The following is a 278,665-nucleotide window of genomic DNA, read 5'->3' on the forward strand; positions in this document are numbered from 1 at the left end:
GGGTGCTTTACAAATCCCCACCCAAGTGTAACAGAAAATAAGGCTGAATTTCATCACACTTTTCTCAAACCACAGCCCACGCTGTGACCACTACTCAGGTGATGGTGCTTCAGCGCAGCCCCTTTAAAAGACTCCTGGACCCCAGCTCCCCGGGCTCAGCCCTCAGTTTCAGGGAGAAGTTTCCTTGACAACCTGGACAAACCTGCTCACTTTCCTTGACAATCAAACTTTGCCATCTCCCAAACTCTCCTTCAAACATTTCTAGCCTAGGCTTGCTGCACCTAAAGTGACAGTGCCGTCATCACTGCCGTCATCAGTGCCAGAAAGCGACTCCTCCAAGCCTGTAGTTATTTGTTACATGATGCTGTTGATGATGAAATCCCAGAAAGCCAGCTGCTGCTGGACTTGGCACTGGGCCCCCTTCCACGGACAGGATGGAGTGGCTGCTTCCACGGGCCCCGTGGCAGAGGAGCTCACCTGATGACGCCAGGTCTGGATCCTTTCCTCATTCTCCCCAGACCGCCACCCACATGGCTGCTGTCTGTGCCAGTCTATGTGAGACCTTGGTAATCTCCTAAAATGAGGGTTATTTTATACACAGATAATGGGTTGAATGGTGGCCCCAAAAGACGTGTCCTCCCTGAACACATGAAAAGGACCATATCTGGGAAAAGGGTCATTGGAGATGTAGTTAAGGTGAGGTCATCTTGGGTTTGAGTTGCCCTCGATTCAATGACAGCATCCTTATAAAAGACAAAAGAGGAGACACACAGACACAGAGGAGAAGCCCCGTGAAGACAAAAGCAGAGATGGGAGGGATACAGCCACAAGCCTGGGGATGCCTGGAGCCCCCAGAAGCTGGAAAAGGCAGGAAGAACCCTATCCTGTGGCCTCTGGAGGGACCTCAGCCCTGCAACACCTTGATCTCAGATGTCTGATCTCCAGGACCGGGGGAGGATGAATTCCTGTTGTTTTAAACCACCCAGCATGTGGCCATTTGTTAGAGAAGCCACAGAACAGTCACACAGACCCTGCTCTGCAGGATCCTGGGTCTCACTACAGGCCGGTAGAGGCTGGATTACAGAACCCTTAGAGTCAGCGTTGGGCCCCCAGAAATCCTAAAGCAGTGGCTGGACACCAGAATGTTGAGGGGTCAAGTTGGAAGCCCATCCCTAAGGGTGCCAGCTGCACACAGCCTCCCCAGGTTCTTACACCTGTACATGTTGGGGGTATGTATTTCCATCCTGATGCAGGACCTTTGATGTCACCTTTCACGTTGCTAATTAAGAACTCACCAGTCGAGTAGCACAGACATATATATACTACCAACTGTAAAATAGTCAGTGGGAAGTTGTTGTATAACAAAGGGAGTCCAACTCGAGGATGGAAGATGCCTTACAGGACTGGGGCGGGGAGGGTGGGGGGGACTCGAGGCGGGGAGTCAAGGAAGGGAGGGAATACAGGGATATGTGTGTAAAAACAGTTGATTGAACTTGGTGTACCCACCCAAAAATAATAAATAAATAAATAAAATTTTAAAAAAAAAAGAAAGAAAGAAAGAACTCACCAGTTACACAGATGAAAACCTAATCAGGACACTTGCTACAGTAATAAACAAATCTGAAGTTGGTCAGAGGTGGGGACTTTCTCCCATGCAGCCAGCCGCCTGCAACAAGGAGCGTCCTCATTGGAAACATGGCAGACCATGCGGAGGCGTCTCTGAGTAAACGTTAGCTGACCCCCAGGCCAGCTGCTCCTGAACCTTATCCACCCTCCCCAGGTCAGCAAACCTACACATGTGCAGAGACCTTACAGGCTGGAGGAAAAGGCTTGGAGACACCCCAGCGACAGCATGCTTGCTGGTTGGCTCCTGCAGGCCATGAGAGATGCTCCTGGCCCTGGGGCACTCTCCTGGTGGCTTTCCATTTCCCTCCCTGAGTTATCCCTCGTGTCCTGCCTGCCCCGCGCCCCCCCCCCACCCCGTCTTTTACTTGCTGCCTCACCTCTGCCAGGGAGAACTTCCAACAGCAGGTACAGGCAACACATCTCCTTCCTTAGCAGGTAGCAGCCCAGCAACTCCTGTAGACGGTCCAGCAGAGGTCCACTCAGACCGGACCACCCACGAGACTATGGCCCCTCACTCCTTCCTGCCGGCCCAGCCCCACAGTCACTGATGGGTCAGGAAGTACGGCAACAGGCACAGCTGCAGGTGCTCTTGCTGCCTGGAGGGTGTTTATATAGACCTCAACCCAGGCGCACCTGGGGAGGGCGGGCCGGCCAGGTCACGCAGCCCAGGCCAGCCAATCCCCACCCATCAGGGGCTCACAGTTGAGAAAATTGTTGTGGTGCTGGCCAGGTCTAAAGAATAGGTGTCCTGAGGGTCAGGATGGACATGGGGCTGCAGCTCTGGCTTGTTTTCTAATCATTTTAACTAGCCCATGAGTGGGAGACAATTTCAAGAAGACCCTCTCCTCACAAGAAGAATCCAGGAGTCAGGGAGAAGAGGGGTGGTGGGTGGAGACAGGGGCCCGGCACCCTGGGTGAGGTGGAAGCCTCTGGAAGACCCAGCGGAGGGAGGCTGCACAGCGTAAAGCCCAGGGTCACAGCCCTGTCCAGGAGCTGCTCTTTGTTACTTCAGGTCCTGCTCTGAGGTGCTCAGGGTCAGCTCTGACCAACAGGTGAGCCAGGGGTGCTGTGCAACAAGCGCTATGTGCACGGTTCCTGTGCGCCGGGGTGCCTGCCCAGGGGAGCTCCATGTCCTGGGAGGGACCTGCCCAAGAGAGCCCCGTGCACTGGGAGGGAGGCCAATGGACAGACAACGGGGGTGTGGGGACAAAGCGGGGTCACGGTCCATTGAGAAAGGGTCCGAGGAGAGAGAACATGGCTGCCTTGCCTGGTGAGCTAAGACTTAACGTCCACCCTGTGTCAGACACGCCTCCACACATCCCGCTGTAGGGCTTCCTTTCCTGGGTCCTGGTGCAAGGTCATGCGTGGGTGAAGCGTGTGGGCACGTCTGGAGGGAGCCATCTCCTGTCAGCGCAGGTGGATTGAGGACATCGACCAAGGGTGGGCAGGTGTGGGAACCCAGGGGAGCCCCAAGAGATGGTCCTGGGTGAGCGCTGCGGCTGGACAGAGGCTGTGGAGCTGGCGGTGATGGTGGTTGGGACGAAGAGCATACCACCCGACAGGAGAAAGGACAGCCCAGGCAGCAGGCGGAGGTGAACGCTGTGCCGACGGGAGGGCGGAGGGACCAGCAGGAACATCCATAGGCGTGGGTATCTGGGCTGCTCTGTGCTGACCCAAACCCGGCCACACCCCCAGCGGCCGAACCCCGGCCACGCCCCCAGTGCCGCACCCCCCCTGGCCACGCCCCAGGCCCCACCCCCGCCCCGCCCCGCCCCGCCCCGCTCCATCGGGTGTCTCGGCAGACCCCAGGCAGGAAAAGACGGAAAGGCTGGTGAACACCTGTGTGGGACGTTCACTCTGTCTTCGCCAGCCAGAAAACCCACAGTTTGAATTGCAAGGTGATGGGGCTGAGGTGGGAAAGTGTGGGCGCTTGGAGCCTAGAGAGGAGGGTTTCCTGTGGGACGAGACACCAGGGAGCCGGAGAGGGACAGGAATGGACACGGCAGGGGGCTGGGCCTAGGACAGGGGGACGGGCAGGGGTATGGTCAATGAGTGCCCAGCCCTGGAGCACGTGCAACCTCCCTCGGCCGCTGCCCTCCCCCTAGAGCATGGCGGACGGGTCAGTGGGACAATTTATAGTTAACATGGCTGGGGGCTGGGGGCTTGGAAACAGGACATGCATTCCTAAGTCACGGTTCATGAAAGAGTAACTAGTCTCATGGGCGTCAGGAACACGTCAGCAAAGGTCTTCATTGCCTGGGGACGAACGAAGCACAGAGGCCACCTGGTCCTAATGGTTATTAAACAGGCTCTATCAACCAGAAAGGCCTTGAGGCAGTGAAATGATGGACCGCACAGTACAGGCCTGGGTAGGGTCAGCGGACAGACAGGAGGAGATGTATGGGCCCAGGACGGCGTCAGTTATGCTGACAGCCTTATACGGCAAGGAGGCAGGGCTGGGGAAGGTGCGGGCTTGAGTCCTGCAGGTGCCACAGAGCAAGGGACGCGGGCCGGGCAGTGGGGCAGGCCTGGCACCTTGACGGGACAGGGATCGTGGCCCTAAAAAGTAACCTCACACTTGCTCATAGGGGCCCAACTGTGCAGGGTGGATGTGTCTACGTCCAGAGTCATGTCCTGCTGCGCTGGGACCTGACTGCTCAGACCTCTGTGTGACCTCTGCAGGCCGGCCTGAGCGGGAGCATGTTGTGTCAGGAGCCTCAGGCAGGACACATCTTCCGGGCTCGGGGAGGACCCCTGGAGGCCTTGGAGGCCAATTCTGGGTGGGGGTGCCGGGTGGAAGGGCCCAACTCCAACCACTGTGGGGAAGGTGACCAGGGCAGCGGGAATCCCATGTGGATGGGACAGTGTCATCAGCTCACCTAAGAAAATAAACTTTCATGGCTCCTGTGAGTTATGTAAAAATCATGTTTCTACCATGTGGGTTTTCAAGTAACTGGAGGTGCTCCAGTCTTACTCTGCAGCCGTGCTCGTGTTCCAGCAGTGACCATGGACTGACTGCAGCGGCGTCCACTTCACCTGGCAGGTTCCAGCTTCGGGGTGAGAGGAATCAGGCCACAGGTCCCAGTATCCAGGGCTGCGGTCACTCAGCCAGTGCACGGCCACGAGCCCCAAGGCTGGTCACAGCTCGATGATAAAGCCGGCCAGCCCTCCCAGTGGACTCTGTCCTGCGCTGTTGGGGAGGCATCCACACGTGGGCTGAGCACCGGGTCTGCCTCTGGACTGTCCCGGTGTGGGGTCATTCATCCCCTCATGTACACTCCACAGCCCCCACATGGTCCCCCAGGCATCACCTGGGCAAGCAGACGGGCTCTTTCAGCGGAAATGGGAATTCCCTGTGGTGTCAGGTTGTTGATGTGATGAACCGTGATTTTTTTTTTATGATAAGATATATGTAACATGAAAGTCACTATTTACCATTAAAGTGGACACCTCAGTGGCATTTATCACGTTCACATATTGTGCAAGCACCACCTCCATCTGGTTCCAAAACGTTCTCAGCCCGCAGAGGAGACCCCGTCCCCGTGAGCTGTCCCTTCCCATCGCTCTTCCCCTCCCCCAGCCCCTGGCGCCACTAACCCACTTCCTGTCTGTGGACGTGCCTGTTCCAGATGTTTGTTATAAACGGAATCATGTAGTTTGTGGTTATTCTGGGCTGGATGTTCGTGTCCCCCCAAAATTCACCTGTTGAAATCCTAACCCTCAAGACAATGGTATTAGGAGACGGGGTCTTGAGGAGGTAATGACCTCATCAGAGTGGAGCCCCCATGAATGGAATTAGTGTTCTTATCAAAGAGACTACAGAGAGCTCCCTCAGCCCTTCCTCCCCGTGAGGACACAGTGAGAAGACACCGTGTGCAGATGGTGAACAGAGCTTCACCAGAACCTGACCCCCCTGACACCCTGATCTCAGACTTCTAGCCTCCAGAGCTGTAGGAAATACATTTCTGTTGTTGAAGCCCCCACCCCGGTATTTTGCTGTGGCAGCCCAAGCTGACTAAGACTACGTCCTTGTCTGGCTTCTCTTCCTGAGCCAGACGTAGGTTTTCAAGGTTTGTCCACGTTGCAGTGAGCATCAATGCTTCACTCCTTTTCACGGCTGAGTGTGTTCCATTGTGTGGAAGGACCACAGTGTGTGTATCTGTTCTCTGTTTACCTCTGGATGGTCATTTGGGGGGTTCTCACCTTTTGGCTGCTGTGAATCGTGTGGCTATGAACATGAGTGTACAAGTGTTTGTGTGGACATGTTTCTCTTTCTCTTAAGCTTATACATAGGAGTCGACTTGCTGGGTCATGTGGTGACTCCATGTTTGACATTTTGAGAAACTACAAGACTGTTTTCCAAAACAGTGGCACCATTTCACTTTCCCATCAGCGGTGTTTGAAGATTCCAATTTCTCCCCTTATTACTGTCTGTCTTTTTTATTCCAGCACCTTAGTGGGAATGAAATGCTATGTCATGGGGGTTCTGTCAGCCCATCAGACCATCATCCCTTTTATATCAAGTACTTTATCACTCTTCGAGGTAAATAACAGCAAGATCTTTTTGATCCACCCCCTAGAATAATGGAAATAAAAACAAAAATAAGTGGGACCTAATGAAACTTCAAAGCTTCTGAAACAGCAAAGGAAACTATAAGCAAGACAAAAAGACAACCCTCAGAATGGGAGAAAATATTTGCAAACAAATCAACAGACAAAGGATTAATCTCCAAAATATATAAACAGTTTATCCAGCTCAATATCAGAAAAACAAACAACCCAATCAAAAAATGGGCAGAAGACCTAAATAGTCATTTCTCCAAAGAAGACATAGGGATGGCCAAGAGACACATGAAAAGCTGCTCAACATCACTAATTATTAGAGAAATGCAAATCAAAACTGCAATGAGGTATCACCTCACACCAGTTAGAATGGGCATCATCAGAAAATCAACAAACAGTAAATGCTGGAGAGGGTGTGGAGAAAAGGGAACGCTCTTGCACTGCTGGTGGGAATGTAAACTGATCCAGCCTCTATGGAGAAGAGTATGAAGGTTCCTTGCAAAACTAAAAATAGAGTTATTATATGACCCAGCAATCCCACTACTGGGCATATACCCAGAGAACACCATAATTCAAAAAGACACATGCACCCCAATGTTCACTGCATCACTATTTACAATAGCCAGGACATGGAAGCAACCTAAATGTCCATCAACAGATGAAAGGATAAAAAAGATGTGGTACATATATACAATGGAATATTACTCATCAGTAAAAAAATAATGAAACCGGGACATTTGTAGAGACATGGATGGACCTAGAGACTGTCATGCAGAGTGAAGTAAGTCAGAAAGAGAAAGACAAATATGGTATAGTAAGGTATATACATGGAATCTAGAAAAATGGTACAGATCAACTGATTTGCAAGGCAGAAATAGAGACCCAGATGTAGAGAACAAACATATGGACACCAAGCGGGGAAAGGGGGCGGGGGATGAATTGGGAGATTGGGATTGACATACACACATTACTAATAAGAAAAAAAAATCAAATTGCACACTTTAAATATATGCAGTTTATTGTATGTCAATTATATCTCAATAAAAGTACACACACACACACTCGCTGCTTCACTCTTGCATGTTAGATTACTGACGTTTTACATTTTATTTTCTGTTGCCTTATGTATTTTAGAAGATGACAAATCCCTTTAGGGAATGAGAGGAGTGTATAAAAAACAACAGTAATTTTTGTTTGATTTTTGAACCGCTTGCTGTGAGGTTAGTGAGTTCAGAAAACCTAAGTCCCTTCTCTGTTCAGCTTTGCTGCCCTTGATGAACTGGCCAAAACTGAGATGAAAGATTAAAGTAAGGTTATGCCTATTTCTTCAATAAAGAATGCCTTTCATCCTAAAATACTCAAAAGAATTATATTATCAGACAAACTATGTTCTTTTCAAGAAACCTTAAGCTCCCACGCGGGTGGAGAGACCTCAGAGCCGTGAAGGACACTTACAAGCCAGCAGCGCGACCGCGTGTTCGCGAGGAAGCGCTGTTCCCTAGGCCACGCCGGGCCCACCCCAGTCTGCGCTCTCCCCCACGTGCACCCGCGCGCGCCAAGCTCCGCGCCGGCGCCTCCCGGGCAGACGCGAGACCGGCGGGCGGGGGCGGGGCTCCCGGGCCGAAGCGGCGGCGCTCGCGGGTCCGGGTCTTGCTGCGCCTCGCATTCGCGGGGACACCGGCACCTCTGGCTGCTCCAGGCCGCGCTCACCCCTGAAATGAGCGAGGGCCCAGGTTCTCCGGGCCGGGACTCACGCCCTGCACCCCGCCTGGCCGAGCAAGGCGTCTCGTCCGCTTCCGTCCCGGCTGCTCCCCGGAGCCAAGGGCTGCGGAGTTACTCCCCCCGTCTCGGGACTTCTGCGCCCGCGGCCCCAGAAACTCCCTCCTCCGCTGCGGGGGGCCGGGTGGGGATCCGGGAGCCTGGGGGGCTCCGCCCACGAGGAGGCGGCGGGGCCCCGCGTTCCGCCTCCGCACGCGGGGTCCCCTGGTCGCGAGCGGTGCTAGGAGTCACTCCCCAAGGGGGTCTTAGCGCCCGGAGTCTCTGCCCGGGCCACGGGGCTGGGACCGGCGGGCGAACACGGGGGCTCCGGGCGCCGGCCCTGGACTCCGCGCGGGGTCCCGGGGGTCAGCGCTGCCTCTGTGCCCCGGGAGGGGCGGGCGGGAAGTGGGGGCGGGACCGGGGCGCGGCTGGTGGGCGGTGCGGCGGGCGCTGGGCGCGGTGCTGGCGGCGGGGTCCGCGCCCGGGAACGCTGCCGGGCGCTGGTGCTGAGCAGCGTCCTGGAGGCAGGATTTGCGCCGCTGTGACCCTAGACTGCAGGAGGCGCGCCCGGGGCGCGCGGTGACCCCGAAACTCCCCCAGGGACGCGAACCTGGGGCCGGCGCCAGGGAAGAGACGGGGGAGCCCGGGGCCCCCTCGAGGGAACTGGGCCGGGGGTCTGCGGCTCCGGCCGCCAGTCCTAAATTCTCCCACTTCCTAGGAAATTCAAAGCCTTATTCTGAGGACTTTTTTTTTAACATTTGCTGCTTGTAAAAATTATGAACGATCATCTGGAAAATTTTAGAAATCACAGAAAACTATGAAGGATGAAACCCTAACAATTTCACCACTAAAATATAATCCCACCATAGAATTTCTTATTCCTTTCTTGTGTGTTTTCTCTTTTTTATCGTGGAAGTCATACTGTTTGTACAATATTATTTATTTTTTACCTTAGTATAGTGTTATCTTTTCAGTCACATATTTTATAGACATGAATAGTCACCCTATATTCTACAATATAGATATACCATGAATTTAACTCCAAAAAGTTTACACTGCATGCACATACACCAGCACGTGAGCCAAGAGTGATTCCTAGCAAATTCACACGTACTGTTCATTTAATCTCTTAGCAGTCATGCAACATAGGAATGATTGTTATCCCCATTTTGCAGCTAAAGAAAGCAAGATTGTTGAAAAGAGCTTCACTGCTATTGTAAAAAAATATATGCTCATCTAAAAAATGAACCCAGGAAACTACAAGGACATATGCCTTTATCCAGAGATAGCCACTGTTAATGTTTTGGAGAAACCCTTGCAGATAGCATTCAGCACATTTACATAATCATAAATGACTTTACTTAAATAATACATGCTGAGCTGTGCCCTTTTTCTTTCATGGAACAATTTGTCATGGACATTTTTTCATGTAGGTAAATATAGTTGTAACAGTTTTGTTTCTTAATGTTTACGTGGGTCATTTATGGTATTTACTCAAAAATTATTAATACCTAACTTCTATTGGTGGTATTTTAGGGTATTTTTTAAGCTCTTTATTGGAATATAATTGCTTTACACTTTTGTACCAGCTTTGAGGTACACCAAAGTGGATCAGCTATATTTATACACATAGCCGCATATCCCCTCCCTCCCGCGACTCTCCCCCACCCTCCCTGTCCCGCCCCTCTAAGGCATCAACCATCATGGAGTTGATCTCCCTTTGTTATACAGCAACTTCCCACTAGCTATCTATTTTACAGTTGGTAGTGTATATATGTCTATGCTACTCTCTCACTTCATCCCAGCTTCCCCTTTGCCCCCCGCCCCCCAACCCCGTGTCCTCCAGTCCATTCTCTGCATCTGCATCCTTATTCTTGTCCTGTCACTGGGTTCATCAGTACCATTTTTTTTTATATTCCGTATACATGAGTTAGCATACAGTATTTGTTTTTCTCTTTCTGGCTTACTTCACTCTGTATGACAGACTCTAGGTCTACCCAGCTCATTACATATAGCTCCATTTCATTCCTTTCTTTGGCTGAGTAATATTCCATTGTATATATGTGCCACATCTTCTTTATCCATTCATCTGTTGATGGGCATTTACATTGCTTCCATGTCCTGGCTATTGTAAATAGTGCTGCAATGAACATTATGGTGCATGTTTCTTTTTGGATTATGGCTTTCTCTGGGTATATGCCCAGGAGTGGGATTACTGGATCATATGGTAGTTCCATTTTTAGTTTTTTAAGGAACCTCCAAACTGTTTTCCATAGTGGCTGTACCAACTTACATTCCCACCAACAGTGCGGGAGAGTTCCCTTTTCTCCACACCCTCTCCAACATTTGTTGTTTCTAGATATTTTGATGATGGCCATTCTGACAGATGTGAGGTGATACCTCCTTGTGGCTTTGACTTGCATTTCTCTAATGATTAGTGATGTTGAGTATCTTTTCATGTGTTTGTTGGCCATCTGATGTCTTCTTTGGAGAAATGTCTGTTTAGGTCTTCCGCCCATTTGTGGATTGGGTTATTTGGTTTTTTGGTATTAAGCTGCATAAGCTGCTTATATATTTTGGAGATTAATCCTTTGTCAGTTGCTTCATTGGCAAGTATTTTCTCCCATTCTGAGGGTTGCCTTCTTGTCTTGTTTATGGTTTCTTTTGCTGTGCAAAAGCTTTTACATTTCATTACGTCCCATTTGTTTATTCTTGACTTTATTTCCATTACTCTAGGAGATGGGTCAAAAAGGATCTTGCTTTGATGTATGTCATAGAGTTTTCTGCCTAAGTTTTCCTCTAGGAGTTTTATACTGTCTGGCCTTATATTTAGGTCTTTAACCCATTTTGAGTTTAATTTTGTGTATGGTGTTAGGAAGTGTTCTAAGTTCATTCTTTTACATGTTGCTGTCCAATTTTCCCAGCACCACTTATTGAAGAGGCTCTCTTTTTTCCATTGTATATTCTTGCCCCCTTTGTCAAAGATAAGGTGCCCATATGTGCTTGGGTTTACCTCTGGGTTCTCTATTCTGTTCCATTGATCTTCCTTTCTATTTTTGTGCCAGTACCTTACTGTTTTGATCACTGTGGCCTTGTAGTACAGTTTGAAGTCAAGAAGCCTAATTCCACCAACTCCATCTTTCCATCTCAAGATTGCTTTGGCTATTCGGGGTCTTTTGCGTTTCCATACAAATCATAAGATTTCTAGTTCTAGTTCTGGGAATAATGCCGTTGGTAATTTGATAGGGATTACATTGAATCTGTACATTGTTTTTGGGTAGGATAGTCATTTTCACAATGTTGATTCTTCCAATCCAAGAACATGATATGTCTCTCCATCTGTTTGTATCATCTTTGATTTTTTTCATCAGTGTCTTATAGTTTTCTGCATTCAGGTCTTTTGCCTCCTTAGGCAGGTTTATTCCTACGTATTTTATTCTTTTTGTTGCAATGGTAAATGGGAGAGTTTCCTTAATTTCTGTTTCCGCTCTTTCGTTGTTAGTGTATAGGAATGCAAGAGATTTCTGCACATTAATTTTGTATCCTGCTACTTTACTAAATTTATTGATTAGTGCTAGCAGTTTTCTGGTAGAATCTTTAGCATTTTCTATGTATAATATCATGTCATCTGCAAAGAGTGACAATTTTACTTCTTTTCCAATATGGATTCCTTTTATTTCATTTTCTTCTCTGATTGCTGTGGCTAAAACTTGCAAAACTATGTTGAATAATAATGGTGAGAGTGGGCACCCTTGTCTTGTTCCTGATCTTAGAGGGAATTCTTTCAGTTTTTCACTGTTTAGGGGGTATTTTATTTTACTTTACTGGAGTTTCTAAGGCATATTAGTAAATCTCGAAAAGAAGAGGTGTAATTTAAAAGCAAGTGATAATATATCCTTGAAGATGCTTCTTACTTCATTTCTTTGGGGTTCACAAGAAGAGCGAAGCCCTTAGCACTGGAATGACTTAGGTCAGTTAGGGCCACGGTTGCCCAGCATCCCACTCTGGTCCACTTACCTGATTTTCCATGGAGCTCAGATACCAAACAGACAGCCCAACAGCCAACAGGATGGAAGATTGTCTCTACATCAGTTTTACAAAGAGTATGCATTTCACCCTTAATTCTAAGCATGATAAATGGAGAGGATCTGCAGTGATTTACTTATTACAAATGTATTAGATTGACAATTGACAAGCCAAAACTGTCAGACACTTCATATTGCCGCAGATAAATCCCACTTAGACTCTAAAACACACATGCTTCCCCATGGAAAATGAACCTGAAACCATGTTGGTGCAAAAATAAATTGCACTGCCAGATATCCTGGGACTTCCGGAATGACTGTGTGAGGAGCTTGGCAAATCCTCCTCCCCAAAAGCATTAACAAAACTGGACAAAACTTTAAAAAGCAACCATTTCAGAACTCTGGAAATGAGTCACAGGCATACAACAAACTGAAATGTATTTATTCAAGAAACTCCTAACCCTTGGTCAGAACAGCAGAAGTCTGTGACATGTACCCGGAGCTGCTCCTGTCCGCCCCCCCGCCCCGCCTGCTCCATGGTGTGGTGGTTCTATAGGGAAGGGAACCAAGTGTGGAAAACTCATGGCCAGGGATGTTGTCAAAACAATAGCAACCTCAGCGGCATCTGGTCAGGGAAGGCCAGTATCGCAGCTGCTTGCAGCTGAGCTGCTCTTTGGAGCAACTACAAGCCAATAGACCAGGCAGAAGTTTAGCTGAGGAGCACCATGTATCACTGGTCTCCAGAGGTTCTGGGAAGTCTCAAATGTACACAGGCTGCATGCAAGTTCAGGAGAAGCCAGAGAGAGTGCTAGCTGCACCTTGTTCCTGGGTGAACGTGAAGCCTTGCACAGGCAGAAACTGAGAGTGAGGGCAGACCTATAAACTGTCAGATCTTTTAATGTCATCCCAAAGGACACCAAGATCCGTTGGCAACAGAGGAAGACTTGTCAGCTCGTGGTGTTTTGTAGAGACTGAGTTGTGTCCCCCAAATACATATACTGAAGCCCTGACCCCCAATGGGACTGTTATTGGAGACGAGGCCTCTGAAGAAGTTGTTGGGGCTCAGTGAGGTCATGACCCCATATGACGGCTGTCTGTAGAAGAAGAGGAAGACACCAGGAGTGCACATGCACAGAGGGAGGGCATGTGAGGACCTTGCAAGAAGACCTCCTGCCTGCAGAACTGTGAGATGATACATGTTTTGTTGTTTCAGCTGCCCAGTCAATGGTGCTTATTATCCAGCCTGAACTGACTGATACAGTGTTGAGCAAACTCAGAAGAAAAAGATCTGCATAGAACAAAGGCTTACCCACTAGACTGTGAACAGAACAGAAGCAGGAGCTGAATCTGACTTGTTTACCTGTATCTACATGGCACCCAGCACAGAACCCAGCACAGAGTAGGTGTTCTATAAATATCTGCCAGTTGGTAGAATGGACTGATGGAGCCAAGCTCCATCCAAATCAGAACCTCAGAGAGCTCCAAGGGTCAGATGAGCGACATCTGCCAAGGACAATGGCTGAAAGGGCTTTCTGAGGTCAGGCTTGTCCTCTTTGATTGAGCCTAATGTTCAATACCTTCACCCAGGGTAGAGGATTCATGAAAAGATGCTGGGCCCAGCATCTGTAAGGATGTGGGAGGGTTTGGAGGTATCCACTGTTAGTCCCAAGACCCAGACTCTTACAGGGTATTGATAGTTGTGATGTGTTCCATGCAGGGGTGCCAAAAGTGTTGGGAACAGATGCATAGATGCAAAGTTGTGCATGTCACAATGAAAAGCTGGGTTGTGACAAAGTTTGAAATAGAGAAAAGGACAATTTTTCTGAATATAATTTTTAAAATAAAATCAGGATCCCATTACCAATGGGTAGAATCCAGAAGACATTATTAAGTTATGTAAACTGCTAGCCAGGTTGTAGAGCCTGGAGAGGAAAGTGGCAACACCATCAACCTGTCATTTGAACAAGGAAGTGAATCCTACCTTCTCCCCAACTCCCAGAACCACCGCCAGCCCTCCTGCCACCTCATCCCACCATCCACACTAGCTGCCCTCCCCATGTCTCTCTTGTCCAGCTCATTCTGTCTCTGCACTCACCCCACTCTGGTACCTCTGTCCCTGTGACAGAGTCCCTGGGAGAGAAGGAAGCTCCAGCATCTGGGGTGTCCCTGAACCATGTCCACCCCACCTCACTCTACCTCTCCTCAATATATAAAGAGACCCTCACACTCAATAACAAAAGGACACAGGTCCCAGTTGAAAGGGGGCAACAGAGCACAGACAAGTCATACAAGAAGAGGAGGTGTCCGGTAAGAAGTGAAAGACGTGTCCACATTGAGGGCTTCTTTTGTCCTTCCAGAGTTCTAGTCTAGCGTTATCTCTGCAAGGCACAGTCAATGACACGTTTATTTGAAACATGCCTTTGCCTATATATTCTGTGACCAAACATGGATTTTCTGCTTTGTTTTATTTTTCCAGATGCAAAAGTAAGTTTTGCATCTGTTCTTAAGAAGTAGAAATGGAAATTCTGGGATTCTGAAATTAGGATTGCTCAGAAAGTATTTCTTCCCATATTCAGCGGAACTACAGTCCGACCAGAGACAACTGGTCCTGCTGGGGCAAGGCCAGCAGGCCTCCCCCTCCCACAGAGCTCCCAATAGGCTATCCAGGCCCTCCTCTCATGCTGCCTCCTGCGGTCTGGCCAGGATGACCGCATTCTTTTTGGAGCAAGTGCTGTGAGCTCAACCACGGATCCCTGCTCAGCTTCAAGTCACACAGAGCAGGCTTCCCACTCTGCCCTGATAACATGGTAGGTATGTACAGGCCTAGAGGCACTCCAAAATCTTTAGAAGCCCAGTGTTTTGGTTTTCTTTATAACTTTTTCTGTAAAGAATCACTAGGGTCTGGACTTCCCTGGTGGCACAGTGGTTAAGAATCCACCTGCCAATGCAGGGGACACAGGTTCGAGCCCTGGTCTGGGGAGATCCCATATGCTGCGGAGCAACTAAGCCCATATGCCACAACTACTGAGCCTGCACTCTAGAACCAGCGAGCCACAACTACTGAGCCCACACACCACAACTACTGAAGCCCGCGTGCCTAGAGCCTGTGCTCCACAAGAGAAGCCATGGTAATGAGAAGCCCGTGCACCACAACAAAAAGTAGCCCCCACTCTCCGCAACTACAGAAAGCCCGTGCACAGCAATGAAGACCCAACACAGCCAATAAATGATAAATAAAAAATAAGTAAATTTATTTTTAAAAAATTGAAAAGAATCATTAGGGTCTAAAACTAGTAAAGCAAAAGGCAAAGACCCCGATTCTTATGTCTGGGAAAATTGTTCTTAGGACAGTTTGCAGAAACACTGGCTGGAGATAGGTCATTTCATCTGGCAACTTTAACACGGTGAAGGACATTCTTAGAAAATGCCAGGTACCTTTAGGCAAGCTTCATTTGCCTATTTTTTCCCACAAGAACCTGGTTTCTGATTTCCCATCCTGAGTCAGACTGACAGTGGAGTGGGGGTCTCTGATTTTTGTGAGCAGAGACAGGCATCGACGTGGTGTCTTAGAGACCCTGGGATGTAGGAGCCCCCTTGTCTAGAACACTAAGTCGCCACTTTCAAGGCACTTTCTTAATTGGTAAGGATAAAGCACCAGGAAAGAAAACTAGTGAACCATTTTCACACCTACTTAATTTATAACTAGGAGTAATACCTGGTGTGCTATTAGGTTAAATCATCCCTTTGAACTCTATACAACAGTGTTTTACAGAAACTAATCATGTCATGACCACATCCAGGGTTTATGTGCCCAGAGGCTGAAGAAAATAGGGCAAATCCAGTGATTCCAACAGGCGTCCAAAGAAAACAAGTGTCTCCTGGTTTCTAGTTCACACTTACCTGCCTGTGTTTTACAAAACATGCCATGAGGCCAACCTGCCACCTTCACACACCCAGGCGGCCCAGTTCTACCATCGACCCTTCCCCACCCCCCAGTGCACAGCAGAGACTGGGGGGTGGGGAGGGGTCAGGGACAGGGGTGCTCGGCCCTCCCTGACCGTGCCTGGACCACGGCCGACAGCATGCAAGGCTGGCATGAATCTTGGCCCAGGACCTGTGTCTCCAGCAAGCTGAGGCTTCCCTCTGCTCCCTGGGAGGCCCCGTCATGCAGCGAACCTCATGTCACTGGTCCTCCAGGTTCAGCACCAGACCCCAAGCTGCAGCCCCACCACAGGCCTCACTGCAGGGCTCTGCTGACCTGCAGTCTCTGCTGGGACTGGTGCCTGTGAGGTCGGGGCCGCAACCCTCCCATCTCCATCCTTCCCTTCCTAACGTCCCAACAAGTCACCACTCCCCGGAGCCTTGTGGCTGGCCAGTTCGTGGTCTTGTATGTTTGTGTTTGTGGTTCCAGATCTCCAGGTATGATGTGCGCCCAGCTCAGTCAGAATCAGGGCAACTGTGTTGGACCCAAGGGAGCTTTGCAAGGAGGGCTGGGTCTGGAATAAAGAAACTAAAGGTGGGCAGATAATCGTGTGGCTTTGGGGTTCTCACATATCAGGGAAGGGGGCTGGATGAAAAGATGACTAATCCTGGCCATAGCATCCTTAGGCACTCTCTGGAGCCAGGGTCCTCACTAGGTTCTAGGGAGCTGCCCTGAATGCCACCAGGTGGGGGGCCCGGAGCAGGGAGAGGCCACGCACAGGCCCTGGGGACAGCTGACTCACCCAGACCTGCTGCAGCACCCACTTGGTCCCCAAGCCTCACCTGTCTCTTCTTTGGGAAGGATGTTGCAGAAATTAACTGACAATGCACAAAAATTGCTCTGAGAAGGACCAACAGGGGCTGTCAAAGGAATTCCGAGTTTCTGTTGGGGTGGGAGGAGGGGCGCTGCGGGTTGTGAGATGGGAGGCTTGCTCCCCACAAGGGGGGTGTAGTTTGTGGGGTCAGCCTCTGACTTTTCAGCACACCATGGACAGATGGCAGAGGGGATGTGTGTTTGCATGTGCACATGTTTTTTGCATGTGTGTTGTGTGTGTGGGTGTGTGTTTGTGCATGAGTGTGTTTCGGGGGGCAGCTCTCCAGCCTTGGCACACGGCTTCTGGCTGGCCTGGCTGCCACTGGACTTCGGGGCCTCTGTCCCTTTCAGCCTCTGGGACCAGGCTTGCTGAATTAGGGGTGGGCCTGGCCTCAGGGCCACATAGAAGGTGCAGAATAGCAGCCCCTGGAGCTCCAGAGAGCTGTGCTGCCCCTTCCTCCCTGCGGCCTTGGCTCTCGGCCAGGTGCACAGGGACTGGGGAGCCCTCCAGGGGCTGGAGCAGCCTGGGCTCTGGGGAGGGTGTTTCTGGCCTTGGAAGCAGGAGCTGGCCTCAGTCCTGCCGGTCCAGCTGCACACGGGCCTCAGGCCTCACACCCGCAGACATCTTGATTTTCCTCTTCCTTCGTTATTCTTCGGCCCTGATTTTCTCCTTGTTTACTTTTCTTGCTTCCTCCTCACCAGTTTATTGATGTGCTCTCAGAACACCTATTTATAACCTAATACCTGGGTTTCCTAAGGAATAACTTGTCTGTGGACTTGTCACCGTGGGAGCTCTGTCCCGTCCGACCCCCTGTGCCCCCCTCATTCAGGCAGCACCAGTGTCACCAGACTGGCGCTCACAGAACAGCAGCTCCTTTCCTCATCTGATCCTCCCGGAGTCAGGGGGCGGGGGTGTTGGCGGGGGCGGGTCGTGCAGCCCTCTGGCACTGCTGGGTTCTGTGTCCGTCTGTCCCCTCCTCAGAGTCGCCCTGGGCCTCTGCCTCCTCCTCAGCCACCTCCGTGCGCTGGGTGCCACCACAACAAGCCCTGGGCAGGGGTGTTCCCCAGCCTCTGAGCCGGCTCATAGGAGGCACCCAGGGAGGCCTCTGCAGAAGGGCAGGCTCGCGTGGGGCTGCTTACCACAACATAAAAGGCTGTCTGCCGTATCAGTAGACAAGACATCACGGCCACCAGTAACTGCAGCCACCCCACCCCCACCCCGCCACCCCCAACGGTGAGCCCTGCGGGAGCTCAGGAAGGAAACAAAGGATACCCGCCATCTGGCAGCCAGCAGACGGCAGCCACTCCCAAGGGCGCAGCTTGAGGAAACTCAGGATGTGAAAACACTGGACACTGGCCCCAGAGAGCAGAGGTTCATCTCAAAGGAATGATTTCTGTGAGCCCAGATGCTTGCATCTTCCCACAGAAAAGTGCTAAATTCCTTAACTTGAGATGTCTGGTTTTCTTTAATTAACAATAATCTTTTGAAGTTCAGACTACCTGCCCTTTATTACAAAACTCCTATATATCCTGGTTCCCCACCCCACTCCTGGGAGCAGTCTTCTCAGGGTTACTTGAGATGCTCCCTCCCGGGCTTGAAGTCCTAAGAATGTCCACCAAATAAAACATAACTCTCAACTTTTAGGTTGTGCGCTTTTTTTCAGTCAACACTGTGAACGCTGAGGGTGTCTCCAGGGAATGGGCGGGGTGGCGCAGAAGGGAGAACACCGTTCCTTGTGAAGGTTCCTCTTGAGGGGAAGGGGCTCTGAGCTCAGGCGGCGCACCCATCACAGCGATCCGCTCACTGCAGGCCCTCGGTGGACACGGACAGAAAGGTAGGGGGCGGGAGAGAGCGTCCTACACAGTCACCTTGATCTCGGGTGGCTTGAAGCAGGATTTCGGTTCCCGGCCAGAGATTGAGGTCAGGACATGGCACTGAGTGCACCGAATCCTGGCCATTAGACCAGTGGCCAGTGACAAGGCCCCGGCCTGTACAGCTCTGCAGAAAATGAATTTCCACAGAGAAGTGGAAAGTAGTGAAAACAGTAAAGTGTTTATTAGGAGGAAAAAGAATATGTATGGATAGACACAGGCGGGCTGGGAGAGAGTCGTGCCCTCTTGGTAGTTTGAATCACTTACAGGGGGCATTTCTTCTGGGTTTCCTCTGGCCAGGCATTTTGCTTTGCCTGGTTCTGAGTCTGTATTTGGTTTACTCAGGGTCCTCTCATGCACATGTGCATCTCTCAGCCAAGATGGATTCTAGTGAAGAGGCCTAAGGGTAGGTTGACATCACTCCCTTTTTGACCTCCAGGGAGCCTTTCTGTCCGGAAGGTCTCCTTGACCTTGAGAATGAGAAATACATGGTTTCTTATCTTAGCTCCTCCTCTCTTCATCTTGGAGTATCTGTCCACAGGGGACAAACTCCAGCCATTCAGCCTGGGGCCTATCTGTCTCCTGCCTCAGCCTCAGGAAGTGTCCGTGGGCAGACACGGTGTGGTCAGTTTACCAGGAAGGGGCAGTAGACGTCCAGGCAGCCCCTTTGACACTGCCCTCCCTGAATGGGCCTCCCTGATCACCCGAGACAAGTGGTGTGGGCAGGAAAGCCGCTGGAGGGTCCGCGGAGGGCAGCTCCTTTTTGTCCAGCTGGGACAGGCTGAGGCGTCCTTTGTTTATAGGGAAGCAGCTATACTGCAGTGACTAAATTTAAGGAGGACCCAGTAATACAAAGCACATCTGCTTTATTGTGAGGATAAAAATTCATTAAATTCCTTACCAGAGTGATTTGCGTTAAGTTCCACAGGATTAAAGTGACACCAAACGCTCATATACCCACAGTTGTTTCCTGCTCACATAACAGTCCCGGCAGGGGGCCCACTGGCAGCTGGCTCTTTCCTGCAGGTCATTCAGACACCAGGTGTCTTCCAGCCTGCGGCCCTGCCTTCACCCGGGGCCATGCCACCTGTACCCAGGTTAAAAAAGGGAAGGAGGGCGTGGCAGGGCTTCGGTTGAGCTTCCGAGGGAGAGAGCGCAGAGCCACGGCAACCTGGCGATGGAAGCCACAGCACCTGCTCTGCGAGGGCGAGTGGACTTGGGTGCACGGCTGTTAACAGGCACAAACCCTAGCACTGCTCATCAGAAGTGCTGGATAATGTTCCGTGTGTGAATGTGACTTTAGGGGACTTCCCTGGTAGTTCGGCGGTAAAGAATCCACCTTCCAATGCGGGGGATGTGGGTTCGGACCCTGGTCAGGGAACTAAGATCCCACATGCCTCAGGGCAGCTAGGCCCACAGGCTGCAACCACTGAGCTTGCTGCGGCTCAACTAGAGCCCATGCAAACTACAGAGCCCACATGCCCTGGAAACTGCGCACCACAGCTACAGAGCCCATGCGCCCTGGAGCCTGTATACCACAGCTAGAGAGAAGCCCGTGCACCACAACAAAGAGCCCGTGCCGCCACTAAGACCTGATGCAGCCTAAATCAATCAGTCAGTCAGTCAATCAATCAATCAATTAATCAATCAATCTTTAAATGTGACTCTAGTTACAAATCTTTGATTGTCTGCTCTCTAACCATCAGTAGATTGGACTAACAACCTAACGTGGTGTTTCGCATCACACATCTAAACTCACATCTTGTGTAAGGAACTGTAGCGTGCCGGAGTCGGTACCCTGAGACAGCAGACAGCAGAGTGTCTAGGCATGGACACTGCTCTCCCCGCAGCTTCTTCGCTCCATTCTGTTGCAGATGCCTGACATTCCACAGAGCACTGCAAGGTTTTCTAAAGGCTGCTTCAGGGCTGGATCCGGACATGTCTGTCCAGGGCAAAGAGGCAGGACCTCCCAAGCCTCAGGAAGACCTTGTGGGAGGGCCTGGCTCTGGAGGGAACTTAGCCCGGGGCCCTTCCCATGAAGCAGCCTGCTGTGGGCACAGTCCCCATGAGGTCGGCCACACTGGAGCCCTTACTCTGTTCTTCGGAACGGCCCTCTCCAGCCCAAGGGAGAAAGAAGGAGCAAAACCATGTCTCTCTGCTCCCTGACCTTGAGCAAGAAGTATTAGGTCAGGAAACTTCAGACTCACTTCCATGACAGACAGAGCTTCACCTCCCTCCTCAGGCCTGACGGGGGTGTCAACGGTCGAGTCTACCCCGGGCCTGCCCCAAGGTTGGGGCCACTCACCCTGGAGGAGGCCAGCAATGGGGGGCTTTGTCTGAAGCCTGCAGGGAGCCCTGGGCGAGGAAAGAGGGTTTAGGGCAGAGAGGAAAGCACGGATCAGGACTGGAAAAGGAACCTGGGCAGGATGGCCTCCAACTGGGGGGAAAAAAGAGGGGAAAATGCACAACAGAGGGTCAGCAGGTCTGCTGCGCCGGCAGCCCCTCCGCCCGTTTTCTCCAGGCTGCCTGAGCCCTGACTGCACAGGATGCAGCAGTGGAAGGAAGGGAGGGAGGGAGGAAAGAAGGAAGGAAGGACAGACACTGGTGTCGGTAACGGGATGTTTCCTGACTGTTGTGGCTCAGCAGGTGTTCTTTGCCCACTTTGCTGGATTCTTTTCTTCACAGTACAGAAGGCCCTTTGCTTTCCAGCCCTGAGGGCCCTGAGAGCTCCAGTCTCCTCCCCGTAGCTGCATTTTTCTGCTCTTGAATCAGGTGATGCAGGAGCAGAGCTGTGGGTGAGCTGTGGGAGGCTGTGCCTTTGCTGCCTGCCTGCAGCTTGTCCACACCAGAGATCACAAGGAGATACCGGATCAAAGAGGCTGAGCCCAGCGGCTCCATCCTGCGGCCAGGCTTCAGGGTGCCCCACGATTTCACTGTCCTCAGGGATCCAGGGAAAAGGTGCCTCTTTATGTCTTTTTGGAACCGAGATTTCCAGAGTAGAAACAATCAAGAAGTTCAAGAGGGGCCGTTTTGAAGAAAATGGATGACATTGTCTCCAGAGCACTGCTCGCAGTTACTGAACAGTCTGGTTTTACTAGAATTCATTAACTCGTCTTCCATGAACAAAGTGGTCAGATTGTAGGAAAGGTCAAATCATTGCACTTAGGTGGCTTTTACACCGTATTTTAGTTCAAGGTAGCAGACTGAGTGGTCAAGGAAGGTTTTGTAAATAACCTCATAGAAATTCTTTCCTTTCTGACACGTTGGCAGGGCTAGGTGTCAGCACACTCAGGGTCGGCTCCTGGAGGCTGGCAGCAGGAGGGACCAGCGGAGGGCAAGGCCAGGCTAGGGCGGCAGGGCCTCAGTGCCCAGCCGTGGGTCAGGATCCAAGGTGGGACTCCTGCCCCCAGCAGAGCAGGAGGCAAGAACAGACGGTGGATGTGGCCTGGGGCCGCCCTGTGGCTGCAGGCGGATGGCAGTGGACAACCCGAAAGCCTGCAGTGTCCAGGGCAGGAGCCATGGCAGGAGCCTGTGAATGTGTAACAGGGAAGAACAAGCCTGACCCCATATTGGATCTGTTTCTTTTACTTTAGCCTTTGTGTTCTATTGCTTTTGCTGCAAGTTAATTCACTAAAGGGATGTTCCTATAAGCTTCGAGTCTACATAATGGCCCCTTTCGGGAAACCCTGCTTCCCAAGCCTGAGCATTAAGCTAAAATACTTTTGTTTAGCCCCCTTGGAACAGCACCAGGAAATTTACAAGGACCTGACCTCCTACCAGCAGCTCCCCTTTTTGTAGCATAAAAGACACTAGCATCCTGTTCTGGGTAAGGTGGTTCTCTAGGACGTTAGCCACTCTCTTCTCGGTCGCTGGCTTTCCAAATAAAGTCACTGTTCTTTGTCCCAGCACCTGTCTCTCAATTGACTGGCCTGTCGTGTGGCACGCACTATGAGCGTGGACTCGGTCACAAGTGTGAGGAACACATGGATTTACAAGACCAAGGCAGAAAAAGAAACACAAAATATCTCAGTAATTTCAGTACTGATCAGTAAGGAGTTACAGTACAATATTTTAGCCATATTGAGTTACCTAAAAATATATTATTAAAATATATTTCATCCGTTTATGTTCACCTCTGTTCACCTTTTTACATGCGATGAGCAGAAACTTGCAGATGCAAGCCTGGTTCCCATTCCCTTTCCAGACCCTGCCCGGGGGCAGAGGGCCTGGCTGCCCTCATCGGGAGTTCAGCACAGGCGCAGGGGTGGGCTCTTGTGCACCAAAGGCAGTGCGTGACCACTGATCATTCCAGTGGGCGAGAGAAACGGACCGGGGCCACCCACCAGGACTGCTGGATGCTACAGAGCAGGAGTGCGGCCCCAACAGCTACCTTCCCCACCCCATCCCTGCAGTGAGGACCCAGGGGGACACAGGACATCCCACCCCGTCCTGCAGTGAGGACCCTGAGGGGACACAGGACACCCCACCCCGACCGGCAGTGAGGACCCTGAGGACACTTGGGGGGCCGCCTCCTGGCCTTGTCTGCCCCATGGGTCTGTAGCATCTCTCTGGAAGCTTCTTCCATTCTTATGCCCGTCTTCCCGGAGCACCTGCTTTACTTGATAAGAACTCACAACAGCGTCTTCATACTAGAGGAACTGCACTGCGCATATCCTAGGTTTAATGCCAGGTTCCCGTGCATTCCAGCATCAAGCTTGGGCCCCTCTGCAGCCCTGAGGTCAGAGTGTGTTGACCGCATCACTGGCAGGTCCTCTCCAGCATGTTCCCAACTTCACTCTGCAACCAGCCCTTCATCTCGCCTGGACCGACCGCTGTTGCTCTGGTCCTTCATTCAGAGGATGGTGTCAGCTGGCTTCCTTGGGCTGAGCTTAGGCACCTTACTGGAGGGGCTGCTCAAAGGCTCTCTTTTGCACCATCCCTCCCTCCCTGTAGGCTCTTGGGATATGGGGATGGGGATGGGTACAAGTGCTGCCCTCCTGGAGCGAAGCCCTAGTGAGGAAGGCAGACAACTGCCTTCCTTTGCAGCGTTACACTGCAAACAGCAGCAGCTGCAGCGAGAGCCTCTGGGAAGGATCCAGTGATTTGCAGAGGGAGGGCTGAAGCTGAGATCTGCAGGTGAGCAGGAGTCAGGCAAGGGATGGTGGGAACAGCATGGGAAACAGCATGTGCGGAGTCCCTGTGGGCACAGCTGGCCCACCGGCTCTGTGAGCCCCTCCCCCTCACACTCCACCCAAGGCAGCTCAGACCGGATGCCAGGGCAGTCAGAAATCTCCTGTAGCAGCAAGAGGTGGGCTGTCAGGCCTCCCGCGGCTCCCCAGAGCCCTGCAGTGCTCTCGAAGCCCAGACCTGCCTGTCGCTCGGTGGCTGGGCCTGCAGCTTCGGAGCCCACACACGCTCCGTGCTCACGAGGGTCCCCCTGTCCTCTAACGTGTGGAAGCAGCTCCCATTCCAGGAGGGCGCATATCTCCGTCTGCGCTCTGAGGCCTCAGCGGAGCAGGTGTGCGCAGACGGCTCCTGCGGCTCCACGGCGCATCCTAGTGGGGGCGAGGGCTGTGCAGGGTTACAGCAGGTGGATTGCATAATGCTTGGTTTTGACTATTTCTGAACGGAAAATAATTTTAATTTATACGCTCCAAGATGTACTGCTAGTGACAGAGGGGTGCAGCTCCTATTTGTTTCTTGGAAGAATTAGCAAGTTAATGTGTTAGAAACTTTTAACATGTTAAAAATGTTTTATCTCAATGTCTTAGAATTTTAATCTTTATTGGAATTTGAAATGCCTATAGCTTGAGAAAAAACATGCAAACACCACAGCAAAACTTTTAAATGCAGCTCTTTTTTTGTAACTTTACTGAAACTTTCACCTGCTTCAGACATGCATTTGTTGATCATCTTTGTTTTCCTGCATGGTCTGCAGTGAGTGAGTAAGTGTTTTTGGAAAAGCACAATCTGGTATCCAGGATGTGGGGGTTCCCCCTCAGGGCTGTGCGGATGGGGCTGCCAGGGAGACGCGCGCTCTCACCGCACAGCCAGTGGCCAGCGGGTTTGGTGACCCATGAGCGGGGTTGGCAGCCAGCCCTTGTCGAGGGCAGACAGGCTCGGAATGAAAGTCTTGTTCTGGGTCTGAGCGGACTGCATCTTGGTGCCGCTGTGTGCCTGAGTGGCCGTCGCATCTGTTTGGCAGAGCTGCTCTGTGATGTCTGGTGACTGTGGACATATTTTCTGTCATCATGTTCTTTGCTATAATCTATCAGAACAACAAGGGATTAACACGAAATGAAATGAACTTGCCAGTTTTTAAATGTAAGTGAGGTCTATAAAACAGAAATTATGAAAAGTTTAAACGTTCTACAAACAAGTTAATGAAGACGGGCAGAGTTCACAACACACTGGGGGGCACTGAACGTGCTCAGAGTGTCTCTTTACCTAAGACCCCTACATGAGCAAATGACAGAACCTAAAAGCTCAAAAAGTAAAAGCTAACAGCAGCTGTGGCCCCCAGCCTGCCAGGGCCTCACAGTCCTGTCAGCAAGGGAGCCCCATCCCGCTCCCAGACTTCCTGTCCCTGCCGTGGACAGCCAACGGACAGCCACAGTCCCCCCCAGGGCCACCCGAGGCCACACTGGCTGTGTCTCCAGCCCCCTCCCCTGCTCTCTTCTGGGTCACACTAGGCCTTTGCAGCCTCAGAATGCACTGTGCCCACCCTGCCTCGGGGACACCTTGCCTGCTGTTCCCTCCGTGAGGTGACCCCGACCTCTGACCTCTGGGAAGTGAGCCCCTCTCTCTCTTCGGCCTGCCGTGTCCACAGCTGGACCCCAGCCGCACTCTCTCTTGTCTCCTCCGGGTGCTTCTCACATCTTGTTTGTCTTTTCTGTGGTTGGGGCCTCTCTCCCGCCGGGGCCGGAGGCCTCTGAGGGCGGGGCTTGCGTCTGCCTGTGACCCTCTCCTCCAGGGCACAGCAGGGGCACAGCAGAGGTTACAGGGCCCACAAGGGCCTCCCTCGTCTCCTTGCTGCTTCCCGGGAAGGCAGACCTCACGTCCACCCTGGTGGGGGGTTAACAAGTGAGTAGCACCCACGCCCACCCCCCAGACACACGTCCCCTCTGTTTGCTGCTCTCTGCATTTCTCTCATCGTGGGAAACAAAGGGTGAAACACTCACCGCACAGACAGAGCAGCTGGTCCAGGGCAGAGGTGGCCTGGGGTCAGGAAAGAAGGCAGGTGGTTGTGAGGGAGCCTGCAGGGGATGCGAGGTCGATGTGGGAAGGCACAAAGACCTGAACCAGGACGGGGCCGGCATCCCCGGGGTTCGCTGGGGTCCGTGTTGCCCTGGCCGGTGCACACAGCTGCTGCACAGAGCACACCCGAGCTCTGGCCTCACGGGCTTTCCTCTGGTCTGAGAGTGGCGCTGTCACTGCAGGGAACTTCCACACACCCCACAGTAATTCAGCCCCTCTCAAGGGGCTCCCTAAGCCGGAGCCCAGCGCTGATGAAGGCAGCATGGGCCGCTCCTTTACGGAGTTCTCGTCTGACGCCCGCCATCCCAAGACACCCACCTGTCTGTTTCACATAGAATTGGTGTCTGTGGCCAGGATATTTCCCAAGATAATTTCTGATTACAACTTAAAATGAAAGCCATAGCAAATGCAAGATAGAATAGAAATTTAACGTTGAAAAGCAATGTGAACCATAAGGCCAGCCCTTGGCAGCTCCCATGGCAGAAACCAGACAGTGCAAACCTCAATAAGCCTGATGATCCCTCACGCAACATCCCACAGAGAAAAGGCAGATCTGAGCAGACATTAGCACAGAGTGCTCCTGGAATAAAACCTTGATGTGTCACTCCACACACCGTTTTATGCTTTGACCGCATGAACGTGTGTTGGTAGCAGTGCCAGCATGTGGGGTATTTCTAGGGCCACCTAGACAACACCATGCTGTTCTGACCCTTCTGTAACTTGGTGTCTTCCTTACTCAGCACTGCTTTGGAGGCTTCTCTGCGTTCCCTCACTGTGTGTGCTGTGCTCCTTTGTGCACAGGTCTCAATCCACTCCTCCGTTCGCACGTTGATGCGCTTAGGGGGCCTCTGGCCCCGAGCCCTCACGGTGCCGGGGGAGGACTCGGGTGGCCACTGCCCGGGCCGGAGTCCGCCTCGGGGGTGAGCCTTGAGGCGCGCTGCTGGTGTGAATTCACTGCCACACCCGCCAACACTGAGCGAACACAAGACACCTGGGATTTCACAATCTCAATGTTAACAACTATTAAACAGTGTAGCTTTACATTACATTGTAGAAAAAACATTTTTAACTTCACATATCTTTAGCCCTTAAGTATGTTTCCAAATGACCGGGATTGAAACAGAGCAGGACCCTCTGGTCCTTGCCCAGCCCCCCACGTCCTCAGCCTGCCTTTTGTGGAAAAACTTTAGCCAAAGATTGTTTAATCAGAGAAGTGAGAAAATGCAGAAACAAAAGAAAACAGTCAAAGGAGACCAAATAATAATAGTTTAATCATTAAGTATAGTCAAGGACTTTTAGTTCCTTCTCAAGGGCCATAGATAGTATTCTGAGCCTGTCCTGTGAGCTGTCTGGTAGATACTGAACCCCCACCAGGTGGAAGCAGTTAACTGCATGATGACCAGGCTGTAGCTGTGACACCAGCTGCCACAGTTACCAGAAGTGGCCTCAACGAAGTGGACACAAACCGACCCTGGACCTGAAGACTCACTGTACCTAAAACAATCAAGATGACACTGGTCAGACCACCCATGACTAATTTCAAGATGCCTGTCAGAGTTGCTGTGCTGTTTCTGCGCGCAGTCCCCTCCTTCTGTCTATAAAAGCTCCTGTCCCCTGATTGTCGGGGGAGGGGGGAGTGGGCCTTTGGACAGGCGTCAGGGACCCCCACACGCACACACCCTCCCCCGCCGGTTGCCGGCATCCAAAATAAAGCAAACTTTCCACCAACCTAGTCTCTTTATTGGCTTTTGAGCAGCGAGCAGTCGGACCCCACGTTCAGTTACAGTATGAAATGAAAGCTTGTTTATGCTTGCATTTTCCTAATTACTAGAAAGAGTGAACGTTTTTTGTTTACTGAGCATTAGGGTTTAATGCCAGTTTCAAGATTGGCATTTTGAAATGCAGACTCATAACCTGCCTCACTTCGCATTAGTCAGTCTTATACGTTTTAGGGGTGCTTCACATACTCTGCACTCTGAGCATTAGTTGGCTACAACAGCTTCAAACACCTCCCACTGTACGGCTCATCTTTTACATTTATCACCCGTGAAACTTTAAGGTAGCAAATATATGAATCATCTTATTCACAGTCTGAGCTTTGAGCATCATTTATTAAATACTTCCCTATCCCAACTTTATAATGATCTTCTTTTCAAGTTTTTGCTTCTCATATTTAGTTCTTCAACTTATTTGCAATTTATTTTTACTGAGGTAAAATGCACATAACATAAAATTCACCATTGTAACCATTTTAAAGTGTACAATTCAGTGTCATTCAGTACCTTCAGAATGTCATGCAACCATCACCGCTCTCTAGTTCTGGAGAATTTTCATCTCCCAAAAAACAAACCTCACACCCATTTAGCCACCATTACCCATCAGCCCCTCTCACTAGCCCCTGACAAACACCATGTGCTCTCTGTCTCCATGGGTTTATCTACTCTATGCATTTCATATAAATAGAATCATACAAGACACTTTTGCGTCTGCTTTGAGTTAGCAAAATGTTTTTAAGGCTCATCCATGTTGTAGGGTGCATTAGAACTGCACTCCTTTCTACGGCTGAAAATACTCCACTGTATAAATGGACCACATTTTGTTTATCCGTTCATCTGTGGGTGGACTTTGGATTTTTTCCACCTTTTGGCTATTGTGAACAGTGCTGCTATGAACATTTGTGTATAAATTTTTGTGTGACCCTATATTTCCATTTCTCTTGGGCAAATGCCTAGGAATGGAATTGCTGTGTTACATAGCGACTCTGTGTTTAACTTTTTGAGGAAATACCGGAATGTTTTCCATGGAGACTAAACCACTTCACATTTCAAGAGCAACGTACAAGGATTCCGATTTCTCCATATCCTCACCTGCATATTACCCCCCTTTTTATAGTCACCCCAGTGGGTGTGATTTGGTATCTCATCATGGTTTTGCTCTACATTTCCCTAGTGATCGATGATGCTGAACATCTTATCATGTACTTGTTTACCATCTGTATATCTTTGGAGAAATGTCTAAGTCCTTTGCACATTGTAAATGGGCCATTTGTCCCTGTTGTTTTTAGGAGCCCTTTATATATTCTGGATATTAATCCCTTATGGAATATATACTTCACAAATACTTTCTCACATTCTGTGAGTTGTCTTTCACTTTCTTGACAGTGTCCTTTGATGCACAAAAGTTCTTAATTTTGATGAAGTCCAATTAATGTATTTTTTTCTTCTGTTGCTTGTGCTTTTGGTGTCAATTTAAGAAACCACCACCAAATCCAAGGCCATTCAGATTTATCCCTGTTTTTTTCCAAGAATTTCATAACTTTAGTTCTTATATTTAGGTTTTTTTTGACCCTTTTTTTCTTTCTTTTTTTTTTTTTCTTTTCTTTTTCCTTTTCCTTTGGCTGCACAGCTTACAGGATCTTAGTTCCCAAACCAGGGATTGAACTGGGGCCATGGCAGTAAAAGCACCGAGTCCTAACCACTGGATTACCAGGGGATATCCCCCTAGACCCATTTTAGTTATTTTTTGTACATGGTATGAGGTAAGGGTCCAACTTTATTCTTTTGCATGTGGATATCCAATTTTCCCAGCATCACTTGTTGAAAAGGCTGTCCTTACCCCGCTAAATGTTCTTGGCACCCTCACTGAAAATTATTAGACCATATACATGAAGGTTTATTTCTAGGCTCTCTATTCTGTTCCATTGGTCTGTATGTCTGTCCTTATCCCAGACATAGCAGCAAGTTTCAATAGTAAGTCCCTAGTAAGTTTCAAATTTAGGTTCTGTGAGTCCAACTTTGTTCTCTTTCTCAAGATTGTTCTTGCTGTTAGTAGCCACTTGCAATTCCATGTGGATTTGAGGATCAGATATTCCATCTCTGTGAAAAAGACTGACGGAATTTTGATGGGAATTGTCTTGAATCTGTAGATCGTTTTCGGGTGGTATTAACGTCTTGGCAGTGTTAACTCTTCCTATCCATGAACAACTGATGTCTTTCCATTTATTTAGGTCATCTTTAATCTCTTTCGGCAATGTTCTGTAGTTTTCAGTATACAAATCTTTCACTTCCTTGATTACATATATTCCTAAGTATTTAATTCTTTTAGATGCTATATTAATGGAATTATCTTTAAATTTCTCTTTTGGAATTTTCATTGATGGTGTATAAAAACACAACTGATTTGTGTGTGTTGATTTCGTACCCTGCAATGTTGCTGAATTGTTTATTAGTTCTAGTAACTTTTTTGTGGATTCTTTGGCATTTTCTATATATAGAATCCTGTCACTGTAAATAAAGGCATTTTACCTCTTCCTTTCCAATTTGAATGCCTTTTATTTCTTTTTGTTATCTGTAACAGCTCTTTTTGTTATCTGTACTGGCTAGAACTTCCAGTACAATGTTGAATAGAAGTAGTAAAGCATGCATCCTTATCTGAGTCCTGATCTTAAGGAGAGAGTTTTCAACCTTTCACCATTGTGTATGATGTTAACTGTGGGTTTTCCATAAATACTGCTTAATCTGTTGAAGAATTTTCTCTCTAATCCTAGTTTTCTGAGAGCTTTTATCATGAAAGGATGTTGGAATTTTTTAAATGCCTTTTCTGCATCAAATGAAATGATCATTTTTTTCCTTTGTTCTGTTAATGCGATGTATTACATTGGTTGATATTCTTATGTTGAACCACCCTTGTATTCCTGGGATAAATTTCATTTGTTCACGGTGAATAATCTTTCCAATATGCTATTGGCTTCTCTTTGCTAACATTTTATTGATTTTTTTGCATTTTTATTCATCAGAGATACTGGTCTGCAGTTTTCTTTTCTGGTGATGTCTGTCTGGCTTTGGCCTCAGAGAATGAGTTGGGAAGTACTCCCTCCTCTTCAGTTTTTTGGAAGAGTTTGAGAAGGAGGAGCATCTACTCTGTGACCTCTGAGTGTGGACATGCTGCTCTGCTCAGCCCTGGTCCCTCATCCCTTCTGTCCACACATTCAGTTCCCTCATCTCTCAACATGCCTCTGTGTGGATGCTTCCAGATCTGATTTCCAAACTGACATCCCCTCTTGGTGCCAAGCTCACACAGCAATCCGTCCACTCAACATGTCTAACAGCATCTCAGTGTTAATGTGTCTTCTCCTCCCAAATCTGCTTCTTTCCCAGTCTCTCCCATCTCAGTAAATGGTGTCAGCTTCCACCTGCCAATCAAGCCCCAAATCCCTGAATTGCTGTCTTGGTGTTGATTCTTAACTGCAGGTAGCAGAATCCAGTGTAGCTAATTTAAGTAGTATGTAAGATATCAGGTGGGATAAACAAGGTCCTACTGTAGAGCACAGGGAATTATGTTCAATATCCTGTAATAAACCATCATGGAAAAGAATATAAAAAAAAAAACGTACATATATGTATAACCGAATCACTTCACTGTACAGTAGAAATTAACACAACATTGTAAATCGACTATACTTCAATTAAGAAAAAGATGTCAGGTGGATTATAACATCTGTGAGAGGGTCAGGTAACCAGGAACAGCCAGAACATCAGCAACCTGGAGAAACTGCCGATAATGCTATAGGATGGTGTTAGGAAAATCTCCACTGCCTTGTTCCCTTCTACTCGTCACCAGTGCTGCCAGGGACAGGACTTGAACTGCCCGAGATGAACCAAACGCCCCCAATGCCAATCTGCTGTGATAGCCACTACTCCTGTGGCTCTCCCATGTCTTATGTGGTACATGTAAAAGCAAAACCAGCCACATCTGTAATCTCAGATGCAAGGGATCCGGGGCATGTAATGTTGCGGTCTCCAGCTTCTGCATGCAAGGGAGCATGAGAGGAGGTTGGCAGGGGCCATGATCAGCTAATTCACTGCCTGCCACCTTCCTCCTTAGCTTCTTTCTCCCTCACTCCCCAGAGCCAGAGATCAGTCAGTTCTCCCAGCTCTCTCTGCCTTTTATCCTGCTTTGACCATTTTTCCGCAACCTCTGTCATTCCCACCTTAACGCAGCTCCCGTCGCTCTCACCAAGATCCCGGCAGTAGCTTCCTGACTGTTCTTCCTACCTCCACACTGCAGCCAGGGTGAGATGTTTAGAATGTATCAGATGATGTCACTTCCTCTCCAAACGCTCTCCACAATGGTTTCCCACAATACTCAGAGTAAAACAAAACTCATCACTATGACTTACTTAACCCTGCAGCCTTTCCAGCCTTGTCTCCTTTGCACGTGCCCGTGTTCGCTGTGCTCCCCGGCACACAAGCTTTCCTGCCATTCCTCAAGCACACCAGATCTGTTCCCGCCTGAAGGCCTTTACACACGTGGCTCCTTCTGCCTGGAAATCACAAGCAGCTCCCTCCCTCCCTTTCCTCTGGTCCCTGCAGAGTCTTCTCTGGCTTGACTGTCTGCCTTACTCAGATGCACTTCTCTGTGCACTGGTTTCTTGTTTGTCTCTCTCCATTGGCAAGTCAGAGCCCCAGGGGCCTCATATGTGCCATGCAGTGATTGGCCAAAAGTAGGTGACCAATGAATACCTTCTGAATAAATTGAGCCATCTCAATAGCCCAAGCTTTGGGGAAAACTTCTTAGAAGACATCCCTGACTCTATGGATAGATACACAGCAAAGAAGGAATCAGATACTTAGACATCGCAGCTAGAGACAGCACATGAGGATGCCTGGGCTTTCCAGCTGCAGGCCCAGCTTTCCCTATGCACAACAGAGGCACTACACCTGTGGGCCCCAAAATCTCCAGTAAGAGTGAGATTCCAGAGCTGCACCCTAACCAGGCATCCAGGTCATGTTTGACCTCCCCTGAGGTCAGCTCCCGGATCCTGGAGGAGCTGGCCAGGGACAATGTCCCCTGTTCTGGAAACATACCAACATACCCCCGTTCCGGCCTGGCAGGTGCTTTGGGACCACAGAGGTTTATGTGGCTGCTGTTTCTGAAGTGTTATGGGCAGGCGAGCGTGTGAGAAGAGGATAAGGCAGGGGGCCTCAGGAAGGTGCAGACAAGAGTAACACCCAGATGCCCAGCAGTGCGACGCGGCGGAGTGGGCTTGGGCCCAGTGGGCGGGGCTGGAGGTTCCAGGAAGCCGAGCAGAGGAGCAAGGCAAGGGGAGCCCCCAGAGGAATTCAAAACCCGGTACTGGGGGAGGGAGCGGAACTCATCCCGCCACCCTTAGCTGCTCTCACTCCGTCCCTGAGGCCGTTCAGCGCCACCGCGACTGAACTTTCTCTCTAAACGAGGGCGTTTGTCCCGCGGTGGGTGGACCGAGTCGGTGCCCGTTTCTAACCGGGACACAGCGCGGGACGAGACGCCTGAAGGGGCGGGCGGACCCCCGCCCCCCGCCCCGAGGGAGCGGACTCCTCTGAGGCCCCGGCCGCATTCCCAGCACACAGCGGGGGCTCCGCGAGCGGGGACCCTCCGGCCGCCCAGCTGCAGGGAAGGCATCTGTCTCCCGGGGGCGGGGCGCGCGGGGCGGGGCGGGGCGCGCGGGCTGCTTTGCTTTTGCAGGTTCTCCATAAGCACAGGCACTACAGTTGCAAACCCAGCGAGGGCCTGTCCAACGCTCCGGGCGCCGGACTCCCCAAGGAGGAGAAGGTGGCCGCTCGCTCAGGCCCAGAGGCTCCCGAGTTCTGTTTCCCCCGCAGGGCATCCCATCGGCCAGGGAGTTCGCTCGGCGGGGAGAGACCGCCAGTCCTTCCACGTCGGCGGAGATCAGGGTCCTGTTATCTTCCCTAGTCTGTCTACACCGATGCCTGTCAGGTGTGGCTCTACACGGGGGGCAATTGAGACCCAGTAACGTTCACCAGCAGAAATCGGGTTCCGTCTGTCTACACCCGCGGAGACCGAGCGCAGCGCCACTGCCACTGGTCTGAGAACAAAACGGTAGGTCCCCAGGCTCCGCGAGAACAAAAGTCACAAAGAACGCCGCCCCCGCCCCTGCTTGGGGAGGGAGGAGCTCGCCCCCCGCCCCCGCCCCCGCGGGGTCGCGTCCCGGGGGACGGCGCGCCGGAGGCGCCCGCGAGGCTGCCCACCCCCCGGGGCTGAGCCGCCCCCGAGCAGCCCGGCCCAGCCGCCTCCGGGGATGACATGCCCTCCGGCACCCAGCCCCAGCGCTCCCGGGAGTGAGCCCTCCACGCCGCCCTTCGCCCCGGGGCAGAGACGGCCCTCCCACCCCGGAGCCCCCGACGGTGAGACCCCCCCTCCAGCCTTAGCCCCGGAGGCCCCGGGGGTGAGAGGCCCATTGCCCCCGCGGTCCTGGGCCCCAGGCCCCCCATCCCACGGGCGAGGCGGGCGCGGGGCGCGCCGCCAGGGTCCGCCCCTTCCCGCCCCGGGGCCCCCGGGGGAGAGACCAAGACCCCCCCCTCAAGGTGAGACCCTCGCCCACTTCCGCCCGGAGCCCCCGGGGGAGAGAGCGCGACGCCCCCCCCCAGGGTGAGACCTTCGCCCACTTCCGCCCGGAGCCCCCGGGGAGAGACCAAGACCCCCCGCCAGGGTGAGACCCTCTCCCACTTCCGCCCGGAGCCCCCGGGGGAGAGACCGAGACCCCCCCCCAGGGTGAGCCCCTCGCCCACTTCCGCCCGGAGCCCCCGGGGGAGAGACCAAGACCCCCACCCCCCAGGGTGAGACCCTCGCTCACTTCCGCCCGGAGCCCCCGGGGGAGAGAGCGCGACGCCCCCCCCCCAGGGTGAGACCTTCGCCCACTTCCGCCCGGAGCCCCCGGGGAGAGACCAAGACCCCCGCCAGGGTGAGACCCTCTCCCACTTCCGCCCGGAGCCCCCGGGGGAGAGACCGAGACCCCCACCCCCCAGGGTGAGACCCTCGCTCACTTCCGCCCGGAGCCCCCGGGGGAGAGACCGAGACCCCCCCCCAGGGTGAGCCCCTCGCCCACTTCCGGCGGCGGGATGGAGGCGGCGCCACCACGGCTCTCGGCGCGGCGCGCGGCCCGCGCTCGGGCCGCCAGGTAGGGGCGGCGGCGGGGGCGGCTGTCACGTGTTCCGTCACCTGAACGCAGGGCTAGCAAGCTTGTCCCTTAACCTTGTGAACATTCACAAGAGAAACCCGCGTCTCACGACAGGTTTGCCTCTTGGGGCGTGACGGGGGGCGGGGGCGCAGGACAGAAAGGCGCTCGTGGAGTCGCCGCCGCCGCGGGAGCGCGCCTGAGGCGCCCGTCTGCTCAGGGCTCGCGGCGCGCGCCCGTGAACGCTGTGCGGCGACCGCTGTGGCGCAGACAGAGCGTCTTCACCCCCAGAGCGCGGGGGTGGACGTCTGTGGGGGGCGGCAGTGGGCTCACACACTGAGCGCTGCCTAGTGACGAGACAGCGGCGGTCGGAGGGGGTCTTCGGGGGGGGGGGGTCTCTCCCCGGGGCCTCCGGGCCGGGCCGGTCTGCGGCGGAGTGGGGGGGCTGCTGGCGTGGCCTCCGCGGAGCCGCGCGCGGGGCGCCGGCTTTGTCTTCCCCGACTTCCTGCGAGCCAGATCGCAGAGGGTTTCGGTGCAGTGGTGACCCTCTGCTCCTGTTGCCCAGCAGCGTCTTCACTTTAGAAGCGCAGCTGGTGCGTTCAGGGGTCTAATTAAGATTTCAAACACGTCATTAAAAAATTAACTGGGAGGTAGCTGACGCTGCGTAATGAACAGCCGAGCATCAGGTTGGCGTCAGCGTCCTGAAAAGCGGTTTCAAAGTGGGCAGAAGGGAGATCTGGCGTCCCCTTCCTGATCCTGCCTCCAGCCCCCAGGCTCTCTGGGTCGGGAGGAGCTTTAGAGGCCACTGTGTGCTCTCGGTGGACACGTTCAGACTCCCGGACGTTTCCGTTCATGGTGGAGCCAAGTCTCTGTCCTCGGGGGCCGGGCGTCCCCCACAGAGATAATGCACCCACTTCTGCTTCTGAGGAAACAGCCCGTTTTGATCTCACAGGTTGGGGTCCAGTTTGCAAACGGGAAGAGTGGTCTGGGTTGGGATCACAAGTGGACTTGTCCACGTGGGCCGCAGAGAACAGAGCCCTGACCTTCCAGGTGGGCTGGGTGCAGGTGACCTGCGGTTTTATCCTGTTACAGGGGCCCCTGTGTAGGTCTAGCCTGAAATCGCCTCTGAAATGTGGACCTTTGTGTCTGTGGTATCTGTTAGTTCATGGGTCTGCTGGTGGCCTCACTTGTATACTTTATTACTTGTAAAAAGCATCCCCAAAATGCTGGTCTAAGGAAGTAAAGTCGGCCCTGAAGCCTTGGGAATCTGGGGTCCTGTAAGCAGAAGGCATCCCACAATCACCATTTACCCTACAAGAGGGTCAGGGAGGGTAGGTGCCCGGGGAGTGGAGAAGAGGCCTTGGATCTCCACCGGGTGCCCAGAGGACAGGCCTGGAATCTTGGGTTGGGTGTGTGCCTACATCCACCCTGTTATCTGTCAGCCTTTGGGCTGGTAGTTCAGCCTCTCAGAGTTTCCGTCTGTTCATTTACAGGAGTGACCTGTGGCCACCCACCTCTCAGAGCACCACAGGGTCTGAATTTAAAATTGATGATAGATGCTTCTTGAAAGGAAACCCAGGTCATCCCTGAGCTGAATTTTCCTGAGCTGAAAGCTGTCTCCGTCCTGAGACCTGGGACAACTTCCCAGGTATCTCAGTTCAAATTCTCAAAGACAGAGCTTTCAAATACTTGTATACAAGGGTCCAAACTTGCAGAACTTTCGCCAAAACTGAGATAATCAGGTTGTGCAAAAGATACTTTGTGGTGAATTTATTTTACATGACTTTAAAACTATTTATGTTTCTGAGACCTGAGATAGGGATTAATTCTAATGACAACAACAGTTTGGGACAGGAATTAATCTGAAGTTCTGGGCTAAAATTGTTCGAGTCTGCCAGATAATGAGTCCCCAACATGGGCCCCCCAAGCTTGGCAGGCATCAGCCTCAGAAAGCTCCCCTGGGTCATCCTGCCTGCACCCCCCTCTGCAGTGCACCCTCCCCCCCCAGCCCCTTCCCTGCTTGGTTTCTCCAGACAGGATTTGAACTGACATCACCTTGTCCTGACTGCCCTGACAGCCTGTCTCCCCAGGCAGCACCGGCTTCATTTCATCCCCCTTCTTTCTCCAGTGCTTGGGAGGGTGGGTGGCACACAGTAGGAGATCAACTAGTATTTGTCACAATGTGGCAGCTCTACCCCTCCACTGAAGCTCACTCTCATTCCCCCCCACCCCAGTCCAGACCTCTGGGGGCCACACAGATGCCGAGCTTGCCCTGTGACTTGAGCTAACATGATTCCTGAGACTTTTAAGAACAAAATAACAGCCTCAGAGGGAGCAGCCAGGTTACAGCTGACTCTGGGAAACTTTACCTGCCTAAGTGTGATATAGTAAAGCAGATCCAAGACAATTACAGAGAACAGCTTGGTAAGACCTGGTGTGACATAATGAATGAACTTTGCATCTATTTTTGGAGGTGGGGATGGTAGGGTACAGAGCAGAAGAGAAGAAACACCTGAATTAATTTTCAGTGAATGGAAAAGGATGACCCTTCCCTTCATTGTCAAGTGGTTTGGCATTAGCTGCGGGCCATCAGGTGACCTCGCCCTGAGAATGAAGATTTTGGGATGAGTTTCTGTGAGTTCTTGGGCTTTGTCTCTGGCTAGAATGAGACGCAGGGCAGGGTGGATGGAAGCAGTGGTACCTGGGGATGCAGGCAGTGTGGCCAGGTGGCTTGGGCTCAGTTCTGGTTCCCCCACAGAGGCGGGCAGGTAAGCCCCTCAACCTCACCATCTTTAGAATGTGAAAGATGATAGTATTACGATGTGCTTAGAATAGTGTCTGGCATACAGTAAGTGCTCAATAAATGTTAGCTATTTTGGTGATTCTGCGATAGAGAGGAAGAGAGATTTTCATGCAAATAGGAGATAAAAAGGATTGAGTTATAATTTTCCATCAAATCACTTAAGGAAAAATATCATTGAAGTTATTTTCAAGATATGTTGATACTCAAAGATATCGCCAGGAAAGAGGAATTTCACCTACAATTGTGTGCTGTTTTAACGTTTTAGTGAATTTTTTAAGGAAATGCTTTGTGGAAGTGCCCAGATCAATAGGTCAGGAACTCCACTTGAGTTCAAGGGTCCCAGAGCTTTCCCTATGGATTATTCAGAAAGACTAAAGAGAACGCAATTGGAACCAGCGTTTAGTCTCCCAGAGTACCATGCTGGGTGACCAGTGAGTGTTTAGTACTCAGACTTATTCTTGCCTGTCCAGAGATGCTCACATCTGTGACGGCAGCCCAGAGAAGCACGGTGATGTGATCCGAGCAGACCAGCCTCAAAGCCCAGTGTAACCTCCCCGCAAAACACATGTTTAACTAGGAGGAGCGTGTGGAAGCGTTGATGGGGACACAGAGCAACGACAGCAACGCAAGAGGAGGAAACTATCATCCCACTTTCTGGAAGGTGCTGGAACTAATTCTTTAAAAAAGTTAATTGAGGTGAAGTTCACATGTTGCAGGTTTAGCCATTTTAAAGCAAACAATTTGGTGGCATTTAGTCCATTCACAATGTTGTACAACCACCACCTCTGTCTAGTTCCAGAACATTCCAGCACCCCAAAGCAAAACCCTACACCCATTAAGCAGTTTCTCGCATCGCAGCCTCTCTGCAGCCCCTGGAACCACTAATGTGCTCTCTGTTGTATGGCTTTATCTATTCTGAATATTCCATGTAAATGGAGTCATAAAATGTGGGACTTTTTGTTGTTAAAATATACATAGCATGAAATTTACCATTTCACCCGTTTTTAGTGTGGAGTTCAGTGGTGTCACATGCATTCACCATCACTACCACCTACTCCCGTGACACCTTCTTTTTGTAAACCTGAGAATCTGCACCTGCTGAGCAGGAATTCCTCACTCTGTCCTGCCCCCAGAGCCGGCAGCCTCCACTCTGCCTTCTGTCTTCATGGCTGTGCCTACACTAAGTACCTCTATACATGGAATCACACAGCATCTGTCTTTCTATGACGGGCCTACTTCACTGAGCATAATGTCCTCAAGGTTCAACCGTGTCGCAGCATTACCAGAGCTCCATTCCTTTCATGGCTGAGTAATACTCCACTGTAGGGACGTCCCTGGTGCACTGGTGGGTAAGACGTCACACTCCCACTGCAGGGGCCTCGGGGTTTGATCCCTGGTTGGGGATCTAGATCCTGCATGCATGCCGCAACTAAGAGCCCTTGAGCCACAACTAAGACCTGGTACAGCCTAAATAAATAAATATATTTTTTAAAACAGCTAAAAAAAAGTAATATTCTGTTGTATGAATGGACCACAAATTTGGTTTATCCATTTATCTGTTGTTGGGCATTTGGACTGTTTCCATCTTTTAGGGTTTGTGAATAATGCTGCTATGATCATGTGTTTACAAGTTTTTGTGTGAACATATATTTGCATTTATTTCATTTATTGGGTACATACCTTCAGGGTCATAGGGTAATTCGATGTTTAATTTTTTTTTTTTTTGGCCTCTCCGCATAGCATGAGGGATCTTAGTTCCCCGACTAGGATCGAACCTGTGCCCCCTGCAGTGGAAGCTCGGAGTCCTAACCACTGGACCACCAGGGAAGTCCCCAACTATGTTTAACTTTTTGATGAACCACCAAACTTTTTTTTCACAACAGTCTAACCATTTTACATTTTCCCAGAAATGTATGTGGATTCCAGTTTCTCCACAGCTTCACCAAGACTTGTTATTTTCCAGATTTATTATCACCCTAGTGGGTATGAAGTGATATTGTAGTTTTGATTTGCATTTCCCTAGTGACTACCGATGTTGAGCATATTTTCATGTGCTTGTTAACCATTTTTATATTCTTTGGAGGATCATCTATTCAAGTTCTTTGCCCATGTTAAATTGTTTGTCTTTCTGTTGAGTTCTAAGAGTTCTTTATATAGCATGGACACGACTCTTATCAGATATATGATTTGCAGATATTTTCTCCCATCTGTTGGTTGTCCATTTACTTTCTTGATAGTATCTTTTTTTTTTTTTTGGGGGGGGGTACACCAAGTTCAATCATCTGTTTTTATACACATATCCCCGTATTCCCTCCCTTCCTTGACTCCCCCCCCCCGAGTCCCCCCCACCCTCCCCGCCCTAGTCCTCTAAGGCATCTTCCATCCTCGAGTTGGACTCCCTTTGTTATCTTGATAGTATCTTTTGATGCACAAAAGTTTTAAATTTGGATAAAATTTAACGTATATATTTTTCTTCTGTTGCTTATGCTCAGGGTGTCATAATCTACGAAAACATTGCCACATACAAGGTCATGAAGATTTATCCCTTTGTTTTCTTCTGAGAATTTTGTAGCTTTAGTTCTTACATTTAGGTTGTTGACTCATTTTTAGTTGATTTTTGTGTGTGGTGTGAGATAGGGGTCCAGCTTAATTATTTTGCATGTGGATATCCACTTTTCCCAGCATCATTTTTTGAAGAACTTTCTCCCCAGTGGAATAGTCTTGGAACCATAGTTGAAAGTCAGTTGGCTGCAGTTTTGGGGATTTATTTCTGGACCCTGAGTTCTGTTCCATTGGTCAATATGTCTTCTTTATCCCAGAACCACACTATTTTGATTACTGTAGCTTCATAGTGGGTTTTGAAATCAGGAAGTGTGAGTCCTCTAAATTTGTTCTTTTTCAAGATTGCTTTGGTTACTCAGGGACCCTTGCAATTCCTTATGAATTTGAAGAGTTTTCTTTTTCATTTCTGGAAAAAAGGCAATTGAAAGTTTGATAGAGATGGCATTAAATTTGTAGATCACTTTGAATGGTATTGATATCTTGACAATATTAAGCCTTCCAATCCATGAACCAGGGATGTTTTTCCAGTTGATTAGGTTTCTTTAATTTCTCCCAGCAATGTTTTGTAGTTTTCAGCATACAAGTCTTTCACCTTTTTGGTTAAATATATTCCCCGGTATTTTTCTTTTTATATGCTATTTTGGAATGGAATTGTCTTAATTTCCTTTTTGGATTGTTTGTGGCTGGTGTAGAGAAATACACTGATTTTTGCATGTTGATTTTGCATCTCATACCCTGCAGCTTTGCTGAATCTGCTTATTAGCTCTAGTAGCTTTATTTGTAGATTCTTTGGGATTGTCTGTATGTAAGGCCATGTCATCTGCAAATAGAGGTAGTTGTACTCTTTCATTTCTAAATTAATTTGCCATTAATTTTTTTCCTTGCCTAATTGCTCTGGTTAGAACTTCCAGGACAGTGTTGCATAAGAGTGAAGAAAGTGGGCATCCTTGCCTAGTTCCTGATGTTAGAGGAAAACCTTTCAGTCTTTCACTGTTGAGTATGAAATTAACTGTGGGTTTTGTTTTTTTTTTTTTAATATTTATTTATTTATTTATTGGCTGCATTGGGTCTTCATTGCTACGCACAGGCTTTCTTTAGCAATGGCTAGCAGGGGCTACTCTTTGTTGCGGTGCACAGGCTTCTCATTGCGGTGCCTTCTCTTGTTGCAGAGCACGGGCTCTAGGCGTGTGGGCTCCGTAGTTGTGGCTCATGGGCTCTAGAGCCCTGGCTCAATAGTTGCAGTGCACGGGCTCAGTTGCTCCATGGCATGAGGGATCTTCCCGGACCCCTTCATTGGCAGGCAGATTCTTAACCACTGTGACACCAGGGAAGTCCCAGCTGTGGGGCTTTTTATAAGTGCCTTTTTATCCTGTTGAGGAAGATCCTTTCTATTCCTAGTTTCCTGGGTGTTTTTATCATGAAAGTGTTAGAGTTCGTCAAATGCCTTTTCCGCATCATTTGAGATGATCATAGGGGTTTTTTCTTCACTCTATTAATGTAGTGTATTACGTCGACTGATTGTTGAACCACCCTTGCATTCCTGGGATAAATCCCACTTGGTCATGGTCAATAATCCTTGTAATATGCTGTTAGGTTTGGATTCCTAGAATTTTGTGGAGAATTTGAAACAAATTTTATAACTCTGCTTTAAAATTTCATTATATCATACAAGAATACATCTTAAGAATGTACATTTTGAAATAAGAATTAACCTCTTTAAGGAACAAGTTTGTGTCAAAGGCCAAAATATAAAATTACTAGGAAATCTGCACAAGTTTAAGACTTCAAAATGTACCTACTGGGTAGAAAGCCACTTGGGGAAGGACTCTTATGAGGTTAAGCCCTGTAAAACGCTTGAGCCGTGTCTGACACAGACCAGAGCTCGGACGTCTCCATCATGTTGTCTCTGGGGTACCATCAAGCGCCCGAGAGGTGCTTGCTTCCCCTCCTGTGATGATAACCGCCTCAGCACTATTGTCTTCACTGTCTTGTGTTAACTAGGCTGTCAGCCCAGGACAGTCATCTTTGTATCCCTCAAGGTGCTGAGCACATAGTAGGTACTCAGTACATGCGCTTTGGTGTTGAGTGTGGAAGATATTTAGTGATCCAGGAGAGTGGTGCCTCTATGACCAGTGTATAATGAGAAAACACAGGTAAGGAGTGAGGAAGAGCAGAAACAAGGGGTTAGCGCATCGGGACCGGGCCCTGGGAGGAAATGTCCGCTGACACTGTGCTTCCTGTGGCGTTTCTGCTCAAACCACAAGGGAAGAGGAAGCAGAACAGCTGGTCCAGGCTGGGCCAACACTGGGAGAGAGGCACCTGAACCCTGCAGCGGGTTTCCGCAGCCCCTTCAGTGGTGCTTAGGCAAACTAGGGCCCACCTCTCAAATCTTGAAATGCCAACATTCATTGATGTTTTCAGTGGCCAACTTTCATGCTGCCAAAAAATACATATTTCATTTCAATATTCCCCTTAAGCTTTGTCTTTCACATATTCACATCAGTTAATATTTTGTCCCTCCTGTTATCCCATCTTGAACCATTATACTCTTCCCAGTTAAAGGAAACAGATGCCTTCCAACCACACTCCACTGGTTCACAACCACCATGAGTTCGGGGGTCTAGGGCAGGCTGCATGGGGCTCTGTCAGTGCCCAACCCCTCCGCTGGTCTCCTGCCCCTCGACTTACAGGGGGGCCCTCTTAATTCTTCCCTGGGCCCTAGATCCTCAGGACGCCTGAGCTCTGTGCAGCCGGTGCACCCACTGGCCCCTGGCCCACTTGCCTCTGTGCACAGGAATTATACTAGGACTGCAGCCTCTTCACTGACGACTCAGATCTCCTAGGCGCTCACAGCCCTCAAGCACTACCCGGCTGGCGTTAATGTTACATGTAGCTTTTCCCCTTGGAGTCCTAGAGGGGTGGTGGTTAGGAGCAAACCTGGTATAGGCCTCCTGAGTCTTGCACCTCCCATTCCTAGTGGCTACACGACATCCTCTCTGGACCCTGCTCCAGGTGGTCTAGGACAGACCTGGGTGTCACCACTCTGCAACAGCATCAGGGGTCTTCTGTTAACCTCTAACCTTAGACACATACAGCAGGGTGCTGGATGGGGACGGGCGCCCCTCACTCTTCCTGCCCAAGTGCAGATCCCTGACAGGCCCAGCACTGTGCAAGTGGGATTCCCGTGGTCTCTGTTCTCCATTTTCCTTCCCTGTCTTAGTTCACAGAGTGACATATTTCAGGGCCCATTTCTTTGGCCTCTTGAATTCAAACCCTGTCAGTAAAATGTAGCAAGTGAGGGGGAGAATAGTGGTCCCCACACTGGGAGGAGCGGGGCTTCTGCACAGCACTGATTGGAGACTCAGTGTGGACCCCAACCTCACACACTGTTTCTCTGGTTTCTTTGCACGCAGGGGCGTTGTTTTTACACACACCCCTGCACTACGTTCCTGCCCTTACTCTGGATTTACTGCCATTATTTGCAGAATTCCCGCCAGTCCTTGTGAGGATTCAGGAACCCAGGACAGGCTTTCTGCTGTTGAAGCACTATCCTCTGAGGGCACAGATGTCCAATATTTACTAACGTTTTATCAAATCCCCAAGCCATTGAATGGAGGGGCTTGGGAATTTGATAAGAGTCTTGATAAAGTGACGTTCAACATATCCTGAGTTGGTTTAAAACAGAATTATAACTGGAAACTTAAAAAAAAAAAATCACTCCTCATTCATCTCTGTCACCTTTTTCCTCACCTGTACCTTCCCTCACCTCCACCCTCCCTCACCTCCACTTTCCCTCACCTCCACCTTCCCTCACCTCCACTCTCACCTGCACCCACACACCCTCCACCCACACTTGCACTCTCCCTCACCTCCACCTCCACCCACACTCCCTCCATCCACACCTGCACCCTCCCTCACCTCCACTTTGCCTCACCTCCACCTTCCCTCACCTCCACAATCACTCACTCCCTTCTTTTGTTCAATGTGGTATACCCATTTGTAGTACCAATCAAACTGAAAATTCAGGGTTAAACTTTGGTACCTGAGCTAAGAGCTGTCACCTTATGGGCCCAAGGAAACCCACATGTTATAAGCAGAATAGCCATATCATTTATTGTCCAAATTCAAACACTGAGGAGAAAAAGAGAGCTATTGCCTTGACCACAGGTGAAAATCCAAACTGTGTGGGAAACCCTGGATTGGTCACTGGTCTGTGAGTTGGGGTATTGCCACCTCCTGGAGACAGCATTCTCCACTGTGGATGGGGGACTCTCACGGACAGGTGTCTGCCGACCTCCCTCCTGGACCAGGTGTGCGACTCCCAGTGTGAGCTGGGCTGTGCAGACGTACTACTTACACGGCCCCCAGCAGAGCCCCCGGCCAGCACTTGTCAGGCTCTGCCCGGCCAGGCTGCTCACGCTCTGAGCCTGGGTGCCTCTGGTTTGCACCAGCAGCACCCCTCTGTCCCGTGTTTGTCCCCAGGGCCCCCATGCTGCAGAATTCCAGGTGTTGTAAGCGCCTGCCAGGCCCTGCCTGAATGTGGTATGGGGCTTCAGACTCAGCTTCATCTTCAGACTCAAAACCCCTTCCAGTTGTGTTTGGCACGTCTGTCTCCCTCTCTCAGGTCCCTTTCTCAGGAAACCCAGGGCCCATTCATGTGGCGGGAGCCACACATGCTCTGCCTGTATGTGCCTGGGGCCATTATGCTTTGTGGTCACTTTCTTGGGGCAGTGGGGCGGGGGGTGTGTGAAAAGCACTGTTTAACCTTGCAAGTACACACAGACAAGTCTCTTACTAGAATATCTGTTTAGTTCTTGTCACGCACATGGAGTTTGCCTTTCCCCTAAAATACCTTAGATTTTGCTTAAACATGCTGCCACTTGCCCCTGCCTTCCTGCGCTCTAGTATGGCCTCACGAGGTGTCTCTGTAAAGCTTTCCCTGCTAGCGTGTCTGCAGACTTGAAGCTTTCACCCCACTTTCCTTCTGGAAGAAACAAAGGTGCTCCATCCTAGGCCCAGGCCCAGCCCTGATTCCCAAATAACCTCAGCCCAGTGTCAGCAGTCATCACCTGTCCCACCAAAACGGAAGATTAAGCCTAGATCATGAGGTCCTTTAAGAAAGCACAGGAACCGTGTATAAAAGCCCGGAAATGTGGGCTTCTTACCTTAATGGTTAATATCAAATTAGAACCTGGTAGCAGCTACCTTCAAGGCGCCGTCAGGCGAGGAGCACTGCCAGCCTGAGGGTTGTTTGAAATTTCTGCACTCTTGTTTGAAAAACCCCCGTCAAACTGGTTCCCGGGTTTCCTAGCAGCTGCTTGTCACAGCTGTGGTTGGGGGTCCCCACACAGAGGATGCTTCGGAAAGGTGTTAGGTAACATTATACACTAGGAGTGCAAATGTGCAATGTCACACTCCCACTTACCGTTTTTGTACCTGCTTCTTTTTTTGTTTATGTGGGAACATAATCCAGAGGTGTAAAAAGAAAAACCAAACCAAAAAAAAAAAACCCATGTAATTGATGATTTAGGTGAAATCGACTGTAAGAGCTACAATTCAGAGAAGTTAATTTTTATCATCCATTGAATGTCATCTGGAATTAGTCTTTTCTCTGTTGGAAGCATACAAAAGGCATAGGGAGGCCAGGTGTGCCGGCTGAAGACAGGATGCCAGGCAGACGCTGGCAAAACAGTTGGGACTCAGACCAAAGGGAACTTACTCTGCTTTTGAAGGTGTTTTGTTTTGGCTCAATTTAACGGTGATGTGAATGAAAAAGGACAACAAAAAAACTTGGAGGGATGAAAATAAGTTTTTATCTTTATACGTGAGAAGCTGCACATCAGGTTGAGCTGACAAATTTCAAGAGTACTTTTCTTTCCTGCCGAAAGGTTTTCCAGGTAAATTAAGCAGGAAAGAATGGCTACTATCAATTGTTTTCTGAAAGAACTGTAAATATGGGGGCAGAGGCAAAGGGGGTCCATTAGCCAAGCAGCCCAAACTCGTTTGCGGGCCTGGAAGTTTGCGCACATTCTTCTGGGACTGGGTCTCCATGGAGGACCCAGGGTAGAAAAGTTAGGTTTGCTATGACTACAGGAGATTTTTCTAACTTGATGTGATCTTTTTTGGTTTAGAATGAGCAAAACTGTCACTTCCAGCTGAAATCGTATTTCATCATGAGGACACCAGTCTGGACTGATGGGTGGTTAATGTCAGTTTTGCACACTTTTTATTGAACACTTTCAAAGAACTAAAAGAACAAAAGAACCAAATTCAGCCAAAATGCCTTAAAAGCCAACATTCATTGTCAGTTTGCATTTTGTATTAAAAAATAAAAAGCTTTGAAGTCAAGATGAAATGCATTGTTACCTTGTGGAGTTGTCCCATTTTACAAATGAAGAAACCAGACGTGCAGAAATCTCGGGGGCTTTGTGCTGGGCCACAGCCGATACAGAACCGGGGTTGACATTTTCGTACCCGCACCACAGCCAGGGGACGCCGCCGCCACCTGGCCAGCCTCCTCTTTGTCAGCACCTCCACGCTGGCTCCCTCTGGCCCTTCCTTCCTCTGCTTCCCCGGTAGGTCTGTTTCCCCTGCTCTGTGCTGAGGGCAGGACCATGTCTGTTTGACTGAGCACTGTGGGATCAGCAGGAGGGGGTCACTCCCTGGTCACTGCTGGTGCAAAAGGCTCCTGAGCCCAGGGCAGGCTTTGGTCTGGGACCTTGTGTTTGCAGCTGCTTCTGTCCTGGGTAAGGACCAAGGAAACACGTGATAGGGCTTCCCATGCACATTCATCATTGCCTAGCGGACACTGCGTGAAAGGCCCCTCCCAAGACTTTCACTGCTCCCGGGTTTGGGAGCGTCTCGATGGCTTATGAGGGTATCAGATGCAGAAAAGGATAACTGAGGACTTTAAATGACTGCTTTTAGATATTTTCCATTCACTTGACCATGAGTAGAAATCAAGAAGCCCCCAGAGACAGGCGGTGGGTGGCCATCCACTCAGTCTCTGGCTCTGACCATCAACTGCCCAGCCTCAGAGCACACAGGGCAAAGCTATTCCAGAGCGAAATAACGAAGGATCATGTGTCACTGTCAATTAGCCGGAACTTGAGTGCTGGATCTGAGAACGGTGGCATTTATTCACACTCCTCTGTGTCTTCCCCAGAAAGTGGCTGTGCTGGAGCCCACGCTGCAGTGTAGTCGCTGAGGTCCACGAGACTCAGGCGAGGAAGCAGTGGTGCTGCCCTGTCCTCCATCCTCACGCCACTAGCTGGCCACCTTGCAGGAGTCCCTTCCCTGAGAGTGGGGTCAGCACTTTCTGTGAAGGGCCCAACAGGACGTAGTTTAGGCTTTGAGGGGCCATTCGGTCTGGGTCACAGAATGAGGGTGGCTGTGCTCCAGTGAACTCTCAGAGAACACCCAGGGAAAGAGTCTGAGTGTATCTGGCAAAGGGCGACCCACCAGAAGATGAAACAAGTAGATTCTCTGAAGTTGCGCCAACATAGGCCTGCGAGAGCCGCTACTGATGTAATTGTGTAATAAGCGCAGCCTCGTGGGCCTGGGTGGTTAAGTTGGAGCAGAAGTGAGCTGCGCGAATGTGGCTGTAAACTGTGAAGTGCGGTCTCATCGCCACTGCAGTTGTGGCGTCTCGGGACGAGGGTCGGTGGCCACAGGAGGGGCAGGGAGTCCAGGTGCACAGCTCCTGTGGGAGGGTGTCCGATGGGGAAGTGGCTCCACCCCCATTCTGGCCACTTGGACTCCCCACTCTGAAGGAAGGCGCTCTGATGTTCTTTTCGCCTCTGAAGCTCTGTCTGGGAAGGATTGGTTTCAGGAATGCTTGAGAAGTTCTGTTTATTTGATTTTGTTTTATAACCTAAGGTTGGTTCTATTTGTGATGTGTTTAATGCCATGTCCTGAGTAGGAAAGCAGGCACCTTACAACATGAGAAAGATGAGAAAATGAGATTGTACTTGAATGGAAAAGGGAATCGTGCTGAAAGAAGAACTGTGGCTTTGCTCTTGGGTGTATTCTAGCCCTCAAGGCCAAAGGGCATGTTTCATTCAGGAGTTCCCCTGCTTGTTTTCAGGAAGAGAGCCTCTGGCTCACCTGGTCGGAGGTGCACCTGGCACCTGCCGTGGCCAGGTCCTCTCCTGAGGCCCCAGCCCTCCATCCTCCCAGCCACAGTGTGTAGCAGCTGAGGAAACAGAGGTGGGTGTGAGACGGAGCGAGGTGCACGGGCCTGGCCTCCTTCTCACACCTCAGCCCACCTGACGCAAGCCAGGGACCCACTGGGGTCGCTGGGCAGGTGTGGGAGAAGGCCTAGAGCCCTTCCTACAGAGCTCCCTCCACCCACCTGCTCCGTCTCCGCAAGTTCCTAAAAACTTCTCACTAGTCTGGGAGCTGGGATAAGCGGGAAGAACATAAGTCAGTTGTGAAAGGAAATGAGTGGAGTGCAAGCCGCCTGGAAAGTCCTTGCTCCAGGTGGACTCTGGCCTCTGAGGAAGGAGGAGGGAAAGGAAGTGCAGCCTTGTTCCACTCATCCGAGAGGGGTGGCCGTCCCAACAGGCTGTGGGGGAGACAGTCCCTGGGCTGGGTGTCAGAGCTAATGGAGTTTCGTGGTCAGCGATCTCCAGCGTCTCGTAATCCCCTGTAATCATCACCCCGCTTCAGAGTTCCGCAGTCAGGTGATGGTGTGTTGCCTCTTTAGTAAGTCGTGCAGATTCAGGGAAGACATGTTCAGGGTTTATTTGGGATTATTATTTTCTGGATTCACCTTCGGGGCCTGTCACAGAAGGTACAGCCCTGAGGCTTGCACCCTGAAATAGCTCCTTTGTTTAGGCGTCCTCCTCATTTGGCCCTGGAAACTGAAAAGTGTTGGTACCATGGAAAAGCAAAGTCTGTGGGTGAAGAAACTCAGAGTTGAGGTATTTCCAGAACACTGTCAGCCCCTGGAAATACAGACACCCGGAACCACTGTGCCAGCATGGGGGCCAGGGCCCAAGGATTGCTCTTTACCCCTGCTCTTGGAGCTCGGTCACCCAGGAAGCTCCAGCTCAGGACTCTGGAGACAGCTCTGTCCCTGCAGGTGCATCACAGAACACCTGTCTCGGAGGCCCCTCGGTGGAGGTGTGTGCCCTGCCTGCCCACGTGGGAGGTGTCCCCCGGATGCTGTAGTCACCAGTGACCCTGAGTCCCAGGGATCATCAGATCGCCTTTATCTGTGATCAGGTAAATCATGGAACGGCCCCTCTCTGGTGCTGCCCGGCTCGCGGCAGAGGGAGAGGTTCGAGACAGAGCAAGAGCCTGCTCGCAGAGCTTCTGCCGGAACTGGCATCCGCGCTGCCACATTTCCTTCTCATGTGGCCGCGCCTCACGCAGGTGGGCAGGGCGTGCAGTCCTCCCTGGGGAGGCAGGGGTCCCCGAACAACAGCCCACAGAGGGTTTGCTCTGTTTTCTGCCAGCTCAGCACCTTGGTGGAACACGTTTCCTCTGTCCAGCATCCTGAAGACTGGGTGTCCCCAGAAGGATCTTTCCATGTAATTTCAGCTCTGGCTGGATGGAATGTCCGGCTCCTGCTTCCCCAGCCAAGGTCAGGCAGCTGACACCGATGTTGATCTTGTAAACCGTCCTTCCCCTGGGCCCTCCGCTGAGAGGCAGCTGTAGCAAGGCCATCCTAAACCTCCAGTCCCCTGCAGACGGACGCCTCCCACCCCTCGGGATCAACACATGCAAGACCTCAGTAGAGCTGGTTCCCAGGTGCATCTCTGATTCCGGGACCCACTGGCACTGAGAGTCGACCAGGCGGCAGGGGCTGCCGAGGCTGCTTCCTGCGGGCCCCTTGTTACGAAACCCTTGCTCTGGCTTCATAGTTCAGTGAACCCTTAGAATCCAACTCCTGGACATTTGCTCAGAGCCAGGATTTCCCTGGAAACAACTGCCTTTTGCATCTGTCTTGACACCTGCAAGGTGTTTAATTAGAGACTCACATTTCTGTTAGGTCCGCTGCTTCTTCTGCAGGCCAGTAACCTTAGCAATGCTGGATACTCACTGACAGATAGCTGTGGAAGGTCCAGTTCAGGAAGGAAATTGCAGACGTTGGAACCCTGGTTTACTCACTCAAGACCCTAAACTGGCAAGTCATTAATACCAGAAAAGAGCGAGGGCTGGAAGCCAGCCGCCAGAGAAGAGGTTCTCTTAGAGGCTCTGTTTATTGCTGTGAAATTTAAGGACGCTTGTTTGAATATGAAAGAGCTGGGAGAAGCATAATGTGGTTCCCTCCTTAATTATTTTTAGTGACCTGAGGAAACACAGGCTGCTCTGTGGAGACACTGGGGCAGGTCCGCGTCCAGCCCTCGTTTTTTCAGATGAGGATCCTGGTCTCTAGACTGAAATTTTGCTTTTCGGATTTTAAAAACACTTTAGGCCTAAATACAAAGAGTTGTTTTCTTTAATACTAGCGTATTTATTTATTTTAATAACTTTTTGTTGTTAGTTTGATAGAAAAACCTGTAAGCAGTGTGTAATATTTAATGTAATGAACGTTTAGCACTATATTTTAAAAGTTTCAAATTAGAGAGTGTTTTCTCACGACTGTTCTCGGCCAGCTGCTTGTGGTGCTGCAATGCACTCTAGTGACTCCTCCCTTGGCAGGACAGCCAGAGCAGATCTTGATGAGAAACAAGGATGCAGAAGTGAGACAGAGTCCAAGGAGCTGCACAGCAGGCGTGGAGCGAGGGCAGGCGTGCTGAGTGTGTGTGTGTGTGTGTGTGTGTGTGTGTGTGTGTGTGTGTGGAGGAGATGAAGGTGCGGGGCACAGTTCTTGTGTGTTTGCACATGCATGTGTGCGTGTGTGCATGTGGGGAGATCAGGGTACAGGGCACAGTCTTGTCCACTTGTCTTCCTCTGGGATTTGCTCAGTGCGGACCGTGGGCAGCAGGCAGGAATGTGCGGCTTTCTGGGGCCTGCCTGTCTCAGGCTGTAGGAGTTACATGCATTAGCCTCATTATCAGTTCAGCAGCTGCAAAGCCAACTCCAGCCCAGGCCTCTCTCACTGCTGGAGGAGGGCGTGTGCCCATGGAGACAGCCTCTGGTGTCACCGGGACACTTCCTTCTGGGAACCTAGCCCATGCAGACACCCTCCTTGGCACCCTGGGCTCTGCTGGACCCCCTGCTCAGCTGCCCATCTCCCATCCCAGGCACTCAGGCCCTGGCTGCACCCTGTGCTCCTGCTGTGGGCTCCTGGGTAGCACCTGGCTACTGCAGGGAGAGAAGGAACCCTGGAATGCTCCTTGCCCACATTTGCCTCCTGCTACTGTGGCAACGCCAGCCTGGACCCCAGGCACTGCCATCTGTGCGCCCTGTGCTCCTGCCTGCCTGTCCTGCCCCAGATCTGACCTCGTTCCCTGGGGTCAGGTTTTTGGGATCCCCTCCCCCTCAGACTGTGAGTCAGTGGAGGACAGGGTCGCCATGGGCAGGGGTTGCTGGGCGTGTTGGTGTGGACAAAGGGAGAAAACTGGGCTAGCTGTGGGCATCCTGAGGACAGAGCCTGGTGTGGGAAGAGGGGCTCTGGCCAGATCACGGTGGTGTCTGTCAGCAGCATGAGACGTCACCACGAGGCCCAGTGGCTCAGCCGGACACCCCCAGGTCCTGAGTATTATAGGCAGGACTGCAGCTTCAGACCTGGGTCGCAGGTGGCCAGGTGTCCCTGGGCTTCAGGGAGGACAGGCATTGGAGTGAAAGGAGTAAAGCTGTGCTCCTCCTGCAGTCACCACCCTGGGCTCAGTTATAACTGAGAAGTTTAAAAGGCGGCTGTTGAGTGGGCTGTGGAGTGTGGAGAGAAAGTCTCAGTGATAGAGGGCTCCCCAGAGCCCCCTCCGCAGCTACCAGTCCAGCTGCTTGCGTCTCCCCGAGGCTTCCTGTGCCAATTTCGTTAGCACATGGGTCAGGAAAACTATGTGTCAGGAGAGCTGGATGTTTGCCAGAAGAGGTTGCTCACCAAGGCCCGAGGGTCTATAAATCTAGGTCAGCAAGGTTTGGGGTACACGATGCTTTTGGTGATCCCCAAACTCTTCCAGGAGTGTAGAGCCCAGACCTCAAGAGGCCCAGGCACTTTCCCTTGCCACAGCGTCCCTCCCTGTGCATCTTTGGGCCAAAAGAACCTCCACCTCTTAGAAGCATCTTTAGTCTCCACATCTGGGAGGGCCAGGAAAGCCTAACACACAGCAGCCTGCCAGTGGAGAGCAGGGCCGGTGTAGACGGGCCAGGTGTGGACAGGCTGGAGGCGGACAGATCAGGTGTAGACAGGCTGGCACACCGGCCCAGCCAAGGGGACCAGGCTTTCTAGACGGGTTTTCTTTGACTCAAAGGTGGTTTCTGGGTCTCTGCACACTGGAAACCAGAGATGGCCATTGGCATCCTGGACAGGACACCGGAGGCCGTCACTGGGCCCTTTCAGGAAGGAGGCCTCTGTTAAGAGTACCTGAGTGGCTGTAACCAGGTCGGCTGCCCAGGGCAGGCCTCCTGGGGAGTGTGGGTTTCATGTCGTCTCCTCATTCATGCTGACGCGGCTGAGAAAGTGGTCATTGATGGAAAGTGGGCCACAGGGAGGCCCAGTGTGCGCACCCCTCCTGTGCCCGGGGCCCCTGCTCCGAGGGACTGCAGGAAGGGTTCCAGTGTCCCATGGTGGGTGCCTGCTGCCACCCTTACAGCCTGATTTTCGTTTATAAAATCTGACTAGAGGCAAAGGCCACAGTGGTGAATTTCTGGGGTGGAAGTGCCTGGCTAACAGGCACCCCAACTCAGATGGTCCCATTCTCGGCTGTACACCATCTGGGGTATGGCTGGGGGCTGGTCACGGGGCTGCAGGAGGAGCTGACTCCCAGACCAGACGGGGGCCCTTTATGACCACTGCCCCCACCCCAGCCCACCCCAGCCACCCAGGGCTTGCCTCTAGGATGATGCCCCAGCTCACACTCCATGTGCTCTCTGCACCCTGACATCAGCACAATGTGGATTTTCAGGACGAAGTGACATGACTGTGTCCTGGAGAAGCCCTCCAGCCTGGGTGATGGGGGTGGACAGGACTGGCTGCCTGGTCCTCCCCTCACCCCATCTGACACCCTGTCCTGGGTCCTACATGCTCCCTACTGTCCCTGGGTGCAGGGACCCAGACGTCAAGGGGTCACCCACAAGACTGGGCATCTGGGCTCCTTGGGCATCAGGGTGGCCGCAGGGCAGGCATCCCCACGGTGACTGTGCCAGTGCCTCAGATGTTCTTTCACTCTCTGTCCCCATCAGGATGTGAGGGGCTGCACTAGGTCAGCAGCCAGCCCACGTCTGTGCAGGGCAGTGGGGGAGGGTCTCAGAGCCTGGTCTGCGCATCACCTGCTGGGGACCCTCTCTATCCAGCAGTCTGTCATCCTGGGTGCCTTCCCTGGGATGGCCCCTGCACACCCTCTCCTGATGTGTGGGCTGCCCTGCCATGGCTGCAGGTGGCCTGTGACTCCATCCTGGGTGCACACCTTCACTCATCCTCAGCGACACTGCAATTGAATGAAAACATGAGGACTGTCCAGCAGGCTGGCCTCAGCTATGTCTCTCCAGCCAGCTGGTCCTGGACGGGCGGGCTGCTGGGCCTCACCCCTTCCAGCTAGCATCCTTTAGTTGGCACAAGCCTCCAAGTGAGAAGAAATTCCCTTTGCTGTGCCATTTGGCTTGTTACTTGCCCCCTGGGAGGAAGAAGCAGGTGGTTTTCAGTGCGTGTCTTTCTTGAGTCTCTACGACTGGCCCCTACGCGGCCCCAAGCCTCTGTGTTCTCATCTCCAGCACACGCGAGGTCAGAGGGTCATGGGGCGGGCCTGTGCACCGAGACTGGGTCGTCTCCTACGGCCGGGCGCAGGAGGAACGTGCAGCCACCAGCTCGCTCTCATGTCAACAATATTTTACTACAGTTAGTGGGGGAAAACAAACCCTTCATTGAAGAGTGAAGCTTTAAAATGTTTTCCCAGATGTAAACTTTCTGTTGTTAAAATGCAAAGGCATTTCTGCTGTGGCCAAATGACACAGGCTTCTCAGTACGGGGAATGGTAGTCAAATGCCTTCGCACCAGTGCCGTCTCAGCCATCCCACTACTGTGTGCTCACACTTGTCACAGTCTAAGGTGGCAAGATTTGTGATCAGGTAAATAGGTGCAGTCATCCTGAAGCCAGCCACGTCTGTGTGCGTTTGCTTCAAATGGGAATCCTCAGTTACTTCAGCAGAAGTCGGTCCCTTCCTGTCTGCTGAGGATGTTTTGGTGGTTTGCCAGGTTTTGGTGAATGGGTGAGTTATACTGTAACTCAGGTGGAAACAGTTAGACGTGCTCCATGGGCACGTTCCCCTCCCTGCGCCCACTCCCTCTTCTGCCTCCCCACCCAGAGGCCTAGGAACTATTTTAAGAATTGGCCCATTTGGCTCCCTGCGTATCTAGGCACACACACAGACACACACAGAGACACCCCCCCCCAGCCCACAGACACAGACACACACAGACACCCCTGCCATACACACACATATCCACACACGCACACAGACACCCCCCCACACAGACACACAGACACACACACAGCCCAGCAGACATCAGGGAAAACGATGCAACACAGATGAATGTTGCAGGTGTTGGAACTTTACCCTTTCAGATACTAAAACAATGTTCTCTCTTTAAGCATTTCTTATGGAAACCTTTCTGAAACATGCTGTATACTTTCCTGTTTTCTTGAGCAGAATTGAATATATCCAAGGTAATTTGGGTTTGCCGTGATGTAGCAGCGTCCCCCTCTGCACTCGGGCTCCTGTGTGTCTGCCGCCCCTCCTATACGTTGTGTGCAAGCAGGAACATGTGCCTGTACCAAGTGCGCCGGCCTGGGGCCGCCCTTCAGGCTGCGGGGTGGTTCCTATCTGTTCTGCGGTGTCCACCTCTGGTCAGGTGACCTGGCTGATCCAGAGTCCCCTTCCCAAGGGCAGGAGGGAGCCCCATCCTCAGGGTGACGGGATCCTGCAGCAGTGCCCAGGGAGCGGCGGCAGCCGGACAGGGCTGTGCGGGCAGCGCCCTCGCGCCCGTGAGCACAGGAGAGGCTGGAGGCGTCCTCCCTTGGCTTCCCAAGGCTTCCTTGACTGACCTGGCCTGGGACGTGGCCTCTCGGACGGCAGGCAGCTCCCCTTGGGCGGCTCTTGCCTGGACCAGGCTCCACGTGGGGGGCCGCACAGGGTGTGGGGGTCAGTGGAGGGGCGTCCCCCAGGCTGAGTGGGGGCCGGCCCCCATCACCACAGGGACTGAAGGGCTAAGACGGGGTCAGGGAGGCCGTTGCTGCTCTGTGGGTGACGAGGGCTGTGGGATCTCAGTGAGTTTCCCACCCCCCGCCCCACGCACACACACTGGGCAGTTTTCGGAAGGTGAGCCAGTGAGGTGGAGGCCAAAAGGCTGCTGACCACAGCTGACCTAGGAGTCAGGACCTGCCCCATGGGTCGGGGAGAGGAAAGGGCCTGAGCTGGGCATCTGAGCAGCAGGAGGACATCTCTCCCAGGGAGGGCCCAAAGTTTGCATTTCAATTCAATCTAGGTCCATAGAGACGTCCCCCAGGGCCGCACTACAGTCTTGTATCTACTCACTTCCAGGAGGGTCAGTCCTGCCCCTGCTCCGGGCCAGCTCCACCCAGTCCCTGGACGGATGCATGTTTGTGACTCAGGTGCCATCTGAGTTCTTGGAAGCCGGAGCACATGGCACTTTGGGGATGAAATCAGTATTTAGAGAATTCCTGTTGACAAGGGAGTGGCCCTGTCTGATGGGGGAGGCAGGTGAGTGGGGGGCGGGGAGCAGAAGGTGGGGGGAGGCCCGTGCAGGCGCCTTGCCAGGTGGACGGGGAGGTAGAGGGGTCCCTGCGGTGCATGGCTCTCCTGCAGGACAGATGGCCTCTCTCTGAGTCCTCATCCACTGCAGGCCTAGAGGAGTCACTGCTTTATTTTTAGTTTCCTTGGGAAGATATCCATACGATTAGCCACTCACAGGAGTCTCAGACAGTAACCATTGGTCCTTTAAAAATCAGTTATGCAGTTTTAAGCTCTTTGGCTTTTAACTGTTATTTGTGGCCTTCTGTTTCTTCTCCAAACACATCTTGTGGTATTTCCTCAGGAAATGTTACATCTAAAAATAAAATTAAGCATTTTTCAAACTAAAAGTATTCTGTCTTTACATAAAAGCATGTTGCACCAAAATTTAAAGGGGAAATCAGATACCAATGATACTGCTTTTAGAATGACTGAGCACAGTTCTGGGATTTTGATGAGGGTGCCCTAATGGTTTATATTTAAGTTTTTAAAAATCATCAATACAAGTAAATGTATTTCCTAGGATGAACTTCTTTTCTGAGTATAAAGTGGCACATGGACCAGCTCCACCCTCCCCATCAGGAGCCCCCCTTCCCTCTGCAGAACCAAGAGTGCCAAAGGAGGGGGACCCGAGGAGGGGGAAGCCCCTGAGAAATTCTGCATGCCCCACAGAAGATCCTAAAGTGCAGCACTTACGTGCATATTTCAGAGTTTGATGGGATGGAACTTATGCCAAGACATGACTTGGTGATGCCGTCACTCACAGGCGTTAGATAGGGTTCCCCTCGTAGGCACAGGTGTCAGGTGTACCTGTTACAGATGTGGGCACTTCCTCAGATGCTTCTGCTCTGTGACAGCATGAGGACCAGCGGTTCATCCCCAACGTGAACTCTGCTCTATGCTGGGGATTCGCCCATACCGCCTGTGTTTCACAAAGATAACTCACATCCCGACATAAGACAGGTGCCTTCAGAGTGACAGCTCAGTGCTAGCCTGGGAAGGTGTCCAGGGCACCTGTCTTATTAGATGTGTTAAATCTCCCGTACCTCTCTTCCATTTCAGGATCTGGAATCCCTCGACACCTATATACAGAACACACTCTCTCCCCTGTACCCACCTTTTGAGGCTACGGCGGCCACAGTGCTCTGGCAGCTGTTCAGTGTGGCCGAGAAGCTCTACGGTGGGGACGGGCTGCACTGCCTCACAGACTTCCTCGTCCCAGCCAAGAGGGCCCTGCAGCGCCTGCAGCAGGAGGCCTGTGTGAGTACCTCCTCTCCTCGGGGGCAGCACCCGCGTGAGGCCACCCCTTTGCTTCTGCCCAGGGAGAAGGGACAGGCAGTGTTTCATCTGGTAGCTGGAAAATATCTAATCTGAGCAGTAGGAGTTTTAGATCCAAGGAAATATGCTGGTGAAGGAGGCGAAGGAGAGTGCTTCTGTGCATTTCCAGTTAATCCAGAAATTAAGCAGATGTCATTCAAGTGAGCATTTGTTGTCTTCTTTCTGAAAGGAAATGGGAGATTATTTTTAAAACATTAATAAACTGTAATCTCAGCCATTTTTTCCTAGTGTTTAAACACACGATTGGGGAAACCCGTCCCATTTTCCTCTAGTCCATTGGGTCCACTGGGCACTGGCTCAGCTACTCCCTTTGGCTTCTGGCTCCACCTTTTCCTGATTCCAAATAATTGTTGAAATAAAGCATATGTCCCCGACACAGGGCTTCTCAACCTGCCGTGAGCCTGGAGCCCACCGTGTGCACACGTCTCTCTGGTTCCCAAGGGAACTCTCACTCCAGTCTTCGTACCAAGAGGTTAAGTCCCCCTCCTGAGTAGTCATCTCAGAACGTTCGGGAGCAGCTCCCATACATACAGACAGAAGCTGCTGAATGAATTTCTTATGTGTTTAGTTTATTTGGAGGATATTTTTATTGCAGGTTGTTTCTCAGGCAATGTTAAAACTAATGACACCCATGTTATGGGTATGTTGCCGTGAACTGCTGGAGAAATTCATGGCTAGATCTTAAAAAGTAAGATCTTTATTAATCATCACTTTTTATTACTCCATTCATATTGAATTAAGGCTTTTTAAAAAACTACCACTGGGCTACTTCAATTTATTAGTCTTTGAATGTCCTTTAACTGAGTGTGGTAGAGAAATGACCATGGATATCCTAGATTTAATTCTTTGTTTGAAGTTGTCTGCCTAGAGGATATTTCCTCTAGGAAATCAGGTACCTTTTGCACATCTAAAGGGTGTTGATCGACAGGGAAGAAGCAGAGAAAGCTGCCTGTCAGGGGAGATAAAAGCAGCACACGAGCCAAGCTGCTTTAAGTCAGGTCTGGAAACACTTGCCCCCTTTCAAAGGCATGTCTTGAAAAGCTATTCTGAACTAATATTTTGTCTTCTTTCTCCTGATTTTCTTTTTTTTTTCTATTTTAACCATAAGTCAACCCCCTTCCCACTCCCAAATTGCTTCTCTTCTGAAACAGCTGCGCAAGTAATAGTATTCTTTACTCTGGATATATGTTTACAAGGATTAATACGCACAAAGTGAAACTTAGGACAGCCTTACTATTTTCATATTTATATTGCTTTTTACTTTTTAATTAAGAAAATAAAATTTGATCATCTATATGACATTGGAGAAAATGAATTTCTCTTGACAACTCTGAATATAAAAATATTTTAGTTAATGTAAGTTCAATGCAGTTTTTATTCCTTTACCCAGTGTTGTCAAAGTGTGTGGCTTGGAGATCATTATTAATCACATTAATTTCAAGGTAAGTTGCTATGTTAATCTAAGAATTTGATGAGCACCATTCTTCCGACCCTCTGTAGGAACAAGAAATGCTTAAAATCACTCATTGATGTATTTGTAACTTTGTTTCATCATGGTTTGTGTCAGAAAAAAATGCTTGGAGAGGTTTAAAGAAAGGTAATCAGAAAGATATAACACAATGTTTCTACAAGGGGGGAAAGCAGGGGCAGGGAATTAGAATTTAAAAAATGAAATTAAACGGAAATTGGAAAAGTTGGAAGAATAAATAAGATAAAAACATAGAAATAAAAAGTACAACATATATAATAACAGGTTAAAAATAAACTTACTGAGAATGGTAGACCAGCAGAACTGTGACCGAGGATAATGGATGTGGCGATGTTGACAGCAAGGTAGACATAGTGAGAGGCAGAGGCCTTGTTTGGGCAGAAGAAGACCATCCGGTAATAACCCTGCCGACAGCCGGGAAGGGGTGACCGTCTGTAAACTCCCGACGACACAGCCTTGAAAATACTTGAAGCATAAACCGAGGGGATTTCAAGTGGGAGATTTCACCTCCCTCTAAGGCAAACGGGAAAAGCTGGTGACGTGTTACTGAAGATCTGAACACATGGTGTCTCTCTGCTGATGGGCGTGTGTGGAGTGCTGGATCCACCGATTTTAGAATACACATGGTTCCCAAGAAAAGAATGTTCTCCAGCTTAACTAGTATTTGATAAAACCTAGCCAGGTTTTACCATGAGAGGATGTACATTTATCTCAAGAATGTATACACTTAGAGGACATTAGAGAACATGCATTCTTGAGCATTCATGTACATTCACCAAATTTGACCAGAATTGACCATTGGCGATAACATGGTAACACATACCAAAGAACTGATATCTTAAGACCACAAGGCAATAAAACTAGAAATCAAGTTTTTAAAAAACACCCTTCTATTTGGAGAACTGTAAATGTTCTCCTAATAGAGAACAGCAAAGGCAACTGGCAAAACATTTAAAGCTGATGAACAGGTGAGTCCTGTTTCCATCTAGGATGTAGACGTGTATGAAAGACCTTTACTCCTGCCAAAGCAACAGGAAATTCTGAGATAAACCAATTACACCTTCCTTTAAAGCTGTCCAAGAGCTGTGGTTACACAAAGATCTAAAAGAACTATACTGTGGAGGGACGATGCCTTCCTAGGTGAGCAAAAAACAGAAGCCACTTTCATCCCTGGGGCCAGTCACTGGGGTTTCAGGGAGTACGGACGAGGAGCTGCCAGAGAAAGACCATCTCTGCTCAGACTAGGAGGAACCGGACTTAAGAAACCTCAGGGCTGGTACATCACATTGGAATCTGGAGGAGCCCTGAATGTAACAATAACCTTCTCTACTAACCCTAGAAATTCTCCAGCAGAATAAGTGGAGACTAGGGGGAGGGAACAGAAGGCAAAAGATATCAAAATCTAAAAATCACACAGAGTATCGTGACTTCCAACTCTCACGGTCTGTGGTCTCACAGTCTTAAATTTTTCATCTCATAGGTTTAACATCTCCCAGTGTAGAAGTTCAGCAGTGGTTGGTACCTGATACCTGGGAGGTATCAGGCCTCCCCAGATGGAGAGTTGTGAACTCAGCATCTGAGCATTTGAAACCGTTGGTAAACCAAAGTTTACTAAAGCTGAACCAAGCCTCAACCAGTGCAAATTTTATAAGCTGTTCTTGGTGGGCAAGAGAGTCAACGGCTGAGCTAGAAAGTGAAGAGATATCTCACTGGATTCCTGGAGAGTTTAAAGCCACAACCCACCCCAAACTTGCTCCAAGTGCTTTAAACTGATAAACCCCTCATCTTAGCTGTCTAACAGAGTAAAGAGCATTTCCTTTCTTTAAAAAATTATCTGCCTTAGGCAAAAGCTCAGGCATAAAATTTAAAAATTACAAAATGTGCAAAGGCACCAGATTATCAGCCTATAAAAAGGAGAAAAAAATGTCAATAGAAACAGACTCACAGACTACCCAGGTTTGGAATTATAAGGCAGACTTAAAAAAAAAAAACAACTATGATAAACATAATAAACATATTAAATAATCTACACGTAAATATGGATGAAGAATTTCAGGAAAGATTTAGAAACTATAAAAAAAGAACAATATGGAAATCTTAGAGCTAAAACTACAGTGTCTGCAGACTGGATGCCACAGAAGATGGGAAACGTGAACTTGAAGACAGGCCAGAAGACATGAAGCGAGTGGACGCACAGAGAGGAGAGAGGAGGGAAAAGGGGAAGAAGCCTCAGTAACCAATAAATCGGACATAAGTGCAGTCGGATTCCCAGAACGAGGAGAGAGAAGGTAGGGCTGAAAAAAATATTTAAAGAAATATTGTTCAGGGACTTCCCTGGCAGTCCAGTGGTTAAGACTTTGCCTTCCAGTGCAGGGCGTGCGGGTTCGATCCCTGGTCTGGGAGCTAAGCTCCCCCATGCCTCGCAGCCAAGAAACATAAACAACAGAAGCAATATCGTAACAAATTCAATAAAGATTTTAAAAAATAAAAAAGAAATAATAAAGATTTTAAAAAATAAAAAAGAAATATTGTTGGATAATTTAACAGTTTGTTAAAAAAACATAGATCTAACCCATAGATCCAGGAAGCTCATCAAACCTGGAGCGGGATAAGTACAGACAGAATAATATTTAGGCACATTGTACTTAAATGCTGAAAACCAGTCCTAAAGAAGAAATCTTAACACACAGGGGTAGCAGTAGGAATGATGGTTTTCACCGGAAGCCTTGGACTTCAGAAGACGATGGAGAAATATCTTTAAAATGTTAAAGGAAGTAAAATCAACCTAAAATTCTATATACAGCAAAAAATATCTTTCAAACATGAAGATAAAATAATGACATTTCCAGATAAATAAAAGAGTAGACTAGCACAGGTGCTATGCAAGAAATGCTAAAGGGAGGTCTCCAGTCCAAAGGCCTGTGGTATCAGGTAGACGCTCAGATCTAAGGGAAGAAATGAAGAGCACGAGGAAAGGCTAAGTTTGTGAGTAAGTGTGTATTTCTTTTAAAAATTACTGGCCCCTTAAAGCGATGTATTGTGGGATTTATAACGTGGCAATGAGACATATGACAACAAAAGCACAAAGTATGGAAGGGAGTAGATTGAATTATACTGCTGGGAATTTCTTACATTGTTTTAAAATAATAAACTATTACTTTAAGATTGACTGTGATAAGTTAAAGATGCATATTGCATATTGTAATATTGAGAGCCACCACTAAAAATAACAGAAAATTCAATAGAGGAAATAAATGGAATCTAAAAATAGAAGAGGAGATAAAAAGAAGAACAAAGGAACAAAGAGAGGACAAGTAGAAATTACGTGCCAAAATGATAGATTTAATCCAACCATGTCAATAATTATATTAAATGTCATTAAGTAAATTTAACATTCCAAGTAAAATACAGAGATTGTCAGACTGGAGAAAAGGCAAGACCAACTAAATGCTGGTTATAATTGCCCTTTAAGTGCAAAGACAACCCAAAGAATTAAAGTGAAAGAATCAAAGATATACCGTGTGGTCTGAGAAACACAGAGCAAATGACAAGACACAGTTTTTGCTTCCTAATGAGCAGAAAAATAGGCAGGTTAGTACTCAGAGCAGAGAGAGTTCAGTATGATAGAAGGTGATGCTCTTCTCATGCTGGTGAAAGTTGGAAGGACCTCTCTGGGGAAGCAGTTATTTCAGTATGTATGCACAATCTTTAAATTGTCATGCACAGTTTGACTCAAAGATTTTAGCGCACAGCAAGTGATGTAAAATGCAGGTCCAGATTCATTCCCAATAATATCTGTTGCAATGTTACTTGTAATAGTAAAAAGCAGAAATACTGGACTTCCTAGGTGGCGCAGTGGTTAAGAATCCACCTGCCAATGCAGGGGACACGGCTTTGAGCCCTGCTCTGGGAAGATTCCACATGCCGCGGAGCAACTAAGCCCGTGCACCACAACTATTGAGCCTGTGCTCTAGAGCCCGTGAGCCAGAACTGTTGAGCCCATGTGCCGCAACTATTGAAGCCCACAGGCCTAGAGCCCGTCTCCTCAACAAGAGAAGCCACTACAATGAGGAGGGCGCGTACCACAGTGAAGAGTGGCTCCGGCTCGCAGCAACTAGAGAAAGCCCGTGTGCAGCAACAAAGACCCAACGCAACCAATAAATAAAATAAATTTATAAAAAAACAAACAGAAATACACATTAGGAGAACAGTTAAGTCAATAATGTATGAATACGATGGATTATTATACACAGATTAAAGTGTTTTAAAGAAGTGTCTTTAAATGAGGAAATGATTGTGATATAATATTAAGCCAAAAAGAGGTTATAAGGGTTTTTTGTTTGTTTGTTTGTTTTATGGCTGCGTTGGGTCTTCATTGCTGTGCACGGGCTCTCTAGTTGCAGTGAGTGAGGGCTACTCTTCGTTGTGGTGCACGGGCTTCTCATTGCGGTGGCTTCTCTGGTTGCAGAGCACAGGCTCTAGGCGCATGGGCTTCAGTAGTTGCAGCACGCAGGCTTAGTAGTTGTGGCACGCGGGCTTAGTTGCTTTGCAACATGTGGGATCTTCCTGGACCAGGGATCAAATCTGTGTGCCCTGCATTGGCAGGTGGATTCTTTTTTTCTTTTTTTTTTAATTAATTAATTTTATTTATTTATTGGCTGCGTTGAGTCTTCGTTGCTGCACACGGGCTTTCTCTAGTTGCTGCGAGCGGGGGCTACTCTTCACTGTGGTGCGTGGGCTCCTCATTGTAGTGGCTTCTCTTGTAGTGGAGCACGGGCCCTAGGTGCGTGGGCTTCAGTAGTTGTGGCAGATGGGCTCAGTAGTTGTGGCTCACGGGTTCTAGAGCACAGGCTCAATAGTTGTGGCGCACGGGCTTAGTTGCTCCGTAGCATGTGGAATCTTCCCAGGGCAGGGCTTGAACCCGTGTCCCCTGCATTGGCAGGCAGATTCTTAACCACTGTGCCACCTAGGAAGTCCAGCAGGTGGATTCTTAACCACTGTGCCACCAGGGAAGTCCCTGTAAGTTTGTTTTATATCAGTGTTTTTTAGTGTACATTTTAAAGGCAAGCTCAAGAGGACATGCAGTGACCTTAGCATGTTGTGCTGTTGAAAGCCTGTGAGTGTGGATGCAGAGCAGTTCTGCTTGTTCTACATTCTTCACTTTAGAAACATTCCCTAATTAGTAGAATAGAAAGAAAACCTTAAAAAGTCAGAGATAAAAGGTGATGTCTAGTCTATGGTAGCTTTAACTGACTGCTCAGGACCTGATGTGTAATTCTCAGCCCCGGCGGAAACGTGCAGACGCTGACAAGGCTGCGTGTGGCAGCCAGGCTCCGTGCACAGAGCTTGGGCCAAGGGCACGTTGAAGACCATCTAGTGACCATCTGGGAAGCTGACCAGTCTCCCTGAAATACAAACAAATGTGCTCAGGTGCTTCTGGTTCCTGGTAACATGTTGTTGAGCACACCACCTGGGTCAGGAAGACAGAACCCCTATGGGCAGATAGTTGGGACAGGGATCCATGGACAGAGGCAGAGGGAAACTTGTCCCTCTGTGCCCAGTCAGGCCCAGGAAGGTCACCAGTCCTATTGCCCAGAGCAGCCTGGACAGTGGATGGTCTGCAAGATGTGTGGAGTTGTCAAGGCCCTAGGGGAGCTCAGCTGTAGTTTTCACGTTTAATCCACAGCCAAGTCTTTGTTCTGGCTTTTCCACGGGATGAGAAAAGCTTTGTTTTGTTTTATTTTTAGTTACCCAAGCGGGAAAGGGATGTCAAGCTTTCTGGAATATTGTAATAACTGATGTGATGCATCTATTATGGTTGAAAACCTGCTATGATTTTGTGACATGCAGCTTCCTGGACTGCTTTGTGAAGGCTTATTATAGAGAAAGACTCTGCACTTGTTTTTCACAGCCGAACTGTAGCTGTTAAACAGTGGAGACCACCCACCTCCTTTTGAATAAAAAAGATTTGGTTCCAACACTTCTTCCTTGAAACACCTCAAACAACCTTTTTTTGGCTGGGAGGTGCCACACCACATGGCTTATGGGATCTTAGTTCCCTGATCAGGGACTGAACCCGGGCCCTTGGCAGTGAGAGCATAGAGTCCTAACTACTGTACTGCCAGGGAATTCCCTCGAACAGCCATTTAAAGATGTTGAAGTGAGAAAAAGAAAACTTTTCAACCTGGAGTTTTCTCAGAACTGGAACTATTCAGAACATGACTGATGACTTATAGCATCTGTTGAATTTGGATTCCAGAGGAGTAGAAAGATTTACAATCAAAACTGTGGTGAGTCTGCCTTTCAGAACTGTGGATCGAGTTGGGACTAGGAATCATGGTGTTCTTTATTTGTTTTCTTTTCAAACCCTTGATGTACACTCTGGGATAATCTTGCTGTAATTCAGTTGTTTGTGGTATGTGCATTATGAAATCACAATCCAAGCCCCCCACAAGTTCAACCTGAAGAAGCTCCTTCTCATCCTTTCAGTTGATACAGAAAAAACATTTTGACAAAATTCAACACCTTTTCATGATAAAACCACTTAAACTAAAAATAGAAGGAAACTTTTGACAAAATAGAGGCCATATGTGAAAAACCCACAGCTAACTTCATACGGATGAAAGACAAAGGTTTTCCTCTACGATCAGAAGCAAGACAATGATGCTCACTTTCTCCACTTATATTCAACACTGTCCTGGAAGTTCCAGCCAGAACAATTAGGCAAGAAAAAGAAGTTGAAGGCATCCAATTCAGAAAGGAAGAAGGAAAACTATCTCTGTTCAAAGATGACATGATCTTAAACATAGAAAACCTTAAATATTCCACACAAAAAACGTTGTTGGGACTAATAAATGACTTCAGCAAAGTTGAGGGTACAAAATCAACACACATATATGGGGATATGTGTATAAAAACAGATGATTGAACTTGGTGTACCCCCCTCAAAATAATTAATAAATAAATAAAATTAAAAACAAAATCAACACACATAAACCAGTGTGTTTCTATATGAACGATCTAAAAATAAACTTTTAAAAATTCCATTTACAATGGCATCCAAAAATAAAATATCTAGGCATAAATTTAAGCAAGGAGGTAAAAGGCTCGTATACGGAAAACTACAAAATGTTGCTGAAAAAAAGTAGCGATGACCTATTAAATGGAAAGACGTCCCATGTTCATGGGCTGGAGGATCTAATATTGTCAAGATGTCAATACTACCCAAAGCGATCTACAGATTCAATGCAATCTCTATCAAAATCCCAACAATGTTTCTCAGAAATAGAATAATCTATCCTAAAATTCATGTGGAATCTCAAGGTACCCCAAATAGCCAAAATAATCCTGAAGAACAAAGTTGGAAGACTCACATTTCCTGATTTCAAAACTCATTGCAAAGCTACATGAATCAAAACAGTGAGCACATTACAAAGCCACATGAATCAGAACGGTGAGCTCATTACAAAGCCACATAAATCAGAACAGTGAGCTCATTGCAAAGCTACATGAATCAGAACAGTGAGGCTTAGCCATAAAGACACACATGCGCCAATGGAATAGAAGAGCAGACAGAGGTAAACCCGTATGTATACAGTCATGATTTCAACAAGGGTGCCAAGACCATTCAATGGCTAAAGACAGTCTTTTTAATAAGTAGTGCTAGGAAAACTAGATACGCACATGCAAAAGGATGAGATTGGACCTTTATCTAACACCACATACGACAATTAACTCAAAATGGGTCAAAGACCTAACTAAAAGCAAGAGCGGACACTGTAAAACTCTTAAGAATAAAGCATGACTTTGGATTTGGCAGTGATTTCTTGTATATAATAGCTAAAACACAGACAACAAAAGTTAAAACAGATAAACTGGACTTCATCAACATTTAAAACTTTGTTCCTAAAAGGGCACTACCAACAGAACAAAAACGCAACCCTTAGAGTGGGAGAAAATATTTGCAAATCACAAATCTGTAAAGTGATTCATATCCACAATATGTAAAGAAAATTCAACAATAGAAAACCCCAATTCAGAAATGGGCAAAGTGTTTGAATAGACTTTTCTCCAAAGAAGGTATACAAGTGGCCAATAAACAAATGAAAAGATGCTCAATTTCACTAATCATTAGGGAAAGTCAAGTCAAAACCTCAATTAGATATCACTTTCGATCGATAGGATGGCAACTATTTAAAAAAAAATAAGAGGTGTCGTCAAGGATGTGGAGAAATTGGAACCCTTGTGCACTGTGATAGGAATGGAAAATGGTACAGACACTGTGGAAGACAGTATGTTGTTGTCTATGACTGCCCTCCTGCTCTGGGCTTGAGCCACTGCCCTTCAGCCAGATGAGTTCCCTTCTGTAGCAGAGAAACCAGTTCATACCAAGAACAGCGTTTGTTGTGTCAGAGGTTTACCAGTCCGATGTGTGGACCCTGGGAGAGGCCAGAGGACTCCCACTCGCTCCCACTTGTGTTTCCTAACACTAAGCAAGATCTGGCAGTGCTGTTACGAGAGTAAATACTGTTTTTTTAATGGTCACCTCTTAATTTTCAATAAAACAAAAAATTTTAAGCTATTTATTATTATTATTGAAAACAGAAACAAGTTTCTCACAAAGATGGAAAAATGTCTGCATTTCCCATGAGCCCTAAAAGAAGCACCCTCAGGCAGGCTGACCTTTGCACTCACCCCCACTTCAGACAAAGGAGCCATGTTTGAAGTGGGAAGTTCTCAGAGGAGTTGAAGTTGAGAAGAGGCTGAGTAGCAGGAGCACCAGGGCTGGTGGAGCAACATGAGGTTAGAAAATCAAGATGTGCAGTTGGTGTGATCTCAGCCCTTAAAAATGTGCAGAAGACACCAAGACACGGAAGCAACCCAAGTGTCCATCAACAGATGAATGGATAAAGAAGATATGGTACATATATGTATACAGTGGAATACTACTCAGGCATAAAGAAGAAGGAAACTTTTCCACTTGCAATGACATGGATGGACTTGGAGGGCATTATGCTAAGTGAAATAAGGCAGACAGAGAAAGACAAATACTGTATGATATTGCTTGTATGTGGAATCTAAAAACTACAACAAACTAGGGAATATAACAAAAAAGAAGCAGACTCACAGATGTAGAGAGTAAACTAGTGGTTACAGAGTGGGGGGAGGGGCAATATGGGGTAGGGGACTAAGAGGTGCAAACTATTATGTATAAAATAAATGAGCTGCAAGGATATGTTGTATAACACAGGGAATACAGTCAATATTTTATAATAACTACAAATGGAGTGTAACCTTTAAAAATTGTGAACCACTATATTGTAACCTGTAATTTATATAATATTATACATTAACTATACTTCAAGTTTTAAAAATGCAAAGGGACTTCCCTGGCGGTCCAGTGGTTAAGACCATGCATGCTGCACGGTGCGGCTTTGAAAAAAAAAAAGTGCAGGAGAAATAATTAAATGCAGCACACATAAGTGTAGACAGTGCTAACCTCTGGGGTTGGTGTTGGGATCATCTTTTGTTTTTTAATAAATTTATTTATTTATTGACTGCATGGGGTCTTCATTGCTGCACACGGGCTTTCTCTAGCTGCTGAGAGTGGGGGCTACTCTTCATTGTGGTGCACGGGCTCCTCATTGCTGTGGCTTCTCTTGTTGAGGAGACGGGCTCTAAGTGCATGGGCTTCAGTAGTTGCAGCACGTGGGCTCAATAGTTGTGGCTCACGGGCTCTAGAGCACAGCCTCAATAGCTGTGGCGCATGGGCTTAGTTGTTCTGCAGCATGTGGGATCTTCCCGGAGCAGGGCTTGAACCCGTGTCCCCTGCATTGGCAGGCGGATTCCCAACCACTGCGCCACCTAGAAAGTCCCGGGATCATCTTATCCTTTATTTTTTTCTGGATCTTCCAGTTTCTCCAAAGCATAGATATATTCTTCCAGTCTGAAAATCTTTATCTTCAATTAAACGGCCACAGGTGTGAGGGCCCCTGGCAGGTGCTCAGTCAACACTGGCTGTGTCTGCACCAGAGGCTGTGCTTGTACCTCCCTCCTCACAGGCCTCTTTCCGCACCCCGAGTGCGAGTTCACGCAGGCTCCGTAAGAACACACCACATGTGGCTGCAATTTCCAGAGTAAACTCCAGATGCCTGGAAACTTTAAGTATGTTTAAACCTCGACTCTTAGGAAAACTAAAATGAAATAAACTTGAAAGGCAGCCCTTAGTAACATTCAAATTCTAAGTTTTAGGTAATAAAAGATATCATGAAAAAAAATCAAGAAATTCAACTTGTATAAAACTTGAACTTGTATAGAGAGGAAAAGAACATAACTAAATTGTAACGCAAATAACACGGGACAAATACATGCAGCAAGTGGATGCGTGTCTGCTAACAGTAAGTGTGAAAGAATCACTGTCATTACATATTTTCTTAAGTCTCACAGTAACTAAGGCAAAAATTGGACCACAGTTCATAAAAAGAGCAGAAATACATGAGAACTTATAGAAAGCAAGCATCAAAAAACTGTTGGCTTCACAGTCACATGCTGTGAATTAAAACAACAGCATTCCACAGCGTACGTGTTAATTTAGGAAACGATTTCTTGACGTAAAGCCATAGTAGCTCATCAGCTGGCACAGCTGTTCCTGGGATACCTTACTGCCGACAGCTGTCTCTCGATGGCAAACTGGTCGTATCGTCAAGACTCAGAAAAGACATTCATAGCCCTTCATCCTGTAATCCAAATCCCAGAAATGATAATTTAAAGGAAGAAGAAAATCATGAAAATGATACCATGAAAATATTCCTTGCATTTTTAATTTACCACAGAAATCCACACAAGCACTGTCAATTTCTGACAATAGAGGCTCATTAGGTAGCATCAAGATGGTAATGGAGACGCTTGCTTAGGTGACTGCCCACAAGAGTACCAGATTCTGTCTACATTATCATTGCAGTTGAATAAACAATAATAATAAACTGTGAATAAGGGCACAGAAAAGTTAAAAATCTCTAGAGGTATATTAGGATGAGATTCTTTCTTTTTCATTTTCTCTATTACGGTTTGTGCAGTAAGTCGGTGCTGGAGAAGGGAAAATTGCAAGAAGCACTAGAACTAAACCCAGTAGAATGCGATCCTGTTTCAGAACCTGTAACTGCCGCTCTGACACGTGGGGGTCCCACTGCTGTTCCCGAACAGCCTGACACCCTCATGCCCCATGAAGATACCGGCTCATCTATCCCGAAGTCAGAACCTTTTCTAGAGCAAGTTCTTCTCAAGAAGTGATGAAGGACTCACCCCATAATCGACAGCTTGGTTGCAAACTCCAGTGACCCCTTCAAATAAGTAGAAAGGACAGCTGCTATAAGTGGGAGCTTGCGTAACATGGGTGTCCTGCCCGGATCGTGCCCTATCACCATGGCCCCCACCTGTAATTCCAGAGGCTGTGCTCTGCCTGGCGGCTGCCTGTGAATGCCATAAGCTTAGACCAAGGGCTGCAAGGGCGAGAGAGTGAAAGCCCAGCCCATGCCCAGGTGGGGCAGACTCCTGGGAGTGGCTCGCCCCACAGCCCCTGGGGTTGAGACTGTGCCTGGGGTAGCTCCTTCACTTGGCTCCCTGTGTCCAGCTGTCCACCTCCCCCAGCCACACAGGAAGAGCTGTACAAATGCGTTACTAATGCCCTGTTTTTAGTCCTGATTTCTTTGGTGTTCTGAGGTGCTGGGGGACCCAGTCGCCCACCTTCCTACTGGATAGAGACCAGGGACTCTGACAGGTTCCACATCAGCCGCTAATCTCCCTCTGTCCCTCTCTTGTCACAGGCCAGGTACGCAGGCCTCCTCTTCCTGCACGAAGGCTGGCCGCTGTGTGTTCACGAGAAGGTGGTGGTGCAGCTGGCATCCCTGCGCAGAGACCGGCTCAGGCCTGGGGACTTTTCTACCTGCAGATCATAGCGGCAGGGAGGCAGTCCGCCAGACTGGTCTTGAAATGCCTCTCCCGGTGTGGACAGGGCTCGGAGGAAGTCGCTGTCCCTGAGACCATGTATGGCTGTGTCTTCACAGGAGACTTCCTGGAACTGGTGAACGGGGAGCGGAACAGTGTCCCCTTGCAAAACTGCTTGCTGACCTCGGGCTCGGCAGTCTACCGCACCCCCTGGAGCAACATCACAGACTCCATCTTTGTCCCCACCACCGGAACCATCCTGCCCAGCTGCCCCAGCGGTCCTGGGCCTCAGCAGCCGGCACTTGGCAGCACCTGGGAGGCCCCAGCTCCGGCACCAGCCATGGCCAGCCCCCCTCCCCAGGGGGACACCCCTTCCAAACACACCCTGACCCTGCCCCACTGTGGTGGGCATCCCAGCAGCAACCAGCCCTGCCACCTTCCTTCCCCAAGAAGAACTGAGTGCAAGAGCCCCAGGACCCTGTCTGGGAGTCCCAATGGAGGCCTCACGGGGGTCAGCCCCTCAAAGCGGGATCCCTGGGACCATCCTGAGAGCCCTGAAGGACCAGGAGGGTGGCTGGACCCCGTGGACAAGAAGGACGGCTCCCAGGCCCTCGCCTTCCACCCAGAAGGGGGCAGCCCAAGCTCCAGGAGGCGGCCACCCGGGGCCCCGGCCAAGGCGGAGGCCAGACGCTGGTTCAGGAAGTCCTACATGGAGGCCCTGCAGAACCCCTTGCCCCTGGGCTCCAGCTCCGAGGAGTCCGTTGAGGACAAGGCCTGTGGCTCCCAGACCCACAGCTGCAGGGCCAGGGGGGCCAAGGCAGCAGCAGGTCTTACACAGAAAGAGACCCCTGGCCCCGGGGGAGACCCCCAAGAGGTCCCAAGTCAAGACAGTGGTCCGGGATCTGCAGGGAAGACCCTCCCCAGGAGGTCTCGATCCTGGGAGAGGTCCCCCAGAAGCTCCCGAGGTGACACCCGGCGGGCCTCCCACCACTCAGCCAGCGCAGGGCCCGGGGGTTTCCTGGGAGAACAAGCTGTCGGGACCAGACCCCCGGGCTCCAGCTCTTTAGGCACAGCAGAGAGTCTCAGCTGCACCGGAGAGGAAGGTGAATGTCCAACCATGCTCCTGCCACCCTCCCCTCCCCCACCCTCCACTCCCCACCCCTTCCCCACCCCCTCCCCACACACCCCTGTCTCCCACATGTGACAGTTGGTTTGGTCACTTGGTTCAGTAGAAGCCTATTTCCTTATCCATATCAACTTGAAAATGTTTGCATGTGTTTGTTTCCAGGGCTGCCACAACAAGGTACCAAGACTTGGTGGCTCAGAACAACAGAAAATTATCCTCACCTTCTGGCCCCAAGGTCCAAGATCAAGGTGCCCCAGGGTCCCACTCCCTCCAGAGGCTCCAGGGGAGGGACCTTGTTGCCTTTTCTGGCTACTGAGGCCCCAGGCATCCCTGGCCAAGTTCATTGCCCTTCACCCTGTGTCTCTGTGTGTCCCCAGCCTCCCTTTCCTTTCTCTTGTAAAGACACTGTCGACTTAAAAAAAATTGCACAATGTGAGAGTTGCGAGTTGAATTTATTTGGGGAAAATGAGGACTGCAGCCCAGGAGACAGCATCCCAGAAAGCTCTGAGAAACTGTTGCAGAGAGACAGCGGGAAGGATTAGTGTATATGTATTCTTGGTAAAGGAGGAGTACATGCAATTAAAAACATTTTTTGGTAGGGGGTTTCTGCGAGTCACAAGGAGCAGACGTCACCATGTAGGGATTTACTGCTTTTCTAGATATGAGGGGATGCAAGGGTTGGCTCCCGAAATCAGCTCCTGAAAACATCTAACTGAAGACCTGTTCCACCCGCCCATTTTCTAAAGCACAGAGGGCCTCATTCCCGATCTCCACCCTGAATTCCCTTCAGGGGATGTGGAAGATCAGCAGCTGCAGCAGCACAGAGTGATTTAATTCTTGTCCAGGCAGAGGGCACGTTCCAATTGATAGTTGACAACACCTGTCATTAAGTTTAGGCCCACCCTAAACGTCACTAGTTCACTTCTGCAAAGAGCCCTTTCTAAATAAGGTCACGTTTGTGTGAGGGTGAGGACCCCTCTCTGGGGAGGTGCGTGAGCGGGACGCCCCCTCTTAGAGCTGATGTGCGAGGGCGAGGACCCACTTTCTCTGAGTGATGCTCGAAAAGGAGGCAGCCCTCTCTGAGGTGATGTGTGAAGGCCAGGAGCCCAGCCTCTGAGTGATGCTGGGGGGCGTGGCCCCCCTCCCCGAGATGCTGCTCGAAGAGGAGTGGAGGTCATGCATGAGGACAAGGCCGCCCTCTCCGAGGGGACAAGTGACGGCAAGGACCCCGTGTCTTAGCAAGTGTGTGAGGAGAGAAAACCTTCTCTCAGATGTGTGGGGGTGAACCCCTTCTCTGAGGTGATGTGTGAGGCAAGGAACCTTTCTCTGAGGGGACGAGAGAAAGCGAGGCCTGCTTCTGACATGACGGGTGAGGGAGAATGCAGTGTGAAGGGTGAGGGCTCCCTCTGAGGTTATGTGTGACGGCGAGGCCTCATTCTCTGGGCATGGCAGGAGGTTGAGGTCACGATCCGTGACATTGTTCAGTATAAAATGTATCTCCCTGGGGTGCTTTCTGGTGGTCAGGATCTGAGAACCTATTTATTTATGTTATTTATTCATTACTCCTCAGGAGCAGCCTGACCCGCATATGTGCTCACGAACCTTTCCTACCAGAAATGGGATAGGCTCATAGGTCTCCTGTTTTCTCCTTGCATTCCTAGCTGCCTTCAAACCAGAGAAATGCGTCATCTGTGACCAGGTCTCTTTCCTTTATGCAGCTGATGTCTACGCAAAGGGCAGCAGCTTCCGAGGAAGCAGCCCCAACCGGTATTCAGAGCTGCTTGCTGAGCCACTGTGTGGCAAGGGTGAAGGGCAGACGCCTGGCACAGGAGACCTGCCCAGCCAGGTGCCCAGCCAGGTGCCCAGGCAGGTGCTGGAAGTCAGCCAGGAGCTGCTGCAGTCCGGGGCGGTCACCCTTCCAGGTGAGCGTTGCTGTCTTGCTAACAGATACCACAGGCCAGCGGCTCATTAACGATAGAACTTTATTTCTCACAGTCCTGGAGGCTGGACGTCCACGATCAAGGTGCAGCACGGGGGGTGCTGTGAGGGCCCCTTCCTGGTTCATACTCAGCACCTTTCACCATGTCCTCACATGGCAGGTGGGCAAGGGTCTCTTTTATAAGGGTGTTAATCGCATTCATAAGGGCTCCACCCTCAGGACCAAAGCCCCTTCCAAAGGCCCCACCTCCAGACTCCATCAAATCAGGCATTAGGGTTTCAACATATGAATTTGGAGGGATACAGACAGTCAGAGCATGGCAATGGCCATCACCCTCCCAGGTGAGCATGGCTGTCACCTGCCCAGGTGAGCGCCATGCAGATCTCACAGCTAAGCCAATAACTCAAATAGTGCTTGCAGATCCTGGCTCCGTATTTCTCGAGCTTGAAGCCGTATGTGTCCCATGGGGGCTGCCCTCTTTCACGATACCCCCTTGTTAGTTCACAACCTCCTGGGACCTTCCCGGGTGGAATCTGAAATCGCCCACATACGCGCAGAGGGCAGAGAGAGACTGAAGAAAGAGGCAGACACCCCACGTCGGCAGGTGGCAGGTTTAATAAGCAGGTAACTTACATACGAGGCTTGTATTGGGTGGCCACAAGATTTCCACCCCACCTGCCAGAATCTTAAAGTTTACATGGAGGCCTTAACTGGGCTCAGTCATGGGACTGTTCACTTGGTCTCAACGCCACACCATTATCTCAAAGCTGCGTCCTGAGGCAGCTGCTGGAAGCGGGGAGGGCAGAGGAGCACAAGGGGCCTGGGTCCAGCTCGGGGGTCAGCCAACGGTCACATCCTCTCAACGCGCTCCTCCAACACCTCTCTCTCTGTAGGAACCCGAGACCGTCAGGGAAGAGCGGTGGTGCAGGTCTGTACAAGGGGCCCACTCTGGTCCAGCGAACACATGTCCAGTGCTGAGCTGACCCATCTGCTGAAGTACCTGCACACCATCCCCAGGTGGGACTGAGCCAGCCTCCAGTTTTCAGACCCTTTGGGGATAAACCCAGCTGAGGTGTAACCTCGAGGGGGCTCCAGGGCTCCGCTGTCTGGCCCATCACTGCTGCCGGTCCCGTCTCCCACCACCAACTCTTCCTGGGCCCTCAGCCGTCCCCACACACGCCTCCCCTCATGCGCACCTGGACCCCCTCCTCCGAACGGAGGCCTAAACTCTGCATCGCTCCTCGCTGCTCATACTTGCCCTAAGCTCTCTCTATCTACATGTTTTATGCTCCTCCTCTTTCTAAGAAAGATTTGAAGTGGCCTTGATTAAAGATGCAAGCTGATACAAACAGAATATTTAGTATAAACAGGGGAAGAAATCATACAAATGGGAGGTAGCTGGTATCAGGAAGCAGGAAAGACTGACTAGGCCTTGCGTCATTTCTGGGCCTCCACGTGCCAGGACGGATGCCAGTCCTCCAGAGCTGCATCTTCCTGGCATGGACTTCCGGGGGACCTTGCCTCCTGCATCCTACAGAAGGAAGCAGGCGTGCTTGGGTGACCTTCCCCAGGGGTCTCCCTGGACCAAGGACAGAGACGGGGCAGACGGGAGAACCAGAGTCAAGGACGGTTAAAGAGCATAATTTGGGGCCCATCACTCCCGTCGATGCAGACGCGCTTCTGGCAGCCCTCGCGGGTGTGGTGATGGGTGGAGGAAGCCTGCAGGGCTCAGTCCTGAGGTCGCAGACCCAGGTTTGAATCTCGGCTCTGAATCCCAGCCCCACCCTTGGCTGGAGCATAACTCTGTGCAGTCCCTAGAACAAAGTCACATGACCTCGTGTGAGCGCAAGTTCGTGAGTCACTGCCACGTGTGAGCGCGTGTGGGAGCCTGCTCGCTACCTGGTGCGCCCTCGCGTGACATGGGAACGTTCCCTGGTACAGCATCACCCGTGATCTCGGGCTCGTTGTGGAGTATCAACTTCCTGTTGAGATTTCTTCTGAAGTAGCAGGGGTACAGTCAGCGTGGGAATACATACGCAGGAAAGGACTCAAAGGAATGTACCCCCGACTCCTTCCCAGAGCAAGGCTCCCAGTTCTGCGCAGGCCCTGCTTTTGCTGCCCTGGGCCTAGGGTTTCAAACTTACCCTTCAGCACAGATGTCAAAATGTAATGAAACGACTCTGAAAGAAATTAGTGTCATCCTGCACTAGTCCGTACTTGGTAAGCCTCAGGTAAACTCCTTCAAAGCCCTAGCACAGTGACATTTTCTATTTACGAGAAGCTTTCCTTCGGCCGCAACAGGGAGGTCCTGCTTGGCAGGGGCCGGTGGGGCCACCACCCGGCTGTACACGTAGCCTCTTGGCTGGCGACCTGTGTGCTGCGCTCTCCGTCTGGCAGTGGAATGCCCCAGAGAAAGGAGTGAGACTGCTCTGGGGTCTGTGGGGCCAGGGCTTGAGCTGGACGTCCAGACCCCTGCTTTTTCCGCTTTACTGCAGCCAGTGCAGACAGCCCACCGCTCCTCACCAGCTCGTGAAGACCTGGGAGAAAACATTTCTGAAGACTTAGAGGAGCTTGTTCTGGAGCCCGGTGGTTTGGCTGTTATTTCCCCACAAGTGCTGAGACTGTGAGCACCCTGATCTGATCGAGAGTGGCACCGGGAGGAGCCACGGGGTGGGGGGACACAGGCCGTCAGCTCTCGGGAAGAGGCACCTGAGATGCTGCGTCTTTGGGAGGAGCGTCCGGCAGAGTCTCGTCATGGGTTCCCGTGGGCGTGTTACACGGGGCCCGCGTTCCTGTGAGTTTGCCTTGTGAAAGGACTGCCATCAAACTCAGAAACACAGAGCCCTAAACTCGGAAAGGATCTTGGCTGCTATCCATGCAGGAGGCCACCCTCCGTCCCGCCGTGCACGCTTACCTGGGCACACGAACGAGAACAGCAGAAGGCTTCTGCCCTAATGGAGACACACTGTGAACCCGAATCGTCGCAGCTCCCAGGGCAAGACAAGCCCACAGCACCAGAGGGACTTCCCAGACGTGCTGCGTCCAGAGGAGGGTGAGTGCAGACAAGAGGAGGAGGAAGAGCACACGCAAGGCCTGGAGCAGTCGTGTGCTTTCTGACAATAGAAGACACTGTGAAGACAGCAGGCCCCCCTGGGCCGGAGACCACAGCGTGTGGCAGACCGAGAGGCCGGCAGTGGCAGGAGGACAGTTCTGAGGCTTCTGCAGAACTGCAGACCAGACGCCTAGGGCAGGTCTGCATGGTGGCCTGGGGTGGGCCAGGCTGGGGGCCCAGAGGCTGCCAGCCGGTGGGAGTGCCGGGAAGCAGGGGAGTCAAGGCGCTCCAGGCAGCGCAGGACGCGGGCAGAGACGAGTGGATCTGGTCTGGGGTTCCAGTCGGCACCAATGTGGATGCTGGAACAAGTGAAGGATCCGTCTCAGCCACCCAGGACAGGGTCCAGCAGCCGTCCGAGCCCGGGAACAGCCCCTAGGAAGGGCGGGCTGTCCTCCCAGCACAGCTGCCAAGGGGGTGAGGTCGTGGAGGAGAACATGTGGGTCACTGGGCGCGGCCGCCCCCGTGGTCCTGGTGGGGCCACTTACTGGCCCCTGGGGCCGTGGTTGACTTGGCAGGTGAAGGGAAACCCCAGCACCAGGGCGAGGGAAGGGAGGCCCGTGACGACAGAGCGAGATCCGGCCGTCCCCAGGGGAGGCTGCCGGGCCTGACTGCAGAACGCGCTGGAGCAGGATGGACAGCAGACTCTGTCAGGAAGTGGAGCGTCGTGCCAGCTCCTGGCAGCACTGCTCAGGACCTCGCTTCCAGCCACCTGCGTGGCAAAGCAGGGTGGATGCCGAGAAGTCCCTGGGCAGAGAGACACAGCGTCCACCTGCCTGCCCCCCGCCGGGCGTCCTGGAGCAGGCAGCACCACACGGCAGCGTGGGCTCTACAGCGCCACTTCTGTCCTCAGTACCTGGCCTCCCTCAAGAAACACCCTTTAAAATTGTTCTTTAGTAGTTGTACCCCAAATTGAACACACCCTGACTGCAGGGCGAACAGGGACCCAGCACTAAACCTGTGCGGCTCTGCCAGCTGTGTGTGAGCGGGTGTCAGTTCCCTGCTGCCACACGTGCGTTTGCAGATCAGCTGCAGACACGCGGCCGACACGCTAGAGTGCAAGGCGGGTCCCAGGGACACTGAGAGTTTTGAAGAGTGAATGTACCGAGACTTCCTAGGTGGCACAGTGGTTAAGAATCCACCTGCCATCTCAGGGGACACGGGTTCAATCCCTGCCCCAGGAAGATACCACATGCCATGGAGCAACTAGGCCCATGCACCACAACTATTGAACCTGAGCTCTAGAGCCCATGAGCCACAACTATTGAGCCCATGTGCCACAACTACTGAAGCCCACATGCCTAGAGCCCATGCTCTGCAACAAGAGAGGCCGCTGCGATGAGAAGCCCATGCACCACAGCGAAGAGTAGCCCCCAGTTGCCACAACTAGAGAAAGCCCAACGAAGACCCAGCACAGCCAATAAAATAAATAAATTAATTAATTAATAATTTAAAAAAAAAGAGTGAATGTACCAACTTGTCCCGGCCTATTAGTCCTTCCTATTGAATCTAGACCTGAAGCTTCTGATGACACTCACAGTACAGTTTCAGCTGTTAACAGGATTTTCAAAAGCACGTGGTGAGATTTTTAGTTTTAGGGAATCCTCTGTGGTCCTGCATCACACAGACAGACAAACTAGCACAGAGACACCCAGCAGCCCCTGCCTCCTGGATGAAGGGCCTGCTTCATTCACCCAGAGCTGCACCTGCATGGATGCTGGTGGGCGGGAGAGAGAAACCAGGCCACCCCACCCTCTGGTCCACCTCAGTGAGTCCCGCAGTTGCCTCCAACTAAGAAGGAGCTGATTCCTCAGGAAGCAGAAAGTCGAAGTGTATCAAGTCAAGAGTCCTGCGCTTGTAGAGCCAAGAGGATGTGGGTGGGGACGCGTCTCATGTAGAGACAGGGAAATGTGATCTGGAAGAGATGTGACACCTGTCTTTCTTTCTCCAGGAAGGAGGTGCGGGAGCTGGGGCTGGTCCTCCTGGTGGACGCGCGCAAGAGCCTGGCTGCCCCCGCCCTCTCCCAGGCCCTGGCAGCCCTGCAGGTGAGTGGGTCGGTCCTGTCCTGGGGCCCCGAGCCTCTCCAGGTGCCAGGGGTCATCCCCAGCCACCACCTCCCTTGTGTGAATCTGGAGACATGGGGAGGGGCCTGAGCTTAGAGGTGGAAGGAAGAAAGCAAGTTCCCTCTCCTTTCCCCTTGCGGACTCACTGCAGTCCTTCAAGTCCAGCTGGCCAGGGTCAGCCATGTAGGCGCTCCAGCTCGTGCTCTGACTTAGCAGGAACGGTGATGACCTCCATCCATAGCGTATCCGTGTCTACCGTCCGACTAAACCCGGGTGCAGGGTAGTAAGTCACCCTCCCAGACAGGGACGGGGGCCTGGAGGAGTCCTGGAGCCTTCTGGGACGGGGTCAAGGCTGGTGGTCTAGCGGTGGCCCCAGGAAGCCCCAATCCTGGATCCCAGGTCATGAGTAAATCCAGGGAGTCCCTGGAACAGGGAGGGAAGCACCACTGGATGTTTCAGGGACCCAGGGCCCAACGGGAGCCCGAGAACATTCAGTCTCCCTCAGACGTGTGTATACGAGGCCTCTTGTATACCAAGCGCTATGCTGGGGTCCGGGGTCTCAGAGGCACCTGGAAGCCTTTCCAGCTGCTCCAGCTGCTCCCTGAGCTAAAGCTGTGTCCTCTGTTCCGTCTCTAATGGTGCAGCACTGGTCGCCATTTTCACCCAGGCTCCTACATTTTGGGGATGCCAAACAAATTCTTCCAAGGAAAGACTCAGTGACTGAGGTTGGAGTGAGTCTGAGCAGCTGGAGAGCAGAGTCTGAGGAAAGGAAAGAGGGGCCTGGCAGACAGGCTGTGCACGGGGCCAGGCCGGAGAGGATTGGCGAGAGGATCCAAACTTCCAGGCAAGAGAAGAGGCGTGCGCGCCTGCCATGTGCCGTGCCGCGTGCTGTGCTACGCACGTGTTGTGTTGTGTTGTGTGCGGCTGGGGAGCAGAACAGGGCCGCAGCACAGCCAGGAAGATGCAGACCCACATCTGCACACTCTGCAGGCCCTTCCCAAAGCCAGAGGATGTGGTAGCTCTGCTCCTTTGGCATCCGCTGGGACCGTGAATATTGGCAACGCTGAAGAGCACTCTAGGGAACTCTGGGGTCCAGCCTCCAGCAGCTACGAGTGAGCCCGTCCTGGCAGGTTTGCTGCACTTCCCCACCCAGCTGTCGACCTGAGTTCTAGGCAGATTGGACCTGGCCACTTACCGGTTTCCCCAGCATTTCTTTTTGTTCAGACTTTCTTTAAATCCTGGGCCATGAGGGTCTCATCGGGAAACGAACCTGGAGAGAGGCCGTCCCTGACCACCCCCACGTCTCCCAGAGCAGAAGCTGGAAGCTGGGGGGGCGTCAGCTACATCTGGGACTTTCTATTACAAGCAGATAGTCTAAGGAGCTTCATGGTGGGGTTACTAGAGGAAATCCAGTTCTTTTCTGTGTTTGGACATAACTGTTCCACAGAGCCAGCGTTCAGACTGCCCTGAGGGTCTTGCAGAGAAGGCTGGCCTGCAGGCCCTCCCCCGGTTTTGGCTCAGCTGACAGCAAGATCTCTGATCCGAATGAGAGGAATAGAGATGAGCTGGAATTTAAGGGTCATGTGTCCATTTTCAATTTAAGTTTTGAGGGATGTATAAAAGTAGTTACATATTTTTACAAAGGACAAAAAAATTTCAACTGTTTTTCATATCTATCTCAGGTAAGTATACTTCAAATTTGTTAAATTATTAAAGTTCAAATACCAAAAAAAGCTTTCCATTTTGAAAAGGGAATTGTGATTTTTTTTCGTTGGTGGAAGAAAGTCCTGAGAATTTGCTTGTCCCTACCCCACAGGTAGGTAACTATTACCTTATTAACAGGTAACTATTACCTTATTAACACAGTGATTGTCGTAAGGCATTAACTCTTCTCTCTTATCTGAGAATTGACATTAATTTTCTGCGCAATAGTAACAAATCCTAATTGTAAAAATTCACTGAAACAGGAATATGAGACATATAAAACACTTTCCAAACTGTTTGTAGTTTTAATGCATGATAACTCAAAATTTTAGCTAAACTGAGTAAGAGAAATAGAATATGGCTCTAAAATAGGAAACAAGATTGTTCTTTTCTCTGGCTTACTCATTCAACAAATATTTAGTGTCATACACAAGAAGCCACTTAACAAAAATATAAGTATATAGGATGAACTTAAATAAGATATCAGGGACTTCCCTGGTGGTCCAGTGGTTAAGAATCCTCCTTCCATCGCAGGGCATGCAGGTTCGATCCCTGGTCAGGGAACTAAGATCCCACATTGCCTCGGGGCAACTAAGCCCTTGGGCTGCAGCTACTGAGCCTGCTTGCTCTAGAGCCCAAGCACCACAACTAGAGAGCCCGCGTGCTGCAACAAAGATCCCAAGTGCCACAACTAAGACCCGATGCAGCCAAATAATTAATTAATTAATTTAAAAAAAACAAATTAGATATCAGTTAGTCCTGAGGCCCATCCAGTAAGTTCATTTCAAAATAGGGGATTATAAAAAAGCCTAAAATTTGTTTATCACTGCAAGAAAGTATTAAACAGTAAACCCTTAGGGAATATGAATGAGGAAACACTGGGTAAATAAAAGCATTTTATTGCTAAATGATCTGAACTCAATATAATCTAGCAAACAGAAACTGAGGAGTTTGATTACAGTCATAAACACTTTTAAAAAATAGGATTTTTTTCAACCAGTAGGGTTGGAACAATTGGACATCTGTATGCAAAAGAGAGGGAAAAAAAAGGAAATCCTCAACACATACCTCATATGATATACAAAAATTAACTGAAAATGGATCTTAGACCCACATGTAAAATCTAAAACTATAAAACCACCAGAAGAAAACATAGAAAATCTTCATGACCTTGGTTCTGGCAAGTATTTCCCTGCTCTGACCCCAATAGCATAATCCATGAAGGAAGAAATGATAAATTGAATATCATCAAAACTTAAAACTTCTCCTTGGACTTCTCTGGTGGCACAGTGGTTAAGAATCCGCCTGCCAATGCAGGAGGAACGGATTTGATCCTTGGTCCAGGAAGATCCCACATGCCTTGGAGCAACTAAGCCCATGCGCCACAACTACTGAAGCCTGTGCACCTAGAGCCTGTGCTCTGCAACAGAGAAGCCACCTCAATGAGAAGCCCACACACCACAAGGAAGAGAAGTTCCTGCTCTCCATAACTAGAGAAAACCTGCACACAGCAATGAAGACCCAACACAGCCAAAGATAAAACAAATTAAAAAAAAATTCTCCTTAAAAGACAGTGTTATTAAAATGAAAATACAAAGCCAAGACTGATAAAATGTTTGGAAAACACATATCTGGGAAAGGACTTGTATCCAGAACATATAAAGTTTCAAACCTCAATAGTAAGAAAACAAAAAGTCCAATAAAATATGGGCAAAAGATTTGAACACACTTTACCAAAAAACATTAATGAATGATATATAGGCACATAAAAATATGTTCAACATCTTTAGTTACTGGAGAAATGCAACTTGAAACCAAAATGAGATCACACACATACAGCTACAACCACAGACTTGACAAGAACAAGACCTTGGTGTTGCTGGGGGGGTGCAGGACGGTGTAGCCCCTCGGGAAGACTGTTTGGCTGTCTCTTCACAAGCTAAACATGCACTTAATCATAGCACCCAGCGAACCCACGGCTGGGTGTTTACAGAAAAGAAACGAAAACACAGTGTTTACAAGGCTTTGTTTATGATTACCAAAAGCTGGAAACAATGGCGACAAGGCTGTGGTGCCTGCAGTCGAGGGACACGGTCAGCAGTGAGAGGCTGGAGCCACAGACCTCCGGGTGAGAGAAGGCAACGCTGCACTGCACGAGGCGTTCACAGGACATCCGGAAAGGCAAACCTGCTGAGAAGGAAGACGCACGGGTGACCGCCAGGGGCTGCGGGGCTGGGCTTGAAGGCGTGCAAGGAAGTGTGGGGGATGCTGAACTCTCTTCCGTCTTGATTGTGGCGGTGGTTACGTGACTGTGTTATGTCAACTCTTAGAGAGCTGTGCTCTCAAAAGGGAGAATTTATCCTATGCACACTATAATCTATAAACCTGATTACCTTAAAACTCATAAGGGCAAATAATTTCCATTCAGAGCAAAGGCAACTACATTTTACGCATTTTAGATGCTTTGGGAAAATATCAAAGTAAAAGTTAAAAATATCAATGGAGTTAAAAATTGGAAAGCTCATCTCTATTTCTTTCTCACTTATTTCAGAACACATCTCCTCCCTTAGTCCATAGCATTTTGCTGCTGGTGGATAAAGAATCAGCATTTAGGCCTGACAAGGATGAAGCGATCCAGGTAATGGTATTAGACCGCCAGCATCAGCCTGACTGACGACTCTGACAGACAGACGCTGAGCGACGTGTGAGGTTAACTCTCAGGGCGCCCGGGGGAAACAGTGTGTGCAAGAACCGCTGTAGGGTCTGCCGCGTCCGTGTGGGAGCCTGGATGCCTGTCTCCAGTGCCTTGGATTCTTGCAGGATTTGGCTGCAGAGCGTAACTTTCTAAAACCTGGTCTTTCTTCTCCACCTCATTTGTTTTCTTTCCTTCTCTTCTTGCTTCCTTCTCTTTTAACTGAAAACGTCTTTACTTTGCCTTCATTCTTTTTTTTTTAATGTTCACTCTTTTCCTCAGAACTTAGATTTCTTTTTTATTTTTATTTATTTATTTATTTTTGGCTGTGCCACATGACTCGTGGGATCTTAGTTCCTGACCAGGAATCAAACCTGTGCCCCCTGCAGTGGAAGCGCAAAGTCCTAACCACTGGGAATTCCCAGCCTTCATTCTTGAAGGATATTTTCAATAGATATAGAATCCTGGCCTGACAGTAGTTTGTTTGTATGTTTTTTCAGCACTATAAAAATGTTGTTCTGTTGTCTTCTGATGAAAAATTCATAGTAAAAAAAAGTTCATCTGTAGGAAGTGTGTCATTTTCCTCTGGCCACTTCTAAGATTTTCTCCTTTTTTAGTAAATTGACTAGTATGACTTGGCATGGTTTTCCTCTTGTTTATCCTGTTAAGTTTGGCTGAACTTCTTGAAATTCTACATTTATGTTTATCACCAAATTTAGGGAGTTTTCAGTCATTATTTTCTTTTCTTTTTAATTGGCTGTGTTGGGTCTTTGTTGCTGCACACGGGCTTTCTCTAGTTGTGGCGAGCAGGGCCACTCCTCACCACAGTGCGCGGGCTCCCCGTTGTGGCGGCTTCTCTTGTTGCGGGCTCTAGGCGCGTGGGCTTCAGTAGTTGTGGCGCACGGGTTTAGTTGCTCCTCAGTGTGTGGGATCCTCCTGGGGCAGGGATTGAACCCGTGTTCCCTACATTGGCAGGCGGATTCCCAGCCACTGCGGCACCTAGGAAGTCCCTCATTATTTCTTGAGTCTTTTCTGCCTCATTCTCTCTTTCTTGATTTCAGTTACACATACAGTACTGATATTGTCCCATAAATCTTTGAGAATCTGGGTTTTTTTTTTCACTTTTTATTCTTTTCTTTTCTTCAGATCAGATTGTTTCTATTGATCTATCTTCAAGGTCATTTACTCCATTCAGCTATTAAGCCCACCCTGTGAATTTTTAGTTCAGATACCGTGTTTTTCAGCTATAAAAATTTCAGTGGGTTTTTAAATAGATTTTCTACATCCCTGCTGAGGTTCCCTACCTTCTCATTAATTCCATTTTTCATCACTGAGCATAGTTTTAATAGCTGCTTTAAAGTCCTTGTCTAATTATAACATCTGTGTCTTTCTGAGTTGATCTCTGTTGATTGTCTTTTCCCCTTCAGAATGAGTCACATTTTCCTGATTCTTTGTGCATCAAGTAATTTTGGATTGTATTCTGGACATTGTGAATATTGTGTTGCAGAGACTCTGGATTCTGATCTAAGCGCTCACAGAATGCTGTTTTAAGCATATATTTAATTTGATTAGACTGAGTAGGTCCAGTTACACACAGCTGGAGCTCCCTTTCCCCAGCTTTCTCGCTCGAGTGGGTATTGATCTTCACTTTCTACCCCAGCTCTATGCTCTGTATCAGAGCTTCAGCCACTCCAGTCTTACCATCTTGGCAGGCTGCCTTCAGGCCAAAGCCACAATGACAGGGAGCCACCCAGGCCCGTCCTTTTACCCAGTTTCAGTTGCCTCCATGGTAGCTTTGTTCACCCTCCAGAGCTTTCATACGGCTGTCGTTATACTTTGTCCAGAGTCTGTAGTTTTGTCTGGGGGGTCAACTCTGCCAAACCAGAAGTAGCTCATCCTGGATCCGTCCTCTCACTTTTCCCTTCCTCCTCCTGCCATTTTCCTGATAGCATCTTGCCCTCTCTTCTTCCCCAACTTTTCTGTCCTCTTGGTCTTTATTTCTCTTTGCTGTCTCTCCGTTCACATCTCACCTAGATTCCTGTGTCCAGCCACACACACTCCAGTAATGCCACCAGCAGGCAGGATAGCTGAGCCCTGAAGTCGCCTCTCGATCCTCTCAGCCCAGTAACAGCAGTACTCCCAGGAGTGAGCCACTCTAGTGGTTTTCCCTGAGGGCTAGGTCCATGGCCATGACCGGTGAACACCTTCCTTGGCAGTGTGAGCTGGTGGGCTCCCTGAAGGCCCTGCACAAGCTCATCGACAGCTCCCAGCTGACTGCAGACCTGGAGGGCTCCTTTCCCTACAGCCACAGTGCCTGGATCTGCTTCCGTCAGGTAAGGTGCAGCTCACAGCTGCTGCACGTGCCAGTTTCCTGGGCTTCTCCTTAGACGGATGCTTTTACTTAGAAAAGGGCATCCGCCCACCCGAGGCTCACACCCCTCGTAGTCACCATCCACAGTCTGTTTTTGGACGACCACACCGTGGCGCGTTTGGGAATGCCGCCGAAATCCCACCCTGGGCGGGAGAGGAGTTCTGCAGGTGCACAGAGGTCACCCGGCGGCCACACGGCAGGCTTTACAACCTGAGATGGTTCGTATGTGGGACCTCACAGCTGCTGTTTAGCGTCTGTAGAACCTGTCTTTATGTCTCCTGGCTCTCAAACCTCAATAGAAGCTGGAGCTCTTCACCTCGAACTGCGAGGAAGCCATTGCTTTCCTACAAAATTCAGTCCGCTCCCTGAACACGCACAGGACCCCAAGCACAGCACAGGTAGGTTCTCCTGTGTTTTATTTTATTTGACAGATAGGTGGGAACACAATGGTTTGGCCAAAACCATCATCTTCAGCAGAAATTTTCAAGCCCTTTTTCATTCCTGTATCCCTTGCAATTAGCAAAAAACTTCCAAAAGACTACTTCCTCCCCCTTGTGACCAAAAAAATCCCCCTCTGCCCAGAAGAGAAACATCACCATTACATTTGCTGACATGCCACCAAGGCACAAGTGATTGCTGTCAGGAATGAGTAATTCAAAGGAGACATGGAGGTAGATGGCCGGAGGGACCTCGACGGCCTAGGGACCAGGGGCCTGGAGACACCTCCCGGTGCCCAGGGTGCGCGGTGAAATCCACCAGCCTTGTCTAAATGCCAGGGTCTCCTCCTGCTGCCACCTCAAAGCTTCGCTCTTTTTTTCTGCCCTCAGACCTCCCTCCCCTCGGGCGAGGGCATCTGGGGCTGTGCTACCTTCCTGCGGGGACCGGGCGGCCAGTGGGGGTGCGTCCAGCCCACCGGCTTTTAGCTTGGTTGATAGAGCAAGGACATGGGTCACGTTGACATGTCCACGAGCACTAGGCTCGGGAGGGCCGGAGGAGGGCTTCCAAGCACGTTTCTGCCTCCCGGGCAGGAGGCTGCGGAGCTGATCTGCACGCACGAGGCGATGATGAATTGTGTCCTGGAAGACGCGCGGCTGGTGGCCCTGCGGCTGGAAGGCGGCGCCGTGCTGGCACGGCTCAGGAGGGAGGAGCACGGCGCCGGCCAAGACTACCTGTAAGTGTCCCTCCGGGCAGCGCCGGACCACAGCCCAGCCAGGGTGGTTCCCAGCGCTCTGCCCAGTCACAGGAAGCCCGTCTTTACCACCTGCAGTGTCTCCAAGCAGTTCAAACTTCCATTCCTCCGATGGACACACTGTGACTGACCAGAGAGTAATTCCCTTTTTAACTACGGGAAAGCCTAGCAGATTCCTTGGAGGGCTCAAGTGGAGACAAAGCTCATTTCCTGGGCCTCCTTGTCTGTTGCCTCCGGGGCACTGGGCCACCCGCGCACATTTCCCTGCCATCTCTGGGGCGCCCGCACTTGTGGCTGTCGGGGCGTCACAGCTCACGTGTTTATGGTCCTGCTTGGGCTCAGGGCCTCCTCTGGGGCTTCTGATTCTGTCAGATGTACAAAGAGTGCAGTTGGTGTTTGTAACCAGGTGTCCCCCGTGGATGTTCCTTGGGGACTCGCTGTGCACACACAGGCGATCACGATGCCTCAGCCAACAGCTGCCTTCTCTCTGCAGAGACGCCATTGACGCTGCCTCCAGGCTGCACAACCAGGTGGACGAGGAGGTCCACAGGCTGGTCCTCACCTCCAACAGATGTCTGCAGGAGCTGGAGAGTCTGCAGGAACTGAAGAAGCTCCAGGAGGGAAGTGACCAGGTCGGTGTCCTAGGAGAGGTGACCAATAGGGCTCCAGGAGGAATGTGACCAGTCAGGGCTCCAGTGGGGAGGTGACTAGTCAGGGCACCAGGGGTGTTCTAGCTCCTCTTTTACATGCCAGAGGCTCTCCTGGTGATTCCGGGTTGCCTGCCCAGGGCATGAGTGGGGATGGGGCCATTGGAGGCCCCCTGCTGGCCCCTCCTCCTGGGCTGGCCAGCTCCTCCAGAGATGCTGTCTGACCCCCCCAGAGGGGAGGACCTGGCTACAAGTCAGGGAGGAGATGAGACTCAGTGCTCACTTGGCCCCTGCCTGCCTCACCCTCTACAGAGAGCACCCAGGCCCTTCGGGGTGGGACGGGTGTGCATGTGGGACTCCTGCCTCTCCACAGCCCCCAGGAAGCAATGGTCCATTTTTCAAAGACCCTAGTTTCCAAACAGTGAAAATAGCTATAAACTTGAGCCACAGAGATGTGTGGTCATCCCAACCCCGCTGCAGCCCGAACTCAGTCACTGCCATCCACAGATTAGAACATCACGAGTGAGAACAGTGGTTCAAACTGAGGCCAGGTGGCCTTCGTTGCCACGGTTACTCAGGGTGCGCTCAGCAGACGCTGTCTGGATGAGGTGTGTGGCTGTAGGAACCAGGTGCCCCGGCCCCATGGTGGCATCTGACACCTCCTTTGTCCTCTGAGATCTTAGGGCCAGACTCCTTCACACATTTAAAAGTAAAACCTTTTCCTACTTAGATCACATCGTGGTTTGGAAAAGAAAGAGAGAAATTCCTCGTGCCTTTGGAGCTGCTGTCTGCAGGGAACTTGGAGCAGCGGCAGGCGTCCCCGGCTCTCCCAGACAGGCGGATGGTGGGTGCCCACTGGGACACATGCAGGGACACCTGGGCCACTGCTGGGGCTTGTTCTCCGTGTTTGCTCCTTGGACCACAGCAGTATTGTCAGAAAGGACTGGGGCTGATGGAAGAGGATTTGGGAGGCACAGAGGAAGGGACCCAGGACTTCGGAAGGAGTCTGAGCACCAAGGCCGACCTGGCTGAGAGGAGGGAGGGTGTGCGGGCCAGGCAGGCCTGCCGGTCTGAGTCCTGCGAGACGGTAAGAGCCCCAGCCCAGTCCCTCCCGGCTGTACTCGCTGCCCATTCCTTGCTGCAGACATTCAGTGGGAGGTGGGCGCCACCCCCAGACTCTCCACATACCTGTGAGGAGTTCATTTATTGTTCCAGACAGACAGGCCACATGGACGCGTGAATGGTTCTTTCTATTTACCAGCTCAGGTGTAAGAGTCCACTTACTGCTGAAGACCCCAGAGCGATCGCTGCGGCATAGCAGCCCCTGCACTCTCGCCAGCGCCCTAGAACTGCCTGCCGTCAGGGCGCCAGGGCCAGAGTCCTCAGACCACTGAACCCAAGAGGCCAGGGCAGGCCAGGAACTCTCTGCCTACGGTCCCTGGTCCTCAGGTCCCACACCAGGCAGAGATGTGGACTGTTTCATGGTCTCTCCAGCCCTGACGTCCCATGGTATAGTCTGGCCGGCAGCTGCCCCCGTGAGCAGAGGGTCTTCCTCTCACTCTGGCCTCTGGCTCCCCCTGGTCCTTGGTTTGGGCCACCTGGTCAGCAGGAAGAATGTGACCTGAGTTTACCTAGGGTGCTGGGTGGGGCCACCCAGGCTGCCTTGGTCATAACTGTCCTTCACTGCGCGGACCGGTGCCCTCCTGTGCTGTGCAGGTGAGCGGGTGGACGCTGCAGTGCAGTCAGCGCCTGGAGCATGTGGACCCGGGCCTGGTCACCAGGGACCTGAGGACCTGTCCTCAGGAGGCTGTGCAGAGCCTCCCCAGCGCCCGCGTGGCGGGGTCGGGCCCGCGCGGCGAGTGGTGGGTGCTGCCGTGGGGGCACACCTCATGGCTGCAGAGCCGGAAAACCCAACTCCACTGGAAAGAGGCCCTCGGAGAGGCAGCCTCGGGCCCCGGCACCCTGCCTCTGGGCCGGAGCCCCCTGAAGCACGAGCTTGCCCAGGGACCCGAGGGGCAGCCCCGTGAGCCTCCCTGGACCCTTCCGGCTGACCACGAGGGCCACACAGGGGCGTGGGGCCAGCTGCTGCCCGGCCTCCCTGGACAAGCTGCTCTGTGTGGGCAGGAGGGTGAGCACCGGGGCCCAGGTGTGCACGCAGAGGACGGCAGCTCCATGTGCTCCTCTGAGCCCACCCAGACACCTGCCGCCCACCCCAGGAAGCACCCCCTGAAGAAAATTATGAAGAAAACACAAAGCTTTGAGATTCCTCAGCTTGACAGTGGCCCCCGGGACTGCCACCAGCTGGGCCACGCTGGGGTCTTTATCCAAGGCCTGGAGGTGACCAGCACCATGGCCTCAGAGAAGCAGCCCCCGCTGAGGCCACGTGCCCAGAGCCCTCGGGTCCCTCGGAACTGGAGTCTGTCCTCCCCCTCCAGGGTGCACCCCTCCGAGGAGGATGGGAGGGGGCGAGCAGGAAGGTGAGGAGGATGCCCTCCAACCTGTGGGCCTAGTGGTCAGCGGGAGCTAGAGACCCAAAGCTGTTAAGTGCACGTCGACAGCGTGGGAAACCCACAGACACCCCTCCAGGCCCGCCCGTGGGGTCCAGGCTGAAACACATCTGATACGAAGCAAGACATTAGTGACCTCCCAGTTCTGAGAACGGAATCACTAAAAGCTGCTTCCTTTTTCAGGGCATGGGGTGACCTAGCACACCCACTCTGATGGTTCAACAACCAACTCTAGTTATCTGGAGCCCATTTATAGAAAATTATAATAAGCAAGTCAAACCCACAATATGAAGAAATTCCTTAAAATTTGCTTTAAACCTTAAAAATTGCTTTAAAAAAAGTCCAAGTGTTGAGGTGAGAAGCGTGTGCCCATTTATCTGTTGCCCAAACAAAGATGTCCATTTAGTTTGTTAAATCTTTAAGAAAATGTTTGCAGAAAGGTACTTTTTATTAACTGTTTGGATAAAAAGTGGTCAAGGACCCCACCCACCCCAGTGATAGTCAGTGACGCTGGCCTGGCCTCACAGCCTCTGGGCTGTTTGTCCCTGTTTATAGTGAGCTGTGGGCTGGAGGGGGCGACCTCCTGGTTTCCTCCAGAGAGCAGCTGGAGTCTGAACCGAGATGGTTACAGAATGCTCTTCTGAAGCAGCTTTCAACAGTCTTGTTGAAGGTGGACCTTGTGGGCTGGGGGAGGCTGCCGGGAGAGCTGCAGGTCCGTGGGCAGCCTTCCAGCTCCTTTTGAAGGCGTCGGGGCAGCTGAACGCAGGGGTAGGCACCGTCCACTCGCTGGGAGACGCCTGGCCACCCAGAGTGGACGTCCTGGGTTGGGGAGAGAGCAGGTTGGGGAAGCTGTCCTGCCTTTGCCGCTGGGGATGGTACCCCTCCCGCCGGTCACGGGCCTCAGACCCGCCAAGCCCAGGTCTGGCGGTAGGGACTCCACACACCCCCTGCAAAGGAGCGAGGCCTCCTCAGACGCCAGGCCCAGGGCGGGAGCTTTGCATAAACCACCCCGTCTTCCCGGAAACCCAGTTGTCCAGAGGGTGCTCCTTTCACCTGGCCAGTGGTCATTTCCCCAGAAATTTCTAGCCTTTATGAGTCCATTTCCATTTACTTGGTCCAGATGCCCAGACCATGCTAGTGTGTATTTTTTTCTGGATATTGAAGAAGGACACGTGTTTTTGGTGAGTGTTGACAGGAGGTGACGTGGTGGCCGTGCCTGGGTGCCAGCCCCCTGGTGTGGGGGAGCCTCCCATGGCTCCAGGCTCCAACCCACAGTGGGCTCTGTCTCCCCAGAAACGAGGAGCACCTGCAAGATCTGCAGGCGTGAGAGGGGCTGCAGGCGTCCGGGCTGTGCTGCAGACAGGATGAACTCACAGCATCTGACCACGTGTATTTCCTACCATTGGCTGCTATTTTCCAATTTAAAAAAAAAGTAAAGACAAATAATGGCAGGAAAAATCTACCAACCCCCACTGGTGTCATTAGGATTGAGTGGTTTCAAAATGTTGCTGGTGGGATGCTATCAAATAGGGAAGAAACGCATAGCGTGCGTGGGCCCCACACCAGCTTGGGAACCCCAGCCTGGATGGGGCCCTCTGCCCGCGGTCCTTCTCCGCAACACCTGGGCCCCCAGGCCTGCTCTCCAGCCTCTGCTGCAGTGGCCTCACTGCGTCTGGGTCAGAGGTCACTAAGTAAAGCTGACTTTTGGGGACCACCTTGTGGTAGGTTAGCAGCCGGTGTGTGTCAGAAACTGGCTTTCCTGTAAATCTCCAGCACAGTCTTCGCGGCAAGCGCTCCCTGCTGCAGGCGTGCGAATCTTCTTCCTGCCAGAGCTGCCCCCTAAAGACAGAGCTAGAATCAAACCATCTGCACTCAGGGTTGAAGTTAGGGAGGCTGCAAATCTCTCCTTTTCAGTTTCCGAGGGGATCTTTCGTCTGAAAAGGCCACGATCGGCAGTGTGGAAATGTCAGTGCAACAGCTTTCCTTCTGCTATAGCCTCCCTGAGCTTTTCTACATCAGAGGAGCGACTCCAGGACAGGTGAGGGGACAACTCAGGTACGAAGCTACTCGAACTCATTCGTCGCCAAAGACAGGAAACAATGGGAAAGAGGCCTCTGCGCGTCTCCAGTCTCCAGTCTGTACCCCGTGCTCATTGCTCTGGAGTTTCAGTCTCTTGTCTCTTCCGAGGCAGGAGCAGTGCTGACAAATCACCTTGTGAGGCCAGCGGCCGTGAGGCCTGAGCCTCCCCTCGGCTCTCTGTCTTCTAGCAACCGACCACAGCACGTGCTGGCCGAGGTGACCTCCACGGAGAGGCAGTATGTTAGGTCCTTAGGGTATGTCATCGACAACTATTTTCCAGAAATGGGAAGGACGGACCTGCCCCAGGCCCTGTGAGGGAAGTGCAGCGTCATTTTCGGGAACTGGGAGCAGCTCTACGCCTTCCACTGCCAGCACTTCCTCCCGGAGCTGGAGTGCTGCCGACACCACCCCTGGGCCATGGGCAGCGGGTTCCTGAGACACGTGAGTCCCCGGCCACCTTGCGGACAGGGTGAGGCCAGCCCCACTTGTGCTGGGAGAGGCCCACGTTTCAGGCAAGTGGTCCCTGCGTCCGGGTCAGGAGACGCGTCTGTGAGGGTTACGACCTGGCTCTGGACACTTGGGCCTCGGGGTCAGCGGGTGGCACCCCGGTCGAGAGCCGCACGTGCGGGGTCTGCACTTGCGCCATCACACCTAATCTGTCCGCGACCCGCCCCTCGCGGCCAGCCGGCCAAAAGCAACTTCCAAAATCAGTGTGCTCCCTGCGCGTAGGAAGGCCACCTGGTCCGCTCCCCGTCCTCCCGTGAGGCTGCCCAGCCCTCCTTCCAGAGGGGCTCCAGACCCGCCTGCCCAGGTTTGAGAGCCGCGTGGGTGCACAGAGTATTCTGAGGAGATCGGAGGTTTTATTAAGTCTCTTCTCAACCGTGAGTATTGTCTTTAATAACATTCTTAATTTACCCTGAAAAGAAAGTTCTTTCAACAAGTAGTCACCAAGCCAGCTTTGGGCACGGGGCCGCGTCTGTGCTGGGGCAGGGGGCACCGCAGGCACTGTTAACGTGAGTCACCACGACGGAACAGCCGTGAGGGAAGGAAACCCCACGTGGTGTGTCTTTTCAGCTATTTCTTAAAAGTGCTTTTAGCCGTAATGTGCAACACGTTGCTTTATGTTGACAGTAACCTTGAGAATTTTGAATGTTTAGACGACCTTGGTTCTTGATTGTTAATGAGTATTTCACACCCTCCCGCGGGCCCGCCCTCTGAGCGCCCCCTGTTGTCTCTTCCCCCAAAACTGGCATTTTGAGACCAATTCTAGAGCTGCCACCGCGTTTGGGAAGCTGAGTCCCCTCTCCTGACTGCAGCGAGACCCTGCAGGGCTGCGCAGGTTCCGACCCGAGCCCAGCCTCAGACGCCGCGCCCTCGCTTTGCAGGAGGAGCGGTTCGGCACATACGCGCTCTACAGCAAGAACAGGCCCCGGTCGCACACCCTGCTCTGTGGCTACGGCAGCGCCTTCTTCAAGGTCGTCCCCACCCCCCACCCCTGCCCGTGAGCCTTGCCGCCCCAGCCTGGCCCAGGCTGACCCTCTTGCCCGGCCTTGCAGGACGAGCAGCAGGAGCCAGGCAACAAGATGGACCTGGCCTCCTACCTGCTGCAGCCCGTGCAGCACACGGGCGAGTACGCACTGCTGCTCCGGGACCTGGTCGAGGAGGCCGGCTGCTGCCCCGCCCGCGAGCAGGAGCTGGAGGAGCTGCGGGCCGGCGCGCGCGTGGTGCGAGTCCAGCTGCGCCACGGCGACGATCTGCTGGCCGTGGACGCCGTCTGCGGCTGCGACGTGAGTGCTCTGGGGCCCTGGTGGGTAGTACAGGCCTGCGGGGAGGTCCCCGCCCCGGAGACCCCCCAGACCCTAGCGGGGAGGGACCACCCGGGAGAGGCCATTGGAGCAGCTGCCACGGTAGGAAAAGGAGGCAGGCTCTCAATGCTAAATAACTGGGTGTGAGAAAAATTGAGCTTGGCCTTGGGCTTTGGCCCTGAACCTGCCAATTCGCCTCTGCTGGGGGGGCAGGGTGAGGGGGCCAAGGTTGGTACCCGGGACCAGCAGGGGGAGACCTCCCTGTCAGGCAGGACGGCCACTGAATTGCCTGTTCCAAGGGAAAATGTAGGTGTCTCGTTAAAGCAGCATTAAGGGTTTCAAGCAGCCCCAGGTGGTCACCCTGAGACCTGCTGGCCCCCAAGTCCTCATTCTGTGAGCTCAGCCCTGTGGTCTGGGATAGTTGAGGCATCTCCCAGGATGGGGCTGTCCAGGGAGGGAAGGGGCGACGCCTGGCCGGGTGCAAATGACCCCCTATGCGGCTATCGCCCTGGCTGGTGGAGGCTTCATGACACAGCTTGCGGTCGGGCTGGGACCAGACCACGCTCAGTCCCCTGAGGGAGCCTGGCCCGCTCACAGGTGAATCTGAAGGAGCAGGGCAGCTGAGGTGCCAGGACCAGTTGCTCGTTTGCTGCGGAAGGAAGAAGCACCTGAAGCGCGTGTTCCTGTTTGAGGACCTCATCCTGTTCAGCAAGACCCAGAAGGTGGATGGAGACCACGACGTGTACGCGTACAAGCAGTCCTTCAAGGTACCACTCAGGCAGGCAGGGCGCTAGGGACCGGAGGGGACACAGGATGATTTGTTATTGTGGCTCTTTGGCTGAATTTTGGAGCCTGGGGGCCTCCAGAAGCCTCAAGGAGACATTTGTCCTTCTCGCTTGTGTGCCCGTCCAGGGGCTGGACAACAGACGTCACCTCATCGGTGACTCCGTTTCGGGTTTGGGTGAAGGCGGGCAGAACACAGGGGAGGCCCTCCCCTGGGCGGTCTCGGGCGTGGCCCTCACCTGTCCCCTCAGACAGGCCCTGGGGGCGAAGTCTCCAGGGAGAGGCCCCCCACCCCCGCAAACCCCTTCCCCCGCGAGGGTGCCAGTGTGGGCGGATGGGGGAGGTGGTGAGGGGAGAACAAGATCCGTCCCATCCCCCACGCGCCCCCAGCCCGGCCTCGTCCACACCACTCGGTGTCTGTGTGAAGGGGGTCAGCGTCAGCCAGAGAGCAGTCAGTTGCCCAAAGGGCAGGATCTGAGGTCCCCTCCGGTGTTGTGGCTGCAGACGGCGGAGATCGGCGTGGCGGAGATCGGCGTGGCGGAGAACGTCGGGGACAGCGGCTTGAGTTTTGAGATCTGGTTCCGCAGGCGGCAGAAATCCCAGGACACCTACATCCTCCAGGCGAGCTCCACGGAGGTCAAGACCGCCTGGATGGACGTGCTAGGGAAGATCCTGTGGCGGCAGGCTCTGCGGAACCGAGGTGGGCAGAGCCGCCGGAGGGGCCTTCCATGTGCAGGCTCAGCCCAGGCTGGGCTTGCGGCTCGTGGCCATTCCGAGGGGCCCCTCAGTCAGCACCGTCTCAGCACACGAACACTTCTTCTTAAAACAATAAGCAAGACCCCACCCCCCACACTCCAGAGAAAGGTCTCAGCCCTGGCTCCCAGACTCCCTCAGACCCATGGGGTCAGCTTTCTGCCCCACCCTGTGGTCAAGGCCCCTGACCTCATGGGTGCTGGGCCAATGGCCAGCCTGTGGTCTCCCCGCAGGTGAGGCCGCCCTCGTTCCCTCCTCCTTCACATCTGCCCTCAGTCCCTCCTCTCTCCTGATTTCGTCACTGGAGCACCTCTGTCCACTCCCAGAGTGGTAGTTCATCCAGGCTGGCTGCTGCAGATGCCATCTTCACAGCGACCCCTCCACACGGCCTCCTTCTGGCAGCTCTGACTCACCCCGGGCCTGAGAAACCTCAATATCCTAACATCCAAACATGACCACTTGGCACTCAAGGGCTGCCACCCTGGCCAGGGCCTTGACCTGTCACCAGAGATGCCCCACAGCCTCCCCACTGCCACGTCCTTTGGAGTGTAGAGCCCCCATGCACACGCAGGCACACACAGACACGCACAGACACATCCATGCACGTGCATAGACACGTACACACACACGTTCACAGAGACATGCACAGACACACACAAGATGTGTACACACACAGGCACACACGTGCACACGCACACGGCAGCTTTGTTCAGGGCTCCCAGTGGCTTCTCAGTGTCCTCGGAGTCCGTCAGCCCTTATGGGGGGGCAGGAGGTCCCCAAGGCCTGTCCCCCACCCCTGCCGTGCCCCCTGCTCTTGCCCCTCCCTCTCAGTCCCAGCTGTAGCCGCTGTTCTCTTTCTCTTTGCTTGGTTTACCGAGCGTTAATTCATGCTCAAGCTCTCACCCTGTGCTTGGATCCCCTCTCAGTATTAAGCATGTGCAGACACCTGTCAGTTTGTCTTTCCTGCGGCCATGCCGTCTGGAGGCCTCTGTCCCACTCCAAGGTGGACATCCCTTCATCCACAGAGACCCCCCCCTCCCTGGTTGGACACCCAGTTTCTGCGGTCCCACATCTTCCTTTTTCCTGGTTCACCCCCTTGGGCTCCCTGAGAAAGGCCGGAATGGGCACCTCGGCATGTCCGGTGGTGGGGGGGGCGGGGGGGAAGGGTTGCAGAGTGCTGTCAGGGTGGAATTAAAGCCAGGGAGTTGCTTAGAAAACTCCCCCACACGCTCCTGTCTTAGAACTCAGGCTGCAGGAGGTGGTGCCCGTGGGGATAGGCGGCAGGCTGTTCACGGACATCAAGCCCAGCAATGCGGCCCTAAGCGACAGGGCCGTCCATCACGGTGCGAAGGGGGCAGGTTAGCGGCACAGCCCCGGCTCTCACCCGGCCCTGCTGACCCAGCTCCAGGCGCCGTGGTGCACTGGGCCCCACGGGCCAACACCTCCATGCACCCCCGTGGGCTGGACGGGCGGTGGCCCCCTGAGGCCTGATGTGGCCGCCGGGGGAGGAACCCAGGGGTTTTCTGGATGGCCATCTTGTTCTTGAGTCTTGGCTGCGCTTCTGGAGCAGAGGCCCAAAGACTTACTTTCTGTCCCCTTCCAGGGGCAGGGCCCCAGGGCCCCGAGCGTCCATAGCTGTGCCCTCCTGTGACCACACCACCCCCCTCAAGAGACCGCACTCCACTGTCTCAGACAGCAGCACCTCCTCCTCCAGCAGCTGCTCCTCCTCTGCCCTGGGGCCGCTGCACCTGCAGGCGCCCCCCAGCCCTGCCCACTGCCCCTGCCCGTACCACGTGCATGCCTGCATCTAGGAGGATGCGCTGCAGCGCGAGGCAGGCAGCCAGCCTTCCTTGCGTGAGTGCCCTCGCGCACTGCAGCCAGCTCACACGCTCACAGTTTCACCTGATTTTATATACTGCTGAAACTTCCAGACAAATTAGAAATTTTCATTTACTTAAAAAAAAGTCCACTTCCACTCAACACAAGGTAACAGACAACAAGTTTAAAACAAACAGGCAAAGAAAAAAAAACAGACCAAACAAACCAAGTGCCCTTCGAAGCCCCAAATGTGCCGCCGCCACCGTGAAATTGCCTCGGAGGGTGTCTCCACCGACCACAAAGGTGCCTCTGTCCAAAGGGCCAGGCATGAGCTGCTAGAGCAGGCAGTGCCACGAGAAGCACGTGCCCGCGCCTGCCCGGAGTGACCGCGCTCTCCTGGACGCATCCTTCAGGCTCCAGGACTGCGAGTGGCTCCCATCTGGGCTGCAGCAGCCTCTGGTCAGACCCAAACCTGGAGGTGGGACCTCTCCCGGCAGGAAGACCAGGTGGAGAGGTCTGTGTTGGAGGGCTCAGGTCCGCCACCTCCAGCACGGCACGTGGAAGCCACCCACCAGCCAGACTCGAGGTTGTGGCTGCACCCAGGCAGGGGCCCCATCCTGGGAAGCGAAGTGACCCCACAGGCCTGGACCCTGCAGCTGCGACTCTGTCTTGGGTGGCACCCGACAGGCCCCTGGGAGCCCACCTCCCATCCTGTCCTGTTGCGCTTTCTGTCAAAGCCACGTGGCCCTTCTTGCCAGATTTTTTGTTGTTCCTGCACCACCCACGGTGAGGCATCCTGCTGGGGAGACGTGGGCCTGAGCACCTCCTTCCCAGCCTTCCCCTGCCCGCTGCACTGGGCCTCCTGATTTCAGAAAAGCAAAGTCAAGAACCTCTTGTTCACGAGCATAAATGGTGTCTGATCTCCAGCAGTGCCGTTCTCCTGCTTCAACCCGGCATCCCTGGTGGACCGGTTATAAGTCTGTACGTTGTAAATCACTCTCGACGTGCTGGCCGCAGGGTCAGAGTGCCGGGCACAGCAGGCTGGAGGGGCAGCCGTGCGGGCTGGAGGACGGTCCTCACTGGGCTTCTCTCTGCAGAGACCAAGAGCGCCGAGTCTTCCCACTGCACGTCGGAGGACAGCAGCCCCAGCCCCCGCGGGCCGTCCCCGCCCCTCTCCGAGCTGCTCTCTGACGAGGACCCTCTGGGTGTCTCCCTGGCCCTTCCCGGGAGGGGCTCACGGCAGCAGCTTGCCGGAGGCCCGTTCGTCACGACCGTGAGTACCCCTCCTCCGAGCCCCCACAAGAGAGACCCAGGTGTTGGGGGTGCGAGTCCGTACCTGCCCTAGAGATGCTGGGCCGCTGGGGACCACGCAGACCCGCCTCGTAGGCCATCCTGTGTGTGAATTGACCCCACGCCCGCACTCTGGCGCCCCGCAGGCTGCCTGTGAAACCAGAGGCCTGGCTCCATCTCCGGTGATTCTGAGTCTCAGAGAGATTGCCGGCCTTCTGAAGTGCCACCGGGATTCCGCCTGCCGTGTGGAGGCTGCACCTGTACCATCTCGGCAGCGACCCCGCTCCAGGCTGGCCTTGTTAGGGCCCCTGCAGTCCTGGGTGAAGGAGGCTACTGCTTGGCCAGGGAGGGTTCTGAACCCAGCCCCAGGTGGACCAGGGTCAGGGGCTCTGCCCAGAGTCCCGTCCTGTGACCTTCTGATGAGGTCGCGTCCTGGGCAAGACGCAGTGTTTCCCCGCATTGATGCAGACGTGTGTTTCTACCTTCGGGGGTGTCAGGACACCTGCCTCCGCGTGTTGTAGGGAGCACAGGGCACCCCAGAAACCCTGGAGGCACATGCAGAGACATCATCCCCTGAAAGGGAGAGACTGAGGGGACCGGTCAGACAGGAAACCGCACGTCACCAGGGCCGGGCTGCGGGTTCAGTGCCTTCGCTCACATGGGGTCGTGAAGCTCTCCTCTCTGTAAGCACCTCCCCGGTTCTAAGGAGATGCCCCCGGTCCCCTCCTGGCAGCATCAGAAGGGAAGGTCCGATTTTAAGCGTGTGCTGAGCCAGAGTCCAGGGCACAGTCCTTGGTGCCCGCCCCCGGATCACCCTCAGTGACCTGTCCCCTTTGCCAGAACAGAACGCCTCACGTCTCAGGCGTTGGGACAGTGGTTTGACTGGCAGGCCAAACGCTCCACCGTGATCCCCGAGGCGCTGGGCACGCTGCCGCCTCCCAGGCTGCCCGACCGTGTCTCCGCCTTGTCCAGGTGCTTCCAGAGTGCGGATGCGCAGCCGCACATTAACCGCAGGCTGGGCGGGGGCGGTGGGCCGGGCGGGGCTGCTCCGCATCCCGCTGGCCGCCCTCCCCTGAGATGACGCTGCGTCCGGCAAGCAGACCCTCCTGCCCTGCTCGCCAGATGGTGCTGCTGGGACTGTCACTCCTGCTCCCCAGGCTCAGCGTGGGAGTCCCCTGCACGCGCCCCACCTGCACGCGCCCCACACACACCCCACGGGCCGTGGGTGGGGCCGCAGGACACCCGCCCGGCCTGAGCACGGCACCCACTGTCTCCAGGAAGAGGCCCCAGCACTGCAGGTGCCTCGGCTGTGAGGCCACTTCCTCCGCTGGGATCTCAGAGCCTGGACACCTTGGGGGTGTGGGAGGCACGAAGGGGCACCAGGAGACCGTCCGGGGCAGGGAGCCCACCTGCGCCCACGGCCCCACCCCTCCCGCCGCCGCCAGCCTCAGCCCAGGCCTGATTACAGATCTGCCAGTAAAGGTGGATTCCTCGTGCCTGTAAAATAGAGCGTTTTCCACAAACGACACTCCACGTCGTCTGAGTGCTCCCGTTCACACAGGCGACTGCTTGTGGACACGTGGACAGGCACACACACTCACACTCACGTTCCGGGTCAGAATGGCAAACGCTGAATGGTAACGTTTCAGGGTCGAAACCTTTTACCCTGGGACTCGGACGCCCCCTGAGGCTGCCGTGGCCGCGCGGCACACTCGCTCGCCCGTGCCTGTGGGTGTCAGCCATAGAGGACGTGTTCCTTCTGGGGCCCTGCCCCCGGCCTTGCTGGGCCCCCGTTGCTTCCTCAAAAGACGCACATCCCTGAGCCTGAGGGCACCTTGGGGAGGAGGGTAACAGCGGTCCTTCTGTCAGCCGTGATGGAGCTGGATGAGACGCGGCCCCTCAGGGAGGACCCCCCTCCGAGCAGAGGAACCTCCACCCTGACGTGTGCACAGGAGGTCACTCAAGCCGAGGTCCTGACCACCTCCTCTGCCAGGCACCGGGCCGCCGGTCAGTGTGCCCCTCGAGGCCTGGGCGTCATGTCGTGGGCCCCCCTCCGTCCTGCCTGCACAGGCGCCCCACGATGCCCTGGACACTCCAACACTTCTAGGCTGCAAGAGGCCTGGTGGGAGCACGTGGACCCTGAAGCAGAGACCCACAGTGGACTGGGGTGTCTCAGAGCAGGGTGCCCTCTGGGACCATGTTCCTCCGGCCTTCCAGGCGATGCAGTCCCCAGGGGCAGCCCCATGAGGTGCGTCCCGGACACAGAGGGCGCTTTCCTGAGCTCAGCTGGGCTGTCTCATTTTCTTTTCCACAAGTTGTGGCCAGTGTCACTCAAGTTGGGCTCCACCTGTGAGTCTGGGACAAGGCGTCCCTGCGTCCCAGGGGGACCCCAGGTGGAGTGAGGGCACGGCTGCTGGGCCTGAAGCTCTGTTCCAGCTTGTGCTGGGAGGTCCTGTCGGTGTGGATGGGGCCCTGAGAGGACCCCCCTACCCCAGGGAAGAGAGCCTGAGTAGATGCAGACCTTCAACACGCTTCCTGCCACAGGCATCCCCCCAGGCCCCTGTCCTGGGGCAGCGGCAACATCAGATGTCACCCGCCTGGAACAGGAGCAGGTGGCTGGGGCAGGGGCCTCACCTTTGTGATCTGCGTGGGGCTGTAAACGCTTTTCCTGTTAGCCTGTTTCAGTGCTGACTGTTCCAAGCTTCAGGAACATAAATAAATGGGATCTTTTTTTTTCTACCACATGGTCGTGCTTCTCTTACTGGGTTCTGTTGTGCTGGGGACGTCACCAGCAAGCCTCCCCCAGGGAGCTCAGCCCCTGTGACTTTGAGGGGACAGGGCCCTGGGCAGCAGAACCCCCTCTGGGGTCTGCCTGGTTCACATTCTTGTCTCCCGTCCTCGGGTGAGGTCGTGGGGAGGCCCTCCGCCACCTCCCGCACACACCTGGCCTGCCTGACAGCGCTGGGTCCCCCTGAAGCATGACGCCTCCCCCTCCCCAGGGGAAGCACTGCTGACGCGCCGGGGCACGAGGGAGGGGCCGACCCGAGTGCAGATCTGGAGGGCCTGGTGGGTCTGGCCCACGTGGGTCCCCATGAGCGGCACCCCCACCTGCACCCCCCCGCCCCGCCCCCCAGCCACCCCCCCACACCCCCCCCAGCATGTGCCCCGGCCCCCGACTCCCTCCCCTTCCAGTGCCCTTGTCTGCCTCTCTCCTCCTCCCTTTCTTGATCTCTGTCTGTGTGTCACTCTGTCTTTCCCCGTCTTTCTGTCTCTGTCTGTCTCTCTGTCCCACCATGGTCCCTCCAAGACCAGCACTTATCTGGGTGGCCTGCCAGCTACGTGCTCCAGCCCTGTCCCAAATGACGGTGACGGGGCGGTGGAGTGGAGGGGGAGGCGATCAGGTCATTCAGTGATGGTCTAGGGCCCGTCAGAGCTGGGAGCTGTAGGGAGGAAGAATTTTCCTCTGCCCATCTTGGGTTCTCTTCTGGGGCTCTGTAACAAAGAAGAGATTCACGAGAGAGAAGCACACAGATTTACTTAATACAAGTTTCTGATGACACGGGAGCCCTCACAAGGACAGGAAGACCGCAGTGGCTCAGGTGTTTCTGGACTAAGTTGAGCGAGGAGGTGATTGTGGAAAAGCCACTACAACACACAGCACAGGAACGCTGACAAGGAACTATGCTGACTCCCCTGCGGTGATGACAGTGTTTCTCTCCTCCCAGTTCAGGGAGGGTGGCTCCCCTGGAGCCCCATCCATGTTCAGGAAGAAGGGGTGGGGCCTGAGCACCCTCAGCTCAAAATACTCCTTCTGCCAAAGCAGTGTGTTCTGGGGCACCTGCTCTGCCACCCTCCAGAGCGAGGAAACAGACACCAGGCTGTGGGGAGCTTCCGGCTCCTGGGGCCCCCACGTCCCCTGCAGCCCCACCCACTGCGTGGGTCCTGGGCCTCAGCCCAGGGAGGCCTGCAACTAGGGGGCGCCCAGCTCCCTCCCGTGGGCAGTGCGGAAGCCTCGGCCTCAGTCTTCAGGGACAATAAAGGAAGGGAGGGGCCAAGTAACGTGTCGGTGTCTCAGGGCGCCTTTACTTTTTTTCTCTTTAGAGTCAGGAAACAGTTGTCTGAGGTGCCACCCCATGCCCACCGCCGCATCCTTAACTCTGGATGTGGGGCAAAGGAAGGGACTCAGCCCCCTGGGGGCCAAGAATAGGTTTGTTAGCGCCTCCGGCTGTGGGATGGCCCAGGGCTCGGGCAGACCCACTCCACGGAGGCGGAGAGGTGCCCCCACCCCTGCAGTGGACACGGGCAGCAAGTCCAGGGGCCCCGCCGCCTCCCCCAGCCAAGCACGCGGGTAGCTCTGCTTTCCCCAGCCGAGCGCCAGCAGCACAGGCCGGCCACCGCCAGACGCCTCCGCATCCGGAGGCGAACAGGCACCCAGGATGAAAATAGCCGTCAGATGACCGGAGGGCTGGCTCACCAGCGTCCCAGGCTCGCTGCTCACAGCAGCTGCAGCTAAAAATAGGTGAGAAGGGGACACGTCTGTGGGAGCAGCGCGGGGAGAGCTCTGCCCAGTCTCCAGCCCCCGCCGGTGGGCACAATGCAGTCGCTTCGCTTCCTGTCTGCTGAGGCCCTGGCATCGCACCCCCAGGTGGCCCGGCGCAGCCTGGACGGGGCAGCCCACAGCTTGTACCCGCTGCTCTTCAAAGCCAGCTACGTGCTGGAGCAGGCGGAGGTGATCCGCGTGCTGCTGGAGCACTGGCCGCTGGAGGAGTTCCGGCTGGGCGCCCTGCTGGGACCAAGCGCAGACCACCCGGAGGACCTGCGGGACCGGGCCTGCCGGGCCTGCCTGGAGGCCTGTGTGCGCGGCCTCGCGGACCACGTGCTCCGGGGCGGGGGCCGGCGGCGGCGGCTGAGGGTGGCCGACCTCACAGGCATCCGAGACGTGCAGGTGCAGGGGTGTCCCTGCGGGAGGGCGCTGGGCAGGTGGGGCCGCACCGAGCTGCTGGCCAGGACCTGCTGCGAGCTGCAGGCGGAGGCCCGTGCGGCCCGGCACCCCATCGAGGTCCTCGCCGACATCTTCGTCACCGGGGGCAGCTTCGAGTTGGTGGTGCGGGCCCTGGGGCCGGCGGGCCCCGCCCCGATGCGCCTGCGCTGTCTCTCCTTCCGGGCCGACAGCCTGGGCGCCGAGCAGCTGCTGCACGTGCTGCGTCTGGCGGGGCCCGGCGAGCTGCGCAGGCTGGAGGTGGTGCACAACGTGCGTCTGCACGCCGGCCACGTGCAGCAGCTGCTGGCGCAGGTGGGCTTCCCCCGGCTGGTGTCGCTCACCCTGCCCATCAAGGCCTTGGACGCGCCCCCGGCCAGCACCCCCGCCCCTGACGGCGAGGACCCCCTGCTCACCTCCATCGCCTGGGAGCTCAGCCAGATGACGCAGCTCACTGAGCTGAGCGTGGCCTTCTGCACGCTGACCGGGAAGCTCCAGAAACTGCTCAGGTGAGTCTGGGGTGACCGGAGGGCGGGCAGCGGCGGGGAGGTAGGTGAGGGGGAGGGCATCTGCTCACAGCCCCGCAGCGCAGGTCTGGGCGACTAGGGGCTCTCCCGAGGGCCTGGGGGAGGACTCTCTAGGGGACCGTGAAACAGACCTGGTTCCTTACAAGGCCAGGAGCCCCCGTCCCCTTGGGTTTCTGCCCAGCCCAGAGCAGCTGGAGGGAACAGTCAGAGGGGGAGGTGGCTCTGCTGAGGCTGGTGTTGGGTGCAAGCTGGGAGCACCAGAACTCAAAGAAGTGTCTCCAGCTCTTAAAAAAAAAAAAAAAAAAAAAAAAAAAAAAGCCTAATTAGCAAGCAAACAGCACAGAAAGTAACTCCGTTACATTGTATCAATTATCTGTTGAAACAAATTACCCCAGAAATTACCCCAGCGCTTGTGTTTATGAGGGGAAGACCGGAGCCGGGTGGGGGCTTGTCAGGGCTGGAAAGCGAGTGACCCACTTCCACGCTCATCCTCATGGCTGCGGCTGGCAGCCTCGGCTCGTGGGCCGCTCCTCAGGCCGCGATCAGAGAGCCCCCTCCAGGCGGAGGCCCGTCTCTTCCCTGTGCTGATGCTTCCGCACACTGTGTGGGGAGCGCTCATCACCGAGACAGGGGAGGGCACCCTGAGGGTCGCAATACCCGAGGGGCATTGGGCCCCCTTGGCGGCCACCAGCCGAGAATATACTTATGAAAATCTATGGAAAATCAAACTTCTCATTTCCTGAGCCAGGGAGGGTGAGGATGTGTTTTCTGGTTAGGGAGTCCTTGGCTTACAGGAATTTCTCTTTTATACAAAGGAAACCCAGAAGTAGCTGGCCCCATCTGGCCAGGGCCCACACTGCCTCCCCTCCCCTGGGGGGGCACCTGGGATCCCATCCCCATCTCGCGTCCCTGCCCCTCCACCCCGGCACCCAGTTGCCCAGCTCGGGAAAGGGTGGTCCCCAAGCCCACACACAAAGGCGACTCTGCTGAGTGGCAGCTCCCTGGGGCCTTCAGGATAGTCCTGTGTTTGGCTGGCCTGGGCCCTCAGCCAGAGGTGCCCGTGGTCTTGGGAAATGTGTTCCACAAGCCACATGACCTGTCACAAGCCTGCAGGGCTATCTTGTTAGCTCAGCCCTGATGTCACCTGTCACACTCTGACCTCCTCCTCTGCACTCTCAGGCTTTGGTCAGCTGGTTGCTGAGAGCCTGTCCAAGGCCCCAGAAGGTCCAGGCGTGGAGTGTCTCAGGCCTAAGTGGGAGGGAGATGGGTGAGTGGTCAGGGAGGGCTAGCTCCCAAGGTGACCTTTGACTGGAGACCTGGCACAGTGAGAGTGGAGGGCCTGGAGAGAGGGTGCTAGGCAGGAACCCTGCAGGTGAAGGGCCGAGCTGGGGGGGTGGGGGGTGGGGGCGGTAGGGAGAGGGTGGCGTCAGTGGCATGTGAGGAAGGGAGCAGGGAGAGGAGGAAAGGAGGGATGGAAGAGCCAGGCCAAGCCCTGGAGGCTCTGAGCAGGACAGTGGGTGATCAGCTTCAGATTACAAGGGCCACTCTGGCTTCCTCGGCCCACACAGCAGACCCAGATGGAGGGGCAGGGAGACTGGCAGACAGAGCAGGCCCCCCAAGACCACTGGGTTTGGTAATTCCCTGGGAGGACTCACTGCTGAGATTTATTACAGCAGACAAACACGGGGCAGAATCTGTCAAGGGGAGGAGTTTGGGGGAGACAGGGCAGGAGTCCAGGGTCCTGTCCCAGTGGAGCCAGCACCAACTGTGAGGACACTGTGGAGTGCATCAGAGACCCAGGCCCAGGGGTTTCACTGGGGGCTGGTTGGGTGGGCACCTCAGCCTGGCATGCATGGAGATTCCAGATCCCAGGAGGAGGCAGGTGTCAGCAGGGACCACATTGCTTGTGCAGACAGCTCAGGCCAGGGACCCCTTGTCAGCTGAGTGAGGGACCCTCCCCAAATCCAAACTCCCAGACATAGGTCGGCAGTCAGGCCGGTCTTTTGACCCTTTTCCACACAGGAGGTCCCCTGCCCCAGGGTGGAAGCAGCGCAGGCGGCGAGAGGGTTCCTCATAGATGGATGTGGGTGTGAGACAGATGGAGGTGGAAACACTCCCCACAGCTCAAGGCCTGAGCCACGGCCTCTGCAGAGCTGAGTGGGGATGCAGAGAGCCCGCTGTGGGGCAGACAGCAGGCGCTCAGCGGCCAGAGTACAGCTGCAGAAGGTGGCGGGAGCGGCAGCGTCAGCAGGCGGGTAGAGAGTGGAACCCCACACCCCCCGGCACTCAGTGCTGAGCCAGGTGACCCCAGACCCAGGCCCAGAATCCCGGAGGGCGGGTGTGGGTCTGTCCCCGATTGTGAGGACTGCTGGGCAGGGCAGGGACTCCCGACTGTGCCTTTCCTGATGCTGCCGCCTGCACACCGACATCAGAGCACGGGAAGGCCTTTCAGGTCCCAGGCAGGGCTTAAGAATGGGCCAGGCGGCTCCAAGGCCCCTCCCAGCCCTGAAGTCTTGTGGGCTCTGGCTCTTCACTGCCAGCCAGGCCAGTGTTTCATCTGCTGCTAACTCACAGGCATCTCACCGACCCACAAGCTGTGAACATACCATGCCTTGTCGACAGACTGATCACTGTAGTTGCTGAGGACAAAGGCCAGGCCTGTCTGTGGGTAAAATTGTCTTCCCCGCCCGTGGCGACACACTGTCCCCAAGACGCAGCGCTGCCGTGGCCCCAAGGCAGCCACAGACAGGAGGTAAACGACGGTCGGTCGGTGCTGTGTCCTGATTACGCTTTACTTCCGGCACCGAAACTTGAATTTCAGATCGTTTTCACGTGTCACAAAATCTTCTTCTTTTGACTTGTTCAGCTACTTAAATGTGAAATTCATTTCAGCTCTCAGGCTGAAGGAAGTCAGGGGAGGGTGGGTTGGGGCCGCGGCCAGAGCCCCCCGGGGCCGCCCTCACGCGCCGTCCCCCGCCCCTTCCCGCCCGCAGCCCGCTCCGGACGCCGCTGAGAGCGCTGGACCTGGGCCACTGCGCCCTGGACGGCGCCGACGTGGCCTTCCTGGCGAGCTGCCGCCACGCCGCCCACCTGGAGACGCTGGACCTCAGCGGGCACCGCCTGCCGGACCCGCTGCCCTCGGCCTTCCTCCGGCTGCTGGGCCGGGCCGCCCCGACGCTCGCGGCCCTGACCCTGGAGGACTGCGGCCTGGCCGACCGGCACGTGGGCGCGCTGGGCGCCGCGCTGGGCGCCTGCCGCCGGCTGCGCGAGCTCCGCCTCCCGGGGAACCCGCTGTCCGCGCGCGCGCTCCGGAGCCTCCTCGCGGCCCTCTGCGCTCTGCCCCGGCTGCGGCGCGTGGAGCTCCCGGTGCCCAGGGACTGCTACCCCGAGGGCGGCGCCTACCCCCTGGACGGGCCGGCGGCGGCCAAGTTCGACCGGCAGAGATACGACGCGATCGCGGGCGAGCTGCGCGCGCTGCTGCTACGGGCCGGCCGCGGCGACATCCGGGTCTGCACGCCGCTCTCCGGGGACTTCGACCCCGACACCCGGGAGACGGGCCGCGAGCTCGGGGCGCACCTGCGGCAGGCGTTGGCCACGGCCCTGGAGGGCGCCTCGCGGGCGCTGCGGCACGCGGAGTAGGCCCCGCCCCCGCCCCCGAGGCGGCCCCGGGCGGCCGGCCCGCCTTCCCGGAGCCGCGGCAGCGCACAGCGCCCCCGCGGGGGTGGCCGCAGAAAAGCCGCCTCTGCGGGGAGCGGGGCGGGGTGGGGCCAGAAAGCGGGGCGGGGCCGGGGAGCGGGCGGGGCGGGGCGGGGCGGGCGCCGAGGAAGCGCCCGTAGACGCCCGTCCGGCCAGCAGGCGGCTCCCCGGGCCCCTGAGCGGCGCTGGGTCCCCGGCCGCACCCGGCGTGCGCAGGGCCCGGAGACCCGGGCCCGGGGCTAACGACGCACACTCGTGGTTCGTTCACATGCGGTTTTCTTTCCTACTTCATCTAACGGGCGGAAAAATACCTTGCGTTAATTGTCTTTCCCAGGTGTTCATGAAGCTGGACATGTCCTCATATGCTTGTCGCTCATTTGTATTTTGTTTTAAATAATTTCGTTTATTTAAGCAAACACAAAAACAGTTCGCCCACTTCTCCCTCCCCCGCCACAGACCTCCGGCCTCTGGTTCTAATCTGTTCTCTGTATCTGTGAGCTCAAAGATATTTATAGATATATAAACAAATATATTATAAATATTATATATAAATATATATGAACAAATTATTTTACTATGAATTATAAATTTTTATAAATAAAATTATATATAGATATATATTATATATAAATACATAAATATGTTTATATGTAAATATATATATAATATATTCCACATGAGTGAGATCATATGGTATTTGTCTTTCTGTGACTTCCTTCACTTAGCAGAATGCCCTCCAGGTCCATCCGTGTTGTCACAGATGGCAGAACCTCATTCTTTTTATGGTTGAGTAGTGTTCATTGTATACATATACATGTCTTTATCCATTCATCTATTGATGGGCACTTAGGTTGCCTATATCTTGGCTATTGTAAGTAATGCTGCAATAAACATGGGAAGGCAGATATCTTCTTGGATTAGTGTTTTCATTAAACACTCAGAAGCAGAACTGCTGAACCACGTGTAGTTCTAATTTTGATTTTGAGGAAACTCCATACTGATTTCCGGAGCGGCTGCACCAATTTACATTCCCACCAACAGTGCACAAAGGTCTCCTTTTCTTCGCTTCCTTGCTAACACTTACCTCGTCTTTTTGATAACAGCCATTCTGACAGGTGTGAAGTGATATCTCATTGTGGACCTGATATGCATTTCCCTGATGATTAATGACTCTGAGCATCTTTTCATGTCTCTTCAGATCTTCTGTCCACTTCTTAATTATTTTTTAATTTTTGCAGTTGAGTTTTATGAGTCCTTTATATGTATTTTGGATAATAGCCCCTTATCAGACACATGCAAATATTTGCTCTTGTTCTGTAGTTTGCCTTTTTTGGTTTGTTTTATGGTTTTGCTTGCTGTGCAGAAGCCTTTCAGTTTGAGGTAGTCCCACTTGTTTAGTTTTGCTTTTGTTGCTTTTGCTTTTGGTGTCAGATTTAAAAAACATCGCAAAGACGGATGTCAGGGAGTTTACCATGTATGTTTTCTTCCAGTTCTTATGTTCAAGTCTTTAATCCATTTTGAGGTAATTTTTTGTGTTGTAAGGTAGTGGTCCAGTTTCATCCTGTTGCACGTGGCTGTCTCGTTTTTCTAGCACTGTTTATGGACTAGACTGTCCTCTCCCCATGGCATATTCTTGGCTCCTTTGCCATAAATTGACCATCTACTCATGGATTTGTTTCCGGGCTCTCTATTCTGTTCCGTTGATCTGTGTATCTCTTTTTATGCCACTACCATAATATTTTAATGATTATTACTTTGTAATATAGTTTGAAATCAGGGAGTATGATGCCTCCAGCTGTTCTTTCTCAAGATTGCTTTGGCCATTCAGGGCCTTTTATTGTCCCATACAAATTTTAGCATTTTTTGTTCTATTTTTGTGAAATATGCCATTGGAATTTTGATAGGGATTGCACTGACTTTGCATATTGCTTTGGGTAGAATGGACATTTTCACATTATTAATTCTAACAATCCATGAGCATGGAATGTCTTTCCACTTATTTGTATATTCTTCAGTTTGTTTCATTAATGTCTTACACTTTTCCGTATACAGGTCTTTCACCTCCTTGGTTAAATTTATTCAGAATTTTCAATGCAATTGTAAATGGGATTGTTTTCTTGATTTCTCTTTCTGATATTTCATTATTAGTGTATAGAAATGCAACACATTTTTTTCTGACACATCGTTTTACTTTATTCAAATAGCCGTCTGCTCACACATGGTCCAAGAACACCCACATAAAAAAGCAAATATAATCACATGCTAAAGATTGGTCTTCAAACATCATAGCCAATGATGCCACGCTTGTCTATGATCTCACCAACATAAAACCCCATCCACACCTCAGTGGCCACCAAACCATTAAGAAGAGTTCCCTTAACTGTGAGCTGTTTTAAGCTACAGATCTGAGCACTACTGATTATTCTTTTCAAGCCCTGAATAGCTGCAGGGATCTCAGCAGGGGTTGGAGGAACCAGCTCAACCTTGGCATAGTGCCAACATGTGGCCAACTGAGGCTTCAAGTAAGTCACAGCACCATTGACCAGTGCCAGGGCCTTCTCCGTGAGGTTACGGACGGACTGGGCCATGGTTCTAGGACAGAAAGTCTGTCACCCGCCCAGAAGCTGCAACAGGTTTTTGTGTATTGATATTGTATCCTGCAATTGTACTAAATTTATTAGTTCTAACAGTTTTTAGATGGAGTCCTTAGAGTTTTCTGTATATAGTATTGTGTCATCTGCAAATAGTTTCACTTCTTCCTTTCCAATTTGGATTCCTTTTTTCTTTTCTGACTGCTGTGGCTAGGAATTCCAGTACTGTTGAATAAAAGTGGTGAGAGTGGGCATCCTTGTCTTATTCCTGATCATAAGAGGAAATGCTTTTCACTTTTCACCACTGAGTATGACGTTAGCTCCGGGCTTGTCACATATGGCCTTTGTTATGTCGAGGTACATTCCCTCTGAACCCACTTGTTCAGAGTTTTTATTATAAATGGACGTTGAATTTTGTCAAATGATTTTTCTACATTTATTGAAGTGATCATATGATTTTCAAATTCTTCAATTTGTTAACGTGGTGTACTACATTGACTGGTTTGTGGTACTGAGCCATCCTTTTGGGATAAATCTCACTTGCTCATGGTGTATGATGCTTTTAATGTATTGTTGAATTTGGTTTGCTAATATTTTTGTTGAGGATTTCTACATCCATATTCATCAGGGATATTGGCCTGTCATTGTCTTTTCTTTTGGCATCTTTATCTGGTTTTTGTATCATGGTAACGCTGAACTTGTAAAATAAGTTTGGAAAACTTCTCTCTTTTGGAAGACTTTGAGAAGGGTTGGTATAAATTATTCTTTGAATGTTTGGTAGAATTCACCAGTGACGCCACCTGGTCCTGGGCTTTTGTTCGTTGGAAGGTTTTTGATGACTCAGATTGTCATTTTAATAGGATTCAAAATTTTAAAAAGGGCCTAAGAGTCCAAAAATAAAACATTTTCTCAAGAGAGAGGCTAGTGCTTGATGTGGCCAAATGCTCCTCACACTAGAACCACCAGAGTGGTCAGCGGGGGTTTGAATCGTCGTGTGAATGGGCTCTGCCCTCGGGTCCAGCTCCATGCTGCCCTCTCTGCAGGCACATCCCTATCGCAGGTGCTCCCATGCTCCCCCCTCCCCCAGGCATGTCCCATCCCAAGTGTTCCTGTGCCACCCCCGCCCCCCAGGTACGTCCCATGCCTTCCTCCCCACAATGGAGTGAGAGTCCTCTCGGGTCTGCCTGCTGAGGACGGCACTAACCTTCCCACTGGGCCTTCAGGGAAGGAGTGACACCACCGAGCTGGCAGGAACAAGGAGGAAGGTGGTGACTTCTTCCTCCCCGTGCTCACCAGCTCTGTCTTCCCTGCTTACCTCTGCACATCTCCTCAGATGTGTCATGCTGGTCACGTCTCACTGGAACCCTATTTCAGCCACACGGACTTTGCTATTGCAAGAAGCTCTTGGAAAGAGAGCAGGCGCAGGGCAACATTTTGAAATGATTTGATTTTAACTCTAAAGAGTAGTAGCTTCTGCTGTTTGTGTCTGGAATTTTCTGGATGAGACCCGGCCTCTGGGTGGTCGGCAGGTAGGACCCAGCATGTGCATGGCTGGGCCCAGCAGCTGTGGTAGAGAAGAGCCCAGGGATGCTACGGTGACCCAGGACCTGAAATGTGGGGCAGGGGTGGGGACAAAGGTGTCTGCCACTGGAGGATGTGCCCGTCAGCCCCGCCCCACCCTGAGGAATAACCATTCTTTTGACACTGCAGAGGCCGGGAGGCTCACCTGAAATGATGCTGAGGCACGCGGAGCAGCCCAAGGGCGACCTATGCCTCCCACTCGCCCAGTGCACGTAACCCCCGTTCCTGCGGCCCCGCTCGGCCCCAGTGCTGTGTGCGCCATCTGCAGCCACGGCGGGTTTTACCTGCACCTGCCCCGCCCGAGAGCGGCGGCCCCAAGGATGCCCAAGGGGACGCTGGCTGTGAATACCGTCGTGGGTAGCTGCCGGGGCCCAGGGCCGTCCCTGTGCTTCTCGTGCTGCAGATGGCGTGGCTCCCACACAAAGGCAAACTGTGGGAAAAGAAAACACACTCAGCAGGTAAAGAGCAGAGGGGAGTGCCAAGGCTCAGGAGGGCGTGGATATGCCACATGGCAGCTCGACTGGGGCTCCTCCCGGTGAGCTTGACGGGGCTGTGACCTGCCCAGACCCACCTGGTCTTCCCATGGGCCAGGCAGTCGCACTGAACGGAGACACGATGGGACCACCGTCTTTGCCTCCCCTTGTCCCGTGATGGACTAACCATTGCACTTCCTCCAGGAGTTCAGCAGTGCTTCCTGTTGACCATCCTGGCAAGGTGGGGGGCACTCAGATTCAGGGACTTCCACTTCTCTTCCCTACCTTAGCAACTCTCGTTCCAGACGGTTCTTGTCAGCTACATACTCGGAGACTAGGAGACCTAGCAGACCCAGCAGACCCTGCGCAGCGGACGTGTCCAGAGACCCGGGGGCTTCGGCCTGCAGCTCCCTCTCTCATTGGCTGCCACCCCCTAGGTTCTGGGAGGCCCCTTCAGCCGCCGGCAGCCCCAGCAGTGAGTACAAATCCTGGGTCTGCTGGAGGGCCTGCAGGAGGCGCGCCTCCTTCGGAGCTGTAGTTGGCGTCTGAACCCCCTTCCCGATCCTCCCCACTCCACTCCACTCCCACGCCACAGCCCAGCCCAGCCCAGCGGTTCCCAAGGGGAGGCGAGCAGGTAGCTGTTCTCGCCATGGGGCTCGAGGAGACAAAGCTGGTGTGCAGGGAGAGAAGACTGAACAGACACGCAGAGATCTGAGGCCAAAAGGTCATCACTCCGAGGTTCCTGATGTTGTTTACAAGCCATTTCTGGCTCTTCTGTGAGGTCTGGCCCTCACGCTGCCTCCTTGCCCTGAGGCTCCACGAGGCAGCCTTAAAACAAAGCCCCCCAGCAGCCTAAGCCAGCAGAACTGACCCCTGCGCTTGCTACCACAGCCGTAATGTCTAGAGAAGCAGGACAGCTACTTCTGTCACACCCCAGATAGAGAGCACTTTTGGCAGCAGCCCACAACACCCGCCCAGTCACTCAAAAAGGACCTGGTCTCACACGGATCAGGGCAGCTCTGAAGTCAAGCTGCCTGGGTTTGTAGTGGCTCCGGGACCACCTGTGCGACCTTGGGCAGGCTGACTTCCCGCCCCTCACCTGTAAAATGTGGGCTGCAGAGAAGGACTCACACCACAGGCCTGGGACCGCGGGCCTCTGAGAGGCCCGCTGACAGCTGGCCCTCGGCTGGCATCTGGGACCTGGATTTGGGAGGTCCCCTCCCACGTCAACTAGTGAGACTGGCTCACGGCGCCCAAAGCCTGCCAACAGCTTGGACTCGACACCTGCTCTCCTCTGGGAGCTTGGAACTTGGGCCCGTGCCAGGCAGAGGGTGCCTCTGTGACCAGCCCTGCAGAAGCCCTGGACGCCTTCTGAGGAGCGTCTGCATGGCCGTGGGACCCCCGGGAGGACGCTGGAGGCTGCGCGTGGTCTCCCCCCCACCCACGTGCTTGTCCCTTTGCCGACGTTGCCTTGCACCCTCTCTACACGACGCGTCTCAGCTGTGAGTACAACCATGTGCTGAGTCCCATCAAGTGTGCGGTGGTCTCAGGGACCCCAACCCCACGGGTAATAACAGTGCTCACTGCACAGGACCAGGGTCAGGATGACGTGGGGTGAGGTGCACAAAGCAGAGTGACTGGAAAATGGGCCTAGGTCTGCAGTAAAAATCGAGATAATCTGTATAAAAATGCTTTGTAGAGTAAGGAATTACACACATGAAAGTGGCACTGTTGCTTTTAAATCACAGGTGTTTTAATTATATGTCATTGCTATTAAATAATATACACTTATTGAATACAGACACAGCAAACTCTAAACACACACCAACCGGAAACAAGAAACAAGTTTTCCCCTTTGATGGGAAAGAGCTTCAAGACACCACGATACCCTGATGGTGTCACTATCTTCCGTTCTCATCTGCTGGGCAGTCCCATCCCCTACCTGGCAACTTGTAACTGTAATTTTAGGAGAGAGAAAAATAATTCGAGGAGAAAACAGAATTTATTTAGGGAGTGAAAAAAACAGACCAAAAAAATGACTTGTAGGGAAGATGAATATTATATTTCACAATCTTAAAAACAAGTTTTCCCTAAAGCTAAGATATGAGGTTATACTGTTCTGCTTAATGAAATACTGACAGCTTAAAAAATGCTTCTGAGAAACTGCACTGAAACTGCCACTGAAGAGGACGCGGTCTCGCTCAGAGGCCGGAGGGAGGGGAAGGCCACTGCTGAGAGGCGGCCGTGTGCACGTGTGGCCACAGCACAGGGAGTGCTGGCAGGAGGAGAAAACATCCGACAACCCAGAGCACACAGCAGTCTGACCTTGAGCCGTGCGCTCCCGTCTCACTTTTCCAGTATGGCTTTTTCTGCGCTTTTAAACTTTTTCAGCTCGACAATTAGCTGCCAGTATCTGAGATACAGCCACATGAGCCTCCCATTTTGGCGCCTGTCGGTGTTCCAGATGTCACCACAGTACGTGTCGTGCTTGAATATGTCAGTCAGGCCAGCTGCCAGCTCTAGGTCAGCAGCGACTGGGTCAGTGGACGCGCGGACCAGCAGGCTCTTCTCGATCGCCAGCCGCTTGTGGCGGGGGAGCAGCAGGCTGCAGTAGATGCTCTGTCTTTCTGTGAGGGCGTCCTCGAACTCTCTCAGCAGAAGCCTGGCTCTCCGCTGCCAGTCCTCCTCCTTGTCCAGGCAGCTCAGGTACGCACTCCGCAAGGGCTGCCTCGTCTCCTGCAGGACCCGAGCCCGTTCCTGCTCCAGAAGCTTCTTCTCTTCTACCATCCTGCGCCCCTGAGAGATGAGGGCTTCTCGGTAACTAGTCGTTCTGTTTTGTTCCTTTTCAAGTTCCAGGGACAACTGTGCCACGGCCCGTCGACTTTCTGAGATCGTAGCATGGTACTTGGCTTCGAGGTCCCGCTGGAAGGCAGCTGTTCTCTGCTGGTACGCTTCCCTCTCTTTTTCTATTTCTTTTCGGGACTCCCTAGACCAAATCCAACCTGACACAAATAAATGGGGGGAGGAAAACACACATAATGAAAAATCAGAGCTCAAGCTCTATAATCTTTATTTGCAGAAAACATAAAACAGCTAAGGACAGCATGTCAATAAAATCTTAAGTCTGGAAAGGTACCAAAAAAGATAACATTTTGAATGAAGCTATAAAATATACAAAGCTCTGATCTTAAAATCAGAAAAGGGCGCCCCAGAGATAAGCACAAGGCTGCAGACAGAGACCCCGTCCAGGCTCCTATCTGATGGCTGCGAAAATCTACCAATGCCTTCCTTTGCTCCCAAGCCTACCACCACGTGCCTGCTCTGGCCACGGTGCCCCCACATACTACTGTCAAGGTTTAAAAATGAATATGGGGGACTTTCCTGGTGGCTCAGTGGTTAAGAATCCGCCTGCCAATGCAGCGGACATCGGTTCCATCCCTGGGCCAGGAGGATCCCACATGCCGCGGAGCAACTAAGCCTGTGCGCCACAACTACCGAGCCTGCGCTCTAGAGCCTGCGAGCCACAACTACTGGAGCCCGCGCCTGGAAGCCTGTGCTCCACAAGAGAAGCCACCGCAATGAAAAGCCAGCGCACCGCAATGAAGAGCAGCCCCCACTCCACACAACTAGAGAAAGCCCGCGCACAGCAACGAAGACCCAATGCAGCCAATAAATAAATAAATTTATTAAAAAAATGTATAGAACTTCTAAAAAAAAATGAAGATGGGTGAGTATGTTTCACAAGATGTTGGCTAGGTTATTACAGAACTGAGTAAAGTTCAACGTGTGTCCACCTTTCCCTGGTCATCACCAGTAAACTGCTGAAGCCCAAGGTGTTTGCTTATGTTCTGACAGGGGTCACACAAATAAGGAGCCAGAAGCTCAGCCTCAAGACGAGGCTCCCCCGTCAGCCAAAAAAACACGGGACGGGGGTGCAGTGGCTGGGGCGGGTAGTGCCCTGCTCTGCCCACCGAGTGAGGAGCCACCAGGCCTCTGGCCTCTGCGGCACAGAGGAATCCAAGGACAGAGAAGGGGAGTCTGATGACCACAAAACCTGTGGCCAGCAGGTTCCTGCCTCTGGACGTTGTCACGAACCCTGCCCCATCCCACCAATAAGAGTTTGGTGTGTTCCGATAATACGACAAAGTCAGTGGGATGCTTTCACTGGTACAGGATCTCCCCCGCATTCTGAACGCGTGCTCCTCTGTAATATAATAAATGTTGGGGCAGCTATGCTGAGTCCTGTTTCTCACAATGGTAACTTGTCCAGCCTGTACGTGCACAAAACAGCACAGATCTGCGTCCTCTGGAAAACAGAAGGATTGCATAGCAAATCTTCAAAGCTACCAAGAGCAACAGTTTTAAAGCATCATTTATGCCCAGCTCTCCAAATACAGCCAAGGAGACTCACATACTTCTCTCCTACTTTAACTCTGCAGTGTCTATCCCCTTTCTAGTTCTCTTCCTGCTCTTGCTGGTCCCTCCCCATCAACACCCAAGGTGTGTCCCTGCTGTGCGACCTTGCCCCAGGTCTCAGGGAATCCCATTTAGTCCACAATGTCAAGCGTTTCCAGGCATCTGAGAGCCGTCTGCACTTGCAGTGCTGCCACCACCACGACGCTACAATCAGGAGACCAAACTCATCGTTCCTCCACTGAAACAGCCTCTAGTCCTGTTCCAGTTGATTAACTCCAACTCAAAAGCACACATCATCTTTGTCTCCTCCTTTTGCCAGAGTCCCCAGGCAGGGGGGCTGCCCAGGAAAGAAGGGGTCATGATGTGACTCAATACGCCCTGAAGGGCAGGCAAAAGGTATGTGTGGAGAAGAGAGGAAAGAAGGACTAATTCAGTTGTGGAAGAATGTGCACAAAGTCTGGAAGGCCAGCAGCAGCTGGCAGGAAAGGTCCCTCTAAGGCAGAATGAACAGGTACAGGAGAGCTTCTGATGTTCCAAGAGCAGCCAGAGTCCAGGAGCTTCTGTGCCAAGGGCGCAGGGACTATCCCAAGGGCGCTGGAGCAGACTCTGGAAAAGTCAGACTCTGATCAGGAAGTGGACTGATCTGACCTGACGGCACCCTGGCTGTGATGAGGAGGATGAGAGGTGGGGTGTGGGGCGGAGGGGGCAGGAGGGAGGCCAGAAGCAGAGAGCCAGTCCTGCGGTGATAACCCAATCAAAGTGCGATGCCGCTCACACCCAGCCAGGGAGGCTGATACACAAGGCACGCAGGACATCAGACCACAGAACACATCTCATCAGGAAGGCCTCCTGGAGGAGGTGGGACAGGGACGTGGAGGCAGGCCGGGTGAAGAGGTGACCAGGGAGGTGTGGAGACCACAGTGCAGGATGGTGGAACAGAAGTCTGGACACCCCGATTCTGGTCTGTCTGCGAGTCCTGCCTCGTGACTCTGGCACAGACACAACTTTTTCAAGCCTCAGTTTCAGAAGGCATGTAAAAGAGCTGGGATCCCAAAACTAACACAAGGTGACCCTGAAAGGCGGGGAGCGGCAGGCAGACTGTCAAGGGACTCTGGCACCCAAGGAGCACCATGCTGGGGAGTGCCCTGGGGCTGCGTTTTGCCTTGTAGATCCCAGACGCAAAGCTGAGACGCCAACGATGCAGGCTCCCTTTAAAAGCCGCAACAAAAGTCTGCTCTCTCCGGCCAAACAACTAGGAAAGCAAGACAGAAAACTTTCACACAACAACCACTCTGCCCCTGCTACTGTGACCCCACCTCTACCCACGTGGGCAAAGGCTGAGGGGCTGGGGTGCTAGCCAAGGAAGCCACGTGGGTATTCTCCTGTGTGGGCACGTCAGCGGAGTCACAGAGGAGCTGGACCTCCGGCTCTTGCCCAGCAGTAACGAGGGGACCCCTCCTCGCGGAACTCCCACCCCAGCCTGGGAGCAAGGGGCAGCGCTACCCTTCCCCTGCCACAGCACTGGCCAGGAAGCCAGCCTAAGAAGATGTGAATAAAAACTGTCTCATGATACCCTCAATGCCCAGGTTTCAACTGAAAATCACTCTTCACACCAGGAATCAGGGAGCTCTTACGTTGACTTAAAAGGTAATGAGTGGATGCCAACACCAAGATGACAGAGATGTCAGTGTCACCCGACAGCATTTAAGGCAGCCACTGTAACACAAAGTCTGAGCAAAGACAAAGCCTCAGCAGAGAAATAGAAAATATTTAAAAAAGAAACTGAAATTTTGAAGCTGAAAAAGATGAACTGAAATAAAACACTGGACACTGAGACCGCTGTGGCGAAGAGAGGGCCCCACCAAGGGCTGAGACACTCAACACAGCTCTTGTGAACACAGACGTGAAGATCTGAACAAGATGCGAGCAAATACAATCCTACCACATGTGAAAAGAATTACGTGGCATGACCCAGTGGGGATCATTTCAAAAGTGCACGACTGGTTCAACATTCAAAAACCCATCACTAGGATCCTTCGGAGTAGTAGGCTAGAGAAGAAAAACTACATGATCATATCGACTGATCCAGAAACACAACACCCACTCATGACAGAAACTCAGAAAAACAGGAATAGAAGGGAATTTCCTCACCTTGATAATCTATGAAACCCACTGCTAACATTTACTTAGTGGTGAAAAGTGGTGAATGCTTTTCCTCCAAGATGAGGAACTATCCAACAAAGTCCTAGAAGTTCTGGCCAGTGCAAGTAAGCAAGAAAAGGAAATAGAGACTAGAAAGGAAGCGATAAAACCTGTCTCGAACCTCATAGAAAAATTAACTCAAAATGGATCATGGACTGCCATGTAAAATGTAGAATGAAAACTGTAGGAAAAAACACAGGAGAGAATCTTCAGGGTCGAGGGCCAGGCAAAGCGTTTTCAGATGTGGTATAAAAGCACGACTCATGAAAGGAAACACTGACAAGCTGGACTGCATCAAAACTAAAACGTTAGCTCCATGAAAGACTCCAGTAAGAGTCCACACACTGGGAGGAGAATGTGCAAACCAGACAGCCAACAAAGTCCTAGATTCTACAACACAGTAAAAACTCTCAAAACTTGGGAACTCCCTGGCAGTCCAGTGGTTAGGACTCCGAGCTTTCACGGCCGAGGGTGTGGGTTCAAACCCTGGTCAGGGAACTAAGATCCCACAAGCCGCCGGGAGGTGGAGTTAAAAACAAACCAAAAACCTCTCAAAGCTCAGCATTAAAGAAACAATCCAATTAGAAAATGGACTGAATGTGAAAGACAGGACTCCTGGAACTGGATAAACCTACGGCAAATGCGCAAGTGAAGAGACGCCCAGCGTCGTCGTCCCTCTGGGAAAAGCACATTAAAGCCACAACGGGGTATCACCACACACCTGGAAGAAAAGGTAAACTGGAAACAACTGCGACCACACCAAATGCTGGCGAAGATGCCAAGAACGGATCCCTCACACTCTGCTGGCCAGAGTGCAAAATGGTATAGCCACTCTTTTACTGTCTTAAAAACACCGAACATCGATGCTCATGCAGGCTGACAAGAGTCGGTGGTTGTTATGATTCAGTGATCTGCAGTGACTGCATCCTGGTGAAAGACCCAACTGCAGCCCTAAGGGCACAGCTTTAGAAACTCACCAGCCTGCCATCTTGCAAAACCCTACTTAACACCGGGAAAGGCTGCCTTCTGCCTGTGGCTGCGGCAATGAACTTGGTGAGTGAAGTGGAAGGCTTAAAATTACACTAACATAGTAATTAACTTGTTTTGAGGCTGGGAGAGGCCCTGAGCTGACTTTCATTTTCTGTTTGTTTTTTCAGACTCATCTCTGGCTTTTACAGCTTTTCATAGTAATTTTTACTTTTGAAGTTCCTGCTTTCTTGTACTTTGAAATGATGCTTTCTGCCCCTAAGAAGAGTTGAGGAATAGTGTATTTTTTTATCTTGCTTAGGTAATGCGAGCAAAGAAAACTTTTAACTCTGCATTCTTTTAAGGAGTCTCCAAAAATGTGCTATTACAAGACTACGAAATTATATCGAATATCTGGGTGTTAAGTAGCCCCCCAACATAGTCTAAAAGTAAATGCAGACAAATGAAGTTGATGCTGCTCTTGTCAGGCTCTACTTTCTCTACTCAAACCTGTCATCCTGAGAAATCCAGACCCATAAAGCCACTCCATAGACAGTATCACTGCCTGCTCACTCTGGCAGCACACATACTAAAAATTAAAAAAAAAAAAAAAATGGAACAACAGAGAATATTAGCATGGCCCCTGCGCAAGGATGAAGTGTTCTATATATTGGAAAAAAAAAAAGTATCCCTGCAACAGAGGGGAACTTTTTTTAGTTTCTCATATTCTTAAGTGCCAATCCAGAACTACTAGATGTGACGTAGGAAAGCACAACACACCACCCTTAAATATGTCTCTTTGGCCTCACTAAGTTTCTCGAGGGGCAAGGGAACCACCCTTGTCAGCAAATGATTCTAACAGAAAGCGGAAAGGAACAGATTAAATCTGGAGCTGCAACAGAAGCCTTAGCAGCCCCTGGAGTATGGAATATCAAGGTTCCGGGCTTGGCCAAAGACATTCAGCTGGTGATTATTAAATTAAGACCTGGATGGGAATATCCCTGTAAATAGCAGTAATGAAAATGGGACTAACCACTGGCCTGACTGACTAACCATAGCTGACACAGAACCTGACAGGAATTTTGGGGGGAGGACTTCTCCTCCCCAAAGCTGAATGAGGGAACGTAAAACCTTGCAACACAGGTGAACATGTGTGTCAGTCATTTGATATCACTGAGGTGGCTACTCAATTCTTTGAGGAAAACAACTTGTGTTTTTTCTGGCCTTAAGAGAACAAAGTCATCCTAGGAGGCACTTGTCTGTGTCTTTGAGATGCAAATATCCTAACTGGTCTTCTCCAGGAACCCTTAGAGCGACCATCCTTTTAAAATGCAAATTTCAAAAAGGGTGTAGGTAATTTGGAACTTGACTTCTCAAGGACAAAAAATTCTAAGTAACTTCTCTGTAAACATCAGAAAAAAGGGTTTAGCCATCTAGACAGGTGACCTTGAGTTGCTTCATCTGCCAGAAGCTCAATTTCAATCCACCTCCTTATAACTGATGGGTTTCACGTTGTTATACCTGACTTGGGGCTGACATTTTGAAATGAGAACAATAAGGTCTATTTGTGTGTTCAAATGTATCTATGTGTATTGTAGATGTATGGTATCACCAAAATTAATTCGTAAAAGAGCTCTACTTGAATTAAAAAATTTTAAGTGCTTATATACTCAGGAATATAAAACTGCCCAGAATGAATTTCAGGTTCATGTGATCTAGGAAATATTCAACATTAAATTAATATCTGGTATTGATGGAGGCTTAAACTGTTGGTATGCTTAATACAGACAGGTCATCAATGTTAAGGATAGTACTTCTGTTGTACCTAAGTTTACTAGAGGTCAGATAAGACCTTATATGTTGCAAATCTGTCAGCAAGAAAAGTAACTGAAAGTGAAAAAAAAACTTTTAAGGAAAGTAAGATGTGTGTTTTCAGTAAAAGGTGTGATGGATGAGAAAAAAGAAATAATGGAAAAAAAGAGTCGTACATGATCTTGGGACTTCCCTGGTGGTCCAGGGGTTAAAACTCTGCACCCCCAATGCAGGGGGCCCAGGTTCCTTCCATCCCTGGTATGGGAACTAGGATCCCACATACTGCAACTAAGCCCATGCAGCCTAGATAAATATATATATTAAAAAAAAAAAAAAGAGTTGTACCTGATTGAGATTTTCTAAGACTGGATTAAATTTAGTTGGATAAATATTTTGTTGGGAGTGGGCTGGGGCAAGACTGAATTTGGTTTTTCCCTCCAAAGTTTTCTTGAAATGCTGCTTTTAATAACATGAATTTCTTTGCCTTCAAGTGATCTGTATTTGCTTTTGAGATCTCTTTTAACTTTGGTTAACAAAAAAGTATTGTCTCATTAACCTATGAACTTATGTGGCCAAGTGTTTTAAAACTTTTTGACAAACTTCCAAAATATCAATTCCATGTTTCTTTTTTTTTTTTTTGGCTGCGTTGGGTCTTTGTTGCTGCACATGGGCTTTCTCTCTATGGTGAGCGGGGCAACTCTTCGTTGCAGTGCTTGGGCTTTTCACTGCGGTGGCTTCTCTTGTTGCAGAGCATGGCCTCTAGGTGCGCAGGCTTCAGTAGTTGTGGCTCGTGGGCTCTAGAGTGCAGGTCATGGGCTTAGTTGCTCCGCCGCATGTGGGATCTTATGTCCCCTGCATTGGCAGGCAGATTCTTAGCCACTGCGCCACCAGGGAAGTTCCCCAAATATCAAATTTTAATTAAAGTTCTTTTGATTTCCAGCTAACTTTGGGATACTTTAGAGGGCCCTTGAGGTATCTTAAAGAAAACTACTTAACTAGGATTATTTTGTATGTTAAATTAAATGTAATCAGATGTTTAACCATGACTTTTAAGTCTTATCATTTATAGTTATTTTTGTACTCTGATGCTGCTACAAAAAGTGCTTCATCATCAACAAGCTTCATAGAAAGGCTATGGAAGCAGTTACAACAGCTCCACATCAAGATGATGGCTATACGAAGTTTCCAGTCCATACCTCCTTGAAACAAGGAGCTGTCCTGACCCTGGGGCCTCAATATCAGGCATCCAGAGATTTTCACTCCCTGACAGGCAGGGTCAACACCCCTACTCATCCTTGAAGCAATTACAGAAGACGGTCCATTGCCCCTCTGCTTCCCATAAGAATATGGAAGTAAAATCTCTGAGGGGGGAATGAAACAGGAAGGAAGGGGGCAGGGCACAAGCTTTAAAAGAATGACATAGCCATTGGACGTGGCAAAAATTGGTTAGAACCAACTAGGTCCAAGATCTCAGACTAGTTGACTCTGAATAGACCTTAAGCCTCATTATATGCTCATTGTAATATACTACCATGCTAAGTGACACACCCACCAGTGCTAGGACAGTTCTGAGGCCAACCATAAAAGATTAAAAGGTAGGCTGTGACCCAATTCCTGGAACTCCTCAACCCTTCCCCAAAATAATTGGAATAATCCTCCCACTCATTAGCCTATAAAATTACCCAGCCCATAAAAACTAGCCACTCCATATTTCCGGGCCTCTCACCTCCTGAGATGGCCCATACTCTGTCTGCGGAGTATGTTTCTCTCTAAATAAATCCACTTCCTACCTATTAAAAAAAAAAAACAAAGTCTCTTTGGCATAAGGATTATTTTCAACTGGTTATTTTCTAAGAAACAGCAGACATGGGAGAAGCTTTGAAAACCAAGTAGGAGTTACCCTTTTGTAAAAAATACATTTATAAGCAAATTCTCCATTTGTAAGGGTGTCTCCCTGGCTGTACCAGGAAAAGATTGACCAAATCTCTGGAAACTCTTATCAAAGGAAAAGGCTACAACCTAAATCTGCATAACAACCTTACCCTTGATGACTGCACTTTTCCTGGTCTGCTTTTCCTGGTCTTCTTGGGTAACTAATTCTCCCTACCCTCAACATCCTCTTTTGTGTTCAGCTGAGGACAGTATTTAAGGTGAGGGTTTATGCCATTTTGGTAAGTTACTCAGTTTTCCTGGGTCTCTCCTACAGATACATGTTAAAAATGTTTAGTTTTTTCCTGTTAATCTGTCTCACATCAATTTGATTCTTAGACCAGCCAGAAAAACTTAAAAGGGTAGAGGAAAGTTTCTTTCTCTGTGACAATGACAAAACATAAAACCAACTCCTAAACATCAAGAAGTTCATCGTGTAGTAGGAATATAAGCTAAAAGCTGGAATAATGACAATTGCCCAGTAACTGATCATTTCCCCTAAGTGGTACAAAGTCGATTCAAAGCAGGGAGAATTTCTGGCCAGCCTGAGCAGAGCTTGCATGGATGAAGTCTCCCAGAGACTCATTTCCTAAACATTACACAGATTTCCAAAACCAGTGCTCTCTTACGCCTGTCTTATTCTTCCTCATCAGAGCGTACAAGGGGCAACGGAAGCAAGGGAGCCCCCTGCGAGCAACGAAGCCTTGAAGGGAGCTAACAATTACCGAACTCACTCCATACAAAATGCCTCTAAATATCTTGTCTTATTTAACCCTCACACTGCATTGAGGTAATTATGATGCTCATGAGGCAGGAGATGGATGGGCTCCAGGCTAGGCATTTACAACTGGCCTGTTCACACCTCTGGGGTGAGAAGAAGATGAGCTCCAGGCCGGACATCCATTACCAGCTCCCTGTTTACATTTCCTGAGCAAGAGACAACTGGGCTCCAGATTACATACTTATGATCGGACTCCTGTCTATATTGTGAGATTGGCACCTCCACGTAAGAAACAGCAACAGAAATAGGGTAAATAACTGGACATTTAGACACTTTTATGGCAGGGACAGAGAGTGGCTGAACCCTATTAAGAGATCAAGAGGCCACACACTCCCCACCTTTGGGACAAGGGAGACACTATGCATGCGTAAAAGCCTTCACGGGGTCAAAAAGCAGGGGATGCCAGACCATAGTAAGTCTTGCTAACTCTCTCCCAGAGGCCTTTGCGACAGGACCCATCTTAATTGAGGGGTGCGTGCGCACCCAGGGGAGGTTCAAGAGGCAAATTAACCCTGGGATCAAAATATGATTGGCCAAGAAGAAGACAAAGACCCAGAAGACCACCCCTTTATAAAGAATTTAAACCCCCCAAAGGCGCGACTCTGGGGACTCTCTCCCTGAGCTTGCCCATGCGTCCTTCCGCATGTACTTTGCTTTTCCAATAAACTTTTAGGCTTTTCTCTTTACCTTCTGCCTCCTCGCCTGAATTCAGGGCAGGCAAGAACTAGGGACCCAGGCCCTAGCCACTGGCCCCTTTCATCCAGCGGTTAGGACTCCTGGTCTGGGAACTAAGAATCAAGATCTTGTTTCTAGCTACTGCTCGTTGCCAGCTGCCGCTTATTGCTGCCAGCGTCCAAAATCAGTCAGAGAAACTGAGGCTCAGAGGGTTAAATCATTTGCCCAGGATGCACTGTATATGATAAAACTAGGGTGCACACTTGCATCTGTGTAAACAAAGACTACTGCCCGCCATTTATGATTAGGTCATTAGCCATTGCAGTCACTGACCTACAAGTTCACCCTGAAAGGCATTCTGGGTGAATGCACTCTGTGTTTTGGATACATGAGACCCTACACAGTTAAGATACATAACTAAAAAAGAATTTCAACGATCCCAAATTTCTGTATCTTCCCATACCTAGATAAGCACTAAAATCATTAACTTGACATACCTGGAGGCTTTTGTGACAATAGTAATCTTTTACCAATACATATGCTTGACCACATGTATTTCCTGGCTCCTCCTCCACCTCTTCAGAGCTGTTCCTAACAGCTACCTTAGAGGCTGTTATAGTCTTCACAGCTCTCACATTGTGCACTTCCCCCCCAGTCAACATCTGTCAGGTTTCAAAGCCCAAGATCTTTGGGTTCCACACTTTCAGCCCAGAAAACACACATTAGGAAAACCATGACTTACGAAAAGCAGCCAGTCCCAGCATCGGAACCAACAGGGCATAATTCCATCTGCTTCCATCACCCCCATCAGCCCTGGAATTGGGCCGGATATTCCAATTTGGGGGGTCATTTAAGTTATTCATGGAGATATACCTTAAAATAAATAACAAAACCATTAGCCACACAAAAGGAACAAAATTCATTGGTCACAATTATATGATCTACACAGCTCATGTGAGTTTTTTTTTTCTTTCAAAAAATTTTGTCCAGACCTAGGTATGTGCTGCACAGCACTGAGCCTCGTGGGATTAAAAGAAGAAAAAAACAAGACCGCAGACAAAAGCAACTCAAACTGTGAGAAAGATGTGTTTCAAATAACTGAAACAAATAAAACGAGGTAAATATATTCAAAAGAAACTCAATCCAACTTTAAAGACTCTTAATAGGCTTTTCAATGACTACTTATTTAATAACTAAACATACAAAAGTCTAATTGGCAATAAAAAAATGACACACACACAGAAAGGTTCACACTTAAGGACCTTGTAGCAAGTATAGAATAAAAAAGTCAGAGATCTAAACTACTGAAGCTCCTAACCTTGAGAGAGGAGGTCTGGGAGCAGCATTCCTTCTCGGCCACCCTTTAAACTACATGGTCCGTCCCCACCCTCCACAACCTGCAGAGTCCTCGCCCTCTCGATCGCATAAACTAGAGGGCTCCGTGCCCTCCCCCCACACCGTACACTAGAAGGCCCGGGCCCTCCCGTCACCGTAAACTACAGGGCCTGCCTCCCCACCCCCCCGCCCCCCCCACACCGTACACTAGAGAGCGCCCCCTCACCGTACACTAGAGGGCCTGCCCCCCCCACACCGTACACTAGAGGGCGCCCCCTCACCGTAAACTTGAGGGCCCGGCCCCCCGACACCGTACACTAGAGGGCCTGCCCCCTCCCGACACCGTACACTAGAGGGCGCCCCCTCACTGTAAACTAGAGGGCCTGCCCCCCCCCACACCGTACACTAGAAGGCCCGGGCCCTCCCGTCACCGTAAACTACAGGGCCTGCCTCCCCACCCCCCCGCCCCCCCCACACCATACACTAGAGGACCTGCCCCCCCCTCCCCCCGACACCGTACACTAGAGGGCCTGTCCCCCTCGTCTCCTGCAGGGTCACGCGCACCCCTCATAACGCAGCGGAACCCGGCAGGCGACCGCTACACGGCGGTGCACGCAGGCGGCCCGCCGACCTGCCCGATGCAGGAACTCCCGCTCCGACCCGGAGGGAAAGCAGGGCGGACTCCACGGTCCCTGCGAGCACCGGTGCATCTCGCAAGACTGCCGTAGACTCCAGAAAAATGGAACCCCGTCCGCGCGGGAGGAGAAATCAGGCGAGCCCGTGAAGACCCCCGGCCTCAGACGCCCAGCCTACCTGCGGCCGGGAGCTCGCGGCCCCAGTGCCCTGAGAGCCGCCGTCCGCCCGTCGCTCTGCGCAGGCGCGGCGTTGCCCCGTCGCCCCCGGCGCTGGCTGTGCGCAGGCGCAGCGTCTCCCCCGGCCCCGCCCTCCCCGCGCGCGGCGACGTGCGCAGGCGCGGTCTGCGCGGGGCCTGGCGGGACGGCTGCGGAGAGCAGACATGGCGGGGCTCGGTGCTGTGTCGCGGCTGCTGCGCGCCCGGCGCCTGGCGCTGACCCGTGCGGTGAGTTGGCGCCGCGGGCGAGGCAGGGCGAACGGCGGGCCCCGCTCTCCCGGCCCCGCGGCCGGACGGGCTGCGCATGGCCCTCCGGACTCTGTCCGACCGGGCCGGGCGGCGGCGAGGTGAAGGTCACGACCCTGCGGGCCGCCCGGGTCCCCTTCCCGCCCGGGGCCGGGTCAGGAGCCCGGCGCGAGGGCCGAGGCCGCGCGCTTATCCCCGGGCGCGCTTGCGGCCGCGGCCGCCCGAGGTTACGCGGCGGGACGGGCCCGGGGAGGTCTGACCACGGCGGGGCCGGGCGGGCGGGGTCCGAGCGGAGCCCCGGCGCTAGGCTCGGCCTGGCTTCTGGGGCGTGTACGGTGGCCCCTGCGCAGTGACCGCAGAGCCGCCGGGGCGGACGCGGGGCGGGTGTCCTCCTGGGCGCTCCCCGCGGGGCCCCGTGAGCCCTGCTCGGCCTGGTGCGGGCTGTGCTTTCCCGAGGCCTGGCTGCTGGACCGTGTCCCCTGCACTCTTGACAGGTTTTCGGAGTCGACCCTTTGGGATTTTATCGAAGCACTGCATTTAGAGGGTTCGGTCATTGGGCCCTTTGCATGAACTTCCCGAGCCTCCTAGTTGGTAATTTAATTACAAAGTAAAGGTCCGAATGGGAACCAAGGCTTTCAACAATGTTGACTTGATCTATGCCTGTAATTATAGCCACAATTTTCTTTTTCTTTAAATACAGGAGTTAAAAATTTATGTTAAGCGTGAAGAGGTTTAGTCAGACAACTTGCTAACACCAGAAACCATTTTAAGTGCTTTCATGTGTTGCTCTTGCTGGTGCTTACAGAGCAGAGGTTCCCCCAGACCCCAAATCTTGGGCTCTAAGACGCAATGGTAGCAGGGGGTCCACAGGCAAGAGATGAAGCCTAAGGTCAGTGGGGCAGTTTTAGTCAGCCAAGCGAGAGCAGACTTCTGAGTGGGCCCTATTGTTAGGTGAGATGACAGATTTGGTATCTGGTGGTGACTGGGGAAGAGCTGAGAAGTCACTCCTCAGCCCGGACTGGAGCCCAGCATCCCTTATTCCATCCTGCGGGTGCCCTTCACCCACCACTCTCCCTTTGCCAGTTTAGGAAAATATTGCCGTCGTTTATCCAGGCTGGGCTGGAAGAAGTTCACATCTGAGCTTGTAGCTGAAAGTGAGAGTCAAGTTCTACGCACAGCAGATTGGAGTGTACACCTCTCCTTTCCTAGTGGCTTGATTGGAAGTGATCTCGGTGGAATCTGCTGTTAGCCGTCAGCACTGTGCCTCACTGTCCTCTTCAGTCCTCACCGCGATCCCCTTTTCAGGTGCTTGTGAACATGATGGCAAGATAGAGTTCGAAAAATTGAACCACAGCTTAGGGCTACCAGGATGGTCATGGATTAAAGTTTTTTATCTCGATGAAGATAGCTGTGGAAATTATTTCCATCTGTGGAAATTAATCTGCAAGCTGGATATTGGAGTTTAAGATGGATGAGAACAAAAGCATCAAATTGGCAGAACAGAAAAAAAAAGGAATTCATGATCTCCAGCTGAGGGATGTTCATGGCGTCTCCTTGATGAGGATAATTTGAATAAAGTCCACAGAAAATTTTACTTTATCTCATTTTGTTCAATTCTGTGGGGTTTCCAAGTCATATTTACAGCTGCTTTCAAGTTACAAAATTATCAAACCTATTTTGCCTTTGTTTTGTTTTCACTTGTCCCAATGCACCGACACAATTTGCAAACTGTTCCAAAGTATTGATAGTTAAATCGAAAGGAAAAGTAAAACCAAGAACTTTAAATAGTTGGTGCTTAACTTCTCACTTCAGATTTTTTAGTTTTCAACAAGATATTGTTCTAGAATGTCAGCTTTTCTTTGAATGTGTTGTTCTGAATATGTTTTTGTTTTTTTTTCCTTTAAGAACTTTTATTGAGATACAATAAACTGCATATATTTAAAGTGTACAATTTGATATTTTTTCTCCTTAGTAGTGTATATATGGCAATCCCAATCTTCCAGTTCATATCCCGCCCCCCACCCCGCACTTTCCCCACTTGGTGTCCGTATGTTTGTTCTCTACATCTGTGTCTCTATTTCTGCCTTACAAACCGGTTGATTTCTGAATATGTTTTAATGGTGTATCTAAACTTACATTATTTAGGCCACTGTAGTAATCTTTTGTTCCTTGGGATAATTATAATGCCACTGGCTTTCAGTTCTGTATTCTGTGTCATGCTTTTCCTGGCTCACTTGAAAAATTGTGGCTCGGTTTTGGTACATAACCTGGATATTCATCTTAGTTTGGAGATTTTTCCCAAGGGTCCGTAGACAGGGGACAGGGGAGGGGAGTACAGGATCTGGAGCCAGCCAGGCAGCCCCAATCCAGGCCTCCTGCACCCTGGAGAGACTCGGTTCTCTGGGGTTCAGGGGGATTCTGTGAGGTAACGTGTGAAAGCTTTGTGTGGTGCTCCTCCGTGCCAGGCCCACAGCTCATAGCCGACCCTCGGTAATCATGGGAATGGTATTTTAAACATCCCGTTTTAAAAACCTTTAAATTTTTAGTGACAATAATTACACACAGTTGTAACAACAACAACAACAAAAGGCAATGAATACAGAAGTCCTTATAAGTGAGAGGGAGTAAGACTACCTCCTTCCCCAGACCTGTTCCCCAGTGGAATCAATTCTGAATTGTTTTTGGTATTGACCTCTGCTGTTTACCTCCATTTTTCTAGTTAGTATGCAGGTGCATTTTTGTCCATTTTAGACATTGATTTTTGCTGGTAAATTAGGAGTCAGTTCGCTTAAACCATTCTACTACCCACATCCTCAGTTCTCCCGATGTAACTGTGCACGCATTTTCAGACCCTTTCTTGTCTACTTTTGTAATTGTGTAGCTTGCACTTACAAATTAGTTTCTTGTTCATGATTCTTAGGTGTATTTTGTTAGATGAGGACTCCCCACTTTGCTAGATTGAGGACATGAGTATCTCTACCTTTCTCACTTTTTTCTTTTTCCTCCTAATTCAATCCCCTGTACTTTTATGCTGTTAAGAGCTCGATGTTCTTTTAATCCTACCTTACGTAGATTTCTGCATTCTTTTTCATTACCCTGTCGAAACATGTTTGATAATTTCACTTCAAAAAACATTAGATTAATAGGTGACATAAAATGAGTTTTATTTAAAGACAGAAATTGGATTAAAATTGGACTCTCCAGATTCTAAAATCACTCCCCAAGTCAGATTTAGATGCAAAAAACAGTTACTCTTTTTCCACAGAGAAATAATGTGTTAATTTGTTTAAGATTTCATTACCGTAGCTGCTGGTTTTTTAGTTAACCGTGTGCGTGTGGTGTGTGTGTCTGTCTGTCTTTATTCAGCGTGAACATCCTGGAAAGAAGAAATAAATACTTAGCGAATTTAAGAAATCTCATGGTTTCTGTTTTAATTTTAATTTGGCATCCCAAAATGTGTTGTTCTTATTGGTACTGTTAGCTGTATTTATATTGTACTTTGTGAAATTTTCAAGAACATTTGTATTAAAATTCTTTCAGTGACTTAGTTTTTTGGTTAAAATATGATTTTACCATTTAAAATCATAATATAGCTGAAGAATATGTGTTCTTTTTAATTCATATCTGAATGAAAAAAATAAATGGTTTTGTCAGTAAAAACAAACATACTTAGCTTTGCAAATGGAGAATTCAAGAATGTCGCTCTTATCAGTTCAGATCTACTTAAAAACTCAAGAAACTGCTTTTTAATTGGAGCTATTAAAATAAACTCAACTATTTGTATCAGCTATCACTCAGTCTCAGAGTTAGAGGAAGCCGTCTGTGACACTCCTCGCAGGTGGTGGGTCAGGTCATCCAGCCCCGGCCGGAGTCCCTCATCTCATAGGGAAGTCTGTCCAGTTTCAGACAGCTCCGTTGGAGCTCATTTTGAATTTGGAAATTCTCCTCCCTGTAATCGCTGCTTTTCTGTCTCGTAGCATAATGTCTTTTCCACACAGAATTGAAACGTCTCTTGCAATTGCAGAATACTTGAAGGCATCCCTTTTGTCATGGTTGAATGTACTTATTTCCCAAAACTGTTCTTCAAGATATTTCTAAAGACTGTTATCAGTAGTCTACTAAGAGGCAGTCAGCAGAATGGAAAGACTTATTCCCTAAATTGCTGGCCATTCTTAGCCTATGAAGAATGTTGCCTCTCATGCTGGGCTCTGATTTCACGAATACCCCTTTCCAGGGTATATGGTTATAGGATGGGACATTTAAGCCGAGACTTGGAATTGTAGACGTTGGCTAGGGAGAGGCCAGGGACAGGTGTCCCAGCAGAGGGAACGGCACGTGGAGTGTGACAGATGAGGGGGTGTGACTGAGCCACTGCAGGTGTGGAGAGGGTGACGCAGGGCCAGGAGCGTCTCTGGGCCTGAATCTCCACGCTTACAGTGAAGGGATAGCACCACGCCCAGGGGACAGGCTGCGCTGAAGCCTCCACTCCGGATGCCATGCACAGCGCCTCTGCCAGCACCTCACGGGGGCGCTCCGGCCTGAAGGGGGCTGGGACGGATCCGGGAAAAGCGCTTCGTTCTTTGCAAAAGTGCCACTTAGGCAACGCAGATGTCCTTCCCATTCTCTGCGGAGTACCATAAATGAAGAAATTAATGTGAAAACGTGCCTTTTTCATTTCCTCAGTCAGTGAGTGTCCTGTCTGGAAACAGACTTCACCTAGAAGGGCCTTGGCGGGTGTGCCAGTTTCTCACCTCCTGTGTCTGCCCTGGGTCCTTAGCCCTGGTCATATCCTTCAGGGTTAAGTGGGGGGCTCCAGGTAAGGTTTCTGGGTGAAAGGGAGCACCTGGATACGTAAGAAGGTTGACGACTTAGAAGGGAAGTTGTAATTACAAGTGCCCTGTTCCGCAAAGATATTTAGCACGCCATCTGTGTTTCAGCAGCGACCAGCAGCGCTGCAGGCAGGAGCCCGCAGTTTCCACTTCACTGTTGATGGCAATAAGAGGTCATCCGCTAAGGTTTCAGATGCGGTAAGTTCATGGCTCTTTGTTATGAGTGATTTTCTTGACTTAGCAGAATAGTGTTCTATACCAGTTTTTAATGTATTAATATTTGAGTGACACACAGGTTTTACTTTAAAAATTGTCATTCTAATGCAAGCTCAAGTTATTTTTAGTGTAATAATAATGATAGTGCAACAAGCATAGATGGTAACATTTTTTGCTTGTGGCTCCTATATCCATAAGCCAGGTTATACTTTAAGTCAAGGAAACAAAATAATGAGAAACAAATGTCAGATGAACAGTATTTACTGGAATGGTTGGTGACAGACACCCTGCCCAGCTGTGTTTACGAGGCCCTTCCGCTCTCTGTTGAGGGAAGTGGAATTTGCTTCCCAGTCCCTATCTCATAAGCTCACAATAGCTACTAAATGCTAGTTGGCACTTTCTCAGTCGTAAATACAGTATGGAGCTGGAGTAGACGTGTGTCCTTGGTTTCTGGGTGGTCTTCAGGTGAAAGGACTGTGCTTATCGAAATGAAACAACATTTCAGTGTTTTCATGAGAAGCTTGCAAATCATGATCTGTGCTACATTTTAAGCTTAGGTTTGCATAAGCATATGGGTATAAATAGAAAAAGAGAAGGTAAGTAAAAATGATAATTGCAAAGAAAAGCAATAGTTAGAATTGGTCTTTTGATTTGTGGTGTGCGTTCCTCGGTGTGTGTGGTCCCCTGCTTTGAGGTTTCGGCCTTTCAGCTAACGGTGGGTGTCTTAGCTCCGTGGGGTGGGTGCTTTGCTGTTGATGAGAGCTGTTTTTTGGCCCCTTTCCGTTTGAGGGTGTGCCTACCATGACTGCCATGACTACTGCACTGTACCTGGAGTGCAGGCCCAGCACAGGATGGAGGCCCTCTGGGTGTGGCAATGACTCTCCTGTGTGTTGAGCTCTTTCACGGTAACCATAGCCTCAGTGTCTGGCCTCGTTGAACCAGTGATTGACGGGGATTTTTCTTTTCCAGATTTCTACGCAGTACCCAGTAGTGGATCATGAATTTGATGCAGTGGTGGTCGGTGCCGGAGGGGCAGGCCTGCGAGCTGCGTTTGGCCTCTCTGAAGCGGGGTTTAACACGGCCTGTGTCACGAAGCTCTTTCCCACCAGGTCACACACTGTCGCAGCCCAGGTATGAGAAAGGGCTCTGTCAGTCCTTTTGGTGCTTGCAAGGCGCTGCGCGGCCCGGCTCTCCGCCACAGCGGCCTCCCGCCGCAGGCCACCCTCCCCCATGCTCCGTCTGCTCCTGGCACTCACACGCCGGGGGTCTCTGCCCACGCCGCCCCCACCCCACTGCCTGGAGCCTTGCTGTCACTCCTGTTTCTGCTCCAGTCACACCCCTCGTGCCTGCTGCCATCGTGGTGTGGTCTTCACTGCACTTACCCAGTAGGAACCAGCTCGTTGCGGGCTTGCCCTGTATCTGCCGGAGCCTCAAGGCAGACCTAGAGTGGTGGTTACGAGCTCTGAGGATGGGTGAAGGTGCAGCATGGAAAACAATGGCCTTTAATGCTCTGAATTTAGGGAAGAAGAGAAGTAAGGTGGAAAACTATGTGACTTTATAATTTTTTCACTCTGGGCACACTGTAGGTAGTGCCCAGCTGGCGTGTAAGCAGTATTCTGAAATCACACTTGACTGTCTTTTCTAGTATTTGAGCACATCTCCTCCTTGAGACAACAGAGGGTGTGGTGACTTTCTAAGAAGCAGTAAGTGCTCTCATCACCGTGAGGTCTGAGACAGCTGTATTCAGGGTCCAGCAACATTCCTTAGGCACTTAGCTGCCCATATGTTGGTGCGAAAGCTGTGCTTTTTAAACGAAAGAATAAGAAGTAAATATCTTTGGAGAATTCATTGTCTAAAAGGAAGAAGAGATATAAGCAGATACTTTTGAATGGTATTTCAAAATACTACAGTTTTCAGGTCGTGCAGTATTATTAAAAAGAATGAGAAAAAAGGTAGCTTAACTTGAATGCTGGTTCTCGAGAAAAGGTGCGATTGGGGGAGGGATAGCATTTGTGCGTGCACTGGGCCACGTGCTGTTGTTTGAGTTAAATTCATTGAGATGTTATTTTTTACTTCCTCGATTAGCAAAACTCCAAGTTTGACAAAGCTCTGTTGGCAAGGCTGTGGGGACGTGGACATTTTTTTACATTGCTGGTGATGAGGATATAAACTTATATAAATAACCCCTTTGAAAGGCAGTTTGGTGTTTGCATTATTTTAAACCAGCGTTCTATAGTCTGCCACCCTGGCACTTAACGTTTTTTTTATCAGGATTGTGTTTGGGTTTACACGTGGAGGGGTTGGAGGAGGGAGGAAGGAAGGAACCTGGTAGCTCGTGGCACGTGTCTGTACAAGGTTCCTTGCCCTGTGCTAGTGACTCGTTTTGTGGTAGCAAAACGTAACGTGAGAAACTGAGGCACGGCAGCAGCAACTGGAGAAGACATTCCAGGGAGAGTCTGCTTGACTCAGAAGTTATGCTTGAATAAGAGTTGGGAGCAATGGAAGTGAGAGAATGTGCCTTGTGAGAAGGAGATTATCTGAAGAGCAGAAGTGCCGTTTTAAGTTGGGGTTGGCGGACGGGCGTGGACGTCTGTCCCTGTACTGCGATTTCTGTGACTGAGGGGCAGGCGGTGGGGGTGTGGGGAGCGGGGGGCGTGCACAGCAGAGGGAAGCAGGGGTGTGGGAAGTGTGGCTCTGAACCCTCGGCAGTAAGCACTTCCTGCGTTAACACAGGTGTGCAAGTACCATCGGGCATGTTTGTCACAAGGTTATTAGACCTGAGTCCCTCTTACATGCCGGGCTTGGTAAGAAAGAAACCTCATCTGAGGAACCTCGGCGGACCCTCCAGACCGCTCCCCGAGGGGCTGGGCTCCATGTCCCTCTCACGGGGGAGGCGCCTGAGGCTGGGGGATTCCATAACTGGGCCCTGTCTCCAGGTTGCACGGGGAGGAGACGTGCTTCGGGATCTGCCGGGCGGGGAGGTGCCTCACGGAGCCTCTCCCGCAAGTAGCTGGCTTTTTCCAGGTCGGGTTCTGGGCAGGAAGCAGTGGGGAGAGCGGCCTGGGGTATGCCGTGGAGCTCCTGCTGCCGCTCACGGGGCTGCTGCTGTTTCAGGGAGGGATCAACGCCGCGCTGGGGAACATGGAGGAGGACAACTGGAGGTGGCACTTCTACGATACCGTGAAGGGCTCCGACTGGCTGGGGGACCAGGACGCCATCCACTACATGACAGAGCAGGCCCCCGCCTCCGTGGTGGAGGTAACGTCCTCGCCAGCTGTCTGACGCGGGAGGGGTTGCGGCGGGAGTTGTTAGCCGGCAGGGTGCGGCGCTGCTGTAACCGGGCTCCTCTCTTCTGTGCTGACCTTTCCATAGGATGTGTTTGTCCTGGGTCTGCGAATTCGCACTGATGTTCTAGTGCAAGTTAGCCGTGAGCGCCTTGCTCCCTTTAAGGTGCTAGGTGTTCATTTTTCTGTTTCTTAGCTGGAGAATTACGGAATGCCATTCAGCAGAACTGAAGACGGGAGGATCTACCAGCGTGCCTTTGGCGGACAGAGCCTCAAGTTCGGGAAAGGCGGACAGGCCCATCGGTGCTGCTGTGTGGCTGACCGCACCGGCCACTCACTGCTGCACACGTTGTATGGAAGGGTGAGGTGCCCTGGGCGCACAGGGTGGTGGGACATGGCCGGGCCAGGCATGCGGTAACAAGGGAAGCAGGCCACCCCGGGGACAGGTCGGTGTGTCAGCCTGTCCGCCCAGGGGTTGCTTTTTAAGCAGTAGAGTAACTTGGTAGTTGTTAATTTGAAAGTATCTGTTTTAGAAAATTAAGTTGATAATTGTTACAAATACGTGGAGCATTTTGTTTTACTTGGACTAAGTGGCCATGTGGCAGCAGACCCCGTGTAGTATAGCCTGGTCTAAGTCGGGACCCTGTGGTCCATGGGCACAGCTGTGGCAGCAGCTCTGAGGGGAGTTTAGTGTTACCTCTGGCGCCTCTCGGGGTGGTGTAGAGCTGAGGGTTGTCCCACGTACAGCATCCTCTTCTGGGCTGCGTTGTTTGTACGAGTGAGTTGTCACGCAATGGTATCAGCGCTGTCGTCCATGGGTTGAAGTCTGTGGCTCCGTTTCCAACCCTCTGTTCCCCTAGGGTCAGCCTGATCCCCTCGGCCCCACACCAGATCAGGGTCTCTAACCTGTTAGGCTTAACAGTGCAGGTGCAGGTGCAGGAGTCCTTTTGTTTGTTTCTTTTTCAGTCTCTGCGCTATGACACCAGCTATTTTGTGGAGTATTTTGCCTTGGATCTCCTGATGGAGAGCGGGGAGTGTCGAGGTGTTATTGCTCTGTGCATAGAAGACGGGTCCATCCACCGCATCAGAGCAAAGAACACTGTGGTAGCTACTGGGTGAGCGTCTGATTTTGTTGTGTTCAGCTTCTCTGCAGGCAAGCTGAGTTTGGGAGCGTCTGTCCTAATGAGAATGGAGGTGTCGTGGGGTTGTGGCTGAGGCGCAGGCTGTGGCTTCAGCCAGGGAGGGTCGTAGCTTTGCAGGCCTGAGGGGAGACCCAGCACCTGCGTTGGGGTGGAGAGGAAGTGTCAGCAGTTCACCGCTGGGAGGACCCTGGGGGAAACGGAGGCCTGGAGAGTCACGTGACGCCTTCCGGAATAATGTCTCTTTTGCTTTGATAGATGTGCGTTTATACTGATTTCTGGGTTAGATAAGTGCTGTTTGTTCACATGAGGAAAATAAGTAAATTCAAGTTTATATACTGTCGGTCTGTTATTTTAACCCTTTTAAGTGCGTCCATAAATGTTTTTAAATTCTGTTATTTTATGAAAGTAACATTCTTATCAGGGAAGTCAGTCACACAGCTCAGAAGTGCCCCGGAGTACAAGCGAGAGTGCCTTCTCTACCCACTAGGCTCCTGTCCCGGTTGCCCAGGGCAGCATGTGCAGAGGTACCCACAGAGGTGCCGCCTCCGCTCCTTGGCCCACTGCAGTCCGTTAGAAAGGAGGTCCTGGTGGGACACTTGTGCAGTCACTTCTCTGCCGGCCTGTCTCTTTTCCAGAGGCTACGGGCGCACCTACTTCAGCTGCACATCCGCCCACACCACCACCGGGGACGGCACCGCCATGATCACCAGGGCAGGCCTTCCCTGCCAGGACCTGGAGTTCGTTCAGTTCCACCCCACAGGTAGGACGGCATCAAGCTCTTTGTGTCTTTCGGGTGCTCAGCACCTGTGGGAAGGCTCCTTTGCGGTATGTGCACTTGCTTTCTCCTGTCTCACATCCTCACTTATGACTTCCCAGAGGAGAGTCTTCCCCGTGTCCTCCAAGGCAGTGGAGGCCAGCGTCTTGCCTCTGTGTCTTGTCGTGGCGCACTTACCCAGCCGCGAAGCAGTGATTGTTCCTTGTCCCTCTCCCCGACAGGTGGGGACAGGTCTGTCTCATTTACCGCCGTCTTCGCAGTGCCCAGCACATGGTAGGGCCTCAGTCAGTAGAGCCAGAGGGAATGCATTTGAGTGGAGAAGTGGCACTGATAGATTGCAGGCTGCAGGAGAGCGTCAGGGTGCTGCAGTGCCAGAGCGTGGCAGGTGGGGCCAGGAGATGTCCACGTGTGCGGGTGATGAGTGCACAAACATGAGAGGGGAACCTGGGGGTGTGGGGGTTGGCGAGTTCCGTCCTGAACTTACTTTCTGGGGTGTTTTCCAGCCTGCCAGCTGAGGACCCGCCACGGCGCTGTGAAGGACAGGGCCTGTTTTTTCTCTTTGCTCTGTCTGTGTTGTTTTTGACCCTGGTAGGGATGAGAAATAAAAAATGTATTAGGTGGTAATTTTATTGCTGTTTTTCACCAGTAAAATGGCTGAGACATCTGAATTCCCTCTGTCGTTAGAGCTCCATTTCTTTTGCTTCGTTTTCAATGTGTGAGGGATAAGCCGCTGGAAGAAATGGCCACTGAGACTAAGAAAACTGAAAGATGAGATACAGGAATTTGCATCTTGCTTCAAAAGCAAGGTAACCCTTTGGTGCACTGATAAAAGTGTCAGCCTTCAAACATCACAGACGGACGTGTTAACATCCAGCACGGGGCACCCTTGTCCTCATGACATCGGGGGACCGTCGAGATGAGGGTGCAGCTCCCCCTCCCCATTGCCAGGCTTGGATCGCGCCTCCCAGCGGCGTATTGGTGGGCTCATGTCTGAAGATGGGCACCATCCCACAGGGTTGTGGTGAGACTTAGAATCGTACGCAGTGGGTGCAACCTAAGTATCGGCTGTAGTGACTGTTGCCTCGTTGTTGTTTGGTTACTTGAGATGCCACGTTTCCAGGCTCGTTTCTTTACCTACAGGAATCAATACAGTTTCATGGTGCAAAGGATGTTTAAAAATTGAAACCTGAGATATTTAAGGTAAACTTGGTCATGGTGAGAGTTTAAAACACAGTTTGTAATCGGTATCGAGCAGAGCTGTGTGGTCCACGCAGCAGACCTTTCTCTTCTACCGCTTGGTCATTGCGTTTTCATACTGCGGTGTCGTGCTGTGCCGTAACTTTTCCTCTCTGACACTCTGGTGAGTGTGATGCCCTTTGCACGCCCTTTCCTGTCTCCTCTCAAAGTATCTTGGGAAAAACACGTGCATTTGAGATGTAGACCCAGCAGTCCTACGTTACACGCATGTAATCAGTTGGTTGTTTGCAGGCATCTATGGCGCCGGCTGTCTCATCACGGAAGGGTGCCGGGGAGAGGGAGGCATCCTCATCAACAGTCAAGGCGAGAGGTTCATGGAGCGCTACGCGCCCGTCGCCAAGGACCTGGCGTCCAGGGACGTCGTGTCCCGCTCCATGACTCTGGAGATCCGTGAAGGAAGGTCTGTGAGCCCGTCCCCAGAGGTGTCTGAGAGCGCGTGCGTGCCCCACCCCTCTGCGGGCTGTGGTTCGAGTCTGCATTTCAGGGCGGGCTGGGGGGCGTCTGTGTGGGTCAGCGCCCCACCCCCCCTGGAGGCCTGCCTGGTGCTGTCAGTTTAGGGTCTCTGAAGACCTACATGTAGCCAGTTAGCTGTAAATCCTTCTCCGAACTGTGGGACACAGCTGGGTGTGTGAGTGCGTGTGTGACAGAGGCAGGCAGTGTGGGGGAGGAGACACACCCCCACCCTGAATTTAGTGAGCGAGCTTCAGGTGGTGTGTTGTCTTAACCCCTGGGTGGGCGGGCTGTTTGTGCTTCAGTAGAGCAGCGTGAGGCCTCAGCCCCCGACTGCATGCCGCCCTGGTGACTCTGTTAAATACCAGGAGTGTGGCTTTACATCGGTGCGCAGGAAGTGAGAAGTCAGGTGGTTCTCTGGCCCGTTTGGCGTGAAGGGATCCTGTAATGCCTGCACTGAGGAGAGTGTGGCACACTGACTTCCTGGCCCTCAGGTGTGAGCCTGGTGAGGGCAGGGCATCCATTGTGTTCACAGCTGCATCCCAGCACCTGGGGGGTCCACCCTGGCACGTGGTTGGTGCTGAGAAGAGACATCATGGAAAGGTGGCCTTAGCAAAGGGGTCGTTTTCTCCAGGATCAAAGCCTGTGGAGCCTCGCTTGCCGCAAGGATGTGGTGACCTCACGTTTTCTGGATTGCTGTCCTGGACCTTACGCCGTGATGTCCTTTTTCACCAGAGGCTGTGGCCCCGAGAAGGATCACGTGTACCTGCAGCTGCACCACCTCCCCCCTGAGCAGCTGGCCATGCGCCTGCCCGGCATCTCAGAGACGGCCATGATCTTCGCGGGTGTGGACGTCACCAAGGAGCCGATCCCTGTGCTTCCCACCGTGCACTACAACATGGGCGGCATCCCCACCAACTACAAGGGGCAGGTGACTGCTTCCACGGCAGGCCCCCTGTGGACGGTCTCCCCTCAGAAGCCCCGTGCAGTCTGATAGGCTGCTGCTGCTGGAGGGTGGGGGCTTGGCTCTTCTCTGGTTTTTGCATTCATGCTTCAATTAACTATTAATAGTTGATTAATCCCTCCTTAGTAAACAGTCATAGATATAAGGTCATTTGCAGTTTTTCCTACATGATTACATGTTATAAATTGTATTGTGTGTTCTTTACAATGAATACTTTTGGATGGTTTGTGGTTCACTATTTCAGCCCCTCATCAGGCAGGTGGGTAGAACTATTGGGAGAGCCTGACTTAGGACTCCAGTCTTCCACGCCCAGTTTAATGTCCTTCCACCTGCCACGCTTCCCTCCTCTGAGCCCGCCACAGAGTGGGGGTGCAGGGGCAGCGGGTGAGATTCTACTGGTGTGAGTAGTGGGATTGGGGTCCTTTGACCTCTGCACAGGGGGCAGGGAAAGAGGCTGGGCAGTGTCTGGGAGGGTTCGCTGTAGGTGGTGTAGGTCCAGCTTTTACCTTTTCTCCAACTGCCTCTGCAGGAAGGAGGGCTGAGCAGACCGCACTTCGTAATCTCAGTCTTCTTCCCCAGGTTCTGAAGCACGTGAACGGCCAGGACCAGATTGTGCCCGGCCTGTACGCGTGCGGGGAGGCTGCCTGCGCCTCTGTGCACGGCGCCAACCGACTGGGGGCAAACTCGCTCCTGGACCTGGTCGTCTTCGGCCGGGCGTGCGCCCTGAGCATTGCGGAGTCCTGCAGACCCGGTATGTGCTTCTGCCAGTCATCTGGCCATTTCAAGGAGGCTTTGCTTCGCAATCATATAGTGGGGGTCTGGTTTTCTTCCCCTGGAAGTGAGGAAACAGAAATTCAGAGATTTTTATGGTGATAGACCTGAGGCTAGACACAGGCTAGGTGGCAGTTAGAAGAGTAACTTTAGTCAGGTTTTTTTGCCGTCATTATGTTCTGCTCAGAAAAGTCTCTGTTGGGAAAGTGTTGTTTAGAAGGGGTTTATGACATATTACTTGCCTGATTATCTCCAAGGAAGTGTTTTAAATGGCAGGTCTGTAAATGAATATATAATTTTTTGGTACTTATAGAAAACTAATAAAATACTAAAAACAAAATACAACTAAGTCTGTTAAGGGAAAAAGGGAGGAGTTAATGCCAGCAGAACAGAAGACGGTCACAGCTCTCCCCTCAGTGAGGTGGATTTCCATCAGCGATTTAAAAGATACCATGTGCTAGTCTGAGGTCAGCCCTAGTGCCCGTTTGCTGCAACCAGAGCCCAGTAGCAATCACAGAGCAGAAAATTTGAGGTTCCATTTCTTTGACAATGAGAAAAAGGAAGTTTTTTTAGAATACTTTTCTATCTGAAGGATCAGTGCACACTTTTAAAACCTTTGGAATTCTGCATTAAAAAGGAACAGACTGCCCACACATGCGCAACATGAGTGAATCTGTGTTAGGTCGTGTGATCCAGTCTCAAGAGACCACACGTGTGTAGGTTTTTTGTGTGGCATCTGGGGAAGGGAAGCTAGGGCAGGAGACGGGTGGTCACTAGGGTCTGGGTCTGCTTGCGGTGGGGCTTACACAGCTCTACTTATCAAGACCAGCAAACTACACTAGAAGTGGTATCACACCGTCGTTACGCTTTAATTTTTAAAAACAAACAAAGGAGAAGAAAAGTGTTTGCACCACTACTTTTCCCAAAGTATGACTATTTTAAACATTAAAATGCTTAAACTCTGTTCTGGATTCTGATCATGGTAGTTATGGGAGTCTATATATGTGTTAAAATTTGTAGAACTGTGCATCTAAGGGAAAAGCTCAATCGTATGGAATGGTCATTTTTTTTTAAGTATTAAAAACAAAAGCTAGCAAAATTGCCTGCCTAGAAGAGCTTGGGCAGTCTCGGCCTTGGAGAGAATGGCTGCAAGCCTTCGTCTTCTGCATTTCACACCTGCATGTGTTACCTTCTGTAGGAAATATATTTAAAAACGTCATCCCAAAACAGCTTAAAAAACCCTCAAAGCATTTATCTTTTTAGAAAGGCAAGAACAGAAAATCTTAAGGTTTATTTAAGAGGGTACAGGGGCAGGATTAGCTGGAGACTGTTAAACGCCTCCAGCCAGGCCGCCCCATCCCACCCCCACCAAAGTCTGAGAACCAGATTCGGGGTCGGGGGGTGGGGTGCGACAGAGTGAGAGCTGCTGTTCTGGAGGATGCAGTTTTTTCCTTCCTTGCGGTGCAAGGTTTGTTTGCATAAACCTAATTTTTGACCTTCAGAGGTGGGTTCTGTTTTGTTCATTCAAAGATTACTTATTGGACACTGACTTTTTGCCAAAAATTTTGTCTTTTTGTCTACTCTTTGGCCCCAGGTCAATAGATGCTTCCTCAGGGATAAGGTGGTCCAGGGGGAGTATTAGCTCTGGTTATGCATGCATTTTCCAAACTCCCTGAAAGGGTATAATACACATTTGGTGGGTTTTTTTTTTTTTCTCTTCTTAAAGGAGATAAAGTTCCCTCGATCAGACCAAATGCTGGGGAAGAATCTGTCATGAATCTTGACAAATTGAGATTTGCCAATGGAAGCATAAGAACATCAGAACTACGACTGAACATGCAGAAGGTAGGAGCCTGGACACGCCCTGGGTGAGCGGGCCAGCTGCGTCCATAGCCCTTCACTGGCATGGCCGTGTCTCGGAGGCATGTTCAGGCCTGAGTGAGATCAAAGGGAGTGCTTTCCACACGGGAGGCTGGAGGGGGCAGCCCAGGGCACACACAGCGACCCTGTAGCTCCAGGCCTCACCTTCTCACAAACGTGCCAGGAGCTTGGTGCAGCTTCCCCGCTCAGACTGTCTCTGGCCCTCATCTTATGTCAGCCTGAGGAGGAGGGACAGTGGAAGGTCTGAGAAGCCCGGTTCCCAGCTGGGAGCTTCCCAAGCCCAGCACGTCTCATTGCTGAGGAATAATCCCATCCTCACACCTGCTTACTGCAGCTCTGGGAAGCGTCTTTAAACTGGGCCCATTCGTGCCACTGAATGAGATCAGGAAGGGGGTGTGGATGGCGTGCGGAAACCCAGTCACCTCCTCCGTCAGCACGTCAGATGCAATGGTCTGTGTTTCTGACGGCGTGTGATAGTGGAGCATGGAAAATGTGGCTGGACTAAGTTAATTTTATTTAGTTTCGGTTTAAATGTAGGTACATGTGATTAGTGGCTGCTGCATCGGGTAATGCAGGTTTAGGTCAATTAAAAATATTTGACTGCTCTAGATAAATAGTAAACAAAACAGCTAGGGATCAGTCACCTCCTTTTAACACAGGGATTCTTGGTCTGTGGATGAGACCTCTAGCCACTTGAAATTATTTGCGAGAATTTCTGTGTTGGGCGCGTTTTCTGTAAAGAAGCCCCTTCCTCTGGTTGCATTCCGGAAGGGTTCCTGTGGGCCAGCCACGCAGACACCACCACAAGGGAAGAGGTGCATATGACCCTTCTCAGAGGACTGTGGTTCTGTGATTTTGTCTTCACGTGAGACTGGGCTTCGTGGAGGCCTGGTGGGATGGTAAGTGAGAGGGCAGGAGTGAAGGAGCGTGGAGAGAGGGCGTCTAAAGGTACAAGTCTCCAGATAAAAAGAAACAAGCCCTGGGGATGGGATGCACAGCATGGTGACTGTAGTTAATGTTACTGTATTGTACATTTGGAAATTGCTTAGAGAGTAGGTTTTTAAAGTTGTTACAAACAAAGAAACTTTGTTTTAAAATTCAGAGTGATAAACAGTCTGAATTTCCTAGTTTTTCTATCTAAGTAAGTATTTTACAAAAAAGTGAAATGCATAAGAAAAAAATCTAAAGGTTTAATGGTTCTTGGCATGGCTTCTCCACAAGGGTTAAAAGCTTACAAATATTTTGTATTACAGTCGATGCAAAATCATGCCGCAGTGTTCCGTGTGGGAAGCGTGTTACAGGAAGGCTGTGAGAAGATCAGCAAGCTCTATGGAGATCTAAAGCATCTGAAGACGTTTGACAGGGGTGAGTGGTTCCTCGGGCCCTGCACACGCTTGTTGCTGGGTGTCTGCACGGTGGGCTGCGGCCCAGCCCGACCCGTTTAGCACTGACGCAGCCCGTCCTTGCTGAGTGGGCCCTGGCTGGATCCTGTTGTCTGATGGCTGCCTTGTGTGTCCAGGAATGGTCTGGAACACTGACCTGGTGGAGACCCTGGAGCTGCAGAACCTGATGCTTTGTGCCCTGCAGACCATTTATGGAGCAGAAGCCCGGAAGGAGTCCCGCGGCGCTCACGCCAGGGAGGATTTCAAGGTGCGCCTTCATGTCCACCCTGCCCCCGCTGTCCTCCGCGCTGTGTTGCGCGGCCCCTGACTCTGCACCCTCTGCATCTCCCACAAGTCGGTTGAGAAGGGTGCTTTGTCTCTTCTGATAACCTTCGCACCTGTGTTCTCACCGTGCTGAGTTCTCACCGTGCTCAGTACTAGTGTGACCTTTTCCTGCTTTGGATCAGAACCTGCTGCTGCCTCTCGCAGCCTCGCTGGGGCAGAGGTCAGTGTGCAGTGGTCCTGTTGCCTGGAAGTGCTCACTTGCTGACTTAAAATGATGGTTAAGTCATCGTTTCAGACCTGCTTCTGGTTCAGGAAAGGATTGTAGAGCCTCACCTTGGATCACTGTTCTTTTAATGATCTGATTTTCACACAGGCTCACTTGTCACATTCTGCAGAAAAGAGTACTCGGCCTGTGGTAGGAAGATTTTCATGGAAAGGGGTGTTTGGGGGGCAGTCACGTTAAGGAAGGGGCACGTCTGCAGGTTCTGGACTGCTTCCCCATGATGGACACTTTGGTCCAGGATAGTGTTTGGGTGGCTCAGAGGGGCTGAGCAGGGGGAACTGGGTTCTGCTCCACCATGAGACACTGATTGGAGCTGATTTGATCCACCGAGGACTTGGTTGGAGGAGGAGGTTGGTGAGCACACTCGTCCTGTGCGCCAAGGACAGAAGCCTCTCCCAGAGCCTGTGGTTGGTTCCTGCGGCTGAGACGTCACCGCAGATGTGCAGGCAGAACCCGCTTGCCCTGGGAGGCTCATCCCTCCCGGAGGCACAGGTGCAGGAGTAGGGAGTGCACCCTGCCCCATTCCCCAGGCAGGAGGTCTGACCTCACTGAGCAGAAACTGCCAAGTAGTTGGACATTTTGGGTTTTATTTGAAGAGGCTTTTGTGCATCTTACCTGTTACCACATGCAAGACATTCCTTAATAACATTCAGCCTTTTTTAAAAGTTTTTGAAAAATTTAATAATTGCTAAAATTAGAACACAAATAAAAAAGGCTAAAAGTCGAAGTCTGCAAGAATACAAAGATGGGAAAAGTATTTGATAAACTTTCAAGTGCACGAAAGATCTGTTTAATGCCAATGCCTTCCGCTAGTTTGAGAGAAAGTGTGCAAATGGGGTCCTGGCCCGTCGTGCAGCACGCCTGCTGTCCAGCTGTGTGGCTCGGGGCCTAGGCTGGGCCAGCATAGAGCGGGAGGCTCATCGCTGTGTCCAGAGGACTGACAGCTCATCAGTAAGGGCCCGTGGGCGCGTCTGGAGGACTGACAGCTGGTCACTGGCTGACTGACCCTGAGTCTCGTTGCCTTCAGTTGCGTGTGGTGCTCAGTGGTGCGTGTTCTTGCCGTGTGCTCTTCCAGATCAGATCTGCACACGTGGCTTCAGTGGGAAGTTATACAGGAGACATGCTTGGAAATGGACCGGGAAGGCCCTGGCTCTGAACAAGGTCTGCTTTGACGATGGAGACCTTGTTGGTGGAATCTGGGGGATTCATGTCAGACTCCTCTCATGTATCTTTTTAATGATTTGCCATGTTTTCTGGTTGTATCGCTGTATAGAATGTTTCTTGATGGCGTTTTCCGAAATAAACATACTTTCTGTGGCCTCAGGAGCGGGTGGACGAGTATGATTACTCCAGGCCCATCCAGGGGCAGCAGAAGAAGCCGTTTGAGCAGCACTGGAGGAAGCACACGCTTTCCTACGTGGACATCGAGACTGGAAAGGTACGTGGGGAACGGGTTCTGCTCACGTGTGTGCTGGCGCTGGGCCGTGCCTTGTGTTGTGCAGGTCAGCATTTGGTGAACTGGGAGAAGCAGCATGCATTTACATGGACTTGACAGATTTGAGACACCACTGAAAAGACGCTGGCAGTCAGGCTTCTGCCTGGAAACGGAACCCAGCATGGGCAGGGGGTTCCAAAGGGCCGTCTCCTAAGGCGCTGGTGCTGGGCAGGTGTGCGGGAGCACCAGAGGCCCGGTGGTAGGGGAGGAGATGGAGGTTCTGAGCCCGTAGAGAGCTGACGTTGGGGTGGGGGTGGGACAAGGAGACACCCCACCCCTCCCTTCCCTTTGACTGGACCACCTGGAAGCAGCCTCAGGGAAGCCCAGGGAATGCTGTGCAGCCCTGAGCTTCCCTGTGCAGGTAACACGTGGGGGCGGGGCGGGGCAGACATGGGAACCACCAGCTGAGAGAGCCGTGGGGCCCCATCGTCAGTCTTGTTCCAGTGAAGCATAACTCACGCATTTGGCATTTCTGCCTGGCGTGAAGATGCAGAAATAATTAAGATGTCAAGTGCAAGCCTTCCACAGCTCCCTAAGAGATAGTCCTAGTCACTTGTTTGAGTCCACGGAAGTTCTGCTGTGCTGTCCTCTCACTTCTGTAGAGTGCCTAGTGGGATTGTTTAATACAGGTAGACAGCAATTCTCATAGTTTCTCATGTAGGCTATTTTCTAGCAGTGTATATAGTCAGACGACCCTCTTAATACAAACCTATTTTTTTAATGTTTGGACTTTTTTATGATTATAGAAGAAATACATGCTCATTTTAGAAAGTACAGAACGTATGAAAAGAATGAAGGAAAGTAACATTTATAAGCTTAACAATTAGATCTTTCATCATCATTTTGAAATATTTCCTTAAAATTTTGTATGTGTATAAATATTCACTGAGAAGTAGAAAAAACTGAGACTTCCCTGGTGGCGCAGTGGTTAAGAATCTGCCTGCCAATGCAGGGTACGTGGGTTTGACCCCTAGTCTGGGAAGATCCTGTGTGCCGCAGAGCAGCTAAGCCTGTGCACCACAACTACTGAAGCCCGTGTGCCTAGAGCCCGTGCTTCACAACAAGGGAAGCCACCTCACTGAAAAGCCCGAGCACTGCAACAAAGAATAGCCCCCACTTACCACGAGCCGAGAAGGCCCTTGTGCAGCAAAGAAGACCTAACGTAGCCAAAGAAAAAAAGAAAAAACTGCAAATACATACGTAATTTACTGATAACAGCATATACAAGGTTTTGTCTACTTTATGAGCATTTTCAATTTACATTTTCGTTTAAAGCATTGAGAATTTGCTGCAGTATTATTTAATTGCTGTATTCCATCCATGGATTTACGTAGTCAGTCCTGAGTTTGTTGCTGAAAAATATTCCAGTGAATACCTTTGTTTTTAAGTTCTTGAATGTTTTTCTGCAAGTCTGCTTTTATGGTTAATTTTCCAGATGCACACAAGAGGGTTGTTTGTACATTTTTGTGTGCTAACTCATCACTGACTCTTCTTTTTTAGGTCTCCCTGGAATACAGACCTGTAATCGACAGAACTTTGAATGAGGCTGACTGCGCCACGGTCCCCCCAGCCATCCGCTCCTACTGAGGAGGCAGGAGTTTACCAGCTCTTGTAATTATGTATAATAGCTCACGCACGTGTTCGTATCATAACTGCCTTCCTAAACTGTGCCCTCAAGTGACTGAGGTTGCCAGCTGACTGAGATTCCCACCAGAGGCCAGTAGGTGCCAGCAGTCAGCTTGCCTTCATCCCGGCTTCATTCATGTGAAATAATAAAACTGGGTGCAATTCTTAGATGAAACATAAGTTACAAACTTGAGTTTATTTCCAGGTTTATTGCAAATCTTGTACTGTTTGAATTGAGGCATATTTGTTGACCTGAAATATAAAACATGGCTATCTTTTTATTCTGTTGCATCAAAATCCAGAAGCTTTGTTGTATATTTAAGTAAAAGTGAATTTTGGTGTCTGACAGCAAATGAAGAAAACAGACACTTCCTCCTAGTTCTTAGCAAGCAAACGGTTTAATATGAGAACATGTGTCCTAAAGTATTGAAACGACCAAATACTAAATGAAACTGATGTGGGTATAAATGGAGTCCGTTCTTTCCCCTCCTGCACGTGCTGCTCAGGGCCACCTTCCAAGTGCTCGTCTCAGGGTTGGCTTCTGCAGAATCCGAGGCAGTTGGGTTCATTCATTTCACATTCTGTTTTTCTAGTTTAGGGATTGCCTTTAAAAATTTAGAGTTTGTCAGTATGTAAAGCATTTACATGATTGTAAAGCATTTACACGACTGCCAAGCCTGTTGTGTTCAGCACTCACCTCCTTAACTGTCCCTTGTGCTCTCCTCTCTCGCCTCCACAGGACCCACTGTCGTTTTTCTTTCTGTTGAGTGTCCTAAGAAAAAAGAAAGCAAGTACACATTAGTGTTGTGATAGACGGCCCTGCCCCTTGCCTGCGTGGCCTGGAGGTCCCTCCTTGTCACTCCTGTGCCAAGTCCTGTTGCACTGCGTGAGTGTACCTTGTCCCCTGGCAGGACATTTGTGTTATTGCCACAGTGAGTAACTGTGAAGTCATTTTCTGAGCCAGTTTCTTAGAAGGGGAGTCCTAAAAGTAGGATTGCTGGGTCAGAGGGCAAATGCACTTGTCGTTTTGTTAGATGCTGGCAAATTCTCTTCGTGGTGGCTGTGACATTCTGCACCAGCAGTGTCGGAGTCCCTGTTTCCCAATCAGATAACAGGAAATTTTATCTTAGTATAGCTTTGTTGTTGTTGTTGTTGCCATTTTTAACAGCTTTTGGGGGTGTAATTGGCAGAAGACAATGAGCGTACCTCCTGCCACTTGGCTCTCTCTCCTCCCCGCTCTCCCCACCTGTCCACAGGGAGCCGCTGATCTGCCTTCTGTTGTAGGTTAGTTTGCAGCATCTAAATAAGCAGAATCATAGAGTGCACACTCTTTTTATTTGGCTTCTCTTACTTAGCATTGTGATTCTGATTCATCCACGGTGCTGAACCCAAAGTTCACGTGCAAGGGGACTGATGTGTTTTGTGGCTTGAGGGCTGCATCGAGGATGTCAGCTCCTGGCCCTGCTCCCATCAGAGGAAGTCCTCAGAGAAAACAAGCTACCGGCAGTGTAGCAAGTGTCTGCAAGCCAACTGCCAGTTCAGCTGTGACAGTCACATAGGAAAATGTTGTTTTGAGTGGCCTTGGAGCATAGTGCTTTGGGTCTACAGCCTGAGTGAACTATAGTCTGAAGACAAAGCAGCTAAGAAATTCTAAATTCCAGTCAGTAATCTCATTATTAGTAGCAACGTTGGAATTCATGCTTTGAAATCGTGTAGCCTGAGTTAACGCTAACAACTAATTATGTTAATGTTGAAGGTAAGATGTTTTCCTGAGAAAGAGGGAAAGACTCAAAATCAGAAAGTGAAGTAAAAACTCTGTAATACCGAATTTGGAATACAAAGATACGTGTAAACTGATTCTTTTCTTTGTTCTTTAAAAAAATAATATTTCCTACCTCTGCCCCAGTAGCAGTGGGTACCCCAAACACCTGGACTGTGGTCTCTGTGTGCCACACCCCACAGAAAGGAACCAGGGCTCCTTGAAGAATGACTGACTCCCTGGCTGGGGGCAGATGTGCAAGATGAGCCTGAAATGGTTTTCTGAGCCAGAAAGCAAGGAAACTGTCAAAGACTTCAGGGACCACATCAGAAGGTCATTGAAACAAGGAGTTCTAGAAGTAGGATTTGCTGGGTTGGAGGGCATATGCACTTGTCGTTTTGTTAGATGCTGGTAAGTTCTCCACATGGGGGCTGTGACATTCTGCATTCCCACCAAAGCGTCTGAGTCCCTGTTTCTCACAGCTTTGCAGAGAAAGTGTGGTGGTAAGCTTTTGGATGTTTACTAGTCCAAAAAATAATGACCGTATGTGATTGAAACAGATAGAATATTTTAAAAACTGAATTCATAGTGATAGTTTTAAAAGCCAAAACTAACCAAACAAGAAATGTAATTGGTCACTCTTGGAAGTAACTAGGGCACTAACCCTAACACTGAAAATGGACAATTAAAGGAAACTGATGAAATGATTATCCTGCCTTTTTTTCTACAAATTGCAATTCATGATAACCTAGTTAGTTAGGGAACTTTACAGAGGAAATCCTGCAGGTGAATGAGGAAGGAATGCTAGAATTTAAAGATCGCCATTTTGCCATCCGAATGCAGTGGTTCTCAAACTTGCGGGCACCAGCATCACCTCGTTACAGGATTCCCAGCTCCACCCCAGAGCTTCTGACTCAGTAGGTTCTGGGCCTGGGCCTGAGAATTTGCATTCCTAACTTGTCCAGGGACCACACTTTGAAGACCACCTGCATGGAATGATGTGGTCTAACAAATAGGAGGGAGGTGAGTTTTGGGAGAAAATACCTGGTGGAAAGACTGCTGACAACCTCAGACCGCTTAATCTCAACTTAAGGGTCTGAATTTAAAGCTGGCACAGGCACCCCTGAAGCAAGGGAGGATAACAGGAGGGCTGACAGTTGCAAAGGAATAATGGATGGGGATGGTTTCCTTGTGTCTTTCTGCGACTTCTGAACCGAAAACCTTCAGACTGTTTTCATGAATAGTCTGAGACCAAGAAAACCACTGGGGAGCGGGTAGTCTGGGAATGTAAGTTCCCTTGGAATTCCACTAGTTAAGGAACCACGGGGCAGAATATTTCATGCTGGAAATATTTTGTAAAATGTGTGTTCAAGGTTTCTAAATGAACCCACGTGTGTTAGGGGAATTGACAAACCAGAGAAGTTTAAAAAAAAAATGTGAGCCAAGGTAAAAAGAAAATAGAATACTGCCTAGAGAGATGTAGATAATTTCTAATATGGATCAAAAGAAACAAAAAGGTAAGACAGTAGAACATTCAGACCTGCACCGTCCACAGCAGCAGCCATGGCAGCACGGCGGTTTACATCTAAGTTCATTAAAATTACTTAAAATGTAAAATTGCGTCCCCCAGTCACCTGGATCCATCTCAGGTGCCCGGTGGCCACATGTGGCCAGCGGCTGCCACATTGGACGGCAGATAAAGGGCATTTCCTTCATTGGAAGTTCTGTGGGCCAACGCTAGTGTAGGTGTTTGGTAGTTTCTCATTATACTAAACATCCTATGTTCAACAGACCACTACTCAGTAAGAAGCCACAGTTAAAAACAAAACTGGAAGGTCATTCACTTTCATACTGAATTCTGGTAAGAATATTCGTTGGAAAGCAAGGGGAGAGGAGGGCACGGTCAGCTGTGCCTGGAATTGTACACCAGGCTGTAAAGGGGAAAGTGACTGAAAAAGGAAGGGTCTCCAGTGCAAATGCCAGCGTGGTCCTGATAAGAAAAGAAACACAAGTAATGAACCAAAGTGGCTTCCGAGGGGAAGCTCGCAAGGTAGATAATATAAGATGTGTGCATGTGCACACGCGTGTACAAAGGACAGAACAAGGGCACATGACCTACTTGGTCATCCGTTCATTTAACATGTTTATTGAGATGAACATGTGCTAAAGACAGATGAACAAGAGGGTGGACTGGAAAGTGTCAGGAGTGCTAGCACCCTATGTTGAGAGCCAGTGTTTAGAAAAATTCTAGGAATAATTAAGAGGCACTTTCCAATTATCTCAGAGAAATTAGACCAAAGGCAAGGCTGGCCGAATATTAGGGGAGCTTTGTCTTTCAGTTCGTTGTTCCTCTCCTCCACCCAGAAGCCCCATCTCAATGGAAAGGTTAGAGCAGACCTAGTTAGGAGGGAACTGAATCCCAAGATAGGCGAGGAGATAGTGGCAAACACATCAATACTTTAAAACGACCGGGTCAGCAGAACCAGGGGCAGGAGACCATCTGCTTCTTTCTGTTGGCAGAAGGTGGTCGCCACTGTGGTTGTACATCTTTGCAAGGTGGTGTCAGGACTCCAGGCAGCATCCCCCTGCAAGTGGATGGCAGCGGTCTGTGGTCAGGACGGCAGCCACGCCCTGCCCTAGAGCGCAGCCCAGGTGCACTGTGCATGCAGTGCACTCCCATTAACCTCTCAGAGCTGCCGTTTCCTAGCCATCATGGCTGAGGTGACTTGAGGCTGCCTAGTTGTGAAAGCTGATGAATCCTAGACTCATTTGTACATATATAGGGGTATACATGGTGGGGGCATGACTTTTTAAAGTGTTCATTTCCTAAATTCATCTCCCTTTTAAGAGTCAGCCTTGCCACTGCTGAGATGATGCAGGAAGAGTACAGACAGACCTGGGCTACAATCTCTTCTTGCCTCTTTGACCTTAGACCAGCATAGTCTTCTCATCAGTAAAATGTGGACCTTGGTACCTTGCCATGAGGTGCTGGTGTGAGGATTACACACAGTAGTATTTAAACACTAGGGTAGGTTGAGTAAATGCTTCTTTCCTTGAATGAATCATTTCCTACCGCTGGAACTAAACAGAAAGCAGAACGGAGCACTTCTGGGCCCCACAGATGGTGTTGGCTGTGCGGTCCAGGCTGGAGACTCGAGCAAGGGTCAGCGGAGCCTGGGACGCTGTCAGGAGAGGGAGGCCGAAGCTGGCTGGAGTCCCTGATAAGTTTCTTGCTGAAGTTTCCCTGTACACTCTACTGGAAAACTTACAAATTGGGTTGCAAAATCATAGTCATTAATTTTGTAGTGTTCTAGAGAACAGAAAAGGAGCCAGAGATGAAAGATAGAAAAAAGATGGTTTTCAGAAACTACAGATCAAAAAGCTGTGGAAAATTGTAAAGGGATTAGTCAACAAGCCATGTGAATGCTTTATGAGAATAAAACTAGAAACCACTTGAACTCATTAGGTCCTGAAAAAAGCCACATTGTTGAGGTTTGTAGAGTAATAATCTGTGTGCGTGGAAGTCAGAATATCTTAATCTCTTTGAAGAGTTCAAAGAGCTCTCCAGCACATGGTCTGGTGGTTAAAAGAAAACGGACGGAAGGCAGTAGGGCTGGAGGGTAACACCGGGTCAGATGCAGAGCCAGAGCCCTAAGTAATGCATCCAGTGTCCGGGGAAGGACGTGTCGGTGCCTCCTCGGTGCGCGGCCCTTCCGCAGACCCAGGCGGGGAGGAGGATGAAGCGGGTCAGCGTGACTGGGTCAGGAGAGGCGGGGCCCGGAGACACTGGAGGCTCCGTCGGTGACCGGACGGAGGCGGCGGCATCTTCCCCTGGCCGAGAGGGACACGCTGCCCGCCCACCACGGCCAGCAGCGGACACCCGGGCTCGGCCGCGCCCCCGCGGGCCGAGCCGGGGAGCGGCGGGAGCTGTCCGAGGCCGGAGGCGGCTCCGCGAGGCCCGGGGGCGCGGGGGCGCCGAGACGCGCGGGCGGAAAGCGCCGGGCGCGCCCCCACCCAGCACAGTCCCCCCGCGGCCCCCGCTCGGGGCGAGAACGGGCCGTGCTCAAGGGGTTCGCGTCCGCCCTTCGCGTCCGCTCCGCGCCGCGGGGGAAGCGGCTCCCAACGCGCGTGCGCGACCCCGGGGGCGGCCCGGCCTCGGCCGCCAGCGCCGCAGGGCGCGCGGGACCCGGACGCGGGGCCGCACGCGCGGGCGTCGCCCGGCCACGGGGTCTCGGCGGCAGCGGCCGCGCCCGCCCATGTGACCGCCCCGGAAGTGGCGTCGCGCCGCGCCCCGCCCCGCCGCGCCCCGGCGGAAGTGCGGCCGCCGGAGCCGCCCGAGTGCCGCCCGCGCCTCCGTTCCTCCGCGCCTGGGCCCATGGCCGCCTACCAGTACCGCCCGGGCCCCGGGGCCGGCCCTGCCGCGGGCGCCGCGCTGCCGGACCAGAGCTTCCTGTGGAACGTCTTCCAGAGGTGCGGCCGGCGGCGCGGGGCCTGCGCGCCTGCTCTGCGCTCCTCTCGCTCTCAGCCCCGCGCCCTCCCCGCGCGGCGCCGCCCGGCCTCCGGCGCGGCCTCCTTCCGGGAGCCCCGGCCCCGGTCCCCCGCCCGCTTCCTCGGCCTTGCGCCCCGGCCCCCCTTCCTCGGCCTTGCGCCCCGGCCCCGGCCCCCGCCCCCCCCCGGCCCCCCGTCCTCGGCCTCCTCCCCGCCCCCGCGCCCTGCAGAGGCGCAGAGCCGCCTGGCGGGGGTCGCGGCCCTCTCGCCCCGGGCTCACCCTCCATCCCCTCCCCTGATGGCCGGTGCCCACGGTTGTCCCGGGAGGAGGCTCTCCCGCGGGTGCTGGTTTCGGGGAGCAGAGGCGCAGACCCGGCCCCGGCCGCGGAAACGTCCGCACCCGGGAGGGGAGCCGGGCGGCGGCTGTGGGGCAGGCGGCCGTGGCCGCGGTGCCTTCCGGCCCAGGTCGTCGTCCCCGCGAGCGAACGACCCAAACCGGAGCGGCTCGTGGTCCGGGAAAGACCGAGCTGTCCGAAACCTGGTGCGGGTGGGGCTCGGACGGGCCGCGGGAGAGGGGCCCGAGCAAACGGAGAAGCAGCTGGGCGCTCGGCGGGGGGCGCCTGGCCCGGCGGCGCCGGAGGCCGCTGCCTCGCTCCCCGCGGCCGGCGGGGCCGAGACGGCCTGGCAGCCGAGGGCACGGCCCGCGGAAGGAAGAGCCGGGATGGGCCAGCGCCGACGGGAGGGGTCGACCTGTTCCGGCCCGCCTTTGCTCTTCCTGCACGTCGACTCGCCGGCCTCACTGATGTTCGTTTTGCAGGGTTGACAAAGACAGGAGCGGCGTGATATCGGACAGCGAGCTCCAGCAGGCGCTGTCCAACGGTGAGTGGCCCCTGGCCGTCTGCGCGCGCACACCGCCAGCCCGACCGCTTCTGTCTCCAGTGTGTTTTCCAAATTGTTGAGACGCAATTAGCATCCCTGGTTCGTGGTGGAGGAGCTTCTGGTTTGTTTGCCGAGTGGTCCCCTGGCCGTGGTGTCCGCGGTGGCCAGGCAGCGAGGCGCTCGCCCCGGCCTGTGCCGCCGCCCGCACCCCCGCCCGCGGGGCCTGCCTCTCCTCCAGCGCTGCGCCCGCGGCCCCGGCCCCGGCGGTGGCGGCCCGCAGGTGGAGTTATTTTGACTTTTCCCCTAGAAATGGGCTTCGGTTTTCCTGCTAGAGCTAGAATGTTAGGCTATTTCAGGAAACTGGTTTAATTAGCTTATTGCTGGTGGGAACACTGAAGGTACAGAATGGCGTGGTTTCTCTCCTCGGTTAGATCTGTGCCTCTGAGCCGCTCTGTTAAGATCCGGCTGAAGCCGCTCCTGGGTCCTGTACATGCGACTTGTTTCCCTGGGGGCGTCTGAGAAACCACTGCTCTCAGGGAGGTGTGAAGAGAGCCAGGACTGCCTTGCCTTCTGTCTGAAATAACTTGTCACAACTGTCTTCGGTTAGGTCCTTTTTTTTTTTCATTTTTACTTTCACGTTGCTCCTTGGAATTATAGGAAGTTAATTTTGCTCAAGCCCCTTTTTTGTGCTTCTGTAGGTTTGCATTAACATAACATATTGATGTATTCTGAGGCGGCAATTTTTAGCTGGACTTTTTTTAAAATAAATTTATTTACTTATATTTATTTATTGGCTACATTGGGTCTAAGTTGCTGCGCTCGGGCTTTCTCTAGTTGTGGAGAGCAGGGGCCACGCTATGTTGTGGTGCTCAGGCTTCTCATTGTAGTGGCTTCTCTTTGTTGCAGAGCACAGGCTCTAGGCTCGAGGGCTTCAGTAGTTGCAGCACATGGGCTCAGTACTTGTGGCATACAAGCTTAGTTGCTCTGCAGCATGTGGGATCTTCCCAGAGCAGGGCTCAAACCTGTGTCCCCTTCACTGGCAGGCAGATTCTTAACCACTGCGCCACCAGAATTTTTGAGGTGTTTTTATCAAAATAGACTTCAGCTCTTCTGGCGATCCCTTGCTGATTAGAAATGAGAGAAATCAGACCACATAAGCGTACAGTTCCCTGCCGGCTGACCATCGGGTCACCCCACTGTCCCCCGTCGTAGGCCAGCTTAGTGAGGCAGTGGAGGGTCTGGGGTTTACCTTCTTCACCTTCCACTGCTGTGCTCAGAGCCTGCACGTCCCGAGGAGGGCCTGTGTGACGACTGGCACCCCGTGGAATGCTGCCCCTCTGCCTGAATAGCTCTTGCTAGCAGTGCGCTTGGGCAGGTGCAGGCTTGCCCCCGGCACCTGGAGCTTCCCTGGCTGAGGACACGTGTGAGGTGTGGTCAAGGTGGAGGATTAGGGGTGCCCTGTGCGACTCCCCAGGAAGTGGAGCCTGGTCCCTCCAGATTTTCCCCATGGCTTTCCCTCTGCTGATTTTACTCTGTCTTTTGCTATAACAAACCGTGACTGGGTTTTGTGAGCCCTAGTGAGTCATCAAGCCTGGGGGTGGTCCTGGGGACCCCAGCACAGCTGTCTTGTCTGCTGTTCCCACAAACTTGTGCAACAGAGGAAGAGGAGGTTGGCTTTACTCCACGACCTGGACCAGATCACGCCCTGGGACAGCTGGAGACATAGCCTCTCCCCCTCGGGCCAAGCCCATGCCTGCCAGGTACTGCATCACCTGGTACAGCACCAGAGATGTCACTTATCTGTCAGAACAGAGTGTACAGAGTTTCACTATGAGACACTTAGGTTGTTTCTGATTTCATTAATGTAAATACTGTAGTGATTTCATAGAACGAGTTTCTAGACGTGGCATTTATCAGATCAAAGGGTGTAGGCATTGCTAAGGCTGCTGATTGTGTTGTGATTGCCTTAGAAAGGCTGTATTTCCAGTTGTGGCTCTTTGAGGCCGAGGTTGAAGGTGACTGGTGGGGTCCAGAGTTCATGACCCTGAAGAGTCCTGGCAGATTCCATGCGAGCCTGCAGGACTGCGCCCACCCCTTCCTGTGGGCTCCTCTCGGGAAGAAGTGCTCAGAGGGGCTGGGAGTCCGCGGTCTGATGCAGTTGAGTGGAAGGAGATGGCCATGGGTGCTGAAAAGAGGTCTGACTTTTTCAACAAAAGTTCCAGGTAGGCAGGTGTTTCACTGTGCCTTTGCTGGGTGCCCTGACGACTCAGCGCTTCACTTCTCACTGAAGTCTCCGTTTGTGGCAACTTCAAGATGCAATTTCAAGAAAGAAAACTCTGGAGAGCAGAAAGACAGAATGTATTATCACAGAGCAGAGCAGGGATTTTCGCCTTTGAGAAGGGATCAGATATAAATTCTTGAAATCATGCGTGTGCTTGAGGGTCGCGGGGAAGAACGCTGAGTGTCCTGATGTGATCCACCCCCTCCCTGGAGCTGCGGCCCATCGTGCCCAAATGAATGGGTGAAAAAACGTATGTGTACGCAGTTTACATGGAAAACACATGTAAGTTTCTGTTTTCTTTGGTTCTTTCAGATGAAATTGAGGCAAGACTTATAGGAACAGGAACCATAGACTGTGTATTTCTGAGTAAAAGTCTGAGAGGAAATCTTTTGTAAGCTGGTGCTTGTGACATTCCTAGACACGTTGGTTACTGGAAAAAGCAGGTGGGAATGGTTGAAATTTGGCTAGTCCCGAAAATCCGGGTGGTTGAGGGTCACTGGCACTGAAGGGAATCTTCCTGCTCAGTGTGTCCTGTGCTTCCAGTAGGCTCTGTTAGACGTGCTTCACATTGCAGTGCGTTTTCTTACAGAAAGCTGTAGATTTTCAGGCTGACGCTCCGGTGTGTTTAACACTTAGCGTAGCTGAAATATTAAATGTCGGCCTCACTAGGGGCTGAGAAGGAGGCCACAGGACTTGGCACGCGATAGAGTCAGTTCACTGTTGGCTGTTGTTCTTATCCCTTGGTTTTTGTGGAAAGTCAGGCCCCATTTGAGTAACAGGAAGGGCCAGGGGAGGTATCAGGAGCCTGCCTCCGCTTCCCGAGCTGGACAGCCTGCAGGTCTCCTCTCTCCGTCCCTGACTCAGCCCAGGGTGACCTGTTGCTCTCCTGAGCCTCACGGTCCTCGAGCTCGGCCGCCAGTTCCTGTGGTCCACGCTTCGCTCTGCCTCCACGAGGACCGGGCCCTCACCACCAAAAGTGCCTGTGTTTGCAGCATCATTTAACTATTTTACTTGCATCGCTTCTATTTAAAACTCGTTCGGCCAAGTCATTTGCCAGCGTGGCCAGGGACGCCTCTGCTCTCAGTCGGGATGGACAGCGGGCGCAGCCTCCTCTTCCAGAGCCACCACAGTCACCCCAGCTCTGCACAGGCGGCCCAGCTGGGCGATTGTTGAGGACTCTTCTCGGTGTGGCCACAGCCCGCGTCAGAGGTGGAGCGAAGGCGGGAAGGAGTCCAGCGGCTGCATTTGGTTCCTCGGGCTTCTGGTCCCTGGTGGGCTAGCTCCTGTGAAACACCAGTGCGTGCGTGAGCAGCTAGAGGGTCAGAAACGGGTGAAAAAGCGACACCCTTCTGTGCATAGAGTCCTCCTCTTCCTCTTGGCTTCTCTGTAGCACAGTTTCCTTGTACACTGGTTTTCAGTGATGCTGACCTTTCCTGGTACCTCTCTGTACATCTTCCTGCCGGCAAAGCCTGCAGAGATGCTCGCCCAGGGCACAGAGGTCTGGGGTACGGGCCAGGCTCAGGGCAGGTGAAGGACACTGGTGGAGCAGGTGGAGTGACCGAGGGGCCCGGGTGTAGGGCCCTGAGGAAGCCTTGTACTGACTGAGGCTTAAGGAGAGGCAGGGGTTGGGGTGAAGGTGTGCATGTGTTTGGGGGGCCACACTCGATGTCAGGGGACGTGCATGTGGGCCAGGTCGGGGGTGTGCTCAGAGCCTGGTGTCATGGCCAGGCAGGAGGGGTGCTGCCTCTTGTGGGATTGGGGGATGGGACTGTGCCACGCAGAACTGAAACTGTCTATAGAGAGGGGAGATGGGGGGGTGGGGAGAGACGCTGGTTTCCCGCTCCGTAAGAATGTTTTTACATTGTTTTTAGGGAGTATAAAAATTGATAAAGGTACAAATCACTGAAAACAGATCCTTGGGCATAAAAGTATTGATAAACCATTGATAAATGGTTCTGAATTATCAAATCTGTCAGAGTCAACAGTCCCCTTTATAGCAAATATTTGGTAACATCCCCATTACTGTTCTGAAGTGAATCATGGAATAATACATCCTACCTTTTCACAATTTCAAAGAGAATACTGTGCTGCCCAGACTGTAATTTTAGATGAGAAATGTGAAGCGTGGTTTTGCGGTGTGCTCGCCAGTGTGCTCTGGCACGGTTACTGCACCGCGTGTGCGGCTGTCTCGGTCTTGGGAGTCGTTTTGCCCTTGGGGGCAGGATTTTCTGAAGTGGTGACGTTCTTAGCAAAGCTAAGTGCCATCTTCTCAGCTTACCTGGTGCTGTGGTTCTGGGAAGTTCAGTGAATGTTAAAATAGCCATTTCTTGGTTATAAAGTGAACAAGAATGAGCTTCCAGGCGCAGGTCTTCATGAGCAGCTTTGACTGTCTGGCTGGACCTGAGCGACTCCCGGGCAGGGCGGACAGGACCGCCACTGACTCATCATCCTGGTGGCGGCTTCCCTGGCTGAGAACCGTGGCTCTTAGGGTCTTGATGTTGAAAGCTAATTACTTACTTTCTCTGGTTTCTGGGGTTACAGACTAGGGATTCAGAGTTTCTTCTTTTTCCTAATTTCTGCTGTTTTGTTTCAGGCACCTGGACTCCATTTAATCCAGTGACCGTCCGGTCGATCATATGTAAGTAGGGGCAGCACCATCCTGCCTGAACTCCCACCACCCTGGCCCTTCACAGAGTCTTTACTTGGAATTGACTGTCCAACCCATCCTTCATTTCCGAGTCTAAAGGTTTCACATACACCTTTCACACGCAGTCATGTCTTACACACCTATTGACTGGGGGAAGCCCCGGAGTTCTCATGTAAAATCTCACTGAACTGGAATGTACTTCTGACCAAACCAAGAACACTCAGATTACCTGAAAAGAGACCAAATGGTTTCTTACTTTCTCTGTAGCAGTGTTTCAGACCGAGTTTTTATATACGTCTTTTATCTATTTTGCATGCAGTTACATGTAAATGTAGTTATAAGTTCTTTCTTATTTGGACCTGGAATTAGGCTGACTTTTTGAAATGAAAGGCGGGTCTTACTAAAAAAAATCTAGAGCCAATAGTCTTGTTCTCATTGGAGCAGGCCTCCCTTGGCTGAGGACTCTTCTGAGCCCCTGCCCGGGGACGTGGGCCCTCCGGGGGACAGAGAGTGTGGCTCCAGGGATCAGACCCGGAGCTGGGAGGCTCGGCGCCGGCCCCTCGACCCCTCGGCACCCTGGTTCCTTCCTGAGAGCGGGTGCACCCTGCCGCAGTCATGCTTTTGAGGAACCTCCTTCCGTGTAAAGCATTTTTATTGTGGCTGCACCAGGGTGTGTGGCTCGCACGTGCCTCTCACAGCCGCCTCACGCCCGCCTAGCGTGATTTAGGGCTGTGGCCGGGTGACCCCGCCAGCACCTGGGGACCTGCTGGGGGCGTGGGGTGCGCCTGTGCTCTGGGCTCCTGCTGACTCGCCCTCTGCCTCAGCCATGTTTGACAGAGAGAACAAGGCTGGCGTGAACTTCAGCGAGTTCACGGGCGTCTGGAAGTACATCACCGACTGGCAGAACGTCTTCCGCACCTACGACAGGGACAACTCGGGCATGATCGACAAGAACGAGCTCAAGCAAGCCCTCTCAGGTTTTGGTAAAACACGTGTCTTGACTGCGTAGCTGTTTCATTTTGGAGCCAAGGGCCATAGGTTTACCTTGTTACTTTGTCCAACTTAATGATTTTTAAAGCAGTCTGTGTGAAATTTTTCTTTACATCACACAGTTTTATATTTTGATGTTACTTACATTGTGTGAGCTCGTATTTGACCTCGAGGCCTTTATTTGGGTTTTCATCCAAAATGAGATAAGGGCTGTGCAGTAGTTTGTCCTTTTGTGGAGTGGAGTGATGTCCCAGGTACATTGAGAATGTGGCTTTTGAAACAATTTAAAGTGAACAGGATAAAACGGTGTAGGGCCGCGTATATTCCCTGACACGAAAATACACGGAAAGATGATAAAATGCCCACAAGAGACGAGCCCGCGAGTTGCGTGGAGTGTGGGCGTGAGCGTGGAAGCTCCCATTCTCAGGTGCGTGTCGGCGCGTGTGCCGCATGCGTGCCAGCCTGCGTGTGTGCCGTGCTGTGAGCAGTGTTCATGTGGTGCCTTCCAGAGCGGGTCAGCGGGCCTTCTGGTCCAGTGTCCACGTGGGCCTGAAGGGAACTTGGGATCTGTCATTTACGGAGGAAGCACTGCAGCCATCACACCACGACGCTGGCTTGTTTGACATGAGCTGCCCCTCTGTTCCCTGGGCCCTGGCGTTAGATCACAGCGCGCTGCAGGCTGACGGTTTCGGGCTTTGGTAACATGGTGTGCGTTTTGGTTCTCGTGGTTATCGGTGTGCCCCTCCCTGAGCGTGTCCTTCACGGCCTCCCCCTCCCCCGCCGTCCCTCTGGGCGTGTCCTTCACAGCTATTTTCTCCCGTTTCTCTGTCTTGCCTTCGGGACTCCGGGACCCACAGGAAGTGGTGTGAGCCCAGCAGGCATGGGTCAGGATTTGGGCGGAACGCCGACCTCAGGTTCTCTGAATTGGAACTTGGAGGGCAGCTGACCTTGCAGTGCCCTGAGTGGGGCGCCGGCCTCCCAGAGAGCAGTCCCGGGCGGGAGGGAGCCGGAGGCCTGGCCGGCTGGAACCTGCCCCTTGTGAGCTAACTTCCAGACTCAGGTGTCACCAAACACAGCGTTTCCAGCCTTGGGCTCTTGGTGCCAGCGACTGTCCGTCCTGGGAGCTCATGTCGGGAGCGCTGAGGTCCGCGAGCCCCGGCCTCTCGGGCCTCCGAATCGGGGTCAGACCCTGGAGGTTTGCGGCTGTGGTAGGTCAGCCACGGTTCCTTGAGGTCAGCGGCCGACGGGCCCCGTGGAGCTGGGCGGAGCCGAGATCCTTCGTGACTCCCAGCCTTTCCTGGAGGAAGTAAATCTTCTGCTACGGCATTTCTTCAGTCATCCCCACAAGTGTCTTTGACTGGTCTGCGCTCCCCAGGGCCTCCCCTGGAGCCTTGTCTTCCACACGAGGGGCGTCGCCATCCCGTCGCAGGCTGCGTTAGGAAGTGGGCCCCAGGAGTGAACCTTGCTGTTCGGTTTTCACTCCTTAGAAAAGTGTCTGTCCGTCAGGCCGGGGGGTCAAGATGCTTGAGGGAGTGGGGGGTGGGGGTCAAGCCCTAAGGTGCCCTCTGACCTCTGTCACCTTCACACAGGGTCTCAGGCCGACCCTGGGCCATGTGACTGACCAGCCCACCGGCTGGATTTGATGGTCCACCCGTTCATTGTTTAGGCTCCTACTCCTCCTGGGTGCTACCTGCCAGGTGTAGAGACCTGGAAAGAAGGTGCGTAAGGCAGGAACCTCACACTCTGCTGGGGGGGCCCCTTCGGGGCAGCCCTGCCATCCCCGCCGAAGGCAGGCGCCCCGGCCACAAGCGCCCCGTCTTCCAGGTCCGTTTCCCCTTCCCCACCACCACCCGCCCCCGGCCCCTCGTAGCCCGAAGCCAGTGTGTTCTTTATGTTGTTTTTTGTTTTTCTTATTCTACTATTTTTTTCCCTAAGAACTTTCATTGAGATACAGCTGACATACAGTAAACTGCATACATTTGAGGTGTACAATTTGATATTTTTTTTCCTCGTTAGTGTAGATGTGCTGCTTTCAGCCGCTCTCGTCTCCCAGCTGCCTTGCCCTCTGCCCGGCGTGCCGAGGGGCCCGAGCCTGCACGCGGCCCCCGCCCCGCAGCCCGAGCCAGCGGCGTCCTCCCGGCCGGCTTGGCTGAGTCAGGCCGCGGCAGGTCCGCCTCAGCCCCGCCCCTTTCTTGGTGCCGTTGGCTCCGTGTGGACACGGGCGCTGCCCTGATCCAGATCTGCCCTTTGCCGTGGTTACTGCCTGGCGTCCGGCTTTTCTTCTGGTGCTGAGAGCGGGTCCTGGGTGACCGGTGGAGGTCCCTAGTTCTTAGGAGAGGAGGGCTCGTTCCTCCCACTGGGCGTCTGTTCCCTGGAAGTGCGGCCCCAGGGGGTGGGGGGGTGATCAGGGAGGAGGGGCGCGACACGTGGGGTGGGGGGTGGGGTGGGGCGGTCCGCAGGGTTTCCGCCTGCCTCACCGATCCTAAAACAGCCTGCTGAGCTGGGTCCACGTCTTGGGCTTTGGAGGGAGGAGCAGGCCTGGAGGCCCAAGAGTCCTGGTGGCCAGAGGAGCCCTGTCTGACCCACAGCTCTGCTCTCCCTGCCGCTGCGTCGTTGTCTCCATTTCGTCGGTCCTTTCCCAGCCTGGGCAGGAAACCGTCGCACGGCGATGGCTCGGACGGGCGCTGCCCTGTCGCTGGGTTGCAAGCTCACCCTCTCCAGCCTGGCCTGTCTTTCTGGCCACCGGCACGGGTACCGGGCGTGAGGAGCGGCACCCATCCAGCACCTGCTCTCTCTCTTTTCTGAGTCAGGGGTCCTGTCTTCTACTCAGCTGCAGGGCAGGGGGACCCTGGGTTTAAGTCACAGGATGCGTTGTGCCCGCTGACCACTCTGGAAAGTACTGTCCTGTGTTTGCATGTGTGACTCTTTCTCTGTAAAGTGATGAAGTGCTTATGCAGGTAATGAACTGTGACGTTCACTCAGACAATAGGTGTACATATCCTTGCGAAGATTCCAGCGAGACTGAAAACCAGTAAAAATATTTTGGCACCTGGATCTTGTCTCCTGAATAAGTAAGGAAACCACGGTCACACAGGTGGTGAGATGAGGAGGGAAGGAAGGGGAAGGGCTTGGAGCGGCCCCGGGGGCCCTGCCGGAGGCCTTCCAGGTGGAGTCAGTGACTCTGCCATCAGCTGGATGACCCTTCGAGGGCTTTGATGATGGTGTGAGGCTGCTGTATTCGCCACAGGCTTGATGTCCTGCTGTCAGGGAGCGGATTGATGGGAGCGAGGGGCCATCCGTTAACCTCCTCTTTTCTTAAGTTTACATTTTGTGTCATTGGGAGCCTTAGGTTTTATCTTGCAAAGCATTCTCTAGCAGTGAGCAACCCAGGACAGCTGAGTGCTTCAGAACTTTACCTCTAGGTTGATAACGTAGTAAGACGACAAAGGGCTTTTAAGAAGGCTGACTGCACAGCATTCCAGAAGACCCCGAGGGTTGCAGGGCGAGGGGCGACTATAGCGCTGGAGTTGGTGTGAACTAGTGGTTCCGTTACTCAGGTACTAGTTAGGCGGTCCACCTCCACTTACTCTCGTGCCTCCAGGAAGGGGCTGCGGTCTCTGCGTCTCTCCACGGGGTGGGGACGGCGCTGCCCAGGGACCTCGGGGTTCTCGTGTGTTGCCGTGCACCTGCACCTGGGGATCCCTCGGGGCCCCACGTCGTGTTCTCAGGGGAGGGAGAGGCGGGGGTCTGGGGGGGAGCGTGGGCGTTGACTCTGATCTGCTCCTCCAGGGTACCGGCTCTCTGACCAGTTTCATGACATCCTCATTCGGAAGTTCGACAGACAAGGACGGGGACAGATCGCCTTCGATGACTTCATCCAGGGCTGCATCGTCTTGCAGGTACCGGGTTGCGTGGGGCCCACAGGCGCTGACTGCAGGGAGGGATGGGGTTGTGTGAACTTATCGTCCTGGTTCTGGAGCTTCTAGAAGTTAGTGTGCTCTTTGGAGAAGTAACTGGTTTTGTTAGATGGCGGTGTAGACAGCAGCGTCCCTCCTCCCCTGGAGACTCCCGAGAGCCGTCCGTTTGGAGGGGATCCGTGGGCTATTTACGTGAATACCCTGGTATTTTGGTGTATTTTATTCTGAGAATTGGTAAGTTTCTGTCATGACCCTTCCTGTGCGCTGCCTTCGTTTGTGAGGTTAGCCCCATAGCTAGGAGCTGTGCCCTGAGCACAGGGGGGCCCTGTTCGGGTGTTAAAAACAGTGTCTGGCGGGGCTGGTGATCACAGGGACCGCGGCGTCACGGTTCCCTGCAGGGCTTCTGTGGTTTCCTTCTGTGGCCTCACTCTTTTACCCAGGAGAGGACGGAGTGCAGGCCTGGAGGAAGGGCCCCAGAGAAGCCCTCCTAGGACGGAGGGCAGGAGCGCCTGAGCCCACCCTGGCTGTTCCCACACGGGCCCTGCTCCTGTTTCCAGGTGGGGAGCCAAGTTCCATATATTTACGCTCTAGAAATGCAGTGAATGGATATAAACCCTTATGTCTTGCGAAATTTTTATTTTGACAAATCTCAAAAAAAAAAGTAAATAAATAAAAGGTAGCAGAGGCAACAGTACAGTGAACCCGTGTGCCCATTATTTAGATTCAGCACTTACCAACTCATGGCCAAGTCCACATAAGATTCTGTGACACCCTCCCTCTTATGGGAGGCAAATGTGTTTTCCATAAGTATTTCAGTAGAACCTATCCGTGACAGATATCTTTGCAGTTTGCATCCAATCGAAGTTACATCTTGTTGGCTTTAGAATCCACAGAGAGGTGTGCATGGCGTGAGGTTATCAGGGCAATTTGAAAGCTGGGAAGGCATTCTCAGGTTTTTTTCCTCGTTAAAGTGATAGTTCAGTAAGTGCAGTTTCTCTGCCTGGCCTGCTATCCTGATTTCTTTCCTGGGGAATCTGGGCAGGTCAGTCCCCGTCCTTCAGAGACTTGTTGAGGAGCCCAGTCTGTTAGCCTTGGAGCCTCACGTCTGGGAAGGGGAGTGCCTCCCCCGTCTCTCCCTCTCAGGGTCTGGTGAGGCGGGATTGTATGTCAGCAGTGTTGTCCAGACACGTCAGGCACAGGTGTGGTGTAGGATCTGAGTCTGGATTGCTGTGGGTTAGGGTTTTCATTGGAGGTGATGTCCCATAAATAACCACGTGATCTTTGTATGGCTACGTAAGCACAGGTCATCACGTGTCCGCTTTCAGGCCCTGAAGTAACAGGCTCCTCTGCATGTCCGTGGGCTGAGCACAGGCCAGCCGTGCCGGAGGCCTGCTGCTCCCACCCACCCTCAGAGAAGGAGCCTAACGCTGGGCAGAGGTGGGGAATCGAAAAGGCCGCGTGTAAAAAATCCTCAGAAGTGTTTTCCTTCATCTGCCTCTTTCCAAAAAGAAAAAGCGTTTTGGGAAATTGTTTTTTACAAAGCAACATGAAAACATGTAGAAATGTTGGGAAAATACAATGAAGTGTAGAAAAAAGGAGATGAGCCGTCGTCCTCCCAGAGGGAGGTAGCTGCTGCTGGTTTCTGTGGTTGCTTCACGCCAACGTCGCCCGCACACCGCAAGCTGCTGCCTCATACCTGTCGTCTGTGTCAGCGGGTTTACGGGTGGCCACCGACCTGCCCAGCACAGGAGGGGGTGGAGCTGGAGAGACTGCAGTGCAGGCGGCACGGCGCACGGGCCAGGCTCCAGCCTCGCTCTTGGCCCCTGGGTGGGCGGACAGGCGACCCCCAAGGTCACGATGAGCCTGGGGCACTGTCGGTAGACGTCTGCAGAGCCTGTCACGGTTGCCCAGCGTCCGTTATTTGGGGTGGCACTTACCTCACCATCCCTGCTGGTGCGTGGCCAGGCTTGTGAATAGGCTGAGGTGGAGCCCTGGGGGAGCAGTCAGACAGGAAGAGGCTGGGAGTGGGTCCTGAGCTGGGGGGGTGCATCAGACAGGGTCCTGGGCTGGCACAGAGAGAGCCCACCCTTCTGGCTCTGCGACTGGGCTTCTGCTGCTGGGCGGCAGGGTCTAAGGGAGGAGCACCCGTGGGCACTGGTTTCCCTTTGTCCTGAGTAGCATGTGGCCAGAGCAGAGGGGAGCCTTCAGGGAGGCTCCCCGGGAGAACAGTCTTAGAATGGGAAGGGAGGACCCAGGCCGCGGTGTGTAGCAGAGCTGGGCCTGCAGCCCACACACACTGGCCTCTTACCCTAATCCTGGGGTCCTGCTGTCCTGCCCAACCCCCGCATCTACAGGGCAATGGGCCTGGCTTGGGAGGGGTCAAGGAGACCCCCTGGTGCCTCCCTGCGCTGGGGTCCGTATTAGGCCATGTGGAGACATGAGCACTTCTGAAATTGGGTTCCTAGATGTCTTTTTACCAATATATTTTGATCCTTCTGTTTGATAGATATCAGATCTAAACACCTGTTGTTTTCTCCCCAGAGGTTGACAGATATATTCAGACGCTATGACACGGATCAGGATGGCTGGATTCAGGTGTCATATGAACAGTACCTCTCCATGGTCTTCAGCATCGTATGACACTGGCCTTCTGCAGATACCAACATGACTTACGGAAGAAAAGACTGGAAATGCCAAACCTCTTACCTTTAACAAAACGAACACAGATGCAGTTAGATACTGTTCTTCCTTTAGATTTTGTATAATTGCTCCTTGGGGACCCAGCTGTACATATGTGGATAAGGTGGTTGATGTTTCGCAGTTGTAACCGTGGTTATGTCCTTACTCACATACAAATATTGGATTTGAGGCTGTTTAATTGTGCCATGAGGTTAGATAAAATAATGTTTCAGGTGTTCTGCTTGCAAAAACTCATCATGTGCTTTTCTAGATAGCTCCAGATCTAGTGGGGAAGTACTTTATTAGCCAACAGGAATTTTAAATAATATGGAACTTGCACACAAGGCTGCTCACGTGCCTTACTTTTTAAAAGCGGTTTATTGTATCTGAATACGCAGTGTAAGCAATAAAGCACATGTGCCCTTGTCCCCATTCATCTCAGCCGTGCTCACCTGGAGCTCCGAGGGTCTGCCACCTTCTGGGGTGTCCCATGGCTCTGCTCGTGGAAATCCCGAGATCCGTCCGTCCTCTACGACAGGAGTTGGTTTACATTTTGTAAAACTTCTTTGGAAATACAAGTCCAAATTTGGTATGGAAGGGTTTCTTTTCACTTACTAATGTTGCACCTCTGTGCCCTCCGATTGACTGTTAATTACGGTTTTTCACACTTGAAAGCTGTGTTTTTCACACTTGAAAGCTGTGCGAGGGGTGCAGCCAGCCCCGCACGGTGTCAGCGCACAGCCAGTCACAGTGGCCCAGTGTTGCCCCCACGGAATTGCTTTAGGCGCTCTCTGTCCCCTCGCCCTTTATGTGTGCTTCCCCGAGGCAGCATTTGGGGCGGGTGCTGTGAGGGTGTTGGGATTCTGGGTGGGTGCCAGTGACCTGTAAATAGGGCTGGGGCATCAGAAGTTGGGTGTCCCTGGGGGTCTGTTTGGGGAGACCTGTGCTGGTTGGGCGTGGAGCCTGGTGGGCTGTGGGTTTCTCCTCTGTGGTGTCCAATTATAAGGAATGTCAGTGACCACACCACTGTGTTACAAGGTTGGGGTAAAGAATCTGGCTCAGGCTGGCCTTGTGAGCTCATGGAGGAGGGTCCAAGGGGGTCTCTGAGGATTTCCGCACCTTTTCATCTGGGTGCCTCTGCATTTCAACACGCTTGTGAGAACACCAGCCCGTGATCCCAAGTCGTACTGCAGTGAGGCCAGTCCCCAGATTCCTGACTCTGTGAGCCTTGGGACATTCCGGTGCTGAGGAGGACTCACCATCTTCCAGCGGGTACCCCACGGCCTCGCCCAAGCCATCCCTTAGCTTGTCTCCCTGTCCCCTTCGATGGAGGTGTAGACCGAGATGCACCTCCTCCCCCGGAGGTTCCCCGCTAGGTGGAGGGGTAGACCGCGGGCCCCTCCTCCCCGGTGAGGGTCCTCGTTAGGAGGCGTAGATAGACGTGCACTTCCTCCCATGGAGTTTTCCCGTTCGATGAAGGCACAGGGAGGAGAGGCCCTCCTCTCCCAGGGGTTCCGTTTTAGATGGAGGTGGGGTGGGCGGTGCTGTGCTTATCTGTCCCTTGGCCTCTGGCCTGCAGGACCCCAAGCTTAGCATGCGGGCAGCCGGCGTCCAGCCTCGCTGCACGCTGCTCCCCTGAGACGTGGGAACCCCGCCCTCCACAGGCTGGCTTTCCGTCCACCTCCTCCCCGGTCCTGCGCCCGCAGCCCCTTGGGCTCTGGGTTCATCCTGGATTCCTAGGAAGCTGGAACCCCTCAAGCTGGTCTCAGGCAACGGGCAGTTCCCGGCTTCAGTGAGGTGTCTGCCCAGCACACAGTCTGTGTTCGATCTCCGTGGCTCGCTGGGGGCCTGACGCTCGCACACCGCGTGTCTGCCGTGGCCAGGGAACCGTGCTGGTGTGATCAGGTGCATTTCCTGGTTCCGGAAAGGGAGCGAAAGGGGAGACGCAGAATGTAAAGAAAGGTCTGATTGTGTGTGATATAGATGCTCTCGGATGAGAGGCACAGATGAGGGTCCAGGCAGGTGTGTGGTGCCGAGACACTGTGTACAGACCCTCAGTGGAGTCTAGGGTGTGGGCCAGTGGACGTACGTTGAGGACTCGGGGGTGGGGTGGCCACGTGGCTGCGTCCCTGGAGGCACAGGAGGCAAATGGGCTTAAGGGCTGGGGCCAGCAGGACGGTGAGGACACGTTCCCTCCAAGGCTGCGCTGGTTGGGCGCCGTGGCCAGTCGGCCACACGGGGGCAGTGCTGTCCTGCCTGGAGGGACGCCTGACCCTGGCGCTTCACCCGGAGCCGGCGCTGGGACCTCAAGGGCAGCCAGCGTGGGTTTTACAGAAGCAACAGAGACTAGAGGGAGCAGGGCCCCAGTCGTGAGGATGGAAACACGTCTGTGGCCTTTCCTTCATGAGGATGCTCCACTCTCAGCCTGTGCCGGGTCCCCTGGGAGTCGGGGTTTGGAGATGGGACAGAGGACATGCTGCCCAGAAAGCCAGCCTGGCCTCGGGGAAGCTCCCGGGGAGGCTGGTGTGGGAGGCCAGGCCCAGCTGCTGCCCATGGTGCCTGGCCGCTCGTGCCCGTCCCCTGGTCATCTGTCCCCGGCACTCCACGCTGGCCGCCGCCCTGGTGCCCTCCGTCTCTCTGCGTGCGCCGTGTGCTGTGCCCCAGCTCCCTGTTTGACATCCAGGAACATGTAGGAGGTGCTCAAGACACCGGGACAGGCCTACTGGGGCCACCACCCTGGTCACCACTAGTCACCTCGGCCAGCTGGGAGTCACCTTCGCCGTCCAGGTAAGCCTGGTCAAGGGGGGCCAGGTGGGGGTCTGGGACGGAGCTGAGGTCAGATGCACTCTCCCTGCAGTGTGGCCGAGTCAGTCCCCACGGAGTCCCCGCTGGGTCCTCCTCCTGTCCCCCAATCCCTCTGAGCAAGGCCCCCCACCCACAGGGGCCACTCTGCCGCGCTGGAAGGCAGGGGCCGGCGAGGCTGGGGCAGTGTGTGCCCTCCTCACTGCACACCACCTGACAGAGGTGGGCCCAGGCCAGCTCGGAGTTCACTGCACTGCTCCGTTTAAGAGCACATGTGAGTGTGAGTGTGTAAGTGTGCAAGGGTGCGTGTGAGTATGTGATCGATGTCTGGGCTAGAGGCTCCAAGAAGCCAGCCCATGACTCCAGGTCTGCCTCTGAGAGTCGAAACATACATACCTGGTGGGAAAATGGGTAAAGGTGGGCATTCTTCCCTGCTGTGTGTGGGTTAAAATATACTTAATATAAAATGTACCATTTTAACCAGTTACAAGTGTACAATTCACTGGTATTTACACTGATAATGTGCAACTATCAGCACCATCTAGCGCTTCATCCTGTGCAACTGCAACTCTGTCCCCATACATGTTACCCCTCCCCCAGCCCGGCCGCGCCCTCCTACCTCCTGTCTCTAGAATCTGACCCCTCTGCGTCCCTGACGTGAGTGGAGCCCTGCAGGATCTGTGCTGCTGTGCGGGTGTATCTCGCAGAGGCCCACGTCCTCCAGGTCCGTCCCCGCAGTGGCCTGTGTCAGAAGCTCCCTCCTCTTCAAGGCCGAGTGATGCTGCGCCACGGGAACGGACCCCCTTGCGTGTATCCTTCATCTGTTGGTGACACGTGGGCTGCCCCCACCTCTCGGCTGGTGTGAACACGCTCTGCGAACACGGGTGGACGAACGTCTCCTCGAGCCCCTGCTTTCGTTTCCTTCAGTTATATCTGCAGCGGTGGGGGGTCACGTGGTAGCTCTGTGCTCAGTCTTTTGAGGAACCTCCGTGCTGTCTTGCACGGCGGCTGCACCACCTCACCCTCCCTCCGGCCGTGTGCCAGGGCTCCCTCTTCCCCACCTCCTCGCCAGCGTGTGTGATGTTTTGACCGTAGCCGTCCTAACAGCTGTGAGGTGGCATCTCATTTGCGGTTTTTATTTGCATTTCCGTAATGATCGGTGATGAGCATGTTTTCACATGCTTGTTGGCCATCTCTGTGTCTTTGGAGAAATGTCTATTCGCGTCCTTTACCCATTTTTAAATTGGTTGTTTGTCTTTAATGGTTGAGTTGTAGGACCTTTTCATATGTTCTGGATATTAATCTCCTGCCAGATGTATGATCTGCAATACTTTCTCCCACTCTATGATAGGTTGCCTTTTCACTTTATGGATAGTGTCCTTTGGTGCACAAAGGTTTTAAATTTTGATGTCGTTTAATTTATCTTTTTTTCTTTTCTTGCCTGTGCTTTTGGTGTTACATGCAAGAAGGCTTTGCCAGGTTCAGCCATGAAGCGTTTCCCCTGTGTTCCTTCTAAGAGTTTTATCTCTACTATAGGTCTTGATACCTTTTGAGGTAACTTTTGCACATGGTATTAGGTGAGGGTCCAACTTCATTCTTTTCCAAGTGGAGGTCCACTGCCCTGCCATTTGTTGGGAAGACTGTCCTTTCCGCACTGAGGGATCTTGGCACCCTTGTAGGAACATCATTGACCATACGTGTGAGGATTTATTTCTGGGCTCTCTATTCTGACCCATTGGCCTACACTCACTGGTTTATAGATAAGAAAGTGAGGGCCCAGAGAGGGCCCATCATTTGGCCGAGGTCACGTGGTAAGTGGTGGTTAGGCTGGGATTCAGATGAAGGTGCCCTGGCCCTTGGCCTGCTCGTGCAGAGAGCGGGGAGTGCAAGGGCACATCAGGTCTGCCCAGCCTTCTCACCAGGTGACACTCCAGGCCAGCAGCGCTGGGCCTCCCTTTGTGTATACACGTTCAAACTAGCTGCCAACAATTCAGGGAGGTTTTCAGATGGCAAAGTCCCACTGAAATTGCCTTCAAACAATGCAAAGGACCAAAGGGGGAAACAGCTGCTCCCAAGACCCAGGAAGGGCAAATTCCAGGGAAAAGCCGACCGTCCCCGAAGAGCCAGGGAAGGCTCAGGAGAGCCGTGGCAGCGAAGTGGGTTGGGGAGGACCCGACACAGGGCAGGGGGGAGCTGAGGGCTCCCCGCGCAGCGAGCCCCTCCACCCCGGAGCAGGAGGTCAGAGACACCCACCGCCTGAGATCCTGTCCGCAGCTACCCACGGCCCAACAAGCCCACCACTCTGCCCATCTAGGGCAGGGCATCCCTCTTGTATGAGGCTCAGGGAAGTTCACCGGACGTTCGTAAAACGGGCAAAGCAGGGACTAGAAGAAACATCTCAGAACCCTACCGTCTGCAGCCAGTATCTTGGAGATGGCCGAAGACACTGCCTCCTTTAAAAAAGAGCCAACTCTATTAACAAAAGACACAATAAAGACTGGAAATAACTTGGAAATTAAAAATAGAATATCTGGAAGGGAAAAAGGTAAAGAATAGAGAAAACTGCAGGGAAACAAACCCTCAAAACTAAAAAGGGCCTTTTCCAGAGCTAAGGTTGGTGAGCTGAGTTTGGGAGGACAGGCTGCGCGGAGGACCACCGGCGCCCAGGATGAGGAGGCAGCACAGGTGAGCTGGTGTAGCCCTGGACGCGGCGGGCAACGTGGGCTCCAGCCTCGCTGAACAGGAGACGGTTCCTGAGAAACGTTCCTCCCGTGTTCCTTTCACTGGGAAGTTCCCAGAGGATGTGCTCCAGCCACACAGGGGGAGGGGCCCCAGAGGAGGCTGGGGTCCCGAGTGGGCAGTGCCTGGACAGAGCCTCCGGGCAGGGGGCAGGGATGGAGGAGCCTGACTCACAGAGCCTGCGGAAGGCTCATTTCACGGGGCCACTAAAGGATGTGGAGGACAAGCCAGGTTCAAAGAAAATCAGGCAAGTGAGTCATTGTTCAGTGGGGGCCGGGGTTGTGCAAGAAAGGAAATAACTGTAGTAAGTTGGCCCCCTCCCTTCCGTCTCCTCCCCTCCCCCTCCTCCCCTCCCCTCCCCCTCCTCCCCTCCCCTCTCCCTCCTCCCCTCCCCCTCCTCCCCTCCCCCTCCTCCCCTCCCCCTCCTCCCCTCCCCTCCCCTCCCCCTCCCCCTCCCCTCCCCCTTCTCCCCTCCCCTCCTCCTCCTTCCGCTTCCTGCCTTCTGCCCCCACAATGGCTAGTTCTGGGCTGTGAGGCTCTAGCAGTTTAGGGTTAGGGATGAAAGTAGGTGAAAGTTCCTGCATCCCCCCAGTAAACCCAAATGTCAGGTAGTGAGGGATGCGTGGGGTGGCCTCTGCCTTAAGCTGAAGGAAATGAGGGGACAGATATTTGGGCAAGAATGTTGCAGTTAGAAGGAACAGCCCCCGCGAAGCCCCAGGGGCAGGCAGGGGAGAGGGCAGAGCCAGAGGGTCTGGGCTGCACCCTCTTCACAAGCAGCGGTCCCGTGGGCCCCGGGCCTGAAGGTATCCCCGCTTGAGCACGTGGGGCCCCCGGGCCATGGCCCCCAGGGCCAGCCACTGCCCTGGGAGGAGGGCACGGTCCCTCGCCTGCCCTGTGCCCCAGGAGCTGTGAGTGTGCAGGCACCTGGTCTCCCACTGGACCCGCGCGTTGGCCGAGACCCTGAGGGTCCGCTGAGGAAGGGGACCTGCCCGCCGCCCCTGGCTCCCCGGCGACAGGAGCCTCAGAGGAGGAGGTGCCGGGAGCAGGAGGGCCGCCCGGCCAGGTTGGGTCTGCAGGGGCTGGAGTGGGGCTGCTGGCCGCGGGGCAGGGGCGCTGGGAGGTGGAGGCGAGGGGTGGAGTCAGACCGGTGGGAGCTGGCCCTGCCCATCCCCCCAGGCATCTCACCTCCTCCAGCCTCGCCTGCCAGTTGCCACAACCAATACCTCCCACCTCTGGGGTTCGGGAACAACCCCGATTGCCTCTATTGACTCAAGTGTCCCTGGGCCCGCGGAGCTCCTGGTTCACGCTCGGCTCTGCCCCTCCCACGAAGCTCTGATGCAGTCCCGGACGCCCCCCCGCCACACCCAGGCCTTCCTGACGGGCTCTGCTGGGCGGCCCCCGCCTCCCTGGGGCCGCTGTCCTGGGGCCTCCTGGGAGGGGGACTCTGGGGAGGGGCAGGAGGGGACCCGGGGGCCCTCGCGGACGCGCCTGCACAGTCGAGGGTGCAGGTGTCCGTCAGCCACCCTTGCCCTGCGGCCTCGTCCTGCACCACCCTGCTGCAGGCCGGGGGGCGCCCCAGGCTGACAGACCTTGCATGACGGAAGCCCTCGCAGGAGCGGGAAGCCCCGCCTGGCTGTGCATGCGACGGGGGGGGGCCCTCGAGGGACAGCCCGCAGGGACGATGGTGGTGGTGGTTCTTGACAAGATGCTCCAGACCTTTCTCTGCCTTCCAGGGCAAGTGAGGTGGGAGAGAGAAAACACAGACCTGAACAAGCGCTGCCTGAGCGGTCGGGCGCCTGTGCTGGGCACCTGCAGGGGGGCAGCACACGGTCTGCTTCCGAGGCCGGGTGGACTGTCTGGGGAGGGAGGGAGCGGAGGAGGATGGTGAACCAGCTGGGAGGGGCAGGTGGGCAGAGGATGACAGTCGCGCTCAGTAGCTGTCACATCACCGAGCTCCCAGGACACAGACGTGGGGACACAGCAGGGGGCAGTGAGGGCCAGGGGGCACCTTGGGGGGTGTCTCTTTTCTAAGCTCTCTTTCCTGCCAGGTGTCGGCCACCCTCCCACCCTGGGAGGACAAACGATCCAGGAAAGAGGGATTCGTCCCCAGCTGGTCAGAAGTTTGGGTGGGGCCGGAGGACTTGACAACACGGAGCCTATTTGCAGCTGGGGGTCCCGAGTGGGGAGGGGAGGGAGGTTCTGAGGGAAGGCTGCCTGAGCTGCAGCCCCAGAGGGGCAGCGCTGCGGGGGGAGGGGGAGGGGGGCAGGGTGGCCACGATGCTGAGGAAAGTGAGGGACGCCGGCCCCTTTTCTGTGTACTCTGCCCGCTGTCGTGTGTCAGCGGGCCCTGAGTGAGCGGGAGCTTGCCAGAGGGACATCCTGGAGTCACCCTTGTTCTGGGGGGAATGACGTCCAGGGTCTCCCACAAAGGGCGCTCACCCCGAATCCCTGGGACTTTACAGGTGGCACCGTCCTGCGAAGGGTCATCCTGCCCGTGTTCAGTCCCAGTGACTACCCCTGGGTCTGCGGAGGCCACAGGCTCTGGGGACGGGCACAGCCGAGGTGGGTCCTTGGAGAGAAGGAGGGGAGTGGACGCCGGTTTCCCCTGCACGTCGGGCTGCGCAGCCTCACCTGCGCGGGTCCTGCCCCAGGAAGTTGCCGTGAGGAGCAGAGGCATCTGGCTCAGGCTGGTTCCCATGGGACTGGGCGGGTGGATGTGACTGATGCCTGGACGACAGGCTAGAAGGGGCTCCCTGAGACACCGGGTGCTGTCCTCCCATCCTCGGGGCACCCGCCCAGGGATCTCCGCCCACATTCCTGGGTCTGAGGGCCCCCACAGGCCTGGACTTGCCCGGGTGGATGCACCTGACCTCTGCCGCTCCAAGATACGCCCTCCCCACCTCACATGCATGTTTATTCTTTTTAACAAAAAGACAAAAAAGCTAGAAAAATGGTACAAAAGCACTCCATACTTCTTGCAAGATGATCAGGAATTATGGAAATTTTAAAAAGTAAAAAGAAATTAAAGTTCACCCATCACCTGAGTTATTCACCCGGATTTTTTCTGTGCATAATGCACTTTACACAAATTGGATCAAGATGCAACTGCTGATTTTAACTACTTTAAAAATGCAGCAATACAGCTGCATGCTGTTCCATGTCAGAAAACAATGTAAGACCACTTACTCAGCTGACTCTTTGAGCCCCTGTTCCTCAGTAGGTGCCTTGCTCTTCCTCAGACAGAGGTGAACAGAGCAGACCTGGTGAGTTCACCCGTTAGACACGGGAGCAAAGAAACACCTGCTGTAATTTCAGGCAGGAATATGTACAACGAAAAGCAGAGCAGGGAGAGACGGACAGTGGTGGCCTTTGATCTGGGGTGGATGCTTTCTCTGAGGACACGGGATCAGAGAGCTGGCCCTGCGTGTACCTGGAGAAGAGCTTTCCCAGAGCAGAAGCAAGTGCGGAGGTCCAGAGGCGCAGGCTGGTGTGCGAGGCCAGAGGGTCTTGCTCAGAGCTGGGCCATTCCCTCGGCTGCGACTGACTGCGGGGCGGGAGGGAGTGCTGGAGCCCCACAGGTCTGGCTTCGGCGATGGCAGCTGGTGGGGCTTGGGTGAGGACTCGCTAGGTGCTGAGGGGTTGCCTGGGGACCACGGAGGGACTGGATGTGGGGGGGCAACACAAGGGGGGCCCCGGCGGTGAGGACAGCGGCAGCGGATAGGGCTGGGGTCTCTGGGGGCCACTCAGACCTTGGGTGGAGCGCCCACGATGTGAGGCCAGGCTCACGGGGTCCCAGGGGCTCAGGGGTCAGACACACAGTCTGAGCCCAGTGAAGGAAGGGGGGGCTTTCGAAGTCTGGGCGGGTCCGCCAGGACCGAGGGGAGGTGGGGCCAGGCGATCTGGCTGGAAGAGGGGAAGGAGCAGCCCAAGGGCTGGGAAGGGCCCCGCTGGAGGTCTGGCTTCTTCGAAGCAGAAATGTCGGGATGAGACTTCCACCGACGGCCCTGGGGCTGCAGGAAGGTTGAGGGTTAAAAGTACTATATTAATATTTTAAAATTGTAAAACCCTTTGATTTTAGCAACAACCCAAGTGGAGGAGGCAGAGCAGGACATGCCACGCTCACCTTACACATTCGGATCGGGACGCCGGGACCCAGCTGCTAGGGGAGTCTGGGCCCCGCACCTCCGCACCGCGGGCACAGGTGGAAGGCGGCACGTGACTGGGGGCCAGGAGTAGAGGGTCTGGGGCTCCCGCGGGAAGCACGGGGGCCTCGAGGGGCACAGGGCACCCTGGAGCCGACAGACCCTTGGGGAGACCGCGAGGACACGAGAGACGCAGAGAGAGACTCCATGGTGGCGCACGCAGACCCGGGGACCACGGAGACCGGGGGCGCAGCGCAGGACCCCACCGCGGCGCACGCGGACCCGGGGACCAAGGGGACGCGAGGGGCACAGAGCAGGACCCCACCGTGGCGCACACGGACCCTGGGACCACGGAGGCCGGGGGCGCAGCGCAGGACCCCACCGGGCGCACGCAGACCCGGGGACCAAGGGGACGCGAGGGGCGCAGCGCAGGACCCCACCGCGGCGCACGCGGACCCGGGGACCACGGAGGCCGGGGTCGCAGCGCAGGACCCCACCGGGCGCACGCAGACCCGGGGACCAAGAGGACGCGAGGGGCACAGAGCAGGACCCCACCACGGCGCACGCAGACCCGGGGACCACGGAGGCCGGGGGCGCAGCGCAGGACCCCACCGCGGCGCACGCAGACCCGGGGGCCAAGGCGACGCGAGGGGCGCAGCGCAGGACCCCACCGTGGTGCACGCGGACCCGGGGACCACGGAGGCCGGGGTCGCAGCGCAGGTCCCCACCGCGGCGCACGCAGACCCGGGGACCAAGGCGACGCGAGGGGCGCAGCGCAGGACCCCACCGTGGCGCACACGGACCCAGGGACCACGGAGGCCGGGGGCGCAGCGCAGGACCCCACCGCGGCGCACACGGACCCGGGGACCACGGAGGCCGGGGTCGCAGCGCAGGTCCCCACCGTGGCGCACACGGACCCGGGGACCACGGAGGCCGGGGGCGCAGCGCAGGACCCCACCGCGGCGCACACGGACCCGGGGACCACGGAGGCCGGGGGCGCAGCGCAGGACCCCACCGCGGCGCACACGGACCCGGGGACCACGGAGGCCGGGGGCGCAGCGCAGGACCCCACCGTGGCGCACACGGACCCGGGGACCACGGAGGCCGGGGGCGCAGCGCAGGACCCCACCGCGGCGCACGCAGACCCGGGGACCAGCGCCCGAGCGGCGATGCACGCGCGCGCCCCCTGCCGCCTCCCTGGCTCGCTGGCTCGTCTCCGGGGCGGGGCGGCTCGCGTGCCGGGGTGGGGCTGTCCTTCCGCGGCCGCAGCCACAGCCTGGTCCCCGAGATGCGAGCGCCAGCGGCCGCGCCGCCACAGCTCCGGGTCCCTGCGGACGCCTCCCTCCGGCGCGTTTGAGCCTCCGCGTCCTGCCGGCCGGGTGAGTACCCCGGGCGTGCTCCGCCCCGCAACTCCGCGAGGGAGACCCTAGCGCAGAGCCATCTTCCCAAGTACTCCCCTCCCTCCCCCCCCACCTCACTCCTCCAGCCCCATCCACCCCATCCCCCTCCACTCACCCATCTTCCCGTCGCCAGGCCCTGGGGTCTAACGGCAGCTTCTTAACTGAAAATAAAACCAGGATTTGTGAGGGAACCGGTCCGCTTCCACTAATCTGCTCCCTCGGTTATCCGGCCGGGGACCGTCCGACCCCGCGTCGCGGGAGTCGGGCTAATTGTCCTTTGCTCTTGGCCCAGTTTCTTTCTGAAGTGTTTTAGGCAGATGCTGGGGGTGGGGGCACTTCGACCTGGACCCCGAGCCCTCCCCAGGGCAGCTGGTGAGAGGAGGCCCCCAGCTGGGGGGTCCCAGAGCCGGGGCGGGGCGGGGGGGCTCAGAGGAGCCCCCTCCTCCGGCCGGGGAGCGCCAACCTTGGTTCTCACACTCCGGCAGGCGGAAGGCGTGTTCCAGGAATTCACTGGATTTCAGTGGCACCAAGAAAGTTTTTTCCCCCAAAGTCATTTTGAGTGGCGATAGATCCCAGATCGTGGATGCTTTGTGAGAGGCACAGGCCCTCAGGAACCCGGTGTTGCTCCTGTGACCCCCTTGGGGAGGGGGCTGCCCACAGGGCAGGTGACCAGCCAGGGTCAGCGGTCAGAGGCCTTGGGCAGTTTGCCGTTGGGTTCTTAGTCTGCTTCCTGGTTGGTCTGAAGGGCCGAGGCTGCCCCCCTCGGAAGCGTCCAGTGGGTCTGCAGCTGTGGCCGCCCCGTGACTCACGCAGGGCCTCTGTGTGACCAGCCGCAGCCTCTGGTCCTCGCGGGGCCGGGTGCAGAGGAGGGGCGTGCGTGCATCCCCTGGGCATCTGCCCCTTCACGCTGGGCATTCAGCGGTCCTGAGCTAGACGTCTCCCGGCCTGGTCGGCAGCCCAGTCCACCCAGGGCACTCTCCAGGGGCCTCTGGGAGAGGCGGGCTCCTGGCCTGGCCAGCCTCCGCCCCGCATCCGCCATCAGGGCCTTGAGCCTGGCTTCTGCAGCCTCCTGGGCCCGAGCCCCGTCCTGGTGGAGGCCTCAGGACCCACGCGTGGGCAGCTGAGCGCCCGGCAGGCAGTGTGGCCCTGACGGGGACTGTGCCGTCTCCAGCGGCCACGGCTGGCAGGCTCCCTGTTTACAGATGAGGACCCCAAGGCGGGCACCAGGCAGCGTTTGGACGCGGACCCCGTGTTGTTCCCCTCTTGGTTTGGTTCCTGAGGGATGCGGCCGTGTGGACGGGGCACACACGCCGGGCGGGAGCCGTGGGCACCGCTACGTGGCATGGGAGGATCTTTTATTTTTGTTTTTTGCATATGTGTATTCTCTGAGATGGACAGCTGTTATTTTTTACCATAAAAGGTTCTTACGAAAGTTCAGAGTTCTCTGAGAAACAGTCGGCTCAGAGCTCCTGAGGGCTGGTGCTCGTGCTGCCTCAGTGGTGCATTTCCATGGGGACTGTGGTCCGCTCCGACGAGGGCTCGGTCTTTCTGAGGGGAGTGCACAGTGTTTAGTAAAATGGAGCCCGTTTTTAGGATTCCTGGGGCAGGACTTGGCAGGAATTGGACTCCAAACCCTGGCTATTCCAGGGGACGATGGCTGGCCCCACCCCCGACAGGGTGCCTGGAGAGTGTTTATCTCCTCTGGTGCTTTCTGCCATGACCTGTGTCTTTAGGGCCATTCCACCAAGGAAGAACAGGCTTTGTGGGCCGCGGGCAGGCCGTGTGCTTGGCTGGAGAGGGGCTGCGCCCCGGAGCCTGGATCCTGTCTCGGCTCCTGCGGCGGGGAGGGGGTCTTGGATGGAGGAAAGTGAGGGGGTCCGCACCGCCCCCTGAAGTGTCCCCGGGCCCCCTGCTCATCTTCCCCGTCACCCCCACCCCGCACCGCCCCTGCTCTGAGCCTGGGCTCATTTAGGGAATGGTGGTGCTGGGGATGGGTCTCCTGGGGCTGGTGCAGGTCAGCCACCCCCTCGCCTTTGTCCCTGAGGGGTGCCAAGTGGGCTGCGGAGTGCCCGGCCCCTCTCAGGTGCGGGGAAGCGTCCCTTCCCGTGTCCCCCAGGCTGGGGCTGGGGCTGGGCCTGGGTGTGGCTCAGGCCTCTCCTGCTTGAGCTGAAAGCCCTCGCGATTCAGATGGTCTGAACTTGCCCACCGGTTCCAGCTTCCCAGGGAAGCGCAGGCCTGGCGGCCGTGGCTCAGGGTGAGCCGGGAAGGCTGGACCTTCCAAAGCATCTTGCACCGTTCCTGCTCCAGCCTGTGGCCACCGGGGCCCTGTCCCCGTGCACCCACCCCTGCCCGTCTCTCCAGAGTGCTCCTGTTTCATCTGCCGTCATGCCCAGCTTAAAAGCCAGAACACCCCGTTCTCTCCTGCCACGCCCCATCTTCCGGGCCACTGCAGACATTTTATTTACATTTATATGCAAATTTGTGTTCTCTGTTTTTAGTGAGGTAAAATTCACATTAGGTAAAATGAACCATTTAAAACTTTACAGTTCAGTGGTATTTACTGAGTATACTGGCAAAGTTGTGAACTACCACCTCTAATTCCAAAACGCTTTCTTCATCCTAAACGGAAACTCTACACCCTTTAGGCAGCGGCTCCCCATTCTTTCTTCCGGCGGCCCCGGCAAGCATTCATCTACTTTCTGTCTCTGGGGTTTGCCTGTTCTGGACGTTGCATATAAATGGAATCAACATGTGTCCTTTTGTGCCCGCCTTCTCCCATGTAGCAGCGTGCTTTCCAGCTTCTTCTGTGTGGCCGGGGGCCTCAGAGCTTCGCTCCTCCTTAGGGCGGAGAAGTATTCCGCTGCGCTGCGTGCGTGGGCCGCGTCTGTTGATCTGTCCATCAGTCCAGGGGCGTGTGGGTTATTGCCGCCGATGGGCTCTTGTGAATAATGACGCTGTGTTTGTGTGCTGGGTTTTGTTTGAACATATGTTTTCAGTTCTCTTGGGCATACACCTGGGAGTGGAATTGCTGGGTCGTAGAGTGGCTCTAGGTTTAACTTTTTGAGGAAATACTAAACTCTTTTCTAAAGGAGCTGTGACGTTTTCCATCCCCACCAGCAAGGCAAAAGGGTCCCAATTTCTCCACATCCTCACCTTGTGTTAACAATAACACTAGTTATTTTCCTTTTTTAAAAAGTATAGCCGTTGTCATGGGTGTGAAGTGGTATCTCATTGTGGATTTGATTTATATTTCCTTAATGATGTTGTACATCTTTTCATGTGCTTGTTGATCATTTGTATGTTTTTTGGGGGAAAAATGTCTATTCAAGTCCTTTGCTCATTTTTAATTAAGTTGTGTCTTTTTGTTGTTGAGTTTTAACAGTTCTTTATATACTCTGGATACTAGACCCTTATCAGATATGTGATTTACACCTATTTTCTCCCATCTGTGAGCTGTCTCTTCACTTTCTTGATAGTGCCCTTTGAAGCCCAAGTTTTAAATTTTGATGAAGTTCAATTTATCTCATTTTTCTTTTCTTACCTGTGCTTTCGGTGACATATCTAAGAATCCATTGCCAAATTTAAGGCCGTGGAGCTACAGCCTGTGTTTTCTTTTAGCTCCTACACTGAGGTCTTTAACCAAACTTTGGTTTATTTTTGCAAATGGTGTGAGGTAGGGGTCCAGCTTCGCTGTTTGGCATGTGGACGTGCAGCTGTGCCAGGACCTTGTGGTGGAGAGACCATGCTTCCTCCGTGGAATGGCCTTGTTGAAAATCAGTTGACCACGGCATGTTTATTCTCATGCCACATTTCTCTCTTTTCAATGCTTTTTAGAAACCTTTTTATTATGAAAAATTTCAAATCTTTTACAAAAGTGGAGAGAATTTTATAACGAGTCCAGTTTATTCATCAAGCAGTGCAGATGGTCAGCTGTCAATATTGGCTGATGCAGTGTCCTGTAAACCCTACCCTGCCCCCCAGATTATGTAGAGACAAACTGTGATGTGTCCTTCTTTCACAGGTGTTAGGGTGTGTCTCTAAAATGTGTGGACTTTAAAAATCAGCTTTTTAATGTTTTTTGCTTAATTTTTTTGTTTGAATTGAGAGACTTTAATTAATATAAAGAAGTATTAACAACAGTGAGAAGAGAGCTCGGAAGGGTACTCAGGACAGATGGACGCACCCAAAGGGCTGACTTGGATGGGGAGGGGTCAGACTCTGGGCTGGTGGAGACGTTTCCCTGAGTTTCCCAGCCTCTGGCAGAGGTGGGCAGGAACAAGAAGACAGTGGAAAGCACGGGTACCAGAAGCCCCTCACTCTGGCAGGTGTCACGCTGCACTCGCTGCAAAGGAGATGCTTGGAGGGTCTGTGTAGAGCAAGCGCGGTCAGTCGGGTACCATTACACCGCTTCCAGATGGGTTGCTGCCTCCTCCCTGTCCTGGCCTTCATGCCGTAGTTGCCGTACCCTTGACATCTGCGTAGCTTATAAAGGCCACAACACATTGTTGTCATTGTTTAAACAGTGACTTATCTTTTAAAGCTATTTAGATAGTGAGGGGTCTCGCATTCCTACCCGTGCAGTTACCACTTCCTGCACTTTCCGTTCCATCTGTGCACCCATTACCAGCTGGTACCGTTTTCCTTTGGCCTGAAGACACTCTTCCACTTTTCTTACAGTGTGGGCCAGCTGGCAACGAATTCTTTCAGCATTTTTGTGTCTGAAAAAGTCTTTATTAGCCTTAATTTTTGAAAGATATTTTCACAGGGTTTGGAATTCTAGTTTCAGGTTTTTTCTTTCAGTGCTTCAAAGATGCTGCCTGCGCACACGCTTCCCATGAGGCATCTGCCGTCATCTTTGACTTTCTGTACCCAGTGCTACTTTCTCTGGCAGCTTTGAGATTATTCTCTTTGTCACTGGTTGTGAGGAATTGGATTATGATGTGCCTGGTGGGGTTTTCTGCCTATTTCTTGTGCTTGGGGTTCCTTGACTTCTTGAATCTGAAGGTTTATAGTTTTCTTTGGACAAATTTCTGCTATTATTACTTAAATTTTTTTCTGTCACCTCCATTACCCTGCTATTCTCTGGGACTCCCGTTACACATATTAAACCTCTTGAAATACCTAAATATTTAATTTTTGTGCTGGTGCTATTGAAAATGGAATGATTTTTAAAAAATGTAATCCACTTGTTCATTGCTAGTGTATGGAAACACAGTTGACATTTTTATCTTGTCCTTTCCCCCGTGTCCTTGCTGGACTCAATGATTGTAAGAGATTTGTCTTGGCCAGATTTTGGAGTTTTCTGTATGCACCATCATGTTGTCTGTGGACATTGATGGAAGAGGACATCTTTGTCTCATTCGTGATCTCAGGGGATGTATCCAGTCTTTCCCTGTTAGGTGTGATGTCAGCTGTAGGTTTCTTTTGTAGATGGCCTTTATCAGGTTAATTAAGTTCTCTTCTAGTCTTAGTTTGATGAGAGGTTTTTATATGAGTATTATGCATGGATTTGGATTTTGTCAAATGCATTTTATATATGTTGAGGTGACCGCATATATTTTTTCTTTCATTTATTAATAAAGTGAATTATACGGGTCAATGTCTGGATGTTGAAGCAGCCTTGAATTCCTGAGCAAACCCCGCCTGTGATGTGTTGTGCTGTCTATGTATTGCTGGACCCTGTTTGCTAATATCTAATTGAAGATTTTTGTGCCTGTGTTCATGAGTGATTTTTGTCTATAGTTTTCTCAAAATGTCTTTGGTTTTGGTATCAGGATAATGCTGAACTTATAAATGAGTTGGCAATTTTAAATTTAATTTTTAGTTTTCTGCAGAGAATTGGTATTATTTTTTCCTTAATTTGGTAGAATTTACCAGTGAGTCCATCCAGGCTTTTGCTTTTTTTGTTGTTGTTGTCTTTGGAATAGATACAGGGCTAAACAGGTTATCTCTTTTTTCTTGAGTAAGTCTGGTAGTATCTGTCATTCAAGAAATCGGTCCCTTTCATCTAAATTGTTGAATTTGTGGGGATAGAATCTGTCTCAGTCTGCTTGGGCTGCTGTAACAAAATACCACAGAATGTGTGTCTGAAGCAACACCTGCAAACAATGCAAATCTATTTCTCACAGTTCTGGAGGCTGGGAAGTCCAAGATCAAGGTGCCTGCTGACTTGGTTTCCGGTAAGAGCGCTCTTCCTGGCTTGCACGTCGTGAAGAGAGAGCTCTCCCCTCTCTTCCTCTTCTTATAAGGGAAACAGCTCCCGCAGACCAGGGCTCCACTTGTATGACCTCATTTAAGCTTAATCACCTCCTTAAAGGCCCATCTGCAAGGCAGTCAAATGGCAGATTAGGGCTTTAACATATGACTTTGGGGGCACACAGCTAAGTTCATGGCAGTGTTCTCCTATTTCCCTTCTAATGTCTGTGGGATCTGTAGTGATGTCCCTTCTTTCATTCACGATATTGGTAATTTGTGTCTTCTCTATTTCTTGATCAGTTGGCAAGAGGTTTATCAATTTTGTTGATCTTTTCAAAGAACCAAGTTTTGGTTTCATTGATTTTTCTCTGTTTTTCTGTTTTAAGTTTCTTTGATTTTTCCTCTTTATTATTTCCACCTTTCTGCTTGATTTGGATTTGTTTTCTCTTCTTCTAGTTACTTAAAGTGAAAGCTTAGATTACTTATTTGAAACCTTTAAATGTTTCTAATGTAATCATTTAATGTTATCAGTATCTATCAAAGTACTGCTCAGCTGTATCCTATAAAGTTTGATCTGTTGTATTTTCATTTTCATTCAGTTCAAAATACTTCTAAATTTGAGACTTTCTCTTTGACCCATGGTTATTTAGAAATGGGTTGCTTTACCAAATAGTATGGGAATATATCTTTCTAGTTTAATTCCATTATTATTAGAGAACATACTTTGTATGATTTTTATTCTTTTAAATTTGTTAAGGGTTGTTTTAAGTTCCAGAATGTGATCTATCTTAGTGAATGTTCCATGTACAAAAAAATGCGTACTCTGCTGTTATTGGATGGAGTATTCTATATATTTCAGTTAGTCTATGTCTGTTGTTGTTTGGGTATTCTATATCCTTTGTGATTTAATGTTTATTTGCTCTATTGATTACTGAGAGAGGAAAGTTGAAGTTACTGATGAATTATCCTTCCAGTTTTATTAATTTTGCTTCATGTATTTGAAGCTCTGGGAGGTACATCTGCATTTAGGATTGCTACATGCTCTTGGAAAATTGGTCCCTTTATCCTTACACAGTATCTCTCTGTGTCCCTGGTAATGTTCCTTTGTCTGAAGTCTGCTTTGTCTGATACTCACACAGCTACTCCAGCTGTACTTTTGATTAGCATCTCTTTTTTGATCCATTTACTTTACCTACTTATGTCAATAGTCAGAGTGTGTTCCTTATACTTAAAGTGGACCTGTGACATGTTTCTGGTATTTTCACTGCACTTTCTGAACAGGGTGGAAATCGTGTGTTTGAATCTGCTTCCTCTTCCAGGTTGTACACGCTTGAGGCCAGGGGCCAGCTTCTAACCTCCTCTCCATGTCAGCTGGCCTGGCACTAAGGGGTCACTGGTCTGCAGGATGTTTGTGAGGGTCCAGTCAGCCTCACTGCACAGGAACATCTAGATTCTGATGGGCTCCCCGAGGTGATGGGTGAGCTGACCGGCCTCAGGGCACAGACACTGACTGCTCCTTAGGACAGGTGTCCGCGTCCACTGCTGGTGGAGGCCAGCAGGCATGGTTAGCTGGGCTCAGTGCAGCTGTGAGTTAGTGGTCAAAGTGGAAGCATAGCATTGTGGAGTTGAGAGAGATTTTACGTAGAAAAGAGGAAGCCTTGTGCCCAGAGTATGGGCCGTAGGGGTGGGGTGGGAGGGGGCAGACTGGGCACAGGTGGCACTGGGAGGGCCCGCCCGCCCAGAGCCCTGACCCAGCACACGGTCCTCAGTGCCCACAGCTGTCTGTCCTGCTCTTGGATGCCCTGTGGAGCAGCTCCTGTTTTCTGGTGCCTCAGAGTGTTTTCCTGCCATAAGCTCTCCCAGCACAGGGCTGTTGGTCTCAGGAGTGTGGTGACAGGATTGGGTCCTTGGGCTAAGCCAGGAGCCGCGAGGCTGCCCATTGAAGGGGAGAGGTCATGAGCTGGCTGTGACCTCGCTGGGCCCTGGGCTGAGGCGGGCGTGGTTCACTCCCAGTGCTGGCCGTGCCCTTGGGCATCTCGCTCAGCCTCACTGGAGGGGGACAGTGTCGGCGCCTGGATGGGGTGCGGGGTGCCTTGGATGCTGCCACCGCCACCTCAGTCATTTAGGGCCGTGTGGGAGCACTGGGATCTCCTCTCTGTGACCAACTTGATGCCCCCTTTCTTCTTCAGGGCCCAGGACGATGATCCCACCGGGGGAGTGCCTGTATGCCGGGAGGAAAAGAAGGAAGCCCATTCAGAAACAGTAAAGTATCCGCCTTCTGTTTTTGCTGACTGTTCCTGGTGGAGGGGAGGCATTTGTGTTTTCATTGAAAAAAGGGAATTTTAGGAACAGAGTGAGTGAGGTGAGGTTTCAGCCAGCCCTTCCTGAGGGTGGAGGGACCCGCAGGATCAGTGGGGGTTGGGCCCAGGCAGGGGCCTCTTTTGGTGCTTGGGAGTGTGGGCAGGACCCTGGGCCGCCTTCCCAGCCCTGATCGGGTGCTGAGGTCCAGCCCAGGGGTGCCCCCCAACCCTGGTGAGACCCTGTCCTTGGCTGGATGCACCACAGTGCTTCTGGGCTTCACCCCAAGTGAAAGGAGACCGGGGCTTGTCCTCCCGGCCAGGGGACTCCAGGAGGCTGAGCTGTGAGGGGGTGGGGGTGGGGGGTGGACGGTGGGAAGGGAACCCCAGGCGCAGTCTCCACCAGCCCCAGGATGCAGCACCACAGCTCATGCCCCCCACCTGCCCTTGGCTGCCCGGTGGGGCTTGGGGCCTCGACGGGCGCCCTGCAGTTGTGGAACTGACCTGCTGGTCAGTCAGCAGAGGGCAGCTCCCAGAGCCCAGGGGCTGCCTCCATCCTGGGACAGGTCCTGCGGCAGGTCCACCGTGGCTGGGGCTCTGTGTGTGTGTGTGTGTGTGTGTGTAAGCCTCCACATGTGTGTGACACAGATGTGTGAGTGTGTGGTGTAGCTTCACGTGTGTAATGCAGCTCAGTATGGGTGTGGGCATGTGTGCACGTGCAGTAGTGTCTGTGACCCAGGCCACCTTCTGGGCCTCTGGGGGCTGCAGGACCCTGTGAGAGGTCGGCAGGAAATGTGGGCACCTCTAGCCCCAAGGATGGGTGGCAAAGGCTGTTTGGATTTTCTTTTTTTTCATTGTCATTTGTCTCTAGGTATGTTTTGATTTCCTCTTTCATTTCTTCAGTGATCTCGGTTATTTAGTAGCGTATTGTTTAGCCTCCATGTGTTTGTGGTTTTTACTTTTTTTTTTTTCCTGTAACTTATCATAGCATTGTGGTCGGAAAAGATGCTTGATACGATTTCAATTTTCTTAAATTTTCCGAGGCTTGATTTGTGACCCAAGATGTGATCTGTCCTGGAGAATGTTCCATGTGCACTTGAGAAGAAAGCGTAATCTGCTGTTTTGGGATGGAATGTCCTATAAATATCAATTAAATCTATCTGGTCTATGGTGTCATTTAAAGCTTGTGTTTCCTTATTTATTTTCTGTCTGGATGGTCTGTCCACTGGTGTAAGTGGGCTGTTAAAGTTCCCCACTATTATTGTGTTACTGTCGATTTCCTCTTTTATAGCTGTTAGCATTTGCCTCATGTATTGAGGTGCTCCTATATTAGGTGGATATATAAATTATAGTTGTATCTTCTTCTTGGATTGATCCCTTGATTTCTATGTAATAATAACATAACCCCAGGTCTGAAGTGAGTCTCTTGTAAACAGCGTATATATGGGTCTTGTTTTTGTATCCATTCAGCGAGTCTGTGTCTTTTGGTTGGTGCATTTAGTCCATTTACATTCAAGGTAATTATCGATATGTATGTTCCTATTTTCATTTTCTTAATTGTTTGTTTTTGTTTTTGTAGGTCCTTTTCTTCTCTTATGTTTCCCGCTTAGAGAAGTTCCTTTAGCATTTGCTGTAGGGCTGGTTTGGTATTGCTGAATTCTCTTAGCTGTTGCTTGTCTGTAAAGCTTTGGATTTCTCCATCGAATCTGGATGAGATCCTTGCTGGGTAAAGTTTTCATGGTTGTAGGTTCTTCCCTTTCATCACTTGAAATATATTGTGCCACTCCCTTCTGGCCTGCAGAGTTTCTGCTGAGAAATCAGCTGTTACCCTTATGGGAGTTCCCTTGTATGTTATTTGTCGTTTTTCCCTTGTTGCTTTTCATAACTTTTTTCTGTCTTTAATTTTTGTCAGTTTGACTACTATATGTCTTGGCGTGTTTCTCCTTGGGTTTATCCTGCCTGGGACTCTCTGCGCTTCCTGGACTTGGGTAGCTATTTCCTTTCCCATGTTAGGGAAGTTTTCAACTATAATCTCTTCCAATATTTTCTTGGGTCCTTTCTCTCTCTCTTCTCCTTCTGGGACCCCTATAATGCGAATGTTGGTGCGTTTAACGTTGTCCCAGAGGTCTCTTAGGCTGTCTTCAGTTCTTTGCATTCTTTTTTCCTTATTCTTTTCCGCATCAGTGATTTCCACCATTCTGTCTTCCAGGTCACTTACCCGTTCTTCTGCCACAGTTATTCTGCTATTGATTCCTTCTAGTGTATTTTTCATTTCAGTTATTGTGTTGCATATCTCTGTTTGTTTGCTCTTTAATTATTCCAGGTTTTTGGTAAACATTTCTTGAATCTTTTTGATCTTTGCATCCACTCTTTTTCTAAGGTCCTGGATCATCTTCACCATCATTATTCTGAATTCTTTTTCTGGAAGGTTGCCTATCTAGACTTCATTTAGTTGTTTTTCTGGGGTTTTATCTTGCTCCTTCCTCTGGTACATAGTCCTCTGCCTTTTCATTTTGTTTATCTTTCTGTGATTGTGGTTTTTGTTCCACAGGCAGCAGGATTACAGTTCTTCTTGCTACTGCTGTCTGCCCTCTGAGGCTGGACTTCAGGAAGCAGTTGTCACCTGAGTCGCTTGAGTGGCTGCTGTGGGCCTTGGGATGGAGCTGGGATGCTGGGGGCAAGTGTGAAGCCTGGTCTGCAGGTGTGGGGAGGGCCGGAGGGGCAGAGCTGTGCACCCAGGATGAGGCAGAGAAGCTGAGGCACCTCCATAACTGGGCCCAGGGTGGGGCAGTGGGGGGTCTGCATCTTGAGCTCATTTGGTGAGAACATTTATAACCTTAAATAAGGAAAGAAAGTACCTGGAGATGCAGCTGCGTACCCCAGGATCTGAGGGGCTGTGTACACCAGGATCTGGGGGGGTTGTGTACACCAGAATCTGAGGGTCTTTGTACACCAGGACCAGAGGTGCTGTGTACACCAGGATCAGAGGGGCCACGTACACCAGGGTCTGGGGGGCTGTGTGCACCAGGATCTGGGGGGCTGAGAGCATTAATGCACAAACCAGTGAACACGGCGTGTAGCACGGGAGGTCCCTGCCTTTGTGCAGCAGGGGCCATGTCCACACACACAACCATGTGCCTTCGACACTGTTCTCATGGGTTCCTTGTCCAGCTGTGCAGGAAGTACCGTGATTTGTTGTCACCGGTCCTCTGCCAGCACCTGTTCAGACTGTGTCACAGGCGTCGCTGTGCTGAGTGACTCTGTGCCTGGTGTTGGGCTCATGTTTGTCTCTGGAGAGGCTGCCACCACGGCCACACGCGGGCCACTCCGTCACGGGCTGAGCAGCCTTGTTTACTGTTCACCGTGGATTCCTCAGCTTCCACACAAACCCTGCACCTGCGGTCCCTGCCTGGCCCCTCTGGTGTCACCCTCATGGACTTGGGGATGTGGGTCAGTGATGCAGACAGAGGCTTGCACTGCCTGCCGTGCCATGAACGTTAAGTTTCCTGCCTTTGACCAGAGAGGCTCGTGCCTTCTGCCACGATCCGTGAACAGCAGCAGGTTACTAGCTTGCAAGCGTGTAAATCAAGGCCAGACCCAGCAGGCATAAGCATTCTTACCAGTGGGATTGCTCAGGCCAAGTGTGTGGCATTTGTGATTGCATAGGTGTCACCGCATTGGCTGGCGCTGGGAACGTGCCCTGCCAGGCACACGGCGCACCTCGGACTGTGGTGAGTTTGCATGTTCTTCTCATATGAGAGGCGTCACCGCTGCTGTGTCGCCTTTTCTGTGAACTGTCTGTATTGACAACTTTTGCTCATTTTTCTATTGGATTTTTTAAGTCTGTGTGCTTCTTGATTTGTAAGAGCTTGCTGTACATTGGGGACTGATTCTTAAGTGTGTTTCCATTCCTTTCCCCAGGTTTTATTTTGCTTGTGCTGTTCTTTGCCACGCAGAAAAGCATTTAATTTTTATGAAGTTGAATTTATCCATCTTTTCCTTTGTGGCGAATTAATTTTATGTTACAATTAGAAAGATCTTCCTGCTTCAATTTTATGAGAGTTTTCCAGGATTTCGTCTAAATTTTTATGAATTCCTTAATATATATATTTAAAATTTTTGAGCACTTGGAATTTTCCCTAGTGCAGGTGTGGGGTCTGAATCTCTCTCTTTTCCTGTGGCCACGGGTTGTTCCTGATACTTCTGTTGGATGATCAGTGTTTTCCTCACCAATTTCTAATGGCATCAGGCACTTACACTTATGATTTGAGGGGCAGTGAGGTACAGTTGAGTAACTTGAACACACTCCCCTGGCTGTGCCTGTGAACCCTTCCGGGGACATGGCCGTGCTGGCTGGTCTGAGTGCCGGTGTCCATGTGTCTCGAAGGCGGGGGAGGCCGCCGGGGGTGTGCGCTGTGCGGTGCACCCGAGCCCACGGCTCTTCCTGGGATGTGAGCTGTGGTCCTGCCCGCTCGTCTTGCTGAGGGCTGTGGGCTGTGGTTTGGCCCTGTCCTCCATGGGTGGGAGATGAAAGTCGCAGGCCAGCGATTGATGAACCAGGAGGTGGAACCCGCTAGAACCCTGGGCTAGAACCTGCCCCACCCACCCCAGCCCTCAGGGGTGGACCCTCGCTGGTGGGAAGCAGGACTGGCTGGAACCTTTTTTCTGGCGGGGCCCTCCCTCCCTCTCCATGGGGCGTGACCTTGGCGGCAGGTCCCCGTGCTCCAGGATAGCACCTTGAGCTCAGAGGTGTGTGCGCGGTGGGGCGTCCTCCCTCGCTTGTGCTTTTGGTCTTGACTGCGCTGTGACTGAAGCACGCAGTGCTGGCGTACTTACAGTGCCCAGTCTCATTGGTTTCAAGGTGTGTCATCACCAGAGAAACCATTGCCGAAGCCGAGGTCACAGACGCGCCCATCACGTCCGAAGGTTCCTTGTGCCCTTGTCACTCCTCCTGTAGCCTCGTCCCAGGTGGCCTCGCCTGTGCTCCTGTCCTGTAGTCTGGTTCGCATTTCCTGGAATTTTCTATACATGGGACCCTACGCCGGTGGCGGCTTCCCTCCTTGTCGTGGTGCTGGTTCCTGCACGGTCTGTGTCCGTGTGTCCTTCTGACGTCAAGTGGTGCCCGTTGTGTGGAGGAACCACGTGTGTTTATTCATCTCAGGTGGACATTTGCATGGTTTCCAGGTTGGGGTAGCATGAATAAAGCTGCTGTGAATGTTTACATACGAGTCTTTGGATGTATGTTTTCATTTCTCTTGGGTAAACACCTAGGAGTGGGATTGTGGGTCACATATATAGTACAGGAGGGTTTGGCTTTTTAAGAAACCACCAGACGTTTTTCCAAAGCAGCCGCACTGTTTCCATCCTGGCAGCGGAGCACACGCTCCCTCTGTGTTCTCAGCAGCGCCTGGAGTGGTGTCCATCTTGGTTTCAGCTGCTCTGATGGGTTGTGGTGGTCACTCAGCATGGGTTTAATTTTCTTTTCCCTAGTGACTAATGGTATTGATATCCTTTCACGTGCTCATCTGCTACCTGTATAGCTTCCCTGGTGAAGAGTTTTCTAAATAATTTGCCTATCTTCTTATCAGGCTGTTTGTCTTCTTGTTGAGTTGTAAAACTTCTTTAACATATTCTGGATACAGGCTCTCGTTGTGACTATTTTTAACCAATCTATGGCTCCCCTTTCCATTTCCTTAATGGTGACTTTCAAAAGACAAACATTTTCGAAAAAGGTCAATTTATCATTTTTATCTTTCACTGTGTTTTTTAGTGTGTGGCCTAAGAGTCCTGGGACTGCTCCTAGGTCTCAAAGATTTTCTCGTAAAGTTTCGTGGTACATCTTAGACTTAGGTCTCTGATCCGTTTTGGGCTCATTTCGGATGTTGGGTGAGGCAAGGGCTGCGGCGCACTTGTTTTCGCGGATGTCCCGCTGATTAGCACCATTTGTTGAAAAGACTTTCTTTCCCTGTTGGATTGACTGAGCATCTGTGTCAAGTGAATTGACCAAAAACAGGTGGGTCTGTTTCTAGACTCTCTATTCTGTTCCATTGATCTGTGTTTCCATCTTTTCTCTAATACCAAACCGTTCGGAACATTGCAGTTTCAGAGAGGCTTACAGGCCGTCGGGTAAGTCCGCCAGCTTCGCCCTCCAGTTGGCTATTCTTTGACCCTCTGCACGTCCATGTAACGTCTAGACCCTGTCACTTCTGTAAAAAGTGCTGCTGGAATTTCAGTTGAGGCTCTCTTGAGTCCAGAGATCAGCCTGGGGGAGTAACACCACCTTAACCACACTGAGTCTCACAGTCTGTGAACGCGGTGTGTCTTTCCGTTCGTTTACGTCTCTTTCAGTTTTCCTCAGCACTACTCTATAGTCTCAGTTTCGGTGTCTGGGCTGTCTGCTGTTGGACTGGCCCCGGTCTCTCCTGTTTTTGGCTTCCTTTGTGAGTCTCCCTGCACAGAGAGACCAGGCACCTCCCGTGCTGGCGCTCCTCGCCCCTCACCTCCTGCCGAGTCTCTGCCCTGGGAGTCGGCGCTTCCTCCCCACGGCCCTGGGCTGGAGCCGGAGGCCAGCTCACAGGGGCGTTTCCCTTCATGTGGCCCCGTCACCCACCTGGCGGGGCGGGGGGTTCTTGCTCCGGCCCCCAGAACTGCATTCAGGGGCAGCCAGGTGGCCTGAGAAGGCTGGAAGGACGAGAGCTTTTCCAACACCTGTTTCTTCAGTCGAGAGGGTCCCCCCGGGTGCCCCGCAGGGGTGGGGCGGGAGATAGTCATGGCTCAGGCCGTCCCGGGCACAGGTGGCGTGTGGGGAGGGGTGCCTGCTCCCCACAGGCCTGCACAGAGATGAGGTTTGAGGCAGGCCACCCTCTCCCTCCTCCGACCCCCACACCTGCCCTCAGTGCTACCTTGTTTTCTGGGGAGGCGTTGAGTGTCTTTCACTCCTGGGTGGGCCTCTCCTCTGGCCGGCAAGTGCCAGTCCACACGAGGCCTGCTCGGTCTCCCCAGGCCTCCTGGCCTTTTAAATTTTGGCTCGCAGCATGAGTCATGTTGGTGTAGGTGTCTCATTAAGGGGAAAAACAATAAAAAAGAAACAGCAGAAAGTGACAGGATAACCAGAGAATGGGAGAAAATATTTGCTATTTGTATATCTGTTAAGGATCTAGGAACCCGAATATATAAAGATTTCCTACAACTCAAGAACAAAAACCAAACCAAACAACCTAATTTGAAAATGGGCAAAGGACTTGAGTCGATATTCTCCGAAGAAGATATAGAGATTGCCAACAAGCACGTGAAAAGATGCTCGACTTTACTGGTCGTTAAGGAAATGCAAATCAAACCACGAGATACTGCTTCACACCTATGAGAATGGCTATTTTTAAAAAAAGGAAAATAGCAAAAGTGTTGGTGAGGCTGTGGAGCGTGGCTGGTGGGGATGTAACGTGGTGCAACCGCTGTGGAAGACGGTCTGGCAGCTCCTCAAAAGGTTAAACATAGAATCACCATGTTAACCCAGCCATTCCACTCCTAGGCATATACCCAAGAGAACTGAAAACACGTGTTCAAACAAAAATGTGGCCTCGCAGCTCATGGCAGCAGGGTTTACAGTACCTATAAAGTGGGAGTGAGGCCCGTGCCCGCGGACTGGTGAGCGGAGGAGCAGGTGCGTCCGCTGGGCCGGGGAGCACTGCTGAGCTGTGAAGAGGGCTGACGCTCCACGAGGGCTGCACCGTGGATGAACCTTGAACACGTGATGGTCAGCGAAGGAAGCCAGGCACGCAACGTCTAATCACATTTACAAGAAGTGTCTAGCACTGGCACATCCGGGGAGACGGAGAGCGATCGTGGCCGCCAGGGGCTGAGAGGAGAGGAAGACAAGAGGAATTGCTTCGTGGTGGGCGGGGATCACGCGGGGGTGGAGAAGATATTGTGGAGCTCGATGGACGTTGACCGCGCGGTGAATGTATTAAATGCCACCAGGCTATTCACGTTAAAACAGTTTTATGTTATGCGAATTACATCTCCATTAAAAGACAGACGTGGCTTCTGGGATTGGAGCTTCAGCTCTCGGGAGGTTTTCTGTGGCCTCGGCCTCAGCAGCACCGGGTGGGGGGTTGTGCCCTGAGGCTTCTGAGAGAAAGGATTGCGTAAGGCAGCGTTTGAGATGCTTACAAGTGGACACACAGTAGAAAGATAGGAACTTCTGGACAAAAAAGCCCCAAGCGCCTACAAGCAGCAGGAGCCCTCCAGCCCAGGGAGGGGCAGGCCCCAGAGCAGCAGGCCTTCCCCGGCTGGCCTGGCTTTGCTTTCTAGGAGGGAGGCATCTACGAAGGAGGCTTACGAGGCGGAGGCGAGGCCGGCGAGCGGCACTGTTGTCCTGTGGGGGGGACGGTTGACGAGGGAGGTCCCAGCGGGCAGGGAAGCCTGGGCGGGGCTGGTCCCTCGGTGGGGTGTGCGGGCCTGTGGCAGGGCCCTGGCCACCTGCTCTTTGGGGCCTCGGAGGGGCGGGTGGTACGGCGGCGCCGCGGTGCCTGGGCCGCCTCTGTCATCTTCGCCTCAGAACCGTTCGGCCCCGCTGTGTCGCGGGAAACGGAAGCCCCGCGGGGCCGCTGGTGTCTGGACCGCAGGGCCCCGGAGGAACACCTGAGAGAGCTGAGCAGAGCGGCTGGGGCCAGTGTCCTTCTGCCACCTCAGGGGGAGTTAGCACAGGGAGGTCAGGGGACGTGCTGGGGTCACACAGCTCTCCTGCTGCCCGTTGCCTGTCTCCCCGTGCTCCCCTCCAGTACCGTGCTCCCCTCCAGTACCGTGCTCCCCTCCAGTACCGTGCTCCAGGGGCCAGCGGGGCCGGCGGGGCCGATGGTTTGGCTCGTGCATCTCCGGGAACGGGCGCGTTTTTGTCCTGCAGCACTTTTCTCCCAGTGCTGCATGTTGAAGCTGGTTGCTCCCCCTGAGGTCACCGCCTGAGACGGCGTTCTGCCTGGGAGTCCCAGTCTGACGGTGTCCTTTCCCCGCAGGAGGCCCGCCGTGGGCGCCGAGAAGTCAAACCCTTCCAAGCGGCACCGGGACCGCCTCAACGCCGAGCTGGACCACCTGGCCAGCCTGCTGCCGCTGCCCCCCGACATCATCGCCAAGCTGGACAAGCTTTCGGTCCTGCGTCTCAGCGTCAGTTACCTCAGGGTGAAGAGCTTTTTCCAAGGTAGGACGCTCACCTGGGCCCACCCGGCCCTCACCCGGGTCCCACCCGGCTTCGCCGGGATGCCGGCTTGCGCCTCTCGTCCCGGGGAACGATCCAGAGGCGGAGTGCCGAGGGCAGACCGGCCAGCGCGGCTCGGGGGGAAGGGGCCGGGGCCCCGGGGTGCTGGGAGCTCCGGCCAGGCGCCGGCCCCTCCCTGCACAGGGGTGCCCCGTGCGTCGGACCCTTGCCGTAGCTCCGGGGACTCGCCCGTGTCCGGTGCCCCAGGCCCAGCCTTGCTCTGCACGTGGCCCGGCCCAGCTCCTGAGGAAGAAACGTGGTTGTCAGCACCCTGCTTCGAACCCAGCGCCGCGGCCCTCACCCCCCCCTCCATCTGAGCTTCCTGTAGAATCGGGAGCTCGTCCTGCGTCTTTGGGAGCAGGTGGACTGTGCCGACGGTAGGGGGTGGCGGGCACTGCGGCCGACGGCCAGGTTCGTGCTGTGTCTCACGGCGCTGGGAGGCAACTCTCGCGCAGCCTCGCGTGGCCAGAACGCACCTCGGGCTGTGGTGAGCGCGGCCGGCCGGTGAGGCTGGGCCCTGGAGCCACGGGCACCCGGGCCCGTTCCGCGGCGCAGCCCTGCTGCCGGGCCTGGGCACCCGCGCGAACGCGACGTGTCTGGGGTGTGACGGCCGCGGCGCGGTGCTGGCTCGCTCGGCCCCAGGAGAGCGCGGGCGGTTTTCTTGAGGACGCAGCCTGCCTTCAACCCCGACTCCCCGGGGACCGGCCGGCAGCGTCGCCCGCCGTGCCCTCCGGCCCTCGCAAAGGGCCCACCTTGGCCTTCACGTCCTCTCGTGGGGCAGGAACCGCAAACCCTCCTGCCGCCGCTGGCCTCTGAGAGCCGCCGCCGGGCGCGAGCTCCGCCGCGGGTCCTGGCTCGCTCCTGCCTTGGTCTGACCCCTCGGGACCCCGGGGCCCCTCCCCGGTGTGCTGAGCTGCCCTCCTGGAAGGGCGGTGCGCGCCCGGGGGAGGCCGAGCGCACAGGGCTCTGTGTCTGCCGAACCCGGCTTGGTCCTGCTTGGTCCCGCGTGGGGGTCCCTGCTCCCCGTGACACCGACGTGGGCCCATCCCCCCCACAGGCTCGTGGGCTGAGCTTCGACGGCCTGGCCTGGGGTTGACCCGGCGCCCAGCCCAGGTCCGTCCCTCTAGTACATTGTGCTCTTTTCCTGGGTGTCCGTCACCCGGAGCCTCCCACGGCCGGAGGCACAAGCTCGTGAAACATGTCTGTAAAAGCAGGTTTGGAGGACAGCAGGAAGTGGTGGGTGGCACAGGGGGAGGGTTTTGGGGGGAGCCAGGAGGGTTGTGCGGGCTGGTGGGCTTCCAGGAGGAGGCGAGGGGGCGGGGTGCCCTGCAGGCCGCACAGAGGCAGCTCCCTCGTGGAGCCGCCTAAGGGACCCTTGCTGCTCTGTTCCTGCTTCAGGGGTGGGGCCTCCTCGGTGCCCCAGCCTCCCCAGCTGTGGTCTGGGCCCCTTCATGGGGGCAGAGGGGTTTTCTCCTCCTCCTCCAGCAGCACTGGGGCCTCACCAGGCCACCCTGCCCCTGCCAGCCCCCTTCTCCCTGTGGGCGGTCGCAAGGACCTTGCGGACCCCGTCTCCGAACCTCTGCAGCCGCCAGGGGTCCCATAGGCCCACGTGCAGGATTTTGGCCTGAATTGTGTCTGAGTCCCTCCCGTGCCCGCAGCATCCTGTCCCTCCCCAAAGTGCCTGGATTTCCCTGGATGTTGGGTTACAGTTGCCCCGGGACTTGGATCTCTGACGGGCCCAGAAAAGTGGGGCAATTTGCAGACTGTGCAAAACCCACACAGAGCGGCTGGTGGGGCCCAGGGAGCTGGCTCCGGAAAATGCTGAAGGAGCCGCAGGAATGCCACCTCTTCAGGAGCCAACACCTCTGAAAACAGAGAAGTGGAGATTGCCGTGCCCTGTTTGTGGGGCCGGGGGCTGTGCTCACTCAGTGGAGAGAGTTCCGTGAAGGGATGACAGGAGGCCTTCGGACGGCCCCGGAGGTGCTGCGGGCTCACAGCCCCGCCTTCAGAAACTGTCAGACCCCAGCTCGTGGAGCCGGGTCTCTCCCTCCCCACGCTGAGGTCTCCATCCACATACGGAGGTCTCCATCCCCGTGCTGCAGTCCCCGTCTCCCCTACAAGGGGTCCCATTCCTATTCTGGGGTCTCTATCCCTGTGCCTGGGGTTCCCCATGCCCAGGCTTCCACAGGGACCTGTTTGGACAGCTCAGGCCCACGTGGTGTTTTCTGTGCACCTTCCTCCCACAGACGCATCCACCTGCATTTGGAATGTTGGTAGGGGACTGGTCACTTCCTCTCTAGTCACTTCCTCAGGTCCAGCTGTGCCCAGCCAGGCCAGGGTCGGTCACCTTGGAAAGGCTTCGGTTCTGCTGTTTCCCGGAGTCCAGGCGTCTGCCCAGGTGTCCACCTGAATGCATGGTTCTTCTTAACCAGGAGCAGAGTGCCTTTCCCACATTGTGGCTGGTCCCACCCCTTCCCTGAGGCAGAGGGATGCCTGTCAGGTCTGCTGAGACCTCGAGCTGCAGGTGGGCAGCCCTGTCAGTCACAGTGGGGTGAGTTCATGAACTTGGTTTCTCCATCACACCTTTCTGCCATGGATGCCCAAGTTTGTAATCCCCCTCAGGCTGTGCATTTTAGAGGAAATGATAAACATTTTCCTGAATTCACTTCCTCTGCATAGTTAGAAAAAAGTCAGGCTATAAAAATTGGATCTTAATCTGTGCTTCCTGACTCAGAAACGGATAAACTAATTTCATTAAAGCGTACATAAAAAGTCACCTTTGGGAAGGACATGAACTGGAAAGTTCCAACCTTCAAGGCCAATAATGGCCTGAAAATTTGCTTGTAATGTTCATGTTCGTGTGAACGTTCATGAATTTTCAAAAGGCAGTGGGCTTGTTTCATTAATTTATTTGGTTTTTGCATAGACCGAGGGCTGGCGCTCCTCAGTTATAAACCCTCTGCTTTGGTGCAACCCTTTGACTCGCACCAAAGAGGGATTTTCCACTCTCGCAAATTTCAGTGTTCGAAAGAGGGGAAATTAGGGGTTGATGAAAGAAAAGGGAGGGAGGCTGGGGGGAGAAAATGAAGGGCCCCGAGGGGGACCAGAGCCGGGTTCCTTCCAGGACGTGCGGCCCAGGGTGTGGGGTCCCAGCAGCCCAGGTGCCCCCTTCTCAGGCCCGTGGTCCACCACGTGGTGTCAGCCTGACTGGGAGACTCACTGGGTCTGGGATTCAAGTGCCCAGAGTGGGGACCAACATGCAGATGACCGGGGCCCGCAGTCCGCCCAGGCCTGGCGTGCGGCCTGCAGGCAGGACCATCGGCGGGGTGAGTGGAGGGAGGGGACCGTCCCAGTGGGCAAAACCAAGAAGAGCACAGTTTCAGTTTCCCATGGACATCTGGAGATGTCCATGCCCCGAGGGCGCTGCCCCCACCCGTTCCCTGCATACCCCCGCCTCTGCCCACTTGCACCCTCTGCCGGGGCTGATCCTGGCCCCTGGCTCACCTGGGCTTCACCCCGACCTGGTGGGCAGGTCCAGAAGCCCTCATGTCACAATTATGTCCGGGACCCTCCTTGGCAAGTCAGAGGTGAAATGCTCCTTGATATCAGCGGTCCTGTAACGCAGGAGTGGAATGTATGCAATTACCACGCTAAATTGTACCTGTCTGCAGCTCACTGAAGAGTTATCCTCCCCGATGAGCCCTGTCGTGGACCGAGTGTCTGCGTCCACCACGGAGGCGTGTCCTGAGCCCTGCCCCCGGTGTTGGCGATGGGGCCCCTGAGGTGGTGATGAGGGTAGGAAGCGGTCACGGTCCCAAGGTGGGCCCTGATCCGGGAGGGCCAGCATTCACGCAAGAGGAGGCACCGGAGGGCTCCCTGCTCTCCAGCCCTGTGCCGCTGAGGCTGCGTGGGGCAGAGTGAGGAGGAGGTGCTGTCTGTGAGCAGAGGAGCCCTTGCTTGTGACGGGGAGGAAGCGGGGCTTGGGCTCCCGCCTCAGAGCCGTGAGGAAGGAACGCTCTGCTGAGTGTGGGGTTTTGTCAAAGCAGCCGGGGCCCCTGTGAGGACGTGACAGGGAGGGAGGTGTGGGACGCCCTTTCTCTCTTCGCGCGGAGCGTTGCGTGGGTTCCTTCCCGCTGAGGATGGCATGTGGGTCAGTGCTTCATTTACTCTCCAGCCCTCCAGCCCCTTCCCTCCAACACGGACACTTTCTGGAAGACGGCCTCCTGGGGCATTTCCAGCGGAGATGCACTCTTGCTGTTTCAGGTGCCTTGAGGGGAGGGAGCTGGCTCTGCCGTGCGCACACGTGCCGCGTGTGCACATGTGCCGCGTGCGCACACGTGCCTCTCGCCCCAGGCCCTAGGCACCCCTTGCAGAGCCATCCTGCGGGAGAGATCACCCTGGCTCATTTCGTGCTGGTTTTGTTTCCCATAGTCTCTTAATTACCTCTGAGAGGTGAGTCTGGCCCAGGGTAAGGGCAGGCTCTTGGTCCATTCACTCATTCACTCACTCTCTCCTGGTGCCTGCGTCCCCCCAGGGTGCATGGTCCCCCCAGAACACAGGAAACAGCTTTGATTTTTCCCTCGCTGCCCCTGGGTGGACTGGGGGCAGCCCCAGACTTTCCTGGTCCCCTCTGGGTCATTTAGTTTCTTTCAGTCCCTGATACTAGTGTGATCAGTCCAGCCAAACAGTTGAAGCCCTGAACGTATTTCCGGTGTGATCCTTCTCCCCGCCTGCACAGAGGCTCCAGCAGGCAGGGGTGGGGGGCACCTGGGGGTGAGCCTGGCTGCCCCTCCTGGAGGTCCTGCCTCGCTGGTAGCCATGGCTTCTGGCCCTTCCAGGTCGGAGCAGCAGCAGGAAGAAGAGGTGAAGGTTGGGGGGGCTCCTGCCTGACTGGCGTTGCCATGTGCTACCACACAGGCTGGTGGTCTTGGTGTCTCCTGGCTTCTGAGGGCCGGGTGCCTGGGGGTCTGTTTGCCTCGTGGCCAGTAGGGATGACCCATCCTCTGCAGCTGGGTCTTTGTGCGTCCTCCCCTGACCCGGGCGTCGGATGGTCTGAGGCCTCTTCTCATGCCTCCAGGCCCTGCCCCCTCCGGAGGCGCTGAGACACCTTAGGCCAGTGTTTGGACATTGTGGCCCCACCTGCTCCCCAGGAAACATACATCTTTGACCTGCTGGCTCTTACTTTCAGTCCAGCTGCCTTTGGATTTCTTGAGTGTAGAAAGACACCAGCCCCACCAGCCCCTGGAGGCACATGGCAGGTCCTCCCAGGGCCATCATGAAGCCCCTTTCCCCGGGTACCAGGCGAGGAGAGAGTCCCCACCCCCTCCTGGTGCAGGTTGGGGGTGGGATGAACAGCACAGCCGTCCAAGGAAGCCTTCCTCCCAGCCTCAGACATCTCCCACCTCTGACGTCCTTGCAGCTGTGCCAAGGTCACCTGGGGTCTTACTTTGGGACCCGGGTATAGTTGGCACCTATATAGTTGTGGGGCCTTGGCCCAAATTCAGACTGAAAAGTTTCATATTAACAACCAGTTATAATGCAAGTAAACAGCACAGCTGCCATGGTCCCTGCCTTCTAGAATTCAAAGTCAAGTGGAGAAGATCTGCCACCAGGCGTACAGTCTCTTCCATTTCCAGCAGATACAGTGGCGAGTAACCAATCAACCATCCAAACATCCAGCAGATAACATCCAAAATTCAAGAGAAAATATCTGAAACTTTAAAAAATGTATTGATGAGCCAGCAGGAAATTAAAGAATATTTAAAGAGACCAAAAACTAAGTGCAGCTGAGAACCCAAAGAGAACTTATTAAAAATTTTTTTAAACGATGTACTTCATGCAGAAGAAAAGGAAGATTTGGGCTTCAAGAAGGAATGGAGAAGAAGGTGGTTACTCTGTGTCAATCAAAGTAAACACTGATGTGTAAAATAGCAGTAATGGTGAATTGTAAAAACAAAAAAAGAGAGAAATAAATCCCTAGCCATGATAGCATATAATTTTGGAGAGAGAGATTTGAGTTAAAGATTTCAACAGTTCTTGTATTAGTTAACTTTGGAGGTGGACTAACTACTCCATAATAAAATTTCCAAGATAACCATTAAGAGAACAGAAAGGTTTAATTTTCAAACTAGTGGAGAGAAAAAAGTGGGATGAGAAAATATGATCCATCAAAAGAAAAAAGACAAGAAGGGAGAAAAAGAAACATGTAAGAGTGGGACAAATAGAAAGCATAAAATTCCAAATGTATCACTAGTTACAATAAATGTAAATGGACTAAACATGCCAACTAGTGGATAAGGATTATTAAAGTGATTTACTATATCTGTGTACAAAAGGCACAGAAAGAGTGAAAGTAAAAGGGTGGAAAAATATATTGGAAACTGAAATAAACTGAAATAAATCTGATGAAGTTATATTAATGTCAAAAATTGATTTGGGGATGAAAAACACTCCTGGAGATCATGCAAGAGTATCATTTAACAATCACTTAGTAATGATTAAACATTTTATTTCATCAAGCAAATAAAATAATTTTAAATGTGTGTGCTTTTAATAACATAACCTCAAAAATATGAAACAGATATCGATAGAACTATAAGGAAAAATACATGAACTCATCATCAGAGAGAAAGACTTTAGGTAGTTCTCAGTACTTAATAGATCAAATAAATAAAAATAAGTAACAATTATAGAAGATTTGAACAACGCAAAAAAGGGTTAATCTCACCGACATACATAACACTGTACTCTGAAACTCAGAACTCACATCCTTTCAAGCCCACATGGAACTTGTAAATATATTGAAAACATATTGATCAATAAAACAAGTCACAATAAATTTCAAAAGACAAAATCATGAAGAATGCGTGGTGAGCCCTTAAGGCAGTTAGGCTGGAAATCCACAAAAAGATGACTTGAAAACTCTTAGATTTGGAAATAAACATATTTATAAATAACATACATCAAAGAAGAAAACATGATGGAACTGAGAAAATATTTATAAATAAAAATGCGTGGGATACAGCTAATGCAATTCTTAAAAATAAATAACAGTGCGTGTTTATATGTAAAAGAAGAAGGACTGAAAAATTAATGAGCTAAGCGTTCAGTTTAGTAGTTTTGATCAAGAAAAGTAAAATCAACAAAAGGAGAGTCAAAGAAAGGAAACAATAAAGGGGAAGATATTAGTGAAATAGAAAGGAAACATACAATAGAGTTCCTTTAAAATGATAAAACCACAAAGATCTGGTGAGACTGATCGTGGAAAAATAGCAAACAGTATTAGGAATGTATGAGGGTGAGTCAAAAAGTATCTGCACTCCGGCTGCAGAATTCATAGAAGTTTTAATATAACTGGTGTGTGGATAATTTTTGACTCACTCTAGTAAAAGGAACACAATTAATAGATGCTGCAGATATTTAAAAGATGGTTTGAGGTTGTCATGAACAAATTTATGCCAATAAATTTGAAAACATAGTAAATGCTTAGAAATATAGCCTGTTAAAATTGACTCAAGAAGAAATAGAAAACCCAAATAGTCACATGAGCACTTGAATCCGTGGTTACAGTCTTCCTACAGAGAAAAGCTAGGCTCAGATAGACTTAAAGCAATTTCTGTCAGATAGTAAAGGAAAAATAAGTCCACTCTGTACTGATCCTGTGGTGCAGAACTGGGAACTGGAGGTATTGGTGTGAGCTCCCAGTCCACACACACACACCTGTGAGTATATGCATGTGCACATGTGTGCATGTGCATGTGTGCCTGCATGTGCGCATGCATGTGTGTACTGTGCATGTGTGTGTACATGTGCGCACGTGCATGTGTGTGCCTGCATGTGCCTGTGTGCCTGCATGTGCGTGAGTGAGTTCATGTGTGTGCATGTGTGCATGTGTGTGCATGTGTGCCTGCATGTGCGTGCATGTGTACGTGTGTGTGGACATGTGTGCCTTTGTGTGTACATGTGTGTGCATGTGTGCCTGCATGTGCGTGCGTGTGTATGTGTGTGTGCATGTGTACGCGTGTGTACATGTGTTCCCACGTGTGCCTGTGTGTGTGTGTGTGTGCATGTGTGTTCCAGCCATGTCTGCTGATGGGGCCACCCCGGTATCACAGAGCACAACTTACATTCAGATCTCGGTTTCCAGTCATGGTTCACCACTGACTGGAAAGCAGACTTTCTGGCCTCTGTCCAGAGTTGGAGCAGAGAAAGGACAAGATAAGCTTAGAACGTCCGTGCTGGACAGACAGCAGGAGTGTCCGGAGCGTGAGGAGACATGCCCTGGGACACAGGCGGTCCTGGCGGGGCTCCCCTGGCCAGGTCTGGGGCAGTTTCAGCGTTAAGATGAGTAAGGATGGTGACGGGTTATGATCCAGTGAGTACGATGGGGTCCCGTAGCCCCTCCCCCCCCCCCACCGCGATGTCAGTAGATGAGTGAATACGTAAATACTAAGAGAAAGTTCTTGCTGACAGCACACCATTCTACATGGGTGACTGGAGAGGGAAGAGGTGAACTGTAAAGTCCCCCGTCGGTAACCACCGCAGGACTAATTCAGGCCAGAAACGTCAACAGATGCTAAGGTTTGTGGGTGAAAGTGAGAAATGGAGTTTTTGAGTCTTGAACAACAAAGTACGAATTAACTACAAAGGGAAAAGCCTTGGAGTGGGGAAACCCAGCACACACTGTCCTAGTGTCCAAACGTGGCCCCACCGACCCCGGAAGAAAGTGAGCTCGTGTGCCAGGCCGCGGAGTGGGGTGCTCCCACTGGACATGCTGAGGACACAGCGGCCTGCGAAGTGACCCAGGCGACGAGCGGGCGGGGCATCTGCCCGGGGCAGAGCGGAGCCGCGGGACCACCCTGGCTGAGGGGATGTGCTGCGGCAGTCGGTGAAGCCCGGGGGTCTCTGGACAGAGGGTGCCGTTCTCACAACCTTCCTGCAAGTTTGACGTTGTCTCCAAATGAAACACAGACGAAAAGAAGGAGGAACAGAGAAAACTGCAAAACTGAGACGTGGCTGAGGGTGTGCGCGGAGGGGCAGGAGCAGGCAGGGGTGGGCCGGGGGCGGGGGTGGCAGGAGCCGCTGTCCGCTGCCCACAGAGCTCGGCTTGAACCTTTCAGGGGAAGAGCACGCGCGGCGGGGTTTCCACAGTCTGGGCGTGTGGGGGGAGGGTCAGGCGGGGAGCAGCCTGTGGGGACCAGTGTCGGGAGGGCGGGGAGGGGCTGCTGGGGGCTGCTGACCTGGCTCACCGCAGCCTCCTCACAGCCGGCCCGCGGGTCTCCCTTCTCCGGGCCGTTGCTCAGAGCCACCCCCTCTGGAGGCCTCCTCCAGCCACCCCGGGGCCCTCAGTGCTGGGCTGTGTCCCCGGATGGGGCCGGGGAAATGACTGACTGTGGGCAAGTGAGTGAGCCGGCCACGGGCGGCCCCGGGCCCCTGGCCGTGACCTCCCCCACCCACTGCGCGACGCGGCCCTGCCTGTGGGCGGGGGGTCGGGCAGGACTCTGGTGGGAAGGATCCCCTGGGGTCGCCTGTGGCGACCGAGGCACTCGAGGTCGGGTGATGTGCGCGCTGGGGGGTCTGTACCTGGGGGCCTGAGGATGACTTTACTTACAAATTGTTGCTTTAGGCCGAGATCAGACACTCTGACAGCCGAGCTGGCCAGTCCTCCAGACGCCGACCTGTCCTCAGCGGGAGCCGCCCTGGGACAGTCTGGGTCTGGCCCTCAGAGCTGCATCGGCCCGCGGTCCCCGACGCGCCTGGGGTCCCCGACGCGCCTGGGGTCCCCGACGCGGTGTCACTGCAGGCGTCCTGCTTGTCTCACCGAGCAGTTGCTTATGGAATAACTATTGGATTTCATGGCACTGTTTTTTGGTTTTGTCTGTTTTCACAAAATGTTTCTCGGGCCCCCAGCTTGACACTGGTGCGCTTTCCTTCTGATTGTTGAAAGTCAGCGGGAAGCCAGAATGGTCGCATGGTCGGTCGGCCTCTTCCACCACCAAGAGCACGTGGACCCAACGTGTCTGTAAATAAAATCGCGTTTTCTTTTTTTTCCCAAAGAACTATTTTTGATTGCGTGTTGCACTGCAGTGTGGGGAGTAAAGGAGAGAGCGCGTTTCCTTCACAGGGCGTGTGGCTCCCGGCCCTCGTGACCTCAGGTGAACCGTCCTCCTGACCAGAGACGCAGGGCCGGGGCGGCCGCTGCCTCCCCACCTGTCGGGGCGGGAGGAGACGCAGCTTTCCTGGTGCTGTTGGAGCCTTTTGAGTTGTGAAACCTCTGAAGCTTGCGGGTCTTTTTGGAAAAGAATGAAATTCTTTTTTTAGAGGATCCACAACCTGCGGCAGTACACGTCCTGGGTGGACTCCTGTTTTCTAAACACGACCTCTGCGTGAATGAGCACGTTTATTCACGCGCCCGCCCGGCGTTTCTTCGGCCCTCGCTGGGCTTGGGGCTCGGCCGGCCTGGAGGCGGGGTTTGGACGCACAGCACCGCCTGCGGCGCCTCCGCCGCGACCCTCCTCCCTCGGCGGTGCCAGGAGAGCTGCCTGGCGCCTGCTGTTTTATTCCCGGCTGCTCCCCGTCGCCCTCCCCGGGCTGGCGGGCTGGGCGGCGGGCATCTGCCCACGAGAGCACGTGACCCAGTGCGCGAATCCTCTCTCCGTGGCGCAGGTGCAGAAAACAACCTGTCCGGGAGGAGACAGAGGCGGCCGTGTCCTCTCAGACGCTGTCGTCGGCAAGAGTCACCAGACGGCACTTTCTTCCAGCCTGCGTGACGCGTGTTCTTCCAAAGGCGAAAGGAGGAGTGTGTCGTTTAGTTCTTGAAGAGCGAGGGGAGGAGAGCTGGAATGTCTGAACACTGAGGTGGTCCGCTGGCTTGATGCCAGGATCGCAGTGGGGTCTGCAGGCACAGTGCGGGGGGGGGGATTCCGCGCCCTCCACCGGCCCCCGCTCCTGCATGCCTCCCTGCCTCCTGCCAGGCCCGGTCACACGTGCCCCCCGGCAGGTGCACTGCACGGGACCCCCATGCACACCCGCTAATGCAGGAGAGCGTGGGTGTCGGGAGAGGTGAGCTGGGGCGCCTCGGGGCTCCTGTCAACTCCTGGACCCGCGTGGCCTCTGGGCCCCGAAAGGTGTCCCCAGGGTCACCCAGAGCAGGTCCTGGCGGTGGAGCAGGGCTGAGTGGAGCCGGTTAACACCCCGGCCTGTGGAGGCGGGTGGTCCCCCACGTCCTGGACCTCCGTCTCACAGGAGGGCGTGCCGGCCCCTGCAGGAGGTGACCGGGGAGCCTGCTGGAAGCTGGTGCTCACCCGATCCCAGGCCTGGTTGGGGACGGCTGCCTGCAACCCTGCTAGCGGCCACCAGGGATCTGCCCCGCCGGTTAATCAGCTCGGCTCCAGGGACAAACACAGCCTTTACCTCTCACGGTCCTGGCAGCTGGAGGTCTGAGGTCAGGGTGCCCCACGGTCGTGCTCTGGTGAGGACCTGCTTCTGGGTTGTCCTCCCACAGGGGAAGGGGTGAGGGAGCCCCCCAGGGCCCCATGCATGGGGCTCCACCCTTGTGACCCAAAGGCCCCCTCCTGACACTGTCGCCTTGGGGGCCGGGAATCTGGGCACAGGCACCCGTCCATGGGCCTCGTGGAGGCTGGTGCTGAGTGGCAACAAGACGTGGGCACAGGACATCAGGACGCCCACCGGGCACCGCCGCCCGGGCCCTGCTCGGGGCACCCAGGCCTGCGGCCTTGCCGGACCCTCACAGAAGCCCAGCCCCATCTTCTGGGGGCGCTGAGGGTCCCGGGTCCCCTGCTCCGAGCCTGGGTGCCTCTGCCAAGAAGGCTTTTGAGAGGGTCTGAGCTGGAAGTGGGCAGAAGTGGGAGGCAGGCCTGCTCCTTGAGGTCCTGGGAGCTCCACGCTCACTGCCTCCCTGCAGCCTGACCTCTGGGCGCAGCGCAGGGGCGGGCAGGGCAGAGCTGTGGGCGTGCCGGCTGTCTCCAGGGGGGCACACGGACGCGTGTGGACGTCAGCCCTGAAGTCGAGGGCCTGGGGGCCGGCGCGCTGCTGGGCCAGGGCTGGAAGGGAAGCGACCCAGGTGCCAAGGCCATGGGTGTTGCCCGGAGCACAAGGCAGAGCCTGGGCTCTCCCTCGATGCTGAAACCGTGCCAGGTTCTACCTGTGTTCATTCAGAGCCGGGGCTGGCTGTGGACGTGGACCTGTCTATGCCAGGAGCTGCGGCTGGTCAGAATCGGGGTTCAGCCCAGCTTCCCGTGGTGCCCTGGCTTCTCGCTCAGTCACCCCAGGTGGCAGACGTCGTGCACCCCAATCTCCAGACAGCCCCACCCACCCCACACTCCATGTGCCCCACAGTCTGGGCTCACCTGTCCTGTCCCGTGAGGGTTGGCTGGGCGTAAAGTGGCTTCTGGGCATCACGCACCTTCCAGGGGCAGAGATGGGGGTGTCTTCCGGTTCCTTCTCCACCAGGAAATCTTGGCACCTCTCAGTGGCAGACCTAGGCATGGGACCCCTGAGCAGCTGCTGGCGGGGGCTGGGTCTCCGTGGCCCGTGACTCAGCCAGGGGTGGCAGCTGCCCTGAGTCTCCTCTGTGTGAAGGGCACACAAGCAGGTGGGGCACGGGGTGGTGCCGGCGGAGTGCAGCCCCTGTCTGAGCCCCAAAGGCAGTGGCCTCTCCATTCTCACGCCCACCCCCCACGGCGGTGCGTGTGGCATGTTCGCAGGGACGTCCAGTGTCTCCATGACGATTCCTCATCTTCTCTCTGTTCCAAATGGGCCTTATCAGGGATGCGAGGGATCCGTGAAGTGAGAGAAGGCTGGTTCTGGTTGATTCTGCAGCCGGCGGGCGGACAGCTTGGACCTGGCCTTGAGAACCCCAAGTGTGGCTGAAGCTCTGGGGCCTGAGTGGGGAAGGAGCCGGGGGCAGGTGGAGCGCCGGGCCCCCGGCTGGTCTCGGGGTTCAGGCTGGGCTGCGCAGCCCCGGGAACCCGTTCGTTTCTGGGAGGGGGCAGCCCCGGCCGTGCCTCCTCTTCTGCCTCCTGACCCCGAGCTCTGGCCGTAGAGCCCGCGCGAAGGCCGGCCCCACGCCCTGCCCTGGACGAGCACGGCGTCCGTGGGACCAGGGGTCCTGGCCCCCCCCCCACCTCCCACTGCCCCTCAGGGGCCAGGCTGGGCAGGAGGAGTGCCAGCCGCTGCAGGGTGGGGCCGCTGGGACGTGGGTGCGGGTGGCAGCCTGTCTCACGTGGCTCGGGCTGCTGCCTGGGGACGGCACAGGGCCAGCTGGTGGGGACCGCAGGGCACCGGGGGCTCGAGGCCCTGAGACACGGCGGTCTTGATCCCCGGCTGGACCTCAGGGTCCTCACGCTCCAGGCCTCGGGGTGCAGCTTCCCAGCCCCACCCCCAGGAGCCCCTCCCGTCCGGGCCCGGGGGGCCGCAGCCCATGGCGGTCTCCCCATTTTCACAGACTCCCCCACGGCCCTCTCCCCACACGCCCGCTCGCTGCCAGCTTTCCTCCCTGGCCTGTTACCAGGAGCAACCGGGAGCAGATGGGGGCCGTGGTGGTGGGCTTGCCCCCTGCCCCAGAGGAGACCGGGCAGAGAGGCCGCCAGCTCTGGGGCTGGGGTCTGTCTGCAGAGACCGCTGCCCGCGGCCCTGGCCTCCCTGCTAGGGCCCCACTCAGAGGGGGCCGGGCTCCCCTCCAGGTCAGACCCGGAGGTGCAGCCCTGGTGGTGGGGGGCGGAGAGAAGGGGCACCCAGGGGAGGCGTGCTTGTGAAGGCGGAGGAACAGACCCCGGCCGCGGGCGGAGGTGCTGGGGTGCAGGCTCCCCTCCCCCCGCCGTGCTCCCCTCTCAGGGCTGCTCCCTCCCCGCCCTTGGCCTGTGGCTCTGCCCTCTGCGTCCCGCCTGCCCCCGCCCCCGCAAGAGAGCGGACACCGGCCGCCCGCGGCCCTGGCCGTGGCCCCCGCCGCAGCCTCGCGGGCGTTTGCAGCCCCGCGTCCGTCCGCTCGCCCTGAGCTGTCCGCTCGGGAAGGCCCCCCCGCGCCGCCCTGGCTGGGCCTCCGGGACAGCCTCGGAGTCACATTCGGTTTCTTCTAGTCTCGCCACAGGCCTGGGGGTGGGGCGCGCTGGCGGCCCTGCTCGCACGCGAGGCCCTGGCCGGGGTCCAGGCGGCTGTCCCGGCGGCGCTGAGCCTGCATCGCGTGACAGGGGCCCGAGGAGGCCCTGCCGGGCGTGCCCCGCGGAATGCGGCTGCGGAGGAGGGAAGCGGGGTTGCCCGGCGGGGGCTCACGCGATGCTGGGGAGCCAGCCAGCGGGGGGGGGGGGGGGGACGTGAGAAGGGGACCCCACTCGCCCCTGCAAGTCTGGGAGCCGCTGCCTGAGGACGGGGTCCCGGCAGGGGTCAGCGCGCCACGTCCGTGGTGACAGCGCTGCCTGGGGGTCCCCCCGCCTCCAGCTGTGGGCGGCAGCGCCCCCACGGGCGTCCGCAGGAGCAGAGGGCAGGGTGGCCGGGAAGCCCAGTGTGCACTGGGGGGAGGGGGAGCCGGCTGGAGGGAGGCTGGGGTGCGGGCGGCCCCTGCCGTGGTGTTTGCCGCGAGGAGGCCTCGGGGGTCTGGTCTGAGGCGGGGTCCTGCCCCCCAGCTCCACTCCTGGCCCCGGGTCTGCCCGGGACTGCTCGGGCTCTGCCCCACCCACCTGGGAGTCCTGGCCTCTGGGTGGGCAGCCGGCCGGACCCTCTGAGGAGGCCGGAGGCCAGCCCTGGCCTTGTGTTGTGCGGGGGGCGGAGGGGAGGGGAGGGGTGGGAGTGGGGGTGGGACCCGGGCCCCCGCTGGTCAGCCTTTTCCCGTCTCCATCTTTCTCAGCCCCTGAGAGCACGGGGCCTGTGCGACCCTCTGTCAGAAGCTCGAGCATTCTGGCACCAGGGGTTCCCGCGGGGACATGGCACTTCTCGGGGACCCCTCCTGGGTCTGACTGAGGCCTCTTCACTCAGGGGATCTGAGCTCTCTGAGGTCTGCGCGCTCACCTGTCAGCTTTCCGAGCAGAGTAGAGCACAACACGGATTAAACGTTCCTTAACACCCCGGGCTTCTCTGCTCAGAGCGGTTCCACTGCCTGGCAACCAGCAGCTGCACAGGGCTTGGTGGCCGGTGGGTTTCGGGGGGAATGGGGGTCTGGGCACCTGTGTCTCCATCCAGGGGCCCAGGTGTGACTGCTGTGCTCCCTGGAACACACCTGCGTTCCCTCGAGGATGTGCAGGAACGGGGTGCAGCAGAGCTTCTGAGAGAGGGCGGGAGGGAGAGGCCGGTGGAGACCAAAGGCCACGGCAGGGCCGCCCAGGGGCACCGTCTGGGGGTCTCCGAGGGCCTCTGCGTCGAGCACTTGGCCCCGTGGACGCCCGAGCCTGGCCGCCACCTCCGTGTGTGTGTGGGTGTGTGAGGCCCCTTGGTCCACGGTGGTCCCAGCCCAACCCGGAAAGCGTGCCAGGGGCCCACTGTCCTCGGGCCTGGAACCCTGCATTTCTGACCAGCACCCGGGGGAGCAGATGTGCCCTGGAGGGAACGTTCAGCACAACGTGCTGGTTCTGAAGGAGAAGCGCCGGGGAGTCCTGTGCTGTGGTTACGTTTTGCCCTGAGACCAGACAAGGCAGTGGCCGCCCAGGGCGTTTGGTGGCCCTGACGTTTCCCCGAGATGAAGGGGTGGAGGCACCCCTCCCGGCCTCCAGGGAGGCGTCAGCGCCAGGCCCACTCCAGGCTGGGACCCCCCTTCACCACTTTTCTCCCCAGGTGCCCGGGATGCTGGGTGTGGGGTCGGGGTCCCCCGCCAAGCGCCAGGGGCTGGGATGTGGACCGCGTGTCTGACCTGCACATCTGTCCGTCTGAGCTCTTCACCCCACGTGGAGATGAGGCCAGACTGGGGGCCTGGGGGAGGCAGTGGGAGCCTTCAGGGGACACCCGCCCGCCAGGGGCGTTGGCTGCTCCGCTCTGGATGGGGGGCGGGGGCTCCGGGGGCGGGAGGGGGCACGCGGGGCTGCTGGCGCTCGGTTCCCTAGACCAGCAGCGTCCAGTCCGGGGATCTGCCCACACTTGGGTCTTGAGAGAGGAGCTTTGGGGACCCCTGGAGCGTCCCTGAGGCGGGGAGGGTGGGTTAAGGGATGTGCAGGAGGGGAGGCAGAGAGCAACTTCTGGAGCAGTGTGGGGCAGGGTCCTCGGGGTGCAGCCTGGCCGTGACACCTCTGTCCTCCGAATGTCACCTGGCTCCCTCCCCGCTGGCCCGGGGGCCGCCCTGGGTGTCCGGGCAGCGAGGAGACCACCGGTTGGTGTGTCGGCGGAGGGCGGGTGGAAGCTGGGGAAACGTAGGAAGACCGTAACTAACTGCTCTCCTCTGACAGCCCTGCAGGAGAGACGCGCGCGGCAGCCGGCGGCCGGTGCCCCCTCGCCGGGAGACAGGGGTCCGCACGGAGGGTCCGGAGGCTCTGCTGTGCTGGAGGGAAGGCTGCTGCTGGAGGTGAGCCCTCGCCCGGGGCGCGTGCAGCGTGTCCCCTCGGGCCCTCGGCTGTGGCCGTTTACAACCACTGGGAAGCTGAGTCTCAGGAAGGGTTGCCGGGTGGGCCTGCAGGACCCCTGGGGGCAGCGCACGCAGGTGACCTGGAGGCCCGCGCGCTTCCAATCTGAACATCGTTTTCCGTGCTGCATTTTCTGGTTTTACGAGTCAATGGGAGAACCTGATGAAAAACCGAGCGGGCTTTCTCCCCTCAAATGAGGACGGGAGGTTGTGCGTGGGGCATCCCAGGTCCCGTTGTCGACTCCGCACCCGGACCCCGGCCTCCTCACCTGAGACGGACGCCTGCCTGCTGGTGCCGAACCCCTTTCCCTGTTTTCAGCATCTTAAACAAGATGAGAGGCGGCGGAGCTCCCTGCGCTGGATCAAATCACTGTTCACAGAGCAGGTGCCGCTGCCCCTGCTAGAGAGGCCCAGGCCCTGGTCTGTCCCTTCTGCGAGGGGCTGGGGATGCAGGCGTCCGTCCACGGGGGGGCGCGGGGGCCGAGGGAGAGGAGCCCGTGGCAGGCTGCCCCGCCACCGGCAGCCGGGTGGCCCTGGAGCCGTGCTTCCCTGGTCGTCCAGGGAGAGGCCGGGCCCCACGTGTCCCCCCTGCCTGTCCACCTCGGGCCCCAGAGCGGAGCCCCCGGTCCTCAGCCCTCAGCGCCGTTTGGTGGGCAGCTCTGTCCCCCAGGTGGAGCCAGCCTCCACAACCCCGCGCTCGGCACATCTGTTCGGCTGAAACGACGCGGGGCCGACGTGGCTCGGGACTGGTGCCGCGTACGCCGGGAGACGCTCAGCCGGGCAGCAGCCCGGGGGCTTCCTCCAGGCGGCTGGCCTGCAGCCCCGGCTGCTCCCGGCGGCCAGAGCCCCTTCCCCGCCTGTCACTCGGGGCTTGGCGCCCTGGCCAGCCCGCCGGGCGTGATCACAGTGGTCATCTCCCGTTCACGTCTCCTCCCCACCAGGGCCAGCGCCTCTCACGGGGACGGCTTGTCCTCCTTCCCGTGGAGACACACGGCCGAGCTCGGCCGTGGCCGCGGCACCCCACGTCCCCCGTGGCCCCCGACAGCTCCTCCGGCCCAGCAGCCCACGAGACACCTTCTGTCCCACCTCAGCCACGCCCCTCGGAGGTTGGCCGCCTCTGCCCACGTAACTTCGGCTTTTATTAGAAACGTCAGACGCCGGCCAGGAAGAGCGGAGGGACTGACGTGTGGCCGGGACCGGTGGCTGGGCTCTGGCCGTGGCCGGTGTTGGTCCTCTTCCCCGGGCCCCTGCTCTGCCTGTATCTTCTCGGATCCCCCCCGCCCGGGGTCAGGTGCCCTGACGTCCCTCCTCACGCTGCACCTTCTCGTTGGGCGGACACCGCTTCCAGCCCTCTGCTCTCGCATCCGCCTGGCCGTGACGCCCCCCGCGCCCGCCCCGTGCCCTCCAAGCTCTCAGCCCCTCCTGAGGGTCTGGATGTACTCTGAGGATCTAGGAGCTCATAGACCATTTCCTCTCTAAGGAGACAGAAACATGCAAGCACAGGCGTTCTTGTAGGCACCAGCGTGCGCGTTTGAGTCCGAGAGTGCCCTCTGTGTGTGGGGTGCCCGGGGCCTCCCCCCCAACCAGAGCCCCGTTGGGAGCAGGGTGGGGGCCTAAGAGCAGCGTGCTTTTGGAAATGTCATGCTTTTGATGGAGGAAATGTTTCCACATTCATTCTTTATCAGGTTTTTAGGAAGCAAATCTTAAATGCTGTTATTTTTCCTTTGAAACTGTTTTTTTCTGTCAGTGCTAGTAAACACGGAGCTGAAAAATGTCCTGCAGTTTGAATTTCATTCTTGGCAAAAGATAGCTGGCATTGCTTTTTTTCTTATTCACGTTCAAAATTACAATAGCATCTTAACCATAAACTCTTTTAAAACTTCTGTTCTGAGCTGTGAATATGGAAGCCAGCGCACCCAGCTCCATCTCCCAGTTAGCGCTCAGGGCACGATCCTCACCTCGGCTCCCGGGGCCGCCGCGAGGTCCCACCCTTCCGGTGTCGGTGTCGCCAGCGGGAGCAGAGGGGCGGCACGTCGAGGCTGTCCTGACTGCGCGGAGGGGAGGTCTCGAGCCTTTCTGTTTGCGGCCGCGCCTTGCAGCCTGGACTGTCAAGTCTTTCCTGGGGCCTCAGGACGGGACGGTGGCCCTGCGGTCCTGGCTGAGGCTGAAGCCCAGGGCCTGGCGGCCGGGCCTGACTCACAGGTCGCCTCACGCTCCTTGGGGGCCTGGGGGAGAGGGGGAAGCGGTGCCTCCTGCGTCTGGCCTGGGGGTATTTTGGGAGCAACCTGCCGGGTGGACTTTCTGAAGACGAGGTCCTGAGGCTGTGGGGTCTGGGTCTGCTGCCCATCTGCTCCGGGTACCACAGGCTGCCCTGGGGCCCACCCTGCCCGCTGGGCTGCCCAGCCAGGCCAGGATGGAGCCCAGCCTGCCTGCTCCATCTGGGAGCATGAGGTCCAGCAGTTCCTCAAGTGGCCACCTCCACATCCTGCGTTCTCTGTAGCCGCAGGACGTTTCTGGAAGTTCCCTTTTATTGGACTCAGGATCGGTTATGTGATGAGGGCCCTTCGCAGCACTGCCAGAATGGTGCTTCTCAAACTTTGGGATTAGAGACTATTTTTGAAGTGAAAAATATTCCCAAACAGAGCAAAATAAGCAAACCAAGCAACAATAACAAGAAGATCCTAGGTTTTATTTCCCATCTTCAATCTCTTAAAGATAACCTGTCACCAATTCCTAGAAGAGTCAGAGCTGGAGCAGACGTTGCGAGTGCCTGTGGTCTGACGTCTGTGATTTTAAGATGAAACAACCGAGAGCTGGAGCCATTAGAGGCTTGTCCAGGGTCCCCACTGGGGCCCAGTTTCTTGGTCCACATTAGAGGCCCCCTGGGGAAGCCAGGGTCCCGGCAGAGCTGCCGCCAGTGAGCATCCTGGCTCGGACACTGGGGGTGGGGGAGGCGTGGCTCTGGAAGCGCCGACCTTGGGTGTGTGGTCAGCCCCCAGCCGGGGTTCATCCTCCGTCCAGGCTGGGCTGCAAGGCCGTCTAGTTCAGTGGGGATGTGGCAACGTGCCCACAGGAGCCACGAGCTCCGGCCTGTCTGGCCGGAAGACACTCTGACCACCTGACCCTGGCTAGATTCAGGTGTCCCGTGCCACATGGGACATTTCCTGACTGCGTTCTTTTTGGCCGTGCAGGGTGACCACCACGGAGCGATTCCTCCACCCCCAAGGTTCCCCTGCTATCCGTTTGCGGTCCGAACCCCCGCCCGCCCCCAGGCTCCACCGGAGCGGCCGTCGCCCGCGGTGCAGGCGTCCCGCGGCGCTTGCCCCCCAGGCCACGGAGGCCGCCGGGGTCGTTTCCGGGACCTGCTGATTATGAGGGAGGCTGTGACGAGCGCTCACACGCAGGTTTTCTCTGAACGTCGGTTTTCCTTTTGTTTGGATGCTTCCCACACGTGTGTGTGCTCAGCTTGCTTTCCAAGGCGGCTGTGCCGACGTGTCCCCGCCGGCAGGGGATGGGAGCTCCAGCGCTCCAAGTCCCTGGTTCGCACACTCTTGTAAAGCGGTTTTGATAGCTGGACCTCATATAAGAACTCTTCACCTACCCTAAGGTTACAAAGATCTTTCTTTTTTTTTTTTTTTTTTTTTTTTTTTTTGGCACACGGGCTTAGTTGCTCCGTGGCATGTGGGATCTTCCTGGAGCAGGGATCAAACCTGTGTCCCCTGCATTGGCAGGCGGATTCTTAACCACTGCGCCACCTAGGAAGCCCAGATCTTTCTTTTATGTTTGATACGCTTACATGCAGTTTTAAGTTTCACACTCAAGTCTGTGCTCTGTTTTTAGTTAACTCTGGTGGAAGGTGGAAGGCATAGGTCAAGATTTATTTTTTTGCGTATGAGTTCCAGTTGTTTCAGAACCATTTATTCAAAAGTCGGTCCTCTCTCCATTGAATTGCCTTAACACCTTCGTAAAAAAATCAACTGGCCTTATTTTTGTGTCTATTTCTGGACTCTCTGTCCTAGTCCATTGATTGTGTGTCTGACCTTTCACAAGTAAGTACCTCACTGTCTTAATTACTATAGCTTTGTAATGAGTCCTGAAATCAGACGGTGTGAATCGTCTACTTTTTGTTGTTTGTTTTCAGAGTTGTTTCGGCTATCCCAGCGTCTCTGTCTCTCCACGTAAGTTTTAGAATTAGCTTGTTGATGTCTATAGAAGTTCTGGCTGGGATTTTGACCGGGATTGTGTTATACCAGCAGATCAGCTTGGGAAGAACTGACAGCCTGACAGCACGGCTCCCCCAGTTCACGAACACGGCGTCTCCCGTTAACTTAGATCTTTTATTACTTTCATCAGCGTCTTGTAGCTTCCAGTGTAGAGAGCCTGTGTGCATTGTTAGATTCATACCTGAGTGTCTTCTGGTTGTATTGCTACTGTATTTGTTGGAGCTGTTGTTTAATTTCTATTTTCATCACTATTATGCAGAAATACAATTTATTTTTCTGGGTTGACTTTTGTGACCCTGTTGAATTCATCGGTCGTTCTTGGAGCTTTTTTTTGTAGATTCGGTGGGAATTTTTACATAGATCATCATGTTTTCCGAGAATAGAGACAGCTTTTATCTTCTTTTTCAAGCTCCGTGCTTTATTTTTCCTGCCTTATTGCACTTCTGGGCCTTCCAGTGCAACGTAGAGTAGACGAGGTGAGTCGACGAGGTGACTAATCTCAGGGAGAAAACTTGAGTCTTTTGCTTGTTTTGGTTTTTATAGGTGCCTTATATCAGATTAAGAAATTTCCCTCTATTCTCATTTTCTGAGAGTTCTTATTATGAACAAGTATTAAGTTTTGTCAGATGTTTTTTTCTGCCTCTATTGAGATGACCATGGTTTTTCTTCCTGAGTCTGTTAATATGGTGAATTACATTAACTGATTTTCGACCGCTGACCCAACCTGGCATGCCCGGGATGGATCTTATTTATATATCGCTGAATTGAATTTGGTCATATTTGTAGGGATTTTTATATCACGTTCACGAGAAATATTTGTGTGGTTTCCTTGTGATGTCTGTCTGGTGGCGCTGTCATGCTAATGGAGGCTTCAAAACGCGAGTTGAGAATGTTCCCCTCGCTTCCCTTTTCTGAAAGAGATTGTGTGGAATGGATAGTATTTCTTTCAGAAATGCTTGTTAGAATTCACCAGAGAAAACAACTGGTCTGGGAGTTTTCTTCAGAAGTTTAACAGTTTAAATCATAATTTTAATCACGGAAGATTAAGCCGTGAATTCAGTTTTGTTCATTCACAAAGGGCTATTCAGGTGATCTATTCTAGTGTGGATTTTAGTGGTGTGTGTCCCTCAAGGGTTTGGCCTGTTTCACCTGCGTGATTGATTTTACAGGCACAAAGCTGTTTATGGTCTTCCCATGTCGCCCTTTCAATGTCTGTGGGTTCTGTAGCTGCCTCCTCTTTCATTTCATTGGTGATTTGCATCGTCTCTTGTTTTTTCTTAGTCCGTTGGGCCAGAGCTATGTTCATCGTATTGATTTTTTCAAAGACGCAGCTGTTGGTGTTCTTGATTGTTGCTATGGGCCAAATACGTGTGTCCCCGCCACCGAAGGTTAATATGCTTCGAATTCATGCTAGATTGGAGACCCGCCTCCAGTGTGATGGCGTTTGGTGGTGGGGTCTTTGGGAGGTGATTTGGTCGTGAGGGGAGCCTCCGCGAGTGGGATCTGTGCTCTCATAAAGGAGACCCCAGAGAGCCCCCCGCCCCTTCTGTCGTGTGGGACACGAGGGGGCCCCCACCAGACTGCTTTCCTTGGGCGAGGAGGCCTGTACACATCGGACACATCAGACTGGTGGATGACGTGGACGGCTTTTAGATCCCTGTTGATTTTCTGTCTGGTCTTAACGGAAGCACGTCCTCTGGTGTCACTGCGGGACTGTGTGTTTCTCCTGCAAGTTCTACCAGCGTTGGCTCTGTGTGTTTGGGAGCCCTGTTGTGCGGTGCAGACTCACTCAGGGTTATTATGTTTTCCTCATGAATCAACCTTGCTGTTGTTACCGTCACGTGAAATGCCTCTCTGTTCCTGGTCATCTTCCTTGCTCTGAAGCCCGCTCTGTCTGATACTGATACAGCCACTCCAGCTTTCTTTTCGCTCCTGTTTCCTTGGCGTAACTTGCTTCATCTTTTTATTTTTTAACCCATTCATATTATTATATTTAATGTTTGTCTTTTGTTGGGGGTATATACTGGGGCCTTTTTTTGTTTTTTGTTTTTCTAAGTCCAGTTCTTTTATTGGTGTGTTTAGGCTATTTATTTCAGGGTAATCATCGATATTACTGGATTTCAGTCTATTATTGGATTTCACTGAGCTTTGTGAACCTATAAATGTGTCTTGCACCAAATTTGGAAAGTTTTCAGCCATACTCTTCAAATATTTTTATTGCCCCAATCTCTTTCTCTTTCATGTCAGAAACCCCACTGGCCCAGGTGTTAGGCCTTTTCGTACTGTCCCACAGCAGCTCGAGGCCCTTTTTCCCCGTATTTCTCTCTCAGGCTGGATACTTCCTATTATCTGTCGTTACTGACTCTTTTCTCTCTCACCTCCATTCTGCCGTGAAGCCCATCCAGCGAAATTTTTCCTTCATATATTTTATTTCTCGGTTCTAATAGTCTCATTTGGTTCTTTTTTTCATCGTATCTGTTTCTCTTCTGAGACTTTTCATCTTTTTTGTCGTTTTAATTTCAAAGCGCTTCGCTCGTCTCCTGGCGGAGGGTGCTGTCGGCTGCTTTCCATCCCTTACCTGATCACGCCGCCGTTCGTGTCCGTTCCCAGGGAGCATCTGTTTCTTGTCTGTCCTTTGAGTGTGGCTGCCACATCGTGGCTCTGAATGAGGCAGTAATGGGGGTTGTGTGGTCGGCAGACTAGGGGCCCCCGGTGTTCCTGTCTTGGTTCTCAGAGCCTGTGAATTTGTTAGCTTACATGGAAAAGGGACGGTGCCGACGGGACGAGAGGTGCGAACGTCTGCTTCCCCGGCAGGACGCGCGGTGCTGAGGCCGCACAGGCTTGTGGTGGCGGGGCCTCCTGTCGGCCGTCCCGAGCCCGCTCCTCAAGCCAGCGCACACGGGGGCCGTGGACCCTCCGGGGAAGGGGCTGATGGAGCAACCCACTGGATCCGGGAGGCAAGTCAGCTTGGAGGAGACAGGCGTGCAACGCGGGAATGACCAGACAGACAGGCGATGCGGCCCTCAAGCTCCTCAGACACGTGGACACAGGAAGCTATGAAAGGGATGATTCAGAGATCTTAAAAGAAGAGCTCAAAAATTAAAACGTGAGAGCAAAACCTAGAAATCTGCAGGAGGGTCCAGAGTTAGAGTCCTCCCACACGAAAGTGAAGAATAGGCAGGGAATAACAGAGGAAAGGCAGGGACACAGGCAGGGAATAACAGAGGAAAGGCAGGGACACTGCCAGGCCCCAGGGGACCTGCATAGTGGGAGCTCCAGAAAGATCAGAGGGGAGGAAGTCGGCAAGGAAGCGACCCAGAAGGTTTCCCAGAACCCGGGACTGAGTTTCCAGCGCAGAAGGCCCCGCTGCGTGGCCAGCACAAAGGATGAGAAGGACCAGGTTTTCACTTCTGTGAAATTCCACACCCAGGAAAGGAGAGTCCGGCTCAGAGACAAGAAGGCAGAGCTGCGAGGCCACGAGGAGGAGCCTGAGGGGAGGGGGCTTCCAACCGAGATCCACAGGCACCTGCCTGTCCTTGGAGGGGCGGGGGGAGTGAGGACCGTCCCAGCATCCTGGGCCTCCCCAGTTCCCCTTCCTCTGCGTGGGGAGGCCCCTCCCCCAGGGAGATAAGCCCCAGGCCCCGGTCCCTGAGGCCGCCGGCACCTCCACCCCCTCCCCCACCGAGCAGAGACACCTCGCGGATTCCAGCAGAACCGTGACGCAGCTCAGTCCCCAGGCAGAGCGGAAGCGAGGGCTGCGGTGGCGGCGGGGACACGCGGACGCCTGAAGCCGGGGGAAACCCGGGGGCAGCTGCGCTGTGAGCTGTGAGCCGGCAGCTCACGCCACCGGGCTCCGGGCGGCTGCTCGAGCAGGAAGCCTGGCAGGGGCTCCGGGGCCGTGTGGCTCTCGCATCCTGCACGGGTGACTCTAACCCTCGACCCACCGCAGCCTGTCAGTCAGACGGTCCCACCGCCCAGCTTTCTGGCGTCCTTGCAGCTGAGACCCCACCTCACCCTTTCACAGTCAGGTTTCCTTTCTCGCTAAGCGGCCCCCCTGCAACGTGCTTGGGGACCCTTTGGTTGGCGAGTGTAGCCCGTCGATTCTTCCTGTAATGACTCGCATTGTGGGGCGAGTCTCTGCCCTCACGTTTCGTACCCTGCTTCTGTTTCTATTGACGGTGCTTTCCTTGGTTTCCTTTTCTTCTCTCTCACCACCCCCGTTCTGACCGGGCTTCTCGTGCTAGTTTAAGTCCCACACTCTGCTTTTGTTCTCGGGGGGTCTCCTTCAGAGCGGGTCTCTCCAGCAGGTTTCTCTCTGACCCCCTAGACTTAGCAGGGCTGGCGTCTCCCTGGCAGGCCTGCGTCCACCCAGGCCTCCGGACCCCGCGGGACACAGTGACTTTGTCCAGAGGGGAATCCTGAGTGGCACAGATCTCGTCTGTGCTCCTAACTTTTCGAGGACCCCCTGAGGTTCAGGATGTGGGCACCCTCCTTGCAGTCCCTGAACGTGCGTCCCGTTTTGAGGCCCTACCCCGAGTGCTTTCATCGCGGGCCGGGGTGTGAAATCTGCCTGCATCTCAGCCCATGCCTCCGTGCTTGGTAACCAATTGGCGGAATATAGAATTTTAGGTTCGAAGGTTTTCCCCGCAACCTTCAAAAACACTGTCCCGGTGTTCGCAGCATGGGTGCCGCTGCTGGGGTCCGGGGCCCGTTCTCTGAGGTGGCTCCGCCCTGGCTTTCTCCTCAGCTTCCTGAGTTTGTCTTTGCCTTGATATACTTGAATCTCACTGTAATGTGTCTTTTGTCTTGTTTTGCCTGGTTGGTGCTCTGAGTTCTTTCCATCTGAGGTCTTTCTTCTTCAGCTGGGGTGTTTTCTTCCATCGTCGGATCAAACACTGTCCCTCTCCGTCACTGGTTCTACCTCTGGAGCTGCCGTTACCCAGATGTGCCCGGGCAGCGTCTCCCGTCTCCTGGTCTTGCTTCCGGGTTCTGTCTGGTTGTCCTTCTCTGATGCCTTCAGGACCGAACCCCCAGGTTCATACCCATCACAGTGCACCCCCAACTGTTTTCTTTCTTGCTTGTGTTTTCGCACCTAATACATAGTTCCCCTTGATTTGCGTGTGCTGTTTCTTCTTCTTATTTCACTTGGCTCACGTATTTTCTCATCTCCTTAAATGTACTTATGTGAATCCATGCTCGTCTCACCCTTGGTCTCTGTGCGGTGCCGGCCCCCCAGGCTGTCTCCTGGCCCCTGTGCGTTGGTGGCGGGAGGGAGGGCCGGGGGGAAGGGGCTGGGGGCAGGGACAGGGCCGGTGGGTTTGCCTCCTTGGTGGGGGCTCCCCTTTAGAAAGCGCCACCTTGGGAGGAGCCCTGGCCCGGGGTTTGCACGAGACGGAGGGGTGAGCGCCCGGGGCGCAGGTCAGCCAGCAGAGGCTTGCCCCGCCATCCCAGGGGCAGGCTGTCCCCAGGCAGCTGGGGGAGGGGCCCCAGCAGGGCACCAGAGGGTGTCTTCCACCTGTTCTCCGCTCCCCCGGCGCCCCCGCCCGGCCTGCAGACCCCGGCTCTCCTCGTCCTGACCCAGACAGCCCTGGGCCCCCTGGGGTCCCCATGGCCTCTCGGGGCTCACTCCTCCCATCGGGATAACGGGGGCTGACTGTGGGGAGGGACGCGAGCCTGTGCCGGCGCAGAAGCCGCGCGTCGGCGGCGGATCGGGTGAACTTTGCTGGGCGCCCGATGTAAGAGCAGCCCGAGGGGAGACGCAGACGCGTGGGACTGCGTCCGGTTTCTGGATTCGAGGCTGGAGCGGGATCCCCTGGTCGAAGACATAAAACCCCTCAGGGGAGGGGCTGGCGACGGGGCCGCTGTGCCCGCGCCTGCCGCCAGCCCGGGCCTCGGAAGCTGACCGGGCCCGCGGAAACGGCGTGAGCGCGGCCTCGCGTGTCTGGGATCCCCGGGGGCCCCGCGGTCGCTCAGCAGGCCGGCGCCCCGTGCCAGCTCGTGCTGGCACGGTCTCTGGAAAAGCCAGCACAATTCCCGGGAAGTTCTCAGGAACCACAGGCGACCCACGAAGGGGGCGAGACTTTCTCACCTTCAGGCTGTCGCTCTTCTGAAGAAAGTCCTGGAAACCGCTCCCCCGGCTGGGAGCCGTCAGCAGGGGCCCGAGGGTGTCTGCCCCCCGCAGGTCGCGCACGAGGGCTCCCTGCCGCGCTGTCCTCCACGGGCTGCTGGGCGCGCGGCTGAGGGCCACGGGTTCTTCTAGAAACGCAGGCACGAGCCCCCAGGGGCAGAAAACGGGGGGGCTGGGGGGGGGGGCGGTAGGAACCGGCCAGGAGGGCAGGGCAGGGCCGCGGGGGAGGGAGGGCCGGGCGGCCCGGCAGCAGGGGCGGCGGGCTGCAAGAGCGGGCGGCGCGCACCCGCCGGTCCCCGGCCGCTGCAGGCTGGCGTTGGCGTGGCTGGCGGCTGTGTCCCCCCACTGCCGGCTCCGGCTCCGGGGAGAGCTCCCCCAGGTCCCGCCACCGTGCAGCCCCTGACTGTCCACCACGAGCCCCGACCGTCCGTGGTCACCGAGCAGGGCTCCCTGGTCAGAGACTGCTGTGGCGCTCAGGCCTCGCTCTGCCCAGGGCCCTCCCGGGCTCGGACGCGTGTGTCCCAGGCACCGCCCTCGCTGAGCTCAGGGTCACGGGGAGGGTCCGCGGCGGGTGGCTTCAGCGGGAGTGAGGGCCCAGGCCGGCCGCCTGGAGGAGGGCCCTGTGCAAGCGGCAGAGGGGTGCTGGGCCGCCTGTAGCTCAGTGCTCGGTGTGCTGAGTGCCTCGTTCGTTCACTGAGCCGTTGTAGCTTTTTAACCTGCCGGACGCTGAGGGGTGGCAGCCCTGCCTCCTCGTGCGGCGTGTTAACTGCCGTGAGGAGAGCTGGCGTTCGCGAGGAGCCCCTGGCCGGCTCCGGGCCACGCGGGGCTCCCGGTGGAGCAGCTGAACCGCGTGGGGCCTGAGGAACTGCCTGTCCCGCACCTGGGGGGATGTGGCCCGGCCCGTTCCCTGTGGAGCCCGGGGTCACCCGGCACCCCCGAAGGGCTCGCCCCGGGTTCCTCCTCGGCGAGGGCGGGGGGCGGCACCCCGCAGGGCTGGCCGGGCCAGCTGGCTCTGCTTTCCCGCGGGAGGACACTCTTCCCCCTGGAGGGCGCTGTCCCCGGCTCCCGGCGCCTGCGCCCCCACCCCAAGGCCGCTCCGCGGGCTCTCCTGGGTGCAGAGGAAAGGCCTGGAACTTGTCCAAAGGCAGATTCTAGAGGTCTAGAGGGACCCACCCTCGGCTGCGAGGCCGAGCTGGCGGTCCCCGACACACGTGGAACGTGAGGGCAGAGACGTGGGGCGTCCGGCAGGGGACCTGCTTGTTGACTGCCCCTCACTGCTTCCTGTGCGTTAAACATCAACACTAAGACGCTCACGCTCAGAGAGTAGCTCCCAGTTTTTAAAAATAGGCTTTGTTCTCTCTTTAGAAAACCCTGTCAACACGTTTGGTAAATCACACGTCCAGCACGAAATCCTGAGTTCTAACTGATAGTGGCAGGGCTGGTTCTGTGCTTACTCTGGGTGAGGTGCTTATATAACCTCAGAGGTGGTCCCTGCTCTCATTCTTGTTCTTCAGATGAGGCCACTGAGGCCCAGAGAGGTTAATTCGCTTGTCCAAGGTCACACAGCTGAAAAGGCAGCACGTGGCTGAGATGGTCTCTTTTTTAATTCATTCATTCATTCATCGGCTGCGTTGGGTCTTTGTTGCCGAGCGCAGGCTCTCTCTAGCCGCGGCCAGTGGGGGCTGCTCTTCGTTGCGGAGCACGGGCTTCTCATTGCAGTGGCGTCTCTCGTTGCGGAGCACGGGCTGTAGCGCGAGGAGCAAGCTCCCAGGGCCCCGGGGGTCCACACCTGCCTGCACGCTCGTGGTCACGCCCCCATCAGCCAACTGCATCTTTGGAGAGTTGCTTTCAAGTGCCGTAGCTGTTCCGTGGCAGGAACCCAAGGCCGATTTACTGTCTGTGGGATCTATAAACAGCCAGCAGCCCTCTCCCAGCAGGAGCGCCTCGCACGCACGCAGGCCCCGCGGCGAGGCCCAGCGAGCCGTCTGGCTCCGGCAGGGCCGAGCTGCTGCCCGACACGCCCGTGCCCTTCGCTCCTCGCGTGACTGGCGGCCCTGGCCTGGTGGTGTTGCTCTGTAGCCGTGGCAACGGCTCTCAGGGGAAGGCACAGCTCCCGACTTCCCTTCATTCCAGGGAGGGGCGATGAGAGGGGCCGTTGGAATTGTTCCTTTTTCCCTCTTCTTTTTCCTCTGCCGTGACCTTGACGAGCGATCTTTGAAGTACTTGCTGGCTATTTTTTCTGCCTGGGCTGGAAGAGATCAGGATATTCCATGGTCGGCGAAAGGAAGTACCGCATTCTTACCGTCTGCCTTGCCCCCCCGCAGAGGGGCTGGGATGGCGCATCTGGGGCAGAGCCCGTGGTGGGCCCTGCCGTGGCAGGTGCAGGGCCCGTGGCTGCCAGTAACTGAACGTGGATGTGGTTGTTCCTCTCCTTAAAAAAGTGCAGCCTTCAGCTTGGGGCAAAATTCTTTTCTCCACTTGGAAAAGTGATCTCATTTTCCATGTACCATGTTTGAAAAAACACAAAAGTCTTGTAGGATTAAAAAGAGAGAGAGAAAACAAACAAACGTTTGCGATGCATGTTTGAAGGACGGCCCCACATGTGCGCAGGCATTTGGCGCGATGGTCCTGGACCAGGACGTCAATCTCATATTGAATCCATATGACTCGGCAAGCGGCATTTTATGGTCTTTTCTCTTTTTAAAATTTCTGCCTTGTGAGTGAAAATTAAGGTTGTTTTTGGTCGTGACTAATCTCATAAAATCTTTTTTGAGACGGCATTTTATATACTCAAACCCTGAGCATTTCTTTGGTCGTTGGGCTATTATTAGTGGGACAGCGTGAGTCTGTGCAGCCCCTGAAATGGGAAACGTCGTGTGGACGGCCGGCGGCACGGCCGGCGCCCGCCTCGCCCGCCCCCTCCCGCTGCCGGGGGCGGGGGGGGGGCACGGAGCCTGCCGCTTGCCCGGCGGAGGGGGTGAGGCCCTCACGGCCTCCCCTGCCCAGCACCCCGAGGTGTCTGCATGGCCACTGGTGACATCAGCCCTCACTGGTCAGTGATGTGCCGAGGCTGTTAGGAGGACGGATGCCTTGTTTCCTGACAGCCCCGCGGTGGACCCAGCACCGCCCACCCTGCGTCTGCCCAGGCCCCCCGGGGTGGGGAGGGGACTGCAGAGCCGCAAGGGTGGGCGTTGGATGGGCAGCCCGCAGGGCCCCCTGCTAGGACGCAGCGGCTGGCTCCTGAGAAGACGCGAGGCCTGCGGGTGCCATCGCTGGCTTTCCTGGTCTGAGGGCCACAGTCTCGGCCGCAGCGGGCAGCACCAGCCCCGGGGTCTCGGCCATCAGACCCTGCCGGGCGCGGGCACGGGGTGGGGAGGGAAGCAGGCCCCCGTTTAGATCAAACCCCGGCCGCACAGGAAGCCTGGCGCTTGAAGCCAGCGCAGGAGGGCCCGGGAGCCCACGGGCAGCATCCTCGTTCTAGAAAGACCCCCGGCTCTAGGGCAGCATGTCCTGTCCCACCGCACGCCTCCTTCCTTCCAAGCAGCCTTGCAGGGAGAGGGGCTGAGGACTTTCCTCCTGAAAGTGCACTCACGTCCCTGGTAGCCGGGAGCTGAACGCAGCCCAGATGCCCGTCCAGCGCGTGTGGTCTGTGCGTGCCATGGCATGTTAGTCAGCCTTAGAGGAAGGGAATTCTGACACATTCCACAACACGGATGAGCCTGAGGATGTCGTGCTAAAGGAACAAGCCCGTCACAGAAGGACCGACGCTGTGTGAGTCGACCTAGGAGGCCCCTGGAGGAGTCCGCCTCCTAGAGACAGGACGTAGACGGTGGGGCCGGGGTCTGTGGAGGGGACAGCGTGTCAGCCTGGGAAGATGTGAACGTTCGGGAGATGATGGTGGCGGCGGCTGGACAACAACGCGGATGTGCTTGACACCACGGAATTGTGCACTTAAAGTGGCTGCCGTGGTGAGCTTCCTGTTACGCATATTTTACTGCGATATAAGAAAACCTGGCGTTACAAAGCGCAGGGTCTTGGTGGGTCAGCGTCTGAGGGGCCCAGGAATCTGGGCCTCGGTGGCCCAGCCTCGTCATGGATGCTGAGACGGACCGTGTTTCAGAAAGTCCTCCAGGCCGTGGAAGTGGATGTGTTCTATCTTGGGTAGACTACCTCTGACGTGGCTCGGAAGTGGCGAGAGGTGCCGTGGCGACGCGCCGCCTCCGGCCTGGCGCAGGACTCAGCCCGTGCGGGAAGGGCTCACAGACGAGGCTCTTCACCCCCGGCTCCGGGGGCTGCGTGGTGTCCCAGCGACGGACCCCCTCTCGGGGAGGGAGAGACCTGCCTCCTTTCTGCCAGGCAACATACGGGAATGTTTGGCCTTCTGTGGAACCGTAGACCATCGCAAACGTTTCACAGGCCCCGCCACCCCGCCACCCAGAAACACGGGGTGTCGGCATCTTCACAGACGCGTGACTGGCGCGCTGGGATGGCGTCCAGGCAAACGCTGGACTTCCCCAACGTGGCGGGGAGACGTGAGGACCGTGGCCCCAGGCACTCCTCCCTGGAGCCGCGCAGGAGCTGCGGTGGCGCATGACGCAGCCTGTCTGGGTCTGGAGATGTCCTAGGGGACGTGGGTGTCGCCCGGATGTGTTGTGATATCTGGTCGCCGGTGCCAGCCTCTTTGGGGCAGAGGTGCAGCTGGGGGCCGTGCGAGGCTCAGGTTTGTTTCCTGCTCAGAAAACTCAGCACAAAGCCTAAAACCTGTTGCAAAGTCACCACGCCGGTGTTTGCACCTCCGTGTCAGAAAGCTGTCCGGAATTCTGAAATAAAGTAGGAAGTTGGTGGCACCTCCTTTTCGAGTCACGTCGGCTCGAGGCCGCTCGGGGGTCATCCGGGAAAATTCATTTTGCGGCAGTAATGCAGCACTCTTACCCCAGCTGCCTGTGAGCACCTAGCGTCTCAGATACACCTTGGGCTGGTTTAACGTCTTAGTGCTTCCCTCTTGAATAAGATCTTTGTCGAGTGTTTATGGTAGGTTTTCCCCAGTGCTGTGACATTTCTTTTCTGAGTTATACTTTGATGGCTAAGGTGTGGCTTTGTCTCACTGAGGCTGCGGCCCCTTCCAGGGGGTTTCCTCGGGAACTGTGTGTGGTGTGACGTCACCCTGGGCAGGACACACGGCCTCCGTGTGAGCCGGACGCTGGCCGGCAGCTTCGCATCCCTCCCGCCACTGACACCCAACAACAGAGAAACATGCACGTCTGAAACAAACGTGCCGCCCCAACGTGACATGAAGAAGGCAGAAAATCTGCAACAAAATTAACTGGAAAAATGTAGGGAGAAGACAGGAAAGACGAGGCAGGAGCCTGAACACACAGCCGCCTCCGGGGCCGCGCGTCGGCTGGGCTGGCGGGGTCTCCAGCCTCTGGCTACGGGAGCGGGAGGGGACACTGCCCGGGGCCACTGCTCAGACTGTGGCCCTCTGGTATCTGCTCCGCTTGTTCCACAAGCAGATTTTAGGAACCCTCTAAGGGACAGAAAATACCAAGCTACCTAAGTCATTCCGGAGCACAGAAAAGCAGGGAGGGGGCAGCTGGTTCTGTGAGGTCAGGAGCCCTGTACTGAAAGCCGGCAGAGACGGCCACGGGAGACGTGTAGCCCGCTCCACATGTGAGGGTAGACGAAACCGTCCTGAATGCACGGCGGTGCATCAGGTCCACCTGTTTCCCGAAGGAAGCAGGCGTGCTGGCTGAGCCCCGAGCGGGAAGGGATCGACTGTCGATAACCACCAGCCTGTTAAACACACAGACAAAGCGCAGTAGAAACAAAATCCCAGTGGAGAACCGTGTATTGCAAAGCCCATCTCTGTCCAGTAGCTGAGATGACACCCCCCTCCCCGCTGTGCCTGCGCCTGCCCCGGGCTTCCTACCCCAGGCCACGGACACACCTGGCTGTTCCCACGCCAGCACCCAACAGCTGCAGCTGCGGAGGCCTGCTGGTATGTGTGGACAATAAACAGTACAGCCTTCCCTAACTTTCTTTTGCGGTGTTTTTGTAACAATTAGTGTGTTTACTTTCCATATTTAGTATCAACTTGCTAGCTCCATGAAAACTTAGATATGCATATAAAACAGACAAAACATAAGGGCCTACTGTGTAGCACAGGGAACTACGTTCAATATCTTGTACTGACCTGTAATGGGAAAGAATCCAGAAGAGAATATATAAATGAATATAAAGTGATTCAGGTATATGTATCTGTACACCTGAACTAGCACAATATTGTCCATCAACTACAGTTCAATAAAAACGTTTGATATTGACAACATTGTACTCTGTTGATAAATTCATTTAGGAGGAACCGGCATCTTTATAATGGCAGGTTACCCAGTGCGAGAACAAAGGATGTCTTTCCATTTGTTCAGATATAATTTTGTGTCTCTTGAGATGTTTTGATGTTTTCCTCGCATCGATTTTGCACGTTTCTTGTGTTTACAAGTCCTGGGTCTTCTTTGTAAGTGGGGTTTTATCCACCGTGACGTCCTCTAATATGGTCATTTTTCTCATATGTAAAAGTTATTGAATATATATATTTAATTTCATATCCTTCCTGCTTACTGAATTCTTTGAGTTATTTTACCATTGATTCTCTAGGGTTTTCCAAATAAACCATGGTATCATTTGCAGCTAGTGATCGTTTTACTTTCTCAATTCTTATACCTCCCATTGATTTCTCCTCTTCTAGTTGCAGCAGTTAACACCCCAGACACTACAGGACAGGAGTCAGCAGACTTTTTCTTAAAACGGCCAGGTGGTAAACTATTTCAGGCTTTGTGGGCCATGTTGTTTTGCTGTTGTAGTGCAAAAGCGGCTCTAGACAGCGGCTCTAGAGTGAGTGGATGGGTGTGGCATATTCTAGTAAAATTTCATTCACAAAACCCGTGGCGGCTCTGTGTGGGGGGTTGTAGTTTACACACCCCGGTACGGGATGTCATAGGCATCCTTGCCTTGCTTCCTGATCTTACTGGAAACACCTAGAATGTTTCCCCGTTAAGTAAGCTGCTACCGTAGGAATAACATGGACAGACACACACACATACAACACACACACACGTGATCATGTTAAAACGCATCCACACTTCCTGTTTTCTTGGGCGTTTTTATCAGGAATGAGTGTTGAATTTTGTTGCAATGTTTTCTGCCATCTATAAAGATAATCATAGATTTTTCGCCTTAGATCTATAAATGTAGTGTATTATATTAATGAATTTCCTAATATTCCCTAATATCCAAACTTGCATTCCTGGGGTAAGTTCACTTGGTCATGATGAATTCTTTTCTGAATGTGAAATTGAAGTCTGTTTGCTAATATTTTATTTAGCATATTTGCACCAATAGTCAAAGTATGTAATTTTATTTTTATTTTATTTTCCTTAGAATTAAGTATCCATGTTATACTTCTTAAAAAGAATTGGAAAATTTCCGTCACTTCCTGTTTTCTGAGACAGTACGAGACATCGGTGTTATCTGATTTTTAAAGATTTGGTGGAATTCCCTTTGAAAACCATCTGAGCCTGGTGCATTATCCCCAGTTAGGTCCTTGATAACTTTATTTCTTCTACAGATGTTGACCTTTTAAGGTTTCTGTCTCTAATGGGTCAATTCTGGTAAATTATTTAATTTCTTGAGTATCATTTTTAATATTTCCTTACTATCTTTTTAATGTCTGTAGGATCTGTAATGATGTATTCTTTAAAATTCTTTTATTTATTTATTTATTTATTGGCTGTGTTGGGTCTTCGTTGCTGCACGTGTGGGCTTTCTCTAGTTGTGGCGAGTGGGGGCTACTCTTTGTTGCAGTGCGCGGGCTTCTCATTGTGGTGGCTTCTCTTGTTGTGGAGCACGGGCTCTAGGAGCACAGGCTTTAGTAGTTTCGGAGTGTGGGCTCAGTAGTTGTGGTGCACGGGCTTAGTTGCTCCACGGCATGTGGGATCTTCCTGGACCAGGGATCGAACCCATGTCCCCTGCATTGGCAGGCGGATTCTTAACCACTGTGTTACCGGGGAAGCCCTGAATTCTTTAAAATTCCCAGTGTCAGTAATTTGTATTTTTCTTGAAAGATCTTGCTAGGAGTTTATCGCTTTTATTAATCTTTTTAAAGAAGCAATTTTTCACTTTGCTGACAATCTTTATTATTTAATTGTTTAAACAATTTTCATTGTTTTTTCTCTTATTTTTAATATTTCTTTCCTTCTCCTCACATTGTATATAATGTTCTCTGCTTTCTCTAGTTTCTAAAGGAGGGATTTTACACTTTGTTCTTTTGAAACAGTCATCATAAGCTTACTGGGACTTCATGTTGCCTTTTCTGCTTATACGTAACTTGAAGTTCATCACCTCTCTGTGTTCTCATTACGACAGGGTGCAGATTTGTGTAGTTTTACCTATTCTTGTTGTTCTCCATCATTTTTTAGAAGTGTGGGTGGCTGCCATTATCCTAGGCTGCCTAGAAATCTTCAGGATCAGTAATTTAAAAGCTCTTGAAATTGATGTTTATAAAGCCTAGTTGAAAAAATTAGCTCATGACATGCACGGGCAGTTTACCCAAGAAGAAATACAAGTTACCAATGTATGAAATTTTTTCAGTCTCATTAATAATCAAAGAAATGAAAATTATAATGATGGTAAAATAATTTATCACTTATAAAATTGGCAAAGATTAGGAAAAAAAGAAATAAAAAGGTATCCAGCGTGGTCAAGAATTAAGGGAAATGAATATTATAATATATTGCTGACAGCTATAAATGTCATAGAAGTTAAAGTCTCTAAACCTCTGGGGACTTCCCTGGCAGTCCGGTGGTTAGGACTGCATGCTTCCACTGCAGGGGGCATGGGTTTGATCCCTGGTTGGGGAACTAAGATCCTGCATGCCACGCGGTGTGGCCAAAAAATTTTTTTAAAAAGTCTCTAAGGTTCTGAACGTTGAAGATTCAAAGTGAAATACCACGAACTCCACTATCCCGTTGCCTGAAGCTCCCTCACCTCCAGCTTCTGTCCTGGCCCGGTAGACTTCCTATCTCACGGAGGTGGGGCCTGGCCCTCGCCAGGACCCTACTCAGCGCGTGCTGCCGCTTTTTATCAAGATGACGATGGTGATGATGCTGCCAGATGGACAGATACAGATGACAGACAGACTGCGCAGTGATCGCGCACTTGAGTGGCCGTGGTTCCTCGTGCATCCTCACCAGTGATGGTTCTGGGAAGCCTGTGCAGGAGGGCCTTCAGGGCCTGCTTTTCAAACAAAGGAAGACATTAAGTCAAGCCCAACGCAGCGCATGCTGCAGTAATTAGATATAACTGAGATTTAATAATCACAAAGAGATTGTGAATAACATACATGAGTAAATTTAAAATCAAGATGCAATGGGTGGGTACTTCCTAGGTGGCACAGTGGTGAAGAATCCGCCTGCCAATGCAGGGGACATGGGTTTGATCCCTGGTCCAGGAAGATACCACATGCCGTGGAGCAACTAAGCCCGTGCGCCACAACTATTGAGCCTGTGCTGTACAGCCCGTGAGCCACAACTATTGAGCCCATGTGCCGCAACTACTGAAGCCCACACGCCTAGAGCCCGTGCTCTGCAATGAGAGGCCACTGCAATGTGAAGCCTGCACACCACAATGAAGAGTAGCCCCCGCTCGACGCAACTAGAGAAAGCCTGCACACAGCAACGAAGACCCAACACAGCCAATAAATAAATAAAATAAATTTATTAAAAAAAATGCAATGGGTGCATTACTAGAAAATATTTTAAAATGCCACAATTGATATAAGAAAAAAATCCTGAATACCCTAACAACCATTAAATAAACTGACATGGTACTAAAATCCACCCCTTTTCACTCACCATCTCCCCAAAATGCACCCAAACTGGAAGATCTTAGAGGTGAGGTGAACCAGACTTTCGAGAAATACGTCACCCTCACGATAAATAAGTGGGTCCAGAAAATGGAAAAAGAGGGAAAGCACTTTTGACGATTAGGCAGACTTGACGCCAAAATAGAGAGAGATGCTTACAGGCTGGGTTTCCTTAAATATAGGTGAATATTTCCAAAGTGAAATGAATCAATTCCAAGAGCATAGTAAGACTTATGATCAGGTAAGGTTTACCCTATGTAGGCAAGAAAATTTGTCAGCGTAACTAACCGCATTAATAGACTATAGAGAATCTGTGTGATGATTTCTGCAGATATAGAAATAGCACTTGACCGAATTCAACCTGTTTTCATGATAAACATTCTTAGAAAAATCGGCACACGGTATGGAGGAGGGTGCACGGATGGGGAAGTTCACACGGCGGCATAAAGGTTCCTGTTCTGTTTCGGGCACTGACATGTCTCATCTCATGGTGATAGTTTATATTTTATAAAACATCAATTCGATGATCATTAGAAAAAGAAGAACTGAAGTCTGGAGTCTTGTAAACCGTGACCAAGTTCCCATGTCCCCTGCCAGCTTGGGACCTTTTGGAAAATGGTCATAAATAAATTAAAAGCAGGCCTTTCTGGAGGTTATGAATACAGACCACAAAACAGGGAAGAAATGGTTGAAAAGCCAAACAGAATCAGTGCTGGACTTCTTCATTGTGAGTGATTTCACAAATGTATCTTGGAGCCAACTCGATTTTTTGTTTTCTTTTTCAGTCCCTCCATGGCTTTGCTCTAGTCGTGAGTGCAGAAGGAATGATATTCTACGCCTCAGCCACGATCGTGGACTATCTGGGCTTCCACCAGGTGAGCACAGCCGCTCCCCCTGCTGCGGTTCGGTTCTGTTACCTTGGAAGCACGCGCTGTCGTCAAGGTTTACAACGCCTCTGAAATCAAGCTTTTTTTTTTTTCTTCTTAAATCTGGGGGCTTTTGTCAGATGAGGATTTGCACACCCAGCTTTGTCCAGGGCCTGGGGTCACGGCGAGAGGCATGGCAGTGTCCTGGGCATCCCCCGTCTAAAGGGCTGAGGCCCGTTCTCCCGGGCTCCTGGCTGTGAGAGGCTGGTCAGGGCCAGGGCGGTGGACCTGTCCTCACTGCGCCTCAGTGTCTCAAAGCCCGGACACAAGGTACAGTCAGGATGTAGTGTGTTCTGAGAACGCTCTTGTTGGTGTATAGATCATTCACCTGGACCCTTGACCCAGGCCAGCCCAGCCTGGGTGGTTGCAGACCCTGGGGCAGAGCTGGCCGGAGTCCCATCCAACCCTGGGTCCTAGAGGGGAGGCTCAGTGAAAAGTCCCACGAAAGCAGCAAGGACCTGGCCCAGCCTCTGGGAAGGAAGAGAAGTCTCTCACGAGACATCCCAACCCAAAGTCACATGCCTGATGGTGCCGCCTGCCGGCTCTGGAACTGTGACCGTTGTGGTCTGAGGACGAGCGGGCACCGAAGTGGCCGCAGCTGCTCTGCCGCACGGCCCTCTGCTGGGAGGCACAGTGCAGTTATAAACCCGACGACCTGCAGACTGGGGGCACCCGCACTCGCCCTGAGGAATTCGAGATGAAAACAGGTGGATCTGAGAGAGAACACAACAGAACCTGGAAAAATGCAGAAAACAGTGTTTCTGTCCTCCGGGCCTCATCCGGAGGCAGAACCCACGCAGCGATTTGAACAGTGTAAAACTGAGAATTTACGTACGTTTAGCGTGAAGAGTCACTGCCTAGTGACACAGGATGAGCGAGAACGGGGTGCGGACAGCGGGCGGAGGGGAGCCGCGCCCGCAGGCCCGAGCGGGGCCCCCAGAAGGAGCGCCTCGGAGCCGCCCTCGTCGGCCGGGGGGCGGCGAGGCCCGGGCGGGGGGCGGCCCACCGAGCAGCCCGGGCGCCGGGGCGCGGGCGGGAAGCGGGGACCCCCACAGCGCCTCCACGGGTGGCCCGAGGCCCGGGCGCCGGCCGGAGCGGAGGGCAGCGGACGCCGGGGTCCGAGGGCCTGGGTCCCGGCCACGCGGAGCCCCGAGGCCGGCGGGGCGTGTGATGTGACCCGCGTGAAGATCGTCCCTTGGCGGCTCCCCCCGCGCTCGTGGCCAGGTTTCCTGTCCCGCCTCCTGGACGCGCACAGGGTGACCCAGGCCCGGCCCGGCCCCGGCCCCGTCCGGGCGGCCCGGCGGGCGGGGATGCGGGGATGCGGTCCGCCCCTTAGAGCTGGGGGCGCCGGGCGGCCCGCTGCGCGGTGGGACCCCCGGGGGCTGGGGCGCTCCCGGCCGGGGAGGCGCCGCCCGCCGCGCGCAGTCGCTCCGCAGAGGCTCGAGGTCGGGGGGTGTGGCGGGGGTCCCCCTCCCAGGACCGCCGTGGACGGCGCGAGGCCGCGGGCACGGCGGACCCCAGCCCCAAACAGCGAGGCTTCCACGCGCCCCCCGGATGCCCTGTGCGGCTGCTGGACCCAGAAGAATGTGGTTCGGTCCGCCTTTGGCGCGCTCAGAGTTTCTTTCCGCTCCGGTCACTGTCGCCTGAGTTGCTCTGGGAATTCTCCAGACACCCAGAGCCACCTGCCTTTGGCTGTAATGCCCAGGTCCTCCCACCGGGTTTGCCTTCCTGGGAAACGCAGGTGCCCTGCAGAGGAGACCTGATTCCAGGTCTGAACTTGCTAATTGGATCTTCTGTTTTCTTGGAACTTGGGTATTTCCCCCTAAGGGTTAGAAGTTAAAAAAAAAAAAGTTTTGCCTTTTATTACTAAAAAAAAAATTGTTTCCAAATGCCATTAAATCAGGCGGTGCCTCTCGTTTACGCAAAATGTTTCATGAACATAATAGAGCAGCTTTATGCCGTTGTAAGCTCCTGGTGCAGAGCAGTTTACAAAAAGCCAGGATCCAGGTATTTCCTGCCGCAGCCCAAGTGCGTGGTTCCAGAAGCTTCCACCTCAGCACTCTCTGAGATGAACAAATAGGGTTCAGATGTGTATTTTAGTTGCCGTGGCTGTTTGCTGCTTCAAGACGTGTCCATTCTCTTGGAGGTCAGCGGTCGGCATGTCCCTGTGTGAACCAGGACGACGTGAGGGCCTGTGGAAGGAAGCAGTTAGGAATCCACGGGCACGGAGAGTGGATGCACGGCCTCTGCATGGAAGGTAGAGATGGTCCCCGCCGGAACAAGCCGTCTGTGAAAACGGTTGTGCTTTTATTCTCAACTCTGCCAAGACAAAGACGGCCGTGACCTGACCCAAGCAGGGCATGTTTTGTGCTGTTTGAATAACTGTCCCCTTACACTCTCCCCTCCTTCTCACGTTTCCCACCGTTTATTTTCCTTGACCTCATTTGTAGGAATTAGACCCCAGGAGATTATGAAAGACACACTAATTGCTACCAACCCGGTTTCCTCACCCAGAGAACGTTCAGTGTAACACGTCTTCAAATTTGCCGAAGCCAGTGGTGCCTCCTCCAAGTCAACCTGCCTCCTGTGCAGTGAAGCCACAGACCCGCACCTGGTGTCCCGTTCATGAATTCTCTGAGGGGTGTGGAGACGGCGAATGGGGCAGCCCCGAGGCCCTGGGATTCTGCAAAGCTTGGGGTCACCTGCTGAAACTCACCAGAGAATAACCTGGATCACAGTGCCTGTTTATTAATTTATGATGAGAAGTATCCAGTACTCACAGGTCAGCATAATTTTTCCCTTGAATCAAAACCATGGAGGGGAAAATGCCACCGATCAAAGGAGGATGGAGACCCCAGATATCTCGTGATGAGCCAGCCAGTGACGTACAGCACCTCCCCACGGAAAATGTGAAACCGTGTTTAGAGAGGCTGAAGGAGACCCTGGGAAGTGGAAGGATGTGCCGTAGTCGTGAACTGGAGACTCAATGTTATTAGCATAAAGATGTCAGATCAAGTTACAGAATAACATCGGTTAATAACACTGTCATAAACACTGGGCAGCTCTTCTGGCTGGAAGTTGACAAGCTAATTGGAAACGCAAAGGGCTGAGCAAATCCAAGACCATGGGGGCGTGGGGGGCAGTGATTATCCCTGGGACGTACAATCCCAGAGACCAGACTTCCCGTCGAGCTCAGTGGCTGAGACGTGTGGGGTCAGAGAAGGATGAACAGATGGACCCATAAGACTGAGCGGAGATTCAGAGCAGATGCGGGTTTCCAGTGAAGCTGGCGCTGCCGGGAGGTGGGCAGGTGCTGGTCTCGTCAGCAGTGCTTGGTGCTTGGTGAACTGGAGCCACGTGAAAAAATGAGTCTTGACTCCTCCCTCACAGCATACAGAGTGTCAGATGGACAGTGGAAGCTTCTGGAAGATAACAGGGCAGAGTTAGGAGGTATGTGAAGAAGGAGTACATAGAGAGGACAAAAACCCTAAGACCCTGTCCATGAGGAGAGAAGGATGGGTTGGGGCGTGTCACCCCCATTAAGAGAGCAGCAGGGCAGGCCAGGAAGTGGAGAAGACATTCGCAGAGGAATCCGCCTGAGAAAGGACTCCTTGTTCAGAAGGATAGAGAACACGGACGAATCAGCAAGGCAGCTCAGTGGAAATTCGTGAAGGATACAGACGTGTGCAACAGGCACGCACACACTCTCCTGTCTTAACACCAATAGATGTGTGAGGAGGTGCTCAGTTGCAGTAGCCTTCATGACGTGCTAATTAAAACCATCAAAAGAAACTGTGACGCGTCCACCACTGTGGCTCGAAAAAAGGGTTGAAAACACCAAACGCTGGCCAGAACGTAAAGCACCTGGACTTTCACACACTGCCACAAGGGACGTGTGTATTCATGTGCTCACTTAGGACGGCTGTTTGGCCTTTTCCACTAAAGCTGAGGCTCTGCCCACTTCGTGACCCAGTCTTTCCTCTCCTGGGTGTGCATCCCACAGAAATGCCCTCGAAGACACGGCGGCAGCCTCTGTAACGGGCTCAGTTGGGAAGCAGCCAGAGGCCCAGCAGCGCGTGGATTAGCCAGTTGTGGTGTGTTCTCACGGCGGAGCACCACACGACGGTGGGGCTGAAACGCTGCCGCCACACGCACCAGGGGACGTGTCACGAAGGGGACGTGACGCAGAGGACACAGCATCCATTTACATCCATAACCGGCTGGCCGTGTGTGGGTTTGCGCCGTGACCGCCTCTGGGGAGGGTGGAGGGAAGGGGTTGTGAGACGCTGTTGGGGTCCTGGTTCCTGACTGGGTGGTGAAGTTGCACATTTATGATTTGGGCACTTTTCAGACTGTGTGTCATGCCTGAATCACAAGAGTGAATTGGAATCAGCCCTGTGGGGTGTGCACGTATGCCACAGAGCTGCCTGGCGAGGTGGGAGCCGCCAGGGGAGTGAGAACCAGAAGGTGGAGCAGATGCCGCCAGGTCTCAGCAGGAGGGAAAGTCTGGTGTGTCCACATCCACCGGGACTTCGTTCCCACGCGTGCCGGAGCCCCGACCCTGGACAACACTGACCAAGGACCACAACCACTTCTGACCTCAGCGTCCGCTTCTTTCTGTGAGAACGGTGTCCTGGCTGGGGGTGCACAGGTGGCAGAGGCCAGCCTGCGAGTTTCGATCACACTCATCTGCTGCCTTCCTGAGGTCGCCCGTTTGATGTTCGGGGCCGCCGTTACAGCAGGAGCTGTGGAGAGACGGTGACCTCATGCACTCTGGCTGAGGTTACCTGTTACCTCCTCAGAAGGTAACCTTGTTTGTGACGTCTCGCCCCTTCAGGAACTTTCCCTCCATCTAGTTGTTATAATGAAGCAGTTGAGAAATGACTGGGACTCAGAAGTGGACCAGCTGAAGAGGTCACAGGTGGCGCCTGGCGGGCTGGGGTCCCCGGCGGGTAGTGAGCGATGCCCTTCAGTGAAGAGGGGGTAGCGGCGCGCACCAGCCGCGTCATTTATCGACACGCTGCGGGTGTTTTTGCCGACAACAGCGCCTGTCAGGTCCGCTGAAGTCCGTCTTCGCGGCCCATGGCCGTGGCCTTTGTGACCCAGACCACGGTTTCCCAGCGTGGACCTGGGGGTCGGCTTCTGCATGCGGGGCCGAGCAGGTGAGAGGACCTAGGACCAGGGAGAGGGCTGTGGACCAGTGGGTCCTTGTGGTGTCCTGCCAGTGACGGAGGTCAGGCCTGGAGGTGCCAGCCCGGCCCCGGTCTCACCTGGTGGCCTCAGCTTATCTCACAGGGATGCTTTCCTAATTAACTTTTGTGATTCAAATATAACAAATAGGCTGGAAAGTGACCAGACATAAACGTACAGCTTGGTGAGGCTGGAGTCACCTTGGGACAGTGGGTATCGTGACCCCAAGTGACGTCTGGCAGTCCCTGGCCTGTTCCTGAAGGCATCACCTGGCCCTACACGTTGTGAGCCAGATGGCTTGTGTCCAGGCCACATGGTCATGTCCTCCAGGGAGAGACTTTCTCTTCACGTGTGTGACCTGCCTTTGACAGATGGACGAGACATTTTCGCAGTTATTAATGCTGGAACAAAGTGTGGACATTCACTCCGGGTAAGGCTAAAATGACTGTTGTCATGTTCCAGACGGACGTGATGCACCAAAATATTTACGACTACATCCACGTGGACGACCGCCAGGACTTCTGCCGGCAGCTGCACTGGGCCATGGACCCTCCCCAGGTGGGCTGTGGGCAGCCCCTGCTCTCAGAGACAGGTGAGTCCTGGGGGGCCCGGTCTAACCCAGACTCGGATGGCCCCCTTTCCTTCCCGTCCCACATATTGTGTTCTCTCCTCGGAGCCCTCCCGCGCGCCCCGCCCTTCTCCAGCCCCACGTGGCTCTCTGGCTCCCGAGTGTGCCTGTGTCTTGGGCTGTTTCTCTCTGCCCCCCAGGGCATGGGTGTGAGGCTGAGAAGCCACGGTTCTCGTCTCTGGTTTTGCAAACTCCCCCTCAGACGCACGTCTTGTAGGAAATTCTTTTTACCCACCTTAGATTTACCTGAAAATATTGCCCAAAGATTGTTGTCTGTTCAGGGACGTTGCCCACTGTGGGCAAGACCCCCTGTGAAGTCCCAGGTCTGTGGCCCCTGCCCACTGGACACGCCGGGCAGGTGTCCAGATGCCCGAGAGATGGCGGAGCAGTCGGGAGCTCGAGGGGCAGGGCGGGGTCTCCTGGGGTCCAGTGCAGGGGAGATGGAGTCCTTCCTGGTCCTCCCACACGTCTCCCCACAAGTGGTCCATAATTCAAGAGGCGTTTCCAGCACACCTTCACACAGTAGCATGATTCACCTTCTAAAGCTGGAGAAAAACACAACCTCAGGGGCTGACACAGTTTTACAAAAGCTCAGAACAAAATCTCTGAGCTGATCGACAGACCCGTGTGTGGCTGTCACACACGCAGTTGTACTAAAATGCCTTTTCTGAAGGCAAAGGACCATGAAGGTAAACTTTATCAGGGCGGCTGTCTCTGAGGGGGTGGGGGTGGGCAGGATGCTCAGGGACAGATGTCAGTTCCGGGCAGGCATGTGTGTTACGTGTTCATAGCTTGCTGTTACGTTACAAATTTGCTTATCGGAGTGTGTTTCCGGTTTCTCCCTTGTCGCCGCCGCCTGTGCCAACGCGGCAGGAGAGGACGCGGTCCTAGGGAGGCTGCTTCGGGCCCAGGAGGGGGGCTCGGGCTCCCCCACCGAGTACTCTGCCTTCCTGACGCGCTGCTTCGTCTGCCGCGTGCGCTGCCTGCTGGACAGCACCTCGGGCTTCCTGGTGAGTGAGCGGCTGCGGGGCGGGAGCAGCCCGGGGCCCGGGGGCCGGCGGTGCCCGTCTGGCCTTGACGTGGCAGCGCTGAGTGACGGGCGAGTGAGGATGGAGTGCGAGACCCGCTGGGGCGGATGAAGCTCTGGCAACCCTCCCCGCTGCACCCCTCTGCTCTTCTGTGATTCAGGCAGTCGGGTGGCTGTCCAGAGAGTCTTTTCGCTGTTTGGATCATACTTTGTTCTCAATTTTGTGGGACACCAGGATAGCGTTCCCTCTCCGTGGATGTAGGTAGATTTCCCTGCACAGTGAGGCAGAGATGGAAACCTAGGCTGAAGTGAAGCTGTGTCAGAAGCCCCAAGTAGAGGAAACACGTGAAAGAAATCCGTTTGAAGAGTGTCTCATCGTATTTTACCACGAGGTCGGACACCACACGTGCGGGGAAGGGCTCTGGCACGGACGGTGGAGGCGCCGAGGACAGGGGAGTGGGCAGCGGAGTTACACGGCCTCCGGGCTCGCCCCAGCTCTGCCTGCGCCCGTGTAGAGCCCATCCATATCTGGCAAGCGGGGCTGCCCATGGAAGCCTGCTGTGGAAACTTCAGCAATGTAGATGTTAGGCTGGTAGCTCGGAATCAGCCATGGTGGGAATTTTTACAGCAAAGAGATGGTGAAGCACGACAAGTTGGGGCTTTGTTCCTCTGCAGAGCTGAATGTTCAAGACGTCCCCGCTCCACCGCCGCGACTGCTCCCCAAACATGTGACTGTCACACATGCTCTGCAAGCGTTTCTTCACCCAGTACATTCATAGACAGATGGAGAGACGGACAGATGCATGGGTGGATGGAGGCAGGGACGGATGGAGGGAAGGACGGATGGACAGACGAGGGGTGGGGAGAGAGCGTGGCCACCCTGTGGGGTTATCCCTCCACGCCGGCAGGAGCCCCTGACGTCACCTGTGAACTAACTCCGTTATAGACTGACTTTTCCATCATAGAGAGACCTTTTATTTTCTTTTATCACAAACTCCAAAGTCACTTTCTGGCTTTTTAACTCACCATATGCTCTAGATAAACAAAATCAAATTGTCCCTAAGTTTTATCACCGAGTGACCACTGTCAGTGAATGACAATTTGGAGGGGGGGGCGGTTCGTGTAGAACAGCCCTCAGAGACGATCCGCTCCAGCAAAGCCTCCCGGGGGGCTGCCTGGTGCCTCCGGCCAAGTCCGTGCACGTTCATGCCCCTGAGTGAGGGCTCGCACACCCACACACCCAGGAGTGCGCACGTGAGGACGTGTTGGAAGGTTAGAGGATGTTACGGGGACTCCAGAGAAACCCCGAGGCATTTGAAGGCGGTGGGGAGTGCCTTTCCCAAGGGGCCAGCGTGGAAGAAGGGTTGGTTCATGGCTCCTTGGAGACTTGGGATCAGAGCCTCTCTGGGTTTCTGTCCCTGGAAATATGAGTTCCATGGCCTTCGACCGCGTCACTAATTCCCTTTGCGAACACACTGTCTTTCTGTCTTTGAAACACCAGACGATGCAGTTTCAAGGAAAACTAAAATTCCTGTTTGGACAGAAGAGGAGGGCGCCGTCGGGAGCCGCCCTGCCCCCTCGGCTCTCCCTGTTCTGCGTCGCGGTGCCCGTTTTCCTGCCTCCCGCGGCGGAGATGCAGATGAAGAGCATGTTTCTGCGGGCGAAGCACAGGGTGGACGTCTTGGCCACGCCCGACACAAAGTGAGTAAGAGCCCCCAGCAGCCACACCCCCGTCCCCCGTGGTTCAGACAGCGTCTCCACGCTTGGTATGTTCTGTCTACTCTTCCTTCTTTTCCAGCAAGGACTAAGTGAGACGTTTGCTGTTTTTAAAACTACGACATCATGTAGGAGGGAACTATTAGAGAAAAGAAAACCCTTCACTAATATTTATGAACTGTGGCGGCAAACACTGCCCACATCTCGTGGTTCCTAAATCCTCCAGTCCCAGCCTCAGCCCCAGGGCCCTGGGCCCGCGGCCCCCGAGGCAGGTGGGAGGCAGGGCTGCAGTCCCCCCGCCTCTCTCTGCGTCCCTGCTTCAACACTGGGCTCACCGCCGGGATCCATGCTGGAGCCAGGCGTCCGCCACACGGCGTGCCACCTCCGCCTTCTCCCCTCCTCAGTCGTCAGGTCCTCTAGGAGATTCCCGGCTACGATTTCCCGGAATGGGTTAGGCCTGTGTTGCACGGGTCAGTTTCTGGGAGAGATTCACACGCTGTGCGCGTGTAATCTGTGTTTCCCGCTGTGCACGGGAGACCCCGGGGGAGGGCGGCGTCTGAGCCCTGCCTTTCTTCCCCCCCCCCCCCCCAGCACCCTCCCCTGTGCCGCGTCTGGGGGCAGGATGCCGGGAGACCTGAGTCCCCAGGCCGCATCTCTGTCCCTCCCCAGCCCCCGGGCTGCCCGCGGACCTCGGCGCCCGTCAGGGGGGCTCCGAGCCGGGCGTCCCCTCGCCTGCCGCGGGTGCGGGGGGCACAGGCCGTCTTCGCAGCCTCCGGCCCCCCGTGTGCCAGCGCCCGCGGGCAGCGGTCTCCCGGAGCGTGAAGGCTTAGAGGCAGAAACACCCCCGGGGAAAACTGTAAGAATAACCGACGCCGCAGCTAAAGCGTGCGGTGCGGCGAAGCGCGCGGGTCCCGCGGCCGCCCCGCCGCCCCGCGTCTCCCACCCGCGCCGGCGCTGCCCGGAACCTGCCCGCCCGGCCCCGCGCGCCCGCGCCTCCCGCCTCCCCAGGCCTCCCGCCCGGACGCAGGGACGGCCCGCCCCTCGCGCCGCTCGTCCTCGGGGCCCTGCTGCCCCCCGGCGGCCGCGCGGGGAAGCGCAGGCGCGCGCCGAGCCCTGGGCCGGGGCCGGGGCCGGGGCGGCGGGCTCCCGGGCGGCGTGGGCGCCTGCACGGCCCTCGGGGGGCTGGCGGGGGGCCGTGCGCTGCGGGCCCGGCCCGCGCGGCCCATACGAGACACGCGCTGCACAGAGCAGCCTTAAACCTGGGGGAGGGGAGCAGCCGCCCAGCACTGCAGGGAAGAAGCGGGGAGCGTCTCTCGACCCCCGCTGTCCTGGGCTGAGCTCGGCCCTGAGCTGCATCCTCACCGCCCCGCACCTGCACGTTCGTTCCCCGCTGAGCTCGGAGGCTGTGAGGAGGGAGCCCGGGAGCCGGAGGCCCGGGGGCTGCTCTGGAAGGAGCGTCCTGGTCGCTGGAGGACATGTTAGGTCCTTCCCAGTTTTCCCGGAGCGGCACTTTCTGACGCCCGAACCCCAAATGTTCACGGGTTCTGTGCGTGTGATCCGCCTACCGACCGGCCGTTTGTCGTCCAGACGACGCGGGCCTCCCAGTCCTTCGTGGACACGAACCGCGTAGAAAACCCGGGAGGGGCCCGATGGGGCCCTGCCCGCTGAGGGTGGGGCTCCAACCGCAGGTCTCTGTCTCCATCTCCACCTCCGTCCTCTGTCTCTGTCTCCATCTCTGCCTCTGGCTCCTACAGAGGCGCCCAGAAGCTGGAGAGGGAGGGCCGTTGCAGGGCAGGAAGCTCTTGCTGTGGAGCCAGTGGGACAGGGTTTGGATCCCATCCTTGCACCTGCTGTCGGGGCAGCTTTAGGCAAGTCAGTTAACACGTGTGAGCCTCGTTTTTTTCTTTTGAAATACAAAGAAAACGTGACCTCCCAGGATAAGTTGCAGGTTGCCTTAGGATCTAAGATTATAAACTCTGTGAGGCATGGGGGGGTGTGTGTGTGTGTGTACACACTCTGTGGGGGTGACAGCTCGGTATCACTAATTTAGTGCTCACGGTGACTTCGTAAACTACTGCAAGTAACCACTGCAAATCTCAGGAATCTGTGTTTTCATTTTGACCGTCCAGAAGAAAACAGACTCACTGAAGCTCGTTCTAGGTGTGTCTGCTTTCTGAAGGAAGTTCACTAGAGCTTCATTGGCTTGAAAAGTGATGTGAATTGGAATTTTCAGCAAGTCTGTAACAGAAAAGGCTTTACAATCTACACAGACTTTAAAAGTGTGAGTTACCGTATCTTCTGCTCTTGGGTGTGACAGCAACATGTGTCATGTTGTAATTTCTGCCCGTGACACACGTTTAACCTGCATGTTGTTTTGCTGTTTCCTGTCCTTCGCAGAGCAAAAACTGCCGCAGGTCTCTGTGAATCAGAATTGCACGGAAAATCCAGTTACTTAGCAGGTACTCGTTAAAATTCTCCCCCTCATCTTTTTCAAATGGGTAAAATGACTGCGTCCCTGGAGACGTGGCGTGTCCCGTGGTGATGCCGTCTGGGGGGCCAAGCGGGCGGCCAGGCCAGCCCGCAGGCGCTGTGGGGGAACCAGCGCCTCGTTTGTGCTGAGGACGGGTGCCCGCCTGGCTCAGCACTGCTCAGTCTCCCTCTTCTGAACCCTCACAGGGAGGAGCAGCGGAGAAAACGGCCTTTCTATGTTCAGGGCGCCAGCAGACGCCTGCCGCTGGGGCCGGGTTGCGGCCCGGGCCCCGTGCCTGTGCCTCCGGGGTGGCCCTGACCTCCTCCTCGACCCCGAGTGGGCTGCAGAGTAAGTGGCTGAGTCACAGTGTCTGACCCTCTGGGTGGGACCTGGGGACACGCGGGGGTCGCCCACACACACTTCTCGCCCTGGAGGTTGTCCTCACCCGTGTGGGGACTGGCCGGGGACAGTGGGGACCCTGGGTGACGCCCGGCCTCCATCCTCACCGTTGCTCAGAAACCCTCTCCCCGCCCTCCCTCCCAGGCCCCTCCTGCCCCACCCCCGTGCTGGTGCCATTCAGGAGGGGTGGAGGCTGGCCGGTGCCACAGGGCTGCGGGTGGCGCAGAGCAGCCCCTGCAGGCGGCCAGCACCATCGCGATGCAGGGCCTCCCCTAGGGCCCCTGCTGCCCCTGCTCTGTCTGATGGGCATCTCTTCCCGCAGGGACGGGGGAGCAGAGGAGCTTGGGGGGGTGTCAAGGAGCCCCACCTGCCTGAGGGAGCTGAGGGACCTGCCCCCCTATGGCTGCCGCCTCGAGACACCGGGACCCACGAAGCACCTGAACTGGACGACAGGGAGGCACGGTCAGGATGACAGCGCCAAACCGAAGCCGGAGCCCGGCAAGGGTGACCCGTTCCCGACCGGCCCAGCCCGTGGCACCTACCTGCCCTACCCGGGCGCGCAGGGCACCGTCCATGCTGTCAGGAGTTCACCAGGCTCTCACCCGCCAAAGCCTCCCCCCGGGGCCTGCGTTGGCCGGAGCAGCAGAGCCTGGCGGGATGGCCACCAGGGCCAGGCGCCCCCTCCCACCAGCTGCCCCTTCCCCCAGGGGAGCCTGGAGGACGGGGTCCCTCGGCCAGGAGGGCAGCGTCTCCCAGCGGGGCGCTATCCCACGGAGGACAAGCTGCGAGGCGTCCCGATGCCCCCGGGAGCCCCGTGTAACCCCGTGGCGTCCCTCGATGTGCCCGTCAAGATGGAGAGTGACTCTGGGTCCGAGGACGCGGCGGATGGCTACTCCGTGTCCCCGAGCCAGCTGTGGCTGGGGGCCAGCGACATGGCCAAGAGACAGCTGGTCACTTTCCCGACCAGGATGCACCTGAAGACGGAGCCAGGCTCCAGGCACCCCCTCTACAGCCCAGCCCTGGGGCCCGGCCTGCTGGGGGCCCACCCCAGGCCGGGCAGGGAGCTGGCCCCGGGGCCCCCCGCACACTGCGCCTGCCTGGAGCCTCCGCCCCGCCTCTGCGCGCGTGGCCACCAGCCCCCCAGCCTGGGCTGCGACTGCCGGGCCCCCGGGCCCACGCCCGTGGTCAAGCTCGAGCCCCTGGACTCGCCCCCGTGGGCGGCTCACAGCCAGGGTGGGGCGCCTGGGATGATCCCCAGGAGCGCCTTGGCGACACGGATGCCGCCCAGAGACCCCGAGGGCACCTTCCTGCTGTAGCGCGGGCGCCGCTCAAGGCTGACGTCTGTCCTGGGCGGGGCGTGCGGGAGCGGATCCTGTGTCTCCTCAGACGTCACTGCGGCTCTTCAGTGCAGAGTGGCCTTCTGCTCAGGTGTGACTGCATTTCCCTCCTAGGGAGCAGAGTTTCTCAGAAAGAGGCCAGAGGGAGCCGGGCTGCCTGGCGGGGCCTCGTGGGGTGCTCTGAGTGGCGACCGGTGACCCGGCCCGAGTGCAGGTCCAGCCCCATCCCCTTCCCGGCCTCCCTGACGCCTCCAGGGAGCGGACCCCGGGGAGCCGCACCCTGGGGGCCCCCCTGCAAAGACAGCAAATTGGGAATAAAGCTCCCGGAGCGGCAGGTGACCACGTGCCGTTCCCGGCAGGAGTCTAGAAGTTCCCGGCGGAAGAGGCTGTCAGTGCCGGGCCTGCGCTTCACTACAACGTCCAGCGTGTGTCCGAGACACTGGCCGCTGAGGCCGGATCCCGTCCAGTTCTTCCGGGAGCCTCTCGGGTGTTGTCACTGGGCCACTAAAGGTGGTTCACGCTCATCTGCCTCGCAGTACATCACGTAGCCTAGTCTGCAGGGTCTGGATTTGGAAGTCTAGAGAAGTACGAAGTGTAGGGAAAGGCACGCGTTCGTCCAGTTGTCTGGCTGTCCTGCTGACTCTCTGCAGGTCTTCAGGTGAGATGCCAGTCATCATCCCAGGAGGAGTTATTAGAGACAACAGGTAATGTTCTATAAAAAAGGAAAAATTGGGGGACTTCCCTGGTGGTCCAGTGGTTAAGACCCCGCACTTCAAATGCAGGGGGCACGGGTTCGATCCCTGGTTGGGGAACTAAGATCCCACATGCCGCGCAGCAGGGCCAAAAAAGAGAAGAAAGGATTGTGAAGGTAACACATTCTGAATGTAGGAGATCTGGATGCAAAAGAATAAATTAGAAAGTGCAGGTCACCCACAGTCACGAGGGATGGCTTGTCGCTGAGGGTGAAGTTCACCGCCCCTTCCGGGGTGACCCCACCCCACGGGTGCAGTTAGTTCAGGACACGACACCAGGGGACAAAATCACCACCGAGCAGGAGGAAGCTGGCCGGAGATGCCCTCGTGCTGGGGCTGAGACCTCTCCTCCTTACGGACGTGAGCATCTGTCCTCAGTCACCTCCCCCAGGAGTCTCGGGACGAGCGGGAGCCCTGGAGTGGACTTGCAGCCCCAGCACGTTCAGTGAGGGGTCTTTGCCTCTGTCATCTGTGGCTCTGGGGTGTCAGTGTTCAGCTCCTGAGTTAATGCTGAAGGTGTCTGCTAAATGCATGGTCACCTTGTCAGACTCCGGACTGGGGCGGCGGGCCTGGGTCTTCTGGACACTTAGGCACACGCTGCGTGCCCATGCCCCTCAGCTGCCTGCTTCGTGGAAGGGCTTCCCCTGGGGGGCGTGGTGGGGCTGAAGGTCTCTCCCCAGACTGACAGAGGTTCCCCAGGGTTGGGAGTCATCAGTTTGTGGCCTGGGATCCCCACGGTCTGCTCCGCGGCCCGCTCATCTCTGCCCAGCCCCCGGGGGGCCTGGCACAAGCGACACTGGTGCTGCGCTGTTCCACCTCCCTCGGCAGTCTCCCCCTCCCCTGCTGTGAAGGCAGCACAGCCACCCGTCAGGACCGCCCGCTTCCCACACTCATGCCCGCCGGCTCAGCGCCCCTCTCCTGGATCTCACACTGAGCCCAGCACACCTGATAGGTTTCATCCCTAAGACAAGGGGTGGAACTTTGGAAACTTCCTCCTTCCCTTCTGTTCAAGCCAAGTGTCCAGCTCCTCGTGTGGGCAGCCCTGTACCATCTCTCAGAAGTAACTGTCAGCCTCTCCAGAGCTCCCTCTGCAGAGGAAGGGTCCGCGACGTCACCCCCAGCACGGGGGTGGGTCCTGGAGTGCACCGGGGCACCCTCGAGCGTGACGCCTTCCCTTTCCATCTCAGGGTACAGTAGACAGGTGTACCGCATGCGTGTAACACGTAACTGGGAAAACCCTCGACAGAAAAGATGGAATTGAGAGACACTGTTGCATTTTGCACACTGTAGCCAGCTCCCAGCATAACCAAAGAAAGCTGCTGGCTGACGGACACGCAGCTGTCCCCGCCCACGAGGGCCACGGCGCCTGAACGGGCAGGTGCACCACTCTCCTGGGACCACATGCCCCGGTTGGTCACGGCAGATGGGCAGACGAGTCACGCTTTGCTGATGTAGAATTCAGCATCTGGACGTCAGCGCTGCACATCTGGTGTTCCAGAGGTGCCGTCATGCTTGGGGCCCAGGTCCCGACCTGCTGGGTCGGTGGCAACAAGACGTCCCTCGGTCAGCACTTTTGTTATTTTACAGCCATGCCCCTCCTGAAAAATTGTGTGGGGAAGGTGATGATGGAATGTAGAAGGTCAGATGTGGTCATTTCTGTAGACGTGGCCATTCCTGCTTTAAAACGTCATTACCAGTACTAATTACGGGCTTATATTTTCTGTTGTCTGTAGCTTTTGCTTATATAGCTGAAAAAATATTAAAGTCAAATATGATGTAGGAATGGGATGAAAGGGAGGAGATAAGCACAAATTATATTTTATATTTTTGTAATTTCTACTGGATGAAAAAGTTTTCAATATCTAGACTGACGCTGAATTTTTAAAAATGGGTACACTATAATGTAACTTTTTGTACTGTTTTCTCAGTGCCTTTAGAAAGAGCTTTCAAATACATTTCTGATACTGGGGTTTGTATTAAATTTGCAATATTGATGTAAAATAAATCGTATGTTAGTACACCTTTACTGTAAATGGAAACGTCTACTTGATTTTCCAAATGAAATCACTTTATTTCCTTTAAAGTGTGTGTAGGCTACTTCATATTCAAGACCATCCTTCACCACCAGCTACAAGGTGGTAATAAAAGTAAAACTGGACACGGAGCCAAAGGGGGTGAGCTGCCTGGCCGCTTTCTCAGCGCTCCCTTTTGGGCCCGTCACTGAGGGTTGGGGGGCCGTCCCAGGTGTCTTCACGGCACCCCAGACTCAAACTGTCCTGCGGGGAACAGACGCCTGGCCCCGTGCCATGTGTGTTGCGGGACCCCATGGGGTCAGCCCTACCCTGCCCAGGACCTGACTACAGGTGTGCAGGTAGGGGCAGGAGGTCATCAGGGCCCAGGCAGACACCCTCCCAAGGCCAAGGGAGCTGTGTTTCATTTCCTTTATTTGGTCAAAGCGCACCCCCAAACTGAACAAGCCTCAAGAGCCCCATGCAGAGTTGGGAGGCGCCCCTGCCTGCGGCAGTCGAGCCCCGGCCAGGCCCCTTCCTTCGTCCTGCAGGCCACCACCCCTGTCTCTACGCTGCGACTCCAGGTCCCTGCTGGGCAGACCAGCCCCCTCTGCCCCCGCCTGCTGGGTCTAAGCCAGCTGCCCCCTGTCCCTGGAGGCCACCTGCCCGGCTCGCCCTCCGCCACACCCTCCTGCTCTATCCACGCTCTTTAGACGCACCGTGTTGAGGCCAGGAGACGGACATCACTCCTGCTCACTCCGTCCCAGGACTCCTCCCACACCGAGCCCGCCGCTGCGGGTGGATATATGGGTTGCCTCCAGACGTCTTCTTGCCCCCACCTGCCCAGTGTGCTTCTGTGTGACTGAGGGCACGCTCCGAGGGTGCTAATGGCACACACCTCCCCGGGGGCTGCCCAGGCGTCCTCCAAAGGGGTCCTGCCACGGGCATCTGTCACAGCCCATTCCGGGCCACTGGAACAAAAATACCAGAGGCTGGGTGGCTTATTGACAGCAGACATTTATTTCTCAGAGTTCTGGAGGCTGGACGTCTGAGATGGGGTGGCAGCAGGGGCTGGTGAAGGCCTGCTTCCCGGTTGCCGGCAGCCTGATGTGTCCCTGCTGGTGGAAGGGGCGAGGGAGCTCTGTGAGGTCTTTCCGAAGGGCACCTGTCCTGTTCTCACGGCCTCGTCTCCCCACCCCAGCAAGGCGCACCAAGGCCCCTGAGGCCCACCTCCTGACACCATCACCTTGGGGGTCGGTTCAGCAAGTGAGATCTGGGCGGACACGACATCCGGCGCATAGCATATCCCGCCAGCGCCCGCTGGGGTCTCCCTCTCCGCCCATTAGCTCGGTCTCTCGGAGGGGTGAGGTGGCCGTCGGTTGCTTTATGCGCCTTTCTTTCTTTCCTCCGCTCAGCTGGTCGCGTCCCTGCTGAATCCTGTAACAGTGCCACGGACACATTAGGGAAGAAAAGATGCAGAAATCGTGCTGCTGAAGTGACATCCCTGCACACGTGTTCAGGGTACAGGGTGCAGACAGGGACCACTGAACCGTGTGAGTTCTGTGGCGCCTCGGGAGGGGGTGGGTGCCTGCTGCAGAGGGGGACCAGCGGGGTCTTCTGGCCCAGGTGGTGGTTTGGTGGGTGAGGCGGCCTCTGAGCCAAGATGCGACAGGAAGAGTGTCCGGGATGAGGGTGGAGCGAGAGGGTGGGGAGAGCGTGCGGACGCGGTCAGGCAGGGGGCGGCGGGTCAAAGGCAGGTCCGAGTGAGGGCACCACGGCAGGGCTTCCAGGGAACGTGGCCCTGGGCTGTGGTTTGAAGGCCACGTGGGCTGCAGGGCGGGAGAGGGTCCCACGGCCTCCCTAAGGACCATGCCAGTGTCAGGAGGCACCCCCACCCTGACTTCTTCCCCAGAGTGCTGGCTGGTCCTCTCGTCGGTCCTGCACTTGTCTGCCATTTCTGGTTGAATTGTGGGCGTCATTTTAAAATTCCGTATAGTAGCACGTTGTCAGTTAAAGATTCTCAGTCTGTGGCTTGTCTTTTCATTTAAGGATTCAAACAAACCACAAGAGTTTAAAATCTTAGCATGGCAAACTATCTTTTTCTTTATGGTTTATGTGTTTTGTATGTTAAGAAAAGCACTCTCTCTGACAGTGCCTTTGACATAAAGCCCTTGTTGTCTGGTATTAATATTGTTTCTCGGGCCCGGACTAGCCGGCGTGCAAACCTCCTCCACACCTAACCATCCTGTTCCTTTATGTTGTAGATGTTTCTCCCATAAATAAGCGGTTGTTTCAAAATCCATTTACGTGTATTCTGATAACTGATATATTGGAACACGTCTCTACTCCTTACTTACTTTCTCGTTACACATGACCCTTTGGCTTTCCTGGTCCTGGTGTCCCTCTGGGATTGCCTGCACTTTCTCTTCATATTTCACAACGTCTAAGCTAGAGCTTATTGAGATCTCCGTCCTCTCAGGACGCTGTAGAAACATACCCCCTGGCTCCCTCCTGTACTCCTGCCCAGGGGGCCTCTCTAGAGGCTTCTGCCGCACAGAGAGTTTCAGCGACAGCGTCTAGGCGGAGCGGGCTCTAGACCCTCGTGAAGTGCGGGCCCCTAGCCATGTGTTCTTTGGGGACCGTTCCTGACCCAGGGGTCCCAGTGCCCGGGAGAAATTGCTCTTTGGGGTTTTGCTGTTTGTTTTCCCTGGTCCACGCGTGCACTGAGGATGTCTCAAATGCCTTTACAGTGAGAATTTCAAACATAATTTTCACGTGTGTTTACCTTCTTCATGGCTCAGCTTGGTGCCGCACTCTCATGAATTATTAGGTGGAGGAAACAACAGCAGGATGGGCCATCAGAGTCGGTACGGGGCTGGAGTCCTGGCCCGCGGGAGGCGACCTGCTGCTCACCACGGGCAGGTGTTGGTTCACGCGGCCACGGCCACGGGGGCTCACACACCTCCACCTTCCTGCCCCCGGCCCCGTGTGCGAGTGTGTGCTCCCGTGTGTGGTGTGTGTGGGTGTGGGAACCCGTGTGCGTGTTTCTGTGGTCTGCGTGTGTACTTGGTGTAGCATGTGTGTTTGTGTGATATGTGTCTGTGTGGTTTGTGTCTGTTGTATGTTCATATGTGTCTGCGTGGCGTCATGTGTGTGGTGTGTGGTGGGTGCGGTGGGTGTTTACGTGTGTGGCTGTCGTGTGTCAAGTGTCGTGTGTGGGTGTGTCAGGTGTAGGGGGTGTTTACGTGTGTGGGGGTGTCAGGTGTGTGGGGTGTCATGTGTGTGGCGTGTGTGCGGGCTGTGTTTACGTGTGTGGGGGTGTCAGGTGTGTGGGTGCGTCAGGTGTGCGCGGTGTTCACGAGTGTGCGCTCGCGCCGCGGCCCCGCTCTGCCCCTCCGGGTCGCGGCCAGACGCCCGCGGGCGGCCGCTCCTCACAGTCACGCACCCCGCGCGCCAGGCCCCGAGCGTCGGGACCGCCCAGGCCCCGCCCTTCCAGTGGCGAGGCCGGAAGCGGAAGTGCCTGCCGGACGCTCACTTCCGGGCGGCGGCGGCGGCGGCGGCGCGCACGGTGAGGCTGCCGCCGGCTGGCGGTGCCGGGCGGGGGTCGCGGTCGCCGCCCGCCGTCCCTCCCCCGGGCTTCGGCGCGTGCGGGCGCGGCCGGGGGGCGCTGCGGCCGGCCGCGGGGTCCCGGGCGCGTCTGTGGGGGGACCGCGCCGGGCGCGGGAGGGAGGAAGCAGGTGCCGAGCCGCGCGCGGGAGGCGGCCGGGGACCGGGCGGGGCCGCGGGGCTGTGCGCGGACTCGCGCGCTGCCGCGGGAGCGGGCGGGGGAGGGGGCGCGGGACGCCCTGGAGCAGCGCGCGCGGCGGCGGCCGCGGGGCTGAAGCCGGCCCTCCGCGCCGCGAGGCGACCCCCGCGGCCCCAGCTCCGCGGCCGCGGCGGGGAGGCCGCCGCTGGCGCCCGGACAGCTGCCTCCTGCCTCTCCCCTTCGTGACCCGAGCTGTTAGGCCGTGAGACGAGGCATTGGGGACCCCGGAGACGGCGCTCCTCGCGGGGAGTGTGGGACGGGGGCTGGGCCTGCAGCTGGGCTGGGGGCGGCGCTCCTCCCCGAGGCGTCCGGGCGCAGCCTCCCCGGCGGGCTGGGGGGTGCCGTGAGGGCGCTGGAAATGAGAAGCGGCAGCTGTCTGGGGGGAGACGTGCCTCGGAGACCGACGTCTGATGTGACGAGTGGTCCGGGGTCCACGCAGAGACCCTCCGTGCGTGAGCACCTGACCTCTGATTGCAGCTGCTCCGCTTAGTTCCCCTTTCTCAGGCTTCGTGAGTCCATGATCTCAAACGCTCGCATTATAGCTCCGCTGTGAACGACTGACTGTTGGGGGGGGGGGGGGTATGTTTTCTTGGTGACATTTCTACCTTCCTAACAACCCCCCCCCCCCCCCCGCCGTGCACGCAGGACGCCTCTAGTATGACAGGTGCAGAGATTGTGCCTACGTTGTAATCATGAAGGAGACGGACCGGGAGGCCGTTGCAACAGCGGTCCAGAGGGTTGCGGGGATGCTTCAGCGCCCGGACCAGCTGGACAAAGTGGAGCAGTATCGCAGAAGAGAGGCCCGGAAGAAGGCCTCCGTGGAGGCCAGATTGAAGGTACGGGGCCAGAGGGGCCACGGCGCCTGCTTCGCTCCCGGGCGGGACAGAGCCTTTTGTCTTGGGTCTCAGGTTCCTGCTCCACGCGTTGTAGTTTTGCCAGATTGGATTTGGTGATGTGGAAGGAGGCAGACCGGAACCTCGCCTTGTCTTAGAGGTTCCTTCCAGCAGCATATCACGCATCAGTAGACAGACTGATAGGACGGGGAGGATGTTGAAAACACCAAAAGAACAACCTTTTTAAGCACCCGGAAATGTGCATGTAGCTTTTTAAAAGATACTAGAAGAATAACAGCTTTTTTTTCTTTATCAGAAGCTCTTCTACAGAGTGTGTGTAGAGAGTATTTTGTTTGGGTAGCTCCAGCACACGCTGTGGGAGGCTGATTGTGTACCAGGTGCTCTGCTGGCCCTGCGGCAGGAAGGAGGCGCGCGTGACGCGTGTGTTAGAGTGTGTGAGTGAGGCGAGAGAGGAAGTCAGTCTCGGAGGGTCTGGATGAGCGTTCAGCTCCGTTCACGTGCAGAGAGGAGCTTGTGCGGGAATGACGCGCACTGGGTGTAGTCATGAAAGGGCAGGACCGTGGCTGGCTGTCGCCGGCTGGCAGCACAGCAGTCTTGAGGATCTGATAGAGCGTTTGAGGAAGGTGGAGTCTCACACTGACACGGCAGCGCGGTCCCCTCTGCTCTTGAAGGCAAGGTTAGCGTCCGGGTCACGGCAGGTTTGCTGAGACAGGATGAGGGTCGTTCACTTGCACCAGCAGAGCAGCCGAAGACCTGTCGGACTAACCTGAACCAGTTTCACATCAGCCTGAAAGATAGTTTAGACGTGCTGCATTTTTTTTCAGTTTTAATCTGTTTTAGAAACTTGTGGGGTGAACCAACAGTAGTGTGGTCTGTTGAAATCATTAATTATTTCTAAACGCTACTTATGACTTGTGGGTGAAAGGTATTCCTGACTTCCGTCGTGCTGCCTGGTCTGTCCCTTCCTCTTCCCGTCCACCTGCTGCTGTTCCTTCATGCCTCTCCCTTCTGACGATACAGCGCCCCGGGTGGCATTTCCACGGGCCCTCACAGTGAGTCCGAATCGCGGACGTACTGGTTCTGCATCTTGGGGCTGGCCGGCCTGGAGCGGAGTCTGGTTCTGGCTGAAGGGCAGGAAGACCGTCTCTGCTCAGGTCCATGAGCAAGTCCCGGCAGTGCCTCCACTTAGTTAACGCCTGTTAGGGACCTGAGGGGAGAGGGTGTGTAGAGTCCTTCTAAGGGTGCACTTAAGGGGTGGCCGTGGGCCTGGGGCATGCCCACGGTGGGTCTCGTCTCCCTCGTGCATCAGTGGAATCCTTGTTGGATTTTATTCTCTCGTCTCTGGGCATTAACTGTTCTCTGACTGACATGCCTCTTTTCTCCACTCTGCGCCTCCTGGGGCGGGTATGCTCGTGGCTAAACCCACCCTGCTCACCCAGCGGTGTCGGTGTCTCGCCTAGGCCGCCATCCAGTCGCAGCTGGACGGGGTGCGCACGGGCCTGAGCCAGCTCCACAGCGCGCTCGGTGACGTCAAGGACATCCAGCAGTCCCTGGCCGCCGTCAGCCAGGACTGGAGGCGGAGCATCAGCACCATCGAGAGCCTCCGGGACGTGAAGGACGCCGTGGTGCGGCACAGCCAGCTCGCCGCCGCCGTGGAGAACCTCAAGAACATCTTCTCAGGTAGCCACGTCGTGGGCGAGCTCACGCCCGTGACACACACGCCTGTCTCTGGCCCTGTGGGTGCTGTTGTTCAGTGTGTTTTGTAGGCCTGCTCAGAGTGGGTGAGAGGGGTGACTTCTGCCTGCACAGTTAGGTTCTTGTCGTGAACACGGGTGGATGGACCGTCGCGTCAGTGCAGGCCGGCAGGATGTTAGTGGTTCTGAACCTGTCAGGATGAAGGCACGGAAGTGGGTGACTGCGGAGGCGCCGCGTGGGCGTTGTGTGCCCGGACTCTGCCGGGTGCCCGAGGGGAGCGCCGCCGCACCCGCCGGAACGGCTGTGGGCTGTGAGGGAGGCAGCCGTGTGGGCGGGGGGAGAGTGTGCCCAGGCCAGGGGCAGGCACACCCGGGTCTCAGTGCCCCCTGGAGCCGGGCCTGGTGGAGTCCCAGGGGCTGGTGGGGATGCTGTGGGGGCAGGAGGGGGTGGGAGCGACCCTTTCAGAATCTTGTCCCCGTACCTTGTTGGCAGGAGGACGCGTGCTCTGTGGCCCATCTGGGCTCCGTGTCGCCAGGGTGGGGCCGCCTGTGGTGTCAGGCACGGCCTCCTCCTGCGGGCCCCTCCCCTCGTCCCCTGGCCCCTGTCGGGGTCGTCAGCGTCCCAGCCAGAAGCCTTGGGAGGGGCTGACCCCTTCCCTTCCTTCGTCTGGTGTCTGGTCTCCACGAGCTCTTTCTGTGCGTCCCCTGAACTCTGCTTGACCCCTGAGTGTCATCTGGCACAGGTCTTCCCCTCTGCCCACCGCTGTGAGCCGCCAGCACAGGTGGCCTCGCTCCTGGCCCTGTTGCTCTGGACTCCTTACCTGTCTGACGCAGCGTCGTAAGTACTTGGCCCCACCCCCTGTGTCAGCTTCCCGGGCCTGATACTTAGGGCGCGTTCCGAGGCCCTTCCCTGCCCCCCAGTGAGTGACAGCACTGCCAGCCACGGCGGGTGCTCTGGAAGCAGCCTGTCTGGGTTGACTGCCTGGAATTGGCTGGTCACCCTGCCAGCCTCTCCTTGGTGACATGCGACCAGCCTTCTTTGTTAATTTCCCGCGAATGGACATTTCCTTCCAGTCACGTAAAGCTAATGCCAAATGACCAGAGAGTTACCTTTTCATCCACAGAGGTTGAAAATAATTTTCTTGCTTCGATGAGCAGATGAGGCTGTGATGTGGCTGTGGTTAGGGTTAGGAGTGTGTTTTCATCGGGAAGACTCTGTGCTTGTTTGGCTCCTTCAGACTCTCTCATTGCCTGTAATTTAGCAGTGTTGTGCACACAACCTGTTTTTTCTCCACACTTCTAAAAAATACAAAACGTGCATAATATAAAATTCACCATCTTGACCATTTTTAAGTGTACAGTGCTGTAGTATGAAGTACTTTCATATTGTTGTGAAACCGTCATCGCTATCTGTCTCTAGAACTCTTTTCACCTTGCAAAACAAACTCTGTGTAGTGCTGTATGTCAATTATATCTCAGTAAAATTGAAAGAAAAAAAACCTAAAAGTCTGCAACCATTCAAAGATAGCTCCCCATTCCCCCTCCCCCAAGCCCCTTACTCGTATCAGATCTGTTCAGATTCTCTGTTTCTTTGTGGTTTAGGTTTTGTGTTTCTAGGAGTTTGCACTTGACCTGGGCTGTCCGGTGTGTCGGTGCACAGCTGTTCGTAGTTCTCTCTTATGGTCCTTTTCGTCTCTGTGGCGTTGGTAGTAACGTCCCCACTTGCATTTCTCATTTTAGAATTCAAGTCTTCCTTTTTTCGTAGTTCATCTAGGTAAGATTTGTCAATTGTTAATCTTTTCAAAGAACTACCTTTGGTTTTGTTGATTTTCTGTTTTGTTTTTCGATTCTCTACTATGTTTATTTCTGCTCTAATCTTTATTTCCTTCCTTTTGGTAGCTTTGGGTTTAACTTTTTTTAAAGAAGTTTTTGAAAAAAGTTAAGTATAGTTGACTTAAAGTGCTGTGTTACTTTCTGGTATACAGCAAAGTGGTTTAGTTATACACACACACACGTATGTGTATTCTTTTTCATGTTCTCTTCTATTATAGGTGAGGGTTTAGCTTATTCTTTTTCTGGTTCAAGTTGTGAAGTTAGGTGGTTGACTTGAAATCTTTTTCTTCTTTAATGTAAGTGTTTATAGCTGTGCTTCACCCTTAGCACCACTTTGCTTGCATCCTGTAAGTGTGTTGTTTTCATCTTCACTTGTCTCTTTAAGTATTTTCTAATTTTCCATGTAATTTCTTCTTGGACCCATTGATTAAGAGTGCTGCTTAATTTCCACAAATTTGTGAATTTTTCGTCAGTTACAGATTTCTAACTTTATCCATTGTAGCCAGAGAAGATACTTTGTACGATGTTTATCTTTTAAAATCTATTGAGATTTAATTCATGGCCTGACATGTGGTCTGTCCTGGAAAATGTCCCATGTGCTCTTGAGAGGACTGTGTGTGCTGTCGTGTCGGGTGGAGTGTCCTGTGCACGTCTGTCAGATCTTGTTAGTTTGTTGTGGGTTCAAGCCTTATTTCCCCGCTGATCTTCTGTCTGGTTGTTTTCATTCTTCTGAGTGGCGTACTATGACGTCTCCAGCTGTTACTGTAGAACTGCCTGTTTTTTCCAACTCTGTCGATTTTTGCTTCGTGTATTTTGGTGGTCTGTCGTTAGGTGTGTAAATGTTTATGACTGTGTCTTCTTCCTGGGTTGAACCTCTTATGAATATAAAATTCCTTCTTTGTCTCTGTAACCTTTTTGACATCAAGTCTATCTTGTCTGATATTAGTACAGCCACCCTGCTCTCTTTTGGTTGCTGTTTGCGTGGAATAACTTTTCCCATCCTTTCACTTTCAATGTATTTGGATCCAAAATGAATCTTTTGTAGGCAGCGTAAAGTTGGGTAGTGAGTTTTTATCTGTTCTGCCAGTCTCTGTCTTTTGACTGGAGCATTTAATCCACTTACATTTTAGGGAATGACTAGTAAGGATGGACTTGCTTCTGTCATTTCCCAGCTGTCTGCTGTACACCCTATTCTGGCATTCTCTGCATTATAATCTTTTGTTTGGTTGATTTTTTTTTTTTGTAGTGAAATGTTTTGATTCCGTTTTCAGTCCCTTTTTTATGTTCTGTAGTTCTTATCTTTTTTGTTCCCGTGGGGATTACATTTAACATCCTGAAGTTATAACACTAGTTTGAGTTTATACCAGTGTAACTTCAATAATATACAGAAACGCCCTGCTGTATAACACTGTCCCCACCTCCTTTCAGTTATTAATGTCACAGAATTACATCTCTATACATTGTGTATCCCAAAACATAGGCTAGTTGCGTTTTTTTTTTTTTAACGCATTGGTCTTTCACATTATGTAGAAATTAAAATGTGGAATTATAAACCAAAGTTTACAGCAATACACACTTACTATTAATACGCACTTGGACAATTTTTTTTTTCTCTAAACGTACTAGTCTCTTGAATTATGTAGAACAAGAAGAGTTACAAAGCAAAGTTACAAAAATACTGACTTTTACAGTTGCCTGTGTATTTACCTTTCCTGAGGTCTTCATTTCTGCCCACGGCTTCAAGTTGCTGTCTGGGGTCAGGACGGCAGCACTTCCTCAGCATCTCCCACAGGGTAGGTGCAGTGGTCACGAGCTTCTCCAGCTTTTGTGTGGGAAAATCTTAATTTCTCCTTCACTTTTAGAGGACAGTGTTGCCGCATACAGGATTCTTGGGTTACAGGTTCTTTTTTTTCTTTTAGCACTTTGGCTATAACCCTAACCGGCACACTGCTTTTTGTCCTCTAGAGTCTCTGAAAAGAAACCTGCTGACATGCCGTCGAAGATCCCTTGTGTGTGATCAGCCGCTGCTCCCTTGCAGCTTTCAGGATCTCTCTCTGTGTTCGGCTTTCCGTGGTTTGATTATAATGTGTTTCCGTGTGGGTCTTTTGAGTTTTTTCTGCTTGGAGTTTGTTGAGTTCTTGAATGTTTATATTTGTCTTTCATCAAATTTAGTAAGTTTTTGACCATTATTTAAATACAGGCACACCTTGGAGATATTGCAGGTTTGTTTTTAGACTACCTCAATAAAGTAAATTATCGCAGTAAAGCAAGTCATGAAAATCTTTTGGTTTCCCAGTGAACATAGGTTATGTTTACCCTGTACTGTCGTTTAAGAGTGCGATGCCGTTATACCTGAAAAACCACAATGTACCTACTTAAATTAAAAAATACTTTATTGCTGAAAATTGTTGACCATCATCCAGACCTTCAGTGAGTTGTAATCTTTTTGTTGGTGAACAGTCTTGCCTCAACATTAATGGCTGCTGACTGATCAGGGTGGTGGTACTGAAGGCTGGGGTGGCAGCAGCAGTTTCTTAATATAAGACAAGAGTGAAGTTGACTGTGTTGACTGACTCTTCCTTTCAGGAACGATTGCTCTGTAGCAGCAATGTTGTTTGATAGCATTTTACCCACAGGAGAACTTCTTTTATTTTTTTATTATTTATTTATTTTAAAATTTTTACTTATTTGTTTATTTATTTATTGGCTGTGTTGGGCCTTCGTTGCTGCACCGGGCTTTCTCCAGTTGCGGAGAGTGGGGGCTGCTCTTTGTTGCGGTGTGCGGGCTTTTCGTTGCGGTGGCTTCTCTTGTGGTGGAGCTCGGGCTCTAGGCACACCGGCTTCAGTATTTGTGGCACGTGGGCTCAGTAGTTGTGGCTTGCGGGTTCTAGAGCACTGGCTCAGTAGCTGTGGCGCACGGGCTTAATTGCTCTGGGACATGTGGGATCTTCCCGGAATAGGGATTGAACCCGTGTCCTCTGCATTGGCAGGCGGATTCTTAACCACTGCACCACCAGGGAAGTCCCAGCAGAACTTCTTTTAAAATTGGAGTCAATCCTCTTAAACCCTGCTGCTGCTTTGTCAACTCAGTTTATGTCATATTCTAAATCCTTTGTTATTTCAACAGTTTTCACAGCCTCTTCACCAGGAGTAGATTCCATGTCAGGAAGCCACTCTCTTTGCTCATCCATAAGAAGCAGCTCCTTATGTGTTGAAGTTTGTCATGAGATCACAGCAGTTCAGTCCCATCTTCAGGCTCCACTTCTTATTCTAGTTCTCTAGCTATTTCCACCACATCTGCAGTTACTTCCTCCACGGAAGTCTTGAACCCCTCAAAGTCATCCGTGGGGGTTGGAATCCACTTCTTCCAAACTCCTGTTAACACTGGCATTTTGTTCTTCATGGCATCGAAACCGGTAAATCCTTCCCAGGGGTTTTCTATTGACTTTGCCCTAATCTATGAGAGGAATCACTGTCTAAGGCAATGGTAGCCTTACGAAACGTATTTCTTAAATAATGCAGATTTGCAAGTCAATGTCACTTCTTTATCTGTGGGCTGCAGGGTAGATGTTATGTGAGCAGGTATCAGAACAACAAGGATCTTGTCGTAGATCTCCACCAGAGCTCTTGGGTGGCCACGTGCCTTATCAGTGAGCAGTGATGTTTTAAAAGAAATCTTTTTTTCTGAACAGTAGGTCTCAACAGTGGGCTTAAAATAGTCAGTAAATGATGCTGTAAACAGATGGGCTGTCATCCAGGCTTTGTTGCTCCATGTGTAAAGCGCAGGTGGGACAGCGTGAGTGTGACTCCTAAGGGCCCTGGAGTTTTGGGATCATGGACGAAGATTGGTGTCACCTTAGGGTCACCAGTTGCATCAGCCCCTAACAAGAGAGTCAGCCTGTCCTCTGAAGCCTAGGAGCCAGGCACTGACCCTTCCTCTCTAGCTATGAGAGTCCTAGATGGCACCTTCTTTCAGTAGAAGGCTGTTTCACCTGCACTGAAAATCTGTCGTTTAGTGTAGGCACCTTCATTTCTGATATGAGCTGGATCTTCTAGAGAACCTGCTGCTGCTCCTACGTCAGCACGTGCCGCTTCACCTCGTGCTTCTGTGTTGTCTTGATGGCCTCCTGCCTTCAGCCTCATGAACCAGCCTCTGCCACCTTCTGACTTTTGATCTGAAGCTTCCTCACCTGTCTCAGCCCTCACAGAACTGGAGAGAGTTGGGGCCCTGCTCTGATTAGGCTTTGATTAAGGGAGTGTTGAGGCTGGTTTGATCTTCTGTCCAGTCACTAAAACTTTGTGTGTCAGCAATGAGGCTGTGTTGCTTGTTACCATTCCTGTGTCCACTGGAGCAGCACAGTTAACTTCCTTCCAGAACTTTCCTTTGCCTTCACAGCTTGGCTGTTTGGCACAGGAGGCCCAGGTTTCAGTCCAGCTCGGTTTTTGACTTGCCTTCCTCAGCTTCGTCATTTTTAGCTTTTGATTTAAAGTGAGATGTGCGACTCTTCCTTTCACGTGAGCACTTAGAGGCCGTTGCAGGGTTATTAACTGGCCTAATTTCAGTTTTCTTGAGCCTCTGAACAGGGAGGCCCGAGGAGAGGGAGAGAGATGGCGGAGCAGTCAGAACACACACTGCACGTATCAGGTTTGCCGTCTTACCCTGGCACAGTTCTTGGGGCCCCAAAACAGTTACAACAGGAACATCAAAGATCACTGATCACAGATCAATATAACAAATATAATAATAATGAAAACGTTTGAAATATTGCGAGAATTACCTTCATGTGACGGAGACACGAAGTGAGCAGATGCTGCTGGGAAAATGGTGCTGATGGGCTTGGTGGAGGCGGGGTCGCCCCAGACCTTCGGTTTGTGGAACAGGCAGTGTCTGCAAAGCACAGTAGAGCGAGGTGCGCCTGCAGCTGCTTTCTTCCTTTCTTCTCTGGGGCGCCCACAGTGCCCGCTCTGGGCCGCGCGCGGCTGTCCCGCGCGCCCCCGGGCCCTGCTCACTCTCGTCTCGTCGCTTCCTCCCTCGCGCCTGGTGATTCCTTCGTCCTGTCTCAGGTTTGCTGACTCTTCTGTTGTCTCAAAGCTGCTTTGAAGTCTGAAGTAAGTTTCTCATTCAGTTGTTATGCTTTTCTCCACGTTTTCCTTTAGTCCTCTGAACGTGTGAGAGCTCACCTTAGAGTCTGTCTGGTCCGCTGTCTAGTCCTTCTCAGGGGTGGTTTCTGTTGGGTTGCTTCTTCCTTGAACCTCTGTTCTCTCCTACATCTTCATGCACCTTGCGACATCGTTGGTGTTGCACATTGGACATTTGAATGTGATAACCTGTGACTCTGGTAAGCAGACTTTCCTCTTTGCCGGGGTGGGCTGACTTGATTGTGTTGTTTTGACTGTTGCAGGCTCTGTGTGGAGGATCAGGCTGAGATCTAAACTGAAGGTCTTCTCAGGTCTTTCTGAGCCTGTGCCTCCTGGTCCCTTGCAGTCCGTTTCTATTTTTCTGCTGGTGCTGAGAGCTGACATACTCCAGTATTAAGCGCAGCTTACTGTTCACGCCTTCTCCAGGAAGTTGTATGCCTTCAGTAGGCTCCAGAGGTCTGAAGCAGCTGTTCGGGGGGGTCTGTCAGTGCGGTGGCTGTCCAGGGGCAGGCGGATTCCTGGCCACCCTTGTCCGCCGTCTGCCCGGGGTCCTGCACGGCCTCCTGTGTGGTTTTTCACGGTGCCGTCTTGTGCCTCTCCCCCCAGTGCCCGAGATCGTGAGGGAGACCCAGGACCTCATAGAGCAAGGGGCGCTGCTGCAGGCCCACCGGAAGCTGATGGACCTGGAGTGCTCCCGGGACGGGCTGATGTACGAGCAGTACCGCATGGACAGCGGGAACACGCGCGACATGAGCCTCATCCGCAGCTACTTCGGGAGCACGCAGGGGCTGTCCGACGAGCTGGCCAAGCAGCTGTGGATGGTGCTGCAGAGGTCTCTGGTCACCGTGCGCCGCGACCCCACCTTGCTGGTCTCCGTCGTCAGGATCATCGAAAGGGAAGAAAAAATTGACAGGCGCATACTTGACCGAAAAAAGCAAACTGGCTTTGTTCCTCCTGGGAGGCCCAAGAGCTGGAAGGAGAAGATGTTTGCCATCCTGGACAGAACCGTGACCACCAGGATTGAGGGCACACAGGCAGACACTAGGGAGTCCGACAGGATGTGGCTTGTCCGCCACCTGGAGATCGTGAGGAAGTATGTCCTGGACGACCTCATCGTCGCCAAGAACCTGATGGTGCAGTGTTTTCCTCCCCATTACGAGATCTTCAGGAATCTCCTGAACATGTACCACCAGGCTCTGAGCACACGGATGCAGGAGCTCGCGTCAGAGGACCTGGAAGCAAACGAGATCGTGAGCCTGCTGACGTGGGTCTTAAACACGTACACCAGGTAACTCCGCCTTTACACCTGGCGTCTCCCGTTTCACAGACGCTGTGGGTGAGACACACTGACCGCTCCTGGACAGCTGCCGAGCCCTCTTGCTCAGGGCGGGTGTCCAGCACCCATAGGCGTGGCCTTCCAGCTGTTGTGTCTCCTTCCTGGGCCACCTGTGACCTGAGGTTGGGCCCTGCCCGTGGGCATGTGGACGCTCTTGTGTTTGGGTGGCCCTGTGTGCTGGGTGTTCAGTCTCTAGTGAGCAGTTTGGCATCACGTTTCTCGTGTTCCTGACCCGCCTGCTTGAGGTGACACCGAGAGCAGGCGGGTCACCTGTTGGACAGGTGAGGACCCATGGAGCCAGGAGGTCCCGTGACCTGCACAGAGTCACGTGGCTGCTGAGGAGACACCCACTCACTCCTGCTGGCTTCCGATGGCCCCGCGTTTGGTTTCTCATCTCCAGTACGTGAGGAGAGTCAGCAGGTCCTCTTGCACTTCAGCCTTGAGGTTCTGTCCCTTTGTAGAAGGGGCGTGAGCCACTTCGTACAGGCATTTTTTTTTTTTAATTTTTATTTTAGTGTCAATCAGTGACGTGCTAATTCTTGCCTCAAATATTTTATTTATTTGTTTGGCTGCACTGGGTCTTAGTTGCAGCATGCAGCATCTTTAGTTGCTACCTGTGGGATCTACTTCCTTGACCAGGGATGGAACCCAGGCCCCCTGCATTGGGAGCTCGGAGTTTTAGCCACTGGACCCCCAGGGAAGTCCCTCTGTAGGCATTACTTTCAGGTAGAGTTTGTAAAACAAGCCAGTGGTGGGATATTCTGAAATTCTTTAAAATTAGCTAGTGAGGGCTTCCCTAGTGGTGCAGTGGTTAAGAATCTGCCTGCCAGTGCAGGGGACATGGGTTTGATCCCTGGTCCAGGAAGATTCCCACATGCCATGGAACAGCTAAGCCTGTGTACCACAGCTACTGAGCCTGTGCTCTAGAGCCTGCGAGCCACAACTGCCGAGCCCAAGCGCCTGTAGCTGCTGAAGCCCACGTGCCTAGAGCCTGTGCTTCACAAGAGAGGGCACGGCAGTGAGGAGCCCGCGCAGCACAGCGAAGTGTAGCCCCCGCTCGCCACAACTAGAGAAAGTCTGCGTGCAGCAACAAAGACCCGACGCAGCCAAAAGTAAACAAATAAAATAATTTAAATTAAAAAATTAAAGAAAAAAAGATTAGCGAGAGGAAAACACGTTTTATTCTAGCCTGTCTTGTTGCTAGTGTATAGAAGTTAAACCTCTGTTTTAGCAGTAAGGTTTTGAGAACTTTTTTGGTTTGTGTTTTGTTTGTTTTTTGATAACTGCTTGTGGTAGAGAATGTGTACATTTCAACATGGGAAAATATGAAGAGAAAGAAAACGTCGTGTTCATTGTGGCGGGTGGGGCTCCCGGCTTTACTGTGCTGGGCGCGCCTTCCATGGCTGTCACCCGATCCTGTGGTTCCCACTGCGCAGGCCGCGTGGGTCAGCCCCGGGGCAGGCCTCGCCCCATCCTCTGGGCCCTGAGGCACAGGGAGGACACCCCGGGTCCCATGGCCCTGGGGGGGCGGGGAGCAGGACTTGAGTCTGGGGTCTGGGCCCTCGCTGTGCTCCCGCCACCAGACTGCGGGGTGTGCGTGCGTGCGACCTGCACGGACTCGCCACGCTGGGAGCGGTTTTCTGCCTTCGGCATCTCTTCAGCAGCTTCGTGTTAGCCGGCACGGTCCGTCGTGCTGGACTTCCTACCAGGAAAATTGAACCGCTTTCACACTAGAAACATTTTCACGCAGACTTAAGGTTCTTGGGGTGGGATTGATCTAGGTTGTAAATGGTCTTTTAACACTTGCGGAGTCTCATGAAGTGCTTTTTCACTCAGGAAGACCTTGGATTTCTTAGTGGGGGCGGAGGAGCTGTTAATCCTCAGGACTGCCATTCTGAGTCCGTGCTGTGGGCGTCCCCTCAGCAGTCAGCCTTGGACGTCCAGGAGCCTGGCCACGTACCTGGCTTTTGTCTGTTTTTATGAAAACTCTTTTCTGAAGCTTGGTCCACGTGCTTGCCTTCTTCAGCACCGTAGCTGAAAGCACTGGCACTTTCCTTGCTGACTTGTGTTTGGTTGCAACATGTGTTTGGTTGCAAACAGGTGTTCTTTCGCTCTGGTCCTTGTTCTCCTGCAAGACCCGCGGTGTTAGCGCCTGTGCCTTCTGCTCCTCCGTCCAGTGCTGGGCTGCTGTCCTCCAGCTCATGGGACCTCCCACCTGCCCTGGCCTTCCCCAGGGGGCACCGTGGGTGGAGCACACAGACCCTGCCCTCCAGACCCCTGGGACAGGCCCGGGCGAGGCCGGGGACAGAGGCACCTCGCCGTCCTCCCCCCCCCTTCCTGGGGGGGTCACTGGACATTTATGCGTCAAAAGGAACAGCAACACTCACCTGAGGGCTTCCTGTTTCCCCTCCCTGGCTGTGCCCACAGCACGGAGATGATGGGGAATCCGGAGCTGGCCCCGGAGGTGGACGTCGGGATCCTGGAGCCTTTGCTTTCTTCAAACGTGGTCTCCGAGCTACTCGACACCTACATGTCGACTCTGACTGTGAGTAGAGGTGTGGGGTCCCAAACGGGCTGAGCTGGGCTGCACCTCATGCTGGGGGCAGAGGGAGGCGGCCGGGACCTGTCTGGACGTCGGGCTTCCAAAGGACGCACGGCTGTTTCTGACAAGTCGGGTCTGGAGGTGTCCTGGGTGTGCGGGGGCACCTGCCCGCCTTGTAGCTCTGAGCCCTGGAGTGGGCGGGGGGCAGGGGGGGTGATGCCCGGTGCCCTCAGGGGTCCCAGGGTAGGGTGACGTGGTAGGTCTGCTCCTGGGACGCAGGGAGCCTGCCTCTGACCCAGGCACTGAGGCCGTGCTGGGAAGCCGGGGCGGCTCCGTGCCCCTGGGTGACAGCCGTGGGGTCTGGGGTGCGGACGCCCACCAGAGGCGTGTTGGTCTCGTGCTTCCTTGTCCTCCTGACTGACCTGGCCTGTCCTTCAGCGTGACCGTCATCCAGGAGGTTAAGTTGGTGGAGACTGGCGGGGGCACCGCCCATGGAGGTGGCTCATCCCCTTGTTTGGGACCAGGATCCCCAGGGCGTGGTGTTTGCTTCTGCAGCTGCGCCACTGGAGGACGGCCTGTTGACCCGGAGGCCGGTTCTCTTCTTTCCCCCAACTTAGTCGAACATCATCGCCTGGCTGCGGAAAGCCCTAGAAACCGACAAGAAGGACTGGGTGAAAGAGACTGAGCCCGAGGCGGACCAGGACGGCTACTACCAGACGACGCTGCCCGCCATTGTCTTCCAGGTGCGAGGCCGCGGGCTTCCCGGGCGCACACACGGCTGCTGCCGACAGCCGGGGAGCTGGGGGCCACGCTCGCCCGGTACTTCTGCCCACGGTCGCAAAATCTGACATTGTTTATTTCCCTGATGGTTTTCATTTCGGACCAGGAGCTGATTGTGTGTGGTGTGTGTGTGTTGCTGAGGTTTGCGTTTGCTCGTTCCCTGATGTACACGCCAGGGTCCTCTCAGGAGCGCTGCCTGCATCGCCGAGTCTAACCTGGTGTGCGGGGGAGAGCCCTTCAGGTCTTAGCGGAGTCATGCGTTCTCACAGTTGGTCTGCTTGTCGACGCCCGGCCACCAGCTGTGTCCTCCAGTTTCCTTACTCTCTTTCGTCTGGCCTGTCCCGTTTCCTTCCTTTGAGAAACATTGCTGACGTGGGAGGGCTGAGCCGTGTTAGAATTTTCTCCTTCTGCTGACACGGAGCTTGGATTCTAGCTGGGCTCTGGGGCATCCCATTAGTCCGTGACACGTTGGGCTTCACCCTTTCCTTTATTTTGGAAACTGACACCCTGTGACGACATGGGGTGAGCTCTGCCTTCTGGCCGTCTCCACCTTCCTGCGTCCGGCTCCCCCAGCTCCTAGTTCTTCTTAAGAAACCCACATCACAAAGCACGGCCCAGCCCCTGGTACCCGTGTGACCCCAGGCACACCCCACCTCCCTGTACCCCTCGTCTCCCTGTCTCCCCGTGAGAAATGTGTGTCCCCCTGTGGAGACCAGCCTGTTTGCAGGTAATTAGGAAATGGCTCACGGGGAGTTCTCTACCCAGTAAGACAGTTTTGTGTGTTTAACTCACTTTGTTGTTTTATAACTGGCTTCATTTCTCTCCTCTGAATTTGGACTGTCTTAACTACAATTAACAGGTGGGGGGTTTATATAAGGGGAAATCTGCCCTCTCATGAGTATACATCAGAATTCATAAGTTCTCCAATTTTTAGATGTTCGAACAGAACCTTCAAGTCGCTGCTCAGATAAGTGAAGATTTGAAAACAAAGGTACTAGTTTTGTGTCTTCAGCAAATGAATTCTTTCTTAAGTAGGTATGTATTCTTGCCAGTGTGCTAATTTAGAAAGTATATGTGTATATTTTTTAGTGAAAAGCAAAACTGCGTTGGTCCTTATCTGGCTACTGTTAAAAAAGAATTCAGGCCTGGATTCTCTGCAGTCGCCTTCCTCTGTACCCAGAGTTCAGGCCCTTTCTTACCTGCCTTTTGGATGGGTTGCGCTCCCCGGGGTCCCAGGAGTCATGGTGTGGGGTCCTCAGCAGTGGGCTTGGAGTCAGGGGCCCCCTTCAGTCAGCCATCCTGTTGTGCGTTTCCTGGGGTGCCCTCCGCAGGGATGCCCCCCTCTGACTTGTTCACGAAGGAGATGTTCAGGCGTATACGGAAGTAGAGAGAATGGCGTGGAAGCCTGTTTAGCCCACCCTCCGGGTTCAGACGCTGTCCCTGGAAAGCCAGCCCCTGCCTCACCTGCCCCTCCCCCGCTTTGCTGACGTCCACTTGACCCTTGAACAACGTGGTGGTCGGAGGGGCCGCCCCTGGGGCAGCCGAACACCCCCGTGACCTCCCGGCCCTGTGCGCTCGTGGCCCGGGGACCTCGCAGCCGGCCCTCCTGCCCGCCGTCGTGCGTCCGCGGCCTCGGTGTGGAGCTGCGGTGCGTGCTGACTGGGACAGTCACGTGTCAGTGAGCGTGCGCCGTCCAGACCCACGTTGTTCGAGGGTCGGCTGTGCTTTGTGGTCAATCCCAGACGTTGTGGCGCCGCGCGCCCTGCCTCTCCTGCCCAGGCTGCGATGCCGTCGGCCCACGTGGGACAGGCACGAGCATTCCGTGGGGCTGCCTGACGCCAGGCTTGTGTCGGGTTTTACCACGGGCCCCACACCTGTCTCTTTATAGTTGTGCATTCAGACCAGGTTGGCGAAGCTCTACACCGAGGGGTGCAGGAGGGCCGCCCCTCCCCCTCTGAGCCCTGGCTGTGGAGACGCACGGGTACCCCCGTCCAGTGTCCTCCAGCCTGGCCTCAAGCTGCCAGCTGCCCACGAACCACAAGTTGGCTCTGAAGGCCACGGGGCCGCTCCGTGTCTCCTTACTGTTTGGCCAGAGCGTGGCGCGGGCAGCGTGCTCCGTGCTCCCGGCCGGGCGCCAGCAGCAGGCCCCTGCGTGGCATCCCTGCCGGCCGGCCGGCCAGGGGGCAGTGGCCGGAGTCGGTCACCTCGTAGGGGCTCTTCTGTAAAGTGGGAGTGTTCCTCAGAGCCTCAGCCGTGCGGTTACCTGAACCATGCTTTGCACAGAAAGGTGGAATAAATGCTTAATCACTTCCCAGTTGCCAGTTTTCAGTTCGCTGAACATATATACAAATATACACAGTGTGTTATACGTTGCTCCTCCTCTCGTGTATGAGGGTGTCAGAAATCCTCTGCACTCTGGCTGTGGAATTTACACAAGTTTTCATGTAAGTGGAGTGCGGATGATTTTTGACTCACCCGCGTGTGTTTGAGAATCTCCGTAATGAATTTGGAAAGGAAGTACGCAGCCATCTCAGTTTTGTTTTCCTGACACCTTGGAGTCTAATTTATGTGTCGTTTGATGTCTTTGGGGAAAGTTTCAGAAAAGGACGTGTTGTCTGACTAACATTTGGTTGTGTTCCCAACACTGTTGTGTGAGTTTCTAGGCAACTTACACTGTCAGAGAAAATAATGCTTTCCCAGTTACAAATGTTTCACAGTGTTTGTATAATCAGAACACGGAGCCATATTTCAAAGCCTGATTTGACATTTAGGTTTTTTTTTAATATTTATTTGGCTGCATCGGGTGTTAGTTGCAGCACGGGGGATCCTTTGTTGCGGTGCGTGGGCTCTCTAGTTGTGGTGCACAGGCTTAGCTGCCCTGCAGCATGTGGGATCTTAGTTCCCTGACCAGGGATCGAACCCATGTCCCCTGCATTGGGAGGCGGATTCTTAACCACTGGACCACCAGGGAAGTCCCCGAAATTAATTTTTAATAATCTCTCTTAAATGACCAGTTTCTGTTAGTATAGGTCACCCCCCCCCAACATACTTTGTTTTTAAAGACTTGTCAGGTGTTAGTGACGCAGAATCTGTTAGGCGTGGTGCCAGGACGGCCCTGCGAGGCTGCTCTGACGGGGGCCGTGTGTCCCTAGATACAAAGAGGAGGTGCAGCTGTACAAGGAGGAGCACCTGCGGAACCGGCAGCGCCCGCACTGCTACGTGCACTACATGGTCGCCGCCATCAACAACTGCCAGACCTTCAAGTGAGCGGGGGCCGGGGGGCCCGGGCCAGGAGCGGGGGCGGGGGCGTCCAGCTGCCTCACCGGGCCTTCTCTGTCTCCCCGCAGAGAATCCGTCGTCAGTTTAGAAAGAAAGTATCTAAAACGTGATGCGGAGGAAGGCGTGTCTCTGAGCCAGCCGAGCATGGACGGGCTTTTGGACGCCATTGCCAAGGAGGGCTGCGGCAGCCTGCTGGAGGAAGTCTTCCTGGACCTGGAGGTGGGCGACGTGGGCTGGTCCGGGGTCCCCCCCCGAGGCAGCATCGCGTAGAGACACCACCAGGAGATGTTAGAAGCAGAGTGCTGAGTAGGCTGCAGGGTAGAAGCAGTGCGTGGAGAGCAGACTGGGTGTGTTCACAAGCAGATTCCTGATCTGAGAGCGCTCGCAGGCCTGCGCCTGCCACACAGCCAGGCTCGGGTTTGAGCAGAGGCACAGAGCACGGTCGTGAGATGCGTGCGGGCACACCAAAGGCGTGATGTGTGAGGAGCATGGAAGTTTGTTCCAGAAATATGAAAGTGGCTCAGCGTCGCGTAGAATTGGCAGAAACCAGGATACGCTTGAAAAATAGCGTCGTGGTCATCCAGGGTCCTGCAGGGAAGGGGCTCCTGGGTGATGGGTGGAATCACTTCATGATGCCTGTAGCTTTCTCAAAAATGGTTTAAAAAACGAAGTATTAAAAACAACAACATAATATAGAAGTAGGCAAAGGACATGAATAACTATTTCACAGAAAAAGGAGTCATATGTCCTAAGCAGGAAACAGAATGCCCAGCCTTACCGGTTTTCAAAGAAAAGCAGATTAGCGATGAATATTTTGTTGCTTACCAGACGGCGAGGGTTTGGACCATTGCTGCCGCTGGTGTTGAGGGCGTGAGACGCTTGTGTTCTGAGAACTGTGAACCGGTGCCGTTTGGGGGGCGGTGTGGAGGGCGGCGGTCGTCAGGCTATAGCTTGCATACTTTCTGACTGAGCAATTCTAGTTTTAGGAATTTCACCTGCAAAAATGTGCAGATTCACTGCAGCATTCTTTACAACTGCAAAATGAGACATTTTAAATGTCATCAGAATTGGGTACATAAATTACAGAGCTTCCACACATTAAATAGCCGTAATCAATTAAGGTAAAATGTGTACACACAGAATGTGTATCGCGTGTCGTGTAAGTCCCGCACAGCTAAAGTACGTAGTTGCAGAGTTTCCACGTGAGCATCGCGTCGTGATCAGAACATCCGGTGGGAGCAGAAAGGTGGGCTCCCCCCGATGACAGGCCGTCACGGGGGTGTTTCTGTGGTCTGTGCTTCCAGCAACACCTCAGCGAGCTGATGACAAAGAAGTGGCTGTCAGGATCAAACGCTGTAGACATCATCTGTGTCACTGTGGAAGACTACTTCAATGATTTTGCCAAAATCAAAAAGCCGTATAGAAAGGTAAGCGTGTGGGGTACACACGTGGCCCGAGTCCCCTGGCATCTTGTGTAGAATTTGGTGTCATTAGCTCCTGGGTGGAAGTTCACAGGTGCTTTTGTGAACCCAAGCAGGCTGGAGACATCTGTGTCTGCAGGTGGCAGAGGTGGAGGTGACGGGGCATCCACCTTGCTGCCCAAGGCCACACGGCCACGGCTACAGACCCAGAACCCTGTGGGTGGTGGGGGCCTCCTCAGCAGGGACCCCTCAAAGGGAGGGTGAGGGCGGAGGCTGTGGCTCTGATGAGAGGCTGGAGAGGAACGGCAGTTCCCTGTGCGCATCTGCGCGCGGGGCCAGCGGCCGGCTCTCAGCACAGGGCCAACAGCAGACTCCAGGGTTTCCGGATGTCGGGCTCGCTTCCAGGCCCCGTGAAATGCCCCGTTCCCGTTCAGGGCTTGAGCAGCTTTCCGAGAGGAAATTCTCAGGGCCTTGGGTGGTTTTTACTATTGCTCCTTTAAAATCAGGCTCTCCGTTTCTGGTTTCTGGAAGCGTGAGTGGTCTGATACCCGGAGCTCAGGTCCAGACAGTTCAGGACGTGTGTCCAGTCCCCCTCAGTCTCCGTGTGGACAGATGCTCCGTCTGTGAACAGCCTCACTGTGAGATTTCATTTCTGGTTCTTGTAGCCTCACGTCTGCTCTGTGTCGCTGCCCTGGCAGGGGCCCCCAGCAGGGAGGTGTCTTTGTCTCATTTGTAACTTTAAATTCTTCTGACTCTGCCTTTAAAAGGGATGCTTGCAGGGAGACCCCCGGGTGTTTTAAATCCACCTGGTTGGTCCCTTCACCGCTGTCAGGAGCCTCCGATGGTGAGAGGTCGGTGGGACCAGCTCTGTTCAGTTTTGAATTTCTTATTGCTTGTGTAGTTTTTGGTTCCATCTTTTTCTGAACGTTCTGTCCTTTGATCTAATAGCGGGTGTGTAACGTCCTCGGACCCGGAGCTTGTGTCTCAGTCACGCCCGGTCCCGGTGGCTCGCCTCCTGGAGCGGCCGGGAGCTCGCCGTCTCCTGCGGGACAGTGGCTTGCTCTGCCGAGAGCCTGGCCTCGGCCCCGGCCCCTGCCGTTGCTGGGCGTCTCGCTTTGTCTTGTGTGGGGCCCTTGGGGTGCCCCTCACTGTGATGCACGGAGCAGAGCTCCCCAGCCTGCCCGGCAGCCAGAGCTTCCGAAGTCTGCTCCCCGGGCCGCGCCTTGTGTTCGCGCAGCCGTGCTCACGTGTTCGCGAGTGACTGTCCGGTGTCTGTGGGCCGCTGAGGGTGGGCTCCAGAGAGGACCGCAGCTTTCTTTGAAACTTCCCCAAATGTGTGGACTTGGGGCTCCTCTTTTCCCAGAAGCCCGTCGCACCGTCTCCAGAGACCAGTTGTTGATGAGCCTTCTGTGCACGAGGTGTGTGGCGTGTGGAGGCCTTCAGCCTGTGAGGGGCAGCGCAGGGGCCTGGCCCAGCGTGCCCGGTCCTCCCCCCGAACCCACGCTCCACCCCGGGCTGAGAAGCTCAGAGACGGGCAGGGTGGGCAGGGCAAGGAGGGTAGACCTGGATCCCTGGAGGCGGCCTGCGAGCCCCCGGACGGGTCTCAGTAGAGCAGGTGCCCCGGCGGGAGGCCGCTCTGCGGCGGGCCTGCGCCCAGGACGAAGTGTCCGGCGGGGCTGCAGGCGGACATCCCCTCGGGGTGCTTTATTCTGTGGGCTTTCTAGAATGGACGTGAGCGCACGAGGCGCCTGGGCAGTACCAGCTCTTGGCTGCTGCTGTGTGGCCGGTGCATCTGCCCATGTCCCAGACGTGAAACATGGTGAACCTGCCGCAGTTTTCCAAGACAGAATTTGTAATAGTCTCAGGTGTGCCTCATTTGTGGACTCTGAAATTTGTGCGGCTGAGCAGTGGGAAGGAGCGCGCTGGCCCACGCAGGGCTGACCCAGGCTGGCCCCTGGGCCCGCGCCCGGCTGACCCGTGTCGCCCGCGTGCCCCGCAGCGGATGATCGCCGAGGCGCACCGGCGCGCTGTGCAGGAGTACCTGCGGGCCGTGATGCAGAAGCGCATCTCCTTCCGGGGCCCCGAGGAGCGCAAGGAGGGCGCCGAGCGGATGGTGCGGGAGGCCGAGCAGCTGCGCTTCCTCTTCCGCAAGCTGGCTTCCGTGAGTACACCCGCCCGGCCGGGCCCCCAGGGTGCGTGGTGTCGGGCTGAGAGCCCCAATGGTTTTCTCCTTCCGTGAGTGGGTCTGTGTGCAGACCTGCCTGGCCTTGGGGCTGGGGGCAGGCTGCCAGGAGTTGTCCTGAGGGGTTTACCTGAAAGAGGAGGGCGCTGGGCTCGCCAGCCAGGTGGCCTCGGCCAGAGAGGGTGTGACTGAGATCCGAGCGCGGGGCCCACTCAGCCCCTGCGCTGTGTTCTGCAGGGGTTTGGTGAGGAGATGGACGGGTACTGTGACACCATCCTCGCCGTCGCTGAAGTCATTAAGCTCACAGACCCTTCTCTGCTCTACCTGGAGGTCTCGACTCTGGTCAGCAAATACCCAGACATCAGGTAGCGGCAGGGTCATTCCTGAGGCCCCTGGGGAGAGGGAGGGTCCCAGGCATGAGGTGGGAGACCGCCGGGTGAGTGTGGCGGGTCCGGGCTCCTGCAAGGACCCCGGATGCTGTGTGGACGGCGACGTGGGTGGAGTGGGCTCCAGAGACAGCAGTGGTGCCCGCCGGCCCTGCCGCAGGTCACAGTCCCGGCTGCGTGGCCGTAGCTGCACCTTGACACTCCCTCCCCTCCCCAGGGACGACCACATCGGCGCGCTGCTGGCCATGCGGGGGGACGCCAGCCGGGACATGAAGCAGACCATCATCGAGACACTGGAGCAGGGCCCGGCCCAGGCGAGTCCAGACTACGTGCCCATCTTCAAGGATATCGTGGTTCCCAGCCTGAATGTGGCCAAGCTCCTCAAGTAGCCAGCGGGGCCCCACCCTCGGGCACCGGCTGTGTGTCTGGGGGCGGCCTCGTGAGGAGGGCTCGGGAGAAGCGCCCCCTCGCCTCTGCGCCTGCGCCGTGTGCGCTTCTGAAACTGCTGCTCAATGAGGAGCCTGAACTTCTGCTGGGAAACGAGAGCTTCCCGCCCTGAGGGTCTCTTCCCGGCAGTGGCCCAGCCCCCCACCCCCTCCGCCCGCTGGGGTCCCTCCCATCGGAGCGGACCTCCCACCAGGTGGGTTTGGTGGGTGAATCCCCGCCACCCGCAGGTGGATGACACTGGGAGCACCTGCAGATTCATCTTACTTGTACACCAAGTGAATTACGAAGTTGCCCTCAGAGTAAACGGTGGGCCCTGTGTGTGGCCCCGACCCCCGACGTGGCCCCACTGGACAGGCTTCTCAGGGGCTGTGCTCCGAGGTGGCTCTGGCGTCTGCCCTGTTCCGCCCACGGAGTCCCCGTTCCTCCTTCCCCGCAGGCCGCGGCGTGTGCGGTGCCGGGCTGCTCTGAGGCTCCCAGGTCCTTGTCACACGCGTTCACGACAGCAGAGTTGATGCTGTGCTCTTATTTCCTGCTCACGAGGGGCGACAGATTCGCAAGTGGGACTTTTTTTCTTGGAAGAGTCAGAGCCTAAATGGAGACGTTGGCGCGTTCTTGTGAGCGGTGCTGGCTCCGCAGAGACGGGGTCTGGGCCGGGGCTGCTTGCCGGTGTGCCGCCTGGTGATGCGCGTGTTCACACGGTTCCCTGCCTGGCGAGCCGTGGCAGCTGGTGTACGGTAGCGCTTCGTGCACAGTTCCTGGATTAATAAAGTCGAGTGTTAAAGATCAGTTCTTGCCCCTTAAAATAATGCAGATACGTTTATTCTTCCATGGGCTGAGAGAATTTTCATCCTGAGTTACTTCTGGAATAAATACCCAGGGTGACTGTTCAGATTGTGACAGCAGACCCAAGTGACCTGTGCTGTCTTTGCTCTCATGACATGGTGGTCACCACCGGGCAGGCAGGGCCCTTGGTCGCTGGGGACGCCTGGGCAGTGGTGGGCTGAGTGCCAGATGCCGCCCACATTCCAGTAGGGCCAGGATGTGGGAGATGTGGTGGGGGCCACGGAGGAGGGCCGCATCCTGGTGGGTGGGCAGTGGTGTCCACACCGATGCCCAGGGGAGGGTCATCTCCCTGTCGCGTGGCGAGAGGCCGGCAGGCACCCATGCTGAAGGCCAGTGCCCGCCTCGCGCTCAGGCCGCCACCTGCCTGTTGGAGGACGTGGGTATAACAGGGCAGGCAGCCTGCGGCCCTCGCCGGGATCCCATCATCGGGCCATCGCAGGCGCACTGAGTCTTGGGGTCATTCTCTATAAAAACACCGCCATTCAGTCCAAGAACATGTTTCAAGTCAGGAAATTTCCAACTCTCAGTTTTATTCAGTGTGTTTCGAAAAAGCAGGGGAGAGGGGGCTCCTGACCGTGTGTGTGTGTGTGTGAGTGTGTGTGTGTGAGTGTGTGTGTGTGTGTGTGTGTGTGTGTGTGTGTGTGTGTGAGTGAGTGTGTGTGTATGAGTGAGTGTGTGTGTGTGTGTGAGTGTGTGTGTGTGAGTGTGTGTGTGTGTGTGTGTGTGTGTGTGTGTGTGTGTCTGCCTGGCATGCTGTCCCCCAGCACCTGCCCACATACAGCACGCTGCCGTGACGAGGACGCCCCAAACCGGGAGCCTGGAAGCGGGGGGCCTCTTCCTATCCAGAGGGGGGCTTCCAGTTGTTGCAAGCACCCTCCTGCATGGGCAGCTGACACTGGGAAAGTGGAGGTGGGACCCTAAGCAGACGTGTGTGTCCTGACCCTGGGGCCACGCCACGTGGAGGCGGGGTTGTGGTGAAGCTTCTAGCAGCCTAGAGGCCCTGCCCGCACCTGAGGCTGACTCCGGGCAGTAAGTGTTGTCTGAAGCCACGTGGTTTGTGATCATGTCTTACCATGGCTGGGTGGGGGAGGAGGGTGATGCAGGAAGAAGCCCCTCCTCATTGGAGACTGTGCTTTCCGTCAACGTGGAAAGGGCTATAAACTTACTGGCTAGGCTCCTCTTAGAAACAGTGTCTGTGGACTCAACTTTGACTTGCTATTTTCTTTTTATAATAAAAAATTTTAACTATTAAAAGGTGTGTCTCTGACAGGGAGGCCCCAAGGATGTCCTGCAGGAGATGACTCAGCCCTGGGCGGCTCTACCTGGGGGGGTGGGATCCACCCCCATCGCCGCCTCCCCCACCAGCCTGGCCTCGACCTTGCAGAGCCCCTCCTTGTCCCTCCAGGCTCTGGACCCCCGCTGTCCTCACCCACCTCTCTTTTCAGCCCCAGGGCCACACCCCCTTCGGGCTACTTTGGTGTGGCAAAGTGCTTGGTCCTCACACTTTGGCTGGATGGGCTGCTCCTGACCCCAGCAAGCAGCGTGGTGCGTGTCCACCGTCTCTGCTGGGGCGGGACCGGTTCCCAGGGCCCAGGCCGCGCCCGCAGGAACCCTAACACCCCCCACGCAGACGCACACCCGTCCAGAATACTGTCCGGCACTAAATGGCTCTTTAGAGCCCCCTTGATACGATCTCTCAGTTGTAATCAAAGTTTTCACCCAAAATGCCTTGAAACATTTTTAATAGACTTGATCAAGCGGATGTTGTGGGGTCTGTGGCGGGCCCTGCCCAGACACCGCCGCGAGCACACAGGGCAGGACTCTAAGGCACGTGGGTTGTGATTAGGGTCACACAAAGCTTGACTAGATGACATTCAGAAAATTAGCATTCACAATTTTCACCACTCATAACAAAATACATTGCAATTGCAGGTTCAATGAAATTTCTCCATTAAATCTC

General features: G+C 53.7%; 8 protein-coding genes and 1 pseudogene across 19 annotated transcripts; 7 read left to right on the top strand and 2 right to left on the bottom strand.

The window, feature by feature from the left end:
- The first annotated feature begins 51,011 nt into the window (after positions 1–51,011).
- PLEKHG4B (pleckstrin homology and RhoGEF domain containing G4B) lies at positions 51,012–97,140 on the top strand. Its single transcript, XM_057708449.1, is given in 21 exon segments — positions 51,012–51,017; positions 57,138–57,335; positions 70,725–70,835; positions 70,838–71,948; positions 72,134–72,396; positions 73,707–73,893; positions 74,804–74,927; positions 78,971–79,064; positions 83,338–83,424; positions 85,695–85,811; positions 86,149–86,247; positions 86,878–87,020; positions 87,532–87,670; positions 88,416–88,919; positions 89,321–90,162; positions 92,460–92,712; positions 93,657–93,746; positions 93,828–94,062; positions 94,674–94,843; positions 95,364–95,559; positions 96,854–97,140. Coding segments are annotated over 21 exon segments (5,091 nt in total). The 3' UTR covers positions 96,976–97,140.
- A 3,454-nt stretch (positions 97,141–100,594) lies between these two features.
- On the top strand, positions 100,595–107,864 carry LRRC14B (leucine rich repeat containing 14B). The gene is made up of 4 exons (XM_057708450.1): positions 100,595–100,761; positions 101,720–101,786; positions 103,297–104,207; positions 107,219–107,864. Exons 1-4 carry the CDS (start codon positions 100,595–100,597, stop codon positions 107,862–107,864), a joined length of 1,791 nt encoding a protein of 596 aa, XP_057564433.1.
- Positions 107,865–109,960: 2,096 nt separating this feature from the next.
- LOC130837210 (ATP synthase subunit g, mitochondrial-like) lies at positions 109,961–110,532 on the bottom strand. Its single transcript, XM_057710027.1, has one exon. It carries the CDS (start codon positions 110,507–110,509, stop codon positions 110,198–110,200), a length of 312 nt encoding a protein of 103 aa, XP_057566010.1. The 5' UTR covers positions 110,510–110,532; the 3' UTR covers positions 109,961–110,197.
- A 3,770-nt stretch (positions 110,533–114,302) lies between these two features.
- On the bottom strand, positions 114,303–127,560 carry CCDC127 (coiled-coil domain containing 127). 2 transcript variants are annotated; one of them, XM_057709932.1, is made up of 3 exons: positions 127,496–127,560; positions 126,090–126,220; positions 114,303–115,568 (listed from the first exon to the last, which is right to left on the bottom strand). In XM_057709932.1, exons 2-3 carry the CDS (start codon positions 126,208–126,210, stop codon positions 114,913–114,915), a joined length of 777 nt encoding a protein of 258 aa, XP_057565915.1. In that variant the 5' UTR covers positions 126,211–126,220; positions 127,496–127,560; the 3' UTR covers positions 114,303–114,912. The 2 variants fall into 2 exon arrangements, with proteins under 2 accessions (XP_057565915.1, XP_057565916.1); XM_057709933.1 differs by lacking the exon at positions 127,496–127,560 and adding an exon at positions 126,666–126,814.
- On the top strand, positions 120,757–120,839 carry LOC130837606 (U6 spliceosomal RNA; annotated as a pseudogene).
- An 89-nt stretch (positions 127,561–127,649) lies between the features above and the next one.
- Positions 127,650–148,598, top strand: SDHA (succinate dehydrogenase complex flavoprotein subunit A). Of its 2 annotated transcripts, none has more exons than XM_057708782.1 (15): positions 127,650–127,760; positions 132,716–132,805; positions 133,793–133,954; positions 135,938–136,081; positions 136,304–136,468; positions 137,074–137,222; positions 137,885–138,009; positions 139,513–139,681; positions 140,467–140,662; positions 141,275–141,446; positions 143,193–143,311; positions 144,601–144,712; positions 144,867–144,997; positions 146,622–146,735; positions 148,293–148,598. In XM_057708782.1, exons 1-15 carry the CDS (start codon positions 127,698–127,700, stop codon positions 148,377–148,379), a joined length of 1,998 nt encoding a protein of 665 aa, XP_057564765.1. In that variant the 5' UTR covers positions 127,650–127,697; the 3' UTR covers positions 148,380–148,598. The 2 variants fall into 2 exon arrangements, with proteins under 2 accessions (XP_057564765.1, XP_057564766.1); XM_057708783.1 differs by having other exon boundaries at positions 127,676–127,760; positions 132,719–132,805.
- A 5,869-nt stretch (positions 148,599–154,467) lies between these two features.
- PDCD6 (programmed cell death 6) lies at positions 154,468–168,494 on the top strand. Of its 4 annotated transcripts, none has more exons than XR_009049187.1 (7): positions 154,468–154,647; positions 155,483–155,544; positions 160,419–160,463; positions 161,297–161,455; positions 165,252–165,361; positions 165,820–165,936; positions 167,921–168,494. XR_009049187.1 is itself a non-coding variant. In XM_057708967.1 (6 exons), exons 1-6 carry the CDS (start codon positions 154,553–154,555, stop codon positions 168,017–168,019), a joined length of 570 nt encoding a protein of 189 aa, XP_057564950.1. In that variant the 5' UTR covers positions 154,474–154,552; the 3' UTR covers positions 168,020–168,494. The 4 variants fall into 4 exon arrangements, 2 of the variants coding, with proteins under 2 accessions (XP_057564950.1, XP_057564951.1); XR_009049188.1 differs by having other exon boundaries at positions 161,297–161,449; XM_057708967.1 differs by lacking the exon at positions 165,820–165,936 and having other exon boundaries at positions 154,474–154,647.
- Positions 168,495–178,990: 10,496 nt separating this feature from the next.
- Positions 178,991–250,182, top strand: AHRR (aryl hydrocarbon receptor repressor). Its single transcript, XM_057710169.1, has 11 exons — positions 178,991–179,120; positions 187,526–187,598; positions 196,645–196,826; positions 213,269–213,384; positions 234,496–234,585; positions 240,289–240,418; positions 241,328–241,464; positions 242,983–243,182; positions 245,595–245,656; positions 245,874–246,015; positions 246,389–250,182. Exons 2-11 carry the CDS (start codon positions 187,537–187,539, stop codon positions 247,380–247,382), a joined length of 2,115 nt encoding a protein of 704 aa, XP_057566152.1. The 5' UTR covers positions 178,991–179,120; positions 187,526–187,536; the 3' UTR covers positions 247,383–250,182.
- Positions 250,183–253,675: 3,493 nt separating this feature from the next.
- EXOC3 (exocyst complex component 3) lies at positions 253,676–276,648 on the top strand. 7 transcript variants are annotated; one of them, XM_057709254.1, is made up of 13 exons: positions 253,676–253,732; positions 254,615–254,805; positions 256,284–256,503; positions 264,096–264,777; positions 267,253–267,370; positions 267,985–268,110; positions 269,082–269,182; positions 271,300–271,410; positions 271,495–271,645; positions 272,731–272,853; positions 274,847–275,008; positions 275,267–275,394; positions 275,633–275,937. In XM_057709254.1, the coding sequence occupies exons 2-13, from the start codon at positions 254,662–254,664 to the stop codon at positions 275,802–275,804; spliced, it is 2,238 nt and encodes a 745-aa protein (XP_057565237.1). In that variant the 5' UTR covers positions 253,676–253,732; positions 254,615–254,661; the 3' UTR covers positions 275,805–275,937. The 7 variants fall into 7 exon arrangements, with proteins under 7 accessions (XP_057565237.1, XP_057565233.1, XP_057565234.1 ...); XM_057709252.1 differs by lacking the exon at positions 253,676–253,732 and adding an exon at positions 254,016–254,478 and having other exon boundaries at positions 275,246–275,394; XM_057709253.1 differs by lacking the exon at positions 253,676–253,732 and adding an exon at positions 254,019–254,478.
- Positions 276,649–278,665: the final 2,017 nt, after the last annotated feature.

The sequence above is a fragment of the Hippopotamus amphibius genome, chromosome 15, assembly GCF_030028045.1.
Source record: "Hippopotamus amphibius kiboko isolate mHipAmp2 chromosome 15, mHipAmp2.hap2, whole genome shotgun sequence".
NCBI classification, from domain to species: Eukaryota; Metazoa; Chordata; class Mammalia; order Artiodactyla; family Hippopotamidae; genus Hippopotamus; species Hippopotamus amphibius.

Excerpts from the sequence above, each read along its gene's own strand:
- CCDC127 (XM_057709932.1), bottom strand. The coding sequence starts at position 126,210 with ATGAATAACTTAAATGACCCCCCAAATTGGAATATCCGGCCCAATTCC. Across the intron at positions 115,569-126,089 it reads GCTGGGACTGGCTGCTTTTC|GTTGGATTTGGTCTAGGGAG; the intron begins GTAAGTCATGGT and ends TATTTGTGTCAG.
- SDHA (XM_057708782.1), top strand. The coding sequence starts at position 127,698 with ATGGCGGGGCTCGGTGCTGTGTCGCGGCTGCTGCGCGCCCGGCGCCTG. Across the intron at positions 127,761-132,715 it reads GCCTGGCGCTGACCCGTGCG|CAGCGACCAGCAGCGCTGCA; the intron begins GTGAGTTGGCGC and ends TCTGTGTTTCAG. Across the intron at positions 140,663-141,274 it reads CCACCAACTACAAGGGGCAG|GTTCTGAAGCACGTGAACGG; the intron begins GTGACTGCTTCC and ends CTTCTTCCCCAG.
- LRRC14B (XM_057708450.1), top strand. The coding sequence starts at position 100,595 with ATGGAGCTGGATGAGACGCGGCCCCTCAGGGAGGACCCCCCTCCGAGC. Across the intron at positions 101,787-103,296 it reads GTGCAGATCTGGAGGGCCTG|CCCCCGCCGGTGGGCACAAT; the intron begins GTGGGTCTGGCC and ends CCCAGTCTCCAG. Across the intron at positions 104,208-107,218 it reads AAGCTCCAGAAACTGCTCAG|CCCGCTCCGGACGCCGCTGA; the intron begins GTGAGTCTGGGG and ends TCCCGCCCGCAG.
- EXOC3 (XM_057709250.1), top strand. The coding sequence starts at position 254,662 with ATGAAGGAGACGGACCGGGAGGCCGTTGCAACAGCGGTCCAGAGGGTT. Across the intron at positions 269,183-271,299 it reads ATGAATTCTTTCTTAAGTAG|ATACAAAGAGGAGGTGCAGC; the intron begins GTATGTATTCTT and ends GTGTGTCCCTAG. Across the intron at positions 271,411-271,494 it reads AACAACTGCCAGACCTTCAA|AGAATCCGTCGTCAGTTTAG; the intron begins GTGAGCGGGGGC and ends GTCTCCCCGCAG.
- PDCD6 (XM_057708967.1), top strand. The coding sequence starts at position 154,553 with ATGGCCGCCTACCAGTACCGCCCGGGCCCCGGGGCCGGCCCTGCCGCG. Across the intron at positions 155,545-160,418 it reads CCAGCAGGCGCTGTCCAACG|GCACCTGGACTCCATTTAAT; the intron begins GTGAGTGGCCCC and ends GTTTTGTTTCAG. Across the intron at positions 165,362-167,920 it reads AGGGCTGCATCGTCTTGCAG|AGGTTGACAGATATATTCAG; the intron begins GTACCGGGTTGC and ends TTTTCTCCCCAG.
- LOC130837210 (XM_057710027.1), bottom strand. The coding sequence starts at position 110,509 with ATGGCCCAGTCCGTCCGTAACCTCACGGAGAAGGCCCTGGCACTGGTC.
- AHRR (XM_057710169.1), top strand. The coding sequence starts at position 187,537 with ATGATCCCACCGGGGGAGTGCCTGTATGCCGGGAGGAAAAGAAGGAAG. Across the intron at positions 241,465-242,982 it reads ACAGCACCTCGGGCTTCCTG|ACGATGCAGTTTCAAGGAAA; the intron begins GTGAGTGAGCGG and ends TTGAAACACCAG. Across the intron at positions 243,183-245,594 it reads TTGGCCACGCCCGACACAAA|AGCAAAAACTGCCGCAGGTC; the intron begins GTGAGTAAGAGC and ends TGTCCTTCGCAG.